At 51.6% G+C, this 286,132-nt stretch overlaps 1 protein-coding gene and 1 long non-coding RNA gene across 9 annotated transcripts in view; one reads left to right on the forward strand and one right to left on the reverse strand.

Moving 5' to 3' along the window:
* The first annotated feature begins 22,043 nt into the window (after positions 1-22,043).
* Positions 22,044-199,274, forward strand: CDH22 (cadherin 22). 8 transcript variants are annotated; one of them, XM_038369499.2, is made up of 12 exons: positions 22,044-22,209; positions 77,187-78,289; positions 89,380-89,674; positions 108,851-108,970; positions 124,126-124,293; positions 126,067-126,254; positions 127,299-127,552; positions 159,004-159,140; positions 174,430-174,551; positions 175,116-175,233; positions 192,418-192,669; positions 194,496-198,099. In XM_038369499.2, exons 2-12 carry the CDS (start codon positions 78,014-78,016, stop codon positions 195,032-195,034), a joined length of 2,469 nt encoding a protein of 822 aa, XP_038225427.1. In that variant the 5' UTR covers positions 22,044-22,209; positions 77,187-78,013; the 3' UTR covers positions 195,035-198,099. The 8 variants fall into 8 exon arrangements, with proteins under 8 accessions (XP_038225427.1, XP_043351826.1, XP_038225434.1 ...); XM_043495891.1 differs by lacking the exon at positions 194,496-198,099 and adding an exon at positions 199,159-199,274 and having other exon boundaries at positions 22,057-22,209; XM_038369506.2 differs by having other exon boundaries at positions 22,057-22,209; positions 194,448-194,572.
* An 82,161-nt stretch (positions 199,275-281,435) lies between these two features.
* LOC122456509 overlaps positions 281,436-286,132 on the reverse strand; it is an 18,475-nt gene continuing 13,778 nt past the window's right edge. Inside the window, exon 3 of the long non-coding RNA XR_006275431.1 lies at positions 281,436-281,447. This is a non-coding gene — a long non-coding RNA (uncharacterized LOC122456509). The remainder of the gene's footprint in view (positions 281,448-286,132) is intronic.

Consider the following 286,132-nt stretch of genomic DNA (forward strand, 5'->3'; position numbering starts at 1 on the left):
AGCCAAAACTGCTATAGAACGGGAGATCCAGGACATGCTACAGATGGGTGTAATCCACCCCTCTAACAGTGCATGGGCATCTCCAGTGGTTCTAGTTCTCAAATCAGATGGGGAAATACGCTTTTGCATGGACTACCATAAGCTAAATGCTGTAACTCGCCCAGACAACTATCCAAAGCCACACTCAGTTGAGCTATTGGAGAAACTGGGACAGGCCCAGTTCATCTTTACCTTAGACTTAACTAAGGGGTACTGGCAAGTACCACTGGATGAATCCACCAAGGAAAGGTCAGCCTTCATCACCCATGTAGGGCCGTATGAATTTAATGTGATCCCTTTCAGGCTTCAAAATGCCCTTGCCACTTTCCAAAAACTTGTAGATGGTCTCCTAGCAGGATTGGGAGAATCTGCAGTCGCCTACCTTGATGATGTAGCCATCTTTTCTGATTCATGGGCAGAACACCTGGAGCATCTTCAAAAAATCTTTGAGCGCATAAGGGAGGCAGGACTAACTGTTAAGGCTACAAAACGTTAAATAGGCCTAAACAGAGTGACTTACCTTGGACACCATGTGGGTCAAGGAACTATCAACCCCCTACAGGCCAAGGTGGATGCTATCCAAAAGTGGCCAGTCCCAAAGTCAAAGAAAAAGGTCCAATCCTTCTTAGGCTTGGATGGATTTTACAGGCTATTTGTACTGCACTACAGCCAGATTGCTGCCTCACTGACAGACCTAACCAAAAAGAAACAGTCAAATGCAGTTCAGTGGACTGAAGAGTGTCAGAAGGCCTTTAACCAGCTTAAAGCAACACTCATGTCTGACCCTGTGCTAAGGGCCCCAGACTTTGACAAACCTTTCCTAGTAACGACAGATGCGTCTGAGCGTGGTTAGATTATCTTTTGTTTTAGCTTGTGAATTTTTCCTTTGCTGGAGGGGGATTTATTCCTGTTTTTTGTAATTTTTAAATGAAGCCTAGAGGAAGTTTGGTTGTGCTTTTGAATCTTTTGTTACCCTGTAAAGTTATTTTCCATCCTAATTTTACAGAGGTGATTTTTATTTTTATTTTTTAAATAGAATCTGACTGATTTCTCTATTGTCCTAAGACCCAAGGATTTGGGTCTGTGATCATTTTGTAACCAATTAGTTAGGATATTATTCTCAAGTGTCCCCAGGAAAGGGGGTGTAAGGGCGTGGGATGATATTTGGGGGTAACAGGAACTCCAAGTGGTCCTTTCCCTGAGTCTTTGTTAAATCACTTGGTGGTGGCAGTGTACCTCCAAGGGGAAAGAATTTGTGCCTTGGGGAAGTTTTAACCTAAACTGGTAGAAATAAGCTTAGGGGGTCTTTCATGCGGGTCCCCACATCTGTACCCTAGAGTTCAGAATGGTGAGGGAACACTGACAGTCACTCTGTCAGGCATTTCCTCCAGCCCTCAAATCATCTTCTGGGCTCCTTTCTGCTCCCCCCCGTGCTGGAGATTGCACTGCAGGCTCCTGGCCACTGTGTGCAACAGCATTGATCGGTGCTTCCTGCTGGCTAGCAGGCCAGTTTGGTGTCTTTCCCCTTGACTCGGGCAGGAAAGGCTGCTGGTCAAGTGGTCAGGGAGGGTGGGCATCTGTGGCCAGGCCTGCCTCCCCAGGTAGCCCCTCTGCTACTGCCCTTTGCATTGTGCTGTCAGCAGCAGTGACAGGAAAACTTTATTCACTTGGCTGGGACTTGAGCTGTGATTCAGAAACATTCCCCTCTGGCATCACCAAGACACACTCTGCAGCTCCACACGAACTATGGCTGTGGCCCAGCAGGTTCCTTCTCCCAGCCCAGGGGGAAGTCAGTGCTCAGGGAGCCCGCTCTCTCATCCCAACCCACTCTAGGACAACTAGCTAATTAAGTCATAATGAGCCTGCAGGATTGGGGCCCCACTGTGCAGGGTGCTGCACAGACCCAGCTGGCTCACTCTCCCCCGCTCTGTGAGCTGAGTGATTAGACTGGGGCCAGTGGGTGTGCGCAGGGCAGGGCCTCAGTGCGTTCTGCAGGACAGCAGTAAGTGAGGCTAGCTCTGTGCTTGCTGACTTGGTGTCGTGGAGGTGAGAAGGGGCGTGGACTCCCTGCTGAGTGGATCCATGGCATTTCTTCAGCAGCTCCAGACTGAGAGCACTGCTTCCTGATCAATACTCTCCAAGCCAGGGAATTCATTTCCAGAGTGATGGAGCACCCATCTCCAGGAGCGCACGGAGATTGGCTGCAGCTCACGCCACAGAATCAGCCAGGCAAGTGAAGCAAGAAATTCTAAATGTTTTTCATTTTCAGCTCTCTCCACAGCCTGCACCCCACCAAGAGCCACTGTCCATTTTTATTTAGCTTTTGTTATTCCATTACAGTTTGGTAAGCAAGAGTCTGGGAGCTTCTCAGAGCATGCCATGAATGCCAGGACGGCTCTCACACCACAGAACCCTCTGCCTGGGAGACATGCCAACCTCTCCCCTGCGCTGCCAACGCTCCCCCTCCCCTGCACAGGGAGAAGTCCCCTAGCTGGGGACAGGGACACTCCCCCATATTCAGTCCTAGGGGCTCCTCTTCCCTGGCCTGCCATGGAAGCACTCCTGACTGAGGCCAGGGGGCGTGTTCACTCCATAGTCTTGGGCCAATACCAGCTCTAAGATGCTGCTAGTGATTGTAACTTTAATCAGGCCTGGAAGAAGGGGCCTTGCAGCCCAGGGATTTCTGACTGATTAGTGGAGAGGAGAAGGAAAATTCAAGTTTGCCTGGTTGTGGGATGTCCCTTTGGCCCTGTTTGCTCTGCACAGCTCAGAGCCTGATGTTTGCCCAGTTCTCCTTCCTGCGAGGCCCCGTTCTTCTCCATCTCTGTCTGTACTGGGGGAAGGAGACCTGGTGACCGTAGGACTGTTGTAGAAATTTGGATGGAATAAAGGGCAAAAGAGTCAAAGGGGTTACCATGACCCTGAAACTGTCCAGCATTAAACAAGGTATATAGAGACCTCAACCTGCTTAGTACATGGCAAATGCTCCATTAAAAGCCTTTCCTTAATGATACAGAAAAGAAAGAAACACAGTTAAAGCATCTGAAATGTCCAGTATTGAATAAGGCTTTCATTTTAACAGCATCCCTTGTTCCCTGTCCCTTTAGCTGGAGAGAGCTTTTTGCAGGAAAATCCCCTTTATTTGACAGTCTCTTAGCTGGTATTAAAACTGGCACTAACTGTCCTGATGAGGGACAGAGAAGTTAGCTGAGATGGGTGGGAGCTGTTGTTGTTGTTAAAGTCTGAGCCCATTTCCTAAGCAGACAAAGGGGAAGACAAAACAGCAGCCAAGATGGAAAATGCAGCTTCTGTCCTTGGTGTTGATTCCTACTTGTGCCCTCGCCGCTGGAGAAACACAGGTACAGCACACAGTCTTCTCAGCCAGGCAAACTCTCTGTTGCTGCTAGCAGGCTGGCTTACAGGACAACTGACACAGTTGCTGGTAAAAAGCACTTTATTTCCCTTCCCACAGCAATATATATACAGCACTTGTTTATTCCTTTTCTATTGTTTATCACCCAATGTTCTCATCATTCTTATCTTTGGGTTCCATTATCTTGTGGTAGTAAAGACTCTCAGGTGCTGCTTATATCATTAGTCCTTAGTTCAGCCAAAGTTTAGTCCTCAGTCCAGCCAAAATCTTCTGGCCTTGTCCTTTATCTCTTGTACTGTTATTTTCCATTACTTGGCACACATTTCTAAAACATCTGATACTCAGCATTTCCCACATCTCCCCCTTTTTGTTAAAAAGCAGCTTGAATCATCCGTGACGTTCTCCAACGCATACATTGAACTATATATGGACCACACAAACAAATTATACCAATACAGATACCAATTAATAAAAGAGTGTGCTATAATGATGTTATTCATATTTTGTTCTAATTTTGCAAGTAACTCATGAACAGAGTGAGAATGATCTGACAAATTAACACAACACATACCCTCAAAATCTTCACATCCGTGTCCATGTGCTAATAATAAAAATTCAATTGCAGCACTATTATATAAAACTGCATGGCAAATGCTATCTACATTGATTAATAACTCAGTTAATATTTCAAAAATTAGATTAAACTGTTTAATACTCCAACACACTAATTTCTCTAAATTAAAAGCATTTTCCATAATAGCAACACCAGGGATGCTTAAGCAATAGAAAATCAATCGCAGCTCGATTATCTAAAATGGCATCTCTTAATTCCTGTTGTTCCATACTTAAAAGAGCAATTGCCTGTAATATAGCATTTTTTGCTTTAACAGCAAAACAAACTAATGCATTCAAAGTTTGCACCGTGTAATAAGTTGCAAAGCCAGGAATGCCTGCAACAGCATTCAGCAAAGCCAAATATTCTGAGTGATTATATAAGGTAACATCGGCGGAACATGTATTTTGCAGGGCCGTGCTTCGCCGATTTCGCTGCTGATTCTTTCCGGGCAACAAAAGGGTCATTTGGCTAAGACAGCACAAGGTATTATGACTTAGATTGGCAGGAATATAACTAAAGGTTCGTTCGCCGCAGGTAAAAAACCAACCAGACGGCAAAATAATATGTCCATAATTAAAAGAAACATTAACCGCATTAGTACAATTCAAAAGGGGGGGCACTTACGGTTTGGCAGCCCATGGGTACCTTTGCGCGTGTGCAATTAACCACTCGCGCACACGTTACATTATCTGCCCTGGCTGGGTACGGGGTATGTAAAGATAGGGCCCCAGGGGGCAAGGAGTAATTGGCGGGGCCCCAATTTGCCATATTCGAATACTGTGAAGACAAATTGGCATAAGCTGCAAGCATGGTGTGACTGCCAATTTCTTCGGGATGATGACATATGGGCACAAGACAAGTGCCCAGTAGTTCCCCGGCTGCCACAGAATCAGACAAACAAAAGTGTGTGACATTGGCTATCAATGCTAGACGTTCCCATAGGTTATACGTCATTCGCACGCGTAGTGGTACAAGGAGTCCCCCCTGTAACCCAAGCAATACCACTATAACAATATCGATAACCCACATCCTCATTCTGGAAATAAACAGGATATGGCCACAAGCACAACCTCCTCTGATGCGGATCAATTCCTGTCATTACGGTTACTCTTTTTCGCGCTTGCACTATTAGCATGGCTATTGCTTCAATTCTGGAAGTTACCGTACGCACATTTTTACACGGTGGAAATATCCATTCCAAACCGACTAGGGTGTCTTTATCCCTTATATCACACTGAAATAATAGCGCTTCCAATACTGCATCTAGGCTAAAGACCGCTACCACGAAGGGTAAGTTTTCCCGATATCTCCCGGAATAACCCTCCCCCACCTTCTGTCCTACTCGTTGTAATGCTTGCTTCTGTAGTACCGACAGTTGTCGTTTATCTCCAGGGGCTCTCCCCCCTTCTAATAAGGGAAGAAGAGGAATTATATCCTGATTAGTGATACCACAAAGGGGGCGAAGCCATTGCAGTTCACCTAGCAGTTTCTGTGCATCATACAGTGTGCGAACATGAGGAGAGATTTTCAACTGCTGGGGGCGTACGGTGCAGTCAGTGATCCGAAGTCCCAAATACAAAAAAGGGCCTTTAGTCTGAACCTTTTTTCTTGGGGCAATCCCGTTTTAAATGACCCATCTTTCCACACTAATAACACGCCCCCTCCCTTTCTCTACGCCAATTTGACTTGGAGGTATTTAAGGCTACCGCCAAGGCGCGTGCATGAATCTTTGCCTTATCCTCCTCCTCCACCAAGGGGGCACAAGTACAGGCTTCAATCATGTCGACTAGAGAGGCCGATTTTGGTAAAGTCACCAAAATCTTCTTACACGTGGGGTTAGCATTTTGAAGGGCTAAATCTACCCCCTATGCCGATCTGGCGTCTGGTGTTAAATTAGGGGCCCTATCCAATGCCGTCCTTAGGCGGTCCAAAAAGAGGGCAAAAGATTCGCCCACTCCCTGCGTGACTTTTAAAAGGGGGAGGTGAAGGGGTGCCCAAATCAGGGAGCTCTTTGAATGCCTCCAATGCTAGAAGCTGAGACTGTTGTAATATTTGGGGTACCAATCGCGCCTGTAGCTGAGGCTCTTCAAATCGCCCCTGTCCCAACAACATGTCTATTGATGCTACCTGGAGAGGGTCGTCCCGGGGTCTATCTAAATTAAGCACTGCCGCGTGCTCAGCCTTTTTTCTCCATGAATCCTTCCATAATAATCTCTGTGTGGGTGTTAACAACATGTCTGCAAATTTCTGGGCATCAAAGGGACACATCGCTTGCCCCGAGAATATTTGTTCTAATAACGCTTGTACATACGGATTTTTCAAGCCATACGCCACAATAGCTTTCTGAGCCTCCCTCATCAATTTCCAGTCTAACGGCACCCAAGATTTAACCCCCTCCCTTGATACCGATACCGGGAAAGTAGCCGGCATGGCATCCAAAAATTCCCCTTCAATTATAGCATCCTTTATCAATCCATGCCAGCGCTTAATTGGGTCAGGAGATCCCACTCCTCCCCCCCATCCCTCCAAATCACCCCCGTCCCCCGTTCTTCTTGCCCTTGTCCAATTGAAGAACACGTAGGTGGCGGAGGTTTCACTTTTGGTTGAACCGGTTGCGTAGCGGGGGCATAAATTTTGCGATATTCTTCCTCTGCTGTCGGTCGCAACTCTCCCTCGGGAGTGAGGTGCTCCCTACAACCATAATACCCACACAACCTACAAATATGGGGCAAACATGAGGGGTCAGGTATGCCGTGCTCTTGAAGCTGTTGTAGCAGATGCGATCGTGACGATCCTTGCGGTCTGTTTTCCTTTCTATCCAGCTCATCCATCATCTGTTGAGCTGCAATACCTTCCTTATATAACCACCGAATTATCTGGTCCTGCGTCAAGTTATCAAACTCTCCAGTTTTAGGCAAGTCAATAATCTGAATGTGTCGGGGAGAGGCTGATGGCACAACCACGGGCGGCAATCCTGACCCCCCTTGTAACGGGTTCTCTGGATTGCCCGATGATAATTCCCCCGACACAGGCTGATCCACGGCCATCGGTTCGCCCCGATCTGAGTCGTCATCCTTCAAGGGCAACGGTACCTCACTGGGGTCCAACGGCGCCAAAGGAATCATAGGCGTTGTTTTACCAAAAAAGTCTTTCGCTCCTACCGTGAAGGCCCCTTTCGCTGATGATTCTAATGCCTCGCGTAAGGCAATACGCGCCCCTGCCTGAGCCGCTGCGGTGGTAACGGCTCGATGAACAGTCCGCCAGATAGGGCTCAAGGCAGCAGCTTCTTTATTTCCGACCCGCACAAAGTCCCACAGGTCTTCCCCCACTGTTTTCCACACCGAGAAGTCAAACACATTCTTTGCATTAACCAGGACACCCCGTCGCTTTCCCCACCGAAGCAATTTTTGAAGAGCTTCTGGGGAAAATTTTTCTCCCTGGTTATTAAGCAGATTGCTTAAGACCTTAAACACGGCCTGCTCATCTGCTGATGCTGCCGCTCCCATTATGAGAGATATTCCCCGCTGCTCACCTTTCAGTGGGAGCTCCCCCGCCTCTTGGGCGTCCCGGTTCCTCACCCGAACGGAGGACACCGGCAGCGGCGGTCCCTGCTATTTCTTCCTCTGTCCGTGGTATCAAATTCACAGAATTCTATCACGTCGGGGTCACCATTTGTTACTGCTAGCAGGCTGGCTTACAGGACAACTGACACAGTTGCTGGTAAAAAGCACTTTATTTCCCTTCCCACAGCAATATATATACAGCACTTGTTTATTCCTTTTCTGTTGTTTATCACCCAATGTTCTCATCATTCTTATCTTTGGGTTCCATTATCTTGTGGTATCTCAGGTGCTGCTTATATCATTAGTCCTTAGTTCAGCCAAAGTTTAGTCCTCAGTCCAGCCAAAATCTTCTGGCCTTGTCCTTTATCTCTTGTACTGTTATTTTCCATTACTTGGCACACATTTCTAAAACATCTGATACTCAGCATTTCCCACAACTCTCCTGGCAAATTGTCCCAGCATCGCACTGTTCAGGGTACTGCTTTTGCTGCCTCTTTCTGGCCACAGCCTCTCATTGTCTTTGTCCACAGTAACTAAGGTAAAAAGAAAAGGAGTACTTGTGGCACCTTAGAGACTAACAAATTTGTTAGTCTCTAAGGTGCCACAAGTACTCCTTTTCTTTTTGCGAATACAGATTCACACGGCTGCTACTCTGAAACCAGTAACTAAGGTATTTTCCCATTCAGCCAGGACATCCATTCACTGTTCTGTTTCCAGGCATTCCATCTAGTCATTCACCTTCCATTTGTACTGAAGTTGCACCTAGCACCTCTCTCACTGTTCCTAGACTATCGAGCCTCTGATAGTGTGGCTGATGTGATTAGGCCCGATGATGATGTCCCCTGAATAGATATGTGGACAGAGTTGGCAACAGGCTTTGTTGCAGGGATAGGTTCCTGGGTTAGAGGTTCTGTCGTGTGGTGTGTGGTTGCTGGTGAGTATTTGCTTCAGGTTGGGGGGCTGTCTGTAAGCAAGGACTGGCCTGTCTCCCAAGATCTGTGAGAGTGATGGGTCGTCCTTCAGGATAGGTTGTAGATCCTTGATGATTCGTTGGAGAGGTTTTAGTTGGGGGCTGAAGGTGATGGCTAGTGGCTTTCCGTTATTTTCTTTGTTGGGCCTGTCCTGTAGTAGGTGACTTCTGGGTACTCTTCTGGCTCTGTCAATCTGTTTCTTCACTTCAGCAGTTGAGCCGTGTAAGTTTCAGCGATTTAAGCAGCAATTGGATTAAAGGGTGAAACTCAATTAACCAGTTATTGGGGTAACCGGTTTTATGAATGAATGTTGTTTCATTCATAAAACTTTGCTTATGAAGTTATATTAATAAAGTGAACAGTTCTACAAAAGCAGCAGATAGAAAGCTCAGGGTTGGCCCATGCCAGAGGCAGGAGGAGGAAAATCTCTCATTGCACAATCTAGCTGCAGATTTTAATCCTAAAATAGATGCCACCAGCCTCCATCTAACAGGAGAGCTGGTCTCCAGTCCAGCCCTGCAGGATGAGGCATTACGCTCAGAGAGATGGTCTGAAGCTGCTGAGTCTGGCTGCTTCAGAGGCTGAGCCAAACTTCCCCAAAGGTCAGAAGGTTCTGGATCCAGCCACACTCGGCTCCTACAAACATTCCCCTGGCAGCCTGTGCCCCAGGGTGCATGTTCTCACATGGGCTTGGGGATGTTTGTCCTGTGTTTGTCCAGTACCTAGCACAATGGAGTTCTGGTTTATGACAGGGTTTCTAGGTTCTATTGCCATGCAGATAATGATAATAAATATTGCGGGGCTAGGGAATCTGTTAATTCAACAAAAATGCTTCCTCACAACATTAACCAAGGAGCAGGCGGCACTGGTGAGCAAACAGCCCCAGCCAGCTCTGTTTTCCTGCAGGCAGCTGGGCTTTGTGATGGAGCAATGCCTAGCAAGCAGCATGTGGGCACAGTGATCACGTTGAGGGCCAGGGGGGATCTTCCTCTGGGAAATGTTTTTAAAACGCCTGTTATTTGCTCTTCAGCAGGGCCACAGGAGATTCACTTTGGCTAGGCTGGTTTAGTAGCAACCAGAGAGGGGGAAGCTCCATCGGGGCAGAAGAACCAACACAGCCCTCCTGGCAGTTAGGTGCTGACAGAATTTTAGCAGGAATTATAGGGACTCTCTGGAGCGCTTTCAGTCATATCCCAGACTCCTGAGTTAGACCTGTCTCTGCTGGGATGTTACAGAGAATAGGAAACCTTTGGGCATTTTGAGCTCCATTTAACAGCAATAGGTACAGGTGGAAGACATGCTGAAGTGAAGGCCCCAGCTTTTGTGCATAGGGTAGGAGAAGGAGCCTGAACGTTGCAGAGAAAAATATCACTGTGAGCAAACAGCAGGAGCTGTGCATACCAGAACTCACAGAGTCATTGGGCATCACCAATTCTTTAGATGGAAGCAGAAACAATTGATCAATGTGTGACAAAATTAAGGATGTGCAGTAAAAAACCTGGGAGCTTGGGGATCTGACAGAATCACTAATAGAGACCAGAGTAAACTGGGGAATGCTGCATAAAACATAAAAGGAGAGGCTGGACAAGAACTGACAGTAAGCCCAACCTCACAGATTGGCAATACAAACCAAGGAGCTAGACCCCACTGCAGAGGGAGCAATAGGGAATAGCAGAAAGAGAAACCAACAGCTGGAAATGTCTAGCAAAGGAAGAAACACCTTGCAGGACATTCCAAGTCTGAGCAACTATGCAATATGGCCCCAACCTGTATCTTGCTTGTTAGTCTGTATTCGCAACACTTCATCGGATGCATCATCTCCTTTCAGTGTGTATGATAAACCCATTGGTTCATGTTCTCTGTGTGTGTATATCAATCTCCCCTCTGTATTTTCCACCAAATGCATCCGATGAAGTGAGCTGTAGCTCATGAAAGCTTATGCGCTAATAAATTTGTTAGTCTCCAAGGTGCCACAAGTCCTCCTTTTCTTTTTGCGAATACAGACTAACATGGCTGCTACTCTGAGAACAGTGAATGGATGTCCTGGCTGAATGGGAAAATACCTTAGTTACTGTGGACAAAGACAATGAGTAGCTGTGAGTCTACCTACCCTTCAGAGACCTTAACTGGTCTCTGAAAAAAAAAGCACCTGAGAATAAATTTAAAAAGCACTTGAGAATAAATCAGGGCACAGTTTGAAAATACAAAAATTTTTGGTTAATTACATGCATCCTCAGGATTCTGGTGACTGAATGAACAGAGATGAGTTCAGAATGATGCACATTTAATGTGTATTTTGGGAAGTTCAGATTCTTGCAATTACACTTTGGAAAAGACCCAGAAGCTTAGGACGGAATGATACACAGAGGGTCACGTTACTGGCAATGTCACAACAGTGGATGATATAAGAAAAGCATGACTTAAAACAGAGTGTGAAACAACTAGGGCTGCCCGTGACAGGAGTACTTGTGGCACCTTAGAGACTAACAAATTTATTTGAGCATAAGCTTTCGTGAGCTACAGCTCACTTCATCGGGTGCATCCGATGAAGTGAGCTATAGCTCACAAAAGCTTATGCTCAGATAAATTTGTTAGTCTCTAAGGTGCCACAAGTCCTCCTTTTCTTTTTGTGAATACAGACTAACACGGCTGCTACTCTGAAACATGACAGGAGTGTGCACTTGGGGACTGGCCTGACATTTGCAGAGGGCATCATTTCTGTTAAGGACATTAAGCCTGATAGAGAAAAAGTCTCAGCCACAGACATGATGCTGCATCCTCAGTGTGAGCAGATGCAATGGATTCCAGGAATGGTCAGTTACCTGCAAATATCTGTAGCCATGAGACATGTAGAAGAGCTCTGTGTAGCTTGAAAGCGTGTCTCTTTCACTAACAGAAGTTGGTCCAATAAAAGGTATTACCGCCCCCACCTTGCAGCTTTGAGCAAACTGCCCAGATTTACTAAGGGGGAGAGGGTAGCTCAGAAAATGCTCAGACAAAAGCCATCCTCACAAGGACTCTTCTGAAACCTGGAAGGGGAAAGAGACCACAAGTCTCTGACAATATTGTCTAATAAGCCATCAAGGACTTGATTTTTAAAATCAAGATGCTGAAGATGTGTGTATGAGGTGTGTGCACCAGGACACTTGCTTGTGCACATTTACCATAAGTACACATGTTAACTGGAGTAGATGTGCATGCAGGTGGTCAGTGTACCTCCCTTGTGTTGGCTCTGTCCCTCTCCCTTACTACTGCTTAAATCAATAGGCTGCAAGAGCAAACATTTCTACTTTAGGTGTCAGAGTAGCAGCCGTGTTAGTCTGTATTCGCAAAAATAAAAGGAGTACTTGTGGCACCTGAGAGACTAACTAATAAATTTGTTGATTTCTACTTTAGGAAACACTGTATCTTGGCACAGAGAACTATGTGCTGACCATGCTATACCTCTCACAGGAGTAAGACCCTACTTCAAGTGGGGGGCTGTAGAAGATTCTGACTTGTTTACCTGGCAAGGAAATTTGATAGGATCTTTGATACTTATTATTCTCTGTATCCTGAAATAGCAAGACACCAACAGCAAAACAGTTGAACAGAACCTGAAATCTCTTTTTGCAAAGCATGGGATTCCATACACACTGAGAGATAATGGGCCACAATTTGACCACTCAGAATGTAGAGAGTTAGCAAGTAACTGGGATTTTGAGGACACGACTTTGAATCCTAACGATCTTCAAATAAATGGTCTTGCTGGGGCATCGGCCCAGACGATTATGAATCAGATGGAAAAGTCAGTGGACAGGAAGGACTATTGAGCTAGATCAAGCTAGAAATCAGCAGAGCTCCTTGGAGTCCAGTGGGGGAGTGACTTCAATGGAGCTAGCTGTTTATACCAGTTGGGGATCTGCTCCAGTACCTACAAAAGCATTCTAGTCTCCTGCACTGCTCCAGTGGGAGACTGGAAGTCCCCAGCTCAGCTGCTTATTGAAGAGGAATTCAATCTAAGGGGCTGCCAAGGAAGAGTTAAGTAAGGCTTCTAATTCAGAAGGAAATCAGAAGATTAAATCTGAAAAACTTGATTTGGATAATAATCTCCATCCCTTAAAGCTGGCAGTTTAGAGTGGCTCCATGGCTGCATCCCCAGCAGGTGGTGCCAGAGATGTGCAATCAAGCACAACTAGATCCAAGCTCATCCAGCAAGGGACACAGGGCCTGGAGCCTGCAGATATGAACTCTGATGCACATGAATTTGCAGAGCTTTTGTCAACATTTGATAGAAGAGGGATCAAAAAGAGCATATGAGAGAGTGAAATCTGTTTAGCTGAGGACGTACATTAGAGATTAAATGGCCTAATGGAAACATCTGAGGGGTTTCTAAAGTTGCTATCTGACCAACAAGGAAGCAGGTGGCAAAGATATGTGAGATGGCAGAGTGCGAGTGAGCTCTTCTCTGGAGCGGTGCAGTATATGAGAAACAATTCATGCTGTTGTGTGTGTGAGCAACTCAGAGAGAAGGGGGGTAATAAGATGGGCACCATGAGGGGAGTTTGCACAAGATCTCTAGAAGCAGATGATGAGAATGGGAATTGGGATTGGTCCCTGAGAATTTTGAAGAATGTGGTTTTGTGGTTCTAATTCCTGCTCACCCCCAATAGCGTCCTGGCCTCAGCCATGGAGCTGTGTGCTGTCAGCTTCCCAGAGATGGGAACAGGGAGGACGAGTTTTGTTTTTGGCCATGTCTGACTTTTTTTTTGCAAATGTTTTAGCTAATTTGCATATTTGCAAATAATTTGCAGGATCATAAATTTAAACTTGTAATCCATGCTGCCTGCCCCTAGCAGTGGAGGGGTAGGACTTGGAGCTGAGCCAAACTTGGCAGCTCTGGCTGGGGAAGGTGCTCAAGGGTGTTGGTGGGGAGTTGGAGTGGGAAGCTGGGGGTAGGGCTGGTGGTCTGCTGGAGGCAGGCGCTTCCTGGGGGATAGAGAGTGCAGGAGTGCCTGGGGCACAGGAACTCCTGGGATAGGAGTAGGTTGCAGTATAGGATGGGGTGTGGTACTGTGTGGGCAGGATGCAGGGTGGGGTGGGCTAGGGACCCCCAAGCCCATGGCTCAGCACAGATCCCCTGACAAGACTGAGATGAGCCAGGAACTTCCAGGCCCACAGATTGGGGTGTTTGGTATTTCCAAGGGCAGGCCATGTTGGGGATTGGTGAGCTCTGCTGACAAAGCCCTTCAGCCAGCACTCACCCTCCATCTGCGTTGGGTCGTCCTTGGACTACAGCTCACATCCCACGTGAAAGGGGATCATGCCCGTTCCATTGCTCTGCACTGGGCTGTGATATCTTGTGTTTACATGAGGCATCTAATGAGGGTTAGATCAGCAGGGATCATTCTGATCATCCAGTCTGTCTGACCTCCTGTGTAACCTAGGCCCGAGATCCAGCCCTGAGATTTCTGCGTGCAGCCTGTGATTTGCCTCAACTAACAGGTTTGTTAGAAGGACATGCAGTGCACTGAGCCTGCAGCAAGGTCTTTGTGTAGACACACTACAGCACAAGACACCCTGTGTCCTTTAGTCCAGGCCTCTCCATACTGCATCATCCACCCTCCTCTGGGCTGATCTAAGTGCACTCCATTGGACTCTCTGAAAACCAGTCTGGGAGCCACCTACACTGATACCAAGTCTCTAACGCCACCTTTGCCTTGTATTTTTAGGCTGAGTGGCAGCTTTCAAGCCAGGCACAGCTCACATAGGAGATGAAAGCCTGAAGCCGAGCAAACAGTACAGAGTACTGCCCAAGCACTTGTTTATGAAAGAGCCGCCTGGAATGCAGGCTAAGTGGAAAGGTGCCACTTGAAAGATACCTTAATGCCTGTGAGTGAAAAAAGCATCAAGGGCTGGGAAGCAGGGGGAGTGTCCAGAGGGGACTGCATGGGAGGACTGCTAATGGGACTGCTCCTGGAGTGCGCGGCAGCGAGCAAACCTGTGAATGGAATTGATGGGGGTGCGTGATGCAGCAGGAGAGCAGCTGGGAGTAGAGCTGAAAGAGCAGAGCGAGAGGGACTGACAGAGAGCAGATACCAAGTGAGAGCAGGGGCAAGGAAGTGCCCACAGGAGAAGTCCCAGGAGAAGGGGATACCCCACGAGGAGTGACTCTTAACTGTGGCATGTCCGGAGAAATGGATAACCATGCACACGCTGCTGCTTGTACGGTGAAACCCACTCCACACAGGCGGCTGCACTTCCCCCAGCCCTCCCCACTGAGCTGGGACTCTGGCTCCCAGCACGTGTGAGCAAGATGGTGCCTGACCTGCTGGGCTGATCCAGGCAGAGCTTCCCCGTCAGCTGGATCTGCAATGGCTCCCTGTTCCTCACATCGTCAGCAGTGGCTCCAGATGCCCAGAGGCTCTGAAACCTCCCTTATCAGTGCAAACAGGCCCAGCGTGCTCAATGCTGTGCAAGAGACAAGTACAGGCCTGGTGCCTGCCTGGCACAGCTTACAAGGCCCCTTGTTCGAGATCACCCAGAACTCCATTCTGTTCCTTTGAAACCAATGGGAAGTTTGCAGGGACCAGGATCAGGGGAGTTTGGAACCTGTTAGTCAAGGAGAACTGTGTTACATGAGGAGGAACAGACGGGCCAGAGATAGCTGTGCACTTGTGCTCCAGCAGGACTCTGTGCGCTCCAGCAGGGCTGTACATCCTAGGCGCGGATCATTTACTCATGTGAACACCACCTCATAGGGCAGGGCCAGCCCTGCACAAAGCTCCCTCCTTCCTCGGCCTCACTAATGCCCCCTGCTGCACTCAGTGTCTCCAATTTACAGAATTTCCTTGGCTGGCTGCCTGCAGACCCTGCTGTCAACCCCTGCAGCCCACCTTATCACGCCAGAGCTGCCACACAGCACTCCTTCTCCTTCCTCTGCCTCTGGAACTACTCAGTGCAATGGAAACTGTGGGATTAGGTCAATTTCAACAGCCCCCTAGGTCAGTTACCAATTACCTGCACTAGATACTGGTTTGAAAAGGAACCTCTGATCTTTTCAACTTGCTCATTTTCCTCTTTCCGTTTCAAATTCTCCACTGCTGGAAATAACTCCAGCCTTTTACGGACCATAGTAAATGAGGATTTCATCCAGTTCCTTTGGTTTTGCTGATATGGACTTTTTCCTACACAGATGATGCCATGGACAATCCGAACTGTTTCCAGACTCTTCCACCTGGGCCCTTCCAGCCCCAGCCTCCTGGATGATGTCAGGCAGCACTAATGGTGCATGGAGTGTTTTCAGATAGGCCGTTGACCCCAATATGTTATCCTGAAATGGCCTTTTCTCCTCTGCCTGGAACAGGCATCCTGCTGCCTGCAGTCCTTTCTCAGCATGAATTTAGAGCTGGGTGAAATGTGTTGGATTGGCAGGTCAGGAGGCTAGGCCCCTCTTCCCCAGTGCATGTGCAGCACTGGCAGCAGAAGTACAAGTGTGCTCCTGCCCTGCCCTGGAAGGAGAAGGAAATTCAGGCTCCATGGCCCAGTCAGTCCTCTCTGGAAAGACTGTCTGCAAAGGGCCAACCATGAAGGGACCTTCTGCAGGGACAACACCTAGGAGCTGGATGGAGACGTCCTGTGGTGTTTGCATAGTAACCACAGTCACACAGCTGACCTGGAACCAGTAAAATGCTCTGACCTATGCCAGCCAGATCCCCACATTTTGTTCTGATAAAGATGCAGTCTCATAGTCCTGGCTGGGGCCAGGCTCACGGTGGGAAGTGACCGTAGAAGGTCACATCTTGTTTATCCACCGGGACCAGTGCAGGGTCGTTCCCCCTCATGTCTCCCAGCCCAGGAGCTTGCCAGTGGAGGGCCCTTGGTGTCTCACTGTGTGCAGGCTGCAGGCTCCTGGGGGGCAGAGTGGGAGCTATTTGGTGGTGTGGTTTCAGACTCCTCTGTGGTTCTTGGGGCCTACCGTGGAGTCATGCAAGCCCTGTCCCAAAGCAGGAGGCTTGGCACACAAATGCAGCAGCACATTTTACATAAAGTTCAATTAAATATTTGCTTTATAATTGTGCAACAAATTATTCATAAAGGCATCGGAATCTAATCACTGGGCTGACACAATGGAGTCTGCAAGTGACACAGTACATGGGGAGAATAAAGATTGGGGAGAACTGCCAGTCTCGCCCAGCTACATGGGACGGGGGCAGGGACCTGGACGCTGGGGCTGCCTCAGAACCAATTGCTGGCTCCCAACCTCTGAGGATAGTTCAGTGCTGCCCCAAGCATGACAAGGAGCGTCCAGCCCGATGCCCCAGCAGCAGTGCAAGGTGCCATTGTGTGGGGAGTGGCTGTGGTGCAGCAGGGTGGGGTGTTTGCAGTGTGGCCAACTCTCACGATTTTGTCATGAGTCTCATGATAATTATTGTGTTCTTAAAGCCCCAGCTCCTAGAGTCAAGTGGATCTGTGATGATTTCAGCCTTCATTCTTAAAGAAAAAGTAAGTTTCTAGCTCTTGTGGTTGGGGAGAAAGCTTCAAACTGTGATTCCCAGTGCATATACAGGCTCAAAAAGCAGAAGGCAAATAAAAAGAACCCCAAATCTATTGTTTTTATACAATCTCATGATTTTAAAGCCAATCTCATGATTTTGGTGAGCCTGACTCATGTATTTTGAACATCTGGAGTTGGCAGTACTTAGTTTGGCCCCACCTCACCCACTCAGGGTTCTGTGTTCCTGGTCCCAGGGGTGGGGAGGCAAGGGGGTGTGGTGGGCAGTGTACCGTCCCCAAGGGACGAGGGGGAACGGGAGTGGTCACGGTAGGCTAAAGGGGCAGGCCAGGCCTGGGTATGCCCCATCTGGCCAGGCTACGCTGAGGAAAGCTGGCTTGGCTTGGCTTGGCTTGGGGCAGGTTTGGAGCGTCACCAACTCTCGTGATCTTGTCACAAAAGCTGCGGTTGTAGAGGATCGAAATCGGTCTCTGGTGAGACGCTGCAGCTCTTGCAGGATTTCAGCCCGAGCTTTAACGGGCTGCTGCTCCCTGACTGAGCAGATGGCGTCGTCCTGCAGTTCCGGCTGCCACCAGCAGAGGCTGCCGCTCCCCAGCTGGGTGCTGCAGGGCCTTGCTGCCCAGGGTGGAGCCTGGGCCCTGGGAGAGGTGAGTGTTGGCTGCCCACCTGCACCGAGCCCAGAGCAAGGGGAGGCGGGAGCCCGGGAGGGTACCCCTTGGAGCTCCCCCTCTGCCTGGCGCTGAGCCTGGCCCGCATCTTGGGGCCCCCTCAGCCTCATGCGTGGAGTCTGGCCTGCCTCCAACGTGGTGAGCGGCTTTGCTGTATTGCTCCAACCGTGTTCTGAGCACTTGGCTGCTGGCCCTGCTGCTCCCTCAGAAATGCTGCACATGGATACAAGGGTCGGCTGAGTATGAATGACAGTGGAGGGAGGGCTGGCTGGCTGGCTGGCTGGACGGGGAGATGGATAGCCAGCCAGCCAGCCATGGACAGAGGATGGAGAGTTCAATTAATGGGCGCTGGCTCTGTCACCGGAGTGGTGAGTCACAGAGCTCGTCCCACTCTTCTGCAGCTGGATCCATTGCTCCAACGAGGCTGCGGCAGTGGGGTTTAGAGAGTAGAGAGAGCAGGAGGCACGGGCTTCTCAGCGAGGCATTCCCACAGAAACACCTGCTCCCTATTACAGAGCTTGGCAGTGTCAGGCAGCTCAGAGCTCCCCCACACTCTTGCTCCCACTAACCTCAGCTAAGATCAGTGTCTCCCTCTCCCCGCTCACAGGAGAAAGAACCCCTGCAAAGCAAAGGCTGCAGCAAGAGAGCCCAGCAAGGCATGGCCTGAAAACAGCACAGCTCCCTGCTGTGCATTCTCCTGAAGTCCCTCTCTGGAGCGACTCCAGCCCTAATGGAGCAGAGAGCAACTTCTGGCAATTGGCAGACAGCCTAGGAAAGACAAACCCACCAGGAGGCACTGGCTGTCAGAGGAGGGCTCAGCTTCTTCTGGCCAGCAGGAGGTAATGTGGGGATGAGAGCAGAGACTCTAGCTACAGGGGAAACTCCCTGCTACTCCAGGAACGGCCTCTCCTGGCAGGAAGCTCAGCAGGGAATGGGGCAGGAGTGCTGCCTCCGGGGAGCTCCTAGCTACTCCGGACTTTCCCAGCAGGGACCGGGGCAGCAGGGATGGCTGGGGTGCTCCCAACAGCTCCAATTTCTTTTCTCAGCAGCAGCCTCCTTGAGGTTGGAGGTCTGAGAACCAGAGGAGGAAATCCCAGTAAATTGTTTTTATCTTGTTGTGTTAACAAGAGCTGTGGAGGGAGATAATCTCAGTGTTTGTGAAGCAGGGAGATTTTCTCAGAGAAAATGGCAAATTTCCATCCCGTGTCAGGAGGCCCTGTTTCTTTTCTGATATTTCTTTAGTTGTTCATGTCACGGCCCTTCAGTCTGAGCAGTTTTTCAAATATGCTGTGGAGATGAAACGCCAGGGAAAGCTGCTCAAGATCATGTTGGGAAAGCTTTTAACTTTCAACTGCTACAGACAAAGGCACCCAGAGAGAGGGAGAACACGGGGATTGGGAAGAGACAGAGAGAAGGAGTAAAAAGAGAGAAGGGAGAATAGACATGTGAAAGAGGCAGAGCAGAGAAGACAAATCACAACAAAACCAAGACAGAAAGACAACAGGTGAATGGTAGAAAGAGAGAAAAGAGACCGAGATGGAGAGAATAAAGAGATGGGCTTGGAGCCCAGAGAGTGGGGAAGGAGGGCTAGAATGAAGGGAGAGCTCCGCAGACTGGGAAGAGTGAGAAAATACAAAGGCAGTATGGATCAATGAGGGGGATAAACAGTGAGAGAGAAGCCAGATGGGGACGAAATCCCCATAGAGCTAAAGGGGAAGGCAGCAGATTCCAAGGGAGACTGGGGAGGGTTTCAGCCATTCTGAGAATTAAAGAGGTGGCATGAAAGTGGAAGGGAAATGCAAGCAAGGGAAGGGAATGAGGACAGGCTGCAGATGGAAGAGGGAGAGAGGAATTCAAGGACAGAGGGAGCCTGGAGGAACCCCACCAAGGGAGCAGCATGTGGAAAGCCAGTTCACCCTGGAAAGCAGAGTCCTGGGGATGGGTTCTGCTCTTCCTATCCCTTTCCCTTCTTGTGCCTTTCTCCCATGGCACTCCGGGTGGTTCTGGCCTGCTTTCCAGTCTGAGCTGTTCATCTCCAATCTCAGTCCATTGTCTGTACATCTCTCCTGAGTGTTGGAAATTCCAGCCATCCTGGAAGGGGCTGTAATAAAACCTCTGCTCGGTGTCTGGTGTCAGATGAGCCTGGCCTCAGGCCGACCAGCCCTTGGCTGTGTAGAGAAGACCTAGGACAGGGCCCTGGCTAGCTGTGCCAAGTTCCTGTAGAGAGTCAAAGAGAGAGGAGTCCACCCCCCCCTCCAGCAGCACTTGTCACCCCATACTCAGTGGGGATGGGTCTGTGGAATAGAAATAAACATCACCCTGCTCCAGAGAGTGAGCAAAGGTGGGGTTGGAGGTCCAAGCACTGCAGAAATGGGGCAGAGCACCTGCGGTCAAATGCCCAAGGGCCTCCACCTCTCACCTAGTCTGCTGGCCACTGGACATGGGCTTGCACTGCCCCTCCCTGTGCCCACTGTCCAGATGGAGGGTGTCCCTGTCCCTGAGAGGAGGCTTCCCACCCCCTGACGGGTGGTGAGGGGGTATTATAAGAGCTCCCTCCAGGCATGACATGTGTTTTGCAGACCTCAGCCTTTGTCAGGCACTTCGATGAGGCCAGTGGGCCCAGCTGTTTGTACAGCAGGCAGGGGTGAGGACAGGCTGATTCCAGGCATCTTGGGAGGGGGTGGACATCCCTCGGGCTGTGGCCTGGGCACTCTGGGTTGGGAGTTAGTGTTTGTTGGGACACAAACTTCACAGCCCCGCTCAGGGAGGCAGGTCCCTGCTGGCAGACCCCAGGGCAGCACAGAGCTCCAGACTGTTCTGTTTGGCGTGCCCTTCTTGAGCCTCACTCACGACCTGTGCCCTGCACGCCAGGAAGCCTCTCTCTGGCTTGCTGAACACCAGCAGAGGTTATGGCTCCCAAATCATCCCCGCCCCTCTCCCTTTGGCTCTGAGATGCTCACACCCCCTGTACTTAGCAGCACTGACCCTGCTCAGAAGCTGGTGCTGCAAGAGGCACTGACTCCACTGGTGCCCTGCTGGACCCAGCACCGGGCCAGGAGTGCTGTGATCCTGGAGGACCCTCAGCTCCCGACCATTTGAGATCAGTAAAGATCCCCTGCTGGCTGTCAGCGCCTGTGTCCTGGCCAGATCCTGACGGGTGGTTACACTGAGCTCCCCACAGTTCATGGGTAATTTCAGCTGGAACCAGGTTTCTTCTTCACTTCCTGTTGTAAACTATTGGGTCGTGTAACTGTCTGCGGTTCAATGGCACCGTGCTCCGCCTCAGGGGTGGCGGCTTTTCAGCGTAAGAATGAATGATTCCTGTTGGTCAGTGCCCTGGCACTGTGCAGCCTGATAGAAACTTGGCTGTGTGACTTCTGCTGGGCTGGGCGGGGGTGGAGGGAAACAGCGCCCAGAGGAGTCCCTGATTTTTTGCAGTTGTTACTTTGACTCCTGCTCGGCTTTGGCGCTCCTTGTGAGGAGTTAGCTCACCCCCACGCACAGGTTGGCTGGGACTACAACCATCTCAGCCCTGGGTCTGCCCGTGGAGGGCTGCCAATGTCTAGTACTGGCTGTAGGGCTGCCCCATTGCCCTTGGTCTGTACGGAGCTGTCTGAGCGATGGGACAGTGGGCAGAACGCAACATGTTGGCACTGGATGGGGGTGCTGAGGGAGGCAGTGTGGGGGAATGGATCCCTGGGATCGGGTATGGGGGAGGGCAGATGCGGGTGCATAGGGGGGCCATGTGGGGGATGGAGGATGAGGGTGCCTAGGGGGGCCATGTGGGGGATGGATCCCCAGCTGGGATGTGAGGGGGGAGGATGGGGGTGTATGGGGGCCATGTGGGAAGGGAGGATGGGGGTGCATAGGGGGGCTGTGTGGGGGATGGATCCCTAGGATGGGATGTGGGGGAGGGAGGATGGGGGTGCATGGGGGGGCTGTGTGGGGAGGGAGGATGGGGGTGCCGTGTGAGCAATGGAGGATGGGGGTGCATGGGGAGCCGTGTGGGGAGGGAGGATGGGGGTGCATGGGGGCCGTGGGGGGGATCCCCGGATGGGTGTGGGGAGGGAGGATGGGGGGGTGCATCGGGGGGCCGTGTCGGGATGGAGGATGGGGGTGCATGGGGGCCGTGGGGGGATCACCGGATGGGGGTGTGGGGCGTGGCACAAAGCCCCCCGTTCCCTGCGCCGCCGGCTGGAGCCCCGCGAGCGCCCCGGGAGCTCTGCATTCTCCGCGTCTGCAGCAGGGGCCGGGCCGGGCCGAGCCGAGCCGAGCCGGGCCGGGCCGGGCGGGGCGGGGCGGGAGGCGGCTCTCCCCGCCCCGGCGCCCCAGTCACACTCCAGCCGCGCCGCTCGCTCTGCCGGCTCGGCACCGGGAGCCGGGCTGCGGTGGCCGCTAGCGGCTCCGGCCGGTCCCCTGCCGGGTGCGGGCCATGCCCCTTCCCCCAGCCCGCGCCGGAGCCGCCGGCAGGAGCCGCCGCCCGAGGTAAGAGCCAGGGACGGAGCCGGGGACGGAGCCGGGCGCTTCCCGGCGCCGAGCAAGCGCCGCCCGCCGGCTCCCGGAGCTGCAGCCCGGGCAGGCGGCGGGATCCGGGGCGCGGGTCGCCCCCTGCCAGGGCCCCTCTGAGCAGAGGGGCGAGGGGAAGCCCAACTTCTGCGGCTCGCCCCTCGCTGCAAACTTTCCTGCCGCTCCAGGCTGGGTCCCCCCAGCTCCTGGCAGAGCCGCGCCGGGCAGAGCAGGGGCTGCGGGCCAGGGCTCGGGTCCTGGGGGCTCCTTGGGCGGGGCCGAGCCGTGAGGTTTGGGGGCCTGGGGCCGTTGCAGTGAATCTTGGGCTGAATCGGGTTTAAAGCCCCTTTGGTGACTCACCTGAGCCCTGTTCCAGGGGCTCTGGGGCTGGGCTAATTCCCCCAGCTGCAGTGCTCAGAGGGGCCTTGCTGGGAAAAGAACTGGGCACAAACTCGTCTGCTTTCCATCCTCCTGCTCCAGTCACTGGGTTGATGCCACGGTTACAGCATGCTCAGGGCCCTAATACCCCAGCCTGGGCTTGGTGGGGGCATGGTGGGTTAGGGTCTGTGCCCTGGCACGGTTTGGCAAAGGGCTGTCACTCTGCACACACTGGGATCCGAGCTGGTGCTCCTGGAAAGCCCAGTGACCCTTGCCACCTTCCTAGGCTGCCCAGGCTCCATTGCAGCCCTGGACTCAGGGAGTGAGGCCTCCTGGGGTCAGCTGGAGTTAGGGCTGTGGCAGTGACTTCGGGAAGCTGAAGTGAATCTAAAGCAGATGAGCCGCTCTGTGTCCTGTGCCGGGCAGGGCCCCCTCTCCAGGTACTTGCCATGAACAGTACGTACATGATAACGGAGACCGTCACAAGTCAGTCCTAGGGATTCCTAGAGCTCCCATCGCTGCAGTATCCAGGCACTCCAATGGCTGCAGCTCACCCCACACCAATGTTACCCTTAAAAGAAACCATTTGAGATTCCTTTAGTCATGTTCGTTTTTCGCTCTTGTCTAAACGTGGAGAGTTAAATGACCTATTTATTCACATGACCAGGATCAGGCCAGCCCCGGTCAGCAGCCACCAGGAGATTGGTACATTTGCCCTTTCTCAAGGAGCCCCTGCTAACTGCAGGCTGCTGTATGCACCAGGGTCTCCCCTGTTGTCTTTCGGCAGAGCCAGGGTTCGCGCACTCTCTCTCAGTGGAGCCACATTTTCTCATAAACTAAAAATAACTGTACTAAAACAGGCACACTCCTTTAAAATGTGGCTCCCAAATGCCCAGTAGGCATCTCTGCCAAGACAGTCTGGGAGCATGTGCTGTAACCAGTGAACACCTGGGAAAGGTTTTGCTTGTCCTTTGCGTCCAGCTCCTGCGGCTCGTTTGGGGCCCAATACTGTAAAGCACTGAGTGCCTCCAATGTAGCATGCCCCCACCTGGAGCCCTAACCTTGTGAGACCCAGGCAGTACCCCCAGGTGCCACAAGGCGACGGGGTGGCAGCCCAATGCTGCCTCTTGTTCCCTTTGTGTCCATCCTTCTGAATGTTCCTTAAAGTTAGTTTTTTTCCTCCTTTTTAATGTGTTTTTTTTAAATTAACACCGGTTACAGAACCAATTATGTGAATAGCAGCAAGCATGGGCTAAGTGCTCGTGTGACTCAATGAATCACAAGGCAGTGCAGTGTGAGAGTCAGGACAGAGTATGAGACTGTTCAGGGTGAAGTGAGCTGCTCCCTCCTACTCTGAGGGTACTTGGATGGCCTGGGGAATGAGAGCAGCAACACTCTCCTCTCTGCATGCCTTGCAGGTACAGCCTGAGCTGTCGTTTCTCTTCTCCTGGGGAAATTTCAAATTCAAACTATTTCCCCAGGACCCGTTTCAATCGCTCATGAGAGCCTGATATTTACAGAGTGTTTGAAACCTGCAGACTCTAGTTTAATAGATTGTGGACTCTATTTTCCAGGAAGCTCAGCTTAGATGCAGCATCAGGTTGTGCTAAGGTTTCTCTTATAAAACCTGCAGATGCTCCCCTACCTCCTTTATCTAGAGCGCAAGTGCAGCAGACCCTTCTCAGAGTTACAGATTTTGGCCATTTTCCACAAGTTTTCAAAATCCCCCAATAAGCTGTTCCTCCAGACTGGCTGATTTTAGAGTTTTATACAGTAAAAGCAGGGAACGAGAGAGTCTTGCATGTTTCTTTCTGGGCTGAGATCTTGCTGGCTGTGTTCCAGCTCCAATGGTGTTTTTCTGTCTATGTGACAAACCCCTGGAAATGCTGACATAGTCTCGAGTTGATGACTATAGCATGAAGCAGAGAATCCACCAAAAGCTGAACAAGCTAGATCAAATTCTGCCCTGATTTACAGGCTTTGCTACTCTGATGGGCTCAGTGAGATTGAGAACAGAGTGATCCAGACTGGGTTCCTTGCAGGAAATGTTGGGTTGTCAACAGTTCACAGTATGTGTTTAAGAAAAAAATCACAGTTTGGTATACAGTAAATACCAGCTTTGCCCCTGCAATACAAATCAAACACTTGCCCTTTGCTTTTGGTGCCTGATACTGTGCAGTGGGAGACATGGATTTTAAACTCCAGACTGCGGAGTCATCAGTGAAATCAGGCCAATTATAAAACTTCCTTTTACGTGAAATTAGCAAATGTCACAGAAACTATGTCAAAAGGCCTTTGTCAGGTGAAAGAGAATGTATAAAAATAAAATTCCCTACCTCTGTTTCAAACAACACCCGAGGCTATTAAAACTGAGTATTTAAAACATCTACAGACCCAATCCTGCAAATTATCACTCAGCTGAATAAGGATTTTCAGGATCAGGCTTTAAATGACTATTTACCATGTATGCTGTTTTGTTGTTTGGGGATTTATTTGCACTTGGACAATGAAAACAGACTAGTTTGTTTTACTTTTATTTAGAATTAGTTTCTAGTACATTTCACTTTCATCTTCTTGGGCACTAGTCCAAAGCAGCAGGATTTGGGTTGCAAAGGAGCCAGAGGAAATTTGCTTATTTGAAAAACCATTTCATGTCCATTGACTCTTTATTTTTATTTGCATGGAGGTATTAAGTGTTTTTCAAGCCTCTCTGAAGAAAACCCAAGTTTTAGGTCAAATTTGACTTGCCATTGTCCCTTTAAATTATAATTACAGAATTTTCAAATAATACTTTCTGCATTCTGAAAGCCCGTGTTTGAAATGTGTAGAGACACTGGTCAAAGGATGGAGTGTTGTGGCCACACTTGCTTTTCTCCTGTACTGGCCTTTACGTATTTATACATGTACATATCGTATGGAGCATGTGAGCATAAGTAAGTTTTATACCTGTGTAGTTCCCATCGTGTGTGTGTGTGTGTGTGTGTGTGTTATATATATATATAATACACACACGCATGCACACACACAAAATATACTTGCATATATATGGAATAATGTCACCAAATAAATATCTGTGCATGTGCTGACCTATAGTTTAATTATGTTGGTTTATAAGGAATAATGTTTCAATACATGTACTTATAGGATTCCTTGCATTTGGTATGTAGATTATACAATCTATATAGTGTGTGTAACTGGCTTGCAGTTCCCTGGATCTCTGCTTCATCTCTGGGATCGGTTTGTTGTGTGGCTTCTGGGGAAAGTGTGGTTGGTTGGAGGGGTGCGTGGACCAGCCTTATGTCCTTGGTCCTAGACTTTGAATGTTCTTTACTTCCCAGTTTTAGATGGCATTGTCCTGTGCTGTGCTCTGAGCTGGCAGTGGCAGCTCAGCCAGGCATTGTGACTGTGCCTTTCCAGCCAGGAGGGGAGACAGTAGCACTTGTCTGCTTCCTTTCCTGAGGATGACTGACTGACCAGCACAGGCTGTGCCCCAGGTATCTCCTCGGGGAGCTGGAGGTGGGAGGGAGATGGGGGTCGGTGACTTCCTTTGCTTTCTGGATCTTCCTGCAGCATTTGATTTTTCACCCAGGGCAACTGTCCCCAGGAAGGCTTTGTTTCCCTTCGTTTTCTTGTACAGTTGGACTTTGTTTGGGGTTAGTGACTGTATCAGCCCTGGCTCTGCCTCAGCACAGATGGAGCCTGCGTTTTGCCTGCTTGGTTCAGCCGCAAGGAGCCGTCCATCAGCCAGTCTTGGCTTGGGTGCAGGGAGGTTGGTTTGCGGGGTGCTAGGTGCTTGTTAACATTTAATGCAGTGCGGGTGCTTACTGCCAGCTCAGCCCTGCAGGGATTTTACATCTTCTGAGGCTTTGGATTTGTTTGTTGGAGTTCTGTGCTGAGGGCTGGGCTGGGGCATGTAAAGCCAAAGACATTGATCCCATCGGCGGTCACCACGGGGATCCCTTGCTCCAGGATTTAGATTTTGTTTTATTTAATCATGACTTTTTATTATTTGCAAAGCCTGTAAAAAGAGCCAGGGAAATGTGCAGGGACAGCACGTTCCAGTCGTTTTATCTTCTCCTCTGCAGGGGTCTGGATTACAGGGATTGTTCCAGACTCTCCCTGGGCTGTCTTTGTGTCTCCTTCCTTGTCTGTTTCTTTCTGTCAGTCTCTGCCCCGTGCTGTGCTGAGGTGCAGGGAGCAGGCTGGTTGTTGAGTGGCCCTGTGCGGTGCTGGAGTTTATCCTGGTTAATACGCCCCAAGCCTGCAGGTTGGGCACCCACATGGGGGGCTCTCTGCTGCCTCCAGCATCTCCTGAGCTTTGTTTTTCTACCTGCTCCATGTCAGAGGAGAGATGTGCCCAGCATTCTCCCTCTGGTCGGGGGATTTCACCATGGGCTGTAAAGATGAGGAATTTGCCTATGGGAGGTTTGACCTACCCCAAGCCTGGCTGGGACCCCATAGAGGGAGGTGAGGAGTCTCCCACCTCCTCTGCTGAAGCCATAGGTCTGGGTCTTGGAGATGCTGCTCCTCAGAAGGCACTGGAGAGCCCCAGTGTGGGTCTCACATGGGCCCTTGTGAGACTCTGCAGTTATGGGGAGCAGCATTCAAGAGCTGGCTGCACGGCATGGGGGATGTGCTGTTACTGCAGAGCTCGCGTTGCTGAGAGCAGCTCCAGCCATGGGCATTACCTAGAGGGGAAGACGCACCTGAGTGAGGGGGGATTCCCTGCATGCAGGGACGAGTCTTGGGGTGACTGTCACCCAAGTGAGAGCACTTACACGTAGGCTAAATTTTAGTTTCAGCTGTCAATTTTTACAGTGTGTGATTGTTGCATCTATTAACCAGCGCGACCCCCCACCCACAAGCCCCCTGTGTATCTGTGAGCCAGCGCTGTCCCCTCACCTCTGACCCCTGCTCCCCTCCCCCAGTATCTGTGAGCCAGCGCCATCCCCTCGCCTCTGACCCCCCGCCCGAGGGTATCTGTGAGCCAGCGCCGTCCCCTCCCTGTGTCTCGCTCCCTGGGTATCTGTGAGCCAGCATCGTTCCCCTGCCCCTTGGGATGTCACAGTGTCCTTTTCTTTTTGCGAATACAGACTAACACGGCTGCTACTCTGAAACAGTGATGGGGATGATCTAGTGGTCAGGGCACTAGCCTAGGACCTGGGAATTGAACCCGGGTCTCCCTTCTCTGCCACAGACTGCCTTTGAGACCGTGGGCCCATCCCTTAGCCTCTGTGCCCCAGCTCCGACTGTACAATGGGGATACCTGGCTGCATAGGGCTGTGGGGATACGTACATTGAAGACGGCGAGGTTCTCAGATCCTGCAGCGACGGGCTATAGAAGCATCTGCGAGAAAGACAAACACACAAGGGAAGTCACCTGTGCCCCAAGCTGTCTGGATCCAGATTCCCTGTACTTGATTCATATCACGCCAATTGCCGGAGTTTAGCCGGTCAGACCTGGCGGTGACAGGCGACCACTGCCCCACAGACCCTGCAGGATTCGCTGTGTTAGGAAAACGCGTTACACTTGGCCTTGGAGTTCCTGTCCCTGCCATCAGCTCGTAGCAGGGTGGCGCTGCCATGTCCCAGTTGCATAGCCCTGCCTACAGCTGGCCTGGGCTACATACATGAGGCAAAGGCTGAAAGCGGAAGTGCTGGATGAGGTGCTCTTGGATTGTGTAGAGTGCATCCTGCAGGCCTGGCCTTGCAGCCAGAGGGAGGGCTGTTGCAAATGGAGCCGGTTCAGGTGCAGGCTACAACATTCATTGCAACATCATGTCAGTTTGTCCCCTTCCCAGGAATTTCTAGCCAATAGGAACCCACTCTCTGGGTAGACTCCACTTTAGCTCCTCTCCAGCAAAGCCGTTAGTTAGGCACATTGCCCAGAAGTATCTCTAAAGTCTTAACAGGTGTGGACAGACAGGTGTGGTGCTCGGTGGGAGAGTGTACTCTGGTGTCTGGCTCCGGGCCCCGGAGGTTGGCCGGGGTCCAGGTGAGGGTCCCATTCCAGTGGCTGGGCTCAGTCTCTGCTGAGCAATGTTGCTGCTGGGGAAGCAGAGTGTGTTTGGGTGATGGGATGGAGCCTGGGGGAGTGCCTGCCGGCTGGGCAGAGCTAAGAGCCTCCTGCTTGGCTGGAAGGGTGTCTCCGGGGCCCTGGAGCACAAGTACTTGGGGCTTGATCATGAGAACAGAGATAATTGGCAGGGATGAGCCTGGGGCAGGTTCTGTGCTGCACAAGGGATCACCAGGCCCAGAGGCCATTGCTGTGGGTTACTGGCGACTCGAGCAGTGTGCGAGGTTGTTCTGTCGCTGCAGAGCCAGGTGATCGCTGTTGCACATGCCTGGTCTCTTTCTGCACGGCCTCCTCACTGTCGTTGTTCTGTTGTCGTTTCCCCTCCAGACACATCCACAGAGTTTAAGGAAAGGGATTTTGTGCCCCCACCCCCAACTCTCTTCTCTGGTTAGTTTCGCCTCGCTCCATTGCCAGCTCCACTGTCAGTGCTGGGAACTCTTCCTTAATCTCACCCTAATTAACTGCAGCTGGCGAAGTTAATGACGGTAGGTGACTGGGAACCTGGGGGCCTCAACTCACCTGAAGTTGCTGATGACCACATGCCTTCAGCACTTAGAAAACCAGCCAATTACATGAAGTGAAGGGTGTTACCATAGAAACAGCTCAGCCAGTAACAGCAGTGTCCAAATAACCAAACCGACTTTAGGAGAGGAGCGTGTAGACGTGGGCAGAGACATGCATGCAGATCCAGGTGGACTGAGGTGCACAGACAGACCTACGCAGACAGACACACGTACCCCAGCATGGCGGGAGCAGCAGCTGGAGGAGAAAATGAACCACCGTGGAACTTCCCCGAGGCTCAACTTACAATACGACCTCAGGGTAATAAGCAGGGAGCCCAGCACGGGACCTGTGCACCCTTGGCACTGACAGAGCCCTGGTAGTTCTCTCCTAGGGATAAACCTCTCTCAGCCAGAAACCACCAGAGCCCTGCTCTGGGTGAGCATGCAGCCTGGGCTCTCACTGTGTGCTTGAGCAGCATCAGCCCCCCTGCAGAGGCAAGCAGCTTGTTCCAGCCCACTGGTCCCTCTTCCCCTCCCTCCTCTACTGGGCTGTGATAAGCATGGCCTGGGCAAGTGATCCACAGCCTGCAGAAACTGGGTTCCACAGCTGGAGTGGCCCTGGGAGACAGGAGCCTGGAAGGGAGGTCTCAGACTTGTGGAGAGGAGAATGATCCCGGGAGTGCAGTGGGAGAAGGGGAGGCAAAAGCAATTGAAGCCTGTGAAGAGAGAGGCCCCCATGTACCCTGCCATCTGCAGCCCTTCGCTCCAGGCTCATTCCAGGATGCGGGAGAGAGCTGGACATCTGGCTTCTCTCTGGTGGTTTGAGTCCGTCTGTCCGGCCCTTGGGAGGTCTGAGTGAATAGTGACAGGCAGGCCCAAGGGTTCAGTCTATCACCAGCCCAGAAGAGCATGCTGACTCGAGGGTCTCTCCCTTCCCTTGCCTTACCTTACCCCTGGGGAGACTGCTGCCCCTGTGGACCGGGCCCTTGGCCTGTCATGCCTCTTCCCCATGACAGACTGGGGGGGAGGCTCCTTGATTCTGAGGAGGCCTGAGCGTAGAAGCAAATGCCTCTGCTTGTAGGTAAGCTCCAGAGCAGCTGGGCTGGGGGCAGCGCTCTCTCCCTCATTCACCCCCATTTCATTTCCTCTTGTGCAGCATGCTTTCCCCAGCAAGTGTTTACAAGCCATCTGAGAGATGGCATTGGGGATTATGAGCCCCCGTTCCTATGGCAGCTACTTCCTGGAGTCCCAAATCCCCAACGCTGGTTTTCAGTGATCCCTGTCACTGGCGATTGCACCCCAACTGTGAGTGTGTCCCTCCCCCAGGGGATGTCTGGCAGCCCAACTCTCCTGCTTCCCATGCTTATCTCCCCCAGGCCAGTGCGCCTGTCACACCTAAACCAGCAGCGCTTGGAAGGGAGCCAGTTTCAGAACATGAGTTAAAAATAGCGTCAGACCCTTTACCTCCAACTGGCCCGGCTGAGCTTCCTCCCAGGCCCCCATGCTCCTGGACCCCCCTGCCAGTTTTCCTGGTTTTCCAGTAATCTAGAAATGCTTTCTCTGCCTTGTTGCTGTGTGAGACTTCCAGACAAACAGGGAGACACTTCACCTGGCGTGCAGGGCCTCAATGATGCTGGCTCCAGCCACGCCTGCCATATGCACAAAAGTGAGCAATGGGGGAGAGGTTTCTCTTTCCTCTCCTGTTGTCAGGGTCTGGGGGTTGGTTGTAGCAGTAGCAGGGAAGCACTAGAGGGTTGTTATGTTGAACATGTATCTTTAACCCCCTGTGGGGGGCTTCTCCCTTGTCAAAATGTCCTGTTGGATTTCATAGGGAAATAACGGGTTGGGTTCCATCGTAGCTAAACAGACGCTATAGAATGTCGGGAATGACCTCGCTGCTCCAGGTTTGGGAAGTTCTTACAAAATCCTTCCTGTGACTCTTCTGTTGGGTCATGGTGCCTTTCTGGGCAAAACTTCTCTTCCAGCATTGCTGATGGAAGAGCCAGGGCATGATCTCCCTGCTCCTCTGCTGTGTCTCCCCTTCTGCAGCCAGGACATTCAGAATAAAAGGCCCTTCTGTGCTGTGTTCGTGCTCCCAGATCTGCCCATTGTGCCGTCTGCTGCTTGGCCAAGTGTGCTTCAGGAAACTGAGTATCCATCAGGCACATGGGCACAGAGCGACTCCTTGCTCCAGGCCTTGCCATTTGGCCCCGGGGGCACCCAGCACCTGCAGCTGACAGGGCAGGTTCATGCATTTCTTCACCCCAATCTCTTGCTGAGGAGCTGTGAGTTTTGGACTTTACAAGGAGGCTTTGGACTCTTTCCCTGCATCTCATGCACCAGCAGAGGGAGCCGCTTTTCCTCATTTCGTACACAGGCTGACATGCCAATTAATGTATTAATTTGCAAGGGACAGTCAGAGGTGAGACTTGAACTCTGGTCCTCAAACAGGCCAGTTGAAGGTTGTGCCAGTCCCACTAAGCTGTGTGTTGCCTCACTAAGCTCTGTGTGCACCTCACCCCAGTGCCCCTTCCCTGCTTTATCACCACAGCCTGGACTTGGGCTGGTCCTTCAGGCTGGCTCTGGTGCATCCTGGCTTCTTGGGGCTGTGGATGTGTGTAATGTGCATGGGGTGCGAGCACTCCCCGTGGCCATGCATGGGGTGCAGTGTGCATGGGGGGTGAGTGCGCTTCATGGGTATGCATAGGGGGTGAGCACTACTTGTGGGTGTGGTGCAGATGTGCATGGGGTGTGAGTGCTGCCTGTGGGTGTGCATGGGGTGTGAGTGCTCCTCATGGAACAGGTGTGCATGGGGTGTGAGCACTCCCCGTGGATGGGGTGGGGTGTGGTGTGCATGGGATGTGAGCGCCTCTCTGGGGAGCATATGGAGCAGGCCTTACTTTTCCCAGGCCCAGAAGAAGGATTAGTTGAGGCAGGATGGAGCACATAGTTTGGAGCCGAATTTGTGGAGTCTGGCACTGCAGCTCTGTCTAGAGAGCTAGCCGCTGTGCTGGCAGACCATGCTGCTATTTCAACCCCCTGGCGTTGCTCGGCATTTCTGAGGCACAGAAAGCTGAGTGCAAGCTCTCTGAATAGGCTCAAACTACAGAGCAGTGACAGAAGAGCACTTAAGAACTCTGTCCTAATAAGACATTGACAGGTTTGTTTGGAGAGAGGCTGGTGTCTGGCAGAGACTGATCCCTGGACCTTCAATTCAGAACTGGCGAACAGGAATTGGGTCCATGTGCCAGTGTGCTTTCGTTAGAGCTGACGACATTGGGGCCACTGCAAGACAGGAGACATCAGCTCACATCCCAAGATCCAAAAGACTCTACTTCTCAGAATGCTGAGCAAGAGGGGATGGGAATTATCCACAGCCTACTGCTGCCTCTTTCCAGTAAATATCCTTGTGGACATGGTCAGCATTTTCCCTGCAGTCCTTGTCTCACACCTCCTGCCCTGCTCTGGCATCCGGGCACCCCTCACAGTTCTGCCAGCACAGTGGCTGACAGCCATTGCTGCACCCACACTTTCCAGGACTCCTGGAATCTGCCTACTGCTGGTCCTGGGAGCATGGGCTTCTAGGTGACTTCCAGCTCTGACTCTGCATTGTGGAACAACGTTTGGGGGCCTGGCTGCAGTTAATGTTTTTGTGTGGTAGGCGCGGTCAGCACAAGAGGACGGTGCAGAGCATGTCAGCACAGAATGCTCCCAGACTGCCCTGGGGCAGGCGGTGCCTGTGTCTGGGAGAGCAGCCAGTCTCATTGCCAGAGTCTTTCCTGATGGGTTAGTGAGTGGGGTACGGGCTACACATAGACACAATGGGTATCAGCTTCAGTCTGGTGTCTCTGGGGGAGCTGCACCCATTGACCCCAGCTGAGGATCTGACCCATGATCACCAGACAAATCCCTGTATTTATTTGGAATTGGCTGTGGCTGCTTACCCAAATAATTGAATCCTTTACTCTGCTGGCCCATGCATCCAGTCTGCAGCCAAACGCAGAGCTCCATGGACACACTGCATGGCATGGCTGCTCCAGTTCCTGGGCTGCCTTGTGATCCAGAAAATCTCTTCTGGGTTTCCCGGACAGGCCAGGGAGAGCTGAGTTTGGGTTTGGACAGGTGCTGCCCTCGCTGTGGAGAGCCATGCTCGCTGCTAAATCAAAGTGATGGGAAGGCTGGGACCATGTGATGCAGACCTCAGCAGCATCCAGGCACTCTGAGCTAAGCTCTGGCCTGTGGAGGTGGGGTGGGGGCTCAGAGCCTATCCCCACGCTCCAAGGAAGTTCATGCATTGCTCACGTGCATGCTCCGAGGCTGTACTGCAATTCTCTCTCCTTGTTCTTGTCTGGCCCCATCACTGTGCTATCTGGCACCTCCCAAGTGTTTATAAATAGAAATAATAATGACAGTCTCTGTCTCTCTCTCTCTCTCTCCCAGCCTATGGGGGAAATGGCTTGTTTAATTTCTAGGATTTGTGTGTGTGGGGGGGGCTGTCTGCCTGCACAGACCCTACCAAGGGAAGCTGTGGCTCAGAGCTGAGCTTTGCATTTAAGCCTCCCCTGCATGGTGACAGTCTCATTGCTCTGATGGAACGCAGCTGGCATGGGGGGTCATGGCTGGAGAGGGAGAGATGGTCACTCGGTGAGTTAGGGCTGAGCCCACAGAGATCTGTGAAAATCAGGACACAGACCTTGAACTAGAATCTTTTCTGAATGGGCAGCCAGTGCCGGGAGTGGAGCACGGTGGCTCTGCACTCAGTGACCTGTGACGCTGAGCAGATGCGCTTCTGTGTTTTGTACCTGCTGCAGCATTTTTGGGGCAGATGGCTTCATCCCTCGGTAGCCTGACTTGTAATAGTCACGTGTGGGGTCACAGATGTGGCTCTGGAGGAGGGCACGTGACCTTTTGGCCAGTTGCAGTTGGCAGCAGCACCACAGCTATCCTACAGGAGCCCAAGGTGCTTACCAGCTGGAGATGCCTTCCAGGAGAACACCCTCTGCAGCACTATCTCAGGCTTGCCCAGGCCCAGCTGAAGCCAGCTGCTCTGCGTCCAGGGGCTGCTTGCTGGAGAATGAGGCAGCTCTAGCACTGTCGGCGATGCTGAACAATCCGGAGGAGAGGACTGAGCCTCTTGATGGTGTTGGGGACTGGCGGGGGCCTGAAACAAGCCTCTGGGGATAGTCCTGTATCTCCGGCAGAGTGTGCATGGGGCTGCTCCCACCGGTGCGCAGGGCTTTGAAGGGCTTGGGCTGGTGCATTTGCACAGAGCAGAGATCTTGGTGTTCTGTTTGTGAGTTCTAAGGGTATCGCCAAAGCAGCTGGGGAAGGGAGAGCAGCCCAGGGAAGAGTGCACAAAGGAAACAGTGATGTAGCGACAGGGAGAGCAGGGAAGCAAAGGAAGTGTGTGAGAGAGAACAAAGCTAGGTGAGTCTGTGTAAGTGGGCAAGTGGGACGCTGGGAGTATGTGGGAAGTGTACACTCGCAGCTGGGAGTACTAGTGCTCATCCAGCCAGCGTGCTTCAAATAGACTGTAGCCACGACAACGCGAGAGGCAGGTGGGGCTAACGGCCCCAAGCGTGTACCTGGGGTCTCTGATGGGCATGCCCTCGGGAGCTAGCCCCTCCCGCTGCTTGTGGTGCCATTCTGTAGCTGCGTTCTGTTTGTCATGCTAGCTGGATAAGTGCTAGGATGGGTGTGTTGCCTGGAGCTGAGAATCCCACTTCCAGCTCCATGTGCAGATGTATGCGAGCGTGTATACAGACCGCGCCAGCATGACAGCATGGGCAGCATCGAGTTCGTGTAGGTAAGTGACATGGGGTTGTGCAGTAATGCCATTCATTGGGGCCAAAAGTGGTTCAGAAGGATGGAGGTTTTGGGATGGCTGGTTCAATGTGGATGTGCCTATTCGTGGAGGTGTGTGGTTAGGTTTTGGATCTTCCTGAGTGGTTAGGGTATAGTGCACAAGTCTCTGGTTCAGCTGGAGACTGTGTTTGGAGCTGTCCCCCACCCACCCTGGTCCCGCTGGTGCTGGGCTCCCAGCCTGGTGTGTCAGTGCTGGCTCTACCTGGTGATTTTGGCAGAAGCGTCGCTAACACAGATGCAGCGTCCGACTTTTCTGCCACCGTGTCTCTGACAGTGCTCGGAGCGCTGGGTTACACAGCTGGAGCCCTGCCTGGCCATCCTCCCTTCAGCCCTGTGCTGGAGCTAGTAATGGCGGGGAGAGCTTTGCCAGAAAGCCCTGGTGTAGATAAAACCTAGGAGTGTTAACGGATATTGAGGATATTGGTACCACCCTCCATCCCCAGCAGTCTCCTGTGTTAAGCACTGCAGGGCTGCAAGTGGGTCTGGCTTTGGCAGAGCTGTGTCACAACTGGGGAGGCTGTGCATTTGCCAGTCACAACACTTGCACGCTCTCTCTTCACACACACATGTACACATGCCACACACACACACACACACACACCTTATAGATAAGGGGGAAGCGGTAGATGTGGTATATCTTTACTTTAGTAAGGCTTTTGGTACTGTCTGATATGACCTTCTCATAAACAATCTAGGGAAATGCAACCTAGATGGAGCTACTATAAGGTGGGTGCATAACTGGTTGAAAAATTGTTCCTAGAGAGTAGTTATCAGTGGTTCATAGTCATGCTGGAAGGGCATAACAAGTGGGGTCCCTCAGGGATCAATTCTGTGTCCTGTTCTGTTTAATATCATAGAATCATAGAATATCAGGGTTGGAAGGGACCCCAGAAGGTCATCTAGTCCAACCCCCTGCTCAAAGCAGGACCAAGTCCCAGTTAAATCATCCCAGCCAGGGCTTTGTCAAGCCTGACCTTAAAAACCTCTAAGGAAGGAGATTCTACCACCTCCCTAGGTAACGCATTCCAGTGTTTCACCACCCTCTTAGTGAAAAAGTTTTTCCTAATATCCAATCTAAACCTCCCCCATTGCAACTTGAGACCATTACTCCTCGTTCTGTCATCTGCTACCATTGAGAACAGTCTAGAGCCATCCTCTTTGAAACCCCCTTTCAGGTAGTTGAAAGCAGCTATCAAATCCCCCCTCATTCTTCTCTTCTGCAGACTAAACAATCCCAGCTCCCTCAGCCTCTCCTCATAAGTCATGTGCTCTAGACCCCTAATCATTTTCGTTGCCCTTCGTTGTACTCTTTCCAATTTATCCACATCCTTCCTGTAGTGTGGGGCCCAAAACTGGACACAGTACTCCAGATGAGGCCTCACCAGTGTCGAATAGAGGGGAACGATCACGTCCCTCGATCTGCTCGCTATGCCCCTACTTATACATCCCAAAATGCCATTGGCCTTCTTGGCAACAAGGGCACACTGTTGACTCATATCCAGCTTCTCGTCCACTGTCACCCCTAGGTCCTTTTCCGCAGAACTGCTGCCGAGCCATTCGGTCCCTAGTCTGTAGCGGTGCATTGGATTCTTCCATCCTAAGTGCAGGACCCTGCACTTATCCTTATTGAACCTCATTAGATTTCTTTTGGCCCAATCCTCCAATTTGTCTAGGTCCTTCTGTATCCTATCCCTCCCCTCCAGCGTATCTACCACTCCTCCCAGTTTAGTATCATCCGCAAATTTGCTGAGAGTGCAATCCACACCATCCTCCAGATCATTTATGAAGATATTGAACAAAACGGGCCCCAGGACCGACCCCTGGGGCACTCCACTTGACACCGGCTGCCAACTAGACATGGAGCCATTGATCACTACCCGTTGAGCCCGACAATCTAGCCAGCTTTCTACCCACCTTATAGTGCATTCATCCAGCCCATACTTCCTTAACTTGCTGACAAGAATGCTGTGGGAGACCGTGTCAAAAGCTTTGCTAAAGTCAAGAAACAATACATCCACTGCTTTCCCTTCATCCACAGAACCAGTAATCTCATCATAAAAGGCGATTAGATTAGTCAGGCATGACCTTCCCTTGGTGAATCCATGCTGACTGTTCCTGATCACTTTCCTCTCCTCTAAGTGCTTCAGGATTGATTCTTTGAGGACCTGCTCCATGATTTTTCCAGGGACTGAGGTGAGGCTGACCGGCCTGTAGTTCCCAGGATCCTCCTTCTTCCCTTTTTTAAAGATGGGCACTACATTAGCCTTTTTCCAGTCATCCGGGACTTCCCCCGTTCGCCACGAGTTTTCAAAGATAATGGCCAAGGGCTCTGCAATCACAGCCGCCAATTCCTTCAGCACTCTCGGATGCAATTCGTCCGGCCCCATGGACTTGTGCACGTCCAGCTTTTCTAAATAGTCCCTAACCACCTCTATCTCTACAGAGGGCTGGCCATCTCTTCCCCATTTTGTGTTGCCCAGCACAGCAGTCTGGGAGCTGACCTTGTTAGTGAAAACAGAGGCAAAAAAAGCATTGAGTACATTAGCTTTTTCCACATCCTCTGTCACTAGCTTGCCTCCCTCATTCAGTAAGGGGCCCACACTTTCCTTGGCTTTCTTCTTGTTGCCAACATACCTGAAGAAACCCTTCTTGTTACTCTTGACATCTCTTGCTAGCTGCAGCTCCAGGTGCGATTTGGCCCTCCTGATATCTTTCCTACATGCCCGAGCAATATTTTTATACTCTTCCCTGGTCATATGTCCAACCTTCCACTTCTTGTAAGCTTCTTTTTTATGTTTAAGATCCGCTAGGATTTCACCATTAAGCCAAGCTGGTCGCCTGCCATATTTACTATTCTTTCGACTCATCGGGATGGTTTGTCCCTGTAACCTCAACAGGGATTCCTTGAAATACAGCCAGCTCTCCTGGACTCCCTTCCCTTTCATGTTAGTCCCCCAGGGGATCCTGGCCATCTGTTCCCTGAGGGAGTCAGTCTGCTTTCCTGAAGTCCAGGGTCCGTATCCTGCTGCTTACCTTTCTTCCCTGCGTCAGGATCCTGAACTCAACCAACTCATGGTCACTACCTCCCAGATTCCCATCCACTTTTGCTTCCCCCACTAATTCTACCCGGTTTGTGAGCAGCAGGTCAAGAAAAGCGCTCCCCCTAGTTGGCTCCCCTAGCACTTGCACCAGGAAATTGTCCCCTACGCTTTCCAAAAACTTCCTGGATTGTCTATGCACCGCTGTATTGTTCTCCCAGCAGATATCAGGAAAATTAAAGTCACCCATGAGAATCAGGGCATGCGATCTAGTAGCTTCCGTGAGTTGCCGGAAGAAAGCCTCATCCACCTCATCCCCCTGGTCCGGTGGTCTATAGCAGACTCCCACCATGACATCACTCTTGTTGCACACACTTCTAAACTTAATCCAGAGACACTCAGGTTTTTCCACAGTTTCGTACCGGAGCTCTGAGCAGTCATACTGCTCCCTTACATACAGTGCTACTCCCCCACCTTTTCTGCCCTGCCTGTCCTTCCTGAACAGTTTATAACCATCCATGACTGTACTCCAGTCATGTGAGTTATCCCACCAAGTCTCTGTTATTCCAATCACGTCATAATTCCTTGACATCACCAGGACCTCCAGTTCTCCCTGCTTGTTTCCAAGGCTTTGTGCATTTGTATATAAGCACTTGAGATAACCTGTTGATCGCCCCTCATTCCCAGTATGAGGCAGGAGCCCTCCCCTCTCAGACATTCCTGCCTGTGCTTCCTCCCGGTATCCCGCTTTCCCACTTACCTCAGGGCTTTGGTCTCCTTCCCCCGGTGAACCTAGTTTAAAGCCCTCCTCACTAGGTTAGCCAGCCTGCTGGCAAAGATGTTCTTCCCTCTCTTCGTAAGATGGAGCCCGTCTCTGCCCAGCACTCCTCCTTCATGGAACACCATCCCATGGTCAAAGAATCCAAAGCCTTCTCTCCGACACCACCTGCGTAGCCATTCGTTGACCTCCACGATTCGACGGTCCCTACCCAGGCCTTTTCCTTCCACGGGGAGGATGGACGAGAACACCACTTGCGCCTCCAACTCCTTTATCCTTCTTCCCAGAGCCACGTAGTCCGCAGTGATCCGCTCAAGGTCATTCTTGGCAGTGTCATTGGTGCCCACGTGGAGAAGCAGGAAGGGGTAGCGATCCGAGGGCTTGATGAGTCTCGGCAGTCTCTCCGTCACATCACGAATCTTAGCCCCTGGCAAGCAGCAGACTTCTCGGTTTTCCCGGTCAGGGCGGCAGATAGATGACTCAGTCCCCCGGAGGAGAGAGTCCCCGACCACCACCACCCGCCTTCTCCTCTTGGGAGTGGTGGTCGTGGAACCCCCAACCTCAGGACATCGCATCTCATGCCTCCCAACCAGCGGGGTCTCCTTCTGCTTTCTCCCCCCAGACATATCATCTGGTCCACTCTCCGCATTGGTACCTGTGGAGAGAACATGAAGGCGGTTAGTTACCTGTGTCTGTGTTACTGGAACCCGGACATTCCGCTTACCTCTTCTGGAGGTCACATGTTGCCAAGCTTCTTCACTGGCCTCTTGGCTCCTCTGTGCAACCTGCTCTATATCTTTAGAGCTTTGTGCCCCTAGAAGGCTATCCTGAGTTTGGTCCAGAAAATCCTCAGTCTCTCGTATACAACGCAGGGTCGTTACCTGTTGCTCCAGACCTTCAATCTTCTCTTCCAATATGGAGACCAGCTTGCACTTTGTACAGACAAAGTCGCTTCTGTCCTGTGGAAGAAAGACAAACATGGCACATCCAGTGCAGGTCACAATAGCTGAACCCCCCCCTTCCATATCACCTACCTACTATGAGCTTCCTCAGAGACGTTGGCAAGATGTAAGCCTCACTGGGCTCACTCCAGGCGAACTCCCAGGCAAACTCCTGCTGTGAGCTGCTCTGCTGTCCCCGCTGCTCAGCTGGTTCGCGAGGCTCTGGCTATTTTCAAACAGCCAGGCTTCCCTGACGCAAACACACAGACACCCTAATGCCCGCCCCCTGCAGGCTAGCAGCCAATCAGACACTCACTCAGGCTCTCTCCCTGCCCTCCCAGCAAACACACGATATATCTTTATCAATGATTTAGATAATGGCATAAAGGGTACACTTATAAAGTTTGCAAATGATACCAAGCTGGGAGGGGTTGTAAGTGTTTTGGAGAATAGGATTAAAATTCAAAATGGTCCGGACAAACTGGAGAAATGATCTGAAGTAAATAGGATGAAATTCAATAAGGACAAATGGAAATTGTTCCTTCTTAAGTAGAGTAATCAATTGTACACATAGAAAATGGGAAATGACTGCCTAGGAGGGAGTACTGCGGAAAGGGATCTGGGGATCATAGTGGACCATAAGCTAAATATGAGTCAATAGCTTAACACTGTTGCAAATAAAGAAAACATCATTCTGGGATGTATTGGCAGGAGTATTGTAAGCAAGACATGAGAAGTAATTCTTCCACTCTACACTGCACTGATTAGTTGGCTGATGTGATTGCAGAGCCATTGGCCATTATCTTTGAAAATTCGTGGCGATCGGGGAAGGTCCCGGACGATTGGAAAAAGACAAATATAGTGCTCATATTTAAAAAAGAGAACCTGGGGAAATACAGACCAGTCAGTCTCACTTCAGTCCTCAGCAAAATCATGGAGCAGGTCCTCAAGGAATCCATTTTGAAGCACTTGGAGTAGAGGAAGGTGATCAGGAACAGTCAGCATGGATTCACCAAGGGCAAGTCATGCCTGACTAACCTGATTGATCTTCTATGATGAGATAACTGGCCCTGTGGATATGGGGAAAGCAGTGGATGTGATATATCTTGACTTTAGCAAAGCTTTTGATACGGTCTCCCACAGTATTCTTGCCAGCAAGTTAAAAAAGTATGGATTGGATGAATGGACTATAAGGTGGATAGAAAGCTGGCTAGATTGTCAGGCTCAACGGGTAGTGATCAACGGCTTGATGTCTAGTTGGCAGCTGGTGTCAAGTGGGGTGCCCCTGGGGCCGGTTTTGTTCAACATCTTTAATAATGATCTGGATGATGGGATTAATTGCGCCCTCAGCAAGTTCGCAGATGACGCTAAACTGGGAGGAGAGGTAGATATGCTGGAGGGTAGGGATAGGGTCCAGAATGACCTAGACAAATTGGAGGATTGGGCCAAAAGAAATCTGATAAAGTTCAACAAGGACAAGTGCAGAGTTCTGCACTTAGGAAGGAAGAATCCCTTCATCCGATGAAGTGAGCTGTAGTTCACGAAAGCTTATGCTAGAAGAGAAGAGTGAGCGTAGAGGATCTTTTCTAATGCTTCGTTCACCAGCTCTGAACCTTCAGAAACATTCTCCTTTCAGCTGCAGTTTTGCATCTTTGATCACCGCTAAGAACTGGTATTTTGCTGGACTACTGAACATCTGGAAGGGAGGAAAGCAGCATTTTCTGCTGTACAAGGTTGGGTCTGATCTTGCATGCATAGAGCTCAACTGTACTTTCTCAGCTAGAAATTCTAAGCCCTGGTCTACACTAGGCATTGAGGTTGAATTTAGCAGTGTTAAATCAATGTAACCCTGCACCCGTCCACATGACGAAGCCCTTTTTTTCGACTTAAAGGGCTCTTAAAATTGATTTCCTTACTCCACCCCCGACAAGGGGATTAGCGCTGCAATCGGTTTTGCTGGGTCGAATTTGGGGTACTGTGGACCCAATTAGATGGTATTGGCCTCCGGGAGCTATCCCAGAGTGCTCCATTGTGACCTCTCTGGACAGCACTCTCAACTCAGATGCACTGACCAGATAGACAGGAAAAGGCCCGTGAACTTTTGAATTTCAATTTCCTGTTTGGCCAGTGTGGCAAGCTGCAGGTGACCATGCAGAGCTCACCAGCAGAGGTGACCATGAGGGAGTCCCAGAATTGCAAAAGAGCTCCAGCGTGGACCGAACGGGAGGTACGGGATCTGATCGCTGTATGGGGAGAGGAATCCGTGCTATCAAAACTATGTTCCAGTTTTCGAAATGCCAAAACATTTGTGAAAATCTCCCAGGGCATGAAGGACAGAGGCCATAACAGGGACCCGAAGCAGTGCCGCATGAAACTTAAGGAGCTGAGGCAAGCCTACCAGAAAACCAGAGAGGCGAACAGCCGCTCCGGGTCAGAGCCCCAAACATGCCGCTTCTATGATGAGCTGCATGCCATTTTAGGGAGTTCAGCCACCACTACCCCAGCCATGTTGTTTGACTCCTTCAATGGAGATGGAGGCAACATGGAAGCAGGTTTTGGGGATGAGGAAGACGATGATGATGAGGTTGTAGATGGCTTACAGCAAACAAGCGGAGAAACCGGTTTTCCCGATAGCCAGGAACTGTTTCTCACCCTGGACCTGGAGCCAGTACCCCCCGAACCCACCCAAGGCTGCCTCCCATACCCGCCAGGCGGAGAAGGGACCTCTGGTGAGTGTACCTTTTAAAACACTATACAAGATTTAAAAGCCAGCATGCTTAATGATTAATTTGCCCTGGCATTCATGGCTCTCCTGGATATACTCCCAAAGCCTTTGCAAAAGGTTTCTGGGGAGGGCAGCCTTATTCTATTCACCATGGTAGGACACTTTACCACTCCAGGCCAGTAGCACGTACTCGGGAATCATTGTAGAACAAAGCATTGCAGTGTATGTTTGCTGGCGTTCAAACACCATCCGTTCTTTATCTCTCTGTGTTATCCTCAGGAGATTGATATCATTCGTGGTCACCTGGTTGAAATAGGGTGCTTTTCTTAAGGGGACATTCAGAGGTGCCCGTTCCTGCTGGGCTGTTTGCCTATGGCTGAACAGAAATGTTCCCCGCTGTTAGCCACATGGTGGGGAGAGGCAAAATGCGACCTTGTAACGAAAGCACATGTGCTACGTATGTAATGTTAACAGCAAGGTTTACTGTGAAAGAGTGTACCCATTGTTCTATAAAATGTGTCTTTTCAAATACCACTGTCCCTTTTTTTTTTCTCCACCAGCTGCATGTGTTTCAAGGATCACAGGATCTTCTCCTTCCCAGAGGCTAGCAAAGATCAGAAGGCGAAAAAAACACACTCGTGATGAAATGCTCTCTGAGCTCATGCTGTCCTCCCACACTGACAGCACAGACGAATGCATGGAGGCAGACAATGTCAGAGTGCAGGAGAACACAAAATGACCGGGAGGAGAGGTGGCGGGCTGAAGGGAGTAAGTGGCAGGCTGAAGAGAGGGCTGAAGCTGCAAGGTGGGGGCAGCGTGATGAGAGGAGGCAGGATGCAATGCTGAGGCTGCTGGAGGATCAAACTAATATGCTCCAGCATATGGTTGAGCTGCAGGAAAGGCAGCAGGAGCACAGACCGCCGCTACAGCTCCTGTGTAACCAACCGCCCTCCTCCCCAAGTTCCATAGCCTCCCCACCCAGACGCCCAAGAACGCGGTGTGGGGGCCTCCGGCCACCCAGCCACTCCACCCCAGAGGATTGCCCAAGTAACAGAAGGCTGGTATTCAATAAGTTTTAAACTTTTAAAGTGCTGTGTGGCCTTGTCCTTCCCTCCTCCACCACCCCTCCTGGGCTACCTTGGTAATTATCCCCCTATTTGTGTGATGAATTAATAAAGAATGCATGAATGTGAAGCAACAATGACTTTATTGCCTCTGCAAGTGGTGATCGAAGGGAGGTGGGGAGGGTGGTTAGCTTACAGGGAAGTAGAGTGAACCAAGGGGCGGGGGGTTTCATCAAGGAGAAACAAACAGAACTTTCACATCCCAGCCTGGCCAGCCATGAAACTGGTTTTCAAAGCTTCTTTGATGCGCACCGCACCCTCCTGTGCTCTTCTAACCGCCCTGGTGTCTGGCTGTGCGTAACCAGCAGCCAGGCGATTTGCCTCAACCTCCCACCCTGCCATAAACGTCTCCCCCTTACTCTCTCACATATTGTGGAGTGCACAGCAAGCAGTAATAACAGTGGGAATATTGGTTTTGCTGAGGTCTAACCGAGTCAGTAAACTGCGCCAGTGCGCTTTTAAACATCCAAATGCACATTCGACCACCATTCTGCACTTGCTCTGCCTGTAGTTGAACAACTCCTGACTACTCTCCAGGCTGCCTATGTATGGCTTCATGAGCCATAGCATTAAGGGGTAGACTGGGTCCCCAAGGATAACTATAGGCATTTCAACATCCCCAACAGTTATTTTCTGGTCTGGGAAGAAAGTCCCTTCCTGCAGCTTTTGAAACAGACCAGAGTTCCTGAAAATGCGAGTGGCATGTACCTTTCCCGGCCATCCCACGATGTTGGTGAAACGTCCCTTGTGATCCAGCAGTGCTTGCAGCACTATTGAAAAGTACCCCTTGCGGTTTATGTACTCGCTGGCTTGGTGCTCTGGTGCCAAGATAGGGATATGGATTCCATCTATGGCTCCACCACAGTTAGGGAATCCCATTGCAGCAAAGCCATCCACTATGACCTGCACGGTTCCCAGGGTCACTACCCTTGATATCAGCAGATCTTTGATTGCATTGGCTACTTGCACCACAGCAGCCCCCACAGTAGATTTGCCCACTCCAAATTGATTCCCGACTGACGGGTAGCTGTCTGGCGTTGCAAGCTTCTACAGCGCTATTGCCACTCGCTTCTCAACTGTTAGGGCTGCTCTCATCTTGGTATTCTTGTGCCTCAGGGCAGGGGAAAGCAAGTCACAAAGTTCCATGAAAGTGCCCTTACGCATGCGAAAGTTTCGCAGCCACTGGGAATCGTCCCAGACCCACAACGCTATGTGGTCCCACCAGTCTGTGCTTGTTTCCTGGGCCCAGAATCGGCATTCCACCGCATGAGCCTGCCCCATTAGCACCATGATGCCCACATTGCCAGGGCACGTGCTTTGAGAGAAGTCTGTGTCCATGTCCTCATCACTCTCGTAACCACGCTGACGTCGCCTACTTGCCCAGTTTCGCTTTGCCAGGTTCTGGTGCTGCATATACTGCTGGATAATGTTGTGGTGGTTTTAATGTGCTCCTAATTGCCAAGTGATCTGAGCTGGCTCCATGCTTGCCGTGGTATGGTGTCTGCACAGAAAAAAGGTACGGAACGATTCTCTGTTGTTGCTCTGACGGAGGGAGGGGCGACTGACGACTTGGCTTACAGGATTGTCTTACAGGGAATTAAAATCAACAAAGGGGGGGGCTCTGCGAGAAACTGAATGGCCGCCTCAAGGATAGAACTCAAAATTGGGTTTAGCAGGCCGTTGATTTCACAGAGGGAGGGAGGGAGGAGGAAATGAATACAAAACAAATCTGGTCTATTTCTTGTTTTGAGCCACTTCATCTATCTTTATACATCTTGCTGGCGGCAGACTGTGTAGTACGACCGCTAGCCATAGTCACCTCCGGGATGCTTGGCAGAAGACGGTGCAGTATGACTGCTGGCCATCATCTTCTGCTGGCTGCAGATTAAAAGACAGTGCACTGCCGGTAGGACTCAATGGCCATGAGACGAAACAAGGGAAATGACCTGGCTGAGTCACTCCCATGTTTGTCCAGGCACCTGGTTAAAAGAGTACCCAGGACTACGTCGACGACGGCTACCAGTCATACTGCACTGTCTGCTACCAAAAGGCAATAAACTGCTGCTGTGTAGCAATGCAGTACCACGTCTGCCAGCACCCAGGAGACATACGGTGATGGTTAGCTGAGCGGGCTCCATGCTTGCCATGGTATGGCGTCTGCACAGGTAACTCAAGAAAAAAGGCACAAAATGATTGTCTGCCCTTGCTTTTAGGGAGGGAGGGAGGGAGGGAACGGGGGCCTGATGATATGTACCCAGAACCACCCGTGACAATGTTTTAGCCCCATCGGGCACTGGGATTTCTATCCAGAATTCAAATGGGTGGTGGAGACTGCGGGAAATGTGGGATAGCTACCCACAGTGCAAAGCTCCGGAAGTCGACGGTTGCCTCGGTACTGTGGACACAGTCCACCGACTACATGCACTTAGAGCATTTGTGTGGGGACACGCATGCTTGACTGTATAAAAACGCTTTCTACAAAACTGACTTCTATAAATTCGACCTAATTTCGTAGTGTAGACATACCCTTAGGTGGCCACTGCCCACTGAACAGTAACCAGTCTGCAAACAGAGCTGGGGAGGGAATGGAAGGAGAAGCCGCACCCTTTGGTAGGGAGGCCCTGGTGAATGGTGCTTTGACACTGTGTTCTGGACTGCAGGATAATGCACACAGACCCCTGGTGCTGGGTCAGCTAATCACACAGATGCAACTGTGCACTGCTAGTTCATTGAGCTGCCTGTGATTCTGACCCTGCAGTTGGGAAAGAGCTTGAGGAAATCAGCAGAGAAATTAAAAAGTTTAATCCTTTCTTCTCTCTTAAATTCCTCCCTGAATTTTGTGCTCCATCTGTTTTGATCTACGTGGGGCTTGCCTGGATGCAGCTGGGCCAGAATCGCAGTCTCTGTGCTGCATGGAGGAGGTTACTTTGATGATGTCATGTTGGCTCTTCCTGCCATGTCAGCCTGTTACACCTCATCAGTACTTGGTTACAGAGCATCTTGATGCAAGCTGGGCCTGGTAGAGAACAAGCAGCAAAGCCATAAACTCAGAGTTGCTGCCTTCTCCCCATAGACCTCTCGAATCCTGCACAGACCAGAGCTCGTGTGAGGGCAGTGGGCTCATGCACCACTTTGGCAACTGTACTTGAAACTGCCTGGCTCTCCTCTTTGGGCTGATGTGATCTCACAATGTTGTAACGTGACATCACAATAGTGCTGGTGTGCTTTGGGAGTTGGAGTGTGCTGCCTCGGGTCCCCTCTTGAGTGGTCAGTGTCCCTGCAGAGCTGCAATAAGTACCTGTCCTGAGAAAACTCTTTGCCTTGAGTTTGCAGCAGCAGAGTGCAGTCAGTTCTGTCAGGGAGGTCTGCCCTAAATGATCTGTTAGTTACTGGGCACCAAGGGCCACTGATCTCGGCCTGTCAGTCCTGGGTAGCTGAGCGTCACTGCATCTATTATCAAGGCTCTTTGGGGTCATGGAACTGCCAGCCAAATGCAGACCCCCTTGTGCTCCATCCAGGCAAGGGGGGGAGGGTCAGGCACACACTCCAAGGACAGCAGCGGTTTCTGCTCTGAGCCACAGTCCATGGGGATGTGGCAGGAAAGGGACATTCTGACAACATGGCACCTCTCCGCATTTGGCTCCAGGATTCTGATTCTGAGGTGTGATGGGGAGGAGGAGAAGGGGCACGTTGTGCCTGTTTGACAGTGAAGCTTCTCCACTTCAGTGCCTCCTCCATGTAGTGCTGGCATGTGCCCAGACTCTGTGGAGACCTTGGAAGGAGTAGGAGGGCAGCTGCTTGGCCTCTTTCCTGTGGAGCTTGTCACTGCTGCCTGCGGGCCCTTGGATGGTGGTTTCTGATAGCTCTCAGCTCCTTTGGGTTACAGTGTGCCTGCCTGTGACTCCCGAGGAGTCTGCTAATTACCGCTGAGGGGATCGATTCCTTCCCTGGCTGAGCTCTCTGGTAAAAATTAATTGGATCCGGTCAGGTAAAGTGACTGAACAGTGCCAGGCAAACAACACAGGGCCGTTCTGGAGCTGCTGGCTCTCCCAGGCTGAGCATCCTTTCAGGCACAGCCAGGGTGGGTGTGAATTAAAGAGAACCTCAGTTTCTCTCCCATGAATCTTCTGGGCAGGGGCAGGTGAGATGGAGGAAAGAGCAACGTGGCAGGGCTCTCCCTGGGGCAAGCTGCACTGAGAGCCACATGGGAGGGCTAGGTGCACTGAAGCACCTGCTTATTCTGGAACAGTGGGAATCTCCCCTTCCTTAGAAGCAGGCGGATGGATAAATGCTGCTTCCCTTCATGCAGGCTGCACACTCCATGGCAGGTGCAGGAGAGGTCAGGAATGGAAACGGTGCGCGTCACTTCAAACTGTCCCCTGGCTCTCGCTCTGCGAACTCTTCTCCTCTTGCTAGTTAATATTAGCATTCAGTTTGTGGAACGGGCTATGCAATTAACACAAAGGTGCAGTCATTCATTCTGACTGGAGGACTCGTGGGATCAGATGTACTGGGGGTTGGAAGTGGAGGCTTTCTGCTGGGAAAGAATGTCACAGCACAGTGGACACAGAAATGAAAAGCTATTAATAATGATCCTGGAACTTTACTTCCATCAGCTGTTTATTTAAAGGTGCTCCGGATTCAAAGCCTCCTGATTTATGTGGGCAATAAGACTCTCAGTCCTGGGATCACTGTTTTAAGCAAGGCTAATGGGGTGAAACCATCGTACTGCGACACTAGAGATCACACTGGGAAAATGGTACTGGAGAGAAAAATAAACTATTGCCTAGATTATCGGGGAGCCAGCATGTGCGCCCTGCTCCTCCAGCATTTATTAGGGCCTTTACTTCCTTTTTTCCTTTCTTTTCAAGACCATGAATTTATTGTCTATGGAAGGAGATAAAAATGTGATTTTTTTCCGGGTTGGACACTAATGGCTTCTCTTTTCACATTAGCGTGGTATTTCTCTAGTCTGCAGGTTTGAACGTGTGTAGCTGTTACACTGACATGCAGAGCCTTTGCGTGTCCCTGTGCACCTGTCCTTCCCCTCGCTGCCCAAGTGGCCAGCCCCAGTTTGTGGGGCGGAGGGAGGGGGAAATCCCTTTAGCTTCATTCACATCTTCGTCTGCCTGGTTTGTGCACTGTTGTGTGCCTTCTCTGCCAGTGGACTGGGGGAGATCACCGTCCCCCGCCAATGGAGGTGAGATTTTGGTCTGTGCTCCATCAACCTGGTGCTGCGGTGCTGAGAGCAGGAACTGCCTGAATGGCTAGACGGAGGGACAGGTGGGCTCCTCTGTTCTGGCTGAGAGAAGAATTCACTTGCCATCATGGTTCTCTCTTCACTAATGGAGCTCAATGCGGACAGAGGGAACTCCCTGCTCTGCGAAGACTGAGAGGGTAGATAGTTCAGCAGCCAACCCTATGCCATTGGGGTTGGTCTTAATCTCACAGGATTTGGAAAATCCAGTGGAGCTTCTCCCACCCCAGTGGCCAGGGCTGACGGGGTGTCCCGGGGACTGCTGAGGGAAGAGGGCCCATGGCAGCAGGGCAGACGGGGTGTCCCCGGGGACTGCTGAGGGGAGAGGCCTGTGGCAACAGGGCAGATGGGGTGTCCCCAGGGTTGCTGAGGGGAGAGGCCTGTGGCAGTGCTTTTTCTCTACCATTCTGAGTGGGCCCCTGTTGGGAAGATTCACGTTTGGGTGCAGATTCTGAGCTCCAACTGTTTAAGTATGTGTGCAATGGGGGTGGAAGGTGCTGACCAGTCCCCAGCGATCACTGCAGTAAACGGAGAGGCAGCAGTAAAGTGAGAAGCCCTGTGATACGACTGCCAGTCAGTTAGAGGTGTATCGAGAGTTGCCAGTTTTCAAGTGTAAGCTCGTCAAGGCAGGGGCAGGCTCTGTGGGCAGGGGCAGCATCTTGTGTGTGCCACCCACACCTAGTAATAACAATAATTGTGAGAACGAGGCCAGTGAGTCTTGTAAATAATAAATGCATAATTAGAATTAAAGGCCGTATGCATTCCAGGGGTATTGGCTCCTCCTGCATGTTGCCTGCAAACAGGTTATTTTTTTTTTAAGGTAATTATTGGCTGAATAATTTCTTTGTCTGTAGCTCATTTGTGAGCAGTACAAGAGTTCCATATTTGGTAACCAGTTTGGTAACTGATTGGATCCCAGGTCACATGGTATCTGGTCTGTTACCACACTGGATGAGCAGAACTGAGGATCTGGTTTAATGAGGAGAAGGCTGGAATTCATCTACCTTGAACAGTTCTGCCAAGCTTAAGAACATCATAACAGCCGTACTGGGTCAGACCAATGGTCCATCTAGTCCAGTATCCTGTCTTCTGACAGTGGCCAATGCCAGGTTCCCCAGAGGGAATGAACCTAACAGGTAATCATCAAGTGATCCATCCCCTGTCGCCCATTCCCAGCTTCTGGCAAACAGAGGCTAGGGACACCATCCCTGCCCATCCTGGCTAATAGCCGTTGATGGACCTATCCTCCATGAGCTTATCTAGTTCTTTATTGAACCCTGTTATAATCTTGGCCTTCACAACATCCTCCAGCAAAGAGTTCCACAGGTTGATTGTGCGTTGTGTGAAGAAATATTTCCTTTTGTTTGCTGTTGCAGTGTTGCCAGCCCCTTGCTGAGTGGGGTGAAATTCATGTTCATGAAAATGCTTGTGCAATATTGGCCAAACTCTGCTTACAGCTTTGACACCATGAAGCCAAGGAGGGGACTGGTGAAGTTTGTGATCTGCTGGGTCAGTCCAGTGGTATGTGTGAGGGTTGAGCAGCCCAGATAAAGCAAGGAGCAGCCTCCTTGTTGCTTAGTGTCATCAGGAGTTTTAGTTGTTGCCTGGAGAACAGCTCTTCCACGAGTGACACTGCAGAGTTGGAAACAGAGCATTGCAACACATCCTGTTAGTTGCAGCATCTCTCAGAGAATCCACATTTCATTCTAGTTCTAGGTATGAAACTGTTGCAAAGTTCAGCAAAGTGCATCCAAGTTCATATAGTCTGTACTTCAAGGGGTCCCATACCTGAGGGGGTTGTTCATAGAGCCACTGGCAGTAGTGAGGGAGCAGGCCCGGCAGCCCCTCCGTTAAGGTCAGGCTCTCTTTGGTGACATTCACACCTGATGGATTGGCTTGATGCTGAGCCCTGGGACGTGCTGTTCAGATCCTCAGCTTGACCAGCTCCGGTGCTGATGTTCCACGGGGGCAGGTTGTGGTGAGGGATTTGATAAGACCAGGGATGGTATGTTTCTGCATAATATCATTGCAGAGCTAATTTTCGTATCTGTTATCCTATCTCGTTTCTAATTCTTATTTAATGAGTTCCCCTGAAAATAAGAGAATAATTGGAACCGTTTCTTAAGTGTGAAAGATTAGACTGAAATCAGCATTAAAGGGACTAATTACCTCCATTCTTCCAACATTCTGATGGCTGTTTGCTATTGCAGATTGCTAATTCAGATGCGTTGGGGAAGTCACTTGCCTCTGCCTGGCTCTGCTCCTTTTTCTTTCCCTTTCAGTAACAGGACGTCAGAAAATCAGTGCCTTCTCCTGGCTCAGGACCATACAGAGCAAGCTTATTGGGCTTGTATATTGTGTTAAATTGAAAAGGTGTGTCCTCAAAGCTGCAAGGGTAAATCCCATGTGGTTGGGCTTCTAGGCCCTGGTGCCATTGCCCAGGGGGGCCTCACCCACATTTTGCAACTTACAGTGTTTAGGTCCATCTTCTGGTTCTTGCCTCCGGATTTCCCTTAGCCAATGTATTTTGACTGAGTTTTCCATGGTGTGTATTTTGCTTTAACATGGGTAACCCAATGCCCACTCCGAATCTCATTCGCTCCCCATGACAGAGCATCACCATAGAGGGCTCTCTGGTATCGTACGCAGTAGAAAGAGAGGTCGCTTATCTCCTGTCATAGGGATTGAGAGAGATTTCCAGGAGCAAAATTTCCGAGAGCACTGAGATGTATGGGGAAGAAGAGTCAGCAGCAGAAAGACCTCTTCAGGAGTACTATGTGCCTGCTGTAATATTTATTTAAAGCAGAGGATTGAGTGAGTCTGACCTTGAAACCTGAGCAGTAGATTGAGGGAACTTGCTTTGAACCCAGCCAGCTTTGTAATACCCACTTGTTATTCTCCATAGGAATTTGGGGGAATTTTCATGGGAGGTGGGGAGCTGAGGACAAGAAAGCTGTGAACGTCTTCAGTTTTCCATTTAACCACACAATATTGAATTATAAATAATTCATACATCTGCCAAACATTTGATTAAAAGAACCCAATTCCCTCTGCATTTGTCAAGGGGTAAGAATTCCATTTCATGTTTTTATTTTAATCTGTCCTTTAACTCTTGTGAGGATATTTATTTATCCTGGCCGTCGGTCTTTATTCTGCTTGCCCTGATTCTAGTCAGCCCAGAGCTGGCATGTTTTCTTTCTGCTTACTTATTTCTGCCATTACATCCAGACCATCTGGAAAATGGCTTTATGTGGAGGGGGGAAATGTTGAGAAGGAAAGCATCCCCAGACAGCAAAGGATTGTGGGTAGCAGGAGGTGGGGCTGGCCCAGCACTGCCTCAGCTCCACTGGCAGATCATGCTTAAGACAGCTCAGGGTGCAGGCTCTAGTCCACTTCCTTGCCCTGTTGTGGGATCCCCTGGCAACTCCTTTAGTGAGGTGCAGGCATATGGGCTGGGAGGAGCGCAGCTCATGATCCTGAGCTCTGTATGCCTTGGGCTGGTGGAATTGGTTGGCTCTGAAGGAAGGTCTGTCCTTCAGCCCCTGAATAAAGCTTTAGCTGCTGAGCCCCGGGGTCTCCTTCCTGATTGCAGTGGGTCCCTCAATGTTCCCACAGCAGTTTGCATCTGTTCCAGTGCCTCCATCAGTATCTGTCCCTCCCCATCTCTAGGCTCTGGGTGTCCCATCCCTCCAGCCTGGAGGATAGTCATTGGAGGAATTCTGCAGCATGGAGGCAGGAGAGGCTGTGACACCACTGCTGTCAGTGCTTCAAGCCTGGGGCTGAGTCAGCCAAGAGCACTGTCCATGGGAACTGGCAACATCAGAGGGAGGAGGCTGCTGGGATTCGTCTAGGAGACTGTTCGCCAGCCTAGTGACAGCCAGGCAATAGCCCAGCCAGATCCCAGTGGCACTGATGCAGTGGTGTCTGCCATAGGGTTAGTCTACACTGGCAAAGCTAAAGCGCTGCTGTGGCAGTGCTTTAATGTGCCTTGTGTGGTCGCGGTGCAGCGCTGGGAGAGAGCCCTCCCAGCACTCTTAAAAAAACACCTCCACGAGGGGCGTAGCTCCCAGCATGGGGCACTGTCTACACTGGCGCTTTACAGCGCTGAAACTTGCTGCACTTGGGGTGTTTTTTCAAGCCCTTAGTCTGCAGATGGCCAGAAACAGTTGCTGGCAGAAGTGTCAGCTCCCCTGCCCCTCCCCACCATTCAGTCTCCTTGTGATGTTAATGGCAGATTCCAGTGATGACACTCCATGTATCCGCTGTGTAACTGCTGTTCATCTTAGTACTGGGGCTGGGAAGGGACTGGAAGTGAAGCCCGCTAGGGGATGGCCGAGTGGCTGAAGGGCAGGAACCGCAGTGGCCCAAAGAGAGCCGACTCCTTGCGAGTGATGCTGAATGCGAGAGTGTTGTGCTGAACACGCAGTCAATGATGGTGACTGCTAGAAGGTCAGCTGCTGCAGAAAGGCCAGATTTCTCCCTTGGTTTCTGTGCAAGCCATCCCCATACCTCCGGGGAGTGGGGAGGGAGTGCTGGGCATTGAGGAATGGATACCCAACCCTGGACTGGAATCAGGGCATTGTAAATGGATACCCAACCCTGTCCCAGCATGCAGGTGCCTTCTGCCCCACGTGCTCTCTGCAGGCCCAGGATTGTAGCTGGGGCATACGCTCCTTGGAAGCCCCGAGAAAGCAGCTCTTTTCTCCTCCGATGCCCTTGCCAGGCATGGCCCTCTAGCTCTTCTGCCCTCCTCTAACTTTCACTTGTCATTTTCCAGACCTGACAGCAGTGTGCTAGATGGCACCAAGGGGTGGGATAGGGCTGCATCACGCCTAGCTCTTCTTTAGCACTCCAGGAGGTTGTCCTCCTTTGCATTCTGTGTGCCACTGGCTGGGAGAATGGAGTAGCCCTATTGAATTATGGGATTGGGGAAGCACGTCACAGAGAGGTTGCATTGGTTACTCACTGGGATCTCATTGGCCTCCTTTTGGGAACCTGAAGCCACCTTCATCCTTAACAGAGAAATCTTTAAAGCCCGGGAACCTTGAGCAGAGAGAATCTGCTGTGAGTGAGGCCCCTGCACAGGCAGTGGTGCAAGTGGTGTCTCTCGCTTGTTAGTTGCTGGGCTGCCTTTGATCCCCCAGAGGGGTCAGAGCAGGTGGGGCCTTGCTGGCCATATTTCTTCACCCTTTAGATCAGAACTCTGTAATCGTGCAAGTTCTTGTTTAATTCCTGCAGCATCCACGCAGAAGCTGGAGCAGTGGGATGGACAAGGGGGAGGACAGGGAGGAACAGGAAGCCCTGACCCATGCGTGTGACTGTTGCTGTCAGCTGCCCATGGCTTTGTAGATAAACACCTGAAACCTCTTTGGGCTGAATCAGGGCAGCAAGATCAACGTAGGTAGGCATGGACAGAGTGACTCAGATCCCAAGTCCATCTAGCCTAATGTCCAGTCTCTGACAGTGGCATCATCAAGTGCTGCAGAAGAAGGTGTAAGAACCCCACGGTGGCAGATGTGGGGTAATCTGCTCCCACATTGGGTCTCGCCCTGGTTTCCAATAGTTAGATGGGTGTAATCCATGAAGCATGAGGTTTAATATCCTTGCCAGAATTTGTGGTGCTGTTAATTATGCAAACTCTGGGTATTTGTTATCCATTTAACATCTAATCCCTTTTGAAATCTAGCTAAATTCTCAGCTTCAGCAGCATACAGTGGCAGTGAGTTCCCCAGGCTAATTACATGATGTGTGATAAAGAAAATATTTTTTCAGTTTTGAATTTCCCACCTGTCAGTTTCACTGACCAGTCCCTGGTACCTGTGCTCTGGGACAGGGAAAACAAATGCGCCCTTTATCACTGCTCCGCCCCACGCAGGATTGCATGGACTTCTATCCTGCCCCTTTTCATCTGTCCTGTCTCGAAGGTACCAATCCCAATCTCTGCCAGCTCTCCCCATAGCAGATATTTCCCACCCTTGGTTGTTCTTGTCACCCTTCTCTGACCTCCCTGAACTCTGCGCCACTTTGAGTGCGAGGCGGGGCCCAGTGCTGCCTACAGGATCCATACCATTCTCTGCATTATTCTGCACCTCGTTCCTGGGTACACCCTTTTGCCTGCAGCTGCGCACTGAGCAGAGGTCTCCATTGCTGTCTGCAGTGGCACCCAGCTCCCTGGCCCCTCCAATGTTCATTACTTTGTATTTATTGACATGGAATTCCATTTGCCACCGTGTTGTCCGTTCCTTTGGCTATGTTTGGTGTCTGAGTTCTTCACAGGTATCTCTAGTCCTGACTACATAACTTTGTGTCATCTGTGGAATTTGGCCCTTCCCTGCTCACCTCTTTACAGATCACTTATAAATATGTTAAACAACGCAGGTCTTACCATGGCACCTTGCAGCCCCGCTTTAACCTTCTGACATGGTGAAAAGTGGCCATTTCTTCCTGCTGTTTGCTTTCTGTCTTCTAGATGGATTGGTCTATGCCAATACTTTGCCTCTCCCCTATGACAACTTAGCCTCAGTAGCTTCTTGTGTGGGACATTGTCAAAGGTCTTTTGAAAGTAAAAACATTGTCACTTGGTTCTCCTTGATCCACTACTTCACTGACATGTTCAAAGAACTCTTAACAGATTAGAGCAATCTGTACTGGTGAGACCCTATCCGCTCACAATCTGCCAGGTGTTTTGTTCTGGTTTTAATTATTGTTCCAACCAATTTGTCCGGTATGGATGTATGGCTGACTGATTTGTTACTCCCCAGCTCCCCACTAAAACTCAGGGACTCTCTTGCCTCTCCTTGGGACTCTGCCCATCCAGCCCTGCCTGCTGATTCCTCAGGCCCTCACAAAGAGATGCTACTGATGTTGCAGCCAATGAGTGCTGGACACCAGGGCCTGAAGTCACTTCCTAAGGGATCCATTGAGGCATCAGCTGGGATGTAAACTAGGTTCTTTGCTCTTTGGTCTTTGCACCATTGCACTAGAACAGTCTGGCTCTGAGGGTGTGAGCTCTAGTGCAGACAAGGCACGGGTGCTGCGGATGTTTAAGGTTCCATGTTGTCTACTTTGCTTTGAGCTGGGTTAGACGAGACAATGGTGGAAACTCCAGTGCCTGCCAGCACCTTTTTGGTAGAGCTTGCGCCGGTAGAGATGAACTGGAGCTGGAGCAACTTGCTCAGCACAAACATGGACATGGACATGGACATGGGTGCATGAGAGACATAGGCACCAGCGCCGGAAAACAGGAGCAATAGTCCCTCTGTACTGCTCCCTTGGGACCATGTGCGGGATGTCGTGCTCATTACTGTCTGGACAAGAGGAGTTCCGAGAAGAGCAACAACAATGATTAAAGACCAGGAGAGAATGACAGGAGGAGATGAGCAGAGCTAAATCTGTACTGCGCTGAGTGAGCAGCGAGGGGAAGAGGAGCCATCCGAATGTGATGAGACTGAGAGAGGGAGAATGGAGGTTGCATAGCAGAACAGCTATCCTGGCTGTTTGACCTCTTGGATGGTGGCAGAGTTGTCCCAGAGCAGGACTGGGAGCTCCGGCACTGAGGACCTAACTAGGCTGCACAAACCCTAGGTAATGGAGGACATGCCATTGCTTACCCAGGGGCATGGGTCTTTGTTATCTATAATGTCTATGGGCCAAATCCTGGTACCTGTGAAGTCGGAGGCAGAGCTCCCATTCACGCAGCTGGGAGTAGGGCTTGGCTTATCTGTCCAGGAACCATTCAAAGTGAGGCTGCTAGCCAAGGCATTCTTCTGACTTCCTGTAGCACCAGGTGCTGCAAGGTCTTTGTGTCATCCATGGGCTCTGTGGGATTAGGAGGAAGTTTCTCCAAGTTCTGGGTCTGGTGGCACCATGAAAATATCCAGATCTGCAGGAAGTCGCATTATTTCACCTCCCATCAGAACTTACATTTTTAAAGGCCAATTAAAGCATTGTATCCACGTAGGAAAAGCATGAAAATTCCATATTTGGAAAAGAATTACTGCAGAGCGAGACCGTTATGGCTGTAAAATCCTTTCCCCTAAGGGAGACTTTAAGATTTTCTTTGCAATTAAAATTTCTTTGAAACTTGGACCAGAGAAGATTTGGAGGAGAAAATCTCTAAACTTTGAACATACTTTTCCTAACCAGTGATTGTGTGAAGGTTTTAACAAATAGCACTTCCTCCTAACGTGGCTGGAAAGCAGAAGGTGGCACTGAAGGAGAATCGCTGAAAGGGCTGAAGAGCTCCCATCTCGGCAATCGCTACGCCCTTTTTGTTGGAATTTCTCCTGAAAACATCAAAGGTGACAATAATTAAAACTTCAAATTAAGGCAACTTGAAACGAAGAAGAAAAATAGATTCCTAGTCACGCTGGCCTGAGAGCAAGTTGTTGGAAGGTTCTTTTGGAAAAGCAGCTTTACCTGAACCCTGCTTTCCAGTCCAGCTAAGAAGACAGGCAGTGGCGTAAGTCCCCTGCTGGGAGAGTAATTCCAAGAAACCAGAAAGAGGAAACTCTCACAGATTTACTTCAAAGACAAGAAAGATTAAACTTCTAATAAGTGTAATGGGCTTTCTGTCCCCGTGTTATTAAAGCAAGAGCTTGGGGGAGATTAGCAAGAGAACTTCCTTTTATTACTCTCTGCCTGTGTCGTGTGCTATGGGTCAGGGCTGGGCATTCGCTAGACCACAAGGAACCTCCTACCTTTGCCTTGTACTGTCTCAGCCTGTTCCTGAGAGGTGGTGCTCTTGTTGGAAGCCAGTGGCGCCTGGTGCTTTGTCGTGATATGTTAACATTATTGCACGTGAGAGCAGTGTTCAGGAGGATGCCCGTCTGGATATAAAAGGGCTTTCATTGGGTAAGTAAAATTAAAAATCAATTAAATATGCCTTTTAAAAAAGGATGCAGCTCCACGTCTCTTGGCCATTTATCCCCAGCATTTGTACACTCTACTGCACTATCTCTTATCCAGATCAATATCTTCAGCCATTTCTTATTGCTTGATCGCTAGACTATGTCCAGGTTCTACAAAAGATGCTGTGAATCGGAGAGTGGTTGCTGAATGAATGCATCTCATGAGAGAGGGTCTTACCTGGGCTGCAGTGCCAGCCTTGGTGGCCAGCGCTCACCTGGCATAGCAGGGAGACACCAAGGGTGGGGGGGTTGTCATCAGGCACAGCTAGGCCACAATTGCACAATGTATTATACCATATACTTTCTAGTGTTTCGTCCAGCCTAGTTTCCCCAGAGAGGTCTGTGATCTGGGAGTTGGAGCTGAACCCTAGCTAGCACATCACTTGTGTGATTTGCTGTGGGCTGAGCACTTGCAATGTTGGAGTCTTTGGGTCAAATGAAAAGGAGTACTTGTGGCACCTTAGAGACTAACAAATTTATTAGAGCATAAGCTTTCGTGAGCTACAGCTCACTTCATCGGATGCAGAAATGCATCCGATGAAGTGAGCTGTAGCTCACGAAAGCTTATGCTCTAATAAATTTGTTAGTCTCTAAGGTGCCACAAGTACTCCTTTTCTTTTTGCGAATACAGACTAACACGGCTGCTACTCTGAAACCTTTGGGTCAAATGTAGCTCTGATATGACACAGTGCAACTCTGTTGATTTCAGAGGAGGGCCTTGGCTCACATAGGGCCAACAGGGGCCTGGTGTTCTCACTGCCTTAAAGAAATGATAAGGTGCAGCATGTGTGCATGCTCCTTGCTGAGGACACCCATTCTTCCAGGCTGCGATGCAGCGTGTATGCAAAGAGCAGGCAGTGAGTGCGCAACAGGGAGAATGTTGGGTTCACCACAGGCATTCTGGAGCAGCAGCTCTTCTGGGGGCCAAATAGTGTGCTTAGCCAATGCACTCACTATTGGTCTTTCACCTCTTCAGGCTGCAGTCCCAGGGGACACGTAGGAATGAGTTGCATGCCTCATCCCAGTCCCTAGTGGACATTTCTCCTTAGCACAAAAGGACCCCACAGTTTTGCACAGGCAGCAGCTGTTGCTGAGAAGTGGCCTAACAGGGATGCAGCAGATCAGAGTTGAGGTGTATCGTCAGAGCTGTGTGTAGAAAGCTTGCACACCATTTTCTTGCACTGTGTGTGGCCCTAGCCTGGTGCTGATAGTATCTTACATTCAACAAATTCTCTTCTCCGCTCCCACCCCGCCCCCGCCCCAGAATTGGAGGCAGTAGCACATGACGGGAATAGCGTGTTAGTCACTCCTGCTTGTCTTACAATAGGCAGGAGATAAATTGAATTCTGGAGCAATTAAGACTCTGGGTTCCCAGCCAATGGAGGTGCTTGGAGGTGATGTGCCATAATAAAGTTTCCTGAGAACCTGGCCACGGTTACACAGTCTGTTTCCAACAGACACCGGGAAACAAATTCTAGCTAGTCTGCTCCTTTCCCCAGGAAGGGGAGAGTTAAATGGAATTGAATCTTGTTTAAGAAGCGGAGACAGTTACATGGCACTGTAATTTACTGCACTGTTGACAATAAGAAAGACGAATTTGTTGGTGGAATAATCACAGGCTTTTTGGCCCATCTCAATGGGATCTCTCTGAGGCCAGGATCTCAGTGCTGCGCTGACTTGCTGAGATGAGATGCTCGGCAGGTGGTCTCACTGAGGTATGAAGCGGGATATTGAGCTCTGATCCTGCACTAATGCACTCGTCAGGAACGCAGTTCAGGAAAAGCCAGGTTTCCTCTGTGGTTGGGAGCACTGCTTCGGCAGTTTCCCCGTTGCTTCCGCACTGACACAGCCAGCAAGGCTGGGTAGGCCCTGGCTGCAGGCTGGGCAGGGCTGGGGTTTATGGTTATTTGTTGGTAGTACCCCGAGGCAACAGGGAGAATGTTGTAGGGAGCTGGGTGCTGCACAGACACTAAGGGAGAGGCAGCCCCGCCTCAGGGAGTGCTCAGTGTGGGCTATGACGAGATTTGGAACAGGAGGGACCATTGTGACTATTTAGTGTGACGTGTGGCTCAGGCCACAAACTCGCCACCGGCTTTCCATGTGCAGGAGAGGGGGGTACAGCAGGGGCAGTGCAGCCTGGCGCTGGGCTCTCCCTATATCCTGACGCTCCTTCCTTTGGGCCTCCCAGGGTCATGACCAACCCATGCCCCTGATAAGCCCAATGTGCCCCCCGCAGGTCTGGCCTGGACCCCTAGTTTGGTTGTGGTCAGTGTTAGCTGCATGGAGGGGAGCAGACTGCAGCTTCCTCGAGCCCTGGGTGTGAGCTTCACTCCATGGGGCCAGATCCCCTTATGCACAGGCACTGCAGACAGCTGCAGCATTCTTCCTTGGGTGGATTGTGCCATTTTGGCACACATCCTGACAGCTGCTCAACTCGCAGGGTACTCTGAGACTAAGACCCCGGGTGTCAGCTGCCTCTGCGTCCAGCTGCAGAAGGAGCCCCTGCCTGGGAATGATGGGAGATGCGGGGCATTAGAACAAAGTGGGAGCCTGGTGCGAAATCCCTACTGCCTGGGGCAGGCAGCTGGCGCCCTGGGACTGTGGGCTGAGCAGCGGGAGCACCTGGCTGGCTGGAGTACAGAATGAAACCACAGGGCAGAATGGGACAGCTATCCCTTGGGGGAAGAGCTCAGTGTCTCTGCAGGTGCGGGCCCCACTAGAGGGGCTGACGCGTCTCTTAAAATAAACAGGCATTTGCTTTAATATCAGCTTCCTGGGACCCGGCTAGGGCTAAGCCAGGAGTAGCCTACCCAGCCTGGATCTTCTCTCGTGTCAGTGGTGCATGGCAGCGGTAGGCCATGGGGAACGGTCTGAGCTGGGGTGATGATGGGGAATTTGGGAACATTTTAACAGCCCCTGCTCACCCTCTCTGAGCCCCCCCTTCTCTGAACTGGCTTTGACTCTCCTCATGTGGCGAGCTGCAGATCTTGGGTGGGCTCATGCCCCTGCTCAGCCACGAAATCCACGTCCCGCTGCTCCTTGTGCTCTGTCACTCTCCATTTCCCACATCAAAGCGGAGGCAAGTGGGACCCTGCTGACACTCTGCCCTGACTCCCCAGCCTTGGGTGTCCCATGGAGGTAGCTATTCCCTCCTGCTCCTGAGCAAGGCACTCCACCTCTCCCACGGAGATAGGGCGGGAGAGGTCTGGAGCAGGGCACCAACCTGGGCACCAGGCAGTGCTGGTCGCCTGGCAATGGACCTGCCCTGAGGCTGCCAGAGGGGTGAGGCTCTGAGCTAAGCTCTTGCTGGCGGTTTCCTGGGCAGGCCCAGAGCCAAGTGGCAGGGGAGACTAGCAGGGCACCTGCGTCACCCCTTCTGGGGACTGGCCTGCCCTGCCCGCCTCCTGGGCCCCCCACAGACTGGCCCTACCCACTCAGGTCCTCCCCTCAGGGATCCACCACAGGGCCTATTCCTCTTCCTCTGCCATTCATACTTGCACATTTGTGGGTGGCTCCATCTGGCCCTGGATGACGTAGGCAGCACTAACTGCCTGTCGCCAGCGGGAAGTCCTGCGTCTGGTTGGGTGGGTTTTTCTATTCCCTGCCTCCATCTCTCTGTCCTCCTGACCCCTCTCCCCACTCCGGATGCTTGTTTTGCTCCCAGACTGCTGTCTTCTCTTCTCTCCCTACCGTATGCCTTCCATGCTCAGTATTGAGGCTGTCAGGAGTTCAGCGGCTACTTGGGACCTGCAGGATGAAAATGCAGGACACCCAATAGGCAAGGGCTAGGAAGAGACCCTGGAGTTCAGACACCTGCCATGCAGTTCCCCTAAGCCCTCTCCAGTGCAAGCTCGCCTCTTCAGGGTGCCCGACCTGCCAGATGGTCCTGGTGAAGAGGAGTGTGATTCTGAACAGGGCAGGCTGAGTAATCCATTGGCAGCCTAATGGGGCACTAGTAATTGATTTCTATCTGTCAGGAAGGGGTGTGGGTGTGTAGAGACCACTCGTATCCTGCTTGTCAGGGAAGATGGAGCTAGTGAGGCCCCAGGTGATGCTTCTGAGAGCTGGAAGATGGATGCTTGGTGTGACGAGACCCCCAACTGCAGAACTCGCCCCCAAGTGTATGTATGCAGGTAGTGCTACAAGTTTGTGCATGTAGGTTTTGTGTATGGTCTGTGTGGAATGTGTGAATGCAGTTGAGTCTGTGTAGACATTTGTGTGTGTGTAGATGTGTTCCTGTATCGGGGGGGGGTGTATTCCTACAGGAATCTATTTACAGTTTCCTAGCAGCCTGGAGGCAAAGCCTTCCCCTTTCTGTTCTCTCTCAGGGTGGGCCCCTGCACAGGTCTCTGGAGGACTGCAGTCATATCTGTCCATATTGCAGCACCTGAGCGCATGCCTGTGTTATTAGGGCTTTGTCAGGCTGCATGATTTATTAGCGGTTAGGCTGTTCCTTTTTGTGTGCTGGTCTCCCCCCCCCCCCCCCAGCTCTTCCCCTGCATCGGCTGCATTTGTAAAATGAAATAAATATTGACACGGGCGGGATGCTATTCAATTTGTCCTGATCACCGGGCTGCAGTGAGTTCTGACAGGGCAGAGTGTAAAACATAAGCTCAGGATGTAATTTCCACTGTCAACATGATGTACAATATGGCTCTGCCAAATACATACCGACAAGCTGAGCGAGCCCTCTCGGGGAGGGTACAAGTCACGCTGATAATTGGGAAGCTGGGACTGAGGAACATCAGCAAAGGTGGCGTTTCACTTGGATTCTGATCTGGGGCTGCAGGGGGTGTGTGAGTGTGAGCTAGAGCCAGCCAGAGTGTGTGTCTGCCTGTGAGCCCCTTTAGGCCGTCACGTCAGGACACTGCACTGAATGCTGGTTCTGGCAGCATCAGCTCCCATCAGTTATTTATGGCCCATAGCTCGTGTGGCAGAGAGAAGTGGTGCCCCAAGTCAGTTCTGAAAGGTCGCCAATATCACTGGGAAATCAGTGCTGTGCCAGCCTCTGCCCCTTGTTTGCTGGGCTCCTGGGCCCTGCCCGCAGCAGAGGACTTTGTGTCCTGGCACAGCCGCTTTGGATGCAGCACCAAGAGGCTACAGGAAGGGGAAGAGGAAGAGAAAGTAGCTGCCCCTGGAGGAGGCTGGGGGAGCCTGCGAGGCAAGGGATAAGGTGCGGTGGATGTATGCAGATAACAGACCATTGACCCCAGCCCTTATATAGCACCGGAGGCAGTGCTACCCACTGGGGGCCCTAAGCAGGAATATTCCTCCCACAACACACAAAAAGCAAATAGGGGACCCCTTGAGCTGCTTGGGGCCCTAAACAATTGTTCAGTCTGCTTATGCCTAACGACAGCTCTGTATAGCACAATCCAAATGAAGTAAGCTGTAGCTCACGAAAGCTTATGCTCTAATAAATTTGTTAGTCTCTAAGGTGCCACAAGTACTCCTTTTCTTTTTACAATCCAAATGTGTGACTGTAAGGGTGAGAGGAATGGGATGGAGTCTGAGCACTTGGGATGGCCTCATTCTGCAGGGACACGTTTAGCTTCAGCTCCCACATCCCTCCAGCTCTGTGTTTCTGTGGCCACAAGGTCAAGGGCTGCAAGTGGATCAGACTGGCAGTGTCCAGCGGGGCTGAAAAATTTTGAAGGAGAAATTAGTTAAGGACATTGAAGTCAGTGGTAAATGGGACAAAATACAACATGGTTTTACAAAAGGTAGATCGTGCCAAACCAACCTAATTTCCTTTTTTGAAAAAGTAACATTTTTTAGATAAAGGAAATGCAATGGATCTAATTTACCTAGATTTCAGTAAGGCATTTGATACCGTGCCACATGGGGAATTATTAGTTAAATTGGAGAAGATGGGGATCAATATGAACATCAAAAGGTGGATAAGGAATTGGTTAAAGGGGAGACTGCAACGGGTCCTACTGAAAGGCGAACTGTCAGGTTGGAGGGAGGTTACCAGTGGAGTTCCTCAGAGATTGGTTTTGGGACCAATCTTATTTAATCTTTTTATTACTGACCTTGGCACAAAAAGTGGGAGTGTGCTAATAAAGTTTGCAGATGATACAAAGCTGGGAGGTATTGCCAATTCGGAGAAGGATCGGGATATTATACAGGAGGATCTGGCTTACCTTGTAAACTGGAGTAATAGTAATAGGATGAAATTTAATAGTGAGAAGTGTAAGGTTATGCATTTAGGGATTAATAACAAGAATTTTAGCTATAAGTTGGGGGACGCATCAATTAGAAGTAACGGAAGAGGAGAAGGACCTTGGAGTATTGGTTGATCATAGGATGACTATGAGCTGCCAATGTGATATGGCTGTGAAAAAAGCTAATGCGGTTTTGGGATGCATCAGGAGAGGCATTTCCAGTAGGGATAAGGAGGTTTTAGTACCGTTATACAAGGCACTGGTGAGACCTCACCTAGAATACTGTGTGCAGTTCTGGTCTCCCATGTTTAAAAAGGATGAATTCAAACTGGCGCAGGTACAGAGAAGGGCTGCTAGGATGATCCGAGGAATGGAAACTTGTCTTATGAAAGGAGATTCAAGAGCTTGGCTTGTTTAGCCTAACTAAAAGAAGGTTGAGGGGAGATATGATTGCTCTCTATAAATATATCAGAGGGATGAATACAGGAGAGGGAGAGGAATTATTTAACCTCAGCACCCAATGTGGACACAAGAACAAATGGGTATAAACTGGCCACCAGGAAGTTTAGACTTGAAATCAGACGAAGGTTTTTAACCATAGAGGAGTGAAGTTTTGGAATAGCCTCCCAAGGGAAGCAGTGGGGGCAAAAGATCTATCTGGCTTTAAGATTCTACTCGATAAGTTTATGGAGGAGATGGTATGATGGGATAATGGGATTTTGGTAAGTAATTGATCTTTAAATATTCAGGGTAAATAGGCCAAATCCCTGAGATGGGATATTAGATGGATGGGATCTGAGTTACTATAGAAAATTCTTCCTGGGTATCTGGCTGGTGAATCTTGCCCATATGCTCAGGGTTTAGTTGATTGCCATATTTGGGGTCGGGAAGGAATTTTCCTCCAGGGCAGATTGGAGAGGCCCTGGACGTTTTCGCCTTCCTCTGTAGCATGGGCATGGTTGACTTGAGGGAGGCTTCTCTGCTCCTTGAAGTCTTTGAACATGATTTAGGGACTTCAATAGCTCAGAAATGGGTGAGGTTTTTCATAGGAGTGGGTTGGGTGAAATTCTGTGGCCTGCGCTGTGCAGGAGGGTCGGACTAGATGATCAGAATGGTCCCTTCTGAACCTTAGTATCTATGAATCTATGAAAATGGAGGAGTCAAGCCCTGGCGCTTTGAGATCTTGCTGCCAAATGTATAGAGCTGGCCAGGTGAGGACGTATAAACTCCTGTCCCTCTGCCTCTAGCCACAACAGCCCATGTCAAGGGTGACAGAATGCAGCTGAACTTTGACCTTGTGAGAGAACCCCGATAGATCACATTAATTCAAATACAGCAGTAAAATGGGGAGCTATTGAATGTAGAAAGCACTGTGATGACTGAGAGCATAAACACAAGGGTATGGTTCCCACAGCAGCGGTGACCCAGCCCCTGTGTACTTGAGACTCCATACTAAGTGTGTTGTTAGCAGTTGTACAGGGTCTTAAGGTGCAGTGGTGCTGAGTTAGCTGCCATGGGAACTATGGGCCAGATCCTCTGAAGATGTAAATCAGAAGAGCACCATAGACTCCAGGGGAGTGACGCTGGCCCAGCTCAGACCCTTCCTGAGGGTTTGTCTCACCCAGACGCTGTAGTAACAGAGTTAGTTGGATTGAATTGCCTTGGTTTTTATGTTAAAACATAAACAGAATAAAAGAGGAAACTGTCCCTCTGTCTTCAGTGTGTAAGCATCCCCTGGCCTAGGCTGCATGTTGGGACCCGAGTCTAATGACATAGGAGCATGGGGAGGGGCTGCAGAACTGTGCTCTAGATAGGCCAATATTTGGTTTTAAATTAGCAGTGAGTTGAGGGTGTGTGTGTTTCCTCCTTTCCCTGTCTCCCACCATGGGAGACTTTTCCTCCACTCTTTGGCGCTCCACCTCTTGCCGTGCACCAGTCTGAACCCGCTGTGCATGCTCCTGCTGCAAGGGCCATCCCTTGTTTCTTGGACACAAATATGTCCTGTAGGAACACACAAATGTGCCTGTCAGGTGAAATTGGCTATTTCAGCTTGGGCCAATGCCCTTTCTCTAGGCATTTCCCAGACCCGGGTTGCTGTGTGTATGTTCCCTGTGGAGACTTCTGGTGAATCTGAGCATGGGTGAGTGGGCAGGGCTCTGGTGATGGGCAAAGGGTGAGAATTCTGAGCTCTGGTGATTGCTTCCACAGTGTGCTTGATATTGTCACAGGCCTGGAGATGGGACCAGATGGACCCTTTGTTAAGTTCTGATTCTACCAGTTGCATTTCTTGAGTGCAGCCCATTAGCATTATAGCTACAGGTCTCACTGCAGCACAGAAGTGTTGTGTAATAACAGCAACTTAGTACTGACAACTCTAGAGATGGATGCCCTTTGCTTGTCCCCAGGCAGCCTCAGCACAGATGGAAATAGTGTGAGCTTCGCCCCACCTCGGGGCTGAGAGCCAAGGAGCAAGACAGGCTCTGGGGCGCAAGGGGCAAGTGCATGTTTGCTAGCCGCTGGCCTGAGATCCATCAGCTGATTTCACACCCACCCAGAGCAGCCACGGGATGGGAGCCATTTCTGGCCAGTTCTACGGGACCAACTTCCCGAAGCTGCAGTCCACTTCAGCATGGTGTGTTTTGAACCTTTTCAGTGAGGCTGGAACATCCTTGGGTTCATGTTGGGCTGAGGAGAAATAGAGCAGGGATGGGTTGAGATTCCCATGGAAAGGCCTCTCAGGGAGTCCCCGGGCGATGCTCTGGAACTGCTCCCTACGAAGCCAGGCAGGACTCTGGTGAAGTCTCCTTCCTGTGAGCAGACTGTCTTCAGGGCAAGAAGCTCACACGGCTTCCACCTTCCTGGGTCTGACCTTGGAGCATTCAGTATCCTCTGCCCTCCGTGCACTTCCCACAGCGAGTCCGCCCAGCGGGGCCTTGGGGGAAGCCAGAAGGTCCTGCCCCCCCAACTCCACAGTCAGACGTGACTCTCACCCAGCCAGTAAAACAGAGGTTTATTAGCTGACAGGAACATGGTCTAACACAGAGCTTGTAGGTACAGAGAACAGACCCCTCAGCCGGGTCCGTTTTGGGGGGGCAGTGAGCCAGACAACCACATCTGCACTTCACTTCTCATCCCCATCCAGCCCCAAACTGACTCCACCTCCAGCCTCTCCTCCTCCGGGCTTTGTCCCTTTCCCCGGGCCGGGAAGTCACCGGATTCCTTTGTTCTCCAACCCTTTAGCTCTCACCTTGCAGGCGGCCATCAGTTGCCAGGAAACAGGATGTCGGCCATTCTCTGTGTCCAGACCCCTGCACACACATGCCCTTTAGGGCTCTGCAACGACCATACACCCCCATCCCACCCCCTAGATACTTAAGAAATGCCTAGGGGAAACTGAGGCACCCCTATAGTATTCAGAGGAAACATTAAGAATAGTCTCACTTTATCACATCTGTCCCCCATTGGAGACTGAACTAAGCGAGGTCACTTTAGCCAGTGACCTGGGGAAGTTCGAACCCACCAACGTTCCCATGGATGCCCCAGCATTTCTCCCATTCTTTGGTGGGAGTTACACCAGGCCCTTCCAGTTTTATGCCCTTCAGTTTCATGCTCTCCCTTAAATCGGGTGTGGTTGCTGGCACTCGCATGCCGCATGTGGGAAGGTTTATGCGGCCCGTGCCCTTTTGCCACTCTGGGTTTCTTGGTCTGGGGAACAGGCCACTCTCTGATTATCTCCACCTTACGCTTTTCAGCTTTTACCGTCAGTCCTGCCTCCTTGAGGCATCTCAGCACCCTCTTCACCTGGGACACAGACTGTTCACTTACAGAATCAGCATGGAGACGTCCCTTTCTCAACAACCTTGTCTCCCCAACAAACTGGCCAAACACAGCCAGTTGGTTATAGGACTGTTTAACTTTCTTAACAGCTTTCACTCCATCTGAGACCTTCTCAAAGCTATCCAAACTGGATCTTTCAACAGGAAAGTCAGTGGCTTCATTCACAACAGAAAATTTCTGGCTGTTAGGAATTGAAACTTAAGTTTCAGAGTAGCAGCCCTCTTAGTCTGTTTCGCAAAAAGAAAAGGAGTACTTGTGGCACCTTTGGATACAATTAATTTAGGCTTGAATAGAGAGTGGGAGTGGATGAGTCATTACATAGTAAATAGTAAAACTATTTCCCCCCACCCCCCACTGTTCTTCAGACTTTCTTGTCAACTGCTGGAAATGACCCACCTTGATTATCACCACACAAGGTTTCTTCCTTCTCCCCCACCCCCCACCTGCTGGTAATAGCTCATCTTAAGTAATCACTCTCCTTACAGTGTGTATGATAAAATCCATTGTTTCATGTTCTCTCTCCTCTCTGTGTGTGTGTGGTGTGGTGTGTGTGTGTGTGTGTGTGTGTGTGTGGTGTGTGTGTGTGTGTGTGTGTGTGTGTGTGTGTGTGGTGTGTGTGTGTGTGTGTGTGTAAATCTCCCCACTGTATTTTCCACTGAATGCATCCGATGAAGTGAGCTGTAGCTCACGAAAGCTTATGCTCTAATAAATTTGTTAGTCTCTAAGGTGCCACACGTACTCCTTTTCTTTTCTTGATTAAATCACTTTCACACCCTTCAGTTGCAGTAAACTGCTTGCAAAGACTCCATGAGGATTCCTTTCCCTAGGGGCTTTTCTATGGAACAATTCACCCCTCTCAGAAATTCTGCCCTTACCCTCTTTACCTAGGGCTTCCTCTAGAGGAACACTTTCCTGAGCAACAACAGACTCACTCTGGGTCTCACTTACATCCAGAATTACCTCTGGCCCATCAGGCGGATTCCTACACAATCCCCTTTCAGGCAAACTTACAGACTTCCTAGATAAAAGGTTAGAAACATTCTCCTTCCCTTTGCCACACACTAGTTCAGGAATCTTTTCCTTCTTGCTACAGGTTTCCACACCATCAGTAGGTAAAAAGATCAAATCACCTTTCTGCTCTCCTTCTGCCCGGCTAGAGTATCACTCTGATTAGACAAAAGAAAAGGAGTATTGTGGCACCTTAGAGACTAACAAAGGCTAATGTAGTGCCCATCTTTAAAAAGGGAAGAAGGAGGATCCTGGGAACTACAGGCCGGTCAGCCTCACCTCAGTCCCTGGAAAACTCATGGAGCAGGTCCTCAAAGAATCAATCCTGAAGCACTTAGAGGAGAGGAAAGTGATCAGGAACCGTCAGCATGGATTCACCAAGGGAAGGTCATGCCTGACTAATCTAATCGCCTTTTATGATGAGATTACTGGTTCTGTGGATGAAGGGAAAGCAGTGGATGTATTGTTTCTTGACTTTAGCAAAGCTTTTGACACGGTCTCCCACAGCATTCTTGTCAGCAAGTTAAGGAAGTATGGGCTGGATGAATGCACTATAAGGTGGGGTAGAAAGCTGGCTAGATTGTCGGGCTCAACGGGTAGTGATCAATGGCTCCATGTCTAGTTGGCAGCCGGTGTCAAGTGGAGTGCCCCAGGGGTCGGTCCTGGGGCCCGTTTTGTTCAATATCTTCATAAATGATCTGGAGGATGGTGTGGATTGCACTCTCAGCAAATTTGCGGATGATACTAAACTGGGAGGAGTGGTAGATACGCTGGAGGGGAGGGATAGGATACAGAAGGACCTAGACAAATTGGAAGATTGGGCCAAAAGAAATCTAATGAGGTTCAATAAGGATAAGTGCAGGGTCCTGCACTTAGGATGGAAGAATCCAATGCACCGCTACAGACTAGGGACCGAATGGCTCGGCAGCAGTTCTGCGGAAAAGGACCTAGGGGTGACAGTGGACGAGAAGCTGGATATGAGTCAGCAGTGTGCCCTTGTTGCCAAGAAGGCCAATGGCATTTTGGGATGTATAAGTAGGGGCATAGCGAGCAGATCGAGGGACGTGATCGTTCCCCTCTATTCGACACTGGTGAGGCCTCATCTGGAGTACTGTGTCCAGTTTTGGGCCCCACACTACAAGAAGGATGTGGATAAATTGGAAAGAGTACAGCGAAGGGCAACAAAAATGATTAGGGGTCTAGAGCACATGACTTATGAGGAGAGGCTGAGGGAGCTGGGATTGTTTAGTCTGCAGAAGAGAAGAATGAGGGGGATTTGATAGCTGCTTTCAACTACCTGAAAGGGGGTTTCAAAGAGGATGGCTCTAGACTGTTCTCAATGGTAGCAGATGACAGAACGAGGAGTAATGGTCTCAAGTTGCATGGGGGAGGTTTAGATTGGATACTAGGAAAAACTTTTTCACTAAGAGGGTGGTGAAACACTGGAATGCGTTACCTAGGGAGGTGGTAGAATCTCCTTCCTTAGAGGTTTTTAAGGTCAGGCTTGACAAAGCCCTGGCTAGGATGATTTACATGGGACTTGGTCCTGCTTTGAGCAGGGGGTTGGACTAGATGACCTTCTGGGGTCCCTTCCAACCCTGATATTCTATGATTCTATGATTCTATGAAATTTATTAGGTGCCACAAGTACTCCTTTTCTTTTTGCAAATACAGACTAACACGGCTGCTACTCTGAAACCTCTGATTAGACAGAGTTGCTACACCCTTTCCCAATAACACACTAGCAACAGGCAAAATACAAGCACCAGAATTGTCTGGTCTATGGGATTTTACATAGACACTAACTGGATGTGACCTAGTTACGGCGCCATTTTCCCAAGCAGACACAAATTTAGGACCATTCCCTTCCTGGGCTTTAGCTGAATCCAGAACCAACTCTGAGACAACTGCACTATTCTCAACCATCACAGGCTGAAAGACCCCTTCTGTCTGCTCCACAGACAAAGAGCTGGAGACACATTCTCCTTTACCAGACACCCAGCTTGAGATCTGATTTCCCTGGTCCCAGCACACAGGGCTGTTCACAGACAACTGCTTGGAGACCAGATAAATTGCTGCTCTTATGAAGTGAGCTGTAGCTCACGAAAGCTTATGCTCTAATAAATTTGTTAGTCTCTAAGGTGCCACAAGTACTCCTTTTCTTTTTGCGAATACAGACTAACACGGCTGCTACTCTGAAACCTCTCCCTACACTGAGCTACTTCCAGCAAATCGCAGTTACCCTTCTCAGATTCACTTTTAAAAGCTGGTTTCAGAGTAGCAGCCGTGTTAGTCTGTATTCGCAAAAAGAAAAGGAGTACTTGTGGCACCTTAGAGACTAACAAATTTATTAGAGCATAAGCTTTCGTGAGCTACGGCTCACTTCATGCATCCGATGAAGTGAGCCGTAGCTCACGAAAGCTTATGCTCTAATAAATTTGTTAGTCTCTAAGGTGCCACAAGTACTCCTTTTCTTTTTTTAAAAGCTGTGCTCTCCAAGTTCTGTTGTCCTTCCTTACCAACCTGTGCTTCCACAAGGAACTAGATGTTAAATTCACTGAGAGACTACAAGTCCTATCCAAAGTGTCTGGAGATGAGAGTAGACCTGCCATCCCCTGCATTCTCGAGAGATTAACTACCCAGCTGTTCTGCTCTGCAGACTCAGCTACCCAGTCTTCCCTCTCACTGGCTGGGCCTGGGATCACAGCCCCGCTGAGTCCTGTCCCTGGTTGCTCCCTCCCTGCTGTGGAATCATTTCCCAGCAGCGCCTCTGGACAAGGCAAACCTGGTTGGCAGCTGACCTGACCTGCCTGTGGGTTCCCCCGTCAGCTGGGGTCTCAGCTCCCCCCTTGCTCAGCGCTGCCCTTGCTGTTCCAGTGGCTCTCTGCTCTCCTTACAGCATCAAAGCCAGCATGAGTCCCCTCTTCGGTGTGCAGGGGGGCAGGGAACATCTTTCTGTCTCACCCAGCCCCAGGGGTCTGGTTACAGGCAGGCAGGTAGCCTGAGCCTAGCAGCTCCTCCCCCCTGCCAGCCAGGTCATCTGCATTTTCACTGACCATTTCCCTCTCTGCAGATTGGTTCCCTGGATTCAAATTCAAACCCTCCGCCGTTACAGGAGCAGGGCCTGGATCCTGTCCCAAAGAGACACATTTCAGAGTAGCAGCCGTGTTAGTCTGTATTCGCAAAAAGAAAAGGAGTACTTGTGGCACCTTAGAGACTAACCAAATTTATTTGAGCATAAGCTTTCGTGAGCTATAGCACAAATAAATTTGTTAGTCTCTAAGGTGCCACAAATACTCCTGTTCTTTTTGCAAAGAGACACAGTCGCTCCCCAACAGGGTCTCTCAGCCGATATCCTGGAGAACCCCAACGACCAGCCAGCCCAACCCCTCCTGTGTCAGCACAGGGATCTGGGCTATAGGCAGGGCGAGGGGCTTCATCCCTGGGACCCTCGCCCAGCTCACACAGCCCTTTAGCATCTGGTGAGCCTGCATCACCTGGGGCCTGACAACAGTTCTCTCTGTCCCAGGGTTTCACCACCCCAGGAATGTCTCCCCATTGACCGTCACCTTCTGCTCCCACTGGGGGTATGAGGGGCCTGGCCCCAGGAAACTACACACAGACATATAGCTTGGGGTCAGGAGTGGGAGCCTGTCCACCTCCCCACCCATCTGGCTGACTGAGTCTATGGCCTTGGGACCCAGCAAGGGAGCTAGACATGGGGGCTTTTCCGCAGGGTCCCCCTGCTTCAAATCGCCAGCTGCTCAAAGGCAGTGAGGTGGGCATCCGCATCGCCCCCCTGTCCTTAACCAGGGGCAGCAATGTAGTCTCGAGGTTCCCAGTGGAACTGGCACCCCAGGGTCTATCCCCACTCACCGCTGGGAGGTCCCCTCTGCCTCTCTGCTCCACCATCGCCAGTTCATGCTGCTGCTGCTTCTGCAGCTCTTTCTTGGGCTCTCGCTGTCTCTCACAGGTTTCAGAGTAGCAGCCGTGTTAGTCTGTATTCTCAAAAAGAAAAGGAGTACTTGTGGCACCTTAGAGACTAACAAATTTATTAGAGCATAAGCTTTCGTGAGCTACAGCTCACTTCATCGGATGCATTTGGTGGAAAAAACAGAGTAGAGATTTATATACACACACACAGAGAACATGAAACAATGGGTTTATCATACACACTGTAAGGAGAGTGATCACTTAAGATAAGCCATCACCAACAGCAGGGGGGGGAAGGAGGAAAACCTTTCATGGTGACAGCAGGTAGGCTAATTCCAGCAGTTAACAAGAATATCAGAGGAACAGTGGGGGGTGGGGTGGGAGGGAGAAATACCATGGGGAAATAGTTTTACTTTGTGTAATGACTCATCCATTCCCAGTCTCTACAAGCGCTACGATATAACCGCATTTGCTCCAACCCCTCAGACAGAGACAAACACCTACAAGATCTCTATCATGCATTCCTACAACTACAGTACCCACCTGCTGAAGTGAAGAAACAGATTGACAGAGCCAGAAGAGTACCCAGAAGTCACCTACTACAGGACAGGCCCAACAAAGAAAACAACAGAACGCCACTAGCCATCACCTTCAGCCCCCAACTAAAACCCCTCCAACGCATCATCAAGGATCTACAACCTATCCTGAAGGACGAGCCATCGCTCTCTCAGATCTTGGGAGACAGACCAGTCCTTGCTTACAGACAGCCCCCCAATCTGAAGCAAATACTCACCAGCAACCACACACCACACAACAGAACCACTAACCCAGGAACCTATCCTTGCAACAAAGCCCGTTGCCAACTCTGTCCACATATCTATTCAGGGGATACCATCATAGGGCCTAATCACATCAGCCACACTATCAGAGGCTCCTTCACCTGCGCATCTACCAATGTGATATATGCCATCATGTGCCAGCAATGCCCCCTCTGCCATGTACATTGGCCAACTGGACAGTCTCTACGTAAAAGAATGAATGGACACAATCAGACGTCAAGAATTATAACATTCAAAAACCAGTTGGAGAACACTTCAATCTCTCTGGTCACTCGATCACAGACCTAAGAGTGGCTATACTTCAACAAAAAGCTTCAAAACAGACTCCAACGAGAGACTGCTGAATTGGAATTAATTTGCAAACTGGATACAATTAACTTAGGCTTGAATAGAGACTGGGAATGGATGAGTCATTACACAAAGTAAAACTATTTCCCCATGGTATTTCTCCCTCCCACCCCACCCCCCACTGTTCCTCTGATATTCTTGTTAACTGCTGGAATTAGCCTACCTGCTTGTCACCATGAAAGGTTTTCCTCCTTCCCCCCCTGCTGTTGGTGATGGCTTATCTTAAGTGATCACTCTCCTTACAGTGTGTATGATAAACCCATTGTTTCATGTTCTCTGTGTGTGTGTATATAAATCTCTACTCTGTTTTTTTCACCAAATGCATCCGATGAAGTGAGCTGTAGCTCACGAAAGCTTATGCTCTAATAAATTTGTTAGTCTCTAAGGTGCCACAAGTACTCCTTTTCTTTTTGTCTCTCACAGTCCTCTTGCTCCCTCGGATTCAGCTCCAATCCCGTCCGTCTCCGATCCCCCGATGGGGAACCTGATCGTGAAAACCATCGTCTGGTCGCGGACAGGAGTCTTGGGGATGCCTGGCTACCACTCCAGCTGCTCCCAGATCCTGCTATAGCCCCATCTGGGTCAGAAATCTGCTCCTTAGAGTGGTCATCCTCCTCCAGCTGCACAATTAACTGTGCCTTGGTGAACTATCCAATGCTCAACCCTCTCTTTTTGCACAGGGTTACAATGTCCTTCTTAAGGAGATGGTGACAGGCCATCACTCTGCTGTTCCCAAGTTGTTGTGGACTCACAGGCCTGTGTGCTCTCAGCTCCCCACGGTTTCTAGGGAGAACCCCTAGTGCACCAGCCCTTCTCAAGGTCACCATCTTTTTGCCAGGGTCGAGCTGCAGACTTCTCCGCCCCTGGGACCGCTGGCTGCAATCCCCAGGGGAACCCTGTTACTGCAAAAGTCCTTCTCTCTCCCAGGGCCAAGCCGCAGGCTCCTCCGCCCCTGAGACTGCTCACCACAGTCCTCAGGGGGACCCCATTACTGCACAGTCCTTCTCGCTGGTCACACACTTCCAGGGGTTAACCGCCCCCCGAAACCGTTCCTCTCTGAGCCTTCAGCACACCTGGTCCTCGTCAATCCCCCTTCGTTTTACTGCTCCCCAGTCACTTACTGCAGGAAGCACCATCCATGGGATGCAATACATCCCACCACTGCAACCAGTTGTCACGGAGTCCCTGGGCGATGCTCTGGAACTGCTCCCTACGAAGCCAGGCAGGACTTTCGTGAGGTCTCCTCTCTGTGAGCAGCCTGTCTGCAGGACACACAGTTCACACGGCTTCCACTTTCCTGGGTCTGATCTCGGAGCATTCAGCATCCTCTGCCCCTCCGTGTGCTTCTCCCAGCGAGTCCACCCAGTCGGGCTCCTGGGGAAGCCAGAGGGTCCTGCACCCCAACTCTGCAGTCAGATGTGACTCTCAGCCAGCCAGTAAAATAGAGGTTTATTAGCTGACAGGAACATGGTCTAAAACAGAGCTTGGAGGTGCAGAGAACAGGACCCCTCAGCCGGGTCCATTTTGGGGGGCAGTGAGCCAGACAACCACGTCTGCACTTCACTCCTCGTTCCCAGCCAGCCCCAACTGACTCCCCCTCCAGCCCCATCTCCTCTGGGCTTTGTCCCTTTCCCCGGGCCAGGAGGTCACCGGATTCCTTTTGTTCTCCAACCCTTTAGCTCTCACCTTGCAGTGTGGAAGGGCCCAGGCCATCAGTTGCCAGGAAACAGGGTGTCGGCCATTCTCTGTGTCCAGACCCCTGCACACACCTGCCCTCTAGGGGTCTGCAACGATCATACACCCCTATCCCACCACCTAGATACTTAAGAAATGCCTAGGGGAAACTGAGGCACCCCTACAGTATTCAGAGGAAACATTAAGAACAGTCCCACATCGTCACAAGGCCCCACCCTTGGCCTGGGGGCTCTTCTCTCCCCAGGGCAGAGCTGAGGCCAACCTGTAGCTAGAAAACCTGCTTTAGCTGGATCGCTGCTGGGAGGAATTTGTTGTCAGGCACTCAGGCAGGTTTGCGGAGTCTGTAAAACCCTGGACCTAGTGAGATTTGTCAGCCCCGGTCGTTGCCCAGCAGGGCCGGACTAGAGTGGTCTGACTTGGAGACGAAAGCTCCACAATATCCAGAGACTTTCCGGTCAGGCGTGACTGTGTTACACTGTCCATTGTCATTGATGCTTTGTACAGCATGTTTATGTACACGCCTGTGCTTTCTAGTTTTGTGTGTGCCATTATTGTTTGATACAGGGCATTTTGCTCCCCAGGAGCAGCTGGCTCTGGCCATCTAGAGATGGGGCTAGATCAGAGGCGGGCAAACTGCGAGCCACATCCAGCCTGTGGGACTGTTCTGCCCGGCCCCTGAGTTCCTGGCCCGGGAGGCTCAGCCCCCGGCCCCTCCCCTGCTGACCCCCTCCCTCGCAGTCTCTGCTCACTGCACGGCCGGGGCAACGTTCTGGGCAGCGCGGCTGTGAGCTCCTGGGGCAGCGCAGCTGCAGAGCCAGGCCTGACCCGGGGCCCTCTGCCCTGCGCGGCCCGTGGCGGCCTGACCCGAATTTGGGCTGGCAGCTCCTTCCCAATCTGAGAATATCAAAGGGGAGGCTGGTGAGAGGAGCTGGACAGGCTAATGGGTGGAGGCCAGAATTGGGGAGCCAGTCTCCCCTGAGCTCCAGTCCTGGCTCAGGCCGATGTTGTCCAAAGCACGCACTCATTAGGGTGCTCAGCTGCACGCACAGGGTGTCACGCAAAACCTGTGCCCCTCAGCCCTGGACCAACAGCCACTATTGGGAGAGTTAGCTTGTGAGGCCCTCCCGACACCGTCTGATCACCCCGAGTTACTGTACTCACTCTCACTTGGATCCCAGAAGCAGCGTGAGGGGGAGGCGCGCTGGTTTGAGCTGTCGCTGTTCTCCGGATCCCTGCTAAATACAGGAATTTCCATAGAGATGAAAGCTCCACTGCTCTGCTACCCTCCTCCTCCTCCTCCTCCTCCCTATGTCCCTGGATCTAGCAGCTCCTGCAATGCCAGGCTCCCACACGTGGCATCAAGGGAGGGGGCAGCAGCATCACAAGAAAGAGAGAAAGCAGGGGAGAAAAAGAGCCATGCAGAGAGCACAGGAGATGAAGGAAGTATGAGGGGCAGCCAGGCAAGGGGAGGCACTCAGAGAGGGGAGTGCAGTGCTCAGCCCAGGGGTCGTCACTAACATCTTGGCCTCTTTCAGGTTCCCAGAGACGCTGTCAGTTGCCCTGTGCTCACCTGAGTAAACTGGCAGAGGATGGAAGTGACCAGCAGCAGCTTGGCGAAGGGTTCTCCTCTGGAAACTGGAGTGCAACAGCCGCAAAGATGGAGAATACAAATGCCCTCAGCCTGAGCAGCCCTGTGCCAGGGCCTGCCACACCTGAATCTGTAGCCTGATAGCACAGGGCCTGTTTCCGGAGTGGGTGAGCGCCCGTCTCGGCCACAACAGACCGCTCCTGTTAAGATCTCTCATGAAACTTAATGCAAAGGTGCTTGCTCTGCTGTCCTGCAAACTACAGGTGCAGCTTTCTCTGCCCCCACAGGGAGAGCCCTGCCACAGGCAGCAGAACCCCTCTCTGCTTGCTGAAGTGTCCCCAGGGTGGCATGTGGAGAGAGCAGAGGGGGGGATAAATGGTCTTTTGACCCCTGGCTCCCAAGGAACTGCAGCCACCAGCCCAGCCACGGAGCAGTGCAGCCCTGGGTCGCTGGCAAATCAGGCACGAGAAAACTGATGGGAAAGCACTAGTTGTCTGGCCACACAGAGTCTCTGAGAGTGCCCAGGCTGTAGCCTCTTTCAGGCAGAAAGCTTGACTGTTCTCTCCTTGCTCAGCCCGATGCCAGGAGCCGAGGATGCTGGTCGCTTGTTGCTGTCAGCAGCATGCCTGGGGCCTTGGCAGACGTAACTCCTAGCCCACAGGCACCCTAAGGAGCCTGAGTCCCTGGAGTGAGGTCTTGGCGGGGATGGGGAAGCTGCCCCATCCGGGCTGGTGAGCCCCACAGTGGTGGTGTCGGGCCCTTTCCTGACAAAGGATGTCAGCATCGTCTCTGAAAGCCACTCTCCATGCAGCCTCCCGGTGCGCAGTAGTGATGGCTCTGCCAGGCTTCTCGTGGACCATACTTCTGCTACTCTGTGCCCTGGAGCAGCTGGGGGCCCTGGCCATGCACACGGAGGCTGGGAGGCCGGGCCTGGAGCAGTCAGGGAACAGCATGCTGCTGGCAGGCGGACGTGTGAAGCGCGGCTGGGTGTGGAACCAGTTTTTTGTGGTTGAGGAGTACACGGGCACGGAGCCGCTGTATGTAGGAAAGGTAAAGTGACCTTGGTATGTCTCTGCAGGGCACAGGCCTGTTGCCGGGAGGGGAGGGGGCTGGAGCTAGGCCAGGAGCATGGCCAGGCACAGCGGGTGTCCCTGCCACACGGGAGGAAAGGCCCTTGCTGGGGAAGGGCTGTACTGAAGGCAAGGAGCATCCCTGGGTGGGGTGGGAAGGCTGGTCAAGTGGATTAGGAGCTCTCAGGGCTGGGCAGTTTTAGACACAGTCATCGTTTGATGGGGCTTCAGTAGGACCAGTAGGTTCAGAGAAAATCCAGAGCAGGGAATACCCCCTAGATGGACAGCTGTCACCTCCAGTGCTGTGTAGGCACAGGGGGAGGGGAGGAGGCAAACTGGCAGCACTAGGGGGAAGGACAGGCTGAAGGTGTCCCAGGGGGGCGATGGAAAGGGGGGCTGGTGGTGTCGGGGGGCTGACGATGCCCTCAATGGGAGGGGATGAGGGGAAGTGGTAGGCAATGCCCTGGGGATACATGGAGAAGGGGGACTGGCAGTGTCCCAGGGGGTGATGGGACATGTGGGGGGGGCTGGCGGTGTCTGTGGGGGGCGATGGAACATGTGGAGGGGGCTGGTGGTGTCTGTGGGGGGCGATGGAACATGTGGAGGGGGCTGGCGGTGTCTGTGGGGGGCGATGGAACATGTGGGGCTGGCAGTGCCCCTAGTGGGGTGATAGGAAGTGTGTGGGGGCTGGCGGTGTCTGGGGGGAGCGATGGGGTGGGGGCTGGCGGTGTCTGGGGGGAGCCATGGGAAATGGTGGTGGGCTGTCAGTGCCCCCAGTGGGGTGATGGGAAGTGGTGGGGGCTGGCGGTGTCCTTGGGGGTGATGGGAAGGGGGGCTGTCAGTGCCCCGGTGGGGTGTTGGGAAGTTGGGGGTGATGGGAAGTGGGGGTGGCAGTGCCCTGGTGGGACGATGGGAAATGAGGGGGACTGGTGGTGCTGTGGGGGGGTGATGGGAAGTGGGGGGGCTTGTGGTGCTGTGGGGGGCGATGGGAAGCAGGATGGTGGTGCCCCCGGTGGGAGGGGATGAGGGGAAGAGGAGGTGGTGGGCAGTGCCCTGGGGAGCGCCCCGACACACGGAGTGCAGTGACTGTTCAGTGATGGTGCTGTGGGGGGAGATGGGAAGTCGGGGGAGCTGGTGGTGCCCCCAGTGAGAGGGGATGAGGGGAAGGGGCAGTGCCCTGGGGAGCGCCCCGACACACACAGTGCAGTGACTATCCAGTGGTGGTGCTGGGTTCTGATGGACACGTGACCCTTGCTGCAAAGCTGGATGAGCAGGGGCAGGGAGCTTGGAGTGGGGTGGAGGATGGGCTCTGTGGAAACAGGGATTTTGCACAGCAGGGCCAGACTGGGCCCTGGGACTTGCCACACTGGGCAAGCGCATGCTCCTGCTGGGTGTGTGCCTGGGGGGCAGCCCAGCCCCGAGAGGCAAGTTACTATCCCATCCAGAACCATCCTCTCCCTGGGAACGCCCAAGGGTGGGTAGGGGCAATGGCTGTGCCCTGACGGGATGCACATCAATCCCTCACTCCAGCCCAGGACGAAAGGAGGACTTGTGGCACCTTAGAGACCAACAAAGTTTATCTTGACATAAGCTTTCGTGACGATACAGCTAACTCATCATCACCGGACTGCATTCACGGGTTCCCTCTTCCTTCCCCCGCAACAGGCATATGGGGCCCTTGCATCCCCTCCCTCCCGCCAACCACTGCATTCCTCTCCAGGGGTAGCTCCATGGCACTGCACTCCCCTCCCCCACAAGATAGCTCCATGGCCACTGCATTCCCCCAAGTCGTCCTCTTGCAAGGGTGGTTGTGTGGGTTTCAGCACTCTCCACCACTGCGCTTGCTTAACAGTCTCATGCGGCGGACTTGAGCCTCAAACTTAACCAGGCCAGATGTCCCCTGAGCACTGTGCCTGGCTGTTTTCTGGTTCATGGTCCATGCAGATTGGGCTGTGCTCAGAGAAAAGGCCCCTTCAGGCCTCCATGTGCAAATCCGCCCTCTCTGTTCTCTGCCCAATTAGTTACCCCCAGAGTAAAGGGTGTTGCTGTATTTACATAATGTGATTCCAATTGCATTAACAAGATTTGCATGGAATGCACTTAATCTGCCCTCTATTTGCATATGAATGTGCCACGGCCGGGATGCTGGGGGGGGGAACGTTCTTAGGGCAAAGGTTAATATTACAGGTTTCAGAGTAGCAGCCGTGCTAGTCTGTATTCGCGAAAAAGAAAAGGAGTACTTGTGGCACCTTAGAGACTAACAAATTTATTTGAGCATAAGCTTTCGTGAGCTACAGCTCACTTCATCGATGAGCTTATGCTCAAATAAATTTGTTAGTCTCTAAGGTGCCACAAGTACTCCTTTTCTTTTTTGCTAATATTACAGGTGCAGAGTCACTTTGTTATAGGCCAAGGGCTGGGGTCTGGCTCCTATGTCCCAGTCCTGGGTGGTACGTGGGGGATGGGCTAGTGCCTGGGCAGTAGTCCGGGGTTATGGGAATTACTGGGGCACAGGAGAATGGAGTTTGCCTTCCTCGTGGCAGTATTGATATTACGCTCATGCCAAGTCAAGATCAGGCTGCATTGCACTGGGCTCTGTACAGCACCCAGGGAGACTCAGCCAGTGCCAAACCCTGCCGTTGGGTTTGAGACTGATGATGGGGTGGGGAGGCAGGACAACGGGGGGTGGGGAGATAAGCTGGTGTGGGTGCGTAGGCTCCACAGAGCCAGTCCTGTGTCCCCGTGAGAGCTGAGTGCAGGGCCTGGCACAGTGGCTGTTGACCAGGGGAGTGACAGTGTGCTAACTTCAGAGGCGACTCAGTTCATGCCATTTGTATCTTCTCTTTCCCTTAGCGTTTCCCTCTCTGCTAGATGATGAATGCTGCTGTTAGACCTGGTACCATGGAGATGCTCCGAACCTCTGGTGAGGGGTGTGGTGTGAAAGCCCAGAGAGACAGTAACTGTGGTAGCTAACTGCATGTTGCCCCTGCCAGCAGCTGGGGCTGGCATGTGCTTGTTCTCCAGCACCCAGGTTGGCACTCAGTGTTTGTGCAGTGTGGATGGCCCCCCAGCCCTGCCCATGTGATGTGTTTGGCTGGTGCTTTCCTCAGTGCTCTGTGATTAGGCCATCCCAGGGTGCCCTCTCCTCCTTCCCGTTCCAGCACAGTGAGCAAGCGTCTCCATTGCCCAGCATGCCCTGATGCAGGCGCAGCGTGGACTGTGTTGGGTCGATCCCCTGTGTCAGCTGGGGCAGAGCAGCGTGCTGTGAGTCAGTTCTAATGGCTTGGCTGTGCTTGGGGCACATATGCTTCAGGGCTGTGAGTCTGGGGGGATGCTAGGTGGACAGGATCACGAGTGAGGTTCCAGTTGAGTTTTAAACAATCCTCTGTGCCCGTTTTTGCAGACGCTCAGGAAGCCTTGCTCCTCCATGAAGATGCTGGATGCAGTTACAGTTAATTGACAGCTCCCCTGGGGAGCAACTTGAAGCATCAGGCCTTGTTGAATTCCAGAGGTAGCCTAGCAACAGCCTCATTTCCAAAATGAACTCAGGAACCTAAAACTGGCCCATTTTACACCCCCTTTCCACATCACCTGCCAGCCCGGAGTGAACAGCCAGGCCACACACAGAACAGTTCCCTGTAAATATCCCTCTCAAAGGCCTGCTCTCCCCGACAGCTGCTGTCCAGGCTGGGGCTGGAGTAGCCAGGAGCTGCTCCCGCAGCCTGCACTCCTGCCCTGCTCCCCACAGTGCCCCTGCCAGGAGAGGCTGGGGAGAATGACACCAGTTACAATCTCTTCCTGCTGATGGTGTTTTAACTTCTCCATAGCGTGGCTCCGTTATGGAGCAGCTGTGAGCCTCCCATGGTCAGTGTTCCTGCACTTCTCCCTGGAGAACGTGTGGCAGAGACAGACAGGTATGGGAGCTGCTGGTAGCTCCCTCTAGGAGGCACCTACACAGTTCCCAGCAGTGCCACCAGCTGGGAAAGGCTTGGCTAGCCTCCCACACCCCTCCATGTGCTCATCTGCGGGCCAATAACATTTCTGTACAAGATGGATTCTCTTGCTAATCCTTTTTTGGAACTGTAATTTCCCCTGAGGCTGCTGTCAGTTTGATGTGGATTTCTTTGGGTTTTTTAAGGAGAATTATGGGGTCAGCGCTAGTTACAAACTTCTGCATGTGGACAGATCTATTTTAGATAAAAGGGGATTAAAGGGAAAAAAGCAGATTTAATTAAGTTGCTAATATTTAAAGAAAATTGATGAACTAAGGCTTTATGAGCTGGAGCAAACACAGAGCATGCCTTCATTATGGCCAGTTTTTATTTGATTTTCTTTAGTTTTCAATCCCAAAGTAGTTTTTATTTGTGTATCTGTGCTTGCTTTTTAATCATTTTAATAAGGAAAATGCACCTCTATTCACATTTAATTTTGATTTAATTAGTAGGTAGTATGAATGGCCTTGTAAAATCCCAGTGTTAGCCCTTTAGAGCAGGGAAATAATTTCCCTTTTTAACAAACTGAACAGATGAAAGATTTTCGTCTTTTCTAAGAGGCCCTTTTCCCAGCATTGCCCAGACACACCTCGTCACTAGGAATAAGGAGTTTCTCCATGGCTGAATGTGGGGCTTCCTTCCCCCTCCTGGGTGAAGAGCATGTCCAGGAGGGAAGGGGTCATTGCACCCTGCTCCGGAGCTGCTGCTTTATTGTAAATTATGGGCTGGTGAGAGACAGCCTCCCAGCTGTGCTCTGGAGATGCTGGGATTACATTTGCCCTGGATTCACCTGCTCCTGGTGTGCCAAGAAGTTGGGACGAAGCACGGAGAGGCCTATTGTCCCAGGAAGGGGCAGGTTTCAGGGGTTAATGATGCAGATGCATATTCTGATCTCACCCCAGTGTAAGTCTGGAGTAACTCCATTGACTCCTGATTTACCCTGGCACAGTTGAGATGGGATCCAGGCCAATGGGGTCTCTGGAGTTGGTTGTCCCTGTGGCTATCTGCGCTGTGGGATGGCTGCTGTCTCTGATCCTTTGGCTCTTGGCACTGTCAAACTCAGCACCCTCTGGCTGTATGCACTGTCATAGCCACTCTTGAGCCATCTACAAAGTAATCCCAGTGCAAGGTTTGTTCTCCAGATTGGCTTGGGAGAGGCTGGCTTTGCCCATTGGTCATGCACTCCTGGAAAGGCCTTGGGGACATTTGGGGCAGGTGTGCACTGGCCACAGCACAGGGCGAGGAGTTTTTCTGTGACACCACTCACCAGAGCCACCCTGCAGCTTGTCACCGTATTTAGTTTCTGTGCTGGTGGGTCTGTGGTGGCAAGGGGGGGCAGGCCAGGAACGAGCAATAGTGTGTGTCACTGCAGAACCGGATGTATTGGCAGAGCTGGGGTGGGGATGGGGGCAAAGACCAGGACTGTGGTGCCTTGGCAGAACTCTGGGTGGGTGGGAGACCAGACTGCAACTTCTGGAGGTGCTGCAGCTCAATCTGGAGGAGGTTTGTAGGATGTGAGGGGCTCTGGGAATGCCGTAGGAGCCAGTGGTAGGGCTAAGGTGCACTGGTAGAGCTATGCAGAAGATGCTAACCCAAACCTGCCTCCACGTTGATGCCATTCACCCCTCACCCCTGTGAACAGGACGGATCACCAAAATCCATCCCAACATTTAAATGGACGGTAAGAAGCCAAATGCAGCATGGGTACGTCAACATGCAATTAAACACCCGCGCCTGACCTGTCAGCTAACATGAGCTTGTGGGGTTCCGGCCACAGGCTGTATAATCAGTCCCAGAGCCTTGGCTCCAGCCTAGGATCAAACGTCTACACTGCAAGAGCCCGGGCCTGAGTCAGCTGACATGGGCCAGGCGCAGGTGTTTAATTGCAGTATAGACATGCCCCATGGGGCAAATGATCCAGGGGCAGCTGCTGCAGGTGTCAGAGCTCAGGTTAGTGCTGTGTGCCAAGTTCACTGACTGGCATCTCAGAGAGAGAGCCCGAGAAATCAGACTGTTGCATTTTTGTGCTTTAAAAACCTGCATATCCATATTGTGGCCCAGGTTTCAGAACTGCTCTGAGGTCCGACTGGCCATGTGCGTGCCCAAACCCTGTGCTGGTGCATACAATATTGGTGATTGTACACCAGGTTAGGGGTGTAAATGCAGACTCACTTTCACACCCAAAGCACCCCCTGCTCCTTCTCCAACCCTCCTTGCTGTCTCCCCTCAGACACCTGCAGACGGTTATCCTACTCCCCCGTTAGTTGTTGTTTAGCCAAGTGATGCAGATTTAGGTCATTAATCTTCTCTTGTAAATCTATCTTTCCAGCCCCCGGAGTGCGGGCTCCGTTTTCCTCCCTGGTTTTCCAGGTTTCAGGGCTGCTGGCATCTGCTCTGAGCATGGAGTCAGTGTTAAGCAAATGTGGAGCAGGGATATGCTGCGAGTTTGGACTGTTTGCTGGGCAAAGGGGCTGGATGGGCAGGTTTATCTCCTGGCTGATAATTAATCAAGAGTCTTGTCACTGTTGTTATGAGCAGAGAAATGCATTTGTGTATGTGGCCTCTGCACTTTATGGAACTGATACAGTCCCTGCCATGGTGTTTCAGTCTCTGGCAAGAGTTGACATGGGGCAGAAGTATGTGATGCAGAGCAGACAAGGTCATTCCTGTGCAAACCACTGGATGACAACCTTATGGCTGCAATCCCCGCAGGGCTGGGATATTGCCCAGGCAACAGGAAGGGTATGTCCAGGGTGGCTTGCCTCTTTAAATGAAGCAGGTCCTGTGTCCTGTGTCAGAGCAGGCACTCCCATTTGGTCAGTTGAGAGGATCTGAACCAACTGGGGCTAGAAAGGATTAGGGAGAGTCAGAGGGAGGAGGGATGGACGCTGACGTTCTGTGGAGAAAGCTGAAGAGCAGCAGAGGGGTTTGCTGGCTAACCTTCCCACACTGGAGTGCTAGGGCTGGAGGGAGCTGAAGGTCAGCAGAGGGAGTTGCCTACTGACATCCAAATTGGGGAGCCTGGGGCTGGAGAGGGCTATAGACAGGAACAGTGGATGGGCTTACCCTCTGAGGTGTCCATGAAGTAGAGCTGGAGCCAGAGAGCTGAAGAGGGCTGAGGGCCAAGAGAACAGTGGCAGGGCCCACCTCTGAGAGGATAGCAGAACTGGGGAAGTGACAGAGGATGTGGAAAAAGCTAATGTACTCAATGCTTTTTTTGCCTCTGTCTTCACGCACAAGGTCAGCTCCCAGACTACTGCGCTGGGCAGCACAGCATGGGGAGGAGGTGACCAGTCCTCTGTGAAGAAAGAAGTGGTTCGGGACTATTTAGAAAAGCTGGACGAGCACAAGTCCATGGGGCCGGATGTGCTGCATCCAAGAGTTCTAAAGGAGTTGGCAGATGTGATTGCAGAGCCATTGGCCATTATCTTTGAAAACTCATGGTGATCGGGGGAAGTCCCGGATGACTGGAAAAAGGCTAATGTAGTGCCCATCTTTAAAAAAGGGAAAAAGGAGGATCCTGGGAACTACAGACCAGTCAGCCTCACCTCAGTCCCTGGAAAAATCATGGAGCAGGTCCTCAAGGAATCAATTCTGAAGCACTTAGAGGACAGGAAAGTGATCAGGGACAGTCAGCATGGATTCACCAAGGGCAAGTCATGCCTGACTAATCTAATTGCCTTGTATGAGGAGATAACCAGCCCTGTGGATGAGGGGAAAGCAGTGGCTGTGTTGTTCCTTGACCTTAGCAAAGCTTTTGTTATGGTCTCCCGCCATATTCTTGCCAGCAAGTTCATAGAATCATAGAATATCAGGGTTGGAAGGGACCTCAGGAGGTCATCTAGTCCAACCCCCTGCTCAAAGCAGGACCAATTCCCAACTAAATCATCCCAGCCAGGGCTTTGTCAAGCCTGACCTTAAAAACCTCAAAGAAAAAAGTTAAACTTTAAAGAAGTATTGGCTGGACGAATGAACTATAAGGTGGATAGAAAGCTGGCTAGATCATCAGGCTCAATGGGTAGTGATCAATGGCTCCATGTCTAGTTGGCAGCTGGTGTCAAGTGGAGTGCCCCAAGGGTCGGTCCTGGGGCCGGTTTTGTTCAATATCTTCATTAATGATCTGGAGGATGGTGTGGATTGCACCCTCAGCAAGTTTGCAGATGACACTAAACTGGAAGGAGAGGTAGATATGCTGGAGGGTAGGGATAGGATACAGAGGGCCCTAGACAAATTGGAGGATTGGGCCAAAAGAAATCTGATGAGGTTCAACAAGGACAAGTGCAGAGTCCTGCACTTAGGATGGAAGAATCCCATGCACCGCTACAGACTAGGGACTGAATGGCTCGGCAGCGGTTCTTCAGAAAAGGACCTAGGGGATACAGTGGACGAGAAGCTGGATAGGAGTCAACAGTGTACCCTTGTTGTCAAGAAGGCTAATGACATTTTGGGCTATATAAGTTGGGGCATTGCCAGCAGATCGAGGGACGTGATCGTTCCCCTCTATTTGACTTTGGTGAGGCCTCATCTGGAGTACTGTGTCTAGTTTTGGGCCCCACACTACAAGAAGGATGTGGAAAAATTGGAAAGCGTCCAGCGGAGGGCAAGAAAAATGATTAGGGGACACATGACTTATGAGGAGAGACTGAGGGAACTGGGATTGTTTAGTTTGCAGAAGAGAAGAATGAGGGGGGATTTGATAGCTGCTTTCAACTACCTGAAAGGGGGTTCCAAAGAGGATGGACCTAGACTGTTTTTAGTGGCAGCAGATGACAGAACAAGGAGTAATGGTCTCAAGTTGCAGTGGAGGAGGTTTAGGTTGGATATTAGGAAAAACTTTTTCACTAGGAGGGTGGTGAAACACTGGAAAGGGTTACGTAGGGAGGTGGTGGAATCTCCTTCCCCAGAGGTTTTTAAGGTCAGGCTTGAAAAAGCCCTGGCCTGGATGAGTTAGTTGGGGATTGGTCCTGCTTTGAGCAGGGGGTTGGACTCGATGACTTCCTGAGGTCCCTTCCAACCCTGATATTCTATGATTCTATGAAGTGAGGGAAAGTGAGTATGCCCTCCCTGTGGAGAGGCTGTGGAGGCTTCTGTTAGGAAGAGCAGGGTTGCACTTCAGCTGGAGGGGCTTTGGGATGGCTGTTGTGGCAGGACAGGAGAGGACCGATGAAGACCCCGGGTGGGGTGGAAGGTGCCAGAGTGTGGTATGTGCTATGTCGATGGACTGGCTGTCATGGGATTGTAAGGACAATGTGCACTGGAGTGATCAGTGGGCTGTCTGGGGATTTCCGTTCGGGACTGTTTGCACAAGAGTCTTGTAATGAACCAGCCCCAAGAATGGGTGTTACTGAGTCAAGCAAACCTGGTGTGGAGCCATTAAGGGCCTGAGAAGGAATCTGGGGCCAGAACCCTGCTGTTAGGGCAGCCAGCTGCAAAGGGGTGTCTGGGTGTTTCTATCAAGAGGGGCCAGGTGAGTGAGTGTTTCCTAGGATGGCTTGGCAGGGGTGTATTTTCCAGGTATTGCCAGTCACGCAGGGGTAATTCCTAGGTGATACCAGGCAGGTGGCTGTATTTCCTGCATGATGATGTTTGGTCAGGTGTATTTCCCAGGCAATGCTGGACAGGTGGGTGTATTTTCTGGGTAATGCTGGGCAGGTGAGTATATTTCATGGCAATGCAGGGTGGGAGCATGTATTTGACATAGACAATAATATATGACTAGCACGTAAAGAACATTGAATTGTCCAATGTGTGGGCATCTTACTCACAAAATAAATATATAAACTGTATCTAACAAGATAAATATAATGAAGGCATCATAAAAAGAGGCAGATCCCGGTATAAATTCTTGCTGGTGGAACTGTATGTCTTTAAGGTGGATTATAGAACTGCAGTTTGAAAGATTGAATGGCCCATAAACATTTTCATATTTCATTAGCCGATTAATGGACAGCTCTTTTTTTGGCAACTTTGCTGATTCTCAGCAGAAATTGTGGGGAGTAAATGACTGCGTCTGATGAAACCTTTCTGGGGGCCTGTCCATTATGGATTGCCCCAATTAATGCCCGTGCTGCTCTCCTCTGAGATGCATTCTGCCTGTCCAGTTACTGTTAATAGATTTCTCATAAGTGGCTGGATTGTAAAAACCTCATAACTCAGTTTAATGCCACCAATAAAATTATCTCTGGACGCCTGGCCTGGATTCCAGGTGGCTGCAGGGCAAAGGGAGCTGCTGTTTACCCTTTCACTCCCTCATTCCAAATAGCATCTTAATTAGAAAACGAAGAGGAAATTGTTGGCTAGAAAAGCTGTTTTCCTGAGGGACTGTTTCTGGTGCTGAATTCAGGGCTCATATCCATGCCAGGATGCTGCGTGGGTATGAAGCTGTCACCATGTGGAAGGGCTGGCAGCCGCTGGTATCGAGGGCCAGAGTATGCACACCAGAGTAGTGGGGCAGCTGGCTCGGGTTTGGAAGGGCAGTGAACTGGTGTTTACACACATCAGAGAGTGGGTTTCACAGTGCTGCATGCAGTAACTCAATGCTGGCCTTATGGATGTCGAAGCCTCACATGCTTTGGCTTTGTTCACGTTGTCTCCTGTACTGTCAATCACTCTGTCTTTGAGGGCTGCTCTGGCCCGTGTGATGCGGGGGGGGGGGGGGGGTCTGAGCTGCACAGAATTATTCTCAGCTTCATATTAGAAGGGAGTGTGGCAGTGATCTGGTGACAGGCCTAAGGTCACACAGCAAAGCAGTGGCAGAGCCAGGAATTGAACCCAGGTCTTCCAGGTCCCATCCCAGGACGAGCGCATTGCTTGCTGTTCCCTTACAAGAGGGACAGGCCGATCTGGACTAACTCTTGGCAGTGAAAACCACGCAGCACTGGGCCCCTGCTCTGCCTGCCCTCCCCACCCCAGACCCCTGCTTTAGCCTCTCCCACTCCATGGGCCCAGCCACAGCTCCTCTCTTGCCAGGGGTCTCCTCAATGTCTTGACTCTCACAGCAGGAGTGGCGGCTGTGGCTCCAGCTGGCTCAGTTACCCTCTCTCAGCACCAACCTTCACCCTCTGTCCTTCCTCTGCAGATCCACTCGGACTCAGATGAGGGGGATGGGTCCATCAAGTACACCATCTCCGGGGAGGGCGCAGGAACCATCTTCCTCATTGATGAAGTCACAGGAGACATCCATGCCACCGAGCGCCTGGACCGGGAGCAGAAGACGTTCTACACACTGCGGGCACAGGCCCGGGACCGCCAGACCAACCAGCTGCTGGAGCCTGAGTCTGAGTTCATCATCAAGGTGCAGGACATCAACGACAGTGAGCCCCGTTTCCTGGAGGGGCCCTACATAGGCAGCGTGGCCGAACTGTCCCCCATAGGTAGGTGCCCTGCACCCGCACTGAGCACAAGGTGATGGGGGTGAGGAGCTGGCAGCCCCTGCTCCCTTCCATTACCCTGAGCTGTCAAACTAGAGTCTTGTCCAGCACAAAGAAAAGGAGGACTTGTGGCACCTTAGAGACTAACAAATTTATTTGAGCTTAAGCTTTCGTGAGCTACAGCTCACTTCATATATGTTCCATCCTATGCATCCGATGAAGTGAGCTGTAGCTCACGAAAGTTTATGCTCTAATAAATTTGTTAGTCTCTAAGGTGCCACAAGTCCTCCTTTTCTTTTTGCAAATACAGACTAACACAGCTGCTACTCTGAAACTTGTCCAGCACAAAATCACTTGTCATAAATCCAAGGATTCCAGCAACTGGAGCCAAGGGGGAAAATAAATAAAGCCATTTAGGGAAACAATTGAGTAAATCCTCAGCGCTGATGGCCAGCTGGAGAAGCTCGTGGGCTCGCTCATGAGCCTGTGCAATGGGAGTGGGCTGAGCTGGGTGCCAGCCCTCTGCCCCAGCTATCCTCCATACATGCCAGTCTCTGCTGCTCTCAGGCACTAGGGAGGAGGCCCCAGGCCTTGCTCGAGGTGGGGTCTGCTGCTGGTTAGGATCATACTGAGACTGGTATTTCTTGCCATATCTCCTTGCCTCTGGCTGTGTCTGCGGCACATATGTTCCCAGCTCTCCCCACCCCTGGGATTCCACCTCCCCCATCTGTCAGTGCCTGGCTGCTGTTTCCTGGTCTATTAATTATATTGATTACTTAAAAATTCCCAGTTAATGTTCGGAGGTTTGATTGGTTCTCGTCCCAAGATCAGGCGCAGTATTACTAGAATTCCTGTTTAATTGGGAACCCGGACATACGTGGTCACAACACTCACGCTTTTATTAACATCGTTAGCAAAGTTACAAGCCCTACAGCCCAGCCAGAAAGGCAGAGAGAGCACAGAACGAGCTGAGCCACCCCTTGTAAAACAACCCGACATGTTAGTTCTCCTCACCATCAGCACCATCCCCAGTGGTCATCATCCTGGCATCCCAGACACACGGGTGGGATACATCTATTATAATATGTCTGTGGCGCTGCCAGGCCTAATACATATTCAGGAGAGGCTCAGCCCTTTCCCTGTATTTGTAGTTCCTCACTGTACTGATGCTGGGGTGTTCTTCTCCCATAAATTATTAATCCCCTTCCCTCAAGTTCATTAGCATATATACCCATTAGCTACCATGACACTCGCATTATCGGACATCTGCCGAAGTCTCTAACTAAAGTTGTCCCAGGCTGGGATAAGCCTGCCCCTTGTGGGTACCTGTCAGCAGCGGAGTCCTTGCAGCATGTTACCTTGCGATGCGCTATGTTCTAGGGTTACTCTTGGTTACCTACGTATGCTAAGGCTTGTGCCTTGTGCCATGATTTGTTTAGCTAAGCTATTTTCTTACAGCCTGGAGGCCTGTGGGATCATTACCGCCCCCTGTATCTATGGGCTCACTGGGCAGGGGCTGCTGGTACCAGGTTCGGTGCCCAGCTTCCATTGCAGGCTCAGCCCCTGCTGTGTTTAGCTTCCACAAACCTGGCTGTTCCTGGGCTCCAAGAAGAGAATGTAATGACCCCCTACCATGGCCCAGCCCCTGGAAGGTGCTGCTGGTGGAGACTAGGGCGTCTCTTCCTCACCTCTGCCCAGCACCTTGCAGATTGCTCATTCTCTTTGGTCCTGTCTAGCAGCTGTAGGGCCAGCTGCTCCCTGGTGCTGCTGGCCTGGCAGGTCTGGGTGCCCTGGTGCAGGTATCTCCGCCTCACGCTGGCATTTGGGGGTAGAGCCTGCGTTTGGCATTGTGTTTGCGTGGCCTCCCCACCTGGGAGGCCATGTACCCTGGGGACTTAGAACAAAGCCAGGAGAGGGCAGAATCGTTGGTTATTTCCTCTGTAGGGCCCCATCCTGCACTCCTCACTTGGGCAGAACTCCCACTGTTGCCTGTGGAATACAGAAATGGGCCCATAGCCTCTGTCTCCCTGAACCACTCTGTTGCTCAGGGCCTGTTCATTGTGCACTAGTATGTTCACTAGTGCAAATTTCTTCTGCGTTGGTCTGTTCATGTCCCTCGGTCCCAACCCATGATCCTCCTGCTTTTCCATTCTGGGCTCCCCATACAGTCCTGATCTGCAGCCCCCCTGCCTTTTCAGCACCAAGTCCCATCCCCCAGCTGTGCAGGTCCTGGAGCCCCTCCTGCTATATCTGTGCTTCCCTGGCACCCCTCTCCGAGCTCTGCTACCGCATATCAGTCCTGATCCGAGCCGCCATCCTGTTCCATTCCTACCTGCCCCACAGCTCTGCCAATACTCCTCAACCCTGCCCTGCAGCTCTGGTCACATGCACCCGCTGAGCAGAGGCCGGCAGTGGTGTTGAACTAAGTACAATTGTTCCATAATGGGAGAAAACTTCAGCCGATTGGCTCAGATGTATAAACTCATCCCTCTTGTTTCCTAAGTGAGGCCTACCTCACACACCACACTGCCTTTGCTCCTGTAGTAGGATGTTGTCGGATCTGGAATGCTGTGCACCAGAGCAGGGTCTGTGCGGGGAAGTTTCACAGAGCGTGCTAGCCACACTGGGGAAAGGGCAGAATAGGGTCACACTGGCAGGGGGTTGTTGTGCTTTACTGTGTGTTAAATGTAAGGTGGGGGCGGGGACATGCAATGGGGCAGCAGCAGGGTGTCTGCCCTTTGTCCCTACTTCACGCTGGTAGTGCTTTCTGGCCAAGCCGCAGAATCCATTCACCGTTTTCCCTGTTTCTGGGTGTCATGCTGCTCCCTGTCTGTGTCGGGCCAGGGGCATGGGTTGACTGAGGTGGGCAGCGGGCTTGGGGTTGGCAGGTTGCAAGAGGGGAGGTAGTTAAGGCAGTGGCACTGCAAATCATTGCTCTCCAAAGGCTGCCTCAAGGCAAAAGACAGAGTCTGCACAAGCCTGCCTGACATCAAATGTTAAGGCAGGTCCTGCTTGACAGCCGCAGGGGATGAAAGGTGGAGAGTGACAGGTGCATCGTGGGGTGTGACAGGCAGCACCCTGGAAAGGGGCCCAGGTCTGGTTCCTGTGAGCACCCAAGGAGTTAAGTGCAACAAGGGAAGGGGCCTGGCAGGAAGCCAGAAGGTCAGTCTCTTGCTGTGTTTCCTGGATGCTCTGCTTATTCAGAGCCCTGTGATGGCCTCCAGCACGTACAGATGTGCAGAAATCATTACACCAGAGGGGCTGCTGCTGACTGAATTCCTCCTGACATGCAGTTTCAGCCCCTGTCAGGAACCCTCTCCTCCTTTGGCCAAGAACGCCATCAGCCATGGACCAGGACTCCTGTACAAATGGAAGGCAGGATGCAGGCAGCGAGGGGGAGACGCACCCCCTTCCCAAAAGGGGAAAGCAATGAAATTAACGTAGTTTGCCTGAGCATTGTTTAAAAAGGGCAGAATTCTCGACTTTGGGTGTTAGAGCAGGAGCCCCGTGCTTTGAAAATCACTAACAATTATGGAGTTGCCTGATCACAGGCTGATGTGAACAAGACATATCAAAGGAGACAGTGTCTGTGCAAAATTGGAGATCAGAGGGAGAAAGAAACTCGGTTTCAGTACATGAAAGGAGGAGATTCCTGCAAATTAAAATCCTCAGAAGTGAAAAGTAAAGAGAAGTGTTTGGAGCAGCATTGGACGTGCCTCTGCTGTGCCGCTGCGGAGCGGGGACCTGACAGCCAGCGCTGACCGACAGCCTCTGTCCTGCTGACCCAAGGCAGTCCCGAATTAGCGAGTGTGAGCTGGCGGCCTCCAGCAGCCTGGCCAGCCCCAAAGAGAAGCAAAGACTGTGGGGAAACTGCTCTGGGGCCCAAGGCCCAAACTCTGAAATATCAGGGCAGATGCTTCCTCCTTGCCTGCAGCCGTCCTGCGCTGGAGAGCAGAACAGAGCTCTGCTGCACCAGTGTTGGCCTTATGTCCCAGCTGACCCCCAGCTACAAGGAGAGGGGGAGAGCTCCTTGTGCAGCAGAGGCAGCCAGCGCAGCTGCACAAAGTCCCTCAAAGCAGCTGGGCAGAGATCTGGAGAGTCCATCCAGACACCCAGAGTGCTGCTGACAATGCCCCGAGGGCCCAGGCCATCCAGCACCCCGGCTTCCTTCCCAGAGCTGTACACAGGGCTCAGGTGCTGGAGAGAACCGTCCCGTGTGCTACACCACCAGCAACAGTGGTGGGTCCTGCTTTTGCCAAGCCAGTGACACTGGGAAGCAGCTCCACCCAGGACACTGCACTTGGGGGAGGGAGAGAGGGGAGGTGTTTATGGGAGAGCAGCTCTGCCCTGGGCAATGCATGGGAGGCCAGGTAACTGGAGTGTATGTGTGTGTGGCGGGGCAGCTCTGCCTGGCCACTGCACGGGGGGCGGGGCAGGTAACTGGATTGTGGGGGGCAGCTCTGCTTGGGCACTGCAAAGAGGTGTCGTGTATAGTGTGTGTATGTGGGGGGGGCAGCTCAGACGGGGCACTGCACTGCCGAGTATAAGCAATGTGGGGTGCAGCTCTGCCCCGGGCACTGCATGGTGGGCCAGGTAACTGGAGTGTGGGGGGCAGCTCAGCCTGGGCACTGCACGGAATGAATTTGATGGTCTCTGCTCAAGCCCCGGTGACAGGGGTTTACCCAGCTCCCCACAGCAGCTGGGGCCCAGCCATCTGTCCGTAACTGCTCTGGAAAGGTCCAGGACCCAACTGTTATGAACGGGCCCTCCAGGGTGGCGACCAGGGCTGTCATTTGGCAAGATTTCCTAGACTTTGCTCCCTCATCCAGCAGAAAGGTGAGGGATCGAAAGCTCCTTTCCAAACATGACCTGGCCTAACTGTGCTCTTACTGGGTCCTCCTGCCAGCCAAGCCAGGGTCAACCAGCTGAGAAATCCTCACACTGTCATGTGTCCTGCAGAAAGCCTGGCCAGTTCCCTGCCAGGTCCCCAGCTGCAGCCCCAGCCCAGCGCTCCCCAGGGACGGGGCGTGTTCCTGGTGCACAGAAAGCAGTTAAGTAAACATGGTCAGATGGGCTCCTGCAACCCTAGGAGCTGATCAAGGGACAGTATTTGCATAAAGGAAGAGAACTGATTGGGAGGGAAAGACATCTGGTTTCCCAGCATCTAAGGGAATTGCAAATATTGGAGATTTAAACAAACTATTTCTGAGGAGCTGAGGGCGGTTACACAAAACCAGCTTTGCTCCTGGCTCAGGAAGCAGGAGTGTGAACGGGCTGAGAGGCTGGGAAAGGGGCCAGCATGGTCTGCTGCCCAAGAGAATGTGCCAGGCAGACCCTGTGTGGGAGAAGGGGAGTCTGGCGGCAGTAGGGGTTGAGAGACATAGAGGGCAGGGGAGAGGGAGTGCCCCCCCCCCCCGAATCAGAAGCTCGCTGGAGCTCAGCCGTCGGAGCCAGGCTGTACATACTCTGGACCCAGGGCTCCTTCCAGGCATATGGGAAGTGTCTTGGCCAGTGCTGGGCACAGGGTGTTGGAACACTATGCTGCCGCCACGGTGGAAATTATCTTACAATCTTGCCCAGCACCCCCTGGACTGGCCACAGGCACCGGACAGCAGAGGCTTTCCAGAGGGAGCTGACTCTTTGCAAGCCACCAGCTTGTCATCCAGCCGTTTCACTGGGGTGCCTGAGACATGGGGAGCTGCGAGGATTCACCCACCAGGCCAAGGCCCTCTGGGTTCCCACCACACCACACTGCCCGGGAGGCTAGAGTTCAGCTGTGTGGGGCAGCCAGGGATTTCTGCAGGGAGCTGGGTTAGAGGGGATGGAGCACAGAACTTACCCACTGGGCTCTGGCTGGCATTGTGCTCAGGGTCCTGCAAGCACCCAGAGGTGGGGGATACAGGGAAGATGCTGCGTAGCTGGGTGAGTGCTGAGGCTGCTGCTGCTAAGGATGTGCTGAGCTCTAGCAGCTCTGAACAGGGGCACTTGCTGTCTCTGCTTGGAGCACAAGTTCCCTCTAAGCTGCGAGGCCGGGCAGCCACCCAGCAGGCTATCAAGTGCCGTGCACTTCAGGTGTCCCTCCCCACACTGCTCCTGCCCTCTGCCTTGGAGCCCCAGGCCAGCTGCCCCTGGGACCTCCTGCTTGCTGTGTGTGTGCACGCGCACTGATGTCATTGTGCCCCACCCCTGTACCCCATCTCCTTAGAGCGGTGGGGAGGACACAAGACAGGGCTCAGGATGGAGGAAGCTTGCTGGCAGCTGTAGTTGTGTCTGAACACACAGGCTTCAGACTGCTGAGTGCCGATCTACTTATGCGGGCTGCGTGTGTCGCTCTCTGTCTCACACCCTCACTCACTCACTCAATCTTTCACACTCACCTCCCAACACATACTTGTATTGTTGTTGTTGTTACTTGATACTTCTTTCAAAGTGTGTTGTTTTAGTTTTTTGACTGGTATATGCATTTCAAAATTTTGATTTCTCTCTTACACTTAAATTTAATTATTTGAGTAGTGAGTTCTAAAATGCCTAACTTGTCCTGGCTGGGTAATTATCCCTCTGGTAACTTTTTAAAAATATATATTATATCTAGGTTTTTTGTTTCTACTGGTGGTGCACATTCACACGTTACCTCAGTATGGTGCACATAACAAAATTCATTCCGCATATGGATGGAAAAAATTAGAGGGAACACTGCTGGCTGGCGGGCAGCAGCTGCAATCATCATATCATGGGCAGAGGAGGGTAAGGCAGATGGCATAGTGCGGAGCGTTGTTACATCTGCTGCTTTCCCTGCCATCTCAGGGACAAGGGGCTGAGACCTGCACACCAGGGGTAAGTGCAAATGGATCCCATTCCTGACCAGTCTCCGGTGCCCTGGGGACAAGCCTGCAGCAGCCCCACTACCATGCTCTGCCTCTCACAGAGAAACTCTGCTGAGATGCTCTTGAGAACAGGGGATGGAAGGGCCGTTCTGCACTGACTCAAACCCCCCAGCATCTCTAGCCCCAGCCTGGGAGCAAGGCCCTACTGCAGGTGCAGATCTGCACTTTGGCTGGAGGCAAATCCCTGGTGAAGAGGTGTGGGGTGTGTTGAGAAGGCAGGACAGACCCTGTGGGGAACTAGCTAGGTGTCTGGGAACCACGGGAATTCCCTGATATTAGCAAATGATAAAATCAGCTGAGTTTTGGGCTCCCTTTCCAAGCTTCCCTAGGGCTGATTAACAGCTGCCTGCCGCCCCCAGGCCAAAGACAAATCCCACAGAGTCTGAGTCCAAGGGCCTGATCCTGGCATCATCATGGGCTGTGCACATGTGTGCGGCACCTTGCAGGATCAGCCCATGGCAAAGGGACCCTGGTGAAACAGGCAGCCTGTGACTCAGGGACCATGTTTCCCTCCCCCATTTCCCTGGGTAGCAGCAAGTCTCATCAGGCCAGATTAGAGATGATTTGGCTGTGCAGACAAAGCTTGGGATCAGGCTCTGCCTTTAGCCCAAAGTCAGCTGGCTGCAGAAGTGATTATTGCCAAGAGAAATTGTTTAATCTCCTCACTGGAAGCAGAGAAAAGGGATTTGTTCAGGGTGCAATCAGTGATTACTGGCCATCTAACAGGTGGCTGTGAATTTTTAATAGAAAGTGCTCGGAACCTTGGAGCTTGTCTGGAAGCTCTTGGACTGGGAGTGACCAGGAGAGAACACAGACCCTAGTTCAGCGCTGGGATCACTGGGCTGGGGACACACTACACACTCTGGAATCCTTTTCAGAGAGTGAATGTCCTGAGGACTCTCTGCTCCTGGGCAGGGCATGTTGATGGGGCTCCCATGCTGCCTTGGGGCAAACTTTCCCCTCTTCTGTGCCTGTCTGCATGCCCAGTGCCCCAGGGTGCTGTGCTCATCTGTGTGCTCCAGTGTCCTGGGGCACTGTACCTGTCTGCAGACCACATCCCCCAGGGCACTATGCTTATCTGTGTGCTCCTGGACACCATAGAATCATAGAATATTAGGGTTGGAAGAGACCTCAGGAGGTCATATAGTCCAACCCCCTGCTCAAAGCAGAACCAACACCAACTAAATCATCCCAGCCAGGGCTTTGTCAAGCCAGGCCTTAAAAACCTCTAAGGATGGAGATTCCACAACCTCTCTAGCACTTGAGACCATTGCTTCTGTCTTCTGCCACCACTGAGAAGACGGTTACTCACCTTCGTAACTGTTGTTCTTTGAGATGTGTTGCTCATATCCATTCCAATTAGATGTGTGTGCACCACGTGCACGATCATTGGAGAATTTTTACCCTAGCAGCACCCAGTGGGTTGGTTGTGGAGTCCCCTGGCGTGACGCCTTTATGGCGCTGGATATATGCCCCAGCTGACCCAGCGCCCCCTCAGTTCCTTCTTGCCGGCTGCTCCGATAGAGGGGAAGGAGGGCGGGTTTGGAATAGATATGAGCAACGCATCTCAAAGAACAACAGTTACAAAGGTGAGTAACCATCTTTTCTTCTTTGAGTGCTTGCTCATATCGATTCCAATTAGGTGACTCCCAAGACTTACCCAGGTGGTGGGGTCGGAGTGAGATACCGCGGAATGCAGAACCGCTGAACCAAATGCAGCATCGCCCCTGGACTGCTGAATTATCACGTAGTGAGCGGCAAAGGTACATATCGATGACCAAATGGCAGCTCTACAGATATCCTGTATTGGAACCTGGGCCAGGAAAGCGGCTGATGAGGCTTGAGCCCTTGCGGAGTGGGTGGTGAGGTGCGTGGTCTGGACACTGGCCAAGTTGTAGCAAGCACAGATTCAGGCCATGATCCAGGAAGAGATGCGCTGTGAGGAGACCAGGAGGCCTTTCATTCAGTCGGCCACAGCAACGAAGAGCTGGGTCTTTTTTCTAAATTGCTTCTGCGCTCAATGTAGAAGGCGAGAGTCCTATGAACATTGAGGGAGTGCAGCTGTTGCTCCCATCGAGTAGCATGTGGTTTTGGGTAGAAGATCGGAAGGAAGATGTCCTGGTTGACGTGAAAGGCTGACGCTACCTTAGGAAGGAAGGCAGGGTGAGGTTGCAGCTGTACCTTGTCTTTATGGAACACTATATATGGTGGTTCCGACGTGAGAGCTCTGAGCTCGGATACACATCTAGCAGAGGTGATAGCCACAAGGAAGACTGTCTTCCAGGAGAGGTACAGGAGCGAGCAGATGGCCCTCGGCTTGAACAGGGCCCCCATAAGCCTGGAGAGGACCAAGTTAAGGTCCCATATGGGAACCGGTTGTCGCACCTGTGCGTATAGACGGTCCAGTCTCTTAAGGAATCTGCCGATGATAGGGTTGGAGAAAACCGAGTGATCATGTTCCCCCGGATGGAAAGCCGAAATGGCTGCCAGGTGCCAGCTATAGCTACTTGGGCATCCAAAATCAGCAAGGGACTGAAACTGACCTCACAGCCATCACGCAGGTGTGCTCCCTCTTCCACCAGCTCAGCTGTCGTCTTGCCTAGAGGCAGGTGCTCCTTGTGGGGGCTGGTCTATGCCAGGTATCGGGCCAGCTGAGATATGGTGTGGGTGGCAATAAAAGACAAGGATGAGGAGCTGGGGGCTGACTCTCAAGGGACTCCGTAGTGTGGAGATCTGCGAGCACTGGCCCATGCTGCTCCCCTGGGATCAGCCTGGCAGGAAGAACTAAACCAGCTGAATGTGGTTGCTCTGGCCCCTGCCAGGTCTCTGATAGGTCGACAGCATGCCAGGGCCTGTGGGATCAGCTGCTGTCCGTCAGCATGAACAGCGCTGTCCATCGATGGCAGGGGATAGCCGTGTCTGAGGTGGCTCTGCTAGTTTTGTGGCTAGCGTGCTGAGAAATGGAAGATGGGATGCTGGGTGCTGGTTTGCAAGGCAGGGTGTGTCAGGTGATGGCTCCCTGAGTGCTGGATGTTGTGAGCAAGCTCTGTTAGATCTGTGCCAGTGGTACTCAGGGACTAGGTCCAGGTTGCCCACAGTGGCCAAGAGTTTAGAGAGCTTGAACGGTCCGAGCTGGGAGAAGGACATTGTGTGCTGTTTGGCTCCAAGTTCAGTGGCTGGTGCCCAAAGAGGCCATCCCAGGGCAGGGACCCTCCTGACGGAGCCACCTCTCCCCCCACCCACCCCCAGCATGTTTCCAGCTTGCTGGGTCTCTGTCCCCAGCAGCTGGGGGTCAGCGGGCTGCTCCCTGCCTGGGCCCAGCATGCTCTGCCCCATCCCTGGCAGCCGAGCCTGGTTGGGGAGCAGGTCACTGCTGCCTCCCAGCCAGATTCTCTCAGGTAGAAGCAGCTCCATCCTGTTCCCTGACTGACTGCCAGGGTGGTGATGGAGAGGGGCACACGGAGAGAAGGCCAATATGCGGAGGCACTTGTCCCCCCATGTCACCCCTACATGTCACCCCTGAGTGGGACACAGCAGCTACTACAATGGGAAAGGGGGATGGGGAGGGGGACTCCCTGGCCTCTTGCATGGCTGGGGCAGAGTCCTGCAGGGATTCCTTGTGCTGGAGCCTGTCCTCATCTGTCCAGGGCCTGCCTTCCTTCCCACTCTGCCATAGCAGGAGCAAGGAGCAACGCTCCTGTGGTGATGGGAGTGAGCCTGTGCCAGGAGCTGGGCTATGGTGAGTGCATCCCTTTGAGCTCGTCATAGTCAGGACGGAGCTGGGAGGAAAGGGCTCGGGGCCGTGTGCATGGAGCACTCTGCATTCTGCATGGGTCTGAAGCATTCACCCTTGGCTGGCATCTGAACTGGTGTGTGCAGGTCCCTTTCCAGCCTGCCAGGTCCTTTTGGGTTCTGAGCGGGGCCTGTTTGCTTTCTGTTGTCTGTTGATGTTCACTGTAGCTAAATGCTGCCAGAGTGAGTGGTACAGTCAGTGGCGACAGGTCCAGAGTGGGACATAGTCTAGATGGGACGTGGTTGCATGCGTCTCCCTGGAGGAGGGTCTTGGTAGCTGACCCTTCGCTCGCGGGGCTCAGCTCAGCCCTGAGAATCCCTTTGCTAGAGACACTTCGTTAATCTGCACTGATTTCCTCAAGCCAGAGCTGGACACAATTCCTCTGCCAGCTGGGTGCCTAAGAGGAGACCCTCCCCAAATTGCTAATCCTGGCTTCCTGCAAGCCAGAGCAGAGATTAATTGTGCTGCAGCATTTCATGGCTTCAGAATTAAGGGCTGCGTTATCTCCCCACACAGCTCTCCAGAGATTGCTCTTGGGGCTGGGGACAGTGACCCCAACAGCACCTTCTGGGAGCACCTGGCAGCCAGCACGCTGCTGGGCACCCTTCCCCAGCCAGCCTCCAAGGAGCATGGCCACCTGGGCAAGCGCTTGCTTTGTGAAGGCATTGTGTGGAGAGGATGTTTTTTCCTCTGGTGCCATTGCGGGGCCTGTTGTTCCGGAACAGAACTAGGGTGAAGGGATCTAGTAGAAGAATGCCATTCTAGAATGGGCCTGGGCCCCCAGCCCAGGCTCTGAAGGGGAAGCACACAGTCTCTCCAGCCTGCGGTGGCAGATTTGCACCTTTGCAGCCAGGAGAGCGAGAGAGACACATCCTGTCTGACTCATTAATTTTTATGTACAGTTGTTGGTTTCCTCTGATTCTCCAGTGCGAGCTGGGCAGGGGAGGAACTTGGGTCTTTATCTCATTTTACGTGTCTAATTATCTCTCCGGCTATGAGTTCAGGGTTTCTGGATATGGGATGTGGGTTATGCAGCACATGATGGATGTTTAGTTTTTATTTATTGTATTTTTATGGCAAAGGCAGATGCTAGAAATGAACTAAAAGTAGGAGGACAAGATGTACTCACAGCGGGTGCTGCTCTGCTTTGGGATTGAGCGCTAATGCTTAGAAGAGGACCGTGGGTGTAGTGGTTAGAGGGCAGTGGATGTAGTGGTTAGAGAAGAGGGGTCAGTGTCAGGACTCCTGGGCTCTATTCCTGGCTGCGGGAGGGGAATGGGTGCAGTGGTTAGAGCAGAGGGGTTGGAGTCAGGACTCCTGGGCTCTGTTCCTGACTTGGTGTATGTGATCTTGAGCAGCAGCATTACATGTTTGTGTCTCAGTTTCCCCATCTGTGACATGGGTTCAGTGCTCTCTACCTGGCTGGTGTCGTGGAGGCCATTTAGGACTCTGTGAAACACCCTGCACATTGCAGAGGAAGGATGGCAGAGACGAGCAGCAGGTTTGTTCTCCACAGGACAGCTGTTCCCAGCAGTGGTATTGTGCCCACTGGTAGCTGGTTCTGTGAGCTGCTCCTGCTCAGTGTATGCTGGCAGCATGAGGCTGTCAGGAGCGCATCGCCATGGGGCTGTCAGCACTGCACAGCTTTGTCATTGCATCAGTTGCAGGTCCTGGTCTTGATCTCCAAGCTCTCAATGGGCTGGGCCCAGACTAGTAGCCGCAGGACCGTCTCTCCCCTGACCAAGAGGCAGTGTGAGTGTCTGCAGCAGTTGAACTCTCAGCAGCAGCGGGTGACTGTTAGAGCATGAATCTTCAGATCAGGCTCCCAGGAGAGCTAGGAATGGCCACAAACCTGGGTCACCAGGGCAGAAGACCAGACCTGTCGGTTTACTGAGACTTAAAACCAAGGACGTACAAAGCAGCCTGTCTTCAGGGGCAGAGGTCACTGTTACATCACATGCTGGGGCTGACCTGTTGGGCAAGGCACTCACATAGGCGGATGGATAGACTTATGAGAGTCATCGTGTGTCAAGGCCTAGGTCTGGGGAATGTGCAGCTCTCACTTGCAGAGCACGTGCAGCAGGGTTTAGTCCTGGATGAAAAGTGTCTCTGGATTCCAAGAAGCAGGGACAGATGCCTTTAATGGCTGCTTCTGCTCCCCAGTGGCCCCTGGCCTCTGTACTGCAGCCTGGTTGCAAGTGCTACTTATCCGGACATATAGCCGGGGCCATGGGAGAACATAAGAACGGCCATACTAGGTCAGACCAAAGGTCCATCCAGCCCGGTATCCTCTCTGCCAACTGGCCAATGCCAGGTACCCCAGAGGTAGTGAACCTAACAGGTAATGATCTGTCTCCTGCCACCCATCTCCACCCTCTGACAAGCAGAGGCTAGGGACACCAGTCCTTACCCATCCTGTCTAATAGCCATTAATGGGAGGAGAGCTACATGTACATGCAGGGGGTTTATTAGACACTGGCCTGTCATCTCCTGCTCTATCATGACACGTCCAGCCCTGTGATGTCATGTGCAGGGATAACGAGAGCAAATGGCTCTGCTCTGCTCCAAGCCCTGCTGCCAGGGAGTTGTGGCTTTTCTAACCTCCCTCCAGCTTGTAAAGTGGACTCCTTGGCCAGACCAAGCTGCATGTGTCCAGCCAGCTCTATTTTTTCAGAGGATTAGCATGGTGCTGGCATGTGAGCAGTGTTCCTGCTGGTCAGTGTCCGGGTGGCACTGCATGAGCAATGTGTTCCTGTGGGTGAGTGATGGGATGGTGCTGCCATGGGTGGTGTCTTCCCATGGGGCAGCACAGCCATGGTGCTATGGTTGCATGGGCCAGTGTCACTCTTGGGGATCATCACACTTTGCCACAGACTCCAGCATGTCTCCTGAATGCAGCATAGTGGGGTAGCTGGAGGGCTTGATGCTGTGTGCTGTACTCCGCAGGGCCTGTAATGGACCCTCATTAAATGGGACATTTCCCAGTTATGATCTGAATTTCTCTCCATCCCACACAATTGCTTTTCTGGTGTTTTTATGCCTGTCGTTGGAAGGGTCAGGTTTTATCATGGGAAGGTGCAGGAGTGTGGGGTGGGAGGCACACTGCAGGGGTGAGTGGAAAGAGGAGGAGGGAGCGAATATTACACAGAACGTTTGGGTGATGGGCAGGGGAGAGCCAGATGGAAAGGGAGGGTGGATGGGAGGCACAGAGAGAGCCTGTCATGGAAATGTTATTGCGGTGTTTCTAAGCACTCATTCATTAAGCTAGGCAGTGAACTAGTATCACCTTGGTGTAGCCTGGACATGCCTGGCAGGGATACACAGTAACCACTGCAGACAGCAAAGCATAAATAAGATGGCTCAAACCAGCCCATCTCTGAGAGCTGATGATGGGAATTCCTGGGTTAGTGGCATTGCTACGGCTCTGAGGAGGAGGCCTGAGACCGATCAAAGTGGCTACATAACTGTTCGTTTCCTCCAGGGACAGCAGGAAGGGTCAGATCCGTGTAAGTAGGAGTGAAAGCTGCCCTGCTAACTCCATGGGCTTATGAATCCTGGCAGGATCCGGGCTGGAATGGCCTCTGGGCTCTACCCCCAGGGGCTTGGGCTTTGACAATGTCACCAGTTGGGTGGGCGTTTCTGTCAGTGAGTTACCTCGCACCTAGGTGGCTTTCCATTCACTTTGCTCTGTTACAACCAGGGCGTCACTGACTGATGTGTTTCACCCATTCAGGCTTTTTCTTAGCCAGAACTGATGTTGCTCTAGGGTGTTTGGATGAAGTATTTATAGAGATTTGGGTACTTTGCCAGGTAACAGTATTCGGAATCTGGTTCTCTGCACTGCCTGGACAAGCAATGATTGCATACTGAATAGCCAGGAGACCTGGTATGTATGTTCCTCACATAGGTGCAGCTAGAGCCAACGTTTTGTGGTTATTGTTGAGTTAATATAGCAAAGCATGTGGCATCATGGGAACATAAGGATTGCCAGATCAGAACCATGGCCCATCTAATTCAGTCTCCTGTCCCTGACATCAGCCATGTAGCTCATGAAAGCTTATGCTCAAATAAATTTGTTAGTCTCTAAGGTGCCACAAGTACTCCTTTTCTTTTTGCGAATACAGACTAACATGGCTGCTACTCTGAAACCTGTCATGATGTAAACATACTAAGTGGAGGCTGTGACGTTATTGACGTGAACTGTGACCATATAGATCATTGTTGCAACCAGGGTCCTATGGTTGCACCAGATCTTGTACAGAGGGGGTCAAGTGGGGTGTCTATGGAAAGATTGTAGTTTGCTGGTTATGATTATGCTGTCTGATTATCCCGTCACAGAGGCCATTAAGGATGCTCCAGAAACAATTAGTTGTAAATTACTTGAAAAGCCTCCCTGTGTACGTGTGGGCCAGCCCATGGGGAATGGAGGCTAAGGGTCTTACTGTGACATGTGACCATGTCACCTGATACGGGAATCCATCTTTGTCATAAATATAAAGGGAAGGGTAAACACCTTTAAAATCCCTCCTGGCCAGAGGAAAAGCCCTTTCACCTGTAAAGGGTTAAGAAGCTAGGATAACCTCGCTGGCACCTGACCACAATGACCAATGAAGATACTTTCAAAGCTGCGGGGGGAGAAATAAAGGGTCTGGGTCTGTCTGGGTGATGCTTTTGCCGGGGACAGAACAGGAATGGAGTCTTAGAATTTAGTAAGTAATTTAGCTAGATATGCGTTAGATTATGATTTCTTTAAATGGCTGAGAAAATAAGCTGTGCTGAATGGAATGGATATTCCTGTTTTTGTGTCTTTTTGTAACTTTAGGTTTTGCTTAGAGGGATTCTCTGTGTTTTGAATCTATTTACCCTGTAAGGTATTTATCATCCTGATTTTACAGAGGGGATTCTTTTTATTTTTTCTTCTGTTAAAATTCTTCTTCTAAGAAACTGAATGCTTTTTCATTGTCCTTAAGATCCAACGGTTTGGGTCTGTGGTCATCTATGCAAATTGGTGAGGTTTTTTACCAAACCTTCCCCAGGAAGGGGGGTGCAAGGTTTTGGTGAGAATTTTTGGGGGAAAGACGTTTCCAAACGGCTCTTTCCTAATAAAAAACCCAGTTAGATGTTTGGTGGTGGCAGCGAAAGTCCAAGGGCAAAAAGTAAAATAGTTTGTACCTTGGGAAAGTTTTAACCTAAGCTGGTAAAAGTAAGCTTAGGAGGTTTTCATTCAGGTCCCCACATCTCTACCCTAGAGTTCAGAGTGGGGAAGGAACCTTGACATTCTTAAATCTGGTACTTTTCCATTTAGAAAGAGCGGTGGGGACCCAGATAGACAAAAGATTCCTGCCTTGTGCCAAAGCTATAAAAGGGGTGGAGCAGGACAAAGGAGGCGGCCAGTCATGAGAAAATCCCTGCTTCCTACCGGAGATGTCTGCTGGAACTAACAAGGATTGTACCAGGGGAAAGGATTGGGCCCAGACTAGGAAAGGAAGACTTTCGCTAGTCTGTGAAAGAAGCTTATTGGAACATCTCTGAGAGTGAGATATTACCTGTAATCAGTTCTTTAATGTATTAGGCTTAGTCTTGCGTGTTTTTGCTTTATTTTGCTTGGTGACTTACTTTGTTCTGTCTGTTATTACTTGGAACCACTTAAATCCTACTTTTTGTACTTAATAAAATCACTTTATTAGTAAACCCAGAGTAAGTGATTAATACCTGGGGGAGCAAACAGCTGTGCGTATCTCTCTATCAATGTTATAGAGGGCAAACAATTTACTAATTTACCCTGTATAGGCTTTATACAGAGTAAAATGGTTTTATTTGGGGTTTGGATCCCATTGGGAACTGGGTGTGAGGGTGCTGGAAAAGTAGCCTGCTGAGCAGTTTTTGGATAAAGTCTGCAGCTTTGGGGGCATGGCCTAGCCCCTGAATCTGTGTTGCAGCAGGCTGGCGTGTCTGGCTCAACAAGGCAGAGTTCTGCAGTCCCAAGCTGGCAGGGAAAAGGGTCTCAGAGATAATTTCAGCACATCAGGTGGTAGTCCCAAGGGGATCCCTGTGACTGAACCTGTCACAATGTCTGTGATCAGTTCATATCTTTTCCCCATCTTGGTCTGGGCTCCAGTCAGCCTGTGGGAGGAGGGGGTTAGGGTGGCTGCACTGCTGTGCTGGTCTGGTCCAGCGTGGAAGCGCCTTGGTTTCTGTGTGGGTGTTTGTTGGTCCCAGCGTTCTCTGCTGTAGATATGCTGGGTGGCCTCATGCTGCCATAGCAGGATGCTGTATCAAGTATTGTTTTCCCCAAGGGTTTCTTCAGGCAGGAGGAACATTTCCTTCCCTCCCTCTCTGTGCTCGCCTCAATCGCCCTCCCGTCCTTCCCTCTCTGGCACCCGGTTCTCACATCCTGGGGTCCTGCTTTTGTCAAATTGAACATGATGTCAAATTAGAGCCATTGCAGGGACAGTCAGAGTGAAGCACCCTGGTTAATGAGACAGCGTTGGAAATCAATAACTTAATTGCAACCATTGATGGACTTTTATCCAATTTACACTTCTCCGGCCCTACTACGTGTGGTGCATGAGGACGCCACTGGCATGTCGGGGTCGGAGAGAGGCAGGGAGCAGGCGGGATGGCAGTTCTGTTCTCTCCGCATGTCTCTGTGCTAAAGCATGCTACCTGCTGTGGAAGATGCTGGAGCAGCAGCCCTAGGGTCTGAAGCCCCTACTTAGCCCCAGGACACAGCCCAGGCAGCAGCCATGTTCTCCTCACCCTTGCTCTGGGGGACCCCCTTAGGCTGAGGGAGGGGCCCAGCCTCCATGACCCCTTCAATCCTGGCAGTATTGCCAAGAAGGGGGCAGTTGGGATGGTGATGCCTGTTCCCCTAGAAACCAGGGGGAGACCCACATGGGACAGTCACCCCATCTGGGAAGAGTATCCAGCAGCTCCCATCTTCTGTTGGGCTTAGCCCAGCGGCCTAGTGGTGAAAGGTATTGCATCCCATTTCCGGTCTCAGAGCCCTCCACAGCCCAGCCCCTCTCAGCCTTACATAGTCAGAGGAGAGCATTCCCTAGGATCAGAGGCGACCTCCTACAGACACAGCCCCTGCCTTGAGTTCCCCGCCTGCCTCAGGTTCCCTCCTTTGAAGTCCCCAGAAATAGTCGGAAGTACCTTCCAAATATAAATATAGCCCCTAGGGGGTCACCCATGCACATAAATCATAACAAAAGTCTCAACCATAGTCCAGAATTCCCTTGGCATAGTTCAAACAGCACATGCAACATGGAGCCCTGGCGTCTCTCTGTAGGCCATGGCTCTCCTGTTTTTCTACCAGGACAGCCACCCCAGCCCTGCCAGCGAGAGTGGCACCCTGCTCTTCCTAGGGGAATCCCCACTCTGCTGGCAGCTCATCTGAACCAGGGGAGCATCCCTCACTCCTCTGCCCCCATCAGAGTTGTTCTGGGTCCAACTCTCTCACCCTGGAGACATCAGCAGGTCAGCTCTGCTGCTCCCCTGCCTTTGGCCCTTTCTGGCCCTTGGCTTTGACTCTGGCTTAGAGCCAGCAGGCATCTCTCTCTGATGCTCCTTCTCTTCCCTGGGTGTCTGGTTTAGAGACAGCAGTCAGCAAACCCTTCTTGCTGTACTCCTGCCTTGAGTTCGGTCTCCCCCAGGTACCTGACAGTCTCTGCCCGTTCCTGACTCCCAGTCTGGCAGCTCTCACCCTGTCTCTGCTTTGCCCTGGTCCTTTATAGTCCCCAGGTGCTGCCCCACCCTCCTAATTGACCAAATAGGAACACTGTCCTGGCACAGGGGCCCTGGGATAACAGGCCACGGGGCGATCCTGAGTTAATTCCTGTGTGAACTAGAGCAGATTTCTTAGAAACACATCCAGTCTGGATTTAAAAATGGTCAGTGATGGGAGAATCCACCAGGACTTTTGGGAAGTTGTTCCAATGGTTAATTACCTTCATTTCAAGTATTTACGCCTCATTTCCAGTTCGAATTTGTCTAGAGTCAACTTCTAGCCACTGGATCATGTTAGGCCTTTGTCTGCTAGATGGGAGACCCACCCGCCTCTTATCAAATTTTTGTTCCCCAGTTATAGGCTGTAATCAAGTCATCCAGTAACCTTCTCTTTGATCAGCAAAACAGATTTAGCTCCGTGAGTCTCTCACTATGAGACAGGTTTTCTAATCCTTTATCATTCTCATGGCTCTTCTCTGCACCCGCTCCAGTTTATCAGCAACTTTGAGTCGTGGACACCAGAACTGGGCACAATCTGCCAAAGGCTCCTAGAGAAAGGAATAGACAGCCATCTCCCCTGTAACCTGTCCTACTGGGGATGGGGGTGTTATCCCAGCATAGGTTCTCGACTCCTAGTCCTTGGCTGTATCAGCCTCTGTGCTCATTTACAAACCCGTGCCCGGCCATCCCCAGGGGAACCCAGGCTTGAAGGTCTGAGGCCCAGCTGGTTCAGGCTTGTTTTTGTTGTTTCTGCCCTGTCCTGTTGTGCAGGCACATCCGTGATGAAGGTGATGGCATCAGATGCCGATGACCCCACGTACGGCAGCAGTGCCAGGGTGGTGTACAGTGTATTGGAAGGGGAGCAGCACTTCACAGTTGACAGTAAAACAGGTGAGTGCCCATCTGCTACGCGGGGAGGAAGGGACTGTCATGCCAGTCATCGGGCCGCTGTCAGCAGTTCTGACACGAGCTAGGAGCTTGGATATTGGAGCCAGGATGAAGGGTGGAGGCTGCCTGTCTAGACAAGCATTTGTACCCACTCACCTCCTCACTATCAGAGCAAGTGAGGCCGAGTGAACCACTGAGCTGGAGAGCGCCATGTGCCACCCTGTAACAGGTCCACGTTGTTCAGGGCAGGCTGCAGTTGTCTTTCTTACTTGTACTTGCTGGCAGCGGCAGCAGCAGCTTCTGTGCACTGTATCCCGAGCAGTAATATACCCCTAGGTGCCAAAAAATCTCAATGTGCGAGGTTTAAATCCACCAGAGGGGCTTTACTAACAGCTGCATTGCTGTCACCTTGGCTTTGATTAAAGGTAACACTTTAAATTAAGGATCAGTTTATAAATGTTCTATTAATATTTAATGAATGAACAGCGGAAGCTGCTCCATTTCTTAATAACTTAGAATAAAGCCCATTATAAAACGCATCTGTAATAAACCCCTAGCAGGTGGTGCTGTGACAAGCTGGTATAAAGTATGTTGTCCCCAGGAGCTAGTGGGGTGTGTATTGGCATCTCCTCCTGATGGTGGAAGTCCCATTAGTGTTAATGGTTATGGAGGAGGGACGAGGCTTCATTGGGCAATAGCAGATTTTAAGGTACAAACCCTGCAATCAAGTGCCAGGAATCCAGCAAATGATAATAGAAGGGCTAGTGCCCTGGGCAGCTGCAGTTCATTCACTATGGCTTGTTATAGTTCCTACAATACATGATAGTGAAGAACCCCTTTTTGCTTTGACCTGCTTCTCTGCTGTTTGTTGCTGTCATGCACCCACAGGAGCAAACACACACACTGGCACACCCCACAAATAAACGCACACGCACGTGCACACACACACATGTTGTTCAGATTCCCTGTCTCTTCCTTGTCGCTCGTCACAAGTGGCTCTTCCTCTCCCCCGTGTGAGAATATCTTGTGAGGGTATTTGGAGATATCCGAGTCAGTGTGCACGTGGGTGTGTGCTTGCACATTCAGGTACAGGATGTAAAAAGTGCATGGTGGTTTCTGGATGTGCTTGGTGTTCCTGCCCATTTCCAGCTGAAGCGTTCAGCTGCTGATCAGACTGTGAGAACCACGGGGCAGAGAATGGATCTCGTTATGGGTATGGCTGCACTGAAGCTGGGAGAAGTATGGTAATTCCCAGCCTGGGTGGATGCACAAGCCATAGCTCTGAGTGGGAAAAAGCAGTGTGGCCACAGTGGCTGGGTTAGCTGCCCGAGTGTGTTGCTAGGGTCTCCAACGGGATTGTGCTTGGGTCACTAGCTGGAGCCACTGCAGCTACGCTGCCATTTTTAGCATGTGTACGTCTATCTGACGTGGGAATTATACATCCCAGCTGCAGTGTAGATGTACCCTATGTGTGGTGTTGTCCCTAGCACACTGTGTCCTACCATAAGGCACACTATGAATAATACCACTTCCTGGTCATTACTTGCTAACCAAGCTGAATGCTGCATCTCCAGCGTGCAAGGATATTAGCGTTCTGCTGCCTTCTGAAGTCTGTTCTGGGAACAGGAGTGGCTAAATAGCCAACGCTGAGGGCAAGGGCCATGTGGAGCATGGTACATACCTGGGCCCTGCTGAGTTCCCAAAGTGTCCCCATGGTTTCCACTGGAATGCAGGGCTTGTGGAATGGTGAGTAAGGGAGGGAGTTCTGTGCCACACCTGAGAGCAGGCCCTGGTTTCTGTGCTGTTAGCTGGAGGTAGACAGAGTGTAACTGATGTTTAGAACGCCGCTCAGTTTTACAAGAACAACGCACCACTTGTGTCTTGTAGGAGCCAAATTTCATCCACACATTGAAACTAAGCCTGCAAGTTTTGTGTGCTCAGACCAGGTTTCCACCCTGCATGGGCAAGGACTGTAAGGCCTGTTAAAAAGGCACAGAACTGGTGTTCTGCATGCACAAAACTTGCAGGTGCCATTTCCACTGACAGCTTTGAAAACATCCCATTTTGGTAGTGGCTGAAGTGGTGACTCTATAGAGCGAGTAAAGCTTCCTAGGAGGCTTTGGGTGAAAGACATGAACATGAGTCTGAGCAAATAGTGTATAAAGAGCCAGGCCCATTGGCCATTCCATCTGGGTTCTGAGAGTGACTTTCTGGTGCAGCGTCAGGGGTGTCTTTCCTCCTCGTCACAACCACTGCACGTCGCTGCCAGCTCAGTGACCCGGGATGTTGTGCTGTGCTGGGTGGTGAATAGCCAGGAGACCTAGTAATAGCAAGGCACAATGGAGCAGGAGCAGCACAAGGAAACACTGTTTAACAGCATGTCTGTACAGCACTAGCCCTACCTAGACTTGCTCCCCTAGCAGGTGCTCAGGGAGGTTTTCATTCTGATGTAGCTGTTTGTAAACAGAAATTTCAGCCATTGGCAGTGAGGTTTTAGCACCTTCTGTCACTGAGGGCGCAGTCTCTGGGTTCTTGTCATTTAGTGCCAGGAGGGAACATTTCCCTGCAAACAGAGAGCGGATGGGGAGCTGCAGGCTAGCCATGGAGTGAGAGGAATAGGCTGAGGAATGAAAGGGCCAGTGCCGGGGATGAACGTGGGCTCTGTCTATCTGGACACACAAAGAAAAGGAGGACTTGTGGCACCTTAGAGACTAAATGTGTTGGTCTCTAAGGTGTCACAAGTCCTCCTTTTCTTTTTGCGGATACAGTCTAACATGGCTGCTACTCTGAAATCTGGACACAGGGGCCAGTGCAGATTGGTCTTTCCCTATCCCAGCTTCATGCACCCTGCCCCCACTTGACAGTAGTACAGACACCGCAACGAGTGTTTTCCTGCTGCGGGGGGGCAAGGGTGGGGAGGTAATGTCTTTGATTGGACAACTTTTGTTGGTGAGAGAGACACCCAGTAGAGCTGCATGGAGCTCTTCTGCAGGTCTGGGACAGGGACTCCAGCATCACAGCTAAACACAAGGAGGAAACAGATTGTTTAGCATAAGTAGTTAACACACATTTCCAGGGACCATTCAGAGTGAAGTTGCCTGTTAAAACCCTTCCAGTCAGAGGGGAAAGGAGGGGGGTGGTGTTAGTGGGTTATATATTGTTGTAATAGCCATAAATCCAGTGTCAGTGTTCAGTCCGGGATTTTTAGTGTCTAGCTAAATTATGAATTTAAGCTCCCAGGCTCCCTGCGTCATGCAGGTATCCTTCGAGGACGGGGACTGAGAGGTCAGATAGTGATCCCTTTGCGAGAAGTGTTCCCCCACAGGTGATAGGGTGTTTCTGTCTTTTTATCATTTTCCTGTGAGAGTTAATTCGAGTGCGCAGTGACTGTCTGGTTTTATTGGCATGGTGGTCGTAGGGGCATTCAGTGCACTGGATGAGGAATATCACATGTTGTTATCAGCATGTATGGGACCCATGGGTCTCCAAGGTGTGTTGTGGGGGGTTTATCATTATAGCCGTGGAGATATGTGTGTAGGTTTTGCATCTGTTGATCTAGCTGGCTTTGCAATGATCAACACTCCCCACAATATACTTTTCAAGACCCATGGGTCTACACATGCCGATTACAATATGTGGTGTACCTCATGAAGTGGGGGAAAGATAAAAGATAGCCAGCAAGATAGGACCTCACCCACCTTGTCTCTCTAATCTTAGAAGATTAGGGTTCAAAGAGACCTCAGGAGGTCATCTAGTCCAACCCCTTGCTCAAAGCAGGACCAACCCCAACAAAATCATGCCAGCCAGGGCTTTGTCCAGCCAGGCCTTAAAAACCTCTAAGGATGGAGATTTCACCACCTCCCTCGGTCAGTGGTTTTCAAACTGCGGGTCGTGATCCAGTATTGGGTCGTGGTGGCTCTGGTCAGCACCACTGACCAGGCTGTTAAAAGTCCCATCGGCGGTGCTGCCTGGCTAAGGCAGGCTAGTTCCTACCTGTTCCGACACTGCGCTGCGCCCCGGAAGCGTCCAGCAGCAGGTCTGGCTCCTAGGCAGGGGGGCCACGGGGCTCCACGTGCTGCCCCCATCCCAACCACTGACTCCGCACTCCCATTGGCCAGTTTCTGGCCAATGGGAGCTGGGGTGTGTGTCTGCAGGTGAGATCCACGTGGAACCGCTTGCGCGCCTCCGCCGAAGAGCTGGACCTGCTGCTGGCTGCTTCCAGGGCGCAGCACAGTCCACAGTGCCAGGACAGGCAGGAAGCCTGCTTAGCACTCCCATTGCACTGCTGACTGGGAGCTGCCCGAGTTAAGACTGCGCCCCAATCCTCTGCTCCAACCCTAAGCCCACCCCCAAATCTGGAGCCCCTTCCTGCACCCAAACCCCTCATCCCCGGCCCCACCCCAGAGGCTCCCCCAGACCAGAGCCCCCTCCTACACACTGAACCCCTCATTCCTGACCCCCCCGCAACCCTCACCTCCGCACCACAACTCTCTGCCCCAGCCCTGAGCCCCTCCCACATCCCCAAAACCCTCATCCCCAGCTCCGTTGGGTCGTGGGCCTCAACAATTTTCTTCAACTTGAGTCACCAGAAAAAAAGTTTGAAAACCACTGCCCTAGATAACCCATTCCAGTGCTTCACCATCCTCCTAGTGAAATAGTGTTTCCTAATATCCATCCTAGACCTCCCCCACTGCAACTTGAGACCATTACTCCTCGTTCTGTCATCTGCTACCACTGAGAACAGCCGAGCTCCATCCTCTTTGGAACCCCCCTTCAGATAGTTGAAGGCTGCTCTCAAATTCCCCCCTCATTTTTCTCTTCTGCAGACTTTGGCTTTGTCTACACTACACAGCTTTTAGGGACACAGCCGTTGCTAAAAGTCAGGCAGTGTAAATGCTGTTTTTCGGCACTGTTGCGGACAAAATACTTCCACCCCCTACTCCTGCTGACAATGAGCAGTTTACTCTGCCACTTGTTTTGTCTGGGGAGGAGGAGGGGATTTTTTAAGCACCTATAAATGACAAATGTATGTTTGTTCAATTGGCAGTGTAGACAAAGCCTAAATAAGCCAAATTCCCTCAGCCTCTCCTCATAAGTCGTGCCCCAGCCCCCTAATCATTTTCGTTGCCCTCCGCTGGACTCTCTCCAATTTGTCCACATCCTTTTTGTAGTGAGAGGCCCAAAACTGGACGCAATACTCCACATGTGGCCTCACCAGTGCCGAATAGAGGGGAATAATCGCTTCCCTTGATCTGCTGGCAATGCGCCTACTACTACAGCCCAAAATGCCGTTAGCCTTCTTGGCAACAAGGGCACACTGCTGACTCATATCCAGCTTCTCGTCCACTGTAATCCCCAGGTCCTTTTCTGCAGAACTGCTGCTTAGCCAGTTGGTCCCCAGCCTGTAGCAGTGCATGGGATTGACAGGCTACAACACTGCAGACAATGCCTGCTGCTGGGTCAGTCACAGAGAGCTTCTGGCTTGGGATGGATTTGGCAGGGATGAGAACCAAGCTTGTGCTTTCCTTTGCAGGCAGGAATCTGAACATCACTCTGCACCCAGTGGAGAGATTCCTTCCCTGAGTTCACTGCACCCTGCACAGCAAAGCTGTGTCTTCATCTGTCAGGGGATCCAGACCTCTGCTAATTATGCAGAAGCTGGGCAATGAGCACTCTGGACACCCAGGCTTCCTCTTTGAAATACCCCAGGGGTAGGCCTACCATGTGATAACAGCCCACTGCACCAAGTCTTGGAGCCCAGGCCATTGGGCTGGGGCTGAGGGATTAAAAGCTGCAGTGTAGATGTTTGTGCTTGGGCTCCGAGACCGTTCCGTCTTGCAGGGTCTCAGAGCCCAGGCTTCAGTCAGAGCCCAAACGTCTGCGCTGCAATTGTGCAGCCCCACAGCCTGAGTTCTGTTGACCCGAGTCAGCTGGCCCAGCCGCGCCCCAGGTCTTTTATCGCAGTTTGCATGTTTATTATTCCCCAGTAACCCTGCTGCCCTGTGGTGTGGAGGCCATTGCAACAGCCCTATGTGCATGGGGCTTGGGGGGACAGGGACCCGAGAGCGGGACAGGGAATTTGCTGTCTCTGAACCATACAGATGCAAACCAGTCACAGGGTTTGTGCCCCTTGGGATGGGGAGATAGCTAAACAGAACTCCTTTTTAACTCCTGTTTGGACCCTGTGCTGGCAGCACTTCTGTGTGCGTGCATAAATGTGTCTGGTGCATGTTTGCTGTGCTCACAGGGTTCCATTGACCTACGTGGGGACTCTCTCTATCAGCCCCAAACAGCCCCTGCTGTCTCGGGATTATCCGCCTGAGCCCTGGGCTGGGACAGGCAGCTTTGAACTGGGATGATCCCATGTCCCCAGGCGTGATCTGCTTCCAAGGAGATTCCTCTGTTTTGTGTTTGTGTGATTCTCTCTCCTTTAAGAGACACTGGGCCTTTTAAGGAAGGTCAGTTGGTTTGGGACAAATTGTGTGTTTGGTCTGCGGAGACTGAGGGCCTATTTACTTGTGTAAAGTGGAAATTAGTATGTGATGTTAAGAGGGATTTGGCATTTCGCTTCATTTTGTGCTGTCATAGGCTGCCCCTCCCTTGCCCACCCCTCCCTGGTCCACTGCCCTCACCTGGGACTAAGTCCTCTGGGCCTGTCTGTTACAGCTTGGCTGCTAGATGGCCTTTTGGGGCACAGGCTCCTAAGTGACTGGCAGGAAGAGTGGCCATTTCCTGGCTGCAGTAAATCCACACCATGCACAGCTCTCCCTTCTAAATCTCCTTATCCCTTCATCGGGGCAGCAGCAGCCATCCTGCATCCCGGCAGCTCCCACCACTCTGAGTGCCGTCCTGCATCCCCACTACCCCTGCTGCATGCTCAGGTCGGTGTAACTTATGTCGCTTGGGGGTGACTTATTCACACCCCTAAGCGATATAAGTTGCACAGGTATAAGTGGTAGTTTGAACAAGTCCTTAGTGACACCTTGCCCAGGTTCCCTGAGCCTGTCCCGTTCGCCCCCACAGATCTCCTGAGCCAAGGGTTGGGGGATGGGTCCAAGCCTGATGAACTAGTGAAATGCAGGTGATCCTGGGCCCTGTGTAGAGAATGTCAGAGGTCAGCTCTGGGGGGGAGATAGCAACATGGAACCATAGACTGCCATGTCTGTGTGTGCACATGTCCCTGTGCCCTGCTGGCCGCCTGCCCCACATATCTCCCACATGCTATTTTGTCCCCTGCTCCTGCCTCCTCTCTGCTCCTTGTCACTGTTTCTCACCTGCCCTCTGGATACATTACAATGATTTTTATCTCTTTGGGGTGGGGGAATATCCAGCAACAAGGACAGGAAATGAAGCTGCCGAGTCTCTCTCAGCAATTGCATCATTTTCCTTCCATAGATAAGGATTCTGCTCTCCAAATATTTTCCATCATTTGAAAACATGTTTTGTCTTGTTGCTATTAACCCTTGAAAGTCTGACTCTGAAGTGTATTTCCTCCATCAGCCGTGCACACTGCTGTGTTATTGTAGGGCTCCCGAGCACTGGGCTCCCCTCGCTGCTGTGTTACTGTAGGGCTCCGAGCGCTGGGCTGCCCTTGCTGCTGTGTTATTGTAGGGATCCGAGCGCTGGGCTGCCCTCGCTGCTGTGTTACTGTAGGGCTCCGAGCGCTGGGCTGCCCTCGCTGCTGTGTTATTGTAGGGATCCGAGCGCTGGGCTGCCCTCGCTGCTGTGTTACTGTAGGGCTCCGAGCGCTGGGCTGCCCTCGCTGCTATGTTATTGTAGGGCTCCGAGCGCTGGGCTGCCCTCGCTGCTATGTTATTGTAGGGCTCTGAGCACTGGGCTGCCCTCGCTGCTGTGTTACTGTAGGGCTCCGAGCGCTGGGCTGCCCTCGCTGCTATGTTATTGTAGGGCTCCGAGCGCTGGGCTGCCCTCGCTGCTATGTTATTGTAGGGCTCTGAGCACTGGGCTGCCCTCGCTGCTGTGTTACTGTAGGGCTCTGAGCGCTGGGCTGCCCTCGCTGCTGTGTTACTGTAGGGCTCCGAGCACTGGGCTGCCCTCGCTGCTGTGTTACTGTAGGGCTCCAAGCACTGGGCTGCCCTCGCTGCTGTGTTACTGTAGGGCTCCGAGCACTGGGCTGCCCTCGCTGCTGTGTTACTGTAGGGCTCCGAGCGCTGGGCTGCCCTCGCTGCTGTGTTACTGTAGGGCTCCGAGCGCTGGGCTGCCCTCGCTGCTCTGTTACTGTAGGGCTCCGAGCACTGGGCTGCCCTCGCTGCTCTGTTACTGTAGGGCTCCGAGCGCTGGGCTGCCCTCGCTGCTGTGTTACTGTCGGGCTCCGAGCGCTGAGCTGCCCTCGCTGCTGTGTTACTGTAGGGCTCCGAGCGCTGGGCTGCCCTCGCTGCTGTGTTACTGTAGGGCTCCGAGCTGCAGGGTGTTTGGATTCCTGGGAGGCATTTACCAGCTGAGAACTTACCCTGCTTTGGTTTTATCGCTCAAAGAGCATCTGCCATTGAGCCAGTTTGATGGCATCTGTGTGCCAGTGTCAGTGTCCCGTACGTTGTAATTATTCTCTCTGATTATTAATCTGGCTCCTGCTGGAAAGCCATGCGCAGCAGGCACTGGAGGGTATGTCGTTACATGGCTGCATTATTCAGCTATAATAGACACTGATGAAAATGGAAAAGACACAGCTGGATGTAAGGGGGTTCTTGTCAGAGAGTGGCGTGGCTACAAGTCTTTGGGCAGGACAGATTGTCTTGCTGTTCTCCTGGTTGGGAAAGCAGCAGATCTGTGGGCCTGGGGAGGAAGCGGCTGGGGCCAGCCCCATGCAGCTGAACCCTGGCTGCTGGTTTTATCCTTTCCTTTATATCCTCCCAGGAACTTGGCTGTGCAGTGTCTAGTCCCCAGGAGGGTGTGTTCTTCAGGATGTGGGTGAGGGAGGGGGACCATGTCAGGTCCTTCTACCAAGCCTCAGCAGAATGGAATCAGAAGTAGGAGCTTCCCACTCTCTCTGAGAGGAACCCTCCCTTTCCCAGTTGTGAGTCATGTGTGTGTTAATGACCCTCTGTACTTTCCCAGCACCATTCAGCTGAGGGTCTCAGAGCACTTTACAGGCTGGAATAAAGTCTCACTCCCTCATGTGGCCATGGGGGAGCTGGTGAGTAGCAGGTGGGTTTGTCTCAAGCCACCGCTAAGTGGGACCATGACTCAAAAAAATCAAACCCAGACCTGAAACTTCTCAGAGATTCATAGAATTTAAGGCTAGAAAGACCATTCTGATCATCCCGTCTGACTTCTGGAACCACACAGGCCACAGACCCTCGCCCAGGGATTCCTGCAGCCAGCCCGTAGCTTCTGATTGAGCTAAAGCAGATCTTAGAAAGAAACATTCTGGAAGTTCATGGAAATGGGTGAATTGGGCTAGAAGCAGCAGCACTGGTATTCCACAGGGTGGGGTCTGCATAGGCCCACCAAAGCCACAGAATGGTCCTGCACCGGCCTGGAAAGCTGGGATGCACTGACAAGCCATATCCCGGGCCAGCGCAGCTCTGGGCCTTTTGGGGTTTACTTCCTACTAGGATGTAGTGGTCCCATAGGGATATCGTGGGGTGCGGCTGGACCGGGTTTTGAGCTGTGCGGGGGCATTGTGGGGCACGGCTGGGCCAGGTACCGCGCTACAAGGGGACCTTGGAAGGTGCGGCTGGGCTGGGTACCACATTGCAAGGGGTTGTCGTGGCATGTATCATTAAGTGGCTCAGTTAAACCATTACAATTATGCTGAATGCAGGAGCTTTTCTGTCTCATCCCAATTCAGTGCTATTGTGCTGACAAGAATCGTTTTCATTATAAAACACTTCATACCCCTTTAATTAACAGAATTGCTGAAATGTGAATGCAATGGTGCTTCCCCAGAAATAACAGTTTAATATTCAGAGCCGGATGACTGGGTCTGACTGTAAATGTTGCCAACCAGCCCGCTCGCCCCACAGTTCCCAGGGATCAGCCTGCCATGTTTCTTAGCCCCATGGGGCCAAGGGCTCACCGAGAGGGGTCCCTCCCACTAGGGCCTTGTTTCTTCCAGTGCTCTTTAAAAATGCAAACCCCAAATCTCCCTGAGGAGCGTGACAAGATGTGGGGAAGAGCATCACCTAAAGGTCTCCATCCTCCTGCATCCACGCTCTCTGGCAGTGGGAATGGCAGCAGCCAATACAGACTGCATTGGCAGCACCTCTCACAGGGAAACAATTCTTTCCAAACGGACACACAGCAAGAAAGGGAGTCTGCAGCCATGGGGCTGACACAGGGAGTTGTCCAGGGAGTCATGGGGAGAGACTGAGCCCCTCGGGTGTAACGGTGGCAGAAATCTGAATTTATCTGCAATGGAGAGGACTGAGGGGGCGCCACATCCAGTTCAGCTGGAGCTATTCCCAGTCCGCTGTAGAAAGATCTTTCTGGAACTGACCTCAGCTCCCTGTCCTCCACTCCACCCCCATGCAGCTGCCAGGAAGCATGGACCCCAGGGAAGGGAAAGAGCATACAGAGCAGTCCATGAGTCACTTTTTAGTGCACAGGAAAGCAGGTGCTGGATTGATGGGAGTGTGTGGGAACCTGCTTGAGGTAAGGTTGGCGAAACGGATCCTCCCTTTGATTCATCCAATGGAAGGCAGCGAAAGTGCTGCTTGGAGAGTCCAGGGCAATTACAGAACTGAAATGACAGAGTCCAGGGGGGAGGTGGGATGGGTGAAATTGTGCCTGTCCATGACAGTGAGGGAGCTGCAGGGATCAGAGACAATAGTGATGTCTTCATAATAAATCCTAACGATGATAATCACTGGAATAATTGCTAGTTTCAGAAAGTGAGGCTAGTTAAATGTCTCCAGAACAGCATTGCCAGCTCCTTCAGCGCCTGCAAATGTCATCAGAGAGAGCGAGAAAAATGTCTGTTCCTTGCTGTTCCGTGGCTCCTCCTGGCTTCCTTCGACTTGCAGTTCTGAGTAGTGTCCTGGAACATTTCTGGCTCCCCAGGACTCTGCTTCTTTGCTCCCCTGGGCTGCCTATCTGGCAAGCCTGGCCTTTGGGGAGAGGTGAACAAGGGCATGTGAGGGGCTGGAGCCCGGTGCCTGTTCAGGAGCAGACGGTGTGAGCAGGTCAGGGTCAGACAGGGGAGAGAGAGAGAGGTCGCTCCTGAGTAAGGGCAGGTCTAGACTTAAAACACTGCTGCGACCCTGTAGTGAGGACATTCCTGCACCTCCTACCAGGAGAAACCTCCTGCCGACACGGCACTGTCTACACTGGTGAAGGCTAGGTCGGTGTAACTGCATCGCTCAGGGCTGTGGATTTTTCACACCCCGAGCAATGTAGTTACACCAAAATAGATAGGTCTGTCGTGCAGACACAGGGCTCTAGGCTTGATTCTCCTCTCCCACAAACCAGGTTCAGGCTGGCATTGACTTCATGGGAGTTACTCCTGATGGTCTCAGAGTGCCCTTGGCGACTACTCTGGGATTGCCACATCCCTGGCAGCCCTAGGTATTTGTGACTATACACAAATGCAAGAAGCCTGGGAAACAAGCAGGAAGAACTGGAAGTCCTGGCACAGTCAAGGAATTAGGATGTGATTGGAATAACAGAGACTTGGTGGGATAACTCACATGACTGAAGTACTGTCATGGATGGATATAAACTGTTCAGGAAGGACAGGCAGGGCAGAAAAGGTGGGGGAGTTGCATTGTATGTAAGGGAGCAGTATGACTGCTCAGAGTTCCGGTATGAAACTGCAGAAAAACCTGAGAGTCTCTGGATTAAGTTTAGAAGTGTGAGCAACAAGGGTGATGTCATGGTGGGAGTCTGCTATAGACCACCAGACCAGGAGGATGAGGTGGACGAGGCTTTCTTCCAGCAACTAACGGAAGTTGCTAGATCGCAGGCCCTGGTTCTCATGGGAGACTTCAATCACCTATGTATCTGCTGGGAGAGCAATACAGCGGAACACAGACAATCCAGGAAGTTCTTGGAAAGTGCAGGGGACAATTTTCTGGTGCAAGTGCTGGAGGAACCAACTGGGGCAGAGCTCTTCTTGACCTGCTGCTCACAAACCGGGAAGAATTCGTAGGGGAAGCAAAAGTGGATGGGAACCAGGGAGGCAGTGATGACGAGACTGTCGAGTTCAGGATCTTGACACAAGGAAGAAAAGAGAATACGGACCCTGGACTTTGACTCTCTCAGGGAACTGATGGGCAGGATCCCCTGGGAGAATAACATGAGGGGGAAAGGAGTCCAGGAGAGCTGGCTGTATTTTAAAGAATCCTTATTGAGGTTACAGAGACAAACATCCCGATGTGAGGAAAGAATAGTAAATATGGCAGGCGACCAGCTTGGCTTAACAGTGAAATCCTTGCTGATCTTAAACACAAAAAAGAAGCCTACAAGAAGTGGAAGCTTGGCCAAATGACCAGGGAACAGTATAACAATATTGCTCAGGCATGCAGGAGTGAAATCAGGAAGGCCAAATCACGTTTGGAGTTGCAGCTACCAAGAGATGTTAAGAGTAACAAGAAGGGTTTCTTCAGTTATGTTAACAACAAGAAGAAAGTCAAGGAAAGTGTGGGCCCCTTACTGAATGTGGGAGGCAACCTAGTGACAGAGGATGTGGAAAAAGCTAATGTACTCAATGCTTTTTTTGCCTCTGTCTTCACGAACAAGGTCAGCTCCCAGACTACTGCACTGGGAAGCACAGCATGGGGAGGAGGTGACCAGTCCTCTGTGGAGAAAGAAGTGGTTCGGGACTATTTAGAAAAGCTGGATGAACACAAATCCATGGGGCCAGATGTGCTGCATCCAAGAATGCTAAAGGAGTTGGCGGATGTGATTGCAGAGCCATTGGCCATTATCTTTGAAAACTCATGGCAATCAGGAGAGGTCCCGGACGACTGGAAAAAGGCTAATGTAGTGCCTATCTTTAAAAAAGAGAAGGAGGAGGAACCTGGGAACTACAGGCCACTCAGCCTCACCTAAGTCTCTGGAAAAATCATGGAGCAGGTCCTCAAGGAATCAATTCTGAAGCACTTAGAGGAGAAGAAAGTGATCAGGAACAGTCAGCATGGATTCACCAAGGGTAAGTCATGCCAAACTAATGTAATTGCCTTCTATGACGAGATAACTGGCTCTGTGGATGAGGGGAAAGCAGTGGACGTGTTGTCCCTTGACTTTAGCAAAGCTTTTGACATGGTCTCCCACAGTATTCTTGCCAGCAAGTTAAAGTAGTATTGGCTGGATGAATGGACTATAAGGTGGATAGAAAGCTGGCTAGATTGTCGGGCTCAATGGGTAGTGATCAATGGCTCCATGTCTAGTTGGCAGCCAGTATCAAGGGGAGTGCCCCAAGTGTCGGTCTTGGGGCTGGTTTTGTTCTATATCTTCATTAATGGTCTGGAGGATGGTGTGGATTGCACCCTCAGCAAGTTTGCAGATGACACTAAACTGGGAGGAGTGGTAGATACACTGGAGGGTAGGGATAGGATACAGAGGGCCCTAGACAAATTGGAGGATTGGGCCAAAAGAAATCTGATGAGGTTCAACAAGGACACATGCAGATTCCTGCACTTCAGACGGAAGAATCCCATACACCGCTACAGACTAGGGACCGAATGGCTCGGCAGCAGTTCTGCAGAAGAGGATCTAGGGGTTACAGTGGACGAGAAGCTGGATATGAGTCAACAGTGTGCCCTTGTTGCCAAGAAGGCCAATGGCATTTTGGGCTGTATAAGTAGGGGCATTGCCAGCAGATCGAGGGACGTGATCGTTCCCCTCTATTTGACTTTGGTGAGGCCTCATCTGGAGTACTGTGTCCAGTTTTGGGCCCCACACTACAAGAAGGATGTGAAAAAATTGGAAAAGGTCCAGCAGAGGGCAACTAAAATGAGTAGGGGACTGGAACACATGACTTATGAGGAGAGGCTGAGGGAACTGGGATTGTTTAGTCTGCGGGAGAGAAGAATGAGGAGGGATTTGATAGCTGCTTTCAACTACCTGAAAGAGGGTTCCAAAGAGGATGGATCTAGACTGTTCTCAGTGGTAGCAGGTGACAGAACGAGGAGTCATGGTCTCAAGTTGCAGTGGGGGAGGTTTAGGTTGGATATTAGGAAAAGCTTTTTCACTAGGAGAGTGGTGAAATACTGGAATGCGTTACCTAGGGAGGTGGTGGAATCTCCTTCCTGAGAGGTTTTTAAGGTCAGGCTTGAGAAAGCCCTGGCCTGGATGAGTTAGTTGGGGATTGGTCCTGCTTTGAGCAGGGGGTGGGACTCGATGACCCCCTGAGGTCCCTTCCAGCCCTGATATTCTAGGATTCTATGACTCTGTGGTAGTGCCTAGGAGCCCCATGGTGCGAGGCACTGGACAAGCACGGAACACAAATCTGGGCTCTGCCCCATACAGCTTACACACCAAGTATGAGAGACAACAGGTGGATTGTGGTAATGCTGTCCTGGGCCCGGGACAGATCTGTGCTTGGTTGGGCAGCACCATTCACACACCCCTTTCTGTGAATGTTTTGGGGGTGTTTGTTTAGCTGGGTTCTGAGCCTGTTCTTGGGGCCTTTCACTGTTTCATATTAAACATCTTTATTTTTTTGTGTTATAATAAAACAGCTGGTACTTAGCTTCTCCTGGTGAAACAAACAATGACAAACCCAGCTGGTGTGGCTAAGCCCCTGCCTAAGTTTGCCCCTGCAGCAGCCGCGGATCCTGATGCAGGCACATGAAACATCTTGTTTCCTACTAAATGACCTGGCTCTTTCACGGCCCTCCCACCGCTGCCCCGGGTGGTTAGGGCTGTTTGCTTGCGGAGTTGACAGATTTGCTGCAGGGCGATGCCCATGTCCTCCCTGCTCTTCTAGGCCCAACCTAAGTCGTTGCTCTGCTAATGCTCCTCCCTCAGCTGACCCTTCTGTTACAGCCTTTTCTGAGTCCATAAGTATGAGGAGGCTGAGTCCTGCTGGCAAGTGAAGGTGAAGGGCTCATGCCTTGTGAGCATGCTCTGGCCTTGAGCCTGGCCTACAGGATTCCATGACCTGCTCCCAGGGGAGGGTAGAAGTGAGAAGGGTGCTCCGTGGGCTGATGGGCCACCCTGGCATTCACACTCACTGCTTCCCCTTTGGCCTTTTCAAGGTGTGATCCGGACGGCAGTGGCAAATCTGGACAGAGAAACTCAGGACCGGTATGAAGTGGTGATCCAAGCCACGGACATGGCAGGGCAGCTGGGTGGCCTGTCTGGATCCACCACGGTCACAATTGTGATCACAGACGTCAACGACAACCCTCCACGATTCCCACAGAGTAAGAATCACTGTTCCCTGTCCCGGGGGGTCTTGCAGGCAGTCTGGTGCTGAGCTGTGCAGTGCAGGATTGTTGTTGCTGACTTTGCATTGGGGTAGCAGCCAGTCACCCAGTCAGGGACATAGCCCCGTTATGCTAGGTGTTTCACAGACCCAGAGATCTGGAACCTGTCCTGAGAGCTTGCAGTCTAAGAGGGCAAGTGACATGTGGAGTAGGGGAGCCAATCAATGCTGACTTTAATGCAGACCCATTTGTTTATTAGAATTCTTCGGGAGTCAGTGTCATCTCTCCCCATTGGCCCCTCAACCTGCCCACCTTGGACAGGCTGACGGTGCAGAGACACTCTCTGACACTGGTGGCTCTGGGTGTACAAGAGTGCAGGTCGCGGTGCTGCGGGTCAGTGCATGGTCAGGTCTGTGCAGGTTTCCCTTATTCCACAGGGCACTGGTGGTGGCAGAGGGGGATCTGACCGGTGACACATGCAGGAGTCTTGGCTGCTCCTGCCTGTGGTTGTTGTGTAGTGGGTTTATTATTCCAAGCGCTCTGCAGATCCCAGCCCATTAACTGAAGCAGGAGGAGTGTCCCAGTGACAGCCAGCAAACCCTGGGGGAGTCAGTGGGGCTGCAAGTCTGTAGCTGTGAGGAGTAGGCTTAGCTGTCTGTGTCTGTCTCCCGAGGGAGAGTAACCCCCAAACTCCATTGGCAGGTCAGCCCGTCTCTTCCCGCCATCTCGCAGGGGCCGATCCAGACCTCAGGCGCTGGTTTGAATGAGCCCCAGGTCCTTCCTTGCTACCTGACGGTCACTAGACCCTGCGTGCACACCATGAGCATGTGGGGTGTGACTGTGAGCTGGTCTCTAGATCCCAAGCCATTGCCAAAGCTCTGTGACCTGCATTTGAGTTCCACCACAGGGACAGGTTTCAGAGTAGCAGCCGTGTTAGTCTGTATTCGCAAAAAGAAAAGGAGTACTTGTGGCACCTTAGAGACTAACAAATTTATTAGAGCATAAGCTTTCGTGAGCTACAGCTCACTTCATCGGTGCCACAAGTACCACAGGGACAGAAATCCTGCCACTGAAGAGCTGCCGGCCTGGTCTCTGCCTCGCACACCAGCTGCAGAGCTCTGTAGCACTTGGCTGGCAGTCTGGGGCAGAGCTACAAAGGGTTCCAAGCTGCAGCTGGAGGGAGCGCTGTCCTCTGAGCGCATTTGTATTCCGGACACTAGCAGTGGGAAATGGGGCTGTGCTAATGCTGTGCCCATGGAGACCTCGGCACTGGCTCTGGATTGGCCGACGTCTGTGCAGCTGGTTCTGAGACAGGTTGGTAGGCTTACCAGACTTATAGAGACGGGGATGCTCCCTAATGCCTCTCACCAGCTGTCTTCACCCAGAGTGGGCTTATTTGCTTTCCTCACGCAGGAAAAGCCAACACGCCTTGCACAGGGGTATAGGAAATGGGGCATCCTCTGTGGTTCCATCCAGGTCCCACATGTGCCCCCAACGAAGCCCAGAATCTGGCATGGCTGCCAAGGATAAATGGGACATTGCAGACTAGACAGGACAAAACTCTGCGATCTGTGCATGCGGTAGCTGAGCTGCATCGGACCAGGGACCAGCCAGGTGCACCCAATAGGGTGGCTGGCATTCTGCCTGTATGCTGGTACACTAACCTAGTAGATATGCCCCCAGGGAGTGTCTGTGCACTGCCTAAAGGGAACCCAGGGATCAGGGTCAGCGAAGGCCGCACTGTGATGCACCTCCCCTTTCCTTTGGCAGAGATGTACCAGTTCAGCATTGTGGAGACTGCCCTTGTGGGCTCTGCGATTGGGAGAGTGAAGGCGGAGGATTCGGATGTGGGGGAGAACACAGACATGACATACCAGATCAAAGATGAGGACGGGGTGCAGATGTTTAAAGTCACCACAGACAGCAACACCCAGGAGGCGATCATCACCGTGCAGAAGGTAAACCCAGAGAAATGCACAGGAGGAGGTGTGAGGTGGAGGCAGAGGAGGTAGGTGGGGAGGGCAGAGCAGGACAGAGCCCTTCCCTTTTGATGACACCTGCTGCTGCTGGTGTGTTTCAGAGGCTGGGGAATCACTCCTCCGAGAGCTGGTTTAACAGCATCTTAGAGAAGTTGGAAGCCTCAGACCTGCCCCCCAACTAGCAGGGAGCTGGAGAAGTGTCAGGAGAGAGAAAGGGAGAAACAGACTGGAAAGAAAGGGCCAAAGAAAGCCAAGGCAGGCACGGCGCCAGCTGAAGAAGTCGCTGCCCACAGACGCTAAGGGACACAGACAGTTGTGAGCACAGAATTTACAGAGAGAGACTTTCAGACAAATCCATAATGAAGGGGTGAATGCTGCCGTGCGCGGAAGCGAGGTGTGCAGCGTAGGGGGCTAACACTAATCCCCGTTATTAATAGCACCTATTAGAGAGCAATATGCCCACGGAATGCCTGAGCCTGACCAACCACACGCGGAGCGAGTCTGCTTTTTGTGGCAAAAGCACTTGGTGCAGGCAGGAAAGAATGAGTGCTCACCAAGACCATAGCATTCCAGTCACCTCTGCTGTAGAAATAATCACAGGGTGATTAATGATCACTACACCATTGAAAATCACTCACTCGCCCCCACCGTGCTCACTGCCTTCTCAGTGCATTCTGAGTTCCTGCATCATGCCTTATCTGAATGTGGAGTGGGGGAGGGCAGGAAACGTTGTTCCTAGCAGCAGCCCTTAGGGAGCGAGGCAGGAGCGCTCGCAGCTAGGAGTGCCCTGCCTAGCAGGAGACGTTGTAGGGGGCATGGCAGGAGAGCTCCCAGCTATGAGTTCCCTGCCCAGTAGCGAGACATTGTAGGGGGCATGGCAGGAGCTCAGGCTCTTGGCTTCTCCAGTCCTGACCTCTCCCGAGAGCCCTGGTGGGATTTAACCCAAAGCAGCAGTAGTGAATGCACCAGAGGTGGGAAGGAACTGTCAGATGGTGAATCGCTAACCCTATCCTGTTGTCTCAGCCCCTTAACTACGAGGCCAAGACGGTTCACACGGTGGTGGTGGAGGCCCTGAACAAGTTTGTGGACCCGAGGTTTGTAGATCTGGGCACGTTCCGAGACCAAACCATTGTGCGGGTCTCTGTGCTGGACGTGGATGAGCCCCCAGAGTTCCAGCCCCCCTCTGACCTGATGGAAGTCCAGGAGGATGCCTATGTTGGCTCTGTGGTAGGAGTGGTCACCGCCCTGGACCCCGATGCTGCAAACAACCCTGTCCGGTAAAATCAACCTTCCTAGCTTCACGTTCTCTTCTGCCAGGTGATGGGCCTGCGAGTGACACAGGGCCCAGCGGGTGCCTGAGAAGGGATTTGGGTGGGTGGGTGAGTGATTGGAGAGGGGCATGCAGCAGAGTGTGACAGCACTGGGTGAGAGAGGACAGGCGGGCGAATGGGTGACGTAGGGCAGGCATCTGGCAGGTGAGTGACAGAACCAGTGTGCAAGTAGCAAACAGGTGAGGGCACAAGCTATGTGAGTGACAGATACGTCATTGGCAAAGGAGTACCAGAAAAGGGGAATGGGCGATGTTCATACATACGTGTGACTGACAGTAGGGCAGCCTCAGGGAACAGGCTGGTGAGTGACCAGGTCAGGCAGTGAAGAAGACTGACAGATGTACAGTATGGCATGTACTGTGGGGCATGCCATTGGAGCCAGAGGCAGGGGCTGGGTTCATGGGAGGGATCAGAAACCCATGGAGTTGATGTTTGAGCAGGGGCACACTTTGGGCAGCAGCTGATCTGCGCAGAACGTTTCCCACTTCCATTCATTTGTGGCTAAGGAAATTGAGAATTAAACTCTCATTACCTACAGCACAAAAGCAGCCTTATGGCTCTGCCAGGTGGCCTGAGTGGTGAGCGGTGGCAATGAAAAGCTGATGTACAGAAAACATCCTGGACTTGTGAAAAATTCCCTTGGAAGGCTGGGTTTTGTGGTGCGGGGAATCTGTGCTGCGGGTCTCTGTACACAGCTGCTCATGGAAATGGAGCATTGCTGTGTGCTGGAAAGGAGACCTGCGTAGCTGACCCAGGAGTAGCCTGGAGCCAGCGCACTGTGGCCTTGGATTCAAGAGCTTTATCCTGGAGCTGTTCCTGATGACAGAGAACAGGGCAGAGGGTAGGAACAGGGACTCCAGAGAGGAGCACACAGTATGGAAGGGAAAACAGCTGATGACAGCCTGTGAATATAATCAAAAAGAAAAGGAGTACTTGTGGCACCTTAGAGACTAACAAATTTATTTGAGCATAAGCTTTCGTGAGCTACAGCTCATTTCATCAAATGCATTCAGTGGAAAATACAGAGGGGAGATTTATATACACACACAGAGAACATGAAACAATGGGTTTTATCATACACACTGTAAGGAGAGTGATCACTTAAGATGAGCTATTACCAGCAGGAGGGGGCAAGAGGAAGAAAACCTTTTGTAGTGATAATCAAGGTGGGCCATTTCCAGCAGTTGACAAGAACGTCTGAGGAACAGTGGGGGGTGGGGTGGGGGGGAAATAACATGGGGAAAGTGTTTTACTTTGTGTAATGACTCATCCACTCCCAGTCTCTATTCAAGCCTAAGTTATTTGTATCCAGTTTGAAAATTAATTCCAATTCAGCAGTCTCTCGTTGAAGTCTGTTTTTGAAGCTTTTTGTTGAAGAATAGCCACTCTTAGGTCTCAGAGTAGCAGCCGTGTTAGTCTGTATTCGCAAAAAGAAAAGGAGTACTTGTGGCACCTTAGAGACTAACAAATTTATTAGAGCATAAGCTTTCGTGAGCTACAGCTCACTTCATCGGATGCATTTCGATGTCGATGAAGTGAGCTGTAGCTCACGAAAGCTTATGCTCTAATAAATTTGTTAGTCTCTAAGGTGCCACAAGTACTCCTTTACTCTTAGGTCTGTAATCGAGTGACCAGAGAGATTGAAGTGTTCTCCAACTGGTTTTTGAATATTATAATTCTTGACATCTGATTTGTGTCCATTTATTCTTTTACGTAGAGACTGTCCAGTTTGACCAATGTACATGGCAGAGGGGCATTGCTGGCACATGATGGCATATATCACATTGGTAGATACGCAGGTGAATGAGCCTCTGATAGTGTGGCTGATGTGATTAGGCCCTATGATGGTGACCCTTGAATAAATATGTGGACACAGTTGGCAACGGGCTTTGTTGCAAGGATGGGTTCCTGGGTTAGTGGTTCTGTTGTGTGGTTGCTGGTGAGCATTTGCTTCAGGTTGGGGGGCTGTCTGTATGCAAGGACTGGCCTGTCTCCCAAGACTAAGAGTGGCTATTCTTCAACCAAAAAACTTCAAAAACAGACTCCAACGAGAGTCTGCTGAATTGGAATTAATTTGCAAACTGGATACAATTAACTTAGGCTTGAATAGAGACTGGGAGTGGATGGGTCATTACACAAAGTAAAACTATTTCCCCATATTATTTCCCCACCCCCACTGTTCCTCAGACGTTCTTGTCAACTACTGGAAATGGCCCACTTTGATTATCACAACAAAAGGTTTCCCCCCCCCCAGTAATAGCTCGTCTTAAGTGATCGCTCTCCTTACAAAAAGAAAAGGAGTACTTGTGGCACCTTAGAGACTAACAAATTTATTAGAGCATAAGCTTTCGTGAGCTCACGAAAGCTTATGCTCTAATAAATTTGTTAGTCTCTAAGGTGCCACAAATACTCCTTTTCTTTTTGCGAATACAGACTAACACGGCTGCTACTCTAAAACTCTCCTTACAGTGTGTATGATAACACCCATTGTTTCATGTTCTTTGTGGATATAAATCATCTCCCCACTGTATTTTCCACTGAATGCATCCGATGAAGTGAGCTATAGCTCCCGAAAGCTTATGCTCAAATAAATTTGTTAGTCTCTAAGGTGCCACAAGTACTCCTTTTCTTTTTGCGATTACAGACTAACACGGCTGCTACTCTGAAACCTGAATATAATGAGCAAATGAGACACAGAGATAATGTTCTAACAGGCCTGCTCAGGGCCACAGCAAGGCACTTGGGAATGCACAGTGTCTGGCTGTTTGGTGGGGAGGGAGTGTCCCAAAGTCTCGCACTGGACCTTCGAATTAACGTAGAACCATGTAGGAATCCCTACGGGAAACTTTAAACATAGAATCATAGAACTGGAAGGGACCTTGAGAGGCCATCTAGTCCAGTCCCTGCACTCGTGACGGGACTAATTTTCTAGACCATTCCTGATGTGTTTGTCTAGCCTGCTCTTAAAAGTCTCCAATGCTGGAGATTCCACAACCTTCCTAGGCAATTTATTCCAGTATTTAACCACCCTAACTGTTAGGAAGTTTTTCCTAATGTCCAACCTAAACCTCCCTTTCTGCAATTTAAGCCCATTGCTTCTTGTCCTGTCCTCGGAGGTTAAGAAAAACAAATTTCCTTCCTCCTCCTTGTAACAACCTTTTACATACTTGAAAACTGTTATCATGTCCCCTCTCGGTCCTCTCTTGTCCAGACTAAACAAACCCAATTTTTTCAATCTTCCCTGATAGGTCATGTTTTCTAGACCTTTAATCATTTTGTGTTGCTCTTTTCTGGACTCTCTCCAATTTGTCCACATCCTGAAATGTGGCGCCCAGAACTGGACACAGTACTCCAGTTGAGGCCTAATCAGAGCGGAGTAGAGCGGAAGAATTACTTCTTGTGTCTTGCTTACAACACTCCTGCTAATACATCCCAGAATTATGTTCGCTTTTTTTGCAACAGTGTTACACTGTTGACTCATATTTAGCTTGTGGTCCACCATGACCCCCAGATCCCTTTCTGCAGTACTCCTTCCTAGGCCGTCATTTCCCATTTTGTATGTGTGCAACAGATTGTTCCTTCCTAAATGGAGTACTTTGCATTTGCCCTTATTGAATTTCATCCTGTTTACTTCAGACCCTTTCTCCAGTTTGTCCAGATCATTTTGAATTATAATCCTATCCTCCAGAGCACTTGCAACCCCTCCCACATATCGTCCACAAACTTTATAAGTGTACTCTGTATGCTATTATCTAAATCATTGATGAAGATATTGAACAGAACAGGACCCAGAACTGATTCCTGCGGGACCCCACTTATTATGCCCTTCCAGCATGACTGTGAACCACTGATAACTACTCTCTGGGAACAGTTTTCCAACCAGTTTTGCGCTCACCTTATAGTAGCTCCATCTAGGTAGCATTTGATTTCCCTAGTTTGTTTATGAGAAGGTAATTCGAGACCGTATCAAAAGCTTTACTAAAGTCAAGATATACCACATCTACCCCTTCTCCCCTATCCACAGGGCTTGTTACCCTGTCAAAGAAAGCTATCAGGTTGGTTGGACACTATTTGTTTTTGACAAATCCATGCTGACTGTTACTTATCACCTATCTTCTAGATCTTTGTAAATTGATTGCTTAATTATTTGCTCCATTATCTTTCCGGGTACAGAAGTTAAGCTGACTTAATATGTACAGCCACAGCCACCTCACTGCCCGCCCAGTTCCCGTCAATCAGCACAGAGTGTTATGCTAGGAAGGCAGCCGGTGAGAGAGCCCTGCTGGGGTGAGTTATTGGGATCAGCCACCAAGGGTACGTGACCCAGACTCCCAGAGTACACACACACAGCTGCACATTCACCCACAAACAAGCTCTGCATAGACCCTGTGTGTGCATGAAGTACGTACTGTGCCTCAAACATGTATACGCTGGGCCGGGCACACTCAGCCTTAGCTCAGATACGTTGTAGGCACAGGGGTGTGTCTATGCTGTGGTGAGAGGTATGACTGCAGCTCATGTAGGCACACCCACGCTAGCTTTAATTGAACTAGCATGGCTAAAAAGAGCAGTGAAGGTGGGGCAGTGTGGACCCCCGGGTGGGCTGTACAAGCCAAGCCAGAACACTGGGGACATATTTACATTGCTGGCCTGTACCAGGGTCATACTTGTCTCCACTGCTGTGTAGCCATACTAGCTAGACTGACGTTAGCATGGGTGTGCTGAACCGAGCTGCAATCACACCTCTGATTGCAGTGTTGACATGCTATACTGTGCACGTTCTCTCTTCACATACTGTGTGTGCACATCCACTGCCTTACTGGGACTTCACTAGCAGTGCTGCAGAATGTAGATTTTATTTTCTGGTCTCTAATGGTAGGAAATGGGCCTTGGGGATAGAATTGCTCTTTCTCGCTTGCTTCTTGTGCTGCTTCCCTGGGGGACGGGGAGGGGTGATGCACTATTTGCGGAAAGAACACGTGCATACAGAGGAAGGAGCCTTTCTGATCGTTGAGAAAGATGGTGATGTTTGGGAAGGGGTGCTTGGAGCAGAGAGAAGCAGAAGAGTGTCTCTGTTGTTGCAACAGCATAATGCACTCTAGACAGAGCCACATCTCACATGTCCAGCCTCGAGAGCTTGGCCAGTGGAACTCCGAGGTACCCAAATCCCCTGGCCTCAGCCCCACGAATCGGAATGTGTTTTCTCTTGTCATGCCTGATGCATTCAGTTATGAATCCTCCCTCCAGCAACCCCTAGGCAGACAGCTCCTCCGAGACTTGTTGTGCTCCCTTGGGGCACTCTGCCTGCCTACATACCTGACTGTCCACTGGCTGTGGTTTTTCAGTGCCTAGCAGCATAAGAGATGGCACGTCCCCTTCCCGTAACGTGAGGGCGAGCTCCCGCTTCCCATTCCACTACACCCCTCCCCCTGCCCCGAGCTCTGCCTTGCAGCAGCTCCATGTAATCAGGTGTGAATGAGAGGCCCCCTCACCATTCCCTTCCTGGCCAGAGCACCAAGTCTCTATCATGGCACCAAGATGAGGAAGAAGAGACTTTTTGTCAGAGCTCTGTTGCTCTCCCATCCTCTGGCCACCTGGGTAATGTAACAATCCTGAGCACTTACTTAGTTCTTCACAGCTTTCAAGTGCTGCACAAACATTAACATAGTAACCCTCCCGGTGCCCCACCAGGAGGTGACACGCTTGTCTGCAGGAAGTCATCTCGCATTAACTCCCAGCTAGACTCACAGCATCTGTTCTTCATCTGGGGCACAGAGGAGAGCAACTTGTCCTGACAGCGCTCCAGGGTTCGATCCCAGGCCCATTGGAATCTGTGCTGAGTCCTCTCTGCTGGCACTGCAGTTTGGTGGATCCCCTTTACCTGTCTGATCCTTTGCTACTAGAAAGGAGGAGGAAAGAGGCAGCCCCTTCTGTAGCTGTGTTTCCATGGTGGCTCCCCAGCCCCTGACTCCGCTTTGTATGCTGGGCTTGCCTGGTGCCATGTACATGTCAGAGGAGCTGCAGTCTCACCTTGCAATGACGGGGAACAAACACTCTGCCTTTGAGGTGAGGAATCCCAAGGAGCCCGGGAGAAAACTGAGCTGAGATTGGCCTCATCAGCATTTTCAGTTCCCACTGGTACCAAGCTCCCAGTGCTGAGCTTTGGGGACCAGTAAAGGAAGAGCCAGAGTAGGTCTGGCATGAGTGCCCTCAGCCCCAGGTGGTCCCCTCCACCCACTGAAGGTGCCCCTAGACTGCGCTGCTCCAGCCCATTGCTTGTGTGAAGAGCTGCTCTGCCAGGGAATGCCATGATGTTCTCTGGGCAGGTTGTGGGGTTTGGCTCATGAATGTGGCAGGTTTGGTTACACAGATGAGTGGATTCTATTCCCCCCTTTTAGGGCAGCGCAGGGCAGCTGATGTGAGACCCTGTACATATGCCTACCTCTGAAAAGCTGACAGGACTCCAGCTCTACCCCGTGCTCCTGGGAGAGACAGGAGAGGGCCCTTTTTTCCTCATGTTGGCCAGTTCATAGCCTCTAACAGGGCTGGCCATCTCCATGGGTTCCTGTCCTCTGCCAGAACATATGTGACCCTCTGTCCATGTATCACTCTCACAAAGAACCTCATGCATTAAAGACACAAGAAGGGAAAGTCTCCCAGAGTGGAGCCCTATCATTTCCCAGCTCCATCAGGCTGGCTGAATAACTCCTGAAGCGCTTCTTCATGGCAGCTCATGCCTCCGATGACAATGGGAATGAGCAGTGGCACACACGGATATCTAGCACAGTTCCATAAACCCAACGTGCATGCAGCAGGCTTTGTGCCTGGGCTGTGAGGTTTCCTCCAGCCTCCTGGGAGACGACATCTGGTACATGGAACATTGACCAAGTCAGACACAACATGGAGGCAGCCTGGGTACTCGCTGCCCTCCTTTCCATGAGCCATCACAAAGAAGATCATTCATGCCCCTGGAAATGCCCATTTCACCCTGGAACAAACCCATTCCCCAAGTCCAAGAGATTCCCTCCTATGGTTTGTACAGGATGGAGCCCAGCAAACTCTGCTTTTTCATGCTACATTTGAAGTCAGGCTTTAGGATGACTTCAGACCCCAACACCTGCTGACAGCCATCCAAATGCTACCTCCTCAAAAGCCAGCAGCCTGGCCCAAGTACTGGAACTCCCTGCCCATGCAGAGGCCAGGGGGACAGAGAAAGTGAAGAGAAGGAGCTGCAGTCTGGGCTTTCCCAGGTGAACAGAGTTTGCTGGTGGAGGCTGTGCCAGAGCTGCATGGAGAAAGGAGTTTTGTTATTCCCTTGGAGAGTTAATTAATCCTTCCCTTCCAGGATGATTCTGGACTCTGCCAGGGCCCTCCCTCTACAGACAGAATTAGCAACCCAACAGGTCCCCATCCCCCATGGAATACCTGCCTCACCCCCAGCCGATGGCACCAGGCAAGGCACCTTCGGGTGATCCCAGTGACTGAGAACTCACCCTGGTGCCATTCTGCAGAAGCACCTGCACTGACCTGGGACTTAGACAGGTTCTGCTTCCCAGGGATGTCACGGAGTCCTCGGGCGATGCTCTGGAGCTGCTCCCTACGAAGCCACTCAGGACCCTGGGGAAGTCTCCTTTCTGTGAGCAGCCTGTCTGCAGGACATGCAGCTCACCCGGCTTCCACCTTCCTGGGTCTGACCTCGGAGCATCCAGCATCCTCTGCCCCTCCCTGCGCTTCCCACAGCAAGTCCGCCCAGGCTGGGTCCTGGGGAAGCCAGAAGGTCCTGCCCCCCAACTCCGCAGGCAGACGGGACTCTCAGCCAGCCAGTAAAACAGAGGTTTATTAGACGACAGGAACATGGTCTAACACAGAGCTTGTTGGTGCAGAGAACAGGACCCCTCAGCCGGGTCCATTTTGGGAGGCAGTGAGCCAGACAACCACGTCTGCCCTTCACTCCATGGTCTCGATTTAACCAGCCCCAAACTGAAACTTTCTCCAGCCCTTCCTCCCCAGGAGGGCACCGGATTCCTTTGTTCTCCAACCCTTTAGCTCTCCCCTTGCAGGGGGGAAGGGCCCAGGCCATCAGTTGCCAGGAAACAGGGTGTCGGCCATTCTCTGTGTCCAGACCCCTGCACACACCTGCCCTCCAGGGCTCTGCATGGATCATACACCCTTATCCCCCCACCTAGATACTTAAGAACTGCCTAGCGGAAACTGAGGTACCCCCCACACTATTCAGAGGAAACATTAAGAACAGTCCCAGTTCGTCACATCTCTCCCCCCATTGAGACCGAACTGAGCGGGGCCACTTTAGCCGGTGACCTGGGGAAGTTCGAACCCACCAACGTTCCCATGGATGCCCCAGCATCTCTCCCGTTCCTTGGTGGGAGTTACACCAGGCCTTTCCAGTTTCACGTCCTCCCTTAGGTTGGGGGTGGTTGACAGCACTTGCATGCTGCATGTGGGTAGGTTTATGTGGCCCATGCCCTTTTTCCACCCCAAAACTCCCAGGGGTCAAACTGGGATCGGGTCTTCTCCCAGCGCTCCAATCTGGAGGCCTGCAATTCGGGATCTCTTGGTTAAGAGCCCCCATCTTAACCTGGGCCACATACTGTTCACTTACAGAACTAGCATGGAGACATCCCTTTCTCAACAACCTTGTCTCCCCAACAAGCTGCCCCAAAACACAGCCACTTGGTTATAGGACTGTTTAACTTTCTTAACAGCTTTCACTTCATCTGAGACCTTCTCAAAGCTATCCACACTGGATCTTTCAACAGGAAAGTCAGCGGCTTCATTCACAACAGAAAATTTCTGGCTGTTAGGAACTGAAACTGTCTTGATTAAATCACTTTCACACCCTTCAGTTGCAGTAAACTGCTTGCAAAGACTCCATGAGGATTCCTTTCCCTAGAGCTTTTCTATGCAACAATTCACCCTTCACAGAAATTCTGCCCTTACCCTCTTCACCTAGGGCTTGCTCTTGAGAAACACTTTCCTGAGCAACAACAGACTCACTCTGGGTCTCACTTACATCCAGAATTACCTCTGGCCCATCAGGTGGATTCCTACACAATCCCCTTTCAGGCAAACTTACAGACTTCCTAGAGAAAAGGTTAGAAGCCTTCTCCTTCCCTTTGCCACACACAAGTTCAGGAATCTTTTCCTTCTTGCTACAGGTTTCCACACTCTCAGTAGGTAACACAATTGAATCACCTTTCTGCTCTCCTTGTGCCCTGGCTAGGATCTCAACCTGATTAGACAGAGTTGCTTCAGCCTTTCCCAACAACACACTAGCAAAAGGCAAAATACAAGCCCCAGAATTGTCTGGTCTCTGGGATTTTACATAGACACTAACTGGATGCTACCTAGTTACAGGGCCATCCTCCCGAGCAGACACAAACTTAGGACCATTCCCTTCCTGGGCTTTAGCTGAATCCAGAACCAACTCTGAGACAGCTGCACTATTCTCAACCATCACAGGCTGAAAGGCCCCTTCTGTCTGCTCCACAGACACACGCACACTTTCTCCTTTCCCAGACACACAGCTTGGGATCTCAGCACACAGGGCTGTTCACAGACAAGGGCTTGGAGATCAGGGTAGCTCCTCCATAGGCAAGTCAATACCCCTGACAGACACAGGCACGTTTCCTTCCCTGTCACACTTCTCCACCCAGCTAACAGGTAAGGTCCAGGGACACTCATCTGCCACTCTCCTTGCCCCACCCTGCTGACTAGACAAAGCCATCAGCTCACAAGGCTGCCTAGGCTCATCCAAACTTTCCTTACCAAGCACCTTGCCACTCCCAACAGATCCCCTGCCCTGCCTGTGTCTCCCCCCGTCAGCTGGGGTCTCAGCTCCCACTGTGCTCAGCGCTGCCCTTGCTGTCCCAGTGGGGGTAGGCAGCGAGCTCGCTGCTTTCCTCACTGCATCAGAGCCAGCGTGAGCCCCCTCTCTGGTGTGCAAGGGGGCAGGGAGCATCTCTCTGCCCCCCCCAGCCCCAGGGGTCTGGTTACAGGCAGGCAGGTATCCTGAGCCTAGCAGCTCCTCCCTGCCGCCAGCCAGGTCAGCTGCATTTTCAGTGACCATTTCCCTCTCCATCGATTGGTTCCCTGGATTCAAATTCAAACCCTCGGCAGTTACAGGAGCATAGTCTGGATCCTGTCCCAAAGAGAGACAGTCACCCCACAACAGGGTCTCACAGCTGGTATCCTTGAGAACCCCAATGACCAGCCAGCCCAACCTCTCCTGTGTCTGCACAGGGATCTGGGCCATAGGCAGGGCGAGAGGCTTCATCCCTGGGACTCTCACCCAGCTCACACAGCCCTTCAGATCTGGTGGGGCTGCACCACCCAGGGCCTGACAACAGTTCTCTCTGTCCCAGGATCTCGCCACCCCAGGAATGTCTCCCGATTGACCATCACCTTCCGCTCCCATCTGGCTGACAGAGTCTATGGCCTTGGGACCCAGCAAGGGAGTTAGACACCGGGGCTTTTTTCCAGAGGGTCCCCCTGATTCAAATCGCCAGCGTGCTCAAAGGCAGTGAGGTGGGCATCCACATTCCCCTTCCCCCTTAACCAGGAGCAGCAATTTAGTCTCGAGGTTCCCTGCGGAACTGGCACCCCGGGGTCTATCCCCACTCACCCCTGGGAGGTCCCCTCTGCCTCTCCGCTCCACCATCGCCAGTTCATGCTGCGGCTGCTTCTGCAGCTCTTTCTTGGACTCTCGCTGTCTCTCGCAGTCCTCTTGCTCTTTTGGACTCGGCTCCAATCCCCTCCATCTCCAATCCCCTGATGGGGAACCCGATCGTGAAGACCCTTGGCTGGACCCTTGTCTGGTCAGGGACAGGAGTCTTGGGGATGCCTGGCTACCACTCCAGCTACTCCCAGATCCTGCTATAGCCCCATTTGAGTCAGGAATCTGTTCCTTAGAGTGGTCATCCTCCTCCAGCTGCACGATTAACTGTGCTTTGTGTGATGGGGCAAGGCCAGATGGCTATAGAAAAGTAGTGGGAGATAGATATATTAGCTCCAGTCTAAACAAATCCCTGGTACCAGGATAAGTGAAATGGCAGCTACTCCAGGTCAATTAAGAGACCTGGGGCTAATTAAGAACTTTCCAGAAGGCAGGGAGAAGGCTAGGTTGATTGGGACACCTGAAGCCAATCGGGCTGGCTGGGTGGGGGGAACCCCGGGACTAAACCCCCTAGCCCCCGGGATAGGGGAGTGATTACAAGCAATTATAGATGTTATGCACATGGGGAGTGGGGGCACATAGCAGCACAGTGTCCCAGCACCGAGGAGCCTATGCAATGTAACTTGGGGGATTGGGAGGTCCCATGCTCCCTTATCCACCTCGTGGGGGTCGCATTAGCCCCGCATAATTACACCAGGCCAGTGAGGATAAATGGAGCAGAGACTACAGCGCTTGTGGACTCTGGGAGCGCTATCACCCTCATATCGGGTAAGCTGGTAAAAAATAGTCAGCTGCTACAAGCCAAACGCGTAGCAGTGATGTGCCGTGAGCCATTACCCTACCATCCCAGTGGAGATAGAGGTTCAGGGAAACTCCATTGAGGTGACCGTGGGCGTAGTTCCTAAACTCCCATATCCTGTAGTCATTGGGAGGGACTATCCAGGGTTTGATAATTTACTTCCCCCCGGAGAGGCTGGAGGGAGGTGGGGACCCTGAGGACAGCGACTCGTCACCGGGGGAATGTCAACCCCCGATGTTTGCTGAGATTTCTCAGGATCTGTTCTCAGCCCCCCAAAAGACCCGGAAGACAGAAAACAGAGAGAGAGGCTGCGAAGCCTGGATCCTGACCCAGGGCCAGAAGACCTCCCTAGTAGGCAGATGGACGTGAGCAGCCAACAGAGAAACTTCCACTACAGAAGGTGAGCCAGAAGCTGCCCCCAGCCATGACGGCGGCGAGCCGTTGGAAGAAGCAGAAGCCGGCCCCTGGGAGCTTGGGCAGGTTAGTCCAGGAAGAGAGACTTTTGGGCGGGACCAGGCAGAGGACCCCCAGATATGATAACGCCAGGAAAGAGGTGGTCGAGATTGATGGGATACCCGTGGATGGGACAGTCCGGGATCCCGGACCTTACTTTATAGTGAAGAAAGAACTCCTGTACCGCGTGATGCAAATGCAGGAGCAAGAGATCCAACAACTTCTGGTGCCACAAAATCATCAGAAAGCCATATTGAGTCTCGCCCACAGTCACCAGTTTGGAGGACACGTAGGGGTAGAGAAAACCCAGGCATGGATCCTGCGGAGGTTCTTCAGGCCAGGAGTACATGAAGATGCTTGGCGATACTGCACCTCTTGTGCAGAGTGTCAGTTACATAGCCCTCACCCCCACTTGCGGGCTCCTTTGATACCTCTTCCAATAACAGAGGTTCCTTTTGAACGGATAGCCATGGATCTGATAGGGCCCCTAGAGAAGACCGCTCAGGGCCACCAACATGTGCTTGTTGTACTGGACTATGCAACCCGGTTCCCGGAAGCTGTTCCCCCACGCAACACAGCTTCCAAGACAATAGCTAAGGAGCTAGTACAGATCTTTGCCCGGGTTGGGCTACCCAAGGAGATATTGACTGATCAAGGGACACCTTTCATGTCCAAGTTGATGAAAGATCTCTGTTCATTGCTCCATTTACAAGTCCTACGGACCTCTGTATACCACCTGCAAACAGCTGGCCTTGTGGAAAGGTTCAATAGGACCCTCAAGGCTATGATCAGGAAAGTGGTGAGCCGGGATGGGAAAGATTGGGATACCCTATTGCCTTACCTCATGTTCGCCATCCGGGAGGTTCCGCAAGCCTCCACGGGTTTCTCTCCATTCGAACTACTATATGGGCGCCACCCTGGGGGCATATTGGATATAGCCAAAGAAGCCTGGGAAGAGGAACCTAACCCCAGAAGGAACATAGTTGAGCATGTACTGCAGATGAAAGATCAGATAGCACGAGTTACGACCATTGTACGGGAACACTTGAAGAGAGCACAGCAGACCCAACGAACTCATAACTACCAAGCAAAGCTTCGACGGTTCCAACCAGGGGATCGGGTGATGGTACTGGTGCCCCCCACAGCAGAAAGTAAACTGTTGGCCCAGTGGCAGGGACCCTACAAAATAATCAAAGCCGTGGGAGAGGTGAACTATAAGGTGCGGCAGCCAGGCCGCTGGAAATCGGAGCAAATTTACCACATCAATCTTCTAAAACCTTGGCACGATCGAGAGGCATGCTTAGTCATGCAGGAGACCCTTCCCCAGGAGGATAACTTATACAAGCAAGTGAGGATATCATCCGACTTGACGCCGATCCAAAAGATCGAGGCAGTCGACATGATTAATCGCAACAGAGATGTGTTCTCTACAAAACCAGGGCGGACGACTGAGACCTATCCCCATATACGCACGATCCCTGGAGCCAAGGTAACATTGAGACCCTACCGAATCCCAGCCGCCAAAAGAGAGGAAATCAAGGCTGAAGTAAAGAAAATGTTAGAATTAGGGGTTATTGAAGAATCTTACAGTCAGTGGTCCAGTCCAATTGTTCTAGTGCCTAAACCTGACGGTACCATGAGATTCTGTAATGACTTTCGCCGACTGAATGAAATATCCCAGTTTGATGCATACCCCATACCACGCATCGACAAACTGGTTGACCGACTGGGTAGTGCCCGATTTTTGACTACACTGGATCTGACAAAAGGGTACTGGCAGATTCCTCTGACCAAAGAAGCTAAAGAAAAGACAGCATTCTCCACCCCGGATGGGCTATTCCAGTACACAGTCCTCCCTTTTGGGCTACATGGGGCCCCAACCACATTCCAGTGCCTCATGGATAAGCTGCTGCACCCCCATACTAGTTATGCAGCTGCATACCTAGATGATGTCATCATCCATATGCCAGACTGGGGAACTCACTTGGAGAAAGTTGAGGCAGTACTGCACACCTTAAGGTGGGCTAGCCTCACTGCCAATCCCGCTAAATGCGCCATAGGGCTAGCAGAGGCTAGGTACCTGGGATATATTGTGGGAAGGGGCATAGTGAAGCCCCAAATGAATAAGCTAGAGGCAATTCAAAACTGGCCCCGGCCGACCCGAAAGAAGCAGGTCCGTGCGTTCCTAGGCGTGGTAGGCTACTACCGATGTTTTATTCCCCACTTCGCAACTAGGGCAAGTCCCCTAATGGGCCTGGTGAAGGCCCGAGGTCCAGACACAGTAAAATGGACCGACGCAGCAGAGGGGGCATTTACAGACCTTCGGACGGCCCTTTGTAATGACCCCGTACTCATAGCCCCGGACTTTAACAGGGAATTTATTTTACAAACAGTTGCTTCTGAGGTGGGGTTGGGAGCAGTTCTGTCGTAAATGGTGGGAGAAGAGGAACACTCGATCCTCTATCTAAACAGAAAACTTCTCCCAAGAGAACAGAAATATGCTGTAGTCGACAGAGAATGCCTTGCTGTCAAATAGGCTATGGAGACACTGCATTATTATCCCTTAGGCCGGCAATTTACGCTTGTGATGGACCATCCACCCCTCCAGTGGATGCAGCGGAATAAGGAAAAGAATGCAAGGATCACCAGGTGGTTCTTATCCCTCCAACCATTCCAGTTCCGCATACTGCACAGGGCTGGATGCCACCATGGCAATGCTGATGGTCTGTCACGAGCATACTGCCTGGCGTCCCAAGTTGCCCTACTCTATGGTGTTGAGCGGGGCGGGGGATATGTGACGGGGCAAGGCCAGATAGCTATGGAAGAGTAGTGGAAGATAGATATATAAGCGCCAGGCTAAACAAATCCCTGGTACCAGGTTAAGTGAAATAGAAGCTGCTCTAAGTCAATTAAGACACCTGGGGCTAATTAAGAACTTTCCAGAAGGCAGGGAGAAGGCTAGGTTGATTGGGACACCTGAAGCCAATCAGGGGCTGGCTGAAACTAGTTCAAAGCCTCCCAGCATGTCAGGAGCTGTGGGAAGAAGTTGCGCGGTTGGAGAGGCTGAGTAGTGCGCATCATATCAGGCACAAGGAAGTAGGCCCTGAGGTAAGGGTGAAGTGGAGCTTGAGGAAGTGAGGACTACTGTGGGGGAAGTAGCCCAGGGAATTGAACAAGTCATGTTTCTAAAAGGTCAGCTACCATAGCTGATACTATTAGGGTCCCTGGGCTGGAGCGGAGTAGAGGGTGGGCCCGGGCTCCCCACTCCCACCTTTGCCCCCTGTTTAATCACTGAGACTGGGAGACAGCAGAGACTGTGCAAGGAAGGATAACGTCTCTTCACCTCCCTCGCTGGCTTATGATGAAAATGGCTCAGTAGACTGTGACTCTTGTCTCTAGAGAAAGAAGGGTTACGTGGAGGGTCACAGTGAGCCTCTGAGGCTAGCGAAATCTGCCAGGAAATGCGGGACCCACGGAGGCAAGGACAGAGCTTTGTCACAACTGGTGAACTTTCCAATGCTCAACCCTCTCTTTTTGCACAGGGTTACAATGTCCTTCTTAAGGAGATGGTGACAGGCCATCACTCCGCTCTTCCCAAATTGTTGTGGACTCACAGGCCTGTGTGCTCTCAGCTCCCCATGGTTTCCAGGGAGAACCCCTCATGTGCCAGCCCTTCTCGAGGTCACCACCTCTTTGCCAGGGTTGAGCTGCAGAATCCTCCGCCCCTGGGACCACTCGCTGCAATCCCCAGGGGAACCCTGTTACTGCAAAAGTCCTTCTCTCGCCCAGGGCCAAGCCGCAGGCTCCTCCACCCCTGAAACTGCTCCCCGCAGTCCCCAGGGGGACCCCATTACTGCACAGTCCTTCTCGCTGGTCACACACTCCCAGGGTTAACCGCCCCCCGAAACCGCTTCTCTCTGAGCCTTCAGCACGCCTGCTCCTCGTCAATCCCCCTTCATTTTACTGCTCCCCAGTCACTTACTGCAGGAAGCGCCATCCACGGGGTACAGTACATCCCACCGCTACCACCAGTTGTCACGGAGTCCCTGGGTGATGCTCTGGAACTGATCCCTATGAAGCCAGTCAGGACCCTGGGGAAGTCTCCTTTCTCTGAGCAGACTGTCTGCAGGACACACAGCTCACACAGCTTCCACCTTCCTGGGTCTGACCTCGGAGCATTCAGCATCCTCTGCCCTCCGTGCGCTTCCCACAGTGAGCCCGCCCAGGCGAGGTCCTGGGGAAGCCAGAGGGTCCTGCCCCCCAACTCCGCAGACAGACGTGACTCTCAGCCAGCCAGTAAAACAGAAGGTTTATTAGACGACAGGAACATGGTCTAACACAGAGCTTGTAGGTGCAGAGAACAGGACCCCTCAGCTGGGTCCATTTTGGGAGGCAGTGAGCCAGACAACCACGTCTGCACTTCACTCCATGGCCTTGATTCAGCCAGCCCCAAACTGAAACTTTCTCCAGCCCTTCCTCCCCAGGAGGTCACCTGATTCCTTTTTTCTCCAACCCTTTAGCTCTCACCTTGCAGGGGGGAAGGGCCCAGGCCATCAGTTGCCAGGAAACAGGGTGTCGGCCATTCTCTGTGTCCAGACCCCTGCACACACCTGCCCTCTAGGGCTCTGCAAGGATCATACACCCTTATCCCACCCCCTAGATACTTAAGAACTGCTAGGGGAAACTGAGGCACCCCCACACTATTCAGAGGAAGCATTAAGAACAGTCCCGCTTCATCACAGAAGGCTAGTGCTAAATAACCCCCATCCCTGGAGAGCTGGCTGCAGCAGGAGAGTGGTCCCATAGCACTCTCTGTAGCAGGCTGAGATTGGATCTCTGTATCTGTACCATGGTGAGTCTGAGGTTCCCAGCTGCTAGTTCAGTGCCACTCCAACAAGAGTGGTCACTCTTCCACGAAGCCCTGCAACAATATCAGGATTCTGATGCCCAAGAGTATCTTTAGATTCCACAGCCATCTGGGTGGGTCACCACAGCACACCAAGTCCTGGGCTCAGCCATCCCCTCTCATGACAATAAGAGATGGCAGCCCAGGCAGCTTGGCTTGCATCACTCAGTGAAAAACAGCCGCAACCTGTGTGTGTCCAAATATAGGTGGCTGTGCCAGAGAGGAGGGTTAAAAAGCAGCATAAACCCAATCAGGACATGGCAGGGAATCTTTATCTAAAGGGAAAGAGCTTTTAATTTCATTCCAGCTCTTATTCACTGTCTGACAAAGGCAGGGGCTGGGACATTTTTAGATGGGAATTTTCTGTTTCCAGTTGGCTTTTCGGCTCCTGCTGTATTTCCTCTGCACAGTGTGATTTTTCTCAGCCGTGCCATTGTATTAGGTAATACATTGATAGACTGTCTGTGTACGTGAGCTTGTTTGTATGGGAGTCTTTTGTTTCTCTCTCTGCAGCGAGAGCCTGAGTTCTGATTGCCTGCGTTCCAGGCTTTATCAGCACTGGGAAGATGTTGCTTGGGATTTAAGGTTCTCAGAGATATTCTTGTTTGGCATTCACCAAATTCAGAGACATGTGTTGGACACGGGCATTTTATATACTTCAACAACACAGCAAGAACTACAATCTGCCACAGCACAAAAGAGAGAAAAGAAGAAAACAAACATCACAAAAAGCTTTTCATAGGGTTTGAAAAGCTTCCCATTAACAAAACCACCATTAACAAAAGCCAGCGGACATAGCAGCAGATGTGCTCCTCATCGTGGTCAGGGGAGGAATGAAACAACCTGCTTGAGAAATGCAGAAAGATGAGCACCAAGAAAGTTGCCTAAATGAAACAGCCACTTGTAACATCCAAACAACAGGCGATGCCAGCAGGAAGAGAGGAAAATGGATGACAAGGACTGCATTCCAATCAGAACCGGGGACTGCGACAGCATAAAGTTCTGGATATCAAACACTGTGCAGGCTTCAGGCAGAGGAGCAAGGAACATCCCATAGTCCAGGAAATCTGGAGAACGTGGGCTCAATCAGCTCAGTGGGGTTGGCTGCAGCATCACATGTGAGTGCCCAGACACTGGAAGGCAGGGGTCATGTTCTGCTTGTAATGGCAGGTGAGTTTGGTGGCTATAGCTCTGTGCCCAGTTGACAAACATCCACATGACAAAAAATGCTGCATCAATTCAGCATAATTGGCCATTTCTGGGCGTTAGAAATCCTGGGCTGAGCTGGGTGGGCCCGAACCTTTTCTTCCTGCTGATCTCAGCTCTGGACATGTAGGAACAGCATGGGGCAGACAGCTGTCTGAATGGCCCCGGGGAGAAAAGAGAGAACTTCACATCCTATCGCTGTCTGGCCTCGATTCAGCATGAGCACTGCAGAACCACAGTCCCCACAGCATGTTCCAATGGGGCAAGTTGTCCGTAAACACTCTGACAAGTTTCAGAGTAGCAGCCATGTTAGTCTGTATTTGCAAAAAGAAAAGGAGTACTTGTGGCATCTTAGAGACTAACAAATTTATTTGAGCATAAGCTTTCGTGAGCTACAGCTCACTTCATCGGATGCATTCAGTTTTCCACTGAATGCATCCGATGAAGTGAGCTGTAGCTCAGGAAAGCTTATGCTCAAATAAATTTGTTAGTCTCTAAGGTGCCACAAGTACTCCTTTTCTTTTTGCTAAACACTCTGGCACCTCACTGTGAGAGGAGCACAGATGTCACGTTAGCGATGCATGCATGTGCACATAAGTAGCTAAGTGTTTGTGTTATAGCTCTTGTGTGGTGGAGATGCAGCCAGCAAGGTGTATTTGTATGTAGTTTACCTGACCACAGTACCTTGCCAGTGGCATGCTTCTCTTGTTTACACCAAGTCCCTGCTGTTCAGTTCACCCATCCCTAGCATGTATTCCAATTGAAAGCTGCCCCCAGTGCCAGTTGCCCCCACTTGCTCCCACCATCTATTGAAAACATGCTGCGGAATCATTAACGGCCCCAGCCTCAACTTCACATCTCGCCCTCCAGCACCGGAGGCCACTAAGCACCGTGCAGATGCGCTGGATTCAGCACTGACTGTGGAGTGAAGCCGTCTTTTCTCTAGCCGTGAGCAGTCCGCCCAGCACCTTACCTGGCCTCCCTTTTGCTACATCTCCAGCCAGCTCACTTCAGGCTGTGACTGGCCAGTTCCCATAAGTGAAGCAGGATCAGGACTTGCTGCTATTTGGAAGAAGAGCCCGAAGGAAAACTCACATACTGCAGAAAGTGGTGTTGGGAGTTCAGTAGGGGGTGCTCTGAGGGGAGACTCATTGTCTCCAAATATAGAAAGGAATGTTATGAAGATGAGAGAGATCAGTAGGACAGGACAGGATGACAAGGACAGGATGAAATGGAGTGGGTTCAAGCTGCAAGAGGGGAGGAGAATTTAGGTTAAATAGCAATAATAACACCACCACCTAGCACTTAGATGGGGCTTTTTGTCTTCAATTTGCTGTACAGACATTAAGTGACTCATCCCAGAACCCTGCAGCAACAATCAGGGTATCTGAGAGCTCCCAGGGTATTTAAGGCAGTAGAACAAGTTGCTGAGGGTGCTTTGTAGAATTACCAGGACTGGAGAGATCCAAGGCTGGAACCCAGGAAAAATAAACTCAATCCTGCTACACTGTAGAGAGCTGGACACGCAGGCTCCTCAGAAATCCAGCTCCTCCCACTGGATTCTGTGGGAGAGGAGCGAAATGGTAAAGGGACTGGAATTATTGCAGAGCTCGATAAGGACAATCAATCCTTAAAAGACAAAGTAGACATGATTTAAAATACACTCACAAGCAAAGCAGTTACAAGTGTGAGAAGAGAGGCTCCAGCACAGAGTTATACTCACACCTGCACCCTGGCCCTGGCTTTGCACAGAATCAGTGGATGTCAGATGCTTCTAAACCCAGGGGTCTCTCTCTTCTTGGTGATTGGATCTTTCTCCCCAATTATTTTTATTAAATAAGTTTCTTTATGCAGCAAAGACAAGAGGACAAACAAAACAGATGTGTGTGTCTCATGTCTACCACAGAAATAGGCAGACATATGGAGAAGAGAATGAAGTACCATCTCCATCTCTAACTACATATGCAATGGAGAAGAAGAGAGAAAGGTGCTAGAGGTCAGGAGACATGGAAGAATAATGGGAACGCTTATGTAAATACCTTGATTAACCCATCAGAAGGATCTGAGATTTTGTTGCACCAGTTTCTATTATTTCTTCCAGCAGTTCAGTCTCCATCTGAGAGATTTTTGCTGATTTGGACACCCAGAGGTTTTCCCATTTCCTTGCAATTGCATTTTTGGCAACCGATAACAACAGAGCAGAAAGTGAGTACTGGAGGCTGCTATCCAGGCCAGGCTGGTGTTAGAGGCCTCTCTGAAGAAATCTGAGGATCAAAGGAAAGGTAATGCCCTTGGCATGCTCTGTGCTTCCATTGGGAACTAAGGCAGAAAATGGGGGTATATCCCACATGAGGACATGCCGGGGTCCTGCCCACTTGCTGCGATGGCTCTTGGAGATTATCAGCATCTGTCTATGAACATAAGAATGGCCATACTGGGCCAGACCAATGATCCATCTAGCCCAGTATCCTGTCTTCCGACAGTGGCCAGTATCAGATACTTCAGAGAGAATGAATAGAACAGGCAGTTCTGGCATGATCCACCCATGTCATCCAGTCCCAGCTTCTGGCAGTCAGAGGCTCAGGGAATCCCAGAGCATGGGGTTGCATCCCTGACCATCTTGGCTAATAGCCATTGATGAACCTATCCTCCAGGAATTTATCTAGGTTTTTTTTTTTTAACCCCATTATACTTTTGCCTCCACAAAATCCCCTGGCAACGAGTTCCACAGGTTGACTGTGTGCTGTGTGAAGAAATACTTCCTTTTGTTTGTTTTTAAACTTGCTGCCTATTCATTTCATTGCGTGACCCCTAGTTCCTGTGTTATGTGAAAGGGTAAATAACACTTCCTTATTCACCTTCTCCACACCAGTCATGATTGTATAGACCTCTATCATACACCCCCTTAGTCGTCTTTTAGTCGTCTCTTTTCCAAGTTGAACCGTCCTAGTCTTATTTAATCTCTCCTCATACAGAAGCTGTTCCATACCCCTTATAGTTTTCGTTGTCCTTTTCTATACTTATTCCTTTTCTATATCTTTTTTGAGATGGGCGACTAGAACAGCACTCAGTATTCAAGGTGTCGGCCTACCATAGATTTATATAGTGGTATTAGGATATTTACTGTCTTATTGTCTATCCCTGTCCCAATGTTCCTAACATTCTGTTAGGTTTTTTGACTGCCGCTGCATGTTGAGTGGATGTGAAAACTATCCACAGTGACTCCAAGATCTTTCTTATGTGGCAACAGCTAATTTAGACCCCATCATTTTGTATGTATAGTTGGGATAATGTTTTCCAATGTTCCTCACTTTGCACTTACCACCATTGAATTTCATCTGCTATTTTGTTGCTCAGTCACCCAGTTTAGTGAGATCCCTTTGTAATTCTTGACAGTCTGCTTTGGACTTAACTATTTTGGATAATTTTGTATCATCTGCAAATTTTGCCACCTCGCTGTTTACCCCTTTTCCCAGATCATTTTTGAACAAGTTGAACAGCACAGACGTCTGGGGGACCCCACTATTTACTTCTCTCCATTCTGAAAACTGACCATTTATTCTTATCCTTTGTTTCTTGTCCTTTAACCAGTTACTGATCCATGAGAGGACCTCCCCGCTTATCCCATGACTGCTTAGTTTGCTTCAGAGCATTTGGTGAGGGACTTTGTCAAAGGCTTTCTGAAAGTCCAACTACACTGTATCCACTGGGTCACCCTTGTCCACCTGCTTGTTGACACCCTCAAAGAATTATAATAAATTGTCGAAGCATGATTTCCCTTTACAAAAGCCACGTTGTCTCTTCCCCAACATACTGTGTTCAACTGTGTGTCTGATCATTCTGCTCTTTATTATAGTATCAACCAATTTGTCTGGTACTGAAGTCAGGCTACTGGCCTGTAATTGCCAGGATCCCCTCTGGAGCCTTTTTTAAAAATCGGCATCACATTAGCTACCCGCCAGTCATCCGGTACAGAGGCTAATTTAGATGATAGGTTACATACCACACTTAAAAAGAACAGGAGGACTTGTGACACCTTAGAGACTAAAACATGTATTTGAGCATAAGCTTTTGTGAGCTACAGCTCACTTCATCGGATGCATGCAGTGGAAAATACAGTGAGGAGATTTTATATTCACAGAGAACATGAAACAATGGGTGTTACCATATACACTGTAACGAGAGTGATCAGGTAAAGTGAACTATTACCAGCAGGAGAGGAAAAAAACCTTTTGTAGTGATAATCAAGGTGGGCCATTTCCAGCAGTTGGCAAGAACATGTGAGGAACCAGTAGGGGGGAAAAATAAACAAGGGGAAATAGTTTTACTTTGTGTAATGACACATCCACTCCCAGTCTTTATTCAAGCCTAATTTAATAGTGTCCAGTTTGCAAATTAATTCCAATTCAGCAGTCTCTCGTTGGAGTCTGTTTTTGATGTTTTTTTGTTGAAGAATTGCCACTTTTAGGTCTGCAATCAAGTGACCAGAGAGGTTGAAGTGTTCTCTGACTGGTTTTTGAGTGTTACAATTCTTGACGTCTAATTTGTGTCCATTTATTCTTTTATGTAGAGACTGTCCAGTTTGGCCAATGTACATGGCAGAGGGGCATTGCTGGCACATGATGGCATATATCACAGTGGTAGACGTGCAGATGAACGAGCCTCTGATAGTGTGGCTGATGTGATTAGGGCCTATAATGGTGTCCCCTGAATAGGTACGTGGACACAGTTGGCAACGGGCTTTGTTGCAAGGATAGGTTCCTGGGTTAGTGTTTTTGTTGTGTGGTGTGTGGTTGCTGGTGAGTATTTGCTTCAGGTTGGGGGGCTGTCTGTAAGGAAGGACTGGCCTGTCTCCCAAGATCTGTGAGAGTGATGGGTCGTCCTTCAGGATGGGTTGTAGATCCTTGATGAAGCGCTGGAGAGGTTTTAGTTGGGGGCTGAAGGTGACGGCTAGTGGCATTCTGTTATTTTCTTTGTTGGGCCTGTCCTGTAGTAGGTAACATCTGGGTACTCTTCTGGCTCTGTCAATCTGTTTCTTCACTTCAGCAGATGGGTATTGTAGTTGTAAGAACGCTTGATAGAGATCTTGTAGGTGTTTGTCTCTGTCTGAGGGGTTGGAGCAAATGCGGTTATATCGTAGAGCTTGGCTGTAGACAATGGATTGTGTGGTGTGGTCTGGTTGAAAGCTGGAGGCATGTGGGTAAGCATAGCGGTCAGTAGGTTTCCAGTATAGAGTAGTGTTTATGTGACCATATGTGACCATCACTTATTAGCGCTCTCATGTCCAGGAAGTGGATCTCTTGTGTGGACTGGTCCAAGCTGAGGTTGATGGTGGGATGGAAATTGTTGAAATCATGGTGGAATTCCTCAAGGGCTTCTTTTCCATGGATCCAGATGATGAAGATGTCATCAATGTAGCACAAGTAGAGTAGGGGCATTAGGGGACGAGAGCTGAGGAAGCATTAAGTCAGCCATAAAAATGTTGGCATATTGTGGGGCCATGCGGGTACCCATTGCAGTGCTGCTGATTTGAAGGTATACATTGTCCCCAAATGTGAAATAGTTATGGGTGAGGATAAAGTCACAAAGTTCAGCCACCAGGTTAGCCGTGACATTATGGGGATACTGTTCCTGATGGCTTGTAGTCCATCTTTGTGTGGAATATTGGTATAGAGGGCTTCTACATCCATAGAGGCCAGGATGGTGTTTTCAGGAAGATCACCGATGGATTGTAGTTTCCTCAGGAAGTCAGTGGTGTCTCAAAGACAGCTGGGAGTGCTGGTAGCGTAGGGCCTGAGGAGGGAGTCTACATAGCCAGACAGACCTGCTGTCAGGGTGCCAATGCCTGAGATGATGGGGCGTCCAGGATTTCCAGGTTTATGGATCTTGGGCAGCAGATAGAATACCCCAGGTCAGGGTTCTAGGGTTGTGTCTGTGAGGATTTATTCTTGTGCTTTTTCAGGGAGTTTCTTCAAAAACAGATTCCATCGAGAGACTGCTGAATTAATTTGCAAACTGGACACCATTAAATTAGGCTTGAATAAAGACTGGGACAGGGTGTGTCACTACACAAAGTAAAACTATTTCCCCTTGTTTGTTTTTTTCCCCCTACTGTTCCTCACACGTTCTTGCCAACTGTTGGAAATGGCCCACCTTGATTATCACTACAAAAGGTTTTTTTCCTCTCCTGCTGGTAATAGTTCACCTTACCTGATCACTCTCTTTACAGTGTGTATGGGAACACCCATTGTTTCATGTTCTCTGTGTATATAAAATCCCCCTACTGTATTTTCCACTGCATGCATCCGATGAAGTGAGCTGTAGCTCACGAAAGCTTATGCTCAAATACACGTGTTAGTCTCTAAGGTGCCACAAGTACTCCTGTTCTTTTTGCGGATACAGACTAACACGGTTGCTACTCTGAAACATAGCACACTTAATACTTCAATTTTATAGTTGAGTTCCTTCAGATCTCTTTGGTGAATACCATCTGGTAACTTATTACTGTTTAATTTATCATTTTGTTCCAAAACCTGCTCTATTGACACCTCAAGCTGGGATAGTTCCTTAGATTTGTCACCTAAAAAGAATGGCTCAAGTGTGGGAATTTCCTCACATCCTCTGCAGTGAAGACCAATGCAAGTAATTCATTTAGCTTCTCTGCAATGACTTTAGAGTGATCCTTTAGCACTTTGATCATCCAGTGGCCCCACCCATTCTTTGGAGTATTCCTGCTTCAAATGTACTTAACTTTTTTTTTTTTTTGCTGTTAGTTTTTGTGTCTTTTGCTAGTTGTTCTTCAAATTCTTTTTTGCCCTGCCTAATTACATTTGTACACTTGATTTGCCAACATTTATGCTCCTTTCTGTTTTTTTCAGTAGGATTTGACATCCAGTTTTTAAAGGATACCTTTTTGCCTCTAACCGCTTCTTTTACACTGTTGTTTAACCACGGTGGCATTTTTTGGTCTCGGTATTATTTTTTAATTTGGGGTACACATTTAATTTGAGCCTCTAGTAGAGTTTTTTGTTTTTTTTTTTTAAAGTTTCAATGCAGCTTGCAGGGATTTCACTTTTGTGACTACTCCTTTTAATTTCTGTTTAACTAGCTTCCTCATTTTTGTGTGGTTCCCCTTCTTGAAGTTGAATGCTACTGTGGTGGGTTTCTTTGGTGTCTCCCCTCCCCACCCCCGCCGGCCAAAGATGTTAAATTTAATTGCATTATGATATAATTCAGTAGTTCAGCTATGTTCACTTCTTGGACCAGATCCTGTACTACACTTACAAGTAACTCGAGAATTGCCTCTCCCCTTGTGGGTTACAGGACTAGCTGCTCCAAGAACCAGTCATTAATCGTGTCTAGAAAGTTTATTTCTGGATCCTATCATGAGGGACATGTACCCAGTCTATATGGGGATAGTTGAAATCTCCCATTATTACTGAGTTTTCTAGTTTTATAGGCTCTCTAATCTCCCTGAGCATTTTGCAGTCATCATCACCATCGAGGTCGGGTGACCGGTAGTATATCCCCACTGCTCTACTTTTATTAGTCAAGCAGGGAATTTCTATCCATAGAGATTCTGTGGCACAGTTTGAGTCATTTGAGATTTTTACTGTATTTGGCGCTATGCTTTCTTTTACATATAGTGCCACGCCCGCACCAGCATGACCTACTTGTCATTCCTGTATATTTTGTACCCTGATATTACTGTGCCCCATTGATTATCATCGTTCCACCAAGTTTCTGTGATGCCTGTTATATCTTCATTTAATACCAGAGACTCTCATTCACCTATGTTATTACCTAGACTTCTAGCATTTGTATACAAGCACTTACCAAATTTGTCAGTACTCAGTTGTCTGCCTTCATGTAATGTAACTGGATGGGACTCTTTTTTCATTTGACTGTTTCTCTTCAGTTCCTGCCTGTACTTTATCAGCTTCTGTCTTCTCCTTTTTACCAGGATATGGAGAATCCCCATTAATAGACCCTCCCCTAAGGAACATCTTTGTCCGAACCGTGTGCTCCTCTGCATGTGTTGCCTTTCCCCCTGCCCTTAGTTTAAAACCTTCTCTACAACCTTTTCAATTTTACATGCTAGCTTTGGCTCCCAGTCTCCGAACACATATAACGTTCTGCTAGCGCAAAGGGGCGGGGGAGGTAACTGCATGGGCAGAACATATATTTTCATGTGCATATATATGGGTGATGATTTTGGACAGTTTTGTCCTTTAATTTTCAAGCTAGTGACTGTCTGTCTGTCTCTGCCTCCCTGTATTTTGCTGTTTCCTATGGTGTTTGTGCACCAGGATAGTGGTTTAGCCAAGGGCAGGTGTTGGTTTTAATGAGAACCACGCAGCTAAAATCTTGTGAGGAGGGTGCTCTGTAAGCACCCTAGCCTGACAGGTATGCAGCAGTGTTACCTGTAACTTCATCGATGACCCCTGAGGAGGTCAGTCCCATGGCTGAGCTGTGGCTAAACAAGGCTGGGATGTGAGTGGCGGAATCTGTGGCCTTGCGATCACATTGGGAACCACCCTTCTTGTCTGAAAACTCTCTGGTGGAGCGCTTGGGTCTTATCTCTGTGTCGTTACTAATATTGATATTGCTGCTTGGAGGCCCCCGGCTGGATCAGGGCCCAATTGTGTTGGGCAGGGCACAAACAAATAGGAAAACAATCCCTGTCCTGAAGAGCTCATGGTCTAGGAATCTTCTCCCCACACTTCATCCACACACAGTCACCAGGAGCCTTCTGCTTGCAGCCTCTGCCATCTGTCGTGGCCTTCCTGTGCCTTCCTATATCATCAGCTCTCCCGCTCGTTTCCTCTCTCAGTTCCCTTGCCTCTGCCCCTCAGTTTATCTTTCCCTCTGTCATTGGCCTGAACACTTTAATTTATTCACCACCCTCCTTTCAGTAATTTATCCCTTGTACTTTTTGTTGTCTTGGATTATTTAATTCTGTAAAATGCTTTGGGATGCCTTGTGTATGAAAGATTCTGTAGACAATACAATTATATTGTATTGCCGATGATTCGCTGGCCTCCTGAACTTCTAATTCTTATCATGGTGGTGTTATTATAGTTTATTATTTATGTTGTGTCTGTGCTGTGAGAGCTCAATCAGATGGGGCTGTGCCGTGCTGGGCACTGCAGAACCAGCCCCTGCCTGCGAAGAGCTTGCAGTCCAATTGTGCTGTGATTTAATGCTAACATGATTGGTTGCGAGTGTATGGTTACTGGAAATATTGTACTGTGCTGGGCAACTGGGGGCATAGATCCCAGTTGTGATGTTGTGGTTAAAGTGGAGGGCTGGATTCTCCACAGGCTCAACGACAGACTGACTTTGTGACCTGGGGCAGGACATATAACCCCTGTGTAGAATGGGGATAACTGTACCTGCTGTTTCACTATTGCCTGGGGGTTGTAGAGGGGGGTTGTAAGGCTAAACTCCCTGTTTGTTAAAGCACATGAGGCTGCACGGATGGAAGGTGGTAGGGAAATTAGAAGGATTCCTGTTCGAATGGCCCTATTTTGTATTGTGCTGAGGCTCTGGTCAGGGGACACCGAGCTTGGGGGCTAGGCTGGCAGGAGGTGCCCCTCCCTGACATGCTGGATAGTTGCACCGGGACTCTGCCTGGCAGGTGAGCCCTGCTTGTGGGTGCTGTCCTCTACGCTGTGTGGTTTGACCATGGCTCTGTGCTGGCTCCTGCCCTGTGGAAATGGCCTGTACGGGAAGCTCCGAGCTGGGAGAGTTTTGGGGAGTGGCTCTCTGGGGCTTGCTTGGTGCGGAGACGGGTTTGTGGGTCCCTTTTGGCCTTTGAAGCAGCTGTGTCTGTGATACCGTCTCTCTTGCTCTTTGTAACCATCAGGTACATGGCACTGGGCTGATTCATGGCACTGGTGCCAGCCCCGTAAGATCCCAGATGCAGCCACGCAGCTTGGCTGCTTTTTCCTCTCGCTTACACTGAGCTGCTCAGCAGGCATGAGGCGCAGCCTGCCTCTGATAGGACGGTGCTATTACCTCAGCAGCCTCTTCCTTCCCCAGCCCCTTTGGCCGCTTACTGGAAAATGGAGGAATTTGGGAAGAGGCGGGATCCCAATCCTACCCCATCTTACTACTCCCCTAGCTTGTGCTCTGTGAAAGTCCCTGTAAAAGATTCACAGGGACAACTGAGTGCTCAGGGTGCTGGAAGGCTTTATTCAGGAGCTAGCTGTGCAGGTGAAACACGGGTCGATCCACCTACCTACAGAACCAGAGCAAGATTGATTGGGGCGGTATCAGGGGATGGGACTCTCAGAAACAGGACAAGACCGAAATAAAAGGGAAAGTTAGACTGAACTGTAAAAACCCTTCCTAACAGCCAGCGGCCTGTGAAATGGTGGGATAAACACCTGCAGGAAACCAGAGGAGTTTTCATTTGAGTTATTTAAAACTAGATAGCACAAAGTAGGAAAATACAGGGAATGTCAAGGGACAATCTGCTGTTTGTCTGTCTGCTTAGGTGTTTGCATTAGCACCATTCATGGTGGTTGTGGTCCTTGCTTGTAGACCTCAGGGATACATGGTCTGGGATCAAATTGGACCTTGCCACCTTTAATTTTTATGACTGCATTTATATTTACACTATTTCTGTCCTTGGCTCCTATCCCCACACAGCTCTGCTACTGCACCATGCTCCAGACCTCCAGTAACCCTGACTTAGACGAGTGCAGCCAAAGAGAGGTTCCCGAGTCATGAGAACTGCTAACCGGGGGATGCACCATTCTGTGCAGTTGTGCTGGTCTGGGAGTTACTCATGGCTCCTTTATTGCCTTGAATCTGAATAGATCTCTGAGCCATTAGCGATTATCTTCGTGAACTCGTGGAGGAGGGGAGAGATACCAGAGGACTGGAAAAGGGCAGTTATAGTACCTAGCTATAAAAAAGGGAATAAGGACAACCCAGGGGATTATAGACCAGACAGCTTAACTTCAGTACCAAGAAAGATAATTGAGCAAATAATCAATGTTTGAAAGCACCTAGAAAAAAATAAGGTGATAAGTAACAGTCAACATAGATTTGTCAAGAACAAATCATGTCAAACTAACCTAATATCCTTCTTTGATAGGGTAACAAGCCTTGTGGATGTGGGAGGAGGGCAGCAGTAGATGTCATATATCTTGACTTTAGTAAGGCTTTTGTTACCGTCTCATGGCCTTCTCAGAAACCAACTAGGGAAATACAGCCTAGATCAGGGATCTCAAACTCAAATCACCATGAGGGCCACATGAGTTTTCTAGTTTTATAGTACAGTGGCCCGAGGGCCGCATCACTGAAACCTTTTCATACAACGATACAAAAGTATAGTCAAAAATGAAAAAAATTAAGAGTAATATAGTATGATATTAAAAGTCAACATATTAACTTTTTAAAAACTGTAATGTGAAGAGGGGTTTTAATAAAATATAAACACGTGTAACTACTCCTTATGTGGTTGGTAACACTGATGATGATCTACACTAACAATCTATCAACATAGCTGTAATGGCAGGAACTTTTTAAAGTAAATATTCATACAAAATATTTTGCCACTTTTAACAAACATTCTTCCCAACTACTCACAGCAAAGAATCATACATGCTGAACTTCGTACCTCAGACTGCTCGTCTAGTCGATGAGGCCCAGCCCCTGCCCTGCCTCTTCCCACCCCTTCCCCATCCCCATTCCAAACCCTTTCCCAAAGTCCCTGCCCCAACTCCCCCCAGCCCCGAGCACGCTGCATCCCCGCTCCTCCCCCCCTTCCTCCTGGAAAGTCCTAAAGCGCGGCCAAACAGCTGTTTGGTGGCGGGAAGCTCTGGGAGGTAGGTGGAGGGGGGTCAGGGGGTAAGGGGAGCTTGGCTGCCGGTGGAGTTGGCGCCTATGGTGGGCCACAGGAAATAACTCCATGGGCTGCTTGAGACCCTTGGCCTAGATGGAGCTACTATAAGGTGGGTGCACAACTGGTTAGAAAAACATATTCAGAGGGTAGTTATCATTTGTTCACAATCAGACTGGAAGGGCATATCGAGTGGTGTCCCACAGGGATCTGTCCTGGGTCCAGTTCTAGTCAGTATCTTTATAAGTGATTTGACTAATGGTGTAGAGAGCACACTTATGAAGTTCGTGGGCGACACCAAGCTGGGAGGGGTCACAAGCGCGTTGGAGGGCAGGATTAGAATTCAAAATGATCTTGACAATCTGGAGAAATGGTCTGAAATAAATAGGATGAAATTCAATAAGGACAAAAGGAAATTACTCCATTTGGGAAGGAACAATCAATTGCACAAATACAGAATGGGAAAGGACTACCTTGGAAGGAGTACTGCAGAAAAGGATCTGGGGGTTATAGTGGATCACAAACTAAATATGAGTCAACAATGTAACACTGTTGCAAAAAAAGTGAACATCATTCTGAGCTGTATTAGCAGGAGTGTTGTAAGCAAGACACGAGAAGTAATTCTTCTGCTCTACTCAGCACTGATAAGGCCTCAGCTGGAGTATTGTGTCCAGTTCTGGGCACCACACTTCAGGAAAGATGTGGACAAATTGGAGAAAGTTCAGAGGAGAGCAACAAAAATGTTTAAAGGTCTAGAAAACATAACCTATGAGAAAAGATTGAAAAACTTCGGTTTGTTTAGTCTGGAGAAGAGGCGACTGAGGGGGGGACATGATAACAGTCTTCAGGTACCTCAAAGATTGTTATAAAGAGGAGGGTGATAAATTGTTCTCCTTATTCACTGAGGTCAGGACAAGAAGCAATGGGCTTGTATTGCAGCAGTGGCGGTTTAGGTTGGACATTAGGAAAAACTTCCTAACTGTCAGGGTGGTTAAGCGCTGGAACAAATTGCCCAGGGCGTTTGTGGAATCGCCATCACTGGAGGTGTTTAAGAGCAGGTTAGACAAATCCGTCAGGGATGGTCTAGATAATATTTAGTCCTTTCTCCATAGCCAGGGGACTGGACTTGGTGACCTATTGAGGTCCTTCCCAGTCCTACATTTCTACGATTCTATGAATGTGCTGAGCTGATGCATTACAATTAGAACAGACGTTTCCCCTTGTGCATAATCCCTGCTTCTCCCAAGGAAGGAGTTTGCACTCTTGGTACAAGCTTCCCCAGTATACCCTCACCTTAATTGTAAGGCCTCCAGTCAGATAGTGATGGGGCCACCTATGTCCCTGGAGATAGGGGCCAGACAGAGAACAGGTTAGTGTCACAGTGGAAGTGATTGTAATAGGGCCTAACCCAACCTGTCTGGGAGTCAGTACAGGCCTTGCTAGCCCCTCCCCAGTTACTCATGGCTCTCTCCTGCTTTGTGCTCAGATACGCCATCGATCGCAACACTGACCTGGAGAGGATTTTTGACATTGATGCAAACACAGGCGCCATTGTGACAGGCAAAGTCCTGGATCGGGAGACGGCAGGGTGGCACAACATCACGGTCCTGGCAATGGAAGCAGGTGAGGAGGAGGGTTCTGGAGAGGGGTGGGTCTCACTTACTGGCGCAGAAGTGACCAACCTCAAAGAAGCAGGCATTAAATAGTGGTGATGTAAGAGAAGATGCAGTAAGGGGAATCGAGCATCTCCCCAGACAATCTAAAAACACTCCTCCTGTCTCACGTGTTGAGAAGGGGAGCTGTGGTCGGATAGTACCTTTTGATGAACACTAATCAAAAGCCATTTTATCTACCCAGCAGCTCCACCAGCCATCCCTACACTGCTCATTTGCTGCTTTCACACCTGATGAGACACCTCTGGGGCTCCCAAGAGCCCATATTTAGATAGCGTGTTTCCTCCTCAGTTCAGATGCCAACCTGTTTCTGGATTCGCTGCCTGGGTCCTGGCACCTCTGCCTCTCTCCTCAGACATGTGCAGCATTCATAGTCACCCACGGGGCAGGAAATTATATTGTGGGGACTCTGCAGTAACTTAAAATTCCATCCGGCACCTGCACCTGCACCGCTAGGTATTTTCTGATGGACGCCTCCTACCCATGGACCCCCCATTCACACACACATGCCTTGCACAGGCGTCGGGCCAGTAGCAGAAGCAGCTTGTCCTGTTACATCAAACAGTGATTTTATAAAAACAAATAGATTTGGAGCATTGTGTCTAGAAAGGGCCATGACAGTGACAGACAGATTGTCAGATGAAATACAACAGATGGACAGAAAGGCCCATCACTTGCACTCTTCTGCCTTTTCTCCAGACAGTTGTGCAGGCTGTCTCTGCTCTGTCTCGGCCCAGCTCTCTGTGCTGTCGCAGGTACCTGCTCTCAGCTGTGCTGATGCAGCAGCCATGCTATCTGTGCTTCATCAAGGTTATTTCTCTGCCTAACACCACTGGGTGAGAGCCTTGGGTGATTCCAAAGACTTCATTAAACACAGGGAATAATCAGCAAGGAGGCTAAGGCAGCTTCAATGAGCTCAGAGAATTGCCCTTCCTGAGGCTGGGCAGGCCTTGCTCACAGGGCGAATGCTTGCATCCAGCTCCAGAGCAGCAGAAAAGCTTCACTAAATGCAAAACTCAGCTCCGTGATTGTTTTTCCCTCAATAATTTCTGCACACACAGACCATCGTACCCCTTACTCACATGTATAAAGAAACCCGTTAACTGATCAGGCTCTCTCTCCTGTGGGCTGGGAAGGAAGCAAGAGAAGTTCTCGTTGTAATTTCTGTTTTGTAAATACTTGGGAAGTGCCAAATAATGTGAGACATCTAAGTACATGGGTAGATGGATGGGTGGATGATGGACAAACTTCAAGGACTGGGAAGTTTGAAGACACCACTAGATTTGCTTTTATCTTTCTAAAGGGGCCTGGGGGGGGGTTGTTACTGATGGTTTTTCACTTGTTTCTGCCCATGTTTCCTGCACTCTGCTAATTCCCTTTCCTACTGTTTGCCTGGTTCTGCACTTTCCCGGAAGGATGAAAATGATGTTATAAAACTGCTCTTCTAAACTTCAAAAAGACAACAAGAAAACAAAAGCCCAAGCAGTCACATTAGCTTCTGCTTCTGGTGAATCTTTGAGCTCCCTCACTGGGGCTGGGAGGGCTGCAGACAAAGTAGGGAAGAGCCAATAGCTGACAGAGTGGATTTCTGAACATTCTCCTTGATGTTCCTCTCCTGCTTCTCCCCAAGAGGGCCAGCACGTGTTATTCTTCTAAGTGAAAGGCGTTTTTGTTGGTGAAATAAATATTCAGCACTACGGCAGGTAGAAAGGGAGCACCTGTCTTATGTGTGAATACAAATGAATTGGTGAGAGCCAGACGCAGGGCCGGGATTGAAAGATTGAGCGGAAGATGGGAAAGAAACAGAGACACCTAAAGGGCAGAGGTTTTCAGAACCAAGTAGCTGTGAGATAGGGAGCTACTGTTCCCTAAAGGCTATTGTGGAAAAGGGAGCTTGTACCTGAGAACTCAGTCTGCCTGGAAATTCTGAGCTGATGGCCAGATGGTAGCGGTGACCTGGGGGGCTAACAGGAAGGGCCTGTGGCAGGAGATGGAGCCTGTTTGCCATACTCCATTGTCCTCTCTTTCAATAAGCTTCTTTTGGAACCTTGACATACAGTCCTCATGTGACAGGTTTCAGAGTGGTAGCCATGTTAGTCTGTATCAGCAAAAAGAACGAGGAGTCCTTGTGGCACCTTAGAGACTAACAAATCTTCATGTAAAGGAGTACTTGTGGCACCTTAGAGACTAACAAATTTATTAGAGCATAAGCTTTCGTGAGCTACAGCTCACTTGAGCTGTAGCTCACGAAAGCTTATGCTCTAATAAATTTGTTAGTCTCTAAGGTGCCACAAGTACTCCTTTTCTTTTTGCGAATACAGACTAACACGGCTGCTACTCTGAAATCTTCATGTGATAGCCTTTCCTTTCTGTAGGGCAGTGATGCCCTTCCAGCCTTCATTGCAGTTGCTGAGGAGCCCTCTCTCATCCAGCTGGGGAGATCAAGGAGGAAATGCATTCGCAGACGTGCAGGTTTCATGTTCGTTTATCTGTGAGGATTTTTCTGATAGCTGCACCTCCGCCCAAACACAGTGACATGGAACGACCGGCTGGCACATTGCTGAGCAGGCAAAGCCCAGACTCAGGCAGAATAATTTCCCAGAAGAAGTTCTGTTCATCTTTTTTACTTCAGTTAAAGACAGAAAAGAACAAACTCTTGGTCCTGCCTTGCAGAGGCTTTGAACAAACATTTCATGGGGAATGAAAAGAAAATAAATAATAGCAAAAAGAGCTTTGATAAACGACAGGTGTTCTGCTGCTGGGTAGGAAGCTGGCAAGATTATCCTCAGCGCCCTGCCACTCTCTGTAATGCATGTTCAGGCCCTTGTCTCATTATGTGGAGCTAAGCAGGTTGTTCCCTGTAAGACAATGGATCTGACCCGTTTGACTCCAGTGAGAGGGCTTGGGTTCCCTCCACATTCTTGTTCCCTTCCACACACACATCGAGAATGATAGAGGCTTCAAGAAGAAGCAGAACAGTGGGGAATACAGAGAACATGAACACTGTCTTCAAACCCTTCCGCTTACTTATCTAATGTCTCAGAATGGTAACAGGCACCAGCATCGCCAGGCCAGGCACAGACCAAGTCATGCCCCACTTTCCACCATCACAGTTAGCACCAGGCTCCAGTCCAATCCACTGGGTGCCTTTGAAATGAGAGAGAGTCTTGGTTAAGGATTTTTCCTCTGTGCACTCAGTGTGTACAGGTAGGGGCACCTGCCTAGATCTGACTCTGTGCAGGGGAGTTTGCCTAGGTCTTGCTTAAGGGACATCTTAGGGATATCTTTGTGGGTTGTTTTTTGTCAAGGAAGATGTGCACACGCTCGCCAAGCCACATGGTGACACATTGATGGGTCTGACGCAGGGCCAGGACTTCACTTAGCGCTAATCCTGTCCTTGCCCTGCCTTCCTGGCTCCGGTGATGAGATGCTTGGGCACAGGGGGACTCAGTGTGCAGCCTGGAGCATGTGTCACTTCTGTTGTTTCCAACCCCACCTCTGCTTCAGCCGTTGCAATGAGAGGGGTCCAGAGCTACAAAGACTGGACTCAGATTGGAACAGCCTCATGGTCCCGGGATATCTGAACCTAGGGTTTGGCTCTAGTTACAGTGAGGTTTTATTTCCGCTGGCTGTTGTGAGCTGTATGTTCCTGGGAAAGCTGCACCGCTGTGGCCTTGTGGTGAGCACTGGCTGGGCCCAGGCTGGTCTTGCCAGCCCTGCACCACTGTGTGTCTAGACACCTTTAATGCATTCAGCTGGTACAGATTGTTACCAAAGCAGGGGCACACACCTCCTGAGGGCATGGAAATGAAGCTGTGTTAGCAGTGGCCAGCACAGAGGATGTTGGTGGTGCAGAACAACTCAGCTTTTATAGCAAACATGAGGTGACAAGAATCAGGAGGAAAATATTTATACACAGCAGCTAGGATTTCAGAACAAGTCAGTAAATGCTGCAGTTCCCCTCCAGCAGTGAGGCCTGTCAGACTGGATTACTTCAAAAGCTGGGGAGATTCTTTAGTATTCTGACTTCTCCCCATCAGTAAGTTCTGACTCATCCATTTTAACTGTCCAGACCTTCCTGCCAGTGACATTACCCTTAACAGTTTGTAATCATGAAATATTAATGGCCGATATTGAATTTAAAGTACAACTTATGTCTGAATTCTCTGGTGGAAAGGGCAGTTGTAAAGGTAAGGCCTTCAAAGTGACAGAAGGAATTTCAGCATACGGCCTTATAACGGATGTCAGGCTGAACCCAGAGCAGTGCTGCGGCTTGGCGCTGATGGGAGGAGGCCGTGGCCGCCCAGCGCTGGGGCTCAGTATAAACAGGTGGCAGAGTATTTCCCCATTTTTCATAGGCAATTGCCTTGTACTAAACTCATCACACGACTTCCAAAAAGAGGAGACAAATCCATACAGCTCCTCCTCCTGCCCTGGGTCAGGTCCATAGCTCCTCATGCTAGTCACTCAGCCCAGGGAACTAAGGGACTCCTGTCACGGAGTCCCCGGGCGATGCTCTGACCTGCTCCCTACGAAGCCAGGCAGGACTCTGGGGAAGTCTCCTCTCTGGGAGCAGCCTGTCTGTAGGACACACAGCTCACCCGGCTTCCCCCTTCCTGGGTCTGACCTCGGAGCATTCAGCATCCACTGCCCCTCTGTGCACTCCCCACAGCGAGTCCGCCGAGGTGGGGTACTGGGGAAGTCAGAGGGTCCTGCCCCCCAACTTCACCGTCAGACGTGACTCTTAGCCAGCCAGTAAAACAGAAGGTTTATTAGACGACAGGAACACAGTCTAAAACAGAGCTTGTAGGTGCAGCAAAAAGGACCCCTCAGCCAGGTCCATTTTGGGGTCAGTGAAGCAGACAACCCCGTCTGCACTTCACTTCTCATCCCCAGCCAGCCCCAAACTGACTCGCTGTCCAGCCCCTCCTCCTCTGGGCTTTGTCCCTTTCCCGGGCCAGGAGGGCACCGGATTCCTTTGTTCTCCAACCCTTTAGCTCTCCCCTTGCAGGGGGGAAGGGCCCAGGCCATCAGTTGCCAGGAAACAGCGTGTCGGCCATTCTCTGTGTCCAGACCCCTGCACACATCTGCCTTCTAGGGCTCTACAATGATCATACACCCTTATCCCACCCCCTAGATACTTAAGAACTGCATAGGGGAAACTGAGGCACCCCCCACAGTAGTCAGATAAAACATTAAGAACAGTCCCACTTCGTCACAACTCCCCGTCCCCATTCCACTCAGGAGCCAGGGGTAGTGGTGGCTCCTCCGACGCCCTGGGCAAATAAATTTGTTAGTCTCTAAGGTGCCACAAGTACTCCTTTTTTTTTTTTTTTTTGTGAATACAGACTAACATGGCTGCTACTCTGAAACCATGTCTGCTGACAGTGTTTGATCTGTACCTGTCTCCCTACACTCCCTTTTTCCCCTTCCCCATTTTCTGCTCTTAGCTCAAACACCCACCATTACCACCAGCCAATGATCAATTAAAGACTGAATGCAGGGCACTAATGTGATGATTGCCAGCGGCCCTCCCCCTCCCCCTTGCGAGCTCCCTAACCCTGACCCCTTGTCTGGCTTGTCTGTTTAGGGTGTGAGTAACTTGAGGCAGGAACTCTCCATGCATTGATATGGGGCCCTGATCCTGACTGGGACTTTGAGGCACTATAAATGAACCACCATACATGTTCACCTGTGGGATTCCCTGAGCCCTCTGTGAGGCTGGAGCCACACCTCAGTTACTGTTCTTCACCAACGGTACATTCACATCAGAGAAAAAGCAGGGACAGGGCCTAAGGCCACACCCATAACTCTCCAAGTGTGGCTGTGAATATGGGCTATTTGAGGTGAAGACAATAGGGTCAGATTCACTCTTCCAGAAACAAGCAAAAAGCCCCTGTTCCAGGTTGCCTGTCTGTGCCAATTGGCAATGGACAGAATATTTGGGCCCTGGTAACTGTGCAGCCAACCAGCAAACCTGGGGATTGTTCAGCAAATCTGGCCAAGTGTTTGCTGAGATAAATCTTCATTTCACACACAAGCTGTTTACCTTCCTTAGGCTAATATTTGTGATTCTCTTCCTGCTTTCCTCTCTGCTCATGTAAAATGAGGAGGACTTGACTGCTGTGTCCACTGCTGGTAATTGAGATGATAAATCATCCTGCTGGAGACTGGCTTTAATCAGAGCATTGTGTTTGGATGCAATTTAATTACTCTCATGCCGCTGAGCTAGGGCAGGACTCAGGGGAGATAAGAGCCGTTTATACATTACTTGGTCTTACATGCTGCTTCCACTCACTCAGGAGCCATGTTTTCAGCTTCAGGCTCTGATTTTAGGTTCCCATGTTTAGTACACATGCATTTGCTTGTACCTGCAAATGTGAATGTGCAAGCAGCCATTTGCCTGCACAGTCTGGCAGTTGCACTCATGTCTGCACTTGTGAAAAATGGGTATGCACTCACTTGTTCTAGCACCACTCTTGTGCACACACTGGCAGGCCAAATATTCAACCCCAATATTCTACTGTATGTCATTTTGCTCTTCCTAATCCACTGAGATTGAGTGGAATAAGAGTTGCTCCCTCCTGTATCTGGCTTCTGCAGTGACACAATAATCCTGGGTTTATTTCAAAATCAGTTGCTATGGCAATGATAGTGATGTCACCATTTCAGTACTGTTGCAGAAAAGACATATTAGATCATCCAGTCTACTCAGCATGATGATAGGCACAGTGTTTCCTGAGATTCAGGGGTGACAGAATTGGCTACAGAATCTGTGTCTCCAGAGATGTGCCGCAGGAGCGGAACTTCCTTTAAAAGAACAAGGACAAACAGTTGCAGAGAAACCTTCAGCGCATGACCTGAATGTAACTACCAATGCCTGAGTCTTCAGGTGGAAGTTATCACAGATCGAGCTGAGCTTCCCCCATTGGACACTCACTCGACTGCTCAGAGGGATCCAACTGCTAAATCCCACAGGTTCCTATTTTGCTGGGGCGGGGCAGAATTTAGACACTGTTCCAAGATCTGGGCCTCTCAGCACATCTCCAGGTACTGACACCCCTCTTGGCAGTTGGGACCCTGCAACCAGTTGCCTCTGCCCTGAAACTAATGCTGTCTGCCCCAAGCCTCCCCAACAGCTCTTGCACCTTCCCCAGAATTCCACCAAAGGTGTGAACCTTCTGGTGCACAGATTTCCTCATATGGGGCATGCGATAGTGATGTGTACAGACTTTGCAAAGGATTCTAAAACACCATTCATCATCTGGATAATGGCAAATCCCATAGGGACGTAGCCTCCTTGCAGACTCATCGCTGCCTGCATGAAGCTCTAGCTCCTTAAGGTGGCCTGGCTGTACATTGAGTCCATGTCCACTACTGGCAGTCCTCTCACACCACTGAATGTCTTTGGCAACCAAGTGTAATGGCATTCCCTTGGAAGCACACTTCAGAATTTGTTGGTCTTCCGTCTGTTGAAGACCACTATCCTGTCCCCCCTCTTTTCCAAACTAAACATACCCAGGTCCTTCAGCCTTTGCTCCTATGACTGGCATTCCAATTCCATTGATCATCTTTGTCACTCGCCTCTGGATCCTTTCCAGTTTGTCTACAGCCTTTGAATACAGCGGTGACCAAAACTGGACGCAGTACTCCAGCTGAGGACTGACCAGCGCCAAGCAGAGCGGTTCCTCAAGTCCTCTTAGCAGTGCGAATATTAAATAATTCAGTTCATTGGCGGGTTGAATCCAAAGCCTATTTGTGGCAGTTTTGGTGTAAAAAATATTGTTAGTGGGGATCATTTTAATTAGAAAAGTCCAACTAGCGCGTTTATCCACCGCTGCTAGGTGTGGTGGGACCTGTGGGGCAGCTCGTTGCTGTCCAGGATCTCTGGGCTGCAGAACTAAGAGTTGAAGCCACATCAACAAAAACCTCGTATCACTTCCTCTCCTGTCAGCAGGTAAGGAAAGAGGAGATGCATCTTCTCATCACTGCCAAAAGCCTCTGCTACCAAAACTTCCAGCTTCCATCAACAACAGCCTGCAGAGTTACTCACCGTCAATACAAGAATCTGCTGCACACTGAAAACCAGGGACAGCATGGAATAATTAGAATTTAGTATCTAAATAAATAACACCAGGAAAACTGCTCTGATTGGGTTATTTTCATCATTGAAAAAACTCTTTATTTTGGAATTTATTTGAAGCGGAGAAAAAATGTCAGAATGTGCCTCAGAATTCAGCACCGTTGTGCTGGAGGATTTGGGACCATGCCTTAGAATTGGGTTCCATGTGCCTCAGTCAGTGTGACAGACAGTCCCTGTTTAATGTATGTTCCAGCCAGGATTTTTCCAGTGCAGAAGCATTGGATCTCAATGGGGCCATGGAAGACTGCAACCCATGTTAAAAGGGCACAGAGCAAAGTAATATCCTGCCTATCCTGGGTTTCTAAAGATTTATCTGGGGTAGGGAAGGAATTAGAGATTAGATTTTCCTTTCAGTGCACTTCTGCTGAAGGCGAATATTGTTGCAGAGCACTTCTGCTGGAACTGTGATGGACTCAAATGGATCTGCAAATACTTCTGCCCAGGTTGGCGAAGGCAACTGCCAATCACAGGTCCACAGCTCCTTCACTGCACTGCTGTGTTTCCATCATCTCGCCCTTGCTCTGTGTGTTTTTCATGTCTCCTTCCTCAGTCTTTTCAGATTAATGGCATTCAGACTCCTGGAGGAAATGCAGAAAACTGGCATGTTTAATTTTAATTTAGGCAACCGGTTAGGTAGCAGCCTATTTTCCTTGCTGCTGTCAATCAGGTTTTCTCAAGGCTGACATCAATTAGTTTAAAAATATTGAATGTAATTTTGCCTGACACAACATATTGCAGCCACTGCAAAATATAATTTATTTTAGAAGAAGAAATAATTAAACTAATTTGCATGTCAGTCAGCTGAGCTGGAATACAGAGTAGAGTTGCAGCAGTGAAAGATGATGCTCTCTTTAAACTGATCACACTCCTCCTTGGCATGTTCCACCCCCTCAGTCCTGGCAGGCTCTGTTTGATGATGTCATACTTCTCTGCCTTCTCTTGCTCGGGTTGACAGTCTGGCTAATATTATGAAAATGTGGTTCTTTCTGCCCATGGGTCTGTGCGTGCATGCTGCTGTACACACACTAGCATGTGGCTATGACTTCGTAGGCATGTCTGCACATGTCTGTGTGTGTGTGTCATTCCACGTATAGAGACACTATGTGGGAGTCGGGTGCTACAAAGCTCTTTTGGGTGCTGGTGTGTGAGGTTTGGGGTACTTAGGAGGAGTAAATCTTGCAGTTCATTACACATGCACTGCAATACATCTTGATCCCATCTACCCCAGACCATTGTTGATTCTACTTATACCCCATAAGTTACAGAAAACACATATCAGGAGAGTTTTTAAAAAACCTTTTGAGGCTGCTTTTTGTATTCTTCCCCCTGTAAAACTCGGTGCCTCAGAGGGAGAGGAGAGTTTTGTAAAGAATACCTTTTAGTAACCCCTTAAACAGCTTTTTAAAAAATACACAACAATGTTCTGTTCAAAGGCCCAGCAGGTAGCGATGCAGCAGGGCCAAAAAGAAAAGAAATACCATGTGTCCTATGGAAGGGTCTCCAAAGATGATGCTCCCATTTCTAACCCCAGTGTTTCTTGAGGTATCAGACCCTGGAATGAATATGGGCCTCAAGCTTCAGTGATTTAGGGTGATTTTTTTGGGAGGTGGGGTGTGGTGCGGGCAGGGAGGAGACCTTTGTGTGGCAGGTGATTTTTTTTTTTTTTAATGGCATGTCTTTGAAACTGCTCACAGGCGTGGAATGTTATTGATAGCTCTGGGGGAGACAAGTCAGCAGGCAAAGCACAGGTGAGACGGTCACAGGTGCTCAATAAATGTATCTTAGCACAAGATATCTCCACCATCCATGTACAGTATATTTCTTCAGACTCCTTGACTTCGATGCTGTGATGATAGGAGGGGTTTGTGCTGTTTTCTCTGACTCTAAATATCAACATACGCTGATTGCAACCTCAGCTAAAGGGCTGCAAGCTAGTTCCATAAGGATGGCATAGTAGGAAACATGCTGCCTTCTGACTGGTTTGGAAAGATTTAAATATCCTGGGTTAAGATCTGGCTCCTTGGGGCGTACAGCTGTCTTTTTCTTAAATGTGTCTGTGCAGTGCCAAGCACATGGTATCTCTAGCACTGTAGAAATACATAAGAGTGATTAAGAATAGTCATGATAATGAATGCTCTATTGCCACTAATTGTTTGTGCTCTGAATGGGTGATGGGAGTCAGAGTAAGGTTAGGAGGGAGACGAGGAGAGATCTGAGTCTTTCTCTTCCTCCTCTCATCCTTTCTTTCTGCCTTTTCTCATCTCCTTCTCTGTATATCACCTTCAGGGCAATGCCAGCTCACTTTAGAATCAAACTGCAGGGAAAGGTTATCCATCTTTCTGCAAGAGGAGCCAGGCTGCTGGGGAAGGAGATAAAATGCTCTTACCATATCACTTGCTGGAATCAAACCCCTTTCGCTCGCTTGCTCATTTACCCCTTCAGCTGGAACCCAGACACACCTCTTTACCACCCCCTCAAATTTTCCACCTCCCAGCTTCCTCCCCACCCTGCTGCTGTTAGCTTCCTTTCTTCCTAAAAGCAGTTGCAGTTTATTTTGCTGCACTAACATTCTCTTAAAAATAACAAATTGTTCCAGGCTTTTAGTCACGACTTCTGCCTCCTTCCCCCCAAAACACCCATCTAATCACCAAAGCAGCAGGTCTGGGTGAGCGGAAGCGATAACAGGAGAGTAGAGAGGGGGGCGAAGTTGGGCTCTGGGGAGAGGGTTTGGGTTCTCAGATAATTATGGAGCTGTGCTCATACTTCTCTCCCCCGGGTACAACTCCATCTGACTCACAGACCAGAGTTAATTTTATCAACAAACAGGCAGCAGGCTCCTGCTTTAACAACAAGCCGTGCTCCCTCCCATGCTGGGCCTCTCCAGAGTTATAACTTCTGGGGAACAAAGGAGCCAGAGAATTAGGGTTTTTCATTTCTGGAAGCAAGTGAAGCGCTTTGGAAGGCATTAGGCCCTCTGGAGTGATTTATAATATTATAAAGAGGAATTAATGTACCTTTAAGGTGCGTACCATGGGGCAGAAACAAACAGGAGCAAATCAGAGCTCCAAGCTACCTACAAGCTAGCACATCCCACATGTATAAAGCTCACACAGCTTATTAGGCAGAGGTAAGTGCAGGAGCTGCCTGGTGCAGCAAGGCACAGAGCTGCTGTTTGGGCTCCAGGGGAGCCAAGCCAGTTCTGCCACTGCCCAGCTCATCATGGAATGAGAGGGTTGGATCAGGCTGTACAAATACATGGATAACACAGTTATATTAGAATATTTATATAGTATCAGCAGAAGCAGGTGGACACCAAGATGAGATCGGCTTGTGATTCTGGCAGACCAGGTGCCAGCTCATGCCAAGGTCCCCGTGTTTCAGCTGAACCCTGACAAATGCATGGGTGGAGTCAGTCCAGCTCACCTGGGTGTTAGTAATGTTAAAACGGGTTGGAAGTATAAGAATGAGTTTAGTGTTTAGACTGTATTGAACGCTGGGGCATTGCTGCCTGCATTAATCTCACTTGAGCGTTTGCATTGTAAGCCGTTGTAACTGTAACTCTCCAGGCAGGAGGGGACATTAACCAGTGTGAAATGCTGGTCTCCAACAGATGTTATGTCCAAAAGGGAAGGCCCAGCAACAACAGATGGACTGAAGTGGAACGTTAGAGAGGACTCGAGAGTTTGCTGTTTACTCTCACCCTGCCCCCCATCTCATGAAGACGAGTCTTGCACGTGAATTCCTCCCGTCAGCTGAGTTTGCAGCTGAAAACAGAGGGGGGGAAGGGAATAAAAACCCCTGACAGGGAGGAACTGGATCTCATTGCTTCTTGGACTCTGCAGACAAGGCATTAGCAAGAGATCCCCAGTGCTCAGCCTGGGTTAGCCCTAAAAGACATCTAGAGCCTGCTTATTATAGAAGCTTCTATTATCTTTGGAAACGTGAGGTGGTAACTCATTTGTGTGTGTGTATTGACCCTTTTATTTACCCTTGGAAATAACTTTCCTTTTCCTTTTGCTATATAATAAACCTCTGTATAGTTTATTAGAGGATTGGCTATGAGCTTGTGGTGTGCAGTTGACCTGGGGTAAGTGACTGGCCCTTTCAGGGTAAAAGCAACCTGAATATTGCTATGATGCATGGTGCAAGCAACCAGCTATCACAATAGTATGCTGCCTAAGTGATAAGATAGTCTGGAGAACCCAAGGGGCCTGCCTGTGACTCCATGTTTAGGCTGTTACAGTCCTTGAGCAGTGTACACTTGGTAATTGGTTGTGGAAATCTATGTGCAGAACTCACAGCCAGTTTTGGAGTCTGTGCCCTGCTTCCTAGCAGTGCCCTGGGGTTGGTACTCATGCTCTGGAGGCACAGCAGCACAGCTGGAAAGAGTTCAACGTGGCATTCGAGGAGTGCTGCATGGCTGCACAAGCTCAGCCAACCCTGGCTGGGGAGGGGCTCAGAGCAGCAACATAAGAACGGCCATACTGGGTCAGATCAAAGGTCCATTTAGCCGAGTGTCCTGTCTTCTGATAGTGGACAATGCCAGGTGCTTCAGAGGGAATGAACAGAACAGGGAATCATCAAGTAACCCATCCTCTTTCGCCCATTCCCAGCCTGTGGCAGACAGAGGCTAGGGACAGCATTCCTGCCCATCCTTGCTGATAGCCATTGATGGACCTATCCTCCATGAACTTACCTAGTTCTTTTCTGAACCCTGTCATGGTCTTAGCCTTCACAACATCCTCTGGCAAAGAGTTCCACAGACTGACTGTGTGTTGTGTGAAAAAACTTCCTTTTGTTTGTTTTAAACCTTCTGCTTATTAATTTCATTTGGTGACCCTGGCTCTTGTGTTATGAGAAGGAGTAAATAACACTTCCTTATTTACTTTCTCTGCACCAGTCATGATTGTATAGACCTCAATCATATCTCCCCTTAGTTGTCTCTTTTCCAAGGTGAAAAGTGCCAGTCTTATTAATCTCTCCTCATACAGAAGCTGTTCCATAACCGTAATCATTTTTGTTGCCCTTTTCTGAACCTTTCAAATTCCAATATTTTTTTTTTGAGATGGGGCAACCACATCTGCGCACAGTATTCAACACACCAGGGTCAGACACTGGACAGGTCCCTGAAGGGGCAGAACCAAAGACCTCTGGAGACTTATCGCCAGCCTGAAATGCAGCTGAACCCTGTTCCCTGTCCACAAACCCCTGTTCTGACATGGGCATTACAGCCTCGGGGCTGGAGCACCAGCTCTTGCAATGACTGACGCTGATGAGGGTCGAGTGAAGCCGAACTGACAGATCTTCCCACTTGTGCATCTGGGTTTCTCTTTGTAAGATGGGAATTGCCCCAGTGTTTAGTTGCTCTGGAAGAATTTTTACATAACACTCCTCTTCTTCCCTTGAGAGGAAGAGTGATGTCTCTGGGAGAGAGAGAGACTGAGCACCTCTTTCCCCCCCCCCCCCACAACCTGGCATGCCCTAGAGACCCCAGTGCTGAGTGAGTGGGGAGTGGAAAGGCCTTTTCTGCCCCTCTTTGGTTCAGCATTTATTTGTAACCCACTTGGAACAGCTGTGAGCTGCTATGGGCTGCGGTGTCAGGCTCTGCCCAGCCTGATCCAGGATTCACAGAATGTAATGGGGAGAAATGCCTCTGCCAGGAGTTTGCATTCTCTTCTCTCAGACTTTGCCCCAGCCATCAGTGCCTCAAATCCCAGTGCTAGATGACTGCAGCGTGCTGGCCCTTGGGCTGCCTTAGAATCTCTCTATCCAGGACGTACATAGCTCCCATCATCATTGTATCTAGGGCCTCCCAAAGATTTAAAAATAGAATTAATGTTAGCAACCTCTCTCTGTCTCCCACTGCCAGTCTGTTGGGAGCACAGCTTGACTAGTTTAGATTGACCAGCATTGATTTTAATAATGTGTTTGTGTATCTATGGGAAGAGCTTACTGGAGGAAAACCGACTCTCAAAGCTGAGTTTTGCATTTAGTTCCTGACCTGGTGAGACTCTTATCCCTTGTGGCAGTGAGTTCCATAGTCCAAGTCTGGCTCCCATAAAGGACATACCTTCTGCACTGACAAGCCTTCCGTTAACAATTAACAGCTTCCTGGTTCCAGTGGAACATAACTGTCATGGAGGTCATGGTCTGAGACATAGGTTATCTCTGAGAGCTAGGTTTAGTCCCTGGACACCATCTGGAAGTGCACTTTCCCCCCCCACCCCGTCCTTTTGAACAGGGCACACTCATGCAGACACATTACCTGTGCCCGGTGTTCTGCACTGGCTGCCAGGTCACACCCAGGGAAGATTCCAGGTGCCAGCGATTATCTACAAACCCATCCTTCCTGTAGAGTTCAAAGTGAACTGGATGCTTCGCCGGCAATGAACACAGGAGCCCTGGGGCCAAGGACCTGGCATTCTAGAGAATGTCCAGGCACGGGCCGGGGAGTGGGGAGCCGCAGGAAGGGAAGGGACTGAATGTGACACGTAGAATGGGGTTTGTTTTTGTATTGATTTGTAACTCTCTCTCTCTCTCCCGTTCCAACTGTACTTTCATTTCAGCTTTATTGAAGTTTCACTGAGGTGATGCCTTCAGCCCTTGATGGTCTAGTCTCACAGACCTCCTCTGCCTATGCCCATATCTGTCAGTGTCAAGAGTGAAGCTTGTGGAAGCTGGCCAGGGGGGAGATCTTCACCATTGGATCAGTGGCAGGTTCTTGCCACTGGAATTCACATGCACCGTAAAAGCTAGCGCTTGCTGAGAGAGGCACCTTATTAGCTGCAGTGCTGCAGTCCCCAGCAGTTGAGTTTCACACATGGAAATTCGGCTGGTGCTGCTGAGGGACACTGTACAGATGCTGCTGAGTTGTGGGGGAAATGTTTGCATCACACTTGAGCTAATCTATGTACCAGGCAGCTGGAAGGTGTGTCAATGATTGTGTTAGAAATCGAATAAATACTTAGGGTGTGTCTCTCCGCACCTGGGGATTCACCTGCACTGACCACAAGGGTTGCTGACAGACAACAAAGAGATGGGATAAGTTCCCTGCTGCTGGCTGAGGACGCTCACCGATGTCATCGTTTTGTTTCAGACAATCATTCTCAGGTGTCTAGAGCATCTCTGCGTATCCGAATCCTGGATGTGAACGACAACCCACCCGAGCTGGCGACGCCGTACGAGGCTGCGGTATGTGAAGATGCCAAGCCCGGCCAGGTAATCAGAACGCCCGGCTCCCAGTCAGCATTGTGCCATGTGCAGTATTTGCGTGTGAAATGTCTGCACTAGGCATGGCACATCCTGACTGGGTGTCTGTGTATCTGGGAAGGGTTCTACAATCTTCCTCCTGAAGCACACGCAGCTGTGAGGTCCATGGTGAGGCCTCAGGGTTAAGGAGTTGGTACTGTTCTCTAACTGTTAAGGTTTGGACAGGACTTCACCCTGCTGGAGTATGACTTTGAGGGGCAATTTTCTTCTCAAAACTACTCTGGTAGCCACTGCTTGTGGAGCTGCAACTGCCTCTCCTTCCAGGAGAGCTGACCTTTCAGGAAGAGAAGGGTGCTGTGTGCCCGGGGGGGAGCAATGCCATTCCCTTCCTGCCCAGCTGCAGGTGCATGGAGGAGGGGCTGTGGAAGTAGCTGAATCTGATGGCACTGGTAAAGGTTTTCCATCTCTCTTGGGGGAGATGCTGCCCATTCCCAGTGCTGCGAGGAGCCCCCAAGCTGAGACCTCTACATCAGCCCCAGGGAAGCATCTCTTACCTCTGGTTTCTTCTTGTAGCTAATTCAGACAATAAGTGTCGTGGACCGTGACGAGCCTCAGAGTGGCCATCGCTTCTACTTCACGCTGGCCCCAGAAGCCACCAACAACCACCACTTTTCTCTGCTGGATATCCAGGGTGAGTCGTCCTCCTTCCCCCTCATCAGTTCCCTTCTGCCCTATTCTCTCTTCCTCTCCAGTTGGCGGCTGCATGGCCTGGGGCCTGTGCCAAGAACAGGAAGCAGGAAAGGCTGGTCACCATGGGAAGTGCTATGTGAGGCAGCAGGCCCCCCGGACTGTTCCTCCCCCACCCCACCCCCAACTGTTCATCTCCAACAGATGCGGATCCAGCCCTTCTCGAGCAGCTGCCTGAGCCACACAGGCCCTTCTTAGGAGCCTGTCCCAGAATTCTTTGCTGGCAAATAGCAGGAGCTTTCACGAGCCTCTGTGCCTGGCTGCTGCAGGCTGCACCTCCCTCCTTCCTAGCTAGCAGATTCTCAACTCCTGTTAGGTGCTCTGTGGCTCTGACATTGGGGGGCCTGTTTTCCTTTCTCAGTCCTGCAGAGGGGGCACAGCCTTCCCATTATGTATATTTGATTTCCCGCACACGCAGGGAAGCAGTCCCCACCTCGAGCAGAGACACGCTGAGCAGAATAGCAGGCCATGCCCCTGGAAAAGATGCACTGGGAGACTGGGGGCTTCACTCACACATTGGGTCTAGGCTACACTAGCACTTTTGTCAGTATAACTTATGTCACTCAGGGATGTGAAAAAACTAAGGCTGTCAAGTGATTAAAAAAATTAATTGTGATTAATCGCATTGTAAAACAATAATAGAATACCATTTATTTAAATATTTTTGGATGTTTTCTACATTTTCAAATATATTGATTTCAGTTACAATACAGAATACAAAGTATACAGTGCTCACTTTATATTTATTTTTATTACAAGTATTTGCACTGTAAAAAAACAAAGGAAATAGTATTTTTCAGTTCACGTAATACAAGTACTGTATTGCAATCTCTTTATCATGAAAGTTGACCTTACAAATGTAGAATTATGTAAAAAAGAAAAACCTGCATTCAAAAATAAAACAATGTAGAATTTTAGAGCCTGCAAGTCCACTCAGTCCTATTTCTTGTTCAGCCAATTGCTCAGACAAACAAATTTGTTTACATTTGCAGGAGATAATGCTGCCTGGTTCTTGTTTACAATGTCACCTGAAAGTGAGAACAGGTATTTGCATGGCCCTTTTGTAGCCGGCATTGCAAGGTATTTATGTGCCAGATGCATTAAAGATTCATATGTCCCTTCATGCTTCAACCACCATTCCAGGGGACATGTGTCCATGCTGATGACAGGTTCTGCTTGATAACAATCCAAAGCAGTGTGGACCGATGAATGTTCATTTTCATTTTCTGAGTCAGATGCCACCAGCAGAAGGTTGATTTTCTTTGGTGGTGTGGGTTCTGTAGTTTCCGCATTGGAGTATTGCTCTCTTAAGACTTCTGAAAGCATGCTCTACACCTTGTCCCTCTCAGATTTTGGAAGGCACTTCAGATTCTTAAACATTGGGTTGAGTGCTGTAGCTATCTTTAGAAATCTCACATTGGTACCTTCTTTGGGTTTTGTCAAATCTGCTGTGAAAGTGTTCTTAAAATGAACATGTGCTGGGTCAGCATCCGAGACTGCTATAACATGAACTATATGGCAGAATGCGGGTAAAACAGAGCAGGGGACATAGAATCATAGAATCATAGAATATCAGGGTTGGAAGGGACCCCAGAAGGTCATCTAGTCCAACCCCCTGCTCAAAGCAGGACCAAGTCCCAGTTAAATCATCCCAGCCAGGGCTTTGTCAAGCCTGACCTTAAAAACCTCTAAGGAAGGAGATTCTACCACCTCCCTAGGTAACGCATTCCAGTGTTTCACCACCCTCTTAGTGAAAAAGTTTTTCCTAATATCCAATCTAAACCTCCCCCATTGCAACTTGAGACCATTACTCCTCGTTCTGTCATCTGCTACCATTGAGAACAGTCTAGAGCCATCCTCTTTGAAACCCCCTTTCAGGTAGTTGAAAGCAGCTATCAAATCCCCCCTCATTCTTCTCTTCTGCAGACTAAACAATCCCAGCTCCCTCAGCCTCTCCTCATAAGTCATGTGCTCTAGACCCCTAATCATTTTTGTTGCCCTTCGCTGTACTCTTTCCAATTTATCCACATCCTTCCTGTAGTGTGGGGCCCAAAACTGGACACAGTACTCCAGATGAGGCCTCACCAGTGTCGAATAGAGGGGAACGATCACGTCCCTCGATCTGCTCGCTATGCCCCTACTTATACATACAGTTCTCCCCCAAGGAGTTCAGTCACAAATTTAACTAAAGCATTATTTTTTTTAACGAACGTCATCAGCATAGAAGCATGTTCTCTGGAATGGTGGCCGAAGCATGAAGGGGCATACGAATGTTTAGCATATCTGGCAGGTAAATACCTTTCAATGTCAGCTACAACAGTGCCATGCGAACAGCTGTTCTCACTTTCTGGTGACGTTGTAAATAAGAAGCAGGCAGCATTATCTCCTGTAAATGTAAACAAATTTGTTTGTCTTAGCGATTGATGGAACAAGAAGTAGGACTGAGCAGACTTGCAGGTTCTAAAGTTTTACATTGTTTGTTTTTGAGTACAGTTATGTAACAAAAAAATCTACATTTGTAAATTGCACTTTCACGACAAAGAGATTGCACTAAAGTACTTGTATGTCGTGAATTGAAAAATACTATTTCTTTTATCATTTTTACAGTGCAAATAGTTATAATAAAAGTAATATACATTTTGATTTCAATTACAACACAGAATACAGTATATATGAAAATGTAGAAAAAATATCCAAAATATTAAATAAATTTCAATTGGTATACTATTGTTTAACAGTGCGTTTAAAACTGTGATTAATCGTGATTCATTTTTTTGAGTTAATCACATGAGTTAACTGCGATTAATCGACAGCCCTAGAAGAAACACACACATGTGACAAGAAAAGGAGTACTTGTGGCACCTTAGAGACTAACAAATTTATTAGAGCATAAGCTTTCGTGAGCTACAGCTCACTTCATCGGAAATGCATCCGATGAAGTGAGCTGTAGCTCACGAAAGCTTATGCTCTAATAAATTTGTTAGTCTCTAAGGTGCCACAAGTACTCCTTTTCTTTTTGCGAATACAGACTAACACGGCTGCTACTCTGAAACGACACATGTGACACTGACAGAAGCACTGGTGAGGACAGTGCTGTATCATTAGGAGATGCTCTCCCATCAGCATAGAGCGGCTACACAAATGATCTTGCAGCGGTACAGCTGTGCTGCTGTAAGCTCGCTTGTGTAAATATGGCCTAAGACTTGTCAGTCTATTGCTTTTTGGAGCGTAAGGAGTTACTAGCTCACGTTACTCTGCCGGTCTGTCCAGTTTTTTATAGCACCTCTGGCACTGGCTACTATTGTTAGTGCTTCGGGGGAGGTGGAAACAACCACAACATGCCTGGCCAATTGTTCAGAGCTGGCAGGAAGAAACCCTGCTTTTGTCTGCAGCTTGTCAGGGTGTGCCCTGAAACAGGAGTCCTTTTCACACTGAGGCTTTGTCTACACTGCCAATTGCACAACAAAATTTTTGTCGTTCACGGGTGCTTAAAAAAAGCCCCTCCCCGCACCCAAGACAAAAGTCTTGCCTCAGCAAATGGCAGTGTAAATGGCTGTTGTTGGCAGGAGGGCTTTCCTGTTGACAAGGTGAACCCAGCTCGTACAGGGTGGAAGTATTTTGTTGGCAAAAGTGCGGACAAACAGTGTTTACGCTTCCTGACTTTTAGCAACACAGCTGTATAGTGTAGACAAAGCCTTAGTCTACAGCCAGGTCTACACTACAAACTTCTGCTGGCTTAGCTCTGTTGGCTGGAGTGTGAAGAGATGCGATCCCTGATAGACAGAGTGGTGCTGACAAAGCCTCTTGCAGTTATACTAGCAAAACTGTGCTTTTACTAGTGTAGCTTATTTCGCTCGGGGGACTGGAGTAGGCTACACTGGCAAAAGGGCAGCTCTGTCCACACTAGGAGTGTTTTGCTGGGGTAGTAAGTCAGAATAGCTACACTGGCAAAGCTAATGTCAACCTGGTCTTAGCCTGCAAACCTCCCAGCACTGTTAATAGTCTGCCAGAGTAACTGACTCAAGGGGCCTCCTACGGCATGGGTTCCACCTGCTCCCTCTGTAATGCACTAAGGGCTTGTCTGCGCTTACATTTTATAGCGCTCTAACTTGCTGGATCGGGGGGTGAAAAATCACCCCCGAGTGCAGCAAGTGTGAGCACTTTAAAGCGCTAGTGTAGACAGGCTCCGAGCGCTGGGAGTCGCTCTCCCAGCATTCGGGGCTAATCCCTTCATGGAGCTGGATTACCAGGAGCGCTGGGAGAGCTCTCTCTCGGCGCTTGCGCGCGACCATACTCGCACTTCAGAGCGCTGCCGCGGGAGCGTTCCCGCAGCAGCGCTTTGAAGTTTCCAGTGTAGCCATGCCCTAAGGAGCATTTTCTTTCATTGGGTCTAACTGTGCTGCTCTGTCACGTCATCTCAGCAAGCGTCTCTGAGGAGGGCTTGGTCAGTTGATGATTCAGAATCTCTCTGTCAGTCCCTGCTAACTCCTCTCTCCTGCAGGCCCAGTAACTCCGGCACTCATGCTTCTTGCCACCTATTCAATCATGCCATTTGGCTAACCCTCCACTGCCCTTCTCAGGACTCAGATCATAGAATATCAGGGTTGGAAAGGACCTCAGGAGGTCATCTAGGCCAACCCCCTGCTCAAAGAAGGACCAATCCCCAATTTTTGCCCCGATCTCTAAATGGCCCCCTCAAGGATTGAACTCACAACCCTGGATACACGTCCTGCCTTCTGCCATTCTGAGTGTTCATTTTTGGTTCTCATGCACTGAATAGAGTGGGGATGGGAAGGGCCAGGGCCAGCAGGGCTGTAATGTTGTTGGACCTGGTCTCAGCAGATCTGGGATCTTGTTGATAGTTAAGGTCTTATATACTGTTGATTTGGCATTAAACACTATGAGCATCACATCCCTGTATATGCCTGGGGAGATGCACTCTGGAGTGGTGGAGGATGCTGCCTGGTATCAGATCAAGTTTCCTATTGGTTGACTGACATTTCTGTGAGTCCAACTGTGAATTGTAGGTGGATCTGAGGGATACCTGCCACATTGCTGGTTCAGCTAGGAACCCAAGTGTCTTAAAACCCTTCTACTAAACATTTACCTTCCATTTACCCCCTGAAGCTCACCCACTAGCCAAAGGCACCATGTTGGAGGGTGACGAAACAAAAGGTAAAGAAAGTTTTCAAAAAGTGAAGCCACCTCCATTTTTGCAGCCTTCATCTCCCCATAACTTGATCCAGTTTGCCTTCCAGAAGAACTCTGTCCCCTCCTAAAATCCTGTCTATGACATTTCAGGCAGATTGGTTTGGTTTTGGCCTAGTTCAGAGCATCAAAATCCCGGATGCAATTAAAAGCTTCACTCTTAACTGTGGAGAAGCTGATGTCTCTTCACCGTATGTTAAATAACACTGGTCCAATTACTGACACGAGGTAACCCTCAATTAACCTCTCTCCACTCTTGGGGCAGCTATTCATGGAGTCTCTTTATTTTTTTTTATCATCTAACCAGGTTTTAATCCTCCACAAGATTTTGCCCCATGCCCTATGTTATTTTCCTTCATAGCCTCTTATGAGGGACCTTATCAAAAACTTTTTGAACTCCAAGTAAATTATATCCACCTGTGTCTTTTACTTCATTAATGTCTTCCAATTGTTCTGACAGGTCTGAGAGGCAGGATTCCCCCCCCAGGAGCCAGGGCTGTTTGACCCAGTCAGGTTACAATTATCTAAGCGCATTCCCTGATAGGAGGTTGCTCTGTAGCTCCCAGCATCCGCCATGGCCCTTTGCTGCATTAGTGATTTTTCAACCTCATTTTCATGAGTATAAATATTTCAGATGATCAGAGCTTAGCAAAAGCTACCTTCTTCCCACAGACAGTGTGTGGGCATTTGTGCTCCATGTTCATGCTGCTCTGGGCTTCTCCACCAACAGGCTTCATACCAAGAGGAACCCGGGAATTCAGGAAGCCCTGAACATGCTTGCACACGGCTCCTTCTCCAGACTCTATGCTCTGATACTGCAAGGGATTGCTGATTCCTCAGAGAGCACGATGAGGCTCACTCTGCATGAGCAAATTAATCTTCCATGCTGAGTGACCCCGAAAATTTCCTTGTGGCATCTCACTAAACAAGGAGTAAAAGCCAGCGTCACCCAGCACACCTCTGCCTTGGTTGGAAACAAGCTTTAATTGCAGGGCTTGTTCCGAGGGCTGCTGGAGACCTTGGTATATGTGTCGCTGAACAATGGCTTATTAAATAATAAGAACAGGAATCTGCTGGTGGATGTATTATTACTGCAGTCTTTCACTCTGTCTCCCCTCCTTTGCTTCTATCCAATTCCCCCTCTTCACACCCCCCCCCACCGCAATCTAATTTCCCCAGCACTCTCTTCTTTAGTTCCCTTCCAGTCCTGCTCATTCCCTTGCTAAAGCCTCCTTCAGTTTCTCTCTCCCCCTTCTTGCCATCTCTCTCTCCCGGGCTCAGCCCCTCTTGCACTCTGTCTCCTTCTCTATATAAATATCAGTGGTGACAAACTGCTACCCACCAGCCCATCTGTTTCTTTGTACAAATTTGTAGCCCGTTTTGAAACGTGATTTATAAATATTGCTTCTGCAGCCAAGGAGTGACACTGATGGATGTCAGCACAGATGGATTCACTAAGCTCTTGGTTAAATCTTTTTGCACCTACTTCTCTCACTTCCTGTTAGGCAGCAGAAAGCAACATCAGGAGCGTAACTCATCCTCTCAGCATGACAGGGACCAAAATCCTCTCAGGAAATGTTCTCCATCTTTGACCCTGTATAAGAGTTTGTCAGGCTGAGCAGAAAGGCTCCTGGCAGAGACAGTGGGATTTTGATGAGGGACTGGATGGGATTTGGAGGCTGTGGTCAGCAGAGCATTAGATTTTCAGCTCTTAGAAAGTAACATTTGTTTGCACGCACCAAATACCAAATTGTCCCACTGGCAGCAGAATGCGAAGGTGTTGTCCCTAGCTGCAAGTGGGGATCGGCATGCCTCTATTCTAATAGCTGAGAGAAGCTTCCAGGGATCCTACAGGGATGTGCTAGAACTGAGAACTGCTGGGATATGCCTACACCTAATATGGTAGGGGAAGGATGGAAGGTGGCCACTGGGCCATAGCATCTAACCCTGTTAAAATTGCCTGTGGCAGCACGATGGCTCCTGGGCCGCCTCCTGCCATCCCCAGAGCCAGCTCACCCTTGGGCGTTCAGGCAGGAGGTTGCTCTCTCTAGTTAGCCAGAACAGTGGTTTGGCCATAGTCCCCAAATGGGCATGGCTAGTGATCAGTGACCCCAGACAGCATCCAGCAGAGAAGAGAGGGCATGCAGGAGACATTACGGCCAGTGGCCATGGATGGGAGAGCGCCCGACCATGCAGCACTCATAGAGTCAGAATGATAAAAGCCTTGTCAGGGCCCAGCCCAGCCTATCCCTCAGAGGCCAGGGTCTGTCCCTGCCATCCTGTCCCCCGGGGGCCAGGCAGAGCTGCACTCTGCAGTCCATTTTCTAGGGCTCTCTCCAGCATGCATTCAATGGCCCAAGTGATGGCACTCCCTCTTGGGGTTCTCTGACACACAGGGCTTGTCTGCACTGTGCCGCAGCATGGCCTACGGGGCCAATGGGATAAGAGGGTGTGAACCACGAGCAAAGGGCTGACATAAGCAAAGGAAAATGGAGTCTGAATCTGGCTATGTCTATGCTGCGCCACAGGGGTGTGAACTGCTGGGCACACCACAGCGTGACACTGTTTGAACAAGGGTGCCGTTAACATGAAGAAGGTATTGTTTATTTTGTGTCTGCAGCATCCACACGGCGCAGTTAGAGCTCAGCACTTTGGTGTGCTGTGTAAGTGACTCTCCCGCCCCCCGCGTCGTCTGTGCTGTGGGGCAGCCGTGCAGTGTAATCATCACATCACCTCAGGCTCCATTTTCCTTTACTGCTGTCACCCTTTGCTCCTAGTTTACACCCCTTTGTCCCGCTCTGATCAGTTCTCCACGCCGCTTCCTGGCGGGCTCGTTTACTCTCTTAGCAGAGCTGCCGGTTCTCATTACCGGCTCTGCGAGGCACGCTCAGCAATGTTCCTCTTTCATCCTTATTCGGCCCCTCCAGCCCTCTTGGTATTTTTGTTGCCTTTCTCTGAACGTTCCAATTAATCAGCATCATTCTGGAACTGAGGTGCCCAGCCCTGAACGCAAGATCCTGGAGCCATCTCGCCAGCCCTTCACAGAGAGGGACAATCAGCTCCCTGCTGAGATGCGATACCTCTGCAAGTGCAGCCCCACGTTGCCCACAGTACCCACCTGCACTTCCCAACATGTGGAGCAAGTGCAGTGGGATGACAGCAGACTGGAGAGAAGAGGCCACTCTGAGCCATGCTGTGCTAGAAGGAGTTTGAAACCGGCTCTGGGACTTCATCATTGCAGCGCAGCCACTGACAGTACCCGCTGTTCTTGTTCTGCCGCACCAGAAACACAAGCCAGAAAGTGCAGAAGCTCCAGCGTTTTACCATCAGGCCCCACTTTCATATGGTAAATGAGCTGTCAGCCCCACCATCCCATGCTCCAGAGCCAGCATTCATTGAATCCCTAGTGCTGAATCTGGGCTGCTAATCCACCTCCAGCTGGAACAGCGGGCAAAGCCCCCCGCCACCCTCCCTGGAGGCTCCAGGCTGCTGGGCCCCACTGGAGGGCACTGAGAGCATGCTGTCCATGCTTCAGCCCATGGAGACTGAAGAAGTCACCGAGGAGCTCCCTGCTTGGGACACAGATGCTAGGGCTGGTCTGGAATCTCACTGGGGTCCAGCCAGCCATGAGCTTGATCTATGAGGGTGTGAATAAAAAAGTGAGAGAAGAGCCATGTCCCCACAGACACAGCCTGCCCCACCCAGGGTCCAGGACTTGCCATGGGACATGTCCCTTCTCCCCCTCCCCAAGGCGTGTGGCCCTACCCCCAGACACAACCCACCAAGGGGCCTTTTAAATAAGGACCCTGATTAATATTTCCACTCCCCCTGCCCTCTCCACACTCACTGCTTCATACACACCCACTCTGCCACTCCTACTCTGTTGCTAAGATCAACCCAGCTTCCTTGACTTAGCCCTGGCTGCCTTCCAAAAATGCTGATGCTTCTCTTGATCAGAGAAAGAAAGGGCCTAAAGCGAGAGCCAGTAGGGGACCATTTGCTTTGGCTGACTTACAGCTCATCCTGTCTGTGAGAGCCAGGGGTTTTGGTAATGGTTCCCTCGTTTGTGTCCGCAGGGCTCACCCTGCTTTGCTGTCACTTTTCCTGAGTGTTCACTTACTCATTTTTTGCATCTTTACTGCTGAGCTGCAAAACCATGAGTCGGGGCAGAGCTCATTGAACGCTTACTCACATTCTGTGCCAGTTTCACAGCTGCTTCTTTGTTGTGTTGTTGTTACCCAGTCCCCATACAAGCTCCTATCCCACAGGACTTTCAGAGCCCCTCCTGACAAAGCCACATGGGCCCTGTTCTTCTAACGCCGCAGAGTGAGCCTGCTTCACCCATAGCATCATCTGCTAGTGCTATGTTGAAAGATGAAGTTTTGAAGTGAACCTTTCCAGTTGTGCAGCATTGTTCTACAATCCTCGCAGTGTCACAGCCAGTGGGTGGCCATGTCCAGAAGAAAGCAGAACAACAATCGAGACACCGAAAGGCAGATATAGAATGGAAAAAGCTGACTTTCTCCCCCGTCCAGTCTGTGGCCTTCCAAATGTTGTCATCATCCTAGGACTCCTGCCTTGCCTCTGCTGGCTCTGCCTGGCCTGAGCAAATTGATTAGAGAAGCATTATGGCCAAAAATCATATTCCCCAAGAAATACTAACTGCAGTGGAAGGGAGAGTAGAGGGAATCTCATCTCAGCAGCCTGGAAAGTCTGGTAGATAATACAGAGTGATACACGGAGCCTACCGACTCCAAAGCTTTGGGGGCTAGACAAGCAGATGTCTCAACTCTCTAAAGGTCTAATTAAGAGCAACATAATGGATGGAATGATGGAAGACTTGGAAATCTTAACAATCAGGATTCTAGGAATGCCTGAAGATAGAAGTAATAGATACTCCAGCTCCAGTGGAGATTCTTTTACCCACTCTACATGACACTCTGATGTGACAGAGAGGGAAAGGGAGCACTTCATCCCCACCCAGGCAAAGAAAAAGGCAACGGGACCAGAGCAGTAATGATGCCTGAAGCTCATAGAAATGTTGTGTAAGGAAGAAGTAAAATGCAAACAATGAAGAATTCTTTCCCACCAGACCCGAGTCCTGCCACAGAAGTTAGAGAAGGGAATTTTATTCCTTTCAGAGAAACCTTTAAGGAAGAGGGAAGCTACAACTGCAGTATGAAGTACGCCCACTGAACTGGGAGTTATATACGGTAAAAAGTCTGCATGTCCTGGGATGCTAAAGCTGTGGAACAGCTGTTGCTTATTCTGGCCCGGCGAGTGCAGGAGGAGCAAGGATATGAAAATCCAGCCTGGAGATTTGATTGCTCTCATCTGCTTTCTTTTTTCTCCTATTTTAGATTAACTTATGTAAAAAGAGCTATTGCTGCCATCAGCAGAGTCTGTTTGCAGAAAGACTCTGAGAGACGTAACTGTTTCACTATACCTGGTTATGACATAGGCATCCCTGTGAATAGCTTGTGTTCCCAAACTTTCCTGTTCTGTACCAGTAACAAGGGCTGGGTTCTGGACACTTTGTTCACGCAGGTTTCGGCCCTGTTTTATTAGTCTGGTCCTCAAGGTGACTGAGACATGGACAGGAAATAGCAGGGGACTCTCTCTGGAAAAGTGATGTGGCATATGTGGGAAGAAATTGCCCAGGTGATTAGTAGGAGGACAGTATGTGGTAATCTGGGGACAGCACAGAAGGGAAGCGCTTGAAATGTAAGATGGTAGCGGGGAAAAAAGATGGTTTGTGGACTTCACAAGCGGAGAATGAGGCTTGCAAGAGTACTGCCTAGCACATGCTAGGCAGCAAACCTGTGCAAGCATGGAAGAGCCCCAAATACTTCACCATATAGATAACCCCATTGTCACCTCAAAGTTGAAAAGCTGTGGACCAAGAAGATAATTTTGACCCTTGTGGTGGCTTTGGGACTACACTCACAATGATTATCTGCACCACAACACTGGTGGGATGGTACCTGCTGAGAGAACACTGCCCTCTGCTCCAGGCATCTCAATTCTGCAAAGGAATTAGCAAATATGAGGATGTTCAGTGAAGAGCCATTACAAAGATGATGACAATGGGGCCGGAGGAGAGGACTGACCAGTGAAGACAGCAGGATACATCTGACTATTTGGCTATGCAACAGCTTAAGGAGAGGGGCCAGGAGAACAGTCTACAAATTGCTGAAGGACATAAACATCAAGCAAGGAGAGAAGGAGGGGATGTGGGGTTAGGTATGGGATTAAACTGAGCAAAGGAAAATGTAGGCTGAATATCTGGGAAAAGTGCCTAATGCTGAAGCTCTCAGACTGTCTAACCAGTAGCCCAGCATTGGCTTGGTGATGAGCTAAATGAACTACCAGAAGAAGAACTATCTTCTTCTTTTGTTATAGCCATGAGAATCTGTGGGTCTCCTCTCTGGATCCGGTGCTTGCTTAGCCCTGCTCAGGGAGAGAAAATGTTGTTAGGCAGTTTGAAATAAAGAGTTTTGTATTCTTTTAATTTTGTCTCACTCTCTGCCATTGAGTTATGTGTGTCTGTGGAAGTTCTCCGACCCCTCTATGGGCTGTGCCTTTCTGAAAGTGGAGCTCGGCCAGGCAGCTGCCTGACAGTCCGTGTGATATTTAAGTGTTGTTGCCTGCTTTTGTTTTGACTTTGTGGACAGGACAATCAAAATTTTCCTCTTTCCTTCCGTGGGGGTTTGGATGGACGCTGCATGTGTCGTTCCATCAATATCAGAGCTGAAGTTAGTAGCTGCCTTTCACTGAGGGACTCGCACATATTTCTTTCAGAGTAGCAGCCGTGTTAGTCTGTATCCGCAAAAAGAAAAGGAGTCCTTGTGGCCAGCAGGAGAGTGTGGGGGGGGGGGAACCTTTTGTAGTGATAATCAAGGTGGGCCATTTCCAGCAGTTGACAAGAACATCTGAGGAACAGTGTGTGTGGGGGGGGGGTGGGAATTACACAAAGTAAAACTATTTCTCCATGTTTATTCTCCCCCCCCACCCCTGTTTTTCAGACGTTCTTGTCAACTGCTGGAAATGGCCAACCTTGAATATCACTACAAAAGGATTTCCCCCTCCCCCTCCTCCTGCTGGTAATAGCCCACCTTACCTGATCACTCTTCTTACAGTGTGTATGGTAGCACCCATTGTTCCATGTTCTCTGTGTATATAAATCTCCCCACTGTATTTTCCACTGAATGCATCCGATGAAGTGAGCTGTAGCTCATGAAAGCTTATGCTCAAATAAATTTGTTAGTCTCTAAGGTGCCACAAGTACTCCTTTTCTTATTACCTGTATGGTTTGCATAACAATAAACAAAACTTCTCAGCTCGTGGCGGCTCCTCAGCATTTACTCCTACAGACAGGCTGCTGCTTCCTCTCACAGCATCTCCCGCCTCTGAGAGATGTCGCTTTCCGTCCCATTCATGAAATATGTTTTATCAGGCGACCCCAGAAACTGAGAGTACATCTACACTGCGGCACTGAGTCTTTGAGCCCTGGTCAATTAACAAGGCTCCTGGTATTTGGGCTGTGGGGCTATAAAATAGCAGTGTGGGCATTCGGGCTAAGATTGGAACCCCAGGCTCTGAGACCCACCCCCTCATGCGATCTCAGAGCCCAGCTCCAGCCTGAGTTCCAAGGTCTGCACTACAATTTAATAGCCCTGCAGCCCAAGCCAGTTGATCCAGACCAGCCGTGGGTTTTCATTGCAGTGTAAACGTACCCTGAGGCTGGCCGTCCCACAAGAGCAACATCTTGAGAATTACAAAGCTCATGGCACATGAGTCACAAAGGGTATGTCTACACTACAATAAGAGACCTGTTGCTCGACCACGGCCACTGATCCAGCTTGCGGGACTCAATTGCAGTGAGACCTCCCCCACCTTGTCACTCTCATGGACACGTTGACATCATATCCTAGGGGAAATTATAATATGTTGAAACATGGTTAAAAAATCAGTATCTGTTTGTGTGGTGTCTATTCAAAGGAATCCCTTTGAATGCTGGCCCTGTCTGAGTTCAGAATAACGGCAGCATTATGGCATGTGCTGTATTGGGTAACTAGCTAATCTGTTGCCCTGTGTTTCGCATTCTGAGTGAGAGCAAGCTCTTTAAAGCAGGTTCTGTATTCTAAGGCGACGAGGAGATGCGTTTTTTCCTGTTTCCCAAATGCTGGACTACCCAGGTGCCAAAGCCTCTGGCTCCCCTGACAATGTCTGCAGTGCAGTTATCCGCTGGTAATACAGAAAACTGTGGCAAACTGATAACAGGGGGGCAATCTCCCTGAAGAAAGGGAAAATGCCAGGTGAATGGCATCAAAGTTTTGTGTTGGCCATTTTTAAACATAAAGGAGATATACACAATGTGCTTATTATCCCCCACTTAAGCTGATGTCACATGCTATGAAGGTGTGGTAGAAGACTTTTGAAAAGCATTTCTGTGGAATGGTTTAAATTTGGAACAGTTCATATGGATTCATGTCGGGAAGGAGCATATCTAATTTCGAATTTATGCTACAAATACTCATGGAGAAGTTCAGAGAAAAGAGACAGCAGCTGGGTATGGTCTTTGTGAACCTGGAAAAGGCGTATGATTGTGTACCAACAAAAATAGCCTGGTGGAGTTCGCAAGAGCCAGTGTGTCAGAAGGCTAATTTTGTCTTACCCCGGGTATGTACAATGGTTGGACTGGCCTGGTCCAAACTAACAGGGGCCACAGCAGAGAATGTCCAGCAAATACTGGAGCTCAGGGGTCAGCGTTGCACCCTTTTAGTTTGTGCCTGACATGATGTGTTCAATGAGAAGATAGGAAGGGAGCTAGCTGCTTGGGAACATGCTGTTCGCTGAGGACTCAGAGATGTGTGCGGAAGCTTGTGAGACACTACAAGCCAACTTTGAACAGTGGCAATGTAGTTGTGAGTGGGCTGGGATTAGAGTGAAGGCTGGTAAGACTGAGGCTGTGCTAACTGCAGGAGGAGGACTCACCATAAAGGACAGCACAGGCTGATTGCCTAGAAGCGTGAAAGTATTTAAATACTGGGGTCAATGGTTGCTGCTGATGGTGTCCTCCTGAATGATACTCAGAACAAAACCAAAGCTGCGTGGTGCGCGTGGTGGGAGCTGACCCCAGTTCTCTGTGACAAAAAGATATCAAGAAAGTTAAAAGGCAGAGTGTATAAAACTGTAATTCAGCCCATCGTAATGTACTGAACAGAGACTTGGGCACCCCAAGAAAGGAAATCAGTATGTCTCCACAATGAAAATTAAGATGTTGACATGGTCCGATGAAGTGAGCTGTAGCTCACGAAAGCTTATGCTCTAATAAATTTGTTAGTCTCTAAGGTGCCACAAATACTGCTTTTCTTTTTGTGAATACAGACTAACACGGCTGCTACTCTGAAACCTAGTTGAACACTGTGACAGGAAATGAAATGAGGTTGTTAGGGGCCTAGCGCAGGTTGCTTCTGTTAAGGACAAGTTGCGGGATGTGAGGCTAGGCTATGAGATGTGAGAGCTAGATTGGTAAGCTGGCTCTTGTAATTATTGTGGATGGAAGACGACCACGGGGGCAACCAGCCTGCACAACAACCGGGAGTATGAGCCTGAGTTGTGGAAAAAGGCTATAAATGTCACCTGCCCTCAACAGGGAAGTGACGAGAGAGGAGCAGAATATCCCAAGAAGTGCCAGAAGGGAAGCTGTACTACTGCTTCCAGCATTGGTGTATTTAGTCAATAAAAACCTCATAATGTACCTGAGGCTGCTGCAGAGTCTGACTCAGGAGGCCAAGTCCTGGAAAACAGGGGCCTTACACAAAGTATGTGTGACTAAGTGATGGCTGTGACACACATCAGGAGCCTAATTGTAAATTCCGTGACCCCAGTTCTTGGGTGTGACCGAACTGCTCCGAACAGGACCTTGCTCCACCTTTGCGGCTCCAATAGTCCCTGGTATAAGTTAGAGCAGCCTTGGCTTCTCCAGCCTCTACCTAAGCAAAGAGCTATTCCAGCATCCCAAGAATAGCTGGTGCATTGAGACATTGCCTCATTTCCCCCAACTACTCCCAGGCCTGCAAAGGGGGAGCAGTAGTGCCACTAGACCAGCTCTATGCAACTCAAGAATTCCTGCTACTCTGGGGCAGTTCCCATGGGGCCAAATTCTCTCGTTTCTGGCCCCATTGCACCGCTGGATCAGGATGAAAATCGGCCCTTGGCTGCTGGTGGGTTTTGCCCTCACCATAATGTTCTCTGCCCATTGGTTTGTTTCCATTGTGCTCCTCTTGCTCTTTCACAACTTCTCTAAGGCCTGTCCTGATCTCCTGGTTATAGGCCTTTCCCATGCCCACAGCTCCATGGACTCCTGACTTCCTGGGCTTTGCATGGCCAGCACATGGTCCCTGACGTGCCCAGCATGCTGCCCCATCAGTGACTTCTCAGCCCACTCTGCTCCCAGTCCATATGCCAGTTTCCATAATGGCAGGTGGCACAACAGCCACAGTTAGACCAGATGTCTTTGCCGATCAAAAAGCTGATTGATACAGAAAGGGGCCAGGCCAGCATACATCAGCAGGCCACCCTGCTGTCAGTGGGCTATTTACATTTTAGTGAAGAGGGCAGGCAGATTCAGCAGCCACTTCTGAAAATTTGGTTACCATTCTTCCATTGATAGTGCTGGTCCTCCTCCGGTATTTCCGTTCTGCTGCTTTCCCATGGTGAGGACTGTCCAGCAGTGGGGAAAGGCAGCCATGCGGTCCCTCATCCCCTTTCCCCAGTCCTATTGCTCCAGATAGCTTGACTTATGGGCCAGAGTCACTCTCCCAGTTTCCAGGCCAATGTCAGTGCCCAGTATGCAGCTGGTGTTATAGCATCTGGCTGCTCTTTGCCTGGGGGTTGGTTGTTACTCTATGTTCTTCTCGGTATGGATTGTATTTTTTAAATATTGTTAAAGCACCTTGAGGCTGGGGTGGCAGAAGAGATGACAGGCTGGAAGCTTACAAAGAGTTCCTCCTGCCCTTTAGGAAGTTCAGAGGAGGCCCCGAAGCACTTCTGAACCTCAGACTAAGACTAGGTCTGCTCTAGAAATTGTTCTGGGGAAGTTCTTTGGCCTGTGTTACGCAGAAGGTCAGACTAGACGATCACAGTGGCCCCTTCTGGCCTTGGAATCTCTGAATAGCCCTGGCCCATGGCTCCAGGTGCATGTTGACAGATGGAGACAAGGAAAACATTGTTTCAAACTGCAGCTATCCTTCTGTGAGTCCTGCCTGGCGAAGGGGCTGAGCTAGTTGGCCCAAGAGCTGCGTCTCTGGTCCTATGCTGTCTTTGATCCCCTCTCAGTGTCTGAGGCCTTGTAGCTTGCTCCATGAGAACCTCGTCAGGGATACTGGAGCGATCAGAAGATTTTCTGAAAATGTTTGTGCTTCCTCTGTGTTCCTTGTGCTATTTATCTGAGTGTTTGATACCCAAGTCCTGCAGCTGTCTCCCATCTCCCTCTGTCACCATTCGTCTCTCTTTTGTGCCATGCACTTGGTTTGGGGGGCTGCCCCTGCTCATGGTGCCAGACTGCCACAGGCCACTGGGCTTGTGTGGGAATTCAGGCAAACCAGACTCCTGGGCCATATTTTCAGTGCAGTCTGAAGAAGCCAGCCCCTGCGGGGACTTTTCATGCCAGCTGGGTGCATAGGCACCTGCTATACATGTGTGAGAATACATGCCAGGCCCACTGCTGGATTGGAGGCATTGCTGCTTTTTCCAATGGCAGAGCCAGAGGAAGCATGGGAGGAGCAGCATGGTGAGGAGGGCGGTTGGGGTGGCATGTTTGTCTCATGCTGGCAGTAAGGGGCCGGGGCGGTTTGGTGAAGCTCTCTGTGGGCACTGGCAGTAACACTGCCTGTGGGTTTCTTGCTCTCTCCAGACAACACGGCCGCAGTGCACACGCAGAGAGTGGGCTTTAACCGCCAGGAGCAGGACATTTACTTCCTTCCCATTCTGGTGGTGGACAGTGGGCCTCCCGCCCTGAGCAGCACGGGGACTCTGACCATCCGGGTGTGTGGTTGTGACAGCACAGGGGCCATCCAGACCTGTAACAGCACAGCCTATGCCATGTCTGCAACGCTGAGCCCTGGAGCTCTCATCGCACTCTTGGTTTGCATCCTCATCCTGATTGGTGAGTGTCCCAGCCTACTTCTCTTTAGTCGTGTGCTTCCTCTCATCCCTCCCCTACATCTCTCTCTTCTCTTTCTCCCATCCTCTCTCATGCACATCAGTGAGTGCAGCTATTTGGCACCAGCCCAACAGCAGTTTCTCACCTTTGCCACCTGACTCCTTGATGGTTTTCTGCAGAGCGGGAGAGGCAGTAAATTCACCTGTTCCGTAGGGAGAAGCCTGACAGAGCTGATTTCAGACAGGAACCCCTCCATCCAGAGAAGCCTCCGTGCATGGAACCCATTCCATGCCAAGTCTCAGGCTGGCCTCTGCCAGGAAACACGCTGAGACCCTCCAGAACTTGGTTTATGGAAGTGTCCCAAGCCACCTGCAGATGGATCAGCAATCTGTGTCATCACATGATACACAGGCAAAGACTGGAGACTTGTGCTAGGTGGTTTTTTAACACCCCTTTTGCTGGCATCTCAGAGAGCTCCTTATGCGAAGAAGGGACAGTGTTTCTGTTGCAATGGCGCCCAGAGCTGAGCCCTGCCCTGAGTTGCTCATAGTCTAACTGAAGACAAGCAGGGTTCCAAGCACACAGAGGAAGCCAGGGAAGGTAACAGTGACAGGAGACTTGGACACAGCAAGACATTGTCTAGTGAAAGCCTTGTGGGGGGTGGGTCAGCATTAAGATCTAAATAAACAAGAAATATGATTGTTGTCGGAGTCCCTGTCATGACTCTGATACATAGGAGCCCCCCGCCTCTCCCGTTGGTCTGATAGATCAATTGTTCCCTGAGAATTAGGTTCCATGCCTGGGAGTGTCATCGGCTCCTGTGATATTGGGTCTGGCTGAGATCTGTTCTGGGTTTGGCAGTGGTTACATTGGGCAGAAAAATCCCTCCACATAGAGTGCCTCCCTTATTTGGGCAGGCTCCTGGGTCTGGGCAGGCACAGACTGGGTCACAGGCAGAGGGAGGCCTGCACACACAGGCCTGTTTGCACATGTCAAGTGAGGAGCTCATGTTTAAAATAACCGAGATGATCAACAGAGTCACTTCCCACCCTGCGGTGTCCCTGCTGGCTGAGCATTGTCAGGGAACATGCAGGACCCCGGGCGTTGCTGGAGAAGTCTCTCTTTAGAAAACCATTTCTACAGGGTGCACTTTACATTGGTTTCATTTTCCAACGCATTGCAAACAAATTTCTGCCTAATTGCCCACAAACAAATAAAGTGCACATCAATGCGCTAAAGGTGATGGGATGAATAGCTGATAATCCAGGACTCATCTGCATCTTGCTGCTCCAACTCTGTGCCATCCGCTCCAGCATCACCCACCAGCCATTCTGCTGCTGCCATGCCCTACTCCCCCTTTTCTCCTTGTCTATCCCAGAACCTATCCTTCCATCTTTGTTGCACTTTCCCCTTCGGGGGGGCGAGTGCCCTGGTGGCTATGCAGCATGGAGAATGCAGCTGCCCCAGTTCTCTGGGACGCACCGCAGAGACCAGCACTAACTCCAGCCTGCACTGTCCCCCACTGGGGACCCAGGGACAGCGACAGCAGAATGTTGTCACTATGGGCCTGATCCTCAGTTGGCAAACTGACCAGTGATGCCAATTCACACCAGCCAAGAGGGCTGCAGCTCTGGTCTTCCCTTCCTGGGTGCACGTTCTCCTGCTATGATGGGTCATTTGGGCGCCATGTCCCTTGCCCTGCACACCAGCTCTGAATGCAGACAGCCCCTCCACTGCTAGGGAGGGAGCCATTCATGCTCACTCTCTGCCCTCTCCCCTAGCTCGTCTCCCTGGCGTACTGCCCCACTGACGGCTCTTTCCCTCTCCAGTGCTGGTTCTCCTAATCCTCACTCTGAAGCGACACCACAAGAGCCACCTGACATCAGAGGAGGATGAGGACATGAGGGACAATGTTATCAAGTACAATGATGAGGGGGGTGGGGAACAGGACACCGAGGCCTACGACATGTCAGCCCTACGCAGCCTCTATGACTTCAGTGAGCTCAAAAGCAGTGACGGTGGGGGAGGGCCGGGAGATGGGGGCATGACTAGTAACCCGCCCTCCGAGCTTCATGTCCTCCCACAGTGGTTCCAGAACCCAGACCTGGACTTCTCCATGTTCAGAGACTACATCAGCAGGAAGGTGGATCAGGCGGACGAGGATCTGTCTGTCCCACCATATGACTCGTTCCAAACCTACGCCTTTGAGGGCTCAGACTCCCCCGTCCCATCCTTGAGCTCCATCAACACCTGGTCCACCAGCTCAGAACAGGACTTCTCCTATCTTAGCAGCTGGGGGCCACGCTTCCGGCAGCTGGCGGCTCTCTATGCTGGGCATAAAGGTGAGGAGGAGAGCAAAGAATCCTAGCCACAATTAACCAAAAATCCACAACAAGATGGAGAGAACGATTTCCGAACTTGGGGATTCTCCAGGCTTCCCATGTCTTTGAGGGCTGCTGCGGAAGCAAGCTCAGGTCAAACAATAAGGACAATATGTCATCCAGATAAGAGTCACTTCACTATCCACCCTGGCATGGAAGGAGAGGCATCAAGGACCATTTTGGACAGGGCGAGTGATGGCTTTATGATGTGCTTTTTGTTAGCCGCCTCTTTTTAGAGGCTCTGTAGCACACACATAACAAGGCTGAAGTGCCCAAAGGAGCTGTTGTTACCATCCTAATCACTTTCATACCAATCTCCATTAAAGCACTCCATGTTAATTTAAGAAAGAGAAAATCTAATTCAAGAAAATTCGGACAGGGTTTTCCCCCACAAATTATCATTCAAATCGATCTGTGCAATGAGCCCAGTTAAGGAGATGAAGAAAGAAAGAGGAGTCTTTTGTTGTCTAAATTGATTTTGTCACTTGATTCAGAGCATTTGATGGGCTTTGATTTTAAGAGCTTTCCTTGGAGAGCGAAACAAGCTTTTAACTTTCGTTCTGTTTTTCTCCCCCTTATATTTACTGACTTTTCTGAATCTCTTTCTTCTTTCCTTGTATTTCAGTTCCTCTAGCTGTGGCGAGCTGGTGTTTCTGTGCAGAATCCCAGCTGCTTACAATCAGTGGAGCAGTTTACATTTGCTGAGTTTTGGAGGTCCTGGGTGCTAGTTCCTAGGTCAGGTCTTTTAAAGAGGGATTTTTACACTAGGGTCAAACATACTTTGCTTCCGAACTGGGCTTGAGTTTCACCTCATGGTTTTTATTAGAATTTTCCCGTCCATTTTTGCCATGTATCACAGATATTTATGTTCATGCCAACATCTATCCCTCCTGCTTAATCAACAATGAAGTCATTGTTCTGAGGTTCTGGCGTCCCAATGATCCCTATGGTAACAAACTGTGATGTCACTAATACAGGATTATGATTATGTGGCTGGACTGTGGGCAGTGAAGCTGAAATGTGAAGGAGGAAATTCTCTGAGCCCGTGTTGTAGAGGTAACAGTAGAGGGAATGCAGAGCATCCTTAAAGACGGCGCTTTCTGGGGGAAGTTCTCAGCCAGCCCGGGGCCTGATGCCTCAGGTCCCTAGGGGTTGCAGTGCACTCTCTCACAGGCACAGCACTTCAGCCAGCTGCAGCATCCCCAAACGAGGTAGCCTGGATGGCTGAGAAGGGAGCGAGCCTCTTCAGCCTGTTCGTTCTTGAGCCACATTCTGCAGCCAGCGAGAGCGGCAAGCAGTGCCAGGCTGCATTTGTGCGTATGGGAGGTGGATGCGCTCCCCAGCAGGCACAGGCCTGTCAACACCAACAACACATTTCACCTCAGCCCCTGACTGTCGGTCAGCTGATCACAGCCTTTGATGACAAGTCCACCCCAGCTCTGGGAGCAGGCCCTGTAGAGGTGCCAGACACCAGGCACCATCAGCAAAGCCAAGCCATGCAATCCCCCAACCCAACTTTTTTTTTGCAAGTTTGCCCTAAAGTGAAAGTCCCTTCAGGTTTCCACAGAAGTGGCTGGCAGAAGGATTCTGTTTATATTTCAGGGTGAGAGCAGGGGAATTTTCCTTTAGGGAAAAATTACCAGAGAATGTGAGCCATCGGTCCCCCGAGTACCAGCACAGTGTAGTACCAGGAAACATAGTACGGTTAATTCGGAGCTGCCTGGCAAAGAGCAGTGCTGGACCGTGAGAACTGGGGTCAATGAGGTGGGAAAGCACAGGCAGTCCAAATGCCGTGGTCCACGAAATGGCATTTGAGGGACATGCTGAGTATCCCAGGGATGTCTTCAGGTCAGTGACATTCTCGGAGTAAATCCCAGCTAACGTTTCAGAGCCCTGTTCAGCAGGGCACACAAGCAGCTTCTTGTGCAGCTCTGGCTACAGCAGCTTCTTATCTGCTGATGTGGGAAAAATCAATGTCGTAATTGATACATAACTGATAAGGCCTCCCAAGGTTTGTCATAGTCATTGGGTTTGTCCTCTTAGCCTAGTCACAGTCAGTGTTTTCTATCCCAGTTGCCAATTCCTTGGAGACTGTGTTTGATATAAATGTATGTGCATGTTCATTTTATACTGTGTTCTGTTTTCCAGCAGTTTGTATTGCCCTGAGCTGCAGAGGAAGCCCCATGCTGTGGTATTGGGGCAGGCTAGAAGGACATGTTAGAAAAATAATAGTCTCTGCCTGTTGTTCCTGCGACAACAGGTTCCCCCTCCCCTGCTGCAGCCACTCAAGGCTCACATGCTCTTGAGCATCTGTCTCCCCAACTCAGGTGTTTTTGGGAGACTCTCCCAAGCCAGCCAGAATTCAGCATTTAAACTTTGAACAAGCAGAGTTCCTCATCTCTCTGGGTCTCAGTATGGCTGCAAAGGCTGGGGGAGCAGCCCCTATCTTGGTATCTGTGCAAATCTCTCATGTCCTGGATGCCACACGTTGTCTTGTTAGTCCTTTACTATGATTTTCCCCCACTGATGTTAGAGAAGCAGCCAGATAAATGCACTGCCTTTGAGCATGCTCAGTCATTCCCGGACAATGCCACCAATTCAGCAGTAAGAGAATGGAGAAAGGCCTCTCTTTCCTTGGGAACTTTTTTGTGTTTTCCCTTTGTGACAATGAACCACTCTGCCCAATCCCCTGCTGAACTGGCCTTTGCTCTCGGAAGGGCCTCATGCAATTGCCAGGGATTGTCTAGCAGAGGATGCAGTCTAACAGGGTATGTATTCTGAATGACCAAACTGGCTTCCAATTGTGCATCCTGGACCAGCCAACCCCTCCCCAACGCACACAACCTCTTCTGCATTTTTATTTTTAATTCCATCTGTAAATGCAATGGTCTGGAACAGCCCAGCTCAGCTTCTGTCTGGGATCAGGCTGCAGAGGTGCCTAGGCAACACTGCTGGCTTCACTCCACACCACACTGTGCCCATGAGCACCCCCTACAGGAAGGAGCTGGCAGACTGTTTGGGTGTTTGATGGCGTCACTTTGCTTTTTTCCCTCTATCCAAACAAAATCAGGGGGTTGATTTTCTCATCCTTGTTATTTTGTCAAGGTCTTTTTAGGACCTGGAAATAAATTATTTCCTTGTCGTCTAGCCTGAGTCTGATTTAGTTTATCTTGTTTCGTTTCCTTTTCTTGCATGGTATTTTTAATGTGGTCTTAGTAAACGACAGCTTACCAAGGGGGGCAGGGCACCCAGCAAGCAGGAGAGGAATCCTGTCATGAAAGACCAAGCCCAGGTCATGCTCCAGCAGAGAGCAGTCTGCAGAATCAGTTTGCTCTCTGTACAGATTTCCAGCGACAGGCCATTGCTTGACTGGGTATTTCCAGCTTTTTATTAAAATGCTCCTCAGAAAAAATTTCTCCCAGAAAAAGGTCGAGTGATGACAACAAAATGTGCCTGTCTCACTCCAGCTCTTCGGGAGGAAGAAGCCCTGTTGCGCTGGAGTGACAGCAGGTATTCAGCGTGGGTGGTGAATAGTCTATAGCACACGTCTGCCAGGCAAGTTGCTCCACAGGAGCTACTGTAACACCGGGAGACAATGGATGATCTGTTGCTTCATGAAGTGCATTTCCACCAGGCCGCCTGCTTGTCCTTGGAGTAATTTATTCCTTCACGTTTTGAGCCTCAGAGACAAATGTGCATATTTGTACTTCTGACCTGGCTGTGGGCGCAAGCCAGCAATTGACTGCACAAGGACTTGATTTCCTCCTGCAGTTCGTTTTGTGAGTGCACCCAAGGGTACCTGCATTTTGAAGTTGCCAGTTGTGCCTTCAATGGAGCATGTGGACCGTTTCCCCTCTGTTCTGTGGACTGCCCTAGGCCTCCTTTGCTAGCCTGCCATGTGCATGAGCCACTTGGGGGGTGAAAAGTGTCACAGAAGTTCTAGGTTTCAGAGTAGCAGCCATGTCAGTCTGTATTCACAAAAAGAAAAGGAGGACTTAGAGACTAACAAATTTATTTGAGCACAAGAAGTGAGCTGTAGCTCACGAAAGCTTATGCTCAAATAAATTTGTTAATCTCTAAGGTGCCACAAGTCCTCCTTTTCTTTTTACAGAAGTTCTAGGTATTATTACTAAGTCACAGCCAAGGTATTGGAGCAGGATGGATCTGTGCAGCCATAGAGACACGTATATCATTTTCACCATCAGAGCTTAGTGGATGAGCTTCTCAGGCTCCATCCAGAGGTGAGTTTGGAAAGTTTGAGCAAAATCCTTCTGCTGTGCCTGAGCAATGAGAGTGTGTGTAAATGAAGCACCTCACTGTGTCTGCCGCCACAGGTTCCTGCCCCCTCACGCTGGCACTTGGCATGAAAAAACATAGTTTTTTGTAAAAATGTTCCTCAGAAAAAGGTTGAGTTTTCTGTCTCAATTTGAACAAATGACGACAACACAATGTGCCCTGCACTGGCGCAAGAGGGACATCCCTAAAAGGCTGAATGTGTGAAAATTCCACCCTTGGCCCCTGACCTTGCGAAGGAATCCACCTGTGCAGAGTCCCAGTGAGATTCTACAGAGACAGACAGGTCCAAGCAGAGGATCTCTGTAAGATCAGAATCTAAAAATATCTGGGGTGGGGCTGGGGATGAGGGGTTTGGGATGCAGGAGGGGGTTCCGGGCTGGGACCAATGGATTCGGAGGGCGGGAGGGGGATCAGGGGTGCAGGCTTCAAGCGGTGCTTACTGCAAGCAGCTACCGGAAGCATGTCCCCCCTCTGGCTCCGAGGCGCAACCAGGCAGCTCTGCGCACTGCCCCGTCCGCAGGCGCCACCCTTGCAATTCCCATTGTCCGGGAACTGTGGCCAATGGAAACTGGGGGGGCAGCGCCTGCGGACAGGGCAGTGCACAGAGCCATCTGGCCTCAGGTCTGTGTACTACATAGGAGCCGGAAGGGGGTCATGCTGACTGCTTCCTGGGAGCCGCCCAGAGCAGGGAAAGCCCCCAACCCTGCTTCCCAGATGGAGCGGGGCAACCCCCCAACCCCACTCCATGGCGGGAGCTGAGGGCCGCATTAAATGGTTTTATGGGCCGGATGTGGCTCACAGGCCATAGTTTCTCCACCCCTGAAATACTGTATAGTATTGTTCTTCAGCACTCCCCTGCCCCGGCTTTCTAGTCCTTCCCTTTCGGGGGGGGACTTTGGGGCCTGGGCTTTTGACCAATCAGGGTCTTCCCCCGCTGGGTTCTCCACGAAGGTGAAGCCCTCCTGTTGTTGTCACATCTTCTTGGAGGGGTAGGGGAGCCCAGGCCCCCACCCTCTCCACTGGGCTGTCGTCCAAGGCCCAATGGTGAGCAGATACGCTCTGCACCATGGGGTGCTACGCAGCTGCTCCCTGGGATCGCTTCCTACCCAAGTATCCTTTTTCTCCACAGAGTAAATCAAAGAATCTCAAATCAAGGTTCTGATCTGTACAGTTGCCTGCCTCTCCTTGTAGGTTTGCTAAGGCCTTTGTGGTCCGATCTCAGGCAATGAGCGCATGGGCAGTCCTCTGCCCCCCCCCCCAGGTCAGATCAACAAACGGCTCCCTTCCAGGGCCCTTTAAACCCTACTTCCATCTTGTGCAGGCTTTGCAGGTGTGGCTGCACCTGGTGGGGCCACCTGGGCCCAGAGCTGTTTCCTAACCCCTTGTTCTCCAGTGTGGGGTTTGTATACCCCATCACACACACACCCCCAGGGTGTCATAGAAATGCTGCTGTATTCATTTATTAGCTGGGGAAAAACTGTCCAGGTGCTTTTACACTAAAATGGTGCAAATAGATGATTTTTCATTTTGGTTCTGGATAAATCCAACAGTAGTGCTTTTATTAGCACCACAGATTAGGGAGTGAGGAGCAAGTTGGTGGCAGGTGAGCATGACCTTTTCTCACTAGGTCCAGGAAACTACTTCAAAGGAAGCACCTGCCTGCAGTGAGGGGATGCAACGTCAGATCTTCACAAAAAGTCTGAATCAACACACAGCAGCTGGATGGCGCAGAGAGAGAAGAGAATAATGCATTAAATTCTGTGGTGGCATCTATATAGGTCACCAGATAACGTGGGTAAAAATTAAATCTCCCCATAAAATGACTCCCCTTTAAAGACATCGTAGGGGAAAAGCCCCTGTCTGTGTACAGCTGCAGCTAAGCATTTCAAGCTGATCCAAACCAAAGACGGAACAAGTAGGAAATACAAGCAGAAACATATGTCATGCCCGTTAATGAAACTGGAATCCAAAGAGGGAAGATCATGCAGGATACCCTGGTGGTTAAGCACTGGGCTGAGACTTGGGAGACTGGGGTTCAGTTCCTGGCCAACGAATTGCTGTGTGACTTTGCCAGTCATTGATTCTCACTGGACCACAGTGCCTGTCTGTACTATGGGGTGTAAATCTCCTGCGTTTGACTGTTTTGGTAGTAATCTCTGTGTCAAGCACTCTCGTGTTTCTGCAGTGCCCGGCATGAGGGGGCCTTGATCTCAGTCAGGGGCTGCAAGAAGAGAAATAAGTCCTGGCTTCCATAGTGACTGATACATGAGTCCAGTGAGAACTTGGTACTTTTTCTGAGACCCCCTGAAATGAAGCACAGGCCATCATCCCTGACTGGCCAATTTCTCCAGTGCCAGCATACCCAGACCTGCAGGGAGGTTACAGCTTGCTCTGATGCCACAAGAGAGATGCATCTTCCCCTCCAGTGCAAGTGGGTCTGGCCAGACTGCAGCCCAGAGCAGAGCCCCACCACAGCCCAGGTACAGGGCATTGGAGAGAGACCCATTTCTCCTGAACATAGTCCGCTGTGACAGATTTTTGTTACCAATCTGCATGCGGTGTCAGGTGATCAGGCTGAGGCTGCAGGATCTTTAGGGAGGAGATGACGGAGGACACCACGTAACTGAGTTTTAAAGCTTTATTGATACAATAATAAAATAACAGCGGAGAGTGATGGGTGCTCCCCACGTAACTCAGAGGAAGGAAGAAAGCCTTAGTGCCTCAAGCCCTAACCCACTTTCATACTCACACATGCTTTACCCGAGGCTGGCCAGGCCTGGGTGTAACATAAGCAGAAGAGGGGGAAGGATGAACGGGAGTTCTGTCCTGGGCCCAGGTTGTCCAAGGATCCGCTGTAATCTCCAAGTTGCTTCAGCTCTCAGGAGGATTTTAAGTCCTGGGCTCCTTGGGGGGTGCTTCATTCAGGGACCTCTGCTCCTGGTGCCCTGTATGCCAGTCCAAACCAGCTTTCCATGGTGTCTTCAGTTTTCTCAAAACACCCCGGCTCCGGGGACACAAGGCTCGGTTCCCCCTCTTGCCGTCTCGTCGGTGTTTTCAATCTTTGCAATCTTAGACCGTGGGAGTTTTTTTTGCTGGCCTTGCTTGTTATGGGCTGGCTCTGCAGGTTTGTTTAGTTAAATTTTCCTTTCTTATGGCTAACTGGTGGATTCCGGGGCCCCCCTCTTTCTTGGCAGGCAGCCGAGAGTTAGATGTGTGCTGGAGCCTTAAGCCTAAAGTTAGCTTTTTATCTTTGGGCCTACCAGAAGCGTAAAGTTAACCCGTTCTTTGCTCTCTTCCGTCTTCCCCCCTTGGCCTCTCGCAACCTGCAAAGAAATTCTTTATTCCACACTCACTTATACCTTTAACCCTTTCCAAAATACCCTGAAATGCTTGCAACAGTGTTAGCAATATACAGTGCTAATCTGCCTTCCCCAGGAAACCCTTTAAGCGAGGGGGCCATCAGGATGTAACACCAGAACTGTTTGTAGTTTGAGTCCTTCCATTCTGGCCCGATTTCTTCCGGAGTTATCCCTTGCCTGGCAGGAGCCGGGTGCAATCTGCACCGTTCATTCTCAGGAATTCAGTTTGACCACAAACATACCAGGTTCCTGGCAGACTCAATCCTCTGAGTCCTTGCTCTGAAACAATCTCTCCTTGGATCTGGTAGGACCCCATTCATGTGACCCTTTTATCCTCCAGTCATCCCCCACCATCTTTTTCCCAAGAAAAAGGTCCTGAAGGACCTTTAATGACAGCAGATAGTATGACACGTAACCAGAGAAGGGATTCCAGGATGTTCCAGGAACAGGTACATGCACCTTGGTCACCTTAGGAGATAGGGATGGCCCCAGTGGATGCATCCCAAATTTGCATTTGCTGCTATGGTGATTGCATGTGCAGCAATCAGGCTGTACTGGATATTTGTCCATGCAGCGCTGGTAACGGCACAATTGCAGCAAATGTTGGAGCACATTAGGCTCCCAGCTGCACGTGTACACAGTTACGGACTTGGTGGCCAATTCCTATGTCTTGCTCAGAGCTACGGATGTTTCCTACATGCCATCCTGTCTCCTGTGTTCAACCATGCGCTTAGCTGTAAGAGGCTTTACACTCTGGATGCAGGACTCCCAGAAGCCAGCTGAAGCTGCCAGCACAGAAATAGACCCAGGCCAAGACACAGATTTTGCTTTTTGACATTGTGGATGAATAAGCAGAACATCAAATTCCCAACAAGAAACCAGACCCTCTGCTAGCAAAAGGAGGAGCTGTGATTCGAACACCTCACCTGAGGTGCATCCTGGACTCTCACGCCTACCCTCCTCCCACAGTACAGACCAGGCTTGGAAGACTGTTTTCTACATTGATTTCCTCTCATCTTTTTTATTATTTCTTCTTGCTTGGACAATTCAACAGCAGTGAGGCTCCTGGCGGGGGAGGGTCCCTGCAGCTTCAGTTGTTCAGGTTCAAGAGAAGCCTCATTTCCTTCTCATTTGACTGTTTTCATAGTCAGACACTTCACCAGGGCCCAAACCTGCCCCTCCTCTGGGGCTAGCAAGGCAGTTGGCTTTGCTAGAAATGGGGAGTGTGAAGTTCTCCTCAAACTCTGCAGTGTTTTATAGATCTCAGAGGGCAGCACCCCCACGAAGGGCCAGTCAGTCTCCAGTACACAGACAACACCCAGGGCCAGTGTCAAATTGGGCCCATGCTGCCCCCTAAAATAGTCAAAAATGTGAGTTTCTGCAAATCCCGTGAGTGCCTGCAGAGTGGGGCATTGTGTGTGTGTGTGTGTGTGTGTGTGTGTGTGTGTGTGTGTGTGTGTGTAGAGCAGGGAATTGTGTGTGTGGGTGCAAAGCGGGGCATCGTGTGTGTGTGTGTGTAGAGCAGGGAACCATGTGTATGTGCACAGAGTAGGGCATGGTGTGTGTAGAGCGGGGAATTGTGTAGCAGGGAATTGTGTGTGTGTGTGTGTGTGTGTGTGTGTGTGTAGAGCGGGGAATTGTGTGTGCGCACGTGTGGGTCTCTCTGAAGATGCAAGTACTTCTGCACGCTCATAGTCTGAAGGCTGTTTGAAAATCCCACTGCTGTTGTCATCATTCCTGTAACTCTGACACACTTGTTTATTGACCTGTTTTGAAGGAAGCCTGAGACGGCCCCGCTTCTCGGCTGGGATGACTCCTCGCAGCTCCACTGATACCGACTTTATTTGAAAACTGTTTTGTCAAAGACTGGTAGACGTGCTGCTGCATTGGCTGCCGCAATAGATCTACCGCGAATTGACACCAGCTGGGGATCCGGCCCCATTGGCTCCCATGGAGCTGCAGCTGACTTGCCCCAGTTGGGGCTCTGCCCCTTTTCCCTTTTTTTAATGCGGTGGGCTCCAGACAGCTAAGTACAGATTTCTCCGACCCTCAGTCACTGACCACAACCAAGGCAGGGGCTAAGGAGGCACTGTGACCCTCTGGGCAGTGAATCAAGCACTGCCTGCTCCGTGTAGGTGAAGCACAGAGGAGGTTTGCAGGTCTGGAGAACTGTAGCATTTGCAGCTAACTCATCGTGACACCAGCCCTGTGATGTTCATTTTCTTTGTGTTCCAGTTGTCCAGTAAAGTCAGGGCACTGCAGCAGAGCACCACCCAGCTCCCTACCCCAGCCATCAGTGCAGAGATGCTGCAGCAGAATCACCTATAACAATCACACATTGTGCATAATGTTGGTGCCATGTTGAATTCCAGAAGGCAAGATGTCCAAGCTTCCTCTGGAGAGTTATTTACAAAAGATGGATGCGATCTGCTGGGATCATTAAGGGAAAATGAAAAAAAGAGTGTGATGTCTATACACCCCAGGAGAAAAATACATCTCTGGTAACCGGAGTGTGAGCCGGGCCTTACAAATGGGGAAGGAGATGATAGGTCTGGTAATAAGCTGCTCTGAAAAACAATCACCCCTTTCTCCCTGTAGCCTCCAGCAGAGCTGCTTCCAGGCCTAAGGGTCCTTTAACTCCGTGACACTCAGACCTCGGTGGATCAACAGAGCCACAGGCATGTGAATTCCTTGTTTCACTTACTATTTATATATAAAATTCCCACAGCAAAACGATTGACCAACAGCGTTACCTCTAATTTTTCCCACCCATGTGTGGAATTAATTTTGTGATGTGCACCAATATGGAGGTGATCACCTCCATATTGGTGCACATAACAAAATTCATGTGGCAGGGGTGGGGCTGAGGGTTGGAGTGAGGGTGAGGGCTCCAGCTGTGGGTGCGGGCTCTGGCATGGGGCCAGGGATGAGGGGTTTGGGGTACAGCTGCCCTGGGGCTGCAGCAAGGAGAGAGAACTCCCCTCAGCTCTCTCTTCCCACAGCAGGTCCGGGGTTGGGCTTGGTTGGGGCTGGGGGAGGGGCTCCTGTCCCCCAACCGCGGCAGGTCTGGGTCTGGGCTGAGTTAGGGCACCTGTCCCGGGGCCAGTCAGGGGAGGGACACCTGTCCCCCATCCCTGACCCAGCCTAGCCCCGGACCTGCCACAGCCAGGGGAGAGGCTCTGGGGCTGGGGGAGGGGCATTTCTCCCCGCCGCAGCCCTGAGCACCTGCGCAGTGTTTAATAAGCTGCCGTGCAGCTTAGAGAGAACTTAGCTGAACTATAATTGATGGTTAACACAGTAAAAGCTTCCTGATTGGTTAATAACTTAGACTGGTTAATAATTAAATCACACAGTGTTTTAACATCATGTGTTGCAAAGAGCTGCAGGAGATGCATCAAAAAGCCATTTGCGGCTTATGAGCCGCAGTCTGAGTATCCCTGCTCTAACTGTATTGTCCCTAAAGTTTTTCAGCCATAACTACTTCAGTTACTGTCCAGGCCCCATGCGTCCTTCAGCGGCTGAATAGCTGCTTCATGCAACATCCAGGCTCTTATCTTATTGCCTTGCATATATTCAGTTTAGCATCTAGGCTGCTAGCGCTGAGAGTGCAGGCTGCAGCAGCCTTGGGCTGTTGAGATAGTCTAGACAGAGAACATTTAGATATAACATTCCAAATGGATTTTATTTATGACTTTTCCTCAGTGCAACTTCCACATTTCAGATCATGGGACCACCAGGGACTGGCTAACAAGGAGGCCTATCTGCCATTCTCTTTATGCACACTAGACTGACTCCGGGCAGTAGAAGGCATCCCTGTCCATTTGTCTGCACCATACAGAGCTAGGATTTCCGAAGCAGAAACCTCTGAAGCTGAGTTCCAGGGAAGGTCCCAGACAGCTGGTACCACTCCAGGAACCGCCATAACCACAGAATTCACAGAGAGAAACAAAATCATTAATTTTTACTTGGCCTTGAATCCTTGCTCCTGGGCAATGCCACTAAACTCCATCCTGTGCCTTGCTGAATACTCATTAATAGCAGTGCCATCAGGACTGGAAGTCACAGCTTCCTGTTACTGGCTGGTATGGAGCCTCCCGCCTGGGAAAACAGGCTCTGGGCTGGGCTGTGCAATGCTGGGAAGTCAGCCTCTTCCCACTTCCAGCCGCTGCTCCACGAGGACATCACCTGCACACGCTGCCGTGCTGCGAGCCTGGTGGCAAAGGGAGTCAGTCCTGCAGCAGAATGGCAATGGAAAGTGGCCGTTGGGTGGACCTGCATCTGCCGAGTGCGTCTGGTCTGCTGCACAGGCTCTGCTGAAATGTTACTGCGCAAGGAGTGCGTTGCTATCATTAATCTTCTTGTCCCCACCATTCTTGTGTCCCCTCTGCATCTGGGGGATTTAACCCCCAATATGCCAAAAGGGTCAACACGGTAGATCCTGGAGAGCAGCATAGAGAACAGTCCTAGTTGAACAATGCTTCTGCTAATTCTTGGTCTGCTGCCTGGAGGCTGTGATGGTGGCTGCACTCGGAATTCACAGACCGACAGGCCAGTCAGACAGACCAGGCAAGCCAAGCTCCCAGCAAAATGTTGTGCAAAAGTCAACATGGTTTCTGTAAAGGGAGATTGTGTCTTACTAATCTGTTAGAGTTTTTTCAGGGGGTAAACAAGCATGTGGACAAGGGGGATCCAGTGGACATAGTGTACTTAGATTTCCAGAAAACCTTTGACAAGGTCCCTCACCAAAGACTCTTATGTAAATTAAGTTGCCATGGGATAAGAGGGAAGATCCTTTCGTGGACTGAGAACTGGTTAAGAGACAGGGAACAAAGGGTAGGAATAAATGGTAAATTTTCAGAATAGGGAGGGGTAACTAGTGGTATTCCCCAAGGGTCAGTCCTAGGACCAATCCTATTCATAAATGATCTGGAGAAAGGAGTAAACAGTGAGGTGGCAAAGTTTGCAGACGATACTAAACTGCTCAAGATAGTTAAGACCAAAATAGACTGAAGAATTTTAAAAAAATCTCACCAAACTAAGTGATTGGGCAACAAAATGGCAAATGAAATTTAATGTGGATAAATGTAAAGTAATGCACATTGGAAAAAATAACCCCAACTCTACATACAATATGATGGGGGCTAATTTAGCTACAACTAATCAGGAGAAAGATCTTGGAGTCATCATGGATAGTTCTCTGAAGACATCCACGCAGTGTGCAGCGGGAGTCAAAAAAGCAAATGGGATATTAGGAATCATTAAAAAAGGGATAGAGAATAAGATGGAGAATATTTTATTGCCCTTATATAAATCCATGGTGCCCCCACATCTTGAATACTGCGTACAGATGTGATCATAGAATATCAGGGTTGGAAGGGACCTCAGAAGGTCATCTAGTCCAACCTCCTGCTCAAAGCAGGGCCAATCCCCAATTTTTGCCCCAGATTCCAAATGGCCCCCTCAAGGATTGAACTCACAATCCTGGGTTTAGCAGGCCAATGCTCAAACCACTGAGCTATTCCTCCCCCCCATGGAGGGATGTGGTCCCCTCATCGCAAAAAAGATATACTGGCATTAGAAAAGGTTCAGAAAAGGGCAACTAAAATGATTAGGGGTTTGGAACGGGTCCTATATGAGCAGAGATTAAAGAGGCTAGGACTGTTCAGCTTGGAAAAGAGGAGACTAAGGGGGGATAAGATAGAGGTCTATAAAATCATGAGTGGTGTGGAGAAAGTGAATAAGGAAAAGTTATTTACTTGTTCCCATAATATGAGAACTAGGGGCCACCAAATGAAATTAATGGGTAGCAGGTTTAAAACAAATAAAAGGAAGTTCTTCTTTACTCAGCGCACAGTCAACCTGTGGAACTCCTTGCCTGAGGGGCTGTCTGTGAAGGCTAGGACTATAACAGGGTTTAAAAGAGAACTGGATAAATTCATGGAGGTTAAGTCCATTAATGGCTATTAGCCAGGATGTGTAAGGAATGGTGTCCCTAGCCTCTGTTTGTCAGAGGGTGGAGATGGATGGCAGAAGAGAGATCACTAAATCATTACCTGTTAGGTTCACTCCCTCTGGGGCACCTGGCATTGGCCACAGTCGGCAGACAGGATACTGGGCTGGATGGACCTTTGGTCTGACCCCGTCTGGCCGTTCTTATGTTCATTCTGGGGGAGTTAAATGAACAACATTCTTCTGTGTGCGTCACCCTGCAGCTAATTAGCTCATTGGTGCTGTCGAGGAGCTTTTGGAAGAACCAGAGCTGAAAGCAGCCTGTATTGCAGAGATAGGAATGCAAACAGCTGCCTGTCTAACCTGCGGGACCCACCACTCCTGCAGAGAGACTGAGCAGGCTTAAGAGTAGCAGCCGTGTTAGTCTGTATTCGCAAAAAGAAAAGGAGTACTTGTGGCACCTTAGAGACTAACAAATTTATTAGAGCATAAGCTTTCGTGAGCTACAGCTCACTTCATCGGATGCATTTGGTGGAAAAAAAACCTGTTTTTTCCACCAAATGCATCCGATGAAGTGAGCTGTAGCTCACGAAAGCTTATGCTCTAATAAATTTGTTAGTCTCTAAGGTGCCACAAGTACTCCTTTTCTTTTTGAGCAGGCTTAGGCAGCCATTCTGCACCTGGCTCCCTCAGGAAAGCCCCCCCACTCTTGCAGTGAGAGACTAATTGTGTCTCCAGCTTCCTCACGCTGTTGTCCCAAAGAGTCTCACCCAGCTCCTGATGGGAAGCTGCTTTCTAGAATCAAGAGTTTATTGACCCTCCACGAGCCTTTGAGGGAAATGTTTAGGGCTGGCAGAGCTATTACAGTTTCCAGGAGACTGGAAAAGCCACTAGAGTGCGAGATGATCGGGGTTATGCATCTGTTGCAGGTAAGTAACGACATGCCTCTGGTAAACGTAGCATCCAGTGCTAGGGCCATTCCTCCAGAGATCACTGGGCACATACAGAGGAGAGTGAGTTCAACATCCTCATACTGCAACCTGCGGCCCAGAGAGGGGAAGCAACTCCCGCAAGGCCAGACAGCGAATCTGGGACAGAGCTGGTGATGGTCCATGGCTCTTGACTCCCCGCCCTCAGCCACATCTGCTGGCCCATGCTATGTGGCAAACAGCGTCTTCCATGTTCTCGCCAGTTGTTCCAGATAGTGGTTAGCACATCCAGCTGCTGTCTTCTGACGTTTTCCATTCATCACGAAGCAGAACTAACGGCTCATGGCACAGGAATTGTTAATTACTCAAGCTGCACTTGGCTTTATACAGATGTGTATTTTTCCTTTGCCCTGTCTCACTGCTGTAGCAAACCTATGCTGGTGAGCTCCACTTCATCCAGGTGTTCATTTCAGGGAGAAGACACCAAGCCCTTCTCAGTTCAACACATCCCTTTAACCATGGCAACCAGTAAGGTTCTAATCCCACTTCCGCCAGAGGAAGCACGCGTCCGTAACGGAACGATCCACCCTGACTTATCCCCCATTGAATCAGCCAATTGCAGCTTCATTTCTAGTCAGGAGTCACTCACCTCTGACTTGAAATCCCTTCAGACTGCACACAAATTAGGCATTAAAAATACTCATTGCAGCCAACATGACACACCATCATTATTTCAAAATAATTGTTGGAAAGGCTCAGTTAGCTACACAGGCTTCACTTTGGTGAAGAAAGGTGACCAGAAAACCCCCAACAATCTCACCCCAGGAAGTGCAATCAATGCTTGTAATCCTTTTAAATATAAAAGGTAGTTGCTTGTAGCTGCCAACATCTTTAAAAAGCTATGATTTCCCTGGAGAGCCCTTATCATCTAGGACTGCATGTCATTCTGGCTGTTTGTCAATCCATCAGACTTCAGTGCCACTGACAGTAAGAAGCCAGGCGTTAAGATTATCACATTTAGCCATACTGTAGCACAGATTGTGTTGACATTTGGAATGTATTCCACCTCAGGAGCCATTTGACTTCTACACTTTCTCCCCAAAGAAAAAAATGCTTTGAAATATTTCAGAAAGAAACCATTGTTCTGCAGGAAGCCAGGTTGTTGTGCCGCCCTGGTCCATTGTCCCATGAACCGAGCATGATGGGAGGCAACTGGCCAGGCAGGCTATGGTGACCACCACCTGAGATGGAAAGCACTAAACATTCTGGTGCATGCTCTTGTAAAGCACAAAGAAGGAATTTCTAGAGGGAAGTTGTCCATGGAGTCTTTTGATATTGGATTGACACAGTGTAAGTGCAGTGCCATTGTGCTGAGAAACAAGGTCATCCTCAGTGGATAGCCCGGGGAGACTCACCCAGTAAATATGCCCCCAGCCTCCCTCCTGTGTTTTGAAGACAGTGAGCATGGTGCTCACGCCAACATGAAGGCTATAGAGGCACTGGACCTCAAAGCATCTTTGGCCAAGGAGGTGCGTGTGTTGTGGGCTGCCACATTCACCCAGCCGCCCCTCCACCCCTGTTCCCATCAATAAACCTGCAGGCCCATGTGCTAGAATTGACATGTCCCAGCTAGGTTTGGGGGGTGAATTCTGGCACCTGTGCATGCAGCTCTTAGTGCCCCAAAAGGCATGTCAAAGCTGTGTGCACGCAATGGGGGCCACTTACCCTTCAGGATAGTCACAAGTCTTTCTTCTGAGTGGTGAGAAATGTGTTGTAACCTCCTCATTTGAGTGCAACACGCTCCCAGCCAGGCCAGGCAGCTATACCGCGTGACAGGTGTGATGGGGGGGGAGGGGGAGGGACACTGCTATTCCACGTAAACAGTCAGGGCTTTATTCCCTTTTTCTGGACTCCCATCAGCTGCAGAGCTCCCACCAGGAGAACGAGCAGTACAGAGAGAGATCCATCCCAGGCCATACTCTGGAGGGGGAACCTGGCTGGAGCACAGGGAAAGGAATGGGGGTAAATGACCTAAAATTAACTGAGTGACTCTCTAAATAACTGTGAAACCATTTTTCCAAAAAAGTTAATCTAGTCCCCATGGCCCTAGTGGTTTTCCTGGCCTCCAATCAATATGTGATCACAATTCTCAGTTATGGCAAAGGAGCATTTTCTGAAGAAAATGACATTCTAGAAGCAGAGATGCTAAGAGACAGACTAGGATCAATTAGCTTTAAATCCCAGAGCAGTGAGCGCTGTCAAATGTGCAGGAGAGGTGGAGACATTTCAGGAGTCATGGGCTCTGTATGCTGGATTCTCCTACTCAAAGTGGCAGGAATTATCAAAGCTAGGACTGACATCATGTATCTCCTGCCTGTTCATTTGGAGGCCTGTGCCTCCTCCAGATGGAGCTGGGAGGGGAAGATATGTTCTGCTGAGCCTTCGTCACCAGAAGCTGGGAGGAAAATGGGTCACAAAATTGTAAGGTTAGGAAAGGGGATTAAGATGGACCGAATGACACGTGTTTCCTGCAGGTGCAACAATGAACCTTGCTCTGAGGCTGCTCAGAACCGGTGCACTCCAGTGCCTGCCGCAGGCTGCCTAGGTTGAATAAGAAGCTGTCAGGCAGGGTAGGGAAGAAGTCCTTCTATGGAGCCTGGGAAGGTACTGAAGCATAAATCACTGGCCTCCCCAGGCTGGGCAGGAGGATAACGGCCAGGGGCGTCATGCTCTGGCAGCATCACCAGGGTAAGTTACCCTAACGGGCTCAGATGAGAGCTCGCTCTCATCTTTACAGCACCAAGTGGGGAGCCTGGCCTGTGAGTTTAGGGCCCAGTTCTGCATCCTGCACTCACATGAGTAGTTCTTACGTGGGATGAAATTCTCTCTTGTGTAGGAGCAAGGACAAGGCCTGTGCTCCATGTAAACCCCATGGACACATGGGGCTTGAATTTCACCCATGTGCAGTCACTTGTGCATCACCCTCTTGGCTCCAAGGTTTGCAGAAAGGGCCCCTAACCGAGGCCACGCTCCCACAGAATGAACATCTGTGTGTGTGAGCCCTGCATCCTGCTGCTCGGGGCTCCCAGGACTATAGCAGGCAGTAAAGCAGGAAACTCCCTGCTTTGCTCTGGGAACCCCAGCTGGGCTGGCAAGGGCACACGCCAGTGCAGCACCTCCTGACCTGGTGTCTGCTCTGTACCTTTGCCCGACAGAGCAAGTCTCACCGTCTCGCAGAGCTGCACTCAGCACCCCATGCACCCTGGGCTGCATCGCCCTGTGGCTGAAGCATAAACATGAAGCTTCTGCACACGATAGGTCACTAACAGCACTGATGGAGCCTGGGCATCAGGGACTGTTGAGAGGTAGGTGTTGCTGGCTGGATGGACAGACAGTGTAGCTGTGTCCCTCCTCACTGCCCTCAGAGCTGCTGCTCCGGCGCTGAGTCTGCAGGTGGCAGGATCTTGACGGGCAGAGAGGACAGCAACTCCCCTCTGTGGGAGCCCATTGCTTTTCCGTCATCCTGTGTTAAACCAGAACATAATTTTCCGGGATGTCATTCTAATTCTAGTGGGAAAGCTTATTACTTGTGATTTACCCATAAAACAGCCTGATGACTTATGACTGGATGTCAGTGGGTTTGCCTATCAATCTGTCACTCTGGTGCTGCGGGCGGGCTCTCTGCAGGGCAGGGAGTGTGTGCCACTGTGCTTGACACAGTTTTAACCAGCCATAAAGCCTCTGCCATGTTCCTTTTGGCTCGGTGCTGATATGCGCTGCCAGGCTCCATTGCAAATGTCATTCGAACATGTTCTGCCCATGGTACCTATAAATAATGCAGCAGGACTGTGCGCTCAGCACTCTCCTTCTCCAGGGCGGTGGGCGAAGGCGGCTGACCCGTCCCGCACCAGGCTCAGGCACAGAGAAGGGAGGGAGCCCAGTGCAGTGCCCCAGGCTGCCAGCTTATTTATTTCTCTGCCACATTATCCTGAACCCTTAGGCCAGCATCTCTCCCTCCCCTTCCTGTGGCACTGGGCTCACTCCCTTCAGTGAGACAGGTAGGACCCATCGGCCCCAGCATGGGGATACTGCACACATCTCCGAATGATGCCCGGGCCGTCCCACAGCCTGACCAGTGAGAGCAGCCAGCCGGATAATGGCACACTCGGCCTGGTCCCTACACACGTGCCTGAGGGGGATGAAGGCGGGATAGCTCAGTGGTTTGAGCATTGGCCTACTAAACCCAGGGTTGTGAGTTCAATCCTTCAAGGAGCTGTTTGGGATCTGGAGCAAAGATTGGGGATTGGTGCTGCTTTGAGCAGGGGGTTGGACTAGATGACCTCCTGAGGTCCCTTCCAACCCTGATAATCTATGATTCTAAGGCCGGGTGGGGGTGGTCCTGGCCAGCGGGCGGAGAGCACAGCTTGGCACAATAAAGGCTGGTCTGGGAGGGGGCAGCAGCAACTGGGGTATTGTGCACAGTCCTGCACCTGCCCTGGCACTCTGTGTCCTTGGCCAGCTTGGGCTCCAGTACCAGGCCCTGCCTGCCCCACAGCGCTCCCCTCCCTGTGTGTGCTCCCAGCTCACGTCCCGCGCCTGTCCAGTGCTCAGCACTAGCCAGCAGAGCGGCTGCAACATTGACCTTGTGAGCACAGTAAATAAAATCCTTAAGAGCTGAACACACTCAGACGTGTCCTCAGAACAAGCCACTGCTACATGTTTCCTTCGTAAGCCAGCAAGTGCAGCCATCCCTGGAGTAGGGGTTTATGTCCTGCATGTGGCTCTGGCATCACCTGGTGCAAAGCTGATTAATCCATAGCCCTGGCTCTCCTACTCCCAGAGCCCCGGATGGTGAGAGCTCCCCCTCTTTTCCACAAGCGCTCTCTGAAGGTTTATTGCAGCCTCCCTCTTGGATGTTGGTTCCTCTGCAGAGGGACCAGCATCCTCCTCCTACCAAGGGCTGTCTCCAGGCAGTTAGTCTGAGCTGAACAGGGGCCCCCACCACATTCCCTGAGACCCTTATCAGTGACCCTAAAGGGCCTGCAGCCCCTCTGTTCCCTTGCAGCACTGGGGTGGGAGCACAGGAACGGGGAGCGTGGGCAGGGGATGCTCTACTGATTAAAGCTCTGGTTGGAATGCCAGAGATCTGAGTCCAATTTTCAGCCTGGCCACAGCCCCTCCAGGTCCAGTTACTTCTCCCTGCGCCTCAGGGTATGTGTATGCTGCAATAAAAGAGCCACAGCTGGTCCAGGTCTGCTGACTTGGGCTGGAGACTGGGCTGTGACAGACCCCATGGGGGGGATGGTCTCCGAGCCAGGGCTCCAGGCTGAGCCTCTGCTCTGCAGCCTGAGCTCTGCGAGCCTGCGCCAGCTGACCCGGGCTCTGGACTGCACAGCAGAGACACGGCTGGGGCCTTGGGACGGTGCCAGAGAGCTGTGAGACGGAATGACCACATCGTCTGTGGCTGCACTGGCATGCTGAATGTCATGGTGCAGACATTGCTCCGCTGCCCTTACTTGGGGCCTTGCTCCCATGAGCAGTGTCGATGTACCCAGTGAGGCTGATGGGACGTGGGGAGTCTCCCCTGGTGAGTCCATGACCACTCTGGGGTCTCCCTGGAGCATGGCACTCCTCACACAATTATTATTTCATACCGATGCTGGCGGCACTTTCAGCTCGGCCAGCGCTCGTCGCCTGGCTAAGCCTGTGAGCCGCAGTGCAGCAGCTCCCGCTGGGCTGTCAGTGTGCAGTGATCCCACAATGCCCTGGGAGGCTGTTTGGTGTTTGTTACTCCTGTCCCTGCAGGGAAGTGGGAGCTGTGGCTGGTGGGGGGGGAGGGGCTCGTTTTGCCCCTTTCTTTCCCTTTTCTGCATCTGGCCTTTTGTGGGGCTACGGGTCGTGCTTGGAGGCTTCTGACAGGAGACTGCTACCAGGGTCTGGGGCTAGTAGCCAACTGGATGTGTCATTGTGCCCACCCAGCCCAGCTGAGCTCCTCCTCGCCTTCCCCTTTTATACCAACTCATGACACAGTCACAGTCTGTAATGCAGATTGAGCCAAGGGTTTGGCCTGGCTGTAAGGCAGTGTTTAAATGCTCCACTAGTGATCAATGGCTCCATGTCTAGTTGGCAGCCGGTATCAAGTGGAGTGCCCCAGGGGTCAGTTCTGGGGCTGGTTTTGTTCTATATCTTCATAAATGATCTGAAGGATGGCGTGGATTGCACCCTCAGCAAGTTTGGAGATGACACTAAACTGGGAGGAGAGGTAGATACGCTGGAGGGTAGGGATAGGATACAGAGGGCCCTAGACAAATTGGAGGATTGGGCCAAAAGAAATCTGATGAGATTCAACAAGGACAAGTGCAGAGTCCTGCAATTAGGATGGAAGAATCCCATGCACCGCTACAGACTAGGGACCAAATGGCTCGGCAGCAGTTCTTCAGAAAAGGACCTAGGGGTTACAGTGGACGATATGAGTCAACAGTGTGCCGTTGTTGCCAAGAAGGCTAATGGCATTTTGGGCTGTATAAGTAGGGGTATTGCCAGCAGATTGAGGGTCGTGATCATTCCCCTCTATTCAGCATTGGTGAAGCCTCATCTGGAGTACTATGTCCAGTTTTGGGCCCCACACTACAAGAAGGATGTGGAAAAATTGGAAAGAGTCCAGCGGAGGGCAACAAAAATGATTAGGGGACTGGAGCACAAGACTTACGAGGAGCGGCTGAGGGAACTGGGATTGTTTAGTCTGCAGAAGAGAAGAATGAGGGGGGATTTGATAGCTGCTTTCAACTACTTGAAAGGGAGTTCCAAAAGGATAGATCTAGACTGTTCTCAGTGGTAGCAGATGACAGAACGAGGAGTAATGGTCTCAAGTTGCCGTGGGAGAGGTTTAGGTTGGATATTAGGAAAAACTTTTTCACTAGGAGGGTGGTGAAACACTGGAAAGGGTTACCTAGGGAGGTGGTGGAATCTCCTTCCTGAGAGGTTTTTAAGGTCAGGCTTGAGAAAGCCCTGGCCTGGATGAGTTAATTGGGGATTGGTCCTGCTTTGAGCAGGGGGTTGGACTCGATGACCTCCTGAGTTCCCTTCCAACCCTGTTGTTCTATGATTCTATGACTACAGCCTGCAAGTGGCCTGCTGTAGCTGGGCCCGGTGACACACACAATCCATAACCAGGTGCCCTGACTGCTCATGCTCTGAGCAGCACGGATGGGCCCCTGTCCCTCTCCATTTTGGTCCTCTGCTGCCAGTCTGCATGGCAGGGTAGGCAAGGAGCTTTTGGGGGTGCTGAAGGCACCTTGTGGTGGGGAGGGGGGTCCCAGAGCGCAGACACCAGGCCAGATTCTGTGGTTGGGGCTTCAGATGTTGAACTGCTTGTGCCAATTCCCATTGAAATTCCCAGGTTGGTCATTTCAGAGCCCACAAGTCCCACCTCATCCCAGCTACGGCGGGGACCTGTGACACCTACAGGTAAGCCTAGCCACCGCTGGCTCGCTCCAGAGCCATGTGCAAGTCCTGTCATTCCTCCCATGGCAATAGGCAACTGCTTCCCCACTGCCCCAGCGCTCAGGGGTCTTTAGCATGTGTCTGGCTGTCAGGAAAGTGCAGCGCTAATAGCACTGCTCCAGGCCTTCCTCCCTAGAACCTGCCCTGGCTGGCATTGCCCGGCTTCTGGAGAGTCCGAATCTCCTGTGCCAGGTCAGGGAATTCATGCTGATTCCTTGCTACTCCCCACAATTCACACACGCACCACACACACTTATGCACCATGCATAGAGGCATGCACACACACCACGCATAGAGGCATGCACATGCACCCCCCCCACACACACACCACATGCACCACACATACACACAAACATGCATGTGCATACGCCACATGCACACATGCATACACACTCCTTGACAGATCCTAGATGTGTATTAAATTGCAACTGTCAGGCTATTCTATGAGCGCAGCAGTAACACAGTTGGGACCATTGTGATGTCTTCCTAATTTAAACTCTTGTTGTCTTTCAACCACATTCTAATTAGAGCTAATGAGGAGATGATCTCTCTGCTGCCAGCATCTCTGTGTGTTTTTCTGTGGCCCTGGCATACCCTGCTGGTAGCTTTTCTTTCACTGTGTTTGCTTTAAAATTGGTCCTGGCATAGTGCAAACCCCAGGTTAGCTGCAGCCAGGGCAGTGACCCCCTGAGATGACCCTGTGTCTGCTCAGCCAGCGCTGAAGGGCCCTCCCCACTCAGAATTGGCCTAGGCCCCCTACTGAAAGTGCTGTTCTAAAGCCTCACCCCGTATTCTCCTTCTTCTCAGCATTGCAGAGGAGCCCCTCACCGTAGTCTCAGCACCATCTCCATCCAGAGGAAGCAAAGTCTCCTCTCCTCATTCAGGTACAGCCACCACCATCCATCATTATCGTTTGTATCATGGCAGCAGCCGAGAAGAGCCCCGTTACGCCAGGTGCTGCACAGTATGAGGAGGGCCCTGCACCCAGGGTGGCCAGTTCAAACAGACAGGGCAGAGGAGGGTGGGTCCTTTGCCCTGTTTTACTGGGGGGGAGATGAGGCCCAAAGAGATCTAGGGCCTGGCCCAAGCTCATGGGGGAGATGGGGCATAGCCAGGAATCCAGCCCAGGTCCTGATACCAAGCTAGGACCCACAGTATGCCAACATTTTTATGGCTGACTTAGAACAACGCTTCCTCAGCTCTCGTTCCCTAATGCCCCTACTCTACTTGCGCTACATTGATGACATCTTCATCATCTGGACCCATGGAAAAGAAGCTCTTGAGGAATTCCACCATGATTTCAACAATTTCCATCCCACCATCAACCTCAGCCTGGACCAGTCCACACAAGAGATCCACTTCCTGGACACTACGGTGCTAATAAGCGATGGTCACATAAACACCACCCTATATCGGAAACCTACTGACCGCTATTCCTACCTACATGCCTCTAGCTTTCATCCAGATCATACCACTCGATCCATTGTCTACAGCCAAGCGCTACGATATAACCGCATTTGCTCCAACCCCTCAGACAGAGACAAACACCTACAAGATCTCTATCATGCATTCCTACAACTATAGTACCCACCTGCTGAAGTGAAGAAACAGATTGACAGAGCCAGAAGAGTACCCAGAAGTCACTTACTACAGGACAGGCCCAACAAAGAAAACAACAGAACGCCACTAGCCATCACCTTCAGCCCCCAACTAAAACCTCTCCAACGCATCATCAAGGATCTACAACCTATCCTGAAGGACGAGCCATCGCTCTCTCAGATCTTGGGAGACAGACCAGTCCTTGCTTACAGACAGCCCCCCAATCTGAAGCAAATACTCACCAGCAACCACACACCACACAACAGAACCACTAACCCAGGAACCTATCCTTGCAACAAAGCCCGTTGCCAACTCTGTCCACATATCTATTCAGGGGATACCATCATAGGGCCTAATCACATCAGCCACACTATCAGAGGCTCGTTCACCTGCGCATCTACCAATGTGATATATGCCATCATGTGCCAGCAATGCCCCTCTGCCATGTACATTGGCCAAACTGGACAGTCTCTACGTAAAAGAATGAATGGACACAAATCAGACGTCAAGAATTATAACATTCAAAAACCAGTTGGGAGAACACTTCAATCTCTCTGGTCACTCGATCACAGACCTAAGAGTGGCTATACTTCAACAAAAAAGCTTCAAAAACAGACTCCAACGAGAGACTGCTGAATTGGAATTAATTTGCAAACTGGATACAATTAACTTAGGCTTGAATAGAGACTGGGAATGGATGAGTCATTACACAAAGTAAAACTATTTCCCCATGGTATTTCTCCCTCCCACCCCACCCCGCACTGTTCCTCTGATATTCTTGTTAACTGCTGGAATTAGCCTACCTGCTTGTCACCATGAAAGGTTTTCCTCCTTCCCCCCCCTGCTGTTGGTGATGGCTTATCTTAAGTGATCACTTTCCTTACAGTGTGTATGATAAACCCATTGTTTCATGTTCTCTGTGTGTGTGTATATAAATCTCTCCTCTGTTTTTTCCACCAAATGCATCCGATGAAGTGAGCTGTAGCTCACGAAAGCTTATGCTCTAATAAATTTGTTAGTCTCTAAGGTGCCACAAGTACTCCTTTTCTTTTTGCGAATACAGACTAACACGGCTGCTACTCTGAAACAAGCTAGGACCTTAACTCTCGCTGCCCTCACTGTGGGAGCAGCTTCCCCAAATCTCTGCATAGCCGCCTCCTTGTCCATCAGATCTTGCCCTAAAATGCCCATTGGCCCTGACACCTGCACAGCACTGCACAGGGGCTATTGGGTGCTGGGGCCACTCCCTCACTTGCCAGCCAGGGTCATCCCAATGTGTCCTTATGTTCCTCGCTGCCTGTTGTACTCGCCTGCTGTCTCTTGGATTGTGAGCTGTTTGGGCCAGGGGCCGTCTTTACACTCTGTGTCTGCACAGCACCTGGCACGACAGGTCCTGCTCCACAGCTGGGGTCCCGTGTTACCATTCTACACCCACTAATGTACAGTACCTGGCACGACGGGTCCCGCTTCACAACTGGGGTCCCGTGTTACCATTCTACACCCACTAGTGTAGTGCCTGGTGCGACGGGTCCTGATCCACTAGCATACAGCAACTGGCGAGATAGGTCCTGCTTCACAGGAGTGATCCTGTGTTACCATTCTACACCCGCTAGTGTACAGCGCCCGGTGCGACGGGTCCTGCTTCACAGCTGAGGTCCCGTGTTACCATTCTACACCTACTAGTATACAGCACCTGGCCCGATGGGCCCTGCTTCACAGCTGGGGTCCCGGGTTACCATGAAACACCTGCTAGTGTACAGCACCTGGCGCGACGGGACCTGCTCCACAGCTAGGGTCCTGTGTTACCATTTTATATCCACTAGCGTACAGTGCCTGGCATGACGGGTCCTGCTTCACAGCTGGGGTCCCATGTTACCATTCTACACCCACTAGTGTACAGCACCCAGCATGACGGATCCTGTTCCACAGTTGTGATCCCAGGTTACCATGATACACTTGCTAGTGTACAGCGCCCGGCGCAATGGGTCCTGCTTCACAGCTGAGGTCCCGTGTTACCATTCTACACCCACTAGTGTACAGCGCCTGGCCTGATGGGCCCTGCTTCACAGCTGGGGTCCCAGATTACCATGAAACACCTGCTAGTGTACAGCACCTGGCGCGACGGGACCTGCTCCACAGCTGGGGTCCTGTGTTACCATTTTATATCCACTAGCATACAGTGCCTGGTATGACAGGTCCTGCTTCACAGGAGTGGTCCTGTTACCATTATACACCCGCTAGTGTACAGTGCCTGGCATGACAGGTCCTGCTTCACAGCTGGGGTCCCATGTTACCATTCTACACCCACTAGTGTACACGATGGGTCCTGCTCTACAGCTGGGGTCCCAGGTTACCATGAAACACCTGCTAGTATACAGCGCCAGGCGCAACAGGTCCTGCTTCACAGCTGGGGTCCCGAGTTACCATGAAAAACCTGCTAGTGTACAGCACCTGGCGCGATGGGACCTGCTCCACAGCTGGGGTCCTGTGTTACCATTATACATCCGCTAGCGTACAGGGCCCGGCGCGTTGGGTCCTGCGTTACCATTATACACCCGCTAGTGTACAGGGTCCAGCGCGACAGGTCCTGCTTCACAGCTGGGGTCCAGTGTTACCGTTATACACCCGCTAGTGTACAGAGCTTGGCACGACGGGTCCTCCTTCACAGGTGGGGTCCCATGTTACCATTATACATGTGCTTGTGTACAGCTCCCAGCACGCAGGGTCCTACTCCATAGCTGGGGTCCTGGGTGCTATCAGAGCCCAAATATCAGTAGCTGCAATTAAGCACAGGTGTTCCCCTTCCTCTTTGGGGGGGAGGGGTCCTGCATCATGCCCTGACACTGGCAAGAGGAAATCCCAAAGCTGTGACCCTCACGGGCTCTAGCAGCCATGGGGGCTCTGCTGGTCACTCGGGAGGTGGGCACAGAGTGAGAGCCACTCACTCCCTTGCCCAGTTGAGGAGGGGAGTATAAGGCCCAGCACCCCTGGGCAGGGACAACATATGGACTGGCAGCCAGAATGGAGCATTGGTGTGACATGCTCTTGTCACTCTGCCCAGCCTCAGAGGCACGGTGCTGCATGGCAGGGCACTGGCAGCATCTGTCCAGCCTTCTTCCAGGCCTGCCTCTCCAGCCCAGCATTGCGCTGATCCCCGGATTGATCGGGGCAAACGATGCAAGCAGCAAATCGGTAGGAGAAGTAAAGCAATGGGAAGGATAGACAGCAGCTGAGCACAGCAGAGTGGTGAGGGACTAGCATATGGTGCATGCACATGCACTCGTGCACACACAGACTTGTAAACACAGAGATGCACATGCACGCACAGGTACACACAGAGACGTGCATGTGCACTCACAGGTACGTGCACGTGCACTCACACTCAGTCACGCATTCACACTCAGAGAAGTGCCCTCACACTTGCACTCACACACACACAGACCCACTCACTCACAAACATGCACATGTGCACAGAGGAGAAAAGTAATTGCCTTATTACATATTAACTGTCATCCAGCAAAATAACCCAAACACTAACACAGCCATTTAAATCATATTTGCATATTTGTTTGGTAAAAAAGTATGGCTGTTCAAAGCCTGATAATTAATTACCTGGCATATTTTCTTTTAACTCCCTCCTCTCCCTTTTTATTACAGCCCAAGCTGTTTTCCTGCTTACTCAGCTTAACCTCTGCACTCCTGTATTACGGTGAGCCGTGCAATGAATAAGTACGTATTAAATGTGCATTACAGCTACAGATGGGCAGAGCAATAGGGTAGAGCACAAAGCTGAAGTATTTATGCATGTACCTATAGTCACATTAGCTATTTATTTCCAGTGTGGTAGCTGTCAGTGTGATTACACAGGGGATTTATCGGGACTCCGGTCTGTTGGGGAGAACTTGGGTGTGCAGGAATGAGCCAGTGCCCATCTACGTGTCTGAAAATCGGGGTGCTCCTTCAAGGCTGCTTTCCAGAGCATCCTGCTGGGATAGCCTGGTTGGGGCTGCGAGAGCCAGGAACTCCTTACACACCATGCCCTAGATCACTTGCTGATACAGCCAGCCCCCCACAGAGCGCTCCAGCTGGCCTACCCTCCCGCACATGGTGCTAGACCCCAAAGGTGTAACAGAGCAGCTCCAAGCAGTGACGCTCCCAGACTCGTTCTCCCGAAGAATCCAAAAGACATGGCAGTGAGGCTGCAACTCCCACCCACATGCCTACACATGCCAGTCTGGAGGTGGGCAGGGATTGCTTTCTCTGCTTCATGGGAAATTCCCTGATTGCTGAGGAAATATTTAGGGTTGATTAACGCATTTCATTTCAACAGAGTCAAAACATTTCCTTCTGATTTTGACCATTTAAAACTTACCTACCTATCTATCTATCTATCGCCATGTACCACCTCTATCTATCCCCATGCACCCCCCCTCTATCTATCTATTGTGACGGGGCAAGGCCAGATGGCTATGGAAGAGTAGTGGGAGATAGATATATTAGCTCCAGGCTAAACAAATCCATGGTACCAGGTTAAGTGAAATGGAAGCTGCTCTAGGTCAATTAAGACACCTGGGGCTAATTAAGTACTTTCCAGAAGGCAGGGAGAAGGCTACGTTGATTGGGACACCTGAAGCCAATCAGGGGCTGGCTGAAACTAGTTAAAAGCCTCCCAGTTAGTCAGGTGGGGGTGCATGTCAGGAGCTGTGGGAAGAAGTTGTGCTGTTGGAGAGGCTGAGTAGTACACACCATATCAGGCACAAGGAAGGAGACCCTGAGGTAAGGGTAAAGTGGAGCTTGAGGAACTGAGGGCTGCTGTGGGGAAAGTAGCCCAGGGAATTGTATATGTCATGTTTCTAAAAGGTGAGCTAGCATAGCTGATACTATTAGGGTCCCTGGGCTGTAGCCCAAAGTAGAGGGTGGGCCCTGGCTCACCCGCCCCACCTTTGCCCCTTGATTAATCACTGAGACTGGGAGACAACAGAAACTGCACAAGGAAGTATAACTTCTCTTCACCTCCCTCGCTGGCTTATGATGAAAATGGCTCAGTAGACTGTGACTCTTGTCTCTAGAGAAAGAAGGGTTACGTGGAGGGTCACAGTGAGCCTCTGAGGCTAGCGAAATCTGCCAGAAACGCGGGACCCACGGAGGCAAGGACAGAGCTTTGTCACAACTGGTGTGAGAAGTGGGATTTCGTTCACAGTGTGGCGGAAGAAAGAGGTTTTAAAAAAAAAAGTGCACTGGGGTTTTGGATTTTTTTTTTGTTTTGGTTTGTTTGTTTGCTTTGTACCACAATGGAGGAGGTGGTCAGAGCTCTGGTACAAGCCACAGCAGCCCAGCAGGAGGCCACCCGGGTTCAGGCAATGGCACAACAGGAGTCTATGTGGCTACAGCAGGAAACCAATCAATTATTGATGAGCCAGGCGACCCAAGATCATGCCCTCTTGAGAGAGGTGGTGGACAGCTGAAGATCCTCACCACCCAGGCCCGGGGGTCCGACGGGATGCGAACCCTGAGGGCCACTGGTTGTCTGCCAAAGATGACGTCAGGAGATGATGTAGAGGCCTATCTCCTCTCATTCGAAAGGACTGCTCAGCGTGAGGCGTGGCCCCAGGAGCAGTGGGCCAGCATTCTCGCCCCTTTTTTGTGTGGAGAGGCCCAGAAGGCCTACTTTGACTTTCCTGCCACGGATGCCACTGATGATACCCGATCTACAGAGATCCTAGCACGATCAGGGGTAACAGCAGCAGTAAGGGCCCAGAGGTTCCATGAGTGGAAATACCAGGAGAACATAGAATCATAGAATCATAGAATATCAGGGTTGGAAGGGACCCCAGAAGGTCATCTAGTCCAACCCCCTGCTCAAAGCAGGACCAAGTCCCAGTTAAATCATCCTAGCCAGGGCTTTGTCAAGCCTGACCTTAAAAACCTCTAAGGAAGGAGATTCTACCACCTCCCTAGGTAACGCATTCCAGTGTTTCACCACCCTCTTAGTGAAAAAGTTTTTCCTAATATCCAATCTAAACCTCCCCCATTGCAACTTGAGACCATTACTCCTCGTTCTGTCATCTGCTACCATTGAGAACAGTCTAGAGCCATCCTCTTTGAAACCCCCTTTCAGGTAGTTGAAAGCAGCTATCAAATCCCCCCTCATTCTTCTCTTCTGCAGACTAAACAATCCCAGCTCCCTCAGCCTCTCCTCATAAGTCATGTGCTCTAGACCCCTAATCATTTTTGTTGCCCTTCGCTGTACTCTTTCCAATTTATCCACATCCTTCTTGTAGTGTGGGGCCCAAAACTGGACACAGTACTCCAGATGAGGCCTCACCAGTGTCGAATAGAGGGGAACGATCACGTCCCTCGATCTGCTCGCTATGCCCCTACTTATACATCCCAAAATGCCATTGGCCTTCTTGGCAACAAGGGCACACTGCTGACTCATATCCAGCTTCTCGTCCACTGTCACCCCTAGGTCCTTTTCCGCAGAACTGCTGCCGAGCCATTCGGTCCCTAGTCTGTAGCGGTGCATTGGATTCTTCCATCCTAAGTGCAGGACCCTGCACTTATCCTTATTGAACCTCATTAGATTTCTTTTGGCCCAATCTTCCAATTTGTCTAGGTCCTTCTGTATCCTATCCCTCCCCTCCAGCGTATCTACCACTCCTCCCAGTTTAGTATCATCCGCAAATTTGCTGAGAGTGCAATCCACACCATCCTCCAGATCATTTATGAAGATATTGAACAAAACGGGCCCCAGGACCGACCCCTAGGGCACTCCACTTGACACCGGCTGCCAACTAGACATGGAGCCATTGATCACTACCCGTTGAGCCCGACAATCTAGCCAGCTTTCTACCCACCTTATAGTGCATTCATCCAGCCCATACTTCCTTAACTTGCTGACAAGAATGCTGTGGGAGACCGTGTCAAAAGCTTTGCTAAAGTCAAGAAACAATACATCCACTGCTTTCCCTTCATCCACAGAACCAGTAATCTCATCATAAAAGGCGATTAGATTAGTCAGGCATGACCTTCCCTTGGTGAATCCATGCTGACTGTTCCTGATCACTTTCCTCTCCTCTAAGTGCTTCAGGATTGATTCTTTGAGGACCTGCTCCATGATTTTTCCAGGGCCTGAGGTGAGGCTGACCGGCCTGTAGTTCCCAGGATCCTCCTTCTTCCCTTTTTTAAAGATGGGCACTACATTAGCCTTTTTCCAGTCATCCGGGACTTCCCCCGTTCGCCACGAGTTTTCAAAGATAATGGCCAAGGGCTCTGCAATCACAGCCGCCAATTCCCTCAGCACTCTCGGATGCAATTCGTCCGGCCCCATGGACTTGTGCACGTCCAGCTTTTCTAAATAGTCCCTAACCACCTCTATCTCTACAGAGGGCTGGCCATCTCTTCCCCATTTTGTGATGCCCAGCACAGCAGTCTGGGAGCTGACCTTGTTAGTGAAAACAGAGGCAAAAAAAGCATTGAGTACATTAGCTTTTTCCACATCCTCTGTCACTAGCTTGCCTCCCTCATTCAGTAAGGGGCCCACACTTTCCTTGGCTTTCTTCTTGTTGCCAACATACCTGAAGAAACCCTTCTTGTTACTCTTGACATCTCTTGCTAGCTGCAGCTCCAGGTGCGATTTGGCCCTCCTGATATCTTTCCTACATGCCCGAGCAATATTTTTATACTCTTCCCTGGTCATATGTCCAACCTTCCACTTCTTGTAAGCTTCTTTTTTATGTTTAAGATCCGCTAGGATTTCACCATTAAGCCAAGCTGGTCGCCTGCCATATTTACTATTCTTTCGACTCATCGGGATGGTTTGTCCCTGTAACCTCAACAGGGATTCCTTGAAATACAGCCAGCTCTCCTGGACTCCCTTCCCTTTCATGTTAGTCCCCCAGGGGATCCTGGCCATCTGTTCCCTGAGGGAGTCAAAGTCTGCTTTCCTGAAGTCCAGGGTCCGTATCCTGCTGCTTACCTTTCTTCCCTGCGTCAGGATCCTGAACTCAACCAACTCATGGTCACTGCCTCCCAGATTCCCATCCACTTTTGCTTCCCCCACTAATTCTACCCGGTTTGTGAGCAGCAGGTCAAGAAAAGCGCTCCCCCTAGTTGGCTCCCCTAGCACTTGCACCAGGAAATTGTCCCCTACGCTTTCCAAAAACTTCCTGGATTGTCTATGCACCACTGTATTGCTCTCCCAGCAGATATCAGGAAAATTAAAGTCACCCATGAGAATCAGGGCATGCGATCTAGTAGCTTCCGTGAGTTGCCGGAAGAAAGCCTCATCCACCTCATCCCCCTGGTCCGGTGGTCTATAGCAGACTCCCACCATGACATCACTCTTGTTGCACACACTTCTAAACTTAATCCAGAGACACTCAGGTTTTTCCACAGTTTCGTACCGGAGCTCTGAGCAGTCATACTGCTCCCTTACATACAGTGCTACTCCCCCACCTTTTCTGCCCTGCCTGTCCTTCCTGAACAGTTTATAACCATCCATGACTGTACTCCAGTCATGTGAGTTATCCCACCAAGTCTCTGTTATTCCAATCACGTCATAATTCCTTGACATCACCAGGACCTCCAGTTCTCCCTGCTTGTTTCCAAGGCTTTGTGCATTTGTATATAAGCACTTGAGATAACCTGTTGATCGCCCCTCATTCCCAGTATGAGGCAGGAGCCCTCCCCTCACAGACATTCCTGCCTGTGCTTCCTCCCGGTATCCCGCTTTCCCACTTACCTCAGGGCTTTGGTCTCCTTCCCCCGGTGAACCTAGTTTAAAGCCCTCCTCACTAGGTTAGCCAGCCTGCTGGCAAAGATGTTCTTCCCTCTCTTCGTAAGATGGAGCCCGTCTCTGCCCAGCACTCCTCCTTCATGGAACACCATCCCATGGTCAAAGAATCCAAAGCCTTCTCTCCGACACCACCTGCGTAGCCATTCGTTGACCTCCACGATTCGACGGTCCCTACCCAGGCCTTTTCCTTCCACGGGGAGGATGGACGAGAACACCACTTGCGCCTCCAACTCCTTTATCCTTCTTCCCAGAGCCACGTAGTCCGCAGTGATCTGCTCAAGGTCATTCTTGGCAGTATCATTGGTGCCCACGTGGAGAAGCAGGAAGGGGTAGCGATCCGAGGGCTTGATGAGTCTCGGCAGTCTCTCCGTCACATCACGAATCTTAGCCCCTGGCAAGCAGCAGACTTCTCGGTTTTCCCGGTCAGGGCGGCAGATAGATGACTCAGTCCCCCGGAGGAGAGAGTCCCCGACCACCACCACCCGCCTTCTCCTCTTGGGAGTGGTGGTCGTGGAACCCCCAACCTCAGGACATCGCATCTCATGCCTCCCAACCAGCGGAGTCTCCTTCTGCTTTCTCCCCCCAGACATATCATCTGGTCCACTCTCCGCATTGGTACCTGTGGAGAGAACATGAAAGCGGTTAGTTACCTGTGTCTGTGTTACTGGAACCCGGACATTCCGCTTACCTCTTCTGGAGGTCACATGTTGCCAAGCTTCTTCACTGGCCTCTCGGCTCCTCTGTGCAACCTGCTCTATATCTTTAGAGCTTTGTGCCCCTAGAAGGCTATCCTGAATTTGGTCCAGAAAATCCTCAGTCTCTCGTATACAACGCAGGGTCGTTACCTGTTGCTCCAGACCTTCAATCTTCTCTTCCAATATGGAGACCAGCTTGCACTTTGTACAGACAAAGTCGCTTCTGTCCTGTGGAAGAAAGACAAACATGGCACATCCAGTGCAGGTCACAACAGCTGAACCCCCCCCTTCCATATCACCTACCTACTATGAGCTTCCTCAGAGACGTTGGCAAGATGTAAGCCTCACTGGGCTCACTCCAGGCGAACTCCCAGGCAAACTCCTGCTGTGAGCTGCTCTGCTGTCCCCTGCCGCTCAGCTGGTTCGCGAGGCTCAGGCTATTTTCAAACAGCCAGGCTTCCCTGACGCAAACACACAGACACCCTAATGCCCGCCCCCTGCAGGCTAGCAGCCAATCAGACACTCACTCAGGCTCTCTCCCTGCCCTCCCAGCAAACACACGCTCGGATACTTCCTCAGCAAGCAAACACACACACTCGGATACTTACCAGTCCCAGGCAAACTCCTGCTGTGAGCTGCTCTGCTGTCCCCGCTGCTCCCCCAAGGTCCCAGCTATTTGACCTCATACACCTCGCACAGAAGTGGTTACAGTCTGAGGTGTGCAGGCCGGAGGAGATTTTGGAGACCCTGGTCATAGACCGTTACGTGCGGGGACTGCCGCCAGATCTCCACAAATGGGTAGGCCAGAACGATCTGTCCACATACGACGAGATGATCACACTGGTAGAAAGATGGATGACAGCCAGGGAACTGACCCGATTATCCAAGTAAGGCCCCTTTCGAAGCAAGAACCCGACCCCAACCTTGGAAGGTTGGGCAGCCAAATCCCTGGGGAGTCCTAGGTGGAAGAAGGGGGGGGGGCCGAAAACCAGCAGGGACCCCAGAAGGAAGGGATTGGCCTGAGTGGGGGGGAACCCCAGGACTAAACCCCCTAACCCCCAGGATAGGGGAGTGATTAAAAGCAATTATAGATGTTATGCATGTGGGGAGTGGGGACACATAGCAGCACAGTGTCCCAGCACCGAGGAACCTATGCAATGTAACTATGGGGATTGGGAGGTCCCATGCTCCCTTATCCACCTCGCAGGGGTTGCATTAGCTACGCATAATTACACCAGGCTGGTGAGGATAAATGGAGCAGAGACTACAGCGCTTGTGGACTCTGGGAGCGCTATCACCCTCATATCGGGTAAGCTAGTAAAAAGTAGTCAGCTGCTACAAGCCAAATGCGTAGCAGTGATGTGTGTGCATGGGGCTGTAGGCCATTACCCCACCATCCCAGTGGAGATAGAGGTTCACGGAAACCCCATTGAGGTGACCGTGGGCGTAGTTCCTAAACTCCCATATCCTGTAGTCATTGGGAGGGACTATCCAGAGTTTGATAATTTACTCCCCCCGGAGAGGCTGGAGGGAGATGGGGACTCTGAGGACAGCGACTCATCACTGGGGGAAACTCAACCCCTGATGTTCGCTGAGATTTCTCAGGATCTTTTCTCAGCCCCCCAAAACACCCGGAAGACAAAAAAGAGAGAGAGGCCGCGAAGACCTTGGGAACCCGGATCCTGACTCAGGGCCAGAAGACCTCCCTAGTAGGCAGATGGACATGAGCAGCCAACAGAGAAACTTCCACTACAGAAGGTTAGCCAGAAGCTGCCCCCAGCCATGACGGCGTCGAGCCGTTGGAAGAAGCAGAAGCCGGCCCCTGGGAGCTTGGGCAGGTTAGTCCCAAGAGAGAGACTTTTGGGCGGGACCAGGCGGAGGACCCCAGATATGATAATGCCAGGAAAGATTGATGTGGTAAATTTGCTCCGATTTCTGGCAGCCTGGCTGCCGCACCTTATAATTCACCTCTCCCACGGCTTCCGTTATTTCGTAGGGTCCCTGCCACTGGGCCAACAGTTTACTTTCTGCTGTGGGGGCACCAGTACCATCACCCGATCCCCTGGTTGGAACTGTCGAAGCTTCGCTTGGTGGTTATAATGGGTTCGCTGGGTCTCCTGTGCTCTCTCCAAGTGTTCCCGTGCAATGGGCATAACTCAGGCTATCCGATCTCTCATCTGCAGTACATGCTCACCTATGTTCCTTCCAGGATTTGGCTCCTCTTCCCAGGCTTCTCTGGTTATATCCATTATGCCCCCAGGGTGGCGCCCATATAGTAGTTCGAATGAAGAGAAACCCGTGGAGGCTTGTGGAACCTCCCGGATGGTGAACATGAGGTAAGGCAATAGGGTATCCCAATCTTTCCCATCCCAGCTCACCACTTTCCTGATCATGGCCTTGAGGGTGCTATTGAACCTTTCCACAAGGCCATCTGTTTGCGGGTGGTATACAGAGGTCCGTAGGGCTTGTACACGGAGCAATGAACAGAGATCTTTCATCAACTTGGACATGAAAGGTGTCCCTTGATCAGTCAATATCTCCTTGGGTAGCCCAACCCGGGCAAAGATTTGTACTAGCTCCTTAGCTATTGTCTTGGAAGCTGTGTTGCGCATTGTTGGAAGAGGTATCAAAGGAGCCCGCAAGTGCGGGCGAGGGCTATGTAACTGACACTCTGGACAAGAGGTGCAGTATCGCCAAACATCTTCATGTACTCCTGGCCAGAAGAACCTCCGCGGGATCCCTGCCTGGGTTTTCTTTACCCCTAGGTGTCCTCCAAACAGGTGACTGTGGGCGAGACTCAATATGGCTTTTTGATGTTTTCGTGGCACCAGAAGTTGTTGGATCTCTTGCTCCTGTATTTGCACCACGCGGTACAGAAGATCTTTCTTCACTATAAAGTAAGGTCCAGGATCCCGGGCCTTCCCATCCACGGGTATCTCATCGATCTCGGCCACCTCTTTCCTGGCGTTATCATATCTGGGGTCCTCCGCTTGGTCCCGCCCAAAAGTCTCTCTCCTGGGACTAACCTGCCCAAGCTCCCAGGGGCCGGCTTCTGCTTCTTCCAACGGCTCACCGCCGTCATGGCTGGGGGCAGCCTCTGGCTCACCTTCTGTGGTGGAAGTTTCTCTGTTGGCTGCTCACGTCCATCTGCCTACTAGGGAGGTCTTCTGGCCCTGAGTCAGGATCCGGGTTCCCAAGGCCTTCGCGGCCTTCCTCTCCTTTTTTGTCTTCCGGGTCTTTTGGGTGGCTGAGAACAGATCCTGAGAAATCTCAGTGAACATCGGGGGTTGACATTCCCCCAGTGACGAGTCGCTGTCCTCAGGGTCCCCACCTCCCTCCAGCCTCTCCGGGGGGAGTAAATTATCAAACCGTGGATAGTCCCTCCCAATGACTACAGGATATGGGAGTTTAGCACCCCCTCTATCTATCTATCTATCTATCTGTCTATCTATCTCCATGCACCCCCTCATCTATCTATCTATCTATCCCCATGAACTCCCTCTATCTATCCCCCATCTATCTATTCCCATGCACCCCCTCTATCTATATCTATCTATCTATCTCCATGCACCCCCTCATCTGTCTATCTCCATGCACCCCCCATCTGTCTATCCATCTATCCCCATGCATCCCTTTTATCTATCTATCTATCCCCATGCATCCCCTTTATCTATCCCCCTATGTATCTATCCCCATGCACCCCCTCATCTATCTATCCATCTATCCCCATGCACCCCCTCTATCTATCTATCTGTCTGTATCCTATGAGCTGCAGCTCCCCACATCCTACCCCCTGCCTCATTCTTGGAAACAGTATCTTTAAATCTCCTGCTGTCTGTCTTACACTGCAGCTCTGGGTGCTCTTTAGCCATAATTTCCCTGCAGGGGGGCTCAGCAATTATTTAACTAACTGATTAGTGCTGATTGCATGCCCCCTGCCAGTCACAGAAGTGGAGTGAGGAGGAAGAAAGGTTCTGAGGGGACCCTTCCCTGCCTCACTCCTTTAGAATTTGTTTGGCTTAAGTTCTGAGGAAGTTGTGTTTGTGATTGCCTGCCCTTCTCTGCATTGGTCCAAGCACTGCATGGGCCCTAGGCACCCCCGCCAGGCTGTGAGTGGGAGAGTGCCAGTGTCTCCATGTTCATGTGTGAGTATCTCTGTGTGTGTGTGTGTGTGTGTGTGTGTCTGTGTCTATGTCTGAATGTATGTGCATCATTGTATGTGAGTGCATCAGTGTGTCTCTAAGTGAGTGTGCATCAATGTGTGTGTCTCTGTGAGTGAGTTTGTGTGCGTCAGTGTTTGCGCACCTGTGCGGAAGTGGCGCTTGTCCCTGCTTCAGTGGCTTGACTACAATTTCAGAAACAGGAAACCAGGAACTAGGCATTTGAATTGCCCCTACAAACTCTGCATGTGCACACAGGGCTGGCAAGTGCACAGGCAGGTGGTTACATATGAGCATTTGCTCACACAGCTCCCCGCTTTGGAGCCACTCATGCTGTTCCATTTATCTCCGCATTGGTTTGCCTAGAGGTGGCTAGTGTCAGCCTGGTTTGGCCTGGCCCCTTTCCTCCCCTGGCCACAGACACGCATGTTGCCAGCTGGGATTCCCCAGGCATTTGGGATGCGCAGAGCTGGGGCAGAGACCTGCTCCCATCAGAAGTGCAGGGCAGCATGGAATAGATGCACTAGGACCACCATGGTGCTGCTGGGAGCGGGGCTTGCCCCTTGCCCCTGGAATCCCTGTCCAGTCAGACCCAGGAGGGCAGGGAGAAGGGTGAGTGCAGGCTGTTCTCTCTGGGCAGAGCCTGTGCATCAGCCTCTCTAAAGAGTAGGGTTCCCTTTAAGCCAGATTCCTCCTTGTGTCCAATGCCCCTTCACATCCTGTCCTGTGGGAGTTCAGGCCTGGCCCGGGAGCTGGAAAGTGACTTGGACTGGCAGTGTTTAATAGTGCTGAGGACATGCTGCTCCTGCAGCATCAGCATGCTGGAGGGACAGGAAGTTGTCTGAGAGCCAGCCCTATCCCCTTCTCTAGCATGTTCTCCTTTGAATTAAAATGAGAATTGTCATTTATTTCACTTTGTGCTCGCCAGTGCCTCTTCCAGATCAGCGTCGTGTTTCTGGCGGGAGGCTTATGCCACAGGCTCACCAGGAGCCAAGTGCCCTGCTCTGGGCTCCATTTGTGCAAATTTCTCTTTAATCAGGAGATGAGCAAAGGAGGAGCAAGGAGGCAACTGAGCCACCTGGAGAGGAGCACCTGAGCCCAGCCCTTGCCTGCTCTGGACCAGGCCAGAATATCTATTAATCCCTTCCATTCTGGAACAGGGAACATTTTTCTCTAGTGAAATGGAAACCGATGTAAATGCACCTGGGTCCCTCCCGAGTCACAGCAGGGGACCTGTCACATTCCTGGCTGGGCTTGCTGCATCTGCATCCGCTCTGGTTGCGGGCTCCTGTCTCCAGTCTGGGCCGTATGGGCTGAGGCCAGTGCTTGGCATGATGAGTGGCCGGCTAAAGTCATTTGGAACGGTTTGGTCGTCGCTCATCTGAGAGTTCGGCTGCCGGGGTTTGACATGCCATGTCATCTTTGGACTCTGTTGAACAGGTCCCAAACTGGCCAGGGAATATGTGCAGCCAACCTCTATACACATGGGGTCTGTCTGCACGGCGGCCTTTGGCAATGTGGCCTCCCCCAGTCAATGACGCATGTGGCCAAGAGGTGTCACCTAACCAGCCTTCATGGTGGCTTTGGGTGGCTGGGCCTGTCACTCTGCTGATGAAGCTGATGTCAGGCGCTTGGCAAGCTCTGCACATGCTAGCAGTAGGGCTTGGATGGGTTAGACTTTATGCTGCTAGCACATGCTCCAGCACGGCTCCTCTGGGCCCGGGTCTCCCTCACCGCCCTCTATTTGCACTGGCTCCTGGAAGGACTTTTTGCGGGTGGTTGCTGTATTTCCCAGGGTCTCCCTGCCCCAGCATCCCCCTCACACACATGGGGGGGCTAGAAAACAGTTCTCTCTGGCTTTCCTCCAGAGGGGCGAGTCGCTTTAAAGCACAGAGGATCGCGGCGAGAGGGTGTCTATGGGAGCCTGTAGCAAAGGGACTGGCATGAATGCTGCCTCTGCCTGGAGTTTACGTTAGCCGAGTTGGGGTGGGGACTGAGTTGTGAGTCCAGATGAGGGATTTCTCTCCTGGCCAAAAAAACACGTGTAAGGACGCTAATTCTCAGTGGAACAGGAGGGAACCCAGCTCAGCAATTACAGCACAATTAGCTCAAGCAGCAGGCTGACTGGAAATTGCAGATCCATGCCAGATACTCATGAAGTGTGAACCAGCTCCTCCCCCCCCCACAACCCCACGACAGAGGTACCTGCTGCCAGAACAGACCCTCCAGGCTCCCTCCCCTCCTGACCTGCTCCACCACGAAAGGGGAAGCCCCAGCCCACTGGGCACAGGAACAGAGCCTCTGCCAGCCTGGCAGCACCATCTGCCTGCCATCTCCAGACAGAGCCCCGCTGCCACCAGTGTCGAGTCTGGACACAGAGCAAGGAGTGACTGTGGTGGCTGGATTCTGCCAGCTCCCACATAGCGCCTGCGAGCTGCTGACTGTCGGAGAGCAAGAGGACGGCTGTGATGGTCTCTGCAGACAGAGGCACCCCACAGCAAATGAGCACATGGGGCAGCCCAGGTGTTCATTGCCCTGGGCCTGGACACCAGGACCCTGGGCCTTTCCCAGGGAGAGCTCTGCCGGGGGCGATGCAGGAGCCACTCAGCGCCCCAGCTACAGTTCTGCAGCTCCTCACAGCGCAGATTTTCCAGCGGCCTCTGGGTTCTTTGAGTCTCCAGGATTCCCCACCAGCTGGGAATCCCCACACCAGCCAGCGCTCCTGCCCCACCCCCCACAGCACCCGCTGCTGGGACAGGCCAGGACTCCCCACCAGCCGGGAGCTCCCCCTCCCACCCCACCAGCTAGCACTCCTGCTCCACCCCCCACAGCACCCGCTGCTGGGACAGGCCAGGACACCCCACCAGCTGGGAGCTCCCCCCCCGACCCCACCAGCAAGCACTCCTGCTCCACCCCCCACAGCACCCGCTGCTGGGACAGGTCAGGACTCCCCACCAGCTGGGAGCTCCCCCCTGACCCCACCAGCTAGCACTCCTGCCCCACCCCCCACAGCACCCCCTGCTAGGACAGGCCAGGACTCCCCACCAGCCGGGAGCTCCCCCCACGACCCCACCACCTAACGCTCCTGCCCCACCTCCCACAGCAACCCCTGCTGGGAGAAGCTGGGGCCAGAGTAGCTGGCAGCCCCCCCCACCCACCCCAACAGCCAGCGCTCCTGCCCCGCTCCTTACAGTGATTTCAGACGGGAGAGGCTGGGTCTGTATTTTTTTATTCTACTCTCAGGACTTTCTGGCGCAAGACAAGTCCTTCTTGCCCCGTCTGCTGCAGCCTCCCTGCTCTCTCGCCCTAAACAGCCAGGGAGCAGAGGGGTCTGTGGGTCTGCAGAGTGAGGCTGTCCCATGGGCCCAGAGAATGGGGATGGATCCCATGGGAAAGAGCCCCCGTCCCACCCAATTAACGGTGGAGAGAAGCTGGGACCCAGTGGGCGTGCGGCAGACGTCTCCTTCCGGGTGAGTGAGCATCACTCCTTCAATCCATTTGGGAAGCAAGTGAATCAAAGTGACAGCGATGTCCCAGAGGGCTGGTGTGACAGCAGAGCTGGGGCTGCAGCTCCGATGCTCAGGGGAGCCTGGCGGCTGGAGACACCATGGAAGTTGCATTGTGATCGGAGTGGCACAGACTCAGCCGCACTTTTCTGTCAGACGAACGAGAATGCATCCAATGAAGTAAGCTGTAGCTCACGAAAGCTTATGCTCAAATAAATTTGTTAGTCTCTAAGGTGCCACAAGTCCTCCTTTTCTTTTTGAGAATCTTTGTGGTTCCCCAGGGCCCCACGCACTGCCCAGGCATCCCGACCACCTTTGGGGGCCTTTATTGCTGCTTGTGGTGTCTCTTATCCACGAGGGGCGCAGATAGCCCAGACCTGGTCTTCCCCTCCTCGCTGCTCCCCATTCAGCCTCAGCACTCGGAGCTGGGCCTTCCCATTCGCCCCTCTTCCAATGGCGCAGCTCCCTTCATGTGGCTGGAGCAGGTTATCAGAAAAGAGTCCGGCCTGACTCCCCATCTCCAGACTGCCCTGGAGGCCAGCGGCACCGTCCCACTGGCCTCACTCTTGGCCCTGAGCCCCACCTGTGCTGGGACATGGCAAGAGCCCTGTCCTGGGAACACCCTTCTCCCTGTGCTACCCAGTGTGGAGAGTGTCTCTGTGCATTGCACCTGGTGCCCTGAGAGCTCCTCCCAGCCCGCTGAGATGTAGCTGAGAGTCATTGCCAGGCAAGCCGGGATGAGCACGTCCTAGATCTCTGTGGATGGGGGCTGGCCCTTTTAGGAGAGCGATGCTAATCAGGCCGGGGGCTGCCGAGAGCTGCGGCACCCTGTCAGGCTGCTGATGCTGATTCCTTCATCACAGAGCTCATGTCAGGGCCGAGCTGCAAATGCCAGGAAGTGCTGCGGGCGACCAGGAAGAGTGGCAGATGGTCAATGATGGACTTGTCACTTTGGATTCAGATTTCAGAGTAGCAGCCGTGTTAGTCTGTATTCGCAAAAAGAAAAGGAGTACTTGTGGCACCTTAGAGACTAACAAATTTATTAGAGCATAAGCTTTCGTGAGCTACAGCTCACTTCATCGGATGCATTCCACCAAATGCATCCGATGAAGTGAGCTGTAGCTCACGAAAGCTTATGCTCTAATAAATTTGTTAGTCTCTAAGGTGCCACAAGTACTCCTTTTCTTTTTGGATTCAGAGCGGTTTTAAATATTCAACAGAATCAGAGGTGACAGCTCATGGCAGCAGGCAACAGTCTCTGTACATTTCGCTGCAGGATCTCGGTCTCATGGGGGGCAAGGGGAGCTCAGCAGAGACCTTTAGGCATTACGATGGGATCAACCGAGGTTGTGCCACCATGGGAGCCTGGCACCAACGAGCCGTTGCCATGCCTGGTGCTCCTGGTTCTGTGCCATTTTCCCCACTGTGCTGTCAGTGCATTGCAGAAGCCCAGCCTGCCAGGAGCACCCCTGCTGGTCCAGGGTCCCCCGCAGGGGTGTGGCGTAGCGCTGACTGGGGCCGCCTTTCCCGGCCTCAGATCCAGCTGCTAGCACCATGCGAGGAATCCTGTTGGTTCACAGGCACACAGAGCAAGGCCTGGTTTGCTGCAGGGGTCTGAGTGGGGTAGCGTGGGCGGTCAGGACCCGAATGAGGCTCATTGGCGAAACCATGGAAACATGCATTGCGCTGCCCTCGCCTCCTGCCCACGTCCTCTTCATTCAGCAGGCGATAACGAGCAAGTGCCGCCAGAGGAATAACCCCAAGGGGCCTGGAGAGCTCGAGACATGGGCGGGGACCAGCTCCTGAGCCTAGCCTGCCATACAGACATGCAGCGTGGAGCAGAGGTGGCTGGGGTAGCCTGAGGGCCTGCAGCGGGTGCAGAGCGGAGGTAGTTTGCACTGCAGGAGCAGAAAGATCACATTATGGTGACCAGAGAGAAACCAACAGTGAGGATTGCAGAGAGGGGCTGGAGACTTGCTAAGCGTGGTGTCTGCATCATCTATCTGACGGTGCTGGCCCTGGGAGCAGGATCTCGCAGCCGTAAGTCAGGCTGCTCAAGAGGCTTGATAATAGGAGGTGTCAGACAGAGGTTCTGCTCCTTCAAAGCTGCCGGCAGCCTCCCCAGTCCCAGTTCCTGACCCTGCCGTCTGCAGAGGGGCAGTGGCCACTAGCAACCTCACCCTAGAGACTTGTGCTGCTGGTGACCTGGGACCTGGGGTCCCATGCCTTCCCACAGGGATCCAGTTTTTCTTGCAGCCATTTTCCTCCTGTCTCCGGCACTACATGGGTGGAGCCCAGCTGTGACAGCACGTCCTGCACCACTGGTACGCCCTGCCAACCTTGCCTGGTCCAGGGAGCGCCAGGTTCCCTGCCTTTCCCTACTGAAGGACAGTGGGACCCTTCCTGCCTTCTGAGCCACACAGTGATGTCTGTACTACAGAGTGGTGAATCTGCTAGCAGCCAACCGGGCCTTTCAAGGGCCAGGGATGTATTATTCACGCCAGGTCCTAGCCGTCTGCTCCCACTGCTGCCTGACAAAATGATCTTCCTGATGTTGGTGTGATTGGCTCAGGTGTCCCCGTGCTGCTGCCCAGCAGGTACAGGTGCCCGCTGACTGCAGGGCACTGCCAACCAAACGCATTTTCATCAGACTTCGTTAACAGCACGAGGCTGGCTCTTGCACCTGCCGTTTAGCGGAGACACACACATGATGCCGCAGCCTGGTTGGTGGGAGACCGGAGCAAGGAGATTGTCTCTTATTTTCTTTCTTATTTCTGCTTCTTTACAGATATATCTACTTCCATCTGTCTGGGTGTGCATCCGTGTTTGCCATAGGAATGTAGGGAGCACCAGATGAGATCAGCCCCTGGGTCTAGCTTTCCAGGGCTCCCGTCTCCGACAGGGCCCAATACCGGAAGTGTCAGAGCGAGATGCAAGCACCCCACAGTCTGCAGCCAAGGGAGAATCTGCCCCCTATCAAGGTCTCACCCTGACCCCTAATAGTCAGAGATTGGCTTCAGCCCTGATTAAATCATTAGCATAATTATATTGTTATTCATGTAAATGTCCAGTCCCATTTTGAAGGTAGCTAGATTCTTGGCCACAGAGATGTCCTGTGGCAGTGAGTTCCACAGATGAATCAAACAATGTCAGTGGCCATTCCCTGGTGCCTCTGCTGGGGGACAGGGAGAATGGACGCCCCCTTTCTCACTGCTCTGCCCCATCCAGGACTGGATAGACTGGTATCCTGCCCTCTCTGTTCCATCCCTCTCGAAGGTACCAATCCCAATCTCTGCCAGCTCCCCCCATAGCAGAGATTTTCCAGGCTTGATCTTTCTTGTTGCCCTTTTCTGACACCCCCCCCCGAGCTCTGCACCATCCTGTGTGCACTGGGAGCCCAGGCTCCTGGGAGGAACCAGCATGGTCCAGCACTGGGGGCTCATAGCAACACCTGCATTCACTGACAAAGGGGGAAGAAAGAATGGACAGAGCAGCAAAATAAGGCAGTTCCCCCAGCCGAGACAGGAGCTGTGGCCTGGCTGGGCGTTCTCTGCACGTCTGCTGGCAGGAGGGCGGGGGGAGCCTTGCAGGAGGTGCCATTGTTTAAGGAACTGCCTGGATTATCTAGTGCTGCGATACAAACTGTTCTTGCAGCCGATTATCCACAGCCCCACCAGCCGCCGTGCCCAGGGCTGCTGAGGAGGGAGGCTCCCCAATGGGCACAAAGATCTCCATCCCTGCCTGCAGCTGCTGAGTCTGTTCTCCTCTATCGACTCTTGGCACCCAGGTGAGCAGGGCAGTGAGGTCTCCATCGCCTGGACTCTCCCAGTGCCCTGTGTCCCTTGCACTGAATCCTCCTGGATTAGCATCTCCAGAGTGGCCGTGCAGCTTCCCTCCCCTTCCCCAGGGCTCCTGGTGCTGCACAGCCCAGCTGCCAGGCCATGGGAATTGAGGCAGCTGTCACTATCCTGGACACCCAGTATGGGATAGAGGTGTGGCTTGGTCAAAAGGGGCGTGGAGTCAGAGGGGAGTCATTTGCACACTTCCTGGGGAAAGAGTGCAATTTAATGCAAACACTTTGTGCCTCACAAGCAACACGACTCACACATGGCCCGTGAAGAAGCAACCCAAGAGTTTGTGAGCAGCCTTTCTCCTGCTGGTCTGCACAGCCTGAGAGCCAGTGCAGTGCCTGGGGTGGGGCCAGAGGCAGACTGGCTGCATGGCCAGGCTCTGCACACCAGGCCCAGAGGGGCTGGCTCAGTCTCTGCTGCTGGATGCTTTGTAAAGAGTCTTTTTGTGAGGCGTTGCATTTTCCTCCCTTGTGTGCATCTCAGGACCATGCCAACTGCAGCTCCAAGTACTCCCTTCTGCATACAGGGTGTGCTGAGCCTGCCAGCAGCCCTAGCACCAGAGGGCGCAGCAAGGAGAGGTAAGTTTAGTATGATACGAACCCATTGCGTTTTCTCCCAGGTGCGCAGGAGAAGCTATAAAGTAGCCCAAAACCACTGCCTTGTCCTCCTTAAGTGCCCTCTGCTGTGCTGCCTCCTGAGCTCTCCTAGGTCTGGGCAGTGGGTATACAGAGATTGCTGCTTCTTATGCCAAACTCAGCCTGGAGGAGCTGCCACAGCGCACATGGTAACATGAAGGCCAACGCCGGCCCCGTGGTTTGGCAAGCCCTGGGGTGGGTGATTGGACAGATGCCTTAGCCCTGCAGGGACTGGCCACTCGGTGCCAGCCCACCTTCCCCCAGGATAGCCTGACAGCAGACAGCGCTCCCGAGCTCTGGGCATTCCCCCCCCCCCCCGCTCAGTGAGAGCCCTTTGCAACAGGACACACCAGGCAGGGGTTCTGGAACAGTTTGTACAGTGGGGGTGCTGAGAGCCATTGACCCAAACTGTAAACCCTGGATGTGATGGAACCACTTCAAGCCAGGGGGTGCGGCCGCACCCCTAGTTCCTGCACCTATGATACCAGGAGCTCCCGCCATGCAAAGCCAAGCTGTGCCAAGTTCACTGAGCCTGAAGCACCAGGCACCAGATTAAAAGTTGGAAAAGCAAATAGTAATCTAACTGGAGTGGCTAATATACCAAGGCCACAGCAGGCTGAATCAGCAACAGACAAAGCAATGGCAAGGTCAGTGGTCCAGTAAAATGATACTGCAATGAACCTAGGAATGTGGGCACAGAGCTGCCTCAGCTACGCGGGGACCAGGTGCCAAGGGAGAAAAGCTCAGAGCACCCAGCTGAGATCAGAGAAAATACAAACCTCTGCAGAGTTGGCCTGAGACCCACAGGCTAGCGGCTGTGCAGAACTGTGCCACGGAATTCCCCCGAAAGCAACAGTGGGAGAACTGCTGGGAGCCCCGTCATTCTGGCCTGGCGCGAGGCTGGGCTGGGGAGAGAAAGGAGGGAGCTGTAACAGGCTGGATGTCACTAACTCCCAGAGCTGAGTTCCTGGCCAAAGCATTACTGCAGCAATGCTGTGCTCAGCCCTGCACCCCACAAAAGCACCCAGTGATGAACAGGAGCAGTAGAGCAGAAAACTAGGGGCCCCAGCCCTTACCATGGACTTGAAGCTGTGAGCATCTCTGCAGCAGACCGGCCGCAAAAACCTGTTTGCTTCCGGGTGTCCGGGTGTTAACAAACGAGCCTGAGAATTCAGACCCAGTGACTCCCCAGGACGGATCACTTCAGCGAGCCGTCTTCTCTTTTCATTACTGTTCAGCGTAGTCTGAATGGATTCTCACTCCCCCATCGCTCCCCAGCCTGGCCTGACAGCTGAGCTCTGCACATTGGACTCTTGTATTGGCTGCATGCAGAGTGGGTCCCAGGATATGGTGGGGGGAGGGCAGGGGAGGCTGTTACTTGGCCAGGTTCTGTTGCAGGGGAGAGGAAATTTCAAGCTTAGGGTATGTCTACACTACGAAATTAGGTCGAATTTATAGAAGTCGGTTTTGTAGAAAGCATTTTTATACAGTCGAGTGTGTGTGTCCCCACACAAATGTTCTAAGTGCATGTAGTCGGTGGACTGTGTCCACAGTACCGAGGCAACCGTCGACTTCCGGAGCTTTGCACTGTGGGTAGCTATCCCACAGTTCTCGCAGTCTCTACCACCCATTTGAATTCTGGGTAGAAATCCCAGTGCCTGATGGGGCTAAAACATTGTCGCAGGTGGTTCTGGGTACATATCGTCAGGCCCCCGTTCCCTCCCTCCCTCCATAAAAGCAAGGGCAGACAATCGTTTTGTGCCTTTTTTCTTGAGTTACCTGTGCAGACGCCATACCATGGCAAGCATGGAGCCCGCTCAGCTAACCATCACCGTATGTCTCCTGGGTGCTGGCAGACGTGGTACTGCATTGCTACACAGCAGCAGTTTATTGCCTTTTGGCAGCAGACAGTGCAGTATGACTGGTAGCCGTCGTCGACGTAGTCCTGGGTGCTCTTTTAACCAGGTGCCTGGACAAACATGGGAGTGACTCAGCCAGGTCATTTCCCTTGTTTCGTCTCATGGCCATTGAGTCCTACCGGCAGTGCACTGTCTTTTAATCTGCAGCCAACAGAAGATGATGGCCAGCAGTCATACTGCACCGTCTTCTGCCGAGCACCCCGGAGGTGACAATGGCTAGCGATCGTACTGCACAGTCTGCTGCCAGCAAGATGTATAAAGATAGATGAAGTGGCTCAAAACAAGAAATAGACCAGATTTGTTTTGTATTCATTTCCTCCTCCCTCCCTCCCTCTGTGAAATCAACGGCCTGCTAAACCCAGTTTTGAGTTCTATCCTTGAGGCGGCCATTCAGTTTCTCGCAAAGCCCCCCCCTTTGTTGATTTTAATTCCCTGTAAGACAATCCTGTAAGCCAAGTCGTCAGTCGCCCCTCCCTCCGTCAGAGCAACAGCAGAGAATCGTTCCGCGCCTTTTTTCTGTGCAGACGCCATACCACGGCAAGCATGGAGCCCGCTCAGATCACTTTGGCAATTAGGAGCACATTAAACACCACACGCATTATCCAGCAGTATATGCAGCACCAGAACCTGGCAAAGCGAAACCGGGCAAGTAGGCAACGTCAGCGCGGTTACGAGAGCGATGAGGACATGGACACAGATTTCTCTCAAAGCATGTGCCCTGGCAATGTGGGCATCATGGTGCTAATGGGGCAGGCTCATGCGGTGGAATGCCGATTCTGGGCCCGGGAAACAAGCACAGACTGGTGGGACCGCATAGTGTTGCAGGTCTGGGACGATTCCCAGTGGCTGCGAAACTTTCGCATGCGTAAGGGCACTTTCATGGAACTTTGTGACTTGCTTTCCCCTGCCCTGAGGTGCAAGAATACCAAGATGAGAGCAGCCCTCACAGTTGAGAAGTGAGTGGCAATAGCCCTGTGGAAGCTTGCAACGCCAGACAGCTACCTGTCAGTGGGAATCAATTTGGAGTGGGCAAGTCTACTGTGGAGGCTGCTGTGATGCAAGTAGCCAAGGCAATCAAAGATCTGCTGATATCAAGGGTAGTGACCCTGGGAAATGTGCAGGTCATAGTGGATGGCTTTGCTGCAATGGGATTCCCTAACTGTGGTGGGGCGATAGATGGAACCCATATCCCTATCTTGGCACCGGAGCACCAAGCCAGCGAGTACATAAACCACAAGGGGTACTTTTCAATAGTGCTGCAAGCACTGGTGGATCACAAGGGACGTTTCACCAACATCAGTGTGGAATGGCCGGGAAAGGTACATGACGCTCGCATCTTCAGGAACTCTGGTCTGGTTCAAAAGCTGCAGGAAGGAACTTTCTTCTCAGACCAGAAAATAACTGTTGGGGATGTTGAAATGCCTATAGTTATCTTTGGGGACCCAGCCTACCCCTTAATGCCATGGCTCATGAAGCCATACATAGGCAGCCTGGAGAGTAGTCAGGAGCTGTTCAACTACAGGCTGAGCAAGTGCAGAATGGTGGTCGAATGTGCATTTGGATGTTTAAAAGCGCGCTGGCGCAGTTTACTGACTCGGTTAGACCTCAGCAAAACCAATATTCCCACTGTTATTACTGCTTGCTGTGCGCTCCACAATATCTTTGAGAGTAAGGGGGAGACGTTTATGGCAGGGAGGGAGGTTGAGGCAAATCGCCTGGCTGCTGGTTACGCACAGCCAGACACCAGGGTGGTTAGAAGAGCACAGGAGGGTGCGTTGCGCATCAAAGAAGCTTTGAAAACCAGTTTCATGACTGGCCAGGCTACGGTGTGAAAGTTCTGTTTGTTTCTCCTTGATGAAACCCCCCGCGCCTTGGTTCACTCTACTTCCCTGTAAGCTAACCACCCTTCCCACCTCCCTTTGATCACCGCTTGCAGAGGCAATAAAGTCATTGTTGCTTCACATTCATGCATTCTTTATTAATTCATCACACAATTAGGGGATGTAAAAGTACTCCTTTTCTTTTTCCAATTAGGGTGATAATTACCAAGGTAGCCCAGGAGGGGTGGTGGAGGAGGGAAGGACAAGGCCACACAGCACTTTAAAAGTTTAAAACTTATTGAATGCCAGCCTTCTGTTACTTGGGCAATCCTCTGGGGTAGAGTGGCTGGATGGCCGGAGGCCCCCACACCGCGTTCTTGGGCATCTGGGTGAGGAGGCTATGGAACTTGGGGAGGAGGGCGGTTGGTTACACAGGTGCTGTAGCGGCGGTCTGTGCTCCTGCTGCCTTTCCTGCAGCTCAACCATACGCTGGAGCATATTAGTTTGATCCTCCAGCAGCCTCAGCATTGAATCCTGCCTCTTCTCATCACGCTGCCGCCACCTTTCAGCTTCAGCCCTCTCTTCAGCCTGCCACCTCTCCTCCCGGTCATTTTGTGCTTTCCTGCATTCTGACATTGTCTGCCTCCATGCATTCGTCTGTGCTCTGTCAGTGTGGGAGGACAGCATGAGCTCAGAGAACATTTCATCACGAGTGCGTTTTTTTTGCCTTCTAATCTTTGCTAGCCTCTGGGAAGGAGAAGATCCTGTGATCCTTGAAACACATGCAGCTGGTGGAGAAAAAAAAAGGGACAGTGGTATTTGAAAAGACACATTTTATAGAACAATGGGTACACGCTTTCACGGTAAACCTTGCTGTTAACATTACATACATAGCACATGTGCTTTCGTTACAAGATCACATTTTGCCTCTCCCCACCGTGTGGCTAACAGCGGGGAACATTTCTGTTCAGCCATAGGCAAACAGCCCAGCAGGAACGGGCACCTCTGAATGTCCCCTTAAGAAAAGCACCCTATTTCAACCAGGTGACCATGAATGATATCACTCTCCTGAGGATAACACAGAGAGATAAAGAACGGATGGTGTTTGAACGCCAGCAAACATACACTGCAATGCTTTGTTCTACAATGATTCCCGAGTACGTGTTACTGGCCTGGAGTGGTAAAGTGTCCTACCATGGTGAATGGAATAAGGCTGCCCTCCCCAGAAACCTTTTGCAAAGGCTTTGGAAGTGTATCCAGGAGAGCCGTGAATGCAGGGCAAATTAAAGATGCTGGCTTTTAAACCTTGTATAGTATTTTAAAAGGTACACTCACCAGAGGTCCCTTCTCCGCCTGGCGGATCCGGGAGGCAGCCTTGGGTGGGTTCGGGGGGTACTGGCTCCAGGTCCAGGGTGAGAAACAGTTCCTGGCTATCGGGAAAACTGGTTTCTCTGCTTGTTTGCTGTGAGCTATCTACAACCTCATCATCATCGTCTTCCTCATCCCCAAAACCTGCTTCCATGTTGCCTCCATCTCCATTGAAGGAGTCAAACAACATGGCTGGGGTAGTGGTAGCTGAACTCCCTAAAATGGCATGCAGCTCATCATAGAAGCGGCATGTTTGGGGCTCTGACCCGGAGCGGCTGTTCGCCTCTCTGGTTTTCTGGTAGGCTTGCCTCAGCTCCTTAAGTTTCATGCAGCACTGCTTCGGATCCCTGTTATGGCCTCTGTCCTTCATGCCCTGGGAGATTTTCACAAATGTTTTGGCATTTCGAAAACTGGAACGTAGTTTTGATAGCAAGGATTCCTCTCCCCATAAAGCGATCAGATCCCGTACCTCCCATTCGGTCCACGCTGGAGCTCTTTTGCGATTCTGGGACTCCATCATGGTCACCTCTGCTGATGAGCTCTGCATGGTCACCTGCAGCTTGCCACACTGGCCAAACAGGAAATTGAAATTCAAAAGTTCGTGGACCTTTTCCTGTCTACCTGGTCAGTGCATCTGAGTTGAGAGTGCTGTCCAGAGCGGTCACAATGGAGCACTCTGGGATAGCTCCCGGAGGCCAATACCATCTAATTGTGTCCACAGTACCCCAAATTCGACCCAGCAAAACCGATTTCAGCGCTAATCCCCTTGTCGGGGGTGGAGTAAGGAAATAGATTTTAAGAGCCCTTTAAGTCGAAAAAAAGGGCTTCATCATGTGGATGGGTGCAGGGTTACATCGATTTGATGCTGCTAAATTCAACCTCAATGCCTAATGTACTATTCTCTATGTAGCTGGCAGCTCGTCTCTCTCCCCAGCCTTCGCTACTCCAATAAATGCCATGGCCCACCTTGTCTCTCTGACATTTGCTGTGAGCAGAGGGGAACTTGCTGGGGATTCTCAGACAAGGGCTAAGGGCCACCTAGTACCTTGCAAATGGCCTGAGCTTCTAGTCATGTCCCTAAAGCAGCAGGAGGGGACGGGGAAAAGAACCGACTCATGTTTTGACATGCTCCCTTCTGTGTGTGCATGTGTGTTTGGGGGAGGATGCTGGTTTCGCACACTGCAGCTATCACAGATATTCCCCTTCTTTTCTACCCTCCCCATAGCTCTGTCAGTTTCCCTTCTTTGACTTCATCACTCAGAGCATTAACTCTTTCGGAGCCGTCAAATGCTGAAAGAATAACAGCAGCCCAGCCCCATCAGAGAGACTTTGTTCTTCCTGACGGTGAGCAAAGCAGAGAGCTCTCATGCAAACCATGGCCATAAATCAAGGGCAGCAGTCAGAGCCAGACAGCTCTCTGCACTGAAGAGTCAGTCCAGGACATACTAGGCAGAGCTCAGATGCTTGAAACTAATCATCCAGTTTGGGGCACTTATGATCCTGAGGGATTTGTGAGGAAATTGCTGTGAGAGTCACACTCTCAGGTGCAGAGTCAGGGCTCTGTTACAAAGACAGATGGCAGAAAGTCATCACCAGAGAAACAGGAAACAAATCAGTGATTAACTGCGCTGCAGAGCCCCAGCCAAACCAGCTAGTCTCCACGTGGGGAGGTTGCCCGTCCTCAGCCAGCCCTCTCAGGGACCAGTGCCTTGCCCATTCCCTGTGGAACTACATTTCCCAGAGCAACGTGCCCCAGCCAAGCTGACCTTTCAAGGAGCCCCTGGCTGCAGCACTCCCCAGGTGAACCTGCCTTCCCAACAGGGGAGTGCCCTGACATGCGTGCCCCTGCTGTGGAGGTGGTGACGCGGGCTGCCACACAGAACCTGTCTGCAGGCCCCCCCCTTAGACAGGCTTGGCCCAATGGGACCCTTGGTTTGGTGTGGGCTTCTCCAGCCTTGCAGGGCTGGAAGAAAGGGTTTTAGCATGGGCAGATCCCTTCACCTGGGTTTCTGCTCCCTGCCCAGTGTCATGAGTGGCATGGTCTCAACTTCTCCAGAGAGGAGTGGAAGCTGTCAGTGCTCCCTGCCCAAGGGGGTCATTGCCTACCAGCAGCCAGGGCCTCTTTGGCTAGTGCAACATTCACCCAGTTCCTTGCTGTAAAAGGGCCAAGGGAGCTGGCAGCTGCCGGAGATGAGCCATGGAGTATTGGTTTCTCTCTGGCTCAACAACTGCTCCCTGGTAACGGGTGATCTGGGGTTCTAACTTGCATGGTTACCTGGGGAGCAAATGTTTTGTAACGGGCTCTTCGGTCTAGTGGCGAAAGGGCTAACACCATCCAGTGGCTGGAAGCTGAAGCTAGGCAAATTCAGACTGGAAATAAGGTGTATAGGTTTAATAATGAGCAATAATTACCCGTCGGAAGTGTACCAAGGTCAGGCTGGATTCGCCATCATTGGAATTTGTAAATCACTATTGGAAGTTTTGCTAAAAGCTCTGCTTCGGGAATCATTGTGGGGCAGTGCCCTGGCCTGTGTGAGCCAGGAGGTCAGACCAGCTGATCACAATGCTCGCTGGTTGATGTTAGGAAGTTGTTAGTTGTGTGTATCCCCCCGGGGGCGGGGCAGGGCAGTGTCTCTGCCAGGCCAGGACAATGGAACATGATCGTTAGAACCCAACGCTGGCTATTCAGCCAGAAGCACCCTGGGACAAAGTGTTTGCTGGAGCTGAGAGAAGCTGCTTCCTCCTCCTGTGGGAAGGGAAGGGGGAAGCAGGGAGAGTGGAAATGAAGTTACCCAAGCAGGACAAAGACAAATGGCCACAGCAAAAGGTTGTAATAGGACGGACATGGGGAGGCCCCAGAGAGAGACAGGCTGTTTGGGCAGGGGAAGGAGATCAGCACTGACTGGCCAGGCCAAAGGGAACAAGTTGACCTGGGGCAGAGGCGCCATGTTTTGGGAAAGAAGTCTCGCAGCTGCCGGGGCAGGGAGCCCCGGGGGACCCTGGCCCCCGCCCAAAGCATGGAGATTGAGCCAGGGACAAGTGCTCAGGGTTTGTTAGTGTGGGAAAGATGTGTCATGATGTGTCAGAGTTGTGGGTGTGCTGCGCTGTGTGACCACGTGACCCTGGGAAGCGGGAGCCCAGCAAGGTTACACCTTGGGTGGTGTGTTCAGACTACGGCGGGGTTCAGGGCTCAGCCCTGGGGCTAGGGCTGCCCAGTGGCCTACTTGCGCTCAGGTTGCCATGCTAGACAGCGGATCTCACTCCCTGGTGCCGCTGGGCACCCCAAGCCAGGGGCAGGGCTGGGCCCTGTTCAGACTCGGGGGGATCAGCCCATGTGAGTTGAGGGGGCCAGCACCAGCAGCTGGGACAAAGGCGGCCGGTGAGCTGCAGACTGAGCGTGAGCAGGACTGCGCTGTTGAGGTTGCTGGTGATTTAGCGGCATTTACAGTAGGAAAATTCGGACCCACCATGTTCCCTCCGGAGAGGCTGGTGGAAGTGGCAGAGTAGCAGAACTCGGCTCTCTTTGCTGCCTCTTCTCAGCAGGGTTAGTTGAGAACACCAGGTTCCTGTCCTCACTGCCCTGTGAGTTACAGCTCTGATTGGCTTCGAGCTGATTGACCCAGGAGCGGGTTGTGTAATCAGCAGGGCTGTGGTTTGTGTGTAAGTAGGACCTTGCAGAGCCTGTTTCATCTACTCGTCTCCCTGCATTCCCACACTGGACACCCTTGTGGGGCTCGTGCAGGAGTGGGCACACTACGGCCCGTGGCCTGGATCTGGCCTGCCAGCCGTTTTAATCCGGTCCTCAAGCTCCCGCTGGGGAGTGAGATCTGGGGCTTGCCCTGCTCCGGCACTCCAGCCGGGGAGCAGGGTCGGGGGGGGGGGCTGCTCCATGCAGCTCCCAGAAGCATCGGCATGGCCCCACTCCAGCTCCTATGTGTAGGGGGAACAGGGGGTTCTGCTCTGCACACTGCCCCTGCCGCAAATGCCTCCTCCACAGCTTCCATTGGCTGGGAACCACAGCCAATGGGAGCTGTGGGGACAGTGACTGTGGATGGGGCAGCACGCAGAGCTGCCTGGCCGCACCTCCGCGTAGGAGCCGAAGAAGGGACATGCCACTGCTTCCGGGAACAGCTTGAGGTAAGTGCCTCCCGGAGCCTGCACCACTGAGCCTCTCTCCACATCCCAACCCCCAGCCATAGCTCTGATCCCCCTCCCGCCCTCCGAACCCCTCGATCCCAGTCCAGACCACCCTCCTCATCCCCAAACTCCTCATCCCCAGCCCCACCCCAGAGCTCTCACTCCCAGCCAGAGCCCAACCCCCCCCGAACCCCACTCCCCAGTTCGGAGCCCCCTCCCACACCCTGAACTCCTCATTTCTGGCCCCACCCCGGAGCCCACACCCCCAACCAGAGCCCTCACCCCCTCCCGCACCCCAACCCCAATTTTTTGAGCATTCATGGCGCACCATACAATTTGTATTCCCAGATGTGGCCCTCGGGCCAAAAAGTTTGCCCACCCCTGGGCTAGTGCCTCTGCTCCCATGGGTGGGAAAAGCTTCTGGTCTAGCCCCACTGCAGTCCAGGTCCCCTGGCTGAGAGCAGAGCTGCAGTTCCTGGGCTCAAGTGGGGAGCGTAAAGCACCCTAGTACACTTGGAGCAAACACACGCTGGAGCTGCTCATGATCTTCAGCGCGTCAGCATCCCTGGGTCAAGCAGGGCCCTGGTGAGCGTCAGGCACAGGGCTTGTGAAGGGCTAATGGATTGCTCTGATCAGCAGCAAGGGCCCATCTCCCCTGGGTCTCCTAGCACTACTGACTGTGCCAGCCTGGACGCTCCAGCTCCCTGGTGACCGTCCGACCCCTCACTGAAGAGGGGAGACTGTGCGTACTAACCCCTGGCTGCTGAGCTGGGCACGGGTCTCTGAGGCAGCCCCAGAGTTGAGTCCTGCAGCCGGGCAGGCAGGTTCCTGAGACATGGCAGGTTCCTGAGACATGGCAGGTTCCTGAGACATGACAGCTTCGATGCTCAGCCCTGAAGAGGTTAAATCTTTCTAATCACTCAGTAAGACCGTCTCTAAGAATTTATCTACTCACTGCCTTCCAAGAACATATGGCTAAAATCCCCCTGAGCAGGACTTACATTTATAGCATCTATTACTAAGATCAAGGTTAATCCAGAGAAATCTAATGGGGTGAAAAGGACTTTAAATAAATCTGTCTTAATCTGCAGGACGTGAGAGCCTGACAGGGTCGCTGGCAAAGCCCACTAGACTGGGCCGGGCAGGGAAGCCAGCAGGGGGGCTCACTCAGCTGAGGCACGGGGCAAGCCTGCTTTGTAGAGAGGCCAGCGCCCCCCACATGGGTGAGCCATGTTCCGGATGCTCTGGGGACATGGGCGGTGCCATGGCCACCCCATGAGGTTGAGGTTGCACGTGCCAGGCCAGAAATGTGGCTGATCTTGCTGGACCCCTTGCCAGGCCCCATCAAAGGCCATGTTGGAAACGGTCTGGAGGCTTTTGCAGAGGGCTTGTCCCAGCACCAGTGTGGTACGCATGCATCCATGCTGGTTTCCACCAAATCCCCAGGCCTGCGGCTGGGAGCATCCTCCAGCAGGACAGGGCCCCGCGGTGCTGGCCAGGACAGTGGCTTCAAAGTCATGAGATTTATATTTTTAACTGTTCTCTTCCTTTGCCTCCTGATACGATATTGGGGTCATGTTTTTTGGCTTTTCTCTGCACTCACGAGGACTTTTTCTTGTTTGTTTTTAAATGGAAGTGGAGTCTCCCATAATCACCTTACTCCAGGAGCTGGGGCTTTAAGAAAAACCTATTGTGAGTGATGGCCCCCTGGGGTCAGTTGGTGGCTGTGATCTCGGTTGCCTGCCCATGGTGGGAGATGGAGCATCAGGCAGGCTCAGCAGGTCTCCTTGCTTTGCACAGATGCTTCAAATGTGTCTGAACCAGGATCCTTCAAACCACAGGAAGCCAAAGGCCTGGAACGACTTGGGCAAATTCTAAATTCTCAAAAGAAGCCTTTTTATTTCTAAACAAAACTAGCATAAAACAAGTATCTGAATACCCAGTGATGCAAATGCCTGGCACCAGCCGCCTGCCTGGGGGTGCTCCCACCATCCCCTGTGCTGAGCCCAGCCCTCAGCCAATCAAGCACTGTGCAGCGCTGTGTGATGGGTCATGCTGATGGCCCTGTATCTGCAAGGGGAGCGGGATATGGGCCCGGAGGGACAGGGCCTGGAAACAGGCTGAACCACAGAGCAGGCTGGAGCCTGGCTGCCGAGCGCTCCGTTGTGCTGTTTCCATTTGGCAGCTGCAGCCTGGAGACTCCAGCACTGCCCGACCCAGCCATGCAGGCGGGTCCCCAAGGATCCGGGCCCAAAGAGAAGTGCCAGGAATTCTCACTGGTTCATCTTCCTGCAGTGCACGTCCCAGAACCATTGGTGCATCAGTCGCAAAGGCTTCGTCGGGCTGCCAGGCAAGATGGTGCCCAAGCTGGGTGCGGATGGGTGCCAGGCTCCAGCGCCTGTCTCGCCGTGGTCATTGCTCGCTGTCCCTGGCTGGCGCTCTGCGGGGCCAGGGCTGTAGATGCTTTCCCCTGACGGTGCTGGGCTTTCACTTACCTCTGGGCACAGTGCAGGGATCGCATCCAATCTCCCATCATCTCTCTGCCTCCACTCTGGCGGCCAGCGTGTCCCCTCTGCTGGCAGGAGGGACGCTGGAGTCAGCCCTCTGAGCTGGGAGAATTAACTCAAACAAATGAAATGCCAGCCAATCCCATTAAGTGTGGAAATAGGAGAGAGAGGCATGCGTGTCTCTGGGCCATAAGTTGGCAGGAGGACAAGGTGACCTGAGTGCCATGTGGCAGGGAGAGCGCTCAGCCTGCAGTTGGGCCCCCATGCTGTGCCTGTCACAAGATACAATCCCCTGGCACCTTCCCCCTGTGCCATTCCCCCTCCCTACACAGCACCCCCGTGCCTCCCCCCCGTGCCATTCCTCCTCCCCACACAGCACCCCCCTGTGCCATTCCCCCTCCCCACACAGCAACCCCCGTGCCATTCCCTCTCCCCACACAGCAACCCCCCCTACTTCCCCTGTGTCATTCCCCCTCCCTACACTGCACCTCCCGTGCCTCCCCCCATGCCATTCCCCCTCCCCACAAAGCACCCCCGTGCCTGTGCCTCCCCCCATGCCATTCTCCCTCCCCACACAGCACCTCTTGTGTCTTTCCTCTGCCCTTCACCATTTCAGATTTTGGGGGAGGGGTAATTTTAACCATGATTCCAGGGGCTATTTACTAGGGATTTTTTTTCAGATAATAATTTAGAAATTAGCTGACAGGAGCACTGTACCTAATTCCTGTAGAAATGAAGGAAAAAATATACACCAACACCAATTCCAGACATATTTTAACTTCTTATGTAAATTTAAAACGATCAGGAGATAATGCAGCAAGCTGTTCCCAATCCCACCCCTTGAGGTATCAGTTGTGGAGCTTTAACACAACTATCAGAAACACATGTGATGCTTTGTGCACTGTCTTTAATTAGAGATAAATAAAAATAAATAAAATCTGCTTAAAATCTCTTTATTTTCTCTGACACTCTGTGTTACTGCCCTTATCTACTCCATTTTAGTCAATTGTTTTTCACTTCACCAAAACATATTTACTTAATTTTAACACACGTAATTACAGGGTTTTCCTCTTGTACGAGAGGGAAGTTTATTCGTCCCACTTTGGCGTTTATGTTTATCAATCACCATCATGTATGTAAAAAGAAAAGCAGTACTTGTGGCACCTTAGAGACTAACAAATTTATTAGAGCATAAGCTTTCGTGAGCTGTCCGAAAGCTTATGCTCTAATAAATTTGTTAGTCTCTAAGGTGCCACAAGTACTGCTTTTCTTTTTGCGAATACAGACTAACACGACTGCTACTCTGAAACCCATCATGTATGTGACTCAGGTACCAAACTCTGCACACGGTGCCCCCTTGAGCAGCCCACCCAGCCCTGCTTCACTCTCCACTCTCGCATTGGATTGCACCAGCTGCTCTCTCTCTTGCATTAGATTCTCTTCTCCCTCCTTCCCTCCCATTCTCCCCCTTTACCACTCTCCCATGTGCTCCTTTCTGCCTCTCTCACAGACCCCAACTTTCCTGCAGCCACAGAGGGACCAGGGACCCAGTTACAGCAGGGTCCAGTTTGAAGCGTGGGTGAAGGAACCATCGTGTGACTCAAGAGAAAGCCAGGGGCTGCTGGACTCTGGGGAGTGGGCTATAATGGAGGCACAAAAACAGTTCACTCTTCCACAGCAGCTGCCAGCCCATCCCTGTGGCATTGGGGCAGGGGAAGAAATGAGGCCCATGTTAGTAACCCTGTGACTGCTAATAACTGCTCCACAGGGCCTGGCGTGTGTCTGCCCATCCCCCCGAGAGTATTTTGCAGGCATTGGTCCACGTCCCGTGAGGAGAGCTCTGTGTGTGTGTCACTGGTGAACATGTGCCGATGGGGGACATGGGACAGTCCTTGGGCATTGGGGGTGTCGGCCATGGGAGCATGCGCACAGTTTGGAAGGAGAGCAGCAAACCTGGACATCCAGGAAACTGTTTTCAGGAGCATCACGTGCCATTTGGAGTCCTGCTCCAGCGGAGAGCTGAGTTATCCAGGTCCCCAAGTCCCACGCCCGACTGAAGACAGTATCTCGGCTAAATGATGCAAAAATGATTTAATGGAGGGAGCTAATCAAGGAATTCAGGAGAGACCATTCACCAAAGGCTGATACAAGATTCAATTAAAATGCAGCCTTTATGGGCTCACCATTTTAATTTTCCACAAATTAGCTTTAAAAAGGTATGGAAATGAAGATATTAAGGTGTTTTTTTTAAAGTCCAAAGGAAAAGCCCTTTGAGGAGTATATTTGCGACTTCCCTTTAAAAAAGCATTTTAGACTCATTTTCTTGTTTTATCTCAGCAGTTGAGATGTTGTTTGCATTTCTAAGGCAGAGTATTTTGGGCTCTCTGAGACCAGCTCAGGGTGGCTGTTAACCCTTACTGGCATGGCATGGCCCTCTGGGCTTCTCCCCAGCAGCAGCGTCATTAGTGACCCAGCTCCGTGCACCATACTGCACGCACGGCTAAGTGCAGAGCCGAGGCCCTGGGGTGCTGCGACTGTTAATGTGCTCAGCTGGTGAAGCAGGCCCAGTGTGAACTGGCTGTTAACTCACCTCTGCCAGCGCTGACTGACCCCTGAAAGCGCCCTGCGGGGAATCCGCGCCCAGCATGCGCCAGGCCCCTGCGCTGAGGAGTGCTCTGCTCCCGTGGGAACTAGCGTCCCGCGATGGGCTCCCAGGGACAGGGCTCACCTCCCTCATCCTCCCAGCTGTCCCTTCATGGCAACTGCTGGGAGCTGCACAGCACGGCAATGTGGCTCTTCCTCTGGCAAAGCCCAGACATGCTGAGTGGCTGAGCTTGGCATTGGGTGAGGGCAGGGCCCGGGACGCCATCTGCGTGGTCTCCTGCATGTGATCTCCGGCAGCCTCTGGCATGGTACACAGCTGGGGCCTGCAGTGCTGGGATGGGTGCCCCGCTGTTGCCTATGAATGTTATCTGTGTTGTGGTCCACCACGCTGAACTCTGCACTGACACCAGCGCCACGTGGCCTTGTCCCAGCCCCCCGCTGTCTGGGGGGAGGGGAGACTGGCCACGTGAGGGACAGAGGATGGGTGCAGGGTGAGATGGCGGGATAAGCCAGGCCAGCGGCTGCGGCTTCTCATGGGCACAGGGAGGTGGTGGCAGTATCTCCTGGGACTGCGAGGGACGGAGAGAACTGCGAGGGGACAGCGTGCTGTGTTAACCACTGCGTGTCTTCCTGGAGCCTGGCTCCTGGCTCAGGGTCTCCAGGGCAGGGGCACGTTCTGTGTGTGGCAAAGGCAGGTCCCAGGGAGGGGCTCGTACCTTCCTGCTGTGCTCGATTTGCTGATGGGTTTTCCCAGGACCCTTTGCTGCTTCCTGCACTGTCTCCTTCTGGCTGGGGCCAGCGCCCATCTCGCTCACACCTGCTCGCTTCTCCAATTCTTTGCCCTTCCCTCTTTTCTGTTTGCCGCTTTCTTCCCTTGCTTGCTGCTCCACCAGTTCCATGTGTCTATTTCTCCATCACACAGCCCAGCACCTCTGCAGCAGCCGGAGGCGGCTCTCGCTTCTGGTCCTTCCCTCGCTCGCTTGCTGCAGCATGATCTGGCTCCCATTTGACCTTCATGTGCACATGCTGCTCCCCAGGAAGTGCCTCCTGCCTGCCCTCTTCTCTCTCCATGCTCACTCTGATTTTCAGTGGAACTTCATTTATCACTGTCTTTTTATAAAGGTTCAGTATCTCCAGCTCTGGTCACCCAGCTGCCTGTGCAAATGGCTCCCTTCACCTCGCACTCAGCTGCACTGCTGCAGCACCCATGGCTGCCAGCCCAGGACCTGCCGGCCCCTCAATCTTCCTCTCTGTGCCCCGTCTTCCATTCCTCACTTCACCCAGCTCCTCCCAGGGGCAGGGTCTGAGGCTCAGGGAGGGCTGGGGAGAGATGGCATTGTGTCGCAAGGCCACCCGGGGCAGGGTCCCAAGCCAAGTGCCCCGTTAGATGGCAGGGCCCAGCAGCTACCATTGCACCCGCTGCCACGGTGCGAAGGCCTCAGGCAGGCACCACAGTGAACGAGCCAGCAGTGCTTCGATCCCTGTTGGTAGCACCATGCTATTTGCCTGAGGTGTGGCTGAGGGCCCGATCCTGACCCCATTGAAGTCTCTGGGTCAGGATTGGGCTCTGAGCGGGGAGGCTGCTGCTGGTCAGGTAGTCTAGGCTGCACCCCCTGGGGCTGAGCTCAGTGCCCCTGGAGGGACATGCCTGCTCTGCTCTGTGTTGCGAGGTGGGAGAGGCCAGGCTTGGCAGTGTCCCCACATGCACAATTGCCCAGCGTGGCAGGAGCAGGGGTAATGCCAGGGCTGCACAGACCCAAGGCTGGGCTGTTTGTCACTCGGGAGCCTGCCCCTGGTTCCTGCCCCAGCAAGGCCAGGTGGGCATGAGCTGGTGCAGCAGTGCAGGAAATGCTGTGCAAGGTGCAGGCCGGCCCATGCAGCCAGAGGGCAGGAGTCTCTGCAGCGACGGAACAGCCCCCAGTTCTGAGAGGTGAGCTGCAGCGAGAGGTTTGCTTTGCTGGAAATGGGCTTGTTTCTTGCTGTGACTGACCGAGAGGGATCTGGCAGCCCCTACTACATGGGGCACCGTGTGGCTGGCGTTTAACTGCGCAAAGAACAAATGGCTTCCTGTCGCAAGGATGCACGAAATTTTCCCGGGGCCCAGCTGGGGTCCTCCCCAGGCCCTATTGTCGTGCAAATGCTCCTGGGGCTTGGGGCGGGCGGTCATTTCAGATCTCTGCCCTTGCTCTAATTTGATTTTGAAGTGGCCGAGGCAGATATGCCGCCACTCCAGCTGGCCACCCCTCCCCCGCCCCGCCCGCACTCTAAATGGATCTCAGTGCAGAATTAATTTGTCAGATTGACACTGAGCGTTTATTACAGAGCGTGGAGTCCATTCATTTGAATAGAAAACATTCCATCTTATCTCCAGCCTTTTCATGCCTCCGCTCTCACTCCTTAACCTTGGACAATAAGACTCCTAATTTCCTCACTGGCACCGGGGGCTGCTCTAGATAAGACACTTGTTTTTTAATCTTTTTCTCTATAGAATTTTAAGCCTGTTCCTGAAGGACACCTGCTGCCTGCCCATAACAGCATAACAGCCGCCTTGCCCAGTGATCATGTGCTACACATGCCGGCCCCCTGCCCACTCTGCGGGCCCAGGGGAACACCCAGCGCGCCTCGGGATTGAAAAGAGCAGGGGGAAGTTGTGACAAAGCAGGACTGTTCTTAATGTTTCTAAATATTGTGGGGGTGCCTCAGTTTCCCCTAGGCAGTTCTTGAGTATTTAGGTGTGGGATAAGGGTACGTGATCCTTGCAGAGCCCTAGACGGCAGGTGTGTGCAGGGGTCTGGACACAGAGAATGGTCGACACCCTGTTTCCTGGCAACTGGTGGCCTGGCCCTTCCCTCCTGCAAGGTGAGAGCTAAAGGGTGGGAGAACAGGAATCCGGTGACCTCCTGGCCCGGGAAAGGCACGAAGCCCAGAGGAGGGGGGGGGGGGGCTGGAGAAAGTTGCAGTTTGGGGCTGGCTGGGGACATGGAGTGAAGTGCAGACAGGGTTGTCTGGCTCACTGCCCCTCAAAATGGACCCAGCTAAGGGATCCTGTTCTCTGCACCTACAAGCTCTGGTTTAGACCATGTTCCTGTTGTCTACTAAACCTTCTGTTTTACTGGCAGGCTGAGAGTCACGTCTGACTGCGGAGTTGGGGTGCAGGGCCCTCTGACTTCCCCAGGACCCCACCGGGGCGGACTCGCTGTGGGAAGCGCATGGAGGGGCAGAGGATGCTGAATGCTCTGAGGTCAGACCCAGGAAGGTGGAAGCTATGTGAGCTGTGTGTCCTGCAGACACTCTGCTCCCAGAAAGGAGACTTCCCCAGGGTCCTGACTGGCTTTGTAGGGAGCAGTTCCAGAGCATCGCCCAGGGACTCCGTGACAGAAGTTGCCTACTTCCCGCTCAGGAAGGCAAAGGGAGACTCTCTTCTGCCCCACGGGTGGCTCCTGGCTGGACCAGAAACACCGGGCTGTGTGCGATGACACCATCTGCAGGACTGCAGGTACACTGGGGCGCTGCGGGAACTGTCGACGCTCTGGACCGGCTGGGTCACTGGTCCAGCGTGCGCAACACGGGCAGGTGGAGCTTGGAGCCCAAAGCCATGGCTCTGTCAGTCTCTCTGGTGCCAATCTTCCCTGGAACCTGCCCACCAAATCCTCCAACACAGTGCTCCCTGCACCACGCCCACCGCTTCACGCCATCCCGCAGTGCTCTGCATGCAGACCTTAGCGCGCTGGGAGAGGTAGCTGCTTTCAGCAGCTTGGTGCCTTCAACTGATGGGATAATGCTAAAGCAACGAGCAAATTCTGCAGTGTGTCCAAGCTGTAGCTTCATTCACACTGCACGAGGGAGGGAGGGAGGCCCAGGAGCTGGCGAGGGCACCCACATCGAGCCGGCGCAGGCGCGGTAGCGAGGCCCAGAAGCAGCACTGGAGCCTGGCACTAGCTGGCTGATCTAGCCAGGGTGAGGGAGGGACTGAGGGGGGGCAAGTGGCTCTGTGGAGGAGGCATGGGAGGGCGAGTGGCTCTGTGGAGGGTACGTGGAGAGGGCGAGTGGCTCTGTGGAGGAGCGAATGGCTCTGTGGGGGTGACGTGGAGGGGGTGAGTGGCTCTGTGCTAGGAGGCGAGTGGATCTGTGGAGGGGCCATGGAGGGGGGGCGAGTGGCTCTGTGTGGGGGGCGAATGGCTCTGGCAGGGGGGCACGTGTGTGTCATGAAGTTTGGGCAGTGGGGTCAGCATTTAGAGAGTCCCAGGGAGACTGGTGAAGATGTGGCAGTAAAGGCTGAGGCTGTTTTTAAATGTTTCCTTTGCAAACAGTTGGTGTTTCCAGCGCTCTGCCTGGCCGCCCCGCAGTGCTCGGGGGCCAGTGCATGGCAGTGGGAAAAGTCCCTCAGCCAGGAGCATGTGAAGTCAAGGTGTTGAGTGCGGGTCTCTGCGCAGCCACGCTGGAGCGATGCCCGGCAGAGAAGAGAGGTTTTGTGACAGGGAAGGTGAGGCTGTCTGGCTGCAGCACAGCTGATTGCATTGCCAGGCTGCGTAGCCAGCTGCTCTGACACTAAATAGCCCTGTCAGGACTTATATAAGGCGAGGCCACGAATGTTGTGTGAGTGCCAGCACACCGGCGAGATAAGGTTTCACCTACGTGGCTCTGGCTGGAAATTAGGGGCAGGCAGCGGGCGGGAGCAAATGGAGATAAATGAGCATGCTGCGTGGCTTGCCGCCCACAGGACGCTAACATCAAAAATAAGTAAATAAAAATCACCAGCTTTTTATCTGGACACAGTTGTGGACAGACTTTGTGATAACTGTAAAGGATGAGAGCACGGCATGTGCCGTAATGGGCTCAGAAAGTGACCTGCCATCCCTCATCTCTGGTGCAGGAAGGCCCGCGGCCACGCTCCGATTCAGCTGGGAAAAGCAGAATGCGTGAACGTGAGTCACTTCTGCCAGCTGCCTTCAGGGAACTCCCCTGGCTGCAGTTTCTGCTCTCGCAATATGGACGGTGCGTAACAGGGCATGGGCTGTCCCCACATCTGTCTCCCTTCGAGCAGCCCTGGGACCCCCAGGGAGATGACTGGTGTTGGCGCAGACTCCTCCGGTGATGCCAATGCTGCCAGCTCCTGTGGCAGAGTGGCCCGTCGGGCTATGTGAGGCAGGAGGACTGTAGTGGATAGAGAGGGCTCAGCACCTGGACACTCCCACCTACCCTTGTCTACCCTGGGCTTTCTGGGGGGTGCTAGTGACCGCCGACATTCAAAGCCCCATGTCGTCTAGACCTGTGCTGAGCAGGGGAACTGTGCTGTGGTTAAACACCTGGGAGCCACAGCGCTGAGCTGGTGCCAGTGCCACACGGGCAGGTCTGGCCTGGCTGCAGTCCCGAGCCCTGAGCAGAGCAAAGGAGCAGCGCATTCTCCTGCTCTGCCCACGGTGCACGAGGAGGCTTCGCACAGGCTACAGGCTGGCATCACTGGCCTCTGACGGTTCCGTGCTACGTGTAAGGACTCCGAGCAGGCTGTCCTGTGCTGATCATCTCATGTTTGAGCTGCAACGAGCAGACAGTAGGATCTGGCCCTTGGGAGCCCACAGCCCCACAAGTGGCCATGTGTAGGTTGAGGGGGTCCAAATTCTCATTATGGGGTCCGCATGTGACTCCACTCACAACTCCACTCACTTCCTGCCCTTCCTCCTTCATGATTCCCGTGTCAGTCACAGGCTTCCCAAAGCTTGGGGCGCAGCCAGCACACCCAGCTCCTGCTGACGGCACTGGCTGGGCACAAAGCACAGTGGTGGAAGGAGCACCCCAGGAGTGATGCCATGGTGCCCCTGCCCCCGTATGATCCCAAGGGATACACTGCTAGGCCCTGGCACCACACAGAGCAGCCAGGCACCGAGCCCCACAGCTTCCAGTGACATCCCCACAGGAGAGGGATGAGATGTGGAACTGGCCGCTGCGAACTCCAGGAAAAGGCATTTCCTGCTGTCCCATCAGATGGGAGGGTCTAAGGCAGGTGCTGGCCCTGAACCATTGGCCCCTTTGTCTGACACCCTTTGCTCTTGGCTAAAGGCACTGGGAGAGCGTGAGGAATATGTCACGGGCCCCAGGTATAAGGAGTGTGCAGAACTGGAGCACAGCGTGCTGGTTTTACTGTTAACATCTCACGTTTGTCCCACAGCCTCAGGAGCGTCTCTTTTTCCTCTCTGTGCACGCTGCTCTCCAAATCTTCCTCTGGAACTGAAAGTGGGAACTGCAGGGAGGCACGGTGCTGAACAGAGCCTCAGAGGCTGGGGCCAAACCATGGCAGTGCCACACTAGCCTGCCCTCATGCCCAGTTCCTCAGCATGGTCCCTCCTGGGGATCTGGCCAGCTTTCCCACATGACTATTGACAGGCCTTGGTCCTTTCCCCCTTCTTAAATATGAAAATGCACTTTCCCAAGTCGTCCTTCACAGCAAGGAAAAGGCAGATCAGATTCCGAATTAGTCTGCAAGAGTTGTGTTCCCTTTTCTCTTATCTAACTCACTGGAACAAGCTCTTTGCATTTATTCCACCAAATGTGCTGCAGAATTGCGTTACAGCTCATGGCTGTGAGCCATCTGCGGAGAGAAATCCAGTTATACCTTGTATAATAAGTTCCTGACAATCTTACAGAGGACTCCGGGTCATAAAAGTCTCCCGGTTTTATCACCAGTAACAGACATGGAGAGAAATTAAGTTGTCTTATCAAATGTAGATAATATATATCCCTCTGGAGTGGAAGGTTTCTGATGGATCTCTCAGAGTATTAGAACATCTAAGAGGGTTGAATAAAAATCCACAGCAGGGTGGGGGATTGTTGGGGAACAAAACGCTCCCAAGGCACTGAGAGTGCATAATTCTCAAAGCTGTCAACAGGAGACAGCCTTTGGGAAGCCCTTAAACCGAGAGACAAAGCAAAGGCTGTTTGTAGTCAGGAACAGTCCTGAAATGCCTGGTCTTCCCTCCCATCTTTCCCAGAGCTCTAGCCTGCCATCTAGGTGTAACCCTTCTGCCAGGTGGAGCCAGCAGCAACAAGGGCCGGGCTCAGTATCTCGGGGTTCCTTTTCACCAATACAACACAAAACCAGATTGAGCCCCCACCCACTGACCTGGGACAATTACACAGCACCCCTGGGGCACCTCTGAGAAGCAATACTTCCCCTCTCACAAGCACAGAGTCTGGGTGTAGCAAAACCCTTTTAATAAAAGGAGGGAAGTAACTCGGCATTAATTTGGGGAAACACTGCAAACAGGGCTCATAAACATAAACCGTGAGCAAAAGACCCACCCCCAAGTACGTTGGGCAGTGTCCTTTTCCCCTCAGGGTCTTAAGTCCAGCAACCCAAAAGTCCCTTTAATGTGCCCGACTCTTCTGTGCACCCCACTCACAGGTGCTGTCCTTGGTCAGTGCAGCCCCAGAGTTCAGAGGTGAATCTGCAGAGTTCACCTCCCATCCTGAGTGGAAGGGTAAGGAGGCACCTTACTCACTCCGCTGTTCAGGCACTCAACGCCCCACCGGCCAATTGCCACACATCTCTGCAGGGCTCTGCTCTGGCCCTCTCCCCCAGCCACCCTGCTGGCCACTCGCCACACCTCTCCACCAGCCACCCACCAAGATGTGTTCAGGGCCCACCACTTAACACAGCTCTCAGTGATTTCAGATATTCGTGGGGGAGCCTCACTGCTAGTGCATACTGGGCAGTTTCTTGCAATAGAGACACCATCCCAAAACAGGTCTAATACTTAGACTTAGGTTTCAGAGTAGCAGCCGCGTTAGTCTGTATTCGCAAAAAGAAAAGGAGTACTTGTGGCACCTTAGAGACTAACAAATTTGTTAGAGCATAAGCTTTCGTGAGCTACAGCTCACTTCATGCATCCGATGAAGTGAGCTGTAGCTCACGAAAGCTTATGCTCTAATAAATTTGTTAGTCTCTAAGGTGCCACAAGTACTCCTTTTCTTTTTACTTAGACTTAGGTATCAGTAATTTCAGCTCTGCAACATGTAACAAGACTCTCAATTAATTCTTTTATTACACCATGGCAAGAAGAAGGGTCAAATGGTGTCTAGAACCTTTAAAGGGGACCCACACCACCAGGTGCAAGTTCCTATCCCCACCCTCTTTCAACTCACTGGGCTTTGGAAACCATGTCCCCTGCCTAGTGAGTGCCATTTAGTTGTGGGTGAGTCCCTCAATCAGGCTATGCCAGGTACAGGTCTGCTGCCCTCGATTCACACGAGGATAACAACCCTTTATTACTCCTGCCCCAATAACAAAGAGACGGGGGGATCCCACACCAGCCAGAAGTGACCATTTGGGCAAGCAAACGAGATCAGCTCCTGAAATCCTCTTCCACAGCTCATCACTAGATGTCAGGGGAGAGCTCATTCAGACTCTGCTTACATAGGCATGAAAGAAAGAACCTGCAGCAGCTGGTACACAAGCTGCCCAGGACAGCCCTGGGTGTTAGTCACGGTGGGAAGAGGGGCGCTGGGAGGTTTGGTTAGTTTGCTAACTCCGATGCTAGTCAGGACGAGACGCAGTGCAGCTGCAGCACGTCTGGTGAAGACGCTCTAAGCTGCCGGCAGGAGAGAGCTCACCATCAGCATAATAAAACCATCTCCACAGGGCAGCAGCTGTGCTGGTGGGAGAAGCTCCCCCATAGACATAGCGCTGCGCACACTGGCACGTAGGTCAGTGTAACTTACATTACATGGGGTGGCTTATTCACCCCCAACACCCGTGACAACATCACTTATACCCACGTACGTAGCAGTGTGGACACCCCTCGAGTGATTCCCAGGGACAGCCCCAGCAGCAATGCGGCTCGCTGGGGATCCGTGTCATTCAGGACGGATATTTCTGTGGCTTTATCTCCTTTAGCACTGGGCGTGGTAACAGGGCTCCAAGCCTGAGTGCTGAATGTCCTGCTGCTCCACCGCTGGGGAGCAGACAGCGGAGGGGCTGCAGCAGCGGGCACTGGGGCCATGGCTGTGGGGCCCCATGCCCAGCCCTGCCCACTGCTGGCCGCCCACCCGGTGTGTGCACACAGAGCGGCGGGTGATATTCAGGGCACCTGGTACCTCTCCGAGCGCCTGTTCTTTGGTCAATACGTAGCTCTCTCTCTGAGAAGAAAGTGCAGTTGTCATGGCAATCCGGCCATGGGCTCAACTCGCGCTGCGAGCCGTTTGGAGCTAGGCTGGCACAGGCACTGGCAAGGCAGGCCCAGCCCTCCCTGAGAATTTGTTGTCAACAAAATGCCTCCTTGCTCCCTGAGTGGGGTGTGGCGAGACCGGGGAGTCCGGCTCTTCGGAATCACTTTTCAAACCCTATTTTGCCCCAAGTGTGGCATTCTTAGTTTGGCGCCAGCGTTACTGGAATCGCCTAGATTTCTTCTGCTCTATTAGTAGGCATCGAAGAGCGTTCGAGCCAGGAGAACGGCGGGTGGGCTGGCTGGCTGCTCTACAGCTGTGCCAATAACTGGTCAATAAAAACACCATCCTAGCCACTGTGGATGTAGAAGCCTCTACACCAACATTCCACACAAAGATGGACTACAAGCCATCAGGAACAGTATCCCCGATACTGTCACGGCTAACCTGGTGGCAGAACTTTGTGACTTTGTCCTGACCCATAACTATTTCACATTTGGTGACAATGTATTCCTTCAAATCAGCGGCACTGCGATGGGTACCCGCATGGCCCCACAGTATGCCAACATTTTTATGGCTGACTTAGAACAACGCTTCCTCAGCTCTCATCCCCTAATGCCCCTATTCTACTTGCGCTACATTGATGACATCTTCATCATCTGGACCCATGGAAAAGAAGCTCTTGAGGAATTCCACCATGATTTCAACAATTTCCATCCCACCATCAACCTCAGCCTGGACCAGTCCACACAAGAGATCCACTTCCTGGACACTACGGTGCTAATAAGCGATGGTCACATAAACACCACCCTATATCGGAAACCTACTGACCGCTATTCCTACCTACATGCCTCTAGCTTTCATCCAGATCATACCACTCGATCCATTGTCTACAGCCAAGCGCTACGATATAACCGCATTTGCTCCAACCCCTCAGACAGAGACAAACACCTACAAGATCTCTATCATGCATTCCTACAACTACAGTACCCACCTGCTGAAGTGAAGAAACAGATTGACAGAGCCAGAAGAGTACCCAGAAGTCACCTACTACAGGACAGGCCCAACAAAGAAAACAACAGAACGCCACTAGCCATCACCTTCAGCCCCCAACTAAAACCTCTCCAACGCATCATCAAGGATCTACAACCTATCCTGAAGGACGAGCCATCGCTCTCTCAGATCTTGGGAGACAGACCAGTCCTTGCTTACAGACAGCCCCCCAATCTGAAGCAAATACTCACCAGCAACCACACACCACACAACAGAACCACTAACCCAGGAACCTATCCTTGCAACAAAGCCCGTTGCCAACTCTGTCCACATATCTATTCAGGGGACACCATCATAGGGCCTAATCACATCAGCCACACTATCAGAGGCTCGTTCACCTGCGCATCTACCAATGTGATATATGCCATCATGTGCCAGCAATGCCCCTCTGCCATGTACATTGGCCAAACTGGACAGTCTCTACGTAAAAGAATGAATGGACACAAATCAGACGTCAAGAATTATAACATTCAAAAACCAGTTGGAGAACACTTCAATCTCTCTGGTCACTCGATCACAGACCTAAGAGTGGCTATACTTCAACAAAAAAGCTTCAAAAACAGACTCCAACGAGAGACTGCTGAATTGGAATTAATTTGCAAACTGGATACAATTAACTTAGGCTTGAATAGAGACTGGGAATGGATGAGTCATTACACAAAGTAAAACTATTTCCCCATGGTATTTCTCCCTCCCACCCCACCCCCCCACTGTTCCTCTGATATTCTTAGGTTTCAGAGTAGCAGCCGTGTTAGTCTGTATTCTCAAAAAGAAAAGGAGTACTTGTGGCACCTTAGAGACTAACAAATTTATTAGAGCATAAGCTTTCGTGAGCTACAGCTCACTTCATCCGATGCATCGGATGAAGTGAGCTGTAGCTCACGAAAGCTTATGCTCTAATAAATTTGTTAGTCTCTAAGGTGCCACAAGTACTCCTTTTCTTTCTGATATTCTTGTTAACTGCTGGAATTAGCCTACCTGCTTGTCACCATGAAAGGTTTTCCTCCTTCCCCCCCCTGCTGTTGGTGATGGCTTATCTTAAGTGATCACTCTCCTTACAGTGTGTATGATAAACCCATTGTTTCATGTTCTCTGTGTGTGTGTATATAAATCTCTCCTCTGTTTTTTCCACCAAATGCATCCGATGAAGTGAGCTGTAGCTCACGAAAGCTTATGCTCTAATAAATTTGTTAGTCTCTAAGGTGCCACAAGTACTCCTTTTCTTTTTGCGAATACAGACTAACACGGCTGCTACTCTGAAACCAATAACTGGTCACAGTCTGAGGGCTCCATCCTGCCTCCCGCACCCGGCCCCTCCTGTGGCCCCTGGCCCCGGCTCTTGCGCCACAGTCCCCTTCGCCCACGACCTTTCCTCTGGCTCCTCTCCACACCCCGGCCTGCCAGTGCTACAGGATTCTTCAGCCCCAGAAAGCCAACCAGGCCCCAGCCTGTGCCCTGGCTCCCCTCAGAGCCCTGAACAGCCCCCTTACCGCTGCCGCCTGGTCTTTCTCTCTCCTTACCCCATGATCGGACCGCCCCCCATCACGTGCCCCTCTCTCCTTGCCCCCACTCCATCATCCGTCCACATCCTCATGCTGCCAGCTCTGCGCTGCCAGCTTAGCCCACCCCACCCTGCCCCATGCAAGCCCCATCAGCGCTGATGCCACAGCAGCACCCGTGGGCCTGCTTGCTCTGGCTCTGTCTGTCAGCGAGACAATCACAGCAGCCGTCTACGCCACATCACCCACACGTCCACCACGCTCCGCAGCATGTGGCTGCCCCCCCTCCCTGAAACCCCTCCCAGCTCCTGCTCCACGCTGCGTTCAGCTCCCATTGCTCAGGGGACTGCACAAACACAAGCCTGCCCTGCAGAGCTGACAGGGCATACACAGCGGGGCAGGCCAGTGGGTCCAGACACCACAGAGATTTGCAGTGCATTGGAGGATTGTAAGTGCCAGCTCTCCCCAGCCACCCCTTGGCCCAGATGCCAGACACTAGCTGCTTTCTGATGGGCACCAGAATGGCCCATGAGCTCAAGTAATGGGCACAGCTTTCCTCATAGCCCCTTACGATAAGAGCTGGAAAGGCTGCGCTAGGTCACTTGCTGGTATGGGATCAGGCCCTGCAGGGCTATGGAGAACCATTCAGAGCCTGTCTGTGTAAGCAGAGCTGTCAGACTGGAGTTTGCAGCTTTTCCAGCTCTTTTCTTTCAGCCTGTTCCGTGCACAATGAATGCAGAAGCTTTTTATTTTTGTGTAGAAATGTGTGTCTAATGAATTAGCCACGGACTGGAGCCAAACATGGGTAATTTAAACTGAACATTCACTCAGAATCATCCATCAATTTCTTACCATATTAAAATCGACAGGCTGCTCCTGGAGAGTGCATTTCTGCAGCCGCCCCAGCGTGCTGCCATAGACCTGGTGTCTCCTCGCCTGACATCCGTCTGCAGATGTGACATGACAGCACAGGATAGAATTGTCAACAAAAATAAATTAAAAAACTCAAATGCAAACCACACTGGGGCAGAGGGAGTCAGCCGGCTTTGGAGAGCAGCAGGCACTAGTTATATTGGGGACCATAAGTCAACAGCTGGCTACCCAAAGAGGACTGGGTCCTCTCATTTCTAGTCAATGAGAATTTCCTGCTGTTTGTGGTTTGACAGGAGCCCCCAGGGGCTGACCTGCCACCACACCCTTCCAGAGCATGTTAGCAGCTACTGGAAGAATCAGGATCTGACTCAAATTCTGAGGCCTGGTTTACACTTAGAATTTGGATTGACCGAACTACATCACTTGGGTGTGAAAAATTCCCACCCCTTTGTGCGGACACTGTGCCAGCCCAACACCCAGGAGAACTCCTCCATCAACCTAGCCACCACCTCTTGGGGAGGTGGAGTCCCCATGGCAACAGAAACCCCCCCATGGCACCATGGGAAGTGTCTACACTATGGCACTACCACATCCGTCGCATTCACACGGCCCGATCCAATGGCATGCTCCTTGGCGGGGGGAGGAGGGGGAAGGAAAGCATCGATGCTCCAGCCCAAGGTGGGACTGACCCAACTTGGATCTCAGCTTCTTTGGGTGTGTGGGGAAGGAGGGGTTGAAATGGGCCTGTTCGGGAGCTCTCTGCATAATCCTCTCGCACATGCCTGCCTGCTCCTGGAGAAGGGAAAAGTCACGTGCAAAGCCAGCCAGCAGCAAGTGAGCAAGGATTGGGCCTCTCTGTGCCGCACTCCTCCACCTGCAGTCTGGGCACCCATTCCATGCAAGGGTTGGGCAATGACTGGAAAGGCCTTTGCTGCCCTCTGACAAAGGGCCAAGGGATTTGTCAGTGGACTGGCTAGCAGGAAGGGGCGACTTGTCTAGCTGCTTGACACTGTCTATGCACCTTGAGTGAGAAGTCGCCTCGTCCTTCTAATGCACCAAGGACCCTGGTGACAAACTGAGTTTTGATTTAATTTACCCCTGTGACTGGGAACTTTAATGAGGCTTCAGCCTCAGTCCTTTTGGCTCCTAATCAGCATCCTGCCTCAGGCCCTGTCCAGTACTGAAGCATCTCACCTCATTAAACTAAGTGTATTTATTTGCATGTGGCCAACTGAGCAATGCTGCACATGGAGGAGGTGGGGCATTTTCCTTCCTGACCCTTCACTAGCCAATTTGAGCCCTGAAACCTGAACTTGGAGGTGATATATCCTGGTGGCCAAGTTGGAGTTTTGGGCAAAAATCTTCAGCAGTACCTAGTGCCTTCAAGTGCCCAGCTTGGGAATCCTTGGGGGGGCTGGCTGCCAGGATGTGCTGAGCACCTGCCCTTGAAAAAGCCACCCCATACACTGAATAGGTTGGCGTCAGGGCGTGCCATTGCCACCATGTTAGTGGCGCCTGCACGTCACCCTGGTGCCGTGGCTCTGTTGCACGCCCCTGGAAACAGCGTGAGCCAGATTTACTCATCCTGGGCCCTGAGACCAGACACAAATACGGCCTCCCAATGTGATATGGTGGGGCTGAAATTGACTGAATCCCCCAGAATCCCCTTGGCAAGAGCGGTAGTGACACAGTTCACAAGCACAGCTGGGCGGGCACATGCTGAACACACACGTCTATACATCACAGGCACACTCATGATGGCACCAATATGCTGAGTGAGTGAAACGTTGTTTTAGTGCCTGGAGCACTAAAGGCCTGGAGTGCATTACCTGAGGTGGGGGCGCTGGGTCAGCGTGCAGGCTGTGTCAATGCTTGGAGACTGTATGCCCCTCTCTGCCTGATTGCCCATCCACTCAGCAGCACCGAGCTCCCACTCCTGCTTGGTTTGCCCAGAGCTGCTCACAGGGGAAAGATTATGAATGGAAAAATCATCAGAGCAAATGTAATTGTTGGGATAACTGCGGATTGTTGAGTTTGCAGACAAAAAAGTATGGCTGGGGTCAGTTGTAATTGGTAAATATTTGTCTATCTAATCAAAAGGCCTTTTAATTAACAATTTTATCCTCACAACTGGTTTAATTTAAAAAACCAAACTTCTGCAGGAAGTCAATTAAATCTTACAGATGGCGAGGAACGTCTCAGCATCAGCAGATCTCGCCATCTGCCACAGCATAGTGGGACGGAGCTGCCAGATTGGAGGGACCAAGTGCCAGTCATCGAGGACAGCTGCCGGTACCTGTGCTCTCCTCTGAGTGGAGGCAGTCAGCTGGGCACTGGGGTCTGTGTGAAGCCATGGCCATGTGCACATGGGGCCAACACTCTGCCGCCTGCACTGGGGAGTTTGGCTGGAGCATGAGGCATGTGCGGGAGGGCTGCTCGAGCCAAGCGCCCAGTTCCCAGCTTGCCGTGTGCATGGGGCAGGGACATGAGGCCTGAGCTCCGCGGGGATATGGACCTGTTGTCGTTCACTGGCTTCCAGCATCTGGGGAGGCCTGGGGTGGGGCTAGTGAACCCATGGGCCACGGCGGGACAGCCTTGGTGTCTGCAGCTGGCGCTCCTTGGCTCTGCTGCCCACAGCTGCCCCGGGGTGAGGGCAGTGCCCCCTGCTGACACACCACTGATCGACTCACACCTATCTCTGCCTTTGGCCCTGGGGAACCCAGCAGTTGCCACCTTCCCCTGCAGCTCCCTCTCCCAGCGGAGAGTGCTGACGTCAGGTTGAGGGGCCCTCGGGCCTGCCCTCCGGTGGGCCGCCAGTGCACAAGTGAGCCCCGAGGGGGCTCAGCAGCTCCCCAGAGGTGAGCGAGAGCTCACGCCCCCACAGGCAGTGGAGGGGGGTGCTTTGATTTGCTCCCTTCTCCATGGCTATGCCCCCTTGACCACCCCCCAGCTCCCACATCTCCTGCCCTGTCTCTGTCCTTCCAGCCAGTGTGTTCCCGGGGGAGTTGGGGATGTGACTCCCCCGCCCTCCGAGGTGAGGCAGCCTGGCAGCTCCTACACCTGCTCCTCTCGCACAATCAGGATGCGCAGCCCCTTGAGTCTGGTGCTTGCCACGAGAGAATTTGCTCCAATTCCTCTTCCTCAATCAGCCCCTCTTCAGGCCCAGCTCCGTTCCACTCGCTGCTGATTGCCCCTTTTTTCCCTGCAATGACGCCCCCACGGCTCCACAGGATGGTGGGTTTCCGCAGGAGGCGCTCCCGGCCCGACGTGTTAACGTGTCTCTGGTGTTCTGCCAACACCTGGGCGGCTGTGCCCTGGGTTTTCTCTTCGCTCCTTTGCTGGACCTGGGCATGTGAATCCCAGGGAAGGACACTGCAGGGCCCAGAGGCTCCCTGGGCCCTGCCCAAACCTAGGGCTACACACAAAGTGGCTCAAAGACACTGAGCAGGGAGGGCAGCGGTCTCGGACCCAGCCCCCACCTTCACTGCCCTCTTGGGCTGAAATGACAGGATCTGGAGCTAGGATCCAGGCCAGTGGGACCCTGCGGCTTTTCGCATGTGCCCAGCCTGGTGCCACCCTCTGCTTGCTTCTCCCTAGTGCCGCACTGGGCAGAGTGCAGGGGATGGTCCGTTGTCCTTGGTGCTGGCTTGGGGTCCCTCCTGCTCATGCAGTAATGCCATTGCTCCCTGGCTTGTTGCCAGAAACCCAGGGCCAGGCTCTGCCTTGGCTGGTGGCCCTGCTTGTTGTGGGAGATGGCTGGACTGGGGGCTGTGTCGGTCTGGCCATGCTTGTACAAGTGTGATGGACGCCCAGGAGAGCCTGGTGCCAGGGCTGGTATGATGCAGGCGAGGGAAACGTGGGCAGGAGCATATGCTCCCAGAGCCAGGCTGGGCTAGGCTGATGGTTTGAGATCTGCCCAGGCGAGGCTGACCTCCCAGAGAGCTCCGGGGCATGCCAGGGGTTGCTGGGGAGTGGGACAGCTACGTCCCACCAGCCAGCCCCCTGTGTTCACAGGTGCCCTTGGTCCGTACAGCAGCAGGAGCCTTGCCTCGGGGGGCGAGGGGTAGTGGCGGGGTGCTGGATGACTGCGGAGGCAGATAGCCATTTCTCGGCCCAGCAGTGGGCATCTGTAGCCCTGTCACCTACCAGCTGCACTGAACTGGGCACAAATGAGATCCTGGGTGCCCTCCCCTGGTTTTGTTCTCATTTCATTTCCCTAGGAACCGGCTCCACTGGACAGCAGGGCAGGGTGCTGAAAGCCGCACCAGATGGGGGGTAACAGAACCTGCCCCGACCCCAGCTGCCAGAAAGGGCAGAGCACAGCGATTTCATCACCCCTGGAGACAGCCCTTTCCTCCCGCACCCTCCACGTACCGCCGGGCGCCAGCCTGCAGGCGTGTGCCCAGCCCTGGGCAGGGCATTGCTCTGTGCACATCTGTGGGCAGGCAGAGTAAGTCCCCAGGTGACTCTGGGGATGGTTAGAGCAGGATTAACAGAATGGGGGGAGCAGGTTATGGGGGTGGGAGGAGAGACCCTACATTGTCAACCTGCGTTCTTCAGGGCAGGGCTCCCGGGGCCTGGTGTGCAGCCCCCACTGGTGTAGTTGCCCGTTCTCACAATGCAAGGTAGGAAGGCAGCTCGTCTGATGCCCCTGTTGAGGCTGGAGACTGCCCTGGTCTCCCTGCGGCTCTGGGCCGTTTGAGCCCCTAACCCCGGTACCAGCAGGCTACGCTGGCCAGGCCCCTCCTGTCTGTTTGCTGGGTCAGTGTCTGGGAGACGGCGACCTGCAGGGCCAGAGCAGACCCCTCGGGGGCCCTACTGCCAGCCCAGGGGAGCAACAGGCAGCTTGGTGCAGGGAAGGCCCCATGTGCTGATCTGCCAGGCTGGGAGGCCCCGGGATCTAATCCTCAAGGTCCAGTTTTCCACCTGGCCCTGCCTCCTGAGGTGGGAGCACTGCTTCAGTACCCCTTCCGTGCCCACAAGTCACGCTTTCCTTACAGCTGCCAGGAACTCAGCTGGGTGTAGCGGGGAGGCAGTTCCAGGGCTGGGCACCCAAGGGGTTAACTCTGGGTCACAGGGTGGGGAGGTTTCAGGCAGTAGCAAACTTGCAGTGGGAAAGGGGCTCCGGCTGCTGGTAGCATGCGGTGGGGGGAGCACAGAGGGGTTTAGCCTGAACACACCCAGATAAAATTCTGAAGCTTCCTATTAACACAAGAGAAGCTCCGAACCCCCCGGGGCTGAAGGGCGGGTTACAACACCTGAGTCAATGGCAGTGAGGCAGGGTTCCTGGCTGCCTGGAGCCATCACGCGCACACCCCCAGAGGGTGACATGCCAGGGGAACGTGGCCCTGCGCTGAGTGCCAGGTGGCGGGAGTCACACAGCAAAGGCAGCGTGGTTAAAGCACTAACAGTGTGCGAGGCACGGGGTGACAAGGGGCCAGGAGAGCTCGGCAGCGCCCCTGGGCCCGGGCAGGCACATGCAACTGGGCTGCTGTTGCAGAGGCTGTCAGACGGGCCCCTGTGGGGCCAGTGGGGGCACAGGAGCGAATGGCGCCCATGGTGCAGGCCCGGCCCGGTGTGAGCAAAGGACTGAAGTTCTTGAGCCTGGCAAGTGCCCCCGGAACCGGCTCCTTGCCCCAGAAGTGCATGTATGCAGCACCGGAGCCACCAGCTGCCGCAGACAGCGAGGGCCCCAGGAGTACTAGGGGCTAATGAAGGGGAGGGGCGGCGGGGAGCTCCAGCAGGGCTAGTATTGACCTGTCCAGCTAGCCGTGAAACGCTCGCTGACCCGCTTCCCCGGTGTGCTCACTCCATGCTTGAACCGTTGGCCTAACGATTTCAGGCGTCTCCACATTTTCTGGTATTATTCTTTTCCGTTGTTCCTGTCGCAGTTCAGTAACCATGAGTTATTGAATGTCCGCTCCCTCACTAACTCCTTATTTCCACCTCAGTACATTGGGGACAGCAGCTTGCTCTGCTCTGCCCCGCCCAGGCAGAGTGTGCGGTGCAGTGAGAAGCCAGCGGGGATTAACCCCCCCCGTGCGGTGGAGACGTGCACACTGGTCCCTGCCCCCCTCCATACACCCCCAGGCACTGCGGGCACTGGCCAAGCAGAGGGATTGCCACAAAAGCTACCACACAGTAAAAACTGGCTAACTCATTGGTCTCAAAATGTAACTAAACTGAGATTGGCCATGGAGCAGGCATGTTTCCAGTGGGCCCCACAGGAGTCTTTCCTTGGCCCTGCGCTCATTAACATTTTATATCAGAAACCTGGGAGAAAACAGATACTCACCACTGGTTACGTTTGGACATGGCACAATAATTGGAGGGAGTGATAATTAACACCGGGGACAGGTCACTGCTACAGAGCGATTGTGACTGCCTGGTAAGCTGGGCGCAAAGTGTTTTAGTACGGCTAAATGTACATGGACCCATCTAGGACCAACACCTGTTGGCCATACTGACAAGGTGGGGGGCTCTGCCCTGGGAGCAGGGACTCTGACAACGATCCGGGGGTGGTGCTGGATCATCAGCTGAACATGAGCTCCCTGTGTGATGCTGGGGCCAAAAGGGCTCATGCGATCCTGAGACATGCAAACAGAGGAATCTCAAGCAGGAGCAGGGAGGTGATTTTACCTCTGTATTTGGCCCTGGTGCAACTGCTGCTGGAATTCTGAGTCCAGGTCAGGTGCCCACAATTCAAGAAGGATCATTGATAAATCGGAGAGGGTGCAGAGAAGAGCCATGAGAATGATTAAAGGATTAGAAAACCTGCCTAATAGTGATAGACTGAGGACACTCAAGCTATTTAATTTAAGAAAGAGAAGGTTAAGGGGTGACTTGATCACAGTCTATAAGTACCAACATGGGGAACAAATATTTAATAATGGGTTTGTCAATCTAGCAGAGAAAGGTCTAACACGACCCAATGGCTGGAAGTTGAAGCTAGACATATTCAGAGTGGAGATAAGGTGTAAATTTTTAAGTGAGAGTCATTTACCATTGGAACAAGTTACCAAGGATACTGGCAGATTCTCCATCACTGACCATTTTAAATCCAGACTGGATGTTTTTCTCATAGATCTGCTCTAGCAATTACTTCAGGGCAGTTTTCTGGCTCTGGCTGCTGTATGCAGTGCCTGGTGCTGGCGAGCTTGGCCTGTCGGGGTGCCCGAGGTGGGATGTCGTTTCGGGGTGGGGGGTGTTTGAGTCTGGAGAAGGAACTGCAGACAACAGCTGGCAGGCAGGGTATGTGTACATAGCTACTTGCGGAGAGCTGTCCGAGGGCAGGCGGCTCTTGAGTTGGGCAGAGAAAGGCAGAACGAGATCCAGTGGCTGGAGGCAGAAGCCAGGCAAATTCAGACTGGACAGCTAAGGTGCATCTTTTACCAGAGAGGGGAATGAACCATTGGCACCGCTGAGCTAGGGCCATGGCTACAGCCCGGGCTCTCCTGGGAACCACAGCGGCAAAAGGAGCCAAACGTGGGGCTGCTCGCAGGAGCCAGCACCCAGCGCCAGGAGCGCCACCAGTGCGGCTGGGCGGACACCAGGCTCACCAGCAGCTGTCCATGGTCACACTCTTGTGTTCAAGCCGTGTGCACGCCCCCGGATGGGAGATGCAGAGAGCTGCGTGGCAGGGCTGCAGGCAGTACGGCCGCACCAGAGGAGCTGCTAGTGCAGGGCACTGGCTCGGAGGAGCTGCAGGCCCATGTTCTGCTCCTTTTGTCGCTGTGGTTCCCAGGAGAGCTTTGCGGTTCCATGGGCTCTAGCCATGGTGGATTCACTGTTGTTTGGAGTCTTTAAATCAGGAGTGGATGCCTGTCTAGGCACATCCGGAACAGAAGCTCTGGGGTGGCCTCAGGAGTCCCTGGATGACGTTCTCTGGCTGGAGTTTTGCGAGAGGTTAGAATGGACCCCTTAGGGCCTTAAAAATCTATGAAACCTGGAACTGTCCCCCAAGTGGTGGATACCTTTTGGCTTCAGATTGGAGAGCAATGGCTGAGGCCCCTCTCTGTCCCTCCTCACTTCTGTGTTTGCACAGGCAGAGCCCCGGGCCTGATAGCGGAACTTCCTTCTTCCAAGCTTCGATTGGGGTTTGCACTGCCCGTGGCTCAGAGGAGAAGAGGAACCAGCTTTGCAGCAAGCAGAGACCTTGCATCCTGTGGCATGGAGCTGGCTGCCCTGTAGCATTTGCAGCAAGATCCAAGATTGTAAGGAGATTAATATTCGTGTGTAACTAATAGGGGTTAGAGGCTCACCAATTAATCTGATCAGAGGAAATAAGATTCTTGTCCCAGAATAGGGCTACACAGGGTTTGCCAGGACCCCTGGGATGTATGGCGAGGAGACACACTTTGTTTGAGATCGATAGGCTTCAGTCCTTGCCAGGCCATGCTTTGGGGGTGCCAGGGGACACCGCAGCTCTAGGCCATGTCAGACAAGCTGCAGCCATTGATACGGCATAGACAGAGGAAAATTGGCTCCTCTGGGAGGCACATTGTGCATTGGCTGATGTATGCATAGGGCACAGCTGTGGGTGCTGGGCCTGCCTGATGGGCTGGGCCTTGGAGGGGCATGAGATGGGGCCTGATCATGGAGGTTTATTAGGGTCTTGTTGCTACAGGGGCCTTGCAAGCCAGGGCACTGGGCAGCGGTATGGGCCTCAGAACTGCTTTGGGGTGCTGGGGCTGATCTCTGCGTAAGAAATCTGGCTGGGGCTGGGGAAGGGCAGTGTGTGCTTAGCAGCTCCTGCTCCATATGTGTTTTTCTTGGCCTGAGAGCTGGGGCACGAGGGCATGGGTAGGTGGTGCCCCCGAGGGCTGGAGGCAAAGACCATGCTGGGGAATGGAGGCAGCACAGGTGGGCGGGTGGGTATTTCCTAGCACGGTGGTTCAAAGTTTGACTCCTGCCTGGAGGTCTGGTGAGACCCGTCAATCTAGCAGCTCAAGTGGCTGTTTTCCAGTGTGTCCCTGTAGCCGTGGGAGCTCTTATGAGACTAATTTACACCCAGCATTTCCTTGCATGACCCCTAAAGGGCTCCAGAAATGCTGGCAGCCTTAACACCCCAGGGGTACCAGCCACCAGCCACAGTAATGAGCACGAGGAGTGGGCTCATGAGAACAACCCACGGGAGAGGCATTTCATAGAATATCAGGGTTGGAAGGGACCTCAGGAGGTCATCTAGTCCAACCCACTGCTCAAAGCAGGATCAATCCCCAATTTTTGCCCCAGATCCCTAAATGGCCCCTTCAAGGATTGAACTCACAACCCTGGGTTTAGCAGGCCAATGCTCAAACCACTGAGCTATCCCTCCCCCGCAACAGCATGTAGAGCACCCCGTGTGCACCAGGGGACTGTGCTCAGAAGCCATGGGGCCATGTGCCAATATCCAAACTCTCTGGCATGGGCAGCCCACCTGTACATCTCTCCCACCAGCCCACCCGCCTGCCACCAGCTCCTCCCTTTGACCCTGGCTGTATCCCTCGCACTGGGCCGGAGCCCCCTCTCATGGCGTGCAGCACCTCTGAGGAGTCTCCAGTACTGGCCGGTTCCTCCTCTCCTCACCCCACTGCCTGGGGCCACCCTGAGAGGCAGCGGAAGGTGGCAGCAAAGTCACTTCTGTTGCTGCCATAACAGAAGGTGCCTAGGGCTCTGGTACAGGGATCTGCGGCTCCAGGACGGCTCAGGTCCCCAGTCTCCAGTGGGATGTTGTGTCCCATGTGTTTGGAGGCCGAGATCAAACCTGCAACTCCAGCTTCTGTTTGCCCCCTGAGAAAACCCCCTCCAGGAAGCGAGCGGTGAGGGGCTCCTGGAGAAGATGGCCCTGGAGGCTGAGCTGAAGATGGGGAATCTGGAGAGGACTGACCACCACAATGCCCGTTTGGGCTGCAGGGTCCTAAGTCCCTTGGAAGCCGAGTGCGTGTGGCTCATGCCAGCTCAGAGCAGAGCAAGGCTTAAATCGGCGCTGGCTGCAAACCCCCAAGCCTAAGCCCAGTGCCACCGGCATACTCTCTGAGCGGCACGGCCTCCGGCCACACCAGGTGGCAATGGCAGGTTGCTGGGCAGTGGCTGCCAAGGGACACTTCTGTGATGGCCGCTCTGGAACCACTGCCCCCCCACCTTGCTCCCAGAGACTGGCAAGCTCCTTGGGAGGTGTCTGCATCCCTGATTAGCAGGTGATTGATACAGGCCTGCAGGACTTAACAGGGAGGCTCTGTACTAATCAGCTTCCAGGGCTGGATCAATGCACCCCACTTTGTGGTGCACACGCTGTCCAGGCTCCTCTCCCTGGCATTAGCTGGGATAACGGGGCTCCTGAAATGAGGCTGGAGCTTTGCTCCTAGTGTCCCTGTGCTAGGGCGCAGAGCTATGTCTACACAGCAATCGGACACCCCCGGCTGGCCCGTGCCAGGAGACGGCTCGTGGGGGCGGGCTAAGGGACTGGTGAGTTGTGGTGTAGACATTCTGGCTCACGCTGCAGCTCAAGCTCTGGGACCCTCTCACCTCGCAGGATCCTAGAGCCCAGGCCCCAGCCCCAGCCCAAATGTCTACATAGAATGAAACAGCCCCGAGCCCTGTGAGCCCATGTAGCAGTGTCAATGTACCCACAGAATCAAACCTAACCTACCACTTCTCCCCGGGGTCGGCTGCTGGCTGGGCCTCCCAAGGCACAGCCAGCCCCAGGACACGGGTATCACAGCCTGGCATCCCCCGGCCGTCACACTGTGGGACATGTTCCGAGCGCGGCCACAAGATGCTTTGTGGCAGCAGCGACCACCCCTCGGGGGCAGCAATGGTGAGATGCCAGCCGTGGCATGTGCACTATCGGGAATGTTGGCCAGCCAGGCGCCATCTCACTGCACAGCCCTCTCCTCTGCGGCCGGAGGCCCTGCTCCCCATGATGGTCTGGAATAGGACAGCCGCAGTCGGTGCCAACTGAGGACCGGCCGAGCTCTCCGGTGTGGGCTCAAACCTCGTGCAGCAGCACTGCACACATGGCATGGTGGCACCTCCCCCCTTCTGTGCCCCTCCCCCGTCTGCCTGTCTCCTGACCCCCACCCCAGGCAGTCAGACGCTCTGCTCTAGTTGGGACCTTTGGTACATAAATCCAGTCCCTGGAAGACTCAGTTCCATTTTTTCCCTTTAACTTTGAAATGCAATTTCCTTTCCCTGTAAACAGCATCTCTTTAGTGAGATTACAGTGAAAAAAAGCCCACACTGCCTGGCCCCCAGCGCTTTATCACCTGGGGAGCCCCATCCGTCACGGCAGCCGGTGCGTTCCCGCGCCCCTCCCCTGCCGTCAGCTGATGGTCTTTTCATCATTTTTACAGATTTATTTTACAATAATTTAATTTCATCCTCAGCCCCGGGAAGACGGATCAGCCCCTGATGTGACTGGGGCTTCAAAGCTGGATCATAAATTTCCTTCTTCCCCGTGAAGCTCTTTCAGACGTTCCCAGCGCAGCTGCGGACGAGCGTTTTTAAACAATGAGGGATGGATCGGGGTGTAAGTCTGGCCGGGCTGGTAGCAGAGGGGTGCTGTGCTGACACCGTGAGGGGGGGGCAGCGTGTCCCTCTCCACATTTGCCACAATCTCACCCATTCTTCCCTTGCCCACCCCCGAGCAGCAGCCAGCACCGGCATACTGGTACTGGGGCCTGCCAGCCTATGGCCCATGTTCTCCAGTCCCCTGCCAGCAGGAGGCACTGCAGGCCGCGGGGCAGCATTACTGGTGGCATCTCCCCCTGCTGCTCTCTCTGCGGGGGACTGTCTGGGCTTGTGCCTGTGGCCCAGGGCCTGATTCTGGGGGTGCTGAGCACTGCAGTCCCCTCTGGCATCTGTGGGAGCGGAGGGCATCCCGGGCCCGATGTTTGTGAGCGCGGGTTCCTGTTCTGTGCCTAGGCAGCGTGAGCTGGGCAGTCGGGATCTGGCTGGGCCTGTAGGCCAGCCTCAGGGCTCTGTGCACCATGCAGCCGCCCTACAGCCATCCCGCCTCTGAGTCGGCTGCTTCCCTCTGCGTGTGCAGCCTGCCAGCTCCAGGGCAGAGCCCTGTGGGCCCACTCGCGCGCCCAGTGTGGCCCCTCCTTTCCGTGAGATATCTGTGTAATTTATTTCAACAAGGCTGGGTATTGGCACAGGCTGGGAGGGTGCGGCTGTGTCTGAGGGCTGGCAGCACTGGATCCAGTGAGAGCCCATGGAGCAGAGAGATGACCAGCCTGTTAGAAAAACACAGCGTGGCGCTCACCCAGCAACACTGGTCTACAGAGTGTGTGCAGCAAGCGCTGTGCCTCGGTCCCTGTGTGCCGTCGCCCGGAGTCCTTGTTTGCCGCGTGGGCGCCGCCTGGAGCAGCTGCATCTAGCACAGTGGGGCAGGAGCGGTCTCTGCAGCCCCCTCTGTGGTATGAACTGGTTTCTATGACCAGCTGGTGGTACCTGAGGCTGCCCAGGGTCCTGGCGTCTCCTCCAGTCCTGGCCACCGGCAAAGGAAACGCAGAGCTATTTGCTTTTCCAGCTTGGGAAGCAGCTTCTGCAGCGAAACTTTTCGTGCTGATGGCGGCTGTTTGATTCTTGCCTTTGAACCTTGGCGGCTGCCTCAGCCTCCTGACCTTGCTGTTCCCTGCTTTAATGGGAACGGTGACGAAGAAAAAGCCGAGGCGGGCTCTGCGCCTCCCAGCCGCGGGATCCAGGCCAGCCTCGCCTGGCAACTGCCCCTTAAACACTCCTTCCCGTTTATCTTTGAAAGAACTGACCCAGCCTTGCAAACCAGTGGGTGCCGGGATGCGACCGTGCAGGGAAGCCACTGAGCCATGGCCTCACGCACCAATGGCCCTTCTGCTGGCTCGGCTGCAGCTTCCTGGCACCTCGGTGGTCGTGGTGTAGCTGGGGAGAGCTGCTGGCTCCTTGGCACCAGGCTCTGCGGAGAACCACCCCAGCAAGACGCTGGATTCTGCTCAGGGGGCGCGAGAGCCATTGGGCATCTGGCTGCCATGCTGTGCCAGTGCTAAGGACCACAGGCTGCCAGATGGCCCAGGGCTTCTGACCAAGCCCATGGGATGTGGGAGCCTGGAGGTGGCGGGAACATGGAGACAGGTGGAGGTGCTGTGCAGAGCTCGGTGTTACTGAGGACCTGTGTGTGTGCAGGCCGTGACAAGGCCTCACTCCTCTTGCCTTCTAGCCTTCACCAAATCCACGTGAGATGAAAACACAAAGGCTGCTCCCTGGTGTTTAGGGCCTGAAGCATCTCTGTGCGAGAGTGCTGCTCTACTGCCTGGCCCGGCTTGGAGCCATGGGCACTGGATGGCACAGCAGCAGCTGGGGAAAGGACCCCTCGCTTCTCCCCTTCAGCTGATTGGCGTGAGTGTTGCCAGGCCCAGAGGGGCTGGGAGACGGCATGCTAACACCATGGATGAGCCCCGGGCATCGCCAAGCTGGATCAGCCCTGAGGCCCATCCAACGCAGTCTCTACTCTCCAACAGGCACCAGCTGCCTCGGCGCGGAGAGAGCTGTTCTCCTTCTGATTCCCTGGCTTGGGGAGCCACATTCCACCCCATCGTTTGCTCTAGCTGGCTGCCGGGGAGCGGAACAGGCCTGGAGGCTGAGCTGTGGAGCTGGCGAGCCAGACAAGGGGTCTGTGTGGCAGGGCGAGGAATCTGACAGTCCTGTCTCCCCAGAGCTGTCAATCTGGCACTCTTCACCAGAACAAATTTCAATTTAAACCAATTCCTCAGCCTTCCCCTCCTTGCCTGATATTTATTAGAGCCGTGGGAACCGCCTGGCATGCACTGCTATGTGATCAGTCAGCCCCGCTCCTCAGGGAGACAGGGAGGGGGCAGCTTTGGGAGGCTCCCTCGTCTCCCAGCAGGACAGGATACTTGGCTTTGTGCCTTCCTCCCTGCAGGGCATCAGCAGTGACCAGACGTACATTTCTCAGCAGGGCCCCTGGGGCTGTGGGCAGCCCAGGTCTTCCTAGCCGGGAACAGGGAGTGCACAGGAGGGGGTCCCCGCTCAGTCACTGTTGGCTCTGGGCCTCATGTGCCTCCCCCCAATCCAGGGCAGGGACCCCCACCCTGTGCCTCCCCTCTCCCTTCCCATCAGCACAGCTGCTGTGTGAGAGCCAGACTCCAGCCCATGGGGCTGGGCAGGTTGCTAACGGGCTCTCTGGCCTACAGGCCCAGCCTGGCTTTGCCCATTAGCGTGGAGGCCTCGGAGTGCTGGCTCCCAACTTGCTAAGTCAGTCACAGCGCTGCAGCTCCCAGGGGAGGGCACTCAGCTCTGCACAGATGGCATGCTGGGGAATCCTTCGCAGTGCGCCAGACCAAAGTTCAGAGCTGGCCCGGCAGTGACGCCCCAGGCCCCAGCCAGTGCCAGGGTCCAGGAGCTGCAACCACTCTGCCAGGGCTGCCTATGGCCAGCAGGCCCTTCCCGTCACGTGGTGTCCCCTGCACAGCCATGCAAAACTCTAGCCAGGGCATGAAACAGGGAAAGCAAGTGTAGAGCAATGCTGGGGCTGGGAGCTGGCATCTCCCAGAGGCTGTTGGGCCCCTCCCACTTGGCCTGGGGTTTCCATGGGCAGTGACTTGCATGGTTCACTTGCTCGGGGTGGATCTGTATCCCAGGGTTTGAGCGCACTCAGAGCAGCGTGCATATGTGCCAAGATGTGCATGCACTTGGGGACGTAAAAGGATGAATGCCTGCACCATGGGGACTCCTGGTCTAAGCAGCCTGCAGCATCCGCCTGGCCCACCCGCCCCATCAGCGCCGCCTGGCTGTGCTGTGTGCTGCTGGCTGTACTGGGTGCAGTGCCATGGGTCAGTGACAGCTCTAGCACCCGGGCTCTTGTTCCTGCAACTCACTTCGTTACCACCAGCAATATACTGACCAGCCCGGCAGCAGGTCTGAGCCCCCCCCTCGCACAGTTCCCAGAATGCAGGGTGCCACGGCATGTCTCTAGACCACCTGTTCCTGACATCCTAGCTCTTCCCGTTGGCCTGCAAAACGTAGGGATTATAAAGCACCCCACCCTGCAAACAGGGAGTCGATTGCAGGAGCTGAGAGCACACAGCTGCTACGGCTCTATCCGCCACAGGGCAGGATGGGGAGATGGGAACTGGAGTTTCTGCTTCTCACTCTCTGTTGCTTTGGGAGATTCAAGCGCATGTAGCCAGAGATGGAGCAAACCCTTCTCTGCCAGAGTGGGGTGCAGCATGGCCCCAGCACAGAACATGCCCAATATTTAACCAATTCTGCACTGGACCAAGATCCCTGGGCTTAGTATTACCAGCAGAGCAAATGTAAGCAAGAAAACCATTCCTGATTGCTGCATCCTGGCGCTGGGAGTGAGCGCAGGGCAGCGTCCTGGCCCTTCCCCAGGACGGAAGCAAAAGGCAAGTGAATGCCAAGCTGCAGGCATGGCAGCCCGCGACGGGCTCCTGCTGGATCGATCAGCAGCTGCTGCGGAAGGCAGGGCGGATTCTGCCCTGAGCATTCGGCAGCATATAACCTGTGCCCACAGTCAAAGCTCCAGGCCGGGCTGCACATTGCCGGCCCGTGAGCGGTAGGTTGGCTGAGCTCTCAGCAGATTCTCAGCTTTTGGCCAGAGCCGTTGCTTCCTGGCTGTAGCGCAGCTCGCTGCTGGGGCACAGAGTCAGGGCAAGCGAGCCTTGTGCTGCATGGTGCACACCCATGCCCGCCCTTCTGTCTGCCTGGGTCAGTGACTGGCCTCCCCTGCCAGCCCCTTGGGGCATTGATACCTGTGCTGAACAGGTGGGAGCCTCTAGGCCTGTCCCCCACCAGCTGGGTCCCCTGCTGGACTGCGGAGTGGGCAGCTGTCCCACAGGAATGCAGATCATCTTCCTGGGCAGCACCTGTAGAGTTTGGGCCCTCTGGTACTTATGTGGCTTTGGAGGGTGGGATTTCAAAGCTGACAAGACTCTTGTGTTTGCTGCATCGCCACTGCTTCCAGATGGACGAAGACCTGGCCTGAGCAGGTTTTTCCCACTGAGATTGCAGGTCTGGACCCCCCCTTCACAGCCTTGGGGGGCGCAGCAGCCCTAGCTTCGCCGTGCTGGGCTCTGCCCTGCTCACACTGGATGAGGCCTCCAGAGCAGAGACCTGGGGGCTGGGATTTGTGCAGGGAGCCAGCCTGGGGGAGGCTGTTTGCCCAGCAAAGGGCAGGCCTACAGTCTCTGCCCAGCATTAGACGGTGGGGCTTTGTTTCCTTTCCTGACGTGGGGCAGCTTGTCCCCTGGTGGTGGGGATGGAGGCTTACTCCAGTTTACCCAGGCTGCTTCTCCAGGCCCTGATCCTGCTATGCTTTGACCTGCCCCCGGCTTGTCTGTGCTGCTGTGGGTGCTGGTGCGAGGTGCTGCGACCGAGCTCTGGCGGAGGGGGATGCACTAGGCTCTTTGCCAGACCTCTGCCCCGGGGCTTTCAGGGCTAAAAGCTTTTTTTGTTTGATTTCCTTCAACTTTTACGAAGTTCTGGCTGCTGGGCGCTAGCCCTGGAAATGCCCTTGAGACACAAGTATAGGCCGTGCCCCAGGAGGTCCCAGCCTCCGAGTCTGGCAGTTTCAGACCAAGCACCGAGAGAGGTAGAGGACAGAAGCTGTTTCTGAAGCATAGCCCCTGTTCTGCCAGCCTAAAGGCCCCAGCACCAATCCCAGGGAGCATCAGTGCCAGTTCTTAGCAGCTGGCGTTTATTTTACAGTTTATAAAAACACAAAGTGCTGCCCATGTCAGGCTCTAGGCACTGGGCTCCAGGCATCCTGGCATCGTTTAAATCAGGGATTGGCAACTTTTGGCCCGCGGCACGCCAGGGTAAGCTCCCTGGCGAGCCGGGCCGGTTTGTTTACCTGCCGTGACTGCAGGTTCGGCCCATTGCAGCTCCCACTGGCCACATTTCGCTGCTCCAGGCCAATGGGGGCTGCGGGAAGTGGTGCGGGCCAAGGGATGTGCTGGCCACTGCTTCCTGCAGCCCCCATTGGCCTGGAGCGGCGAACCGTGGCCAGTGGGAACTGCGGTCTGCCGAACCTGTGGACACGGCAGGTAAACAAACTGGCCCGACCCGCCAGGGGGCTTACCCTGATGGGCCATGTGCCAAAGGTTGCTGATCCCTGATTTAATTTAAGTCAAATCTCACATACAGTGAGCTGCTTTTCCCAGCATCAGTCAATCCCCAGATCAAAAGCTTTGCTAGCTGGGGGATCTGAGCAACATTAACTCTGCCCCTGCAATGATGCCAGCCACCTTCCCTTGCCCCATCCGTGCCCCAAGGCAGAGGCTGCCAGCTCTGATGCACAGCCCTGAGGGCAGCAGGGCCAGGCCTCTGCTGCAGAAGGTCCATTCTTGGATCAAAGCCATCTCCTAGCAGCTGTCAGGAGCCCCCAGACTATGGCTGCAAACACCCTAATCATGGTGGCGTCAGGGTCCGTGACCTTGCCCTGGCTAGCCCTCTGCCTTCTTACTTCGCTGCCGACGTAAGACAGCAGCGTCTGTGGCTGTGCGGTGCTCGTGGGGAGAGGTGGGCTCTCTGTGGCTCTGGATCAATTCATCTGTACAGCTGATTGGCCAGGGCGCTAACACTGGCTCTTCATGGCAGAGTTATAATTTCATGATCTAGGCCTAGGAGGTTTGGATACATAGCGCCATTAGCTTTGAATTTAGTGATACTTGAATAATTGGTGTCACCTCAATTAGAGCAGCTCTCAGACACTGCAGTGATAAGTGCTTTACAAAAAGCTCCGGCCGATGTTGACAAGGAATCTTAATGAAGAATCACAAAAAGAAAAGGAGTACTTGTGGCACCTTAAAGACTAACAAATTTATTAGAGCATAAGCTTTCGTGAGCTACAGCTCACTAATGCAGTAATGCATCCGATGAAGTGAGCTGTAGCTCACGAAAGCTTATGCTCTAATAAATTTGTTAGTCTTTAAGGTGCCACAAGTACTCCTTTTCTTTTTGCGAATACAGACTAACACGGCTGCTACTCTGAAACTTAATGAAGAATGGGGCTGATGGCCGCCAGCTTTCCGCCTGTCTGAGCAGGGCAGCACCCGCCGCGCTCTTCCTGCACATTGTGGGAGGTCACAGAATGCAGGCACTGGTACAGCTGCAGTGGGACGGCACCGCTGCCGTTCTGGGGGCTGCACTGCTGAGATGAACAAGTGATAAAGCAGCGGATGGTGGTTGGAGGGTTTTCCCTCCAGCAGGGTGTAGGGTGGTGTTTCAGCAGAGGTAGGGCAAAGGGTGTTTTGGGTTGAGTCTGGGTGTGTGGAACGGTGTGCAACCTGAGGCTGGTGAGCTCCCGTAGTTGGCGAACACCCTGGGTGTTTGTGTGTACTGTGATGTTGGGTGCACACATACCTTGCTGCTTGGTTAGCTAAGGGCGCTGCGCAGCAGCCTTGCCATGGGCTGGGTCGTCGAGTATTGTGGGGGTGGGCATGGAGCTTTGTGTCTATCTGGGCAAGGGGAGACTCCATTCTAACTTGTGTTAGCTGGTCATGGTTCTGGCTTGGGCTGCGGGGGCAGCTTGGGGAGTCTGTGTACAACTTACGAATTCTGGCTGCTGATAGGAAATTGCTGTCTCATGTCTTAGATGTGCAGTCAGCCATGTGTAGTATCACATGTTCCTCAGCCCAGAACAAGGCGAGTCCTTAACCTTAACGCCTGTGCCCTGGGCACCGAGCAATGGGAATGCGAAGGAGGGAACCCAGCCTGACCAATTTATCTGCGGGGCTGGAGTTGGGATCAAGCTGCTAGCAGGGACGGCGAGTTGTATGGGTCCAGGAAGCCCGGGCTCCAGCAATATTCGGGGTCTGGGAGCCTGGTGTTTGGGGCCAAGTCTCTCCCCTGGCCCCACTTGCTGCC

The sequence above is a fragment of the Dermochelys coriacea genome, chromosome 13 (assembly GCF_009764565.3).
Source record: "Dermochelys coriacea isolate rDerCor1 chromosome 13, rDerCor1.pri.v4, whole genome shotgun sequence".
NCBI classification, from domain to species: domain Eukaryota; kingdom Metazoa; phylum Chordata; order Testudines; family Dermochelyidae; genus Dermochelys; species Dermochelys coriacea.

Bases quoted from the DNA above. Each gene is read 5' to 3' on its own strand.
- CDH22 (XM_038369499.2), top strand. From the start codon at position 78,014: ATGTCAGCATCGTCTCTGAAAGCCACTCTCCATGCAGCCTCCCGGTGC. The intron at 126,255-127,298 runs GTAAACCCAGAG...CTGTTGTCTCAG, and splicing joins CGATCATCACCGTGCAGAAG to CCCCTTAACTACGAGGCCAA. The intron at 127,553-159,003 runs GTAAAATCAACC...CTTTGTGCTCAG, and splicing joins GCTGCAAACAACCCTGTCCG to ATACGCCATCGATCGCAACA.